This window comes from Hippoglossus hippoglossus, chromosome 5 (genome assembly GCF_009819705.1).
Source record: "Hippoglossus hippoglossus isolate fHipHip1 chromosome 5, fHipHip1.pri, whole genome shotgun sequence".
NCBI classification, from domain to species: Eukaryota; Metazoa; Chordata; class Actinopteri; order Pleuronectiformes; family Pleuronectidae; genus Hippoglossus; species Hippoglossus hippoglossus.
In genome coordinates this window covers 6,148,050-6,436,407 of record NC_047155.1, presented here as the reverse complement: position 1 = coordinate 6,436,407, position 288,358 = coordinate 6,148,050, and the positions used below count along the sequence as shown (strand labels likewise).

Below are 288,358 nucleotides of genomic sequence, written 5' to 3'. Positions count from 1 at the left end.
AGTAGTTATTTAGAGTGTAGCTGAACCTGTGATCCCCTTCATTAAATGTAGCATCTTATTTGCTGCTTTGCCTCCTTCTCTCTGCATTTTTTAGTTTTATAAACCTTTTCCCCTGATGATCCTGTGACTAGATCATTTGTGAAATAGCTATTATGATGAAAAAAAACAACATTATTTCATTCCACATTGTTTCCAGTGTTACATATGAGCCTCTCACAGTAGAACAAGCTACTTCAGGAGAACAAGAAATAAATGATGTGTCTTCATTGTTCTGTGAGGTGATAAGAATTAAAATATGAAACACCCCAAAACAGAATATAAGCAGACATTTGGGTTTTCAAATGGTTTTCTCTCCTTTTTGATGAAAAACTCCTCCAGAAGTGAGGCTTGAGTCAGGTGAACGAGTTTTGGGAATGAACCTGTATTCCAGCAAATTATCATTGACACATTTGACAAACTGACTTGACTGTTGAATAATTTCCTTCAGTGAACGTTTGCTCTGCCGAGGAAGAGCTCCTGTGTACAGGCAGTCATGACTCACTCCAACAGTGTTTTTTTCATGTCCTTCCTCCTCAGTTTTGTGCCAGTTTGCTCTGACCTCCGCTGTGAGGAAGTCAAGTTTCTTTGAATCTTGGGCCAAGGAGCAGTGGGAGCTGAGAGTCTAGCTAACCCTAACCCCATGACATGACAGATGGCCTGTCAAACAGGGTGTTGTGTACGTTCTGAGCTGCACTTCTCATTGCACAGTCAGTACTTTTCATGTCCTCTGGAATCAGTAACAACAGGCAACACACAACTAAATGGTTTAAAATAGAATGTGTTTGTGAAAGGCAGCTACAAAGGGAAAACAAGACCTCACCGGGCAAAGAGATATTCAACAAACAGACAATACATGGGCCTAATGTAAGAATATATAAGGAAATATGCACAGCAGAGTCCTCGTTTCATGAATATTAATGACCAGGACAACAGCAGGTGCATTTCTTTATCACTACTAATATGCTAATGTGGTGGAATATTGTGAGAATTAACATAGAAACCAAACTCGCAGAAACAAGAAAACCCAACAGTGCAAACACAAGAGCACGCAGTTCACTCCCATGCACAACACAGCCCGAGTGACAGATAAGATGCTGAGCCATGACGAGGTCTCACTGCCTGTGAGGACAGTAAAAACTTTGTGGACGTTTTGACGGCACACCAACATTGGGGGTGCTCCCGATAGAGGGGGGAGGGACAAGACAATACTGCTTATAAAATAGCAAATTCGGCAAGTAGAAGTAAAATCTACTGTAAAGGAATAAAAGCATTGTCAAGTTATCTACTAATGTGCTGGAATCATTTGTTTGTGTGTGACCTGCTGGATACATTTCCTCCGTACGCTCGGGGAAGAAGTCCTTATTTGTCCCATCTAGAAAACAGGGCTCTCTGTACGATAACTCATGTGGTTGTTTACTTGACGTGTCTGACGCGAGTGGAGAAATAGCTGCATAATGACCTGGCTGTTAGAAATTAGCAGCGGTTGATTCACTCAAGGTGAACTGCCCCGTGCTTGACTCTTATCTTATCTTTACTATTGATTTTATCTCCGTGATCACACAGACATCTTAATCACTCAAAAGGACCTTTTTTTTTTTGTCCACATCTACACTGCACAGCACCTACTCCCTCTAAATTAAACATGAGCAATAGTCTCTATGATCAGTTAATACGTCGGCCGTTAAATAATAACATTGTCTGATCTATAATAAAAAATGTTCAAACACTAAGATCAGGTGTTATTTTTTATGTAAAAAGCCAATTACAAAACATCTCTGGGAATATGTTGTAATTTGGAAATTCTTTATTCAGCCGTAAGATTTCTTATTCGAACCACAATGTCTCCATTGTGCCCATGACAATAAAACCCCACATCTCCCAGACAGTGTTAATGAAGCCTTGTGGTGGCGAAACAGGATCCCTGATAATTTAACAGCGTTTCCGACAGCCCACAGGGGCCCCGTCATGACTCTGAGCCCAACTCATTTCAGGTTCAGATATGCATACGCTCCGGATTCTCAGAGGAATTCCCGCCTGCCGGAAAAAAAACTGATCCGCTCATTTCTCGTGTTGCGGATCGACATCTTTGAGCGGCGTCCTGATCGGCAGGTTGCTGAACCTTGCATCATCAAGAGAGAAAGAAATGTACGGAGTTATTCAGAGGAAGGTAATAACAGAAATCCTTCAGCTGAGGAAGGTGGCCTTGAAGGAAGTCCTTCCAGTGGTTGTAGGAGGATGTTTCCCTCCCACTGAGGTGTCCCAGCAACAAGACTCTGGATGTATTTTAATTAGTCACCTACAGGCTCCTCTTGATCAGCAAATGAGTCGCCTACGGGCTCTTCTGAAGATCCCTGCTGACGTGTAGCATCGTTCTGTACTTTCAACAAGTGGCTAATTACACTGCTCAGGCTCTGGTCTAAATGGAGAGTTGATTTGATATCGAGACGGCCTCGATGATTCTCAGAGCAGTTAACGAGGAACACGAATGGCTCTGTAACCCCCTCACTCCACCAGATAATCTGAAATCCGATATTTGTTACCGTCCAAGGTTCCAGACCAGATTCTCGACCCAATTCGGCCCCAAATCCTGTTGTCTGAGCTCCGCTTAAGTCAGCCTCACGGATTCAATGTAATGCGAGGAGATTCCCAAATAATCACAATGTATTCTGGGTAAGATGTGTGTCTGCAAATCCTTGACCTGCTCGCGCTCAGTCCTCTATCTCGGAGTGTTTACTCAAGTTGATTGAGAAACGTATTAGAATCTCAATAACAGAGCGTGGACCCACTGCAGGGTCAGTGCCAAGGTGAATTTGATGAGTACAGTTAAAACATGGAATGATACAAGGTTTCTGAACGGGAGATGGGAGGGCAAGAAGAAATGATAGTGACGGAAGTCATTAGTCATAGTTATTTTGTGTAAAGTCTCAATTTATCTTACAAAAAGAAAACATTAACAGAAATAGATGATGATATTGAATTTAAAAGCGAAAGAACACATGTTTACCCAACATTATTGTGGCTGTAAATACAGATCAAGGTTGTAAATCATACAATTCAATCGTAAGAGAAGGAGAAACAGTGTTGAAGTTTACTTGAGTTTATGAGACACGTATTTAAGCACATTGAATTGTTGGGGGGGCATAAAATAATCGTTCATTAATCGATTAAAAAGTTTTAAATAATCGTGATATTGATTTGAAGTCATATCAACTTTCACAGTTTCATGCTTGGGACACGCATCATCGACAGCTTTCATACTAACATTTCATCACTATTAATGCACTGCCAAAGAGAAGTATACGGGAAGTACAAGAAATATAATCCTGGACTTCCTGTGGGAGTGTGGAAAGGGAGAAGTCATTTTTTATGTAAGGCTCAGGTGTCCCTATAGACCGGGCCTAACAGGAACCACAATGCAGTTCGCCAAAGCATGACGTCACCCCATTCAAAGTGAATGAGACTCATTTCTGTTGAAACCTCCAAAGCATTCTAATGGAGCCCAGTATCCAATAAAAAAAGAGCTGTGCTGTAGGAGAGAACTTTGGAGAACCACACACTTCTAGAACCTGGCAGTCAGAGACCAAGTTGTAACGGAGTGTGTCCTGCCATAAAATCCAGCAGCCCGTGCATATTGCTGCTCTGAGGGTCATAACACACCTCTGCAGACCTCGGCAGCGTTTTCGTTTCCTGCTCCAACATTTATCTAGTTGCGGGGATGCATTTCAGGCTCATGGAATTACCCAAATTTGCATGAAGCTCCCTTTTGTTCGAAAGGGCGATTCGCTGCTTCTCTGTCTGTTGTCCTAGTCCCCAAGGATGCATTGAATTTAAATTCAATTTAATCCTGCGTTTTTTCCTCCCTCTGCCTTTGATGTGACCTTGCATCGCCCGTCATCCATCATCCCAAAACACAGACATCCTGGATAGGCTTCGGTTCCGGTCTGAAAGGTGGAACCGAGGTGGTTTTTCATCCCTCAGTCGAATACTATTTAAAGGAAATGAAAAATGACCCAGGCCTCCGACACTCCTCTTCATCACTCCCTCAGCATTGCCACCAGCAGAGCAGCAGAGTTTGAATGGAGGCACTGAACAGAAATTGATAAGGTGTTGTTGGGGGTGTTGTTAGGGGCTGAAAACTGTGCAGTGTGTGTTGCTTTATCATACATGGTCCACATCTGTGAGTTGTTTATAACAGCTGGCACCACGATGGCTATTCTTGCATATGTGTGAGCTCTGATTCCTCGTGTGTGTGTGTAGAAATTTGATAAGGGTATTTTTATGCTGTGGCCAGAGGCACTATGTATTTAAGTTGACCGCCGTCCAGCCCGCTCTCGTAACCGAGATATTTCAGTGATGCCTGGAGGAAATTTCTTCAAATGTGGTTCAAGCATTCATGTAGACTCGAGGAAGAATTTATTCGATTTTGTTGGTGGAAGTCAAGGTCACTGTGACCTCCTGTCGGTGTGAACATGATGTATCAGGAATGCCAGGAGAGAATTTCATTACATCTGACACAAACGCTCACGTGGACTCGAGGATGACGTGATTAGATTTTGTTCATCACAGGTCAAAGGTCATGGTCACTGTGAACACACACTTAATGCTTTAAATAAAAAATGTGTGTCCGGACCAAACGACTGGATAAAAAGATGGACTACATGAAGGATGGCTTCATTTCTATATACAGTCTATGGTTCATATACCAAAATGCTGTTTCTAGTTTTCCCTCACTCACTATGCATTTATAATTTAATCAATAATCAGACGTCTTGTGGAAACACATTTCAGAAGAGTCCTGAGGCACTGGTTTGACTTACGAGCCTTCGGTTGATAACCGTTGTCATGGGGAGTCTGAGGCGTCTCCTCATCGGAACCACTTCAGTGATTCTCAGCTGGTGTCTGTTGGGGTGCGGCCCAAAGGGTCAGGGCCACAGCAGGAGCTGGACGGTGCCAGCACCATCAGATTTGGTAAAATGCCACAGTGGCAACAAAGGCAAATGAAAGAGCTGTTTTGCCCTTTGATGCCCGAGCTGAAGTCGAGGGCGACCGCCAGGAGGCAAAGAGGAGGATGAACACGGAGATCAGGCTGCACGCTGACACTCACAGGCAGCAGCTGCTCCGGCACATCTCCTGCTGGTAATGTGTGGAAAAACGCTCGCACACATCATTATCTCTTCCTGCAGAGTACGTCTGTGTACGAGTTATATTTTCATAGTGGTGAACATTTGCATAAAGATTATTTGCTGAGAAAAAATATTTAATTGGATTTAGGTATGTTACATTCCAAGTTTCTGTAATTACATCCGTTCCCTGGTTTTATTGCCGGTTTAACATGAATGCATGAGAAGAATGAGTTGCTATTGACTGCAGGAGGCTTCAGTTCAACCACTCAAGTCTAGTTGATGTTAATTAAATGAGCTGATATAGTTTCCTTCTTCTTCTTCTTTCTGAAGTGACATCATTTCTAAAACAGAATTTTCTTTTCTTGGGTTGCAGTTTTCACAAAATTCCAACTGAAATTACTATTCAAGCTCGAACAATGTATCGGTTGGCTGCTAAAAACAGGTCGACACTTTCACAGATGTATTCGCATTATTGTTTGCTGATATGCATCAAGTAAAACATTCATTTTACATGATAAATTCCTATTTTCTTAACTTAATTTCTTTATATTTGGTTGTATTTGTGTTTTTCTTTCATTCCTTATAATAATGCTCATGGTTTTACTGTACAATTCAAGCCTCAAATAAGAACAGTTTTGTTACAAGGGTTTGATAAAGAAACATTAGGAATCATTGACACTTTATTAATATACATATTAGCTGATATACTGGTATTTGAATTTTTTTACTCCTTATTGTAGGTTTCACCCCCAAAAAAATCTAATTGTGGCTTCAACATTACATCAAATATGCAATAACTTAGATGTTAAAGTTTACTTCATTATGGCTCAAACTGTATGATGTCTTTAGCAGCCTTGTTTTTAAATAACACTGAGTAGGTTTGAACAATGATTCTCTAAACCAGGGGTCTTCAACGTTTTTCAGGCCAAAGACCCCCAAACTGATGGAGAGATGGAGCAGGGACCCCCTACTATATATATTGTATAAAATTGTGTTTTATATTAAACTGGGCCTAGTGCCATGTATAAACATAGCTACCCTCTTATTGTGCATTCAATACTAAGCTATTCAAATAATACACAGGTTCATATATTCATGTTTTTATTTTAAACATGTGCAAGGTACAGGGTGGCCGTGCTACTGCCATTTATACACATACATCTTGCATACAACACAGAGCTATTAAAATAATTCACAGATTCATGTTTTTATTATAAACATACATGTAGAAGGGACAGTGAATCCTCAAGCCATCTGTGGAGGGCACACATACTCCCACATTAGTGAGATGTCTGACCCTGATGAGCAGCACGCAACTTATCTAACCTTGGACGGATGGAGGTTGTCAGGCAGAGGGTCATATCAGCCTCAGGCTGCAGTCTTGACCATGTTAATGTGTATTTAAAGACATTTAAATTTGTGAAAAAAATATTGGTTAGAAAAAAAGATTACTAATTAAAGAAATATAAAAAAATTGTCTAATCAACCAAAAATTTCGCGACCCCCTTGCAGTACCGCCGCGGACCCCCTAGGGGTCGCGGACCCCCTGTTGAAGACCTCTACTCTATACGATGTGATTTGGTGATAGATATGGATATTACCAATATAGGTACACTAGTCAATACTGTGTATACAATATGCAATGCACTGCATTTCAACGTGAGGAGTGAATATTGTACTGAAATACCCCTTCAAAATGCACCCTGTCATTTAATCCTTTATGACTTCATAAACAGTGTATAATATAATATTTATACTCTGACTCTTCTACAAAGGAAAAAATAACTTTTATTTCACAGAGATAACAATATTTTCAATTTCCTCTGACAGTCTGTGTTATTCCCCTCGATACGTTAAAGTTATTATGATGAAACATGACAGGTCATTTTGCAGAGCAGCCTCCGATTAAGCGTTACAGCTGCCACGAGTAGAGGAAACAAACAAACCCATTTATCTGATCGCTTTAACAACCTCCTCTTCATATCCACATACTGTTGAACTGTGAGCGTCTGCTCCTGCAGATGTCTGATCGGGTATTTGAAGGGTAAGAACTTCAAAATCCGACAGGGAAGGAGGTGAAGCTGCAGAACAGCCATCGCAGGTCGTGATGAGGTTGTCGTATAGGTGGACGGGCCCTGCAGGTCTGAATTTGATGATTACTCTGATGAGGAGGCACGATTACGAAGTCTCTGCCTGTCCAACCCTCTCAAAGTGTATAAATCATAGTCGGCCCCCGAACTGAGTCTCTTCTGCTGCACTGTCTGCAAAGTCATTAATCCAAGGATGTGGCCCGCGGGGGTTATTCTCCTCCTGCTTGACTCAATAGTTGGTTTCCCTCTCCCCTGCCTCGGCTCCACTCTGCACATCTCTCTTTTATTTGTTCTAATGGGCGTCTGATCCTAGTTTTCACCCCCGAGAGGAAGAGTTACGTGTCCTGCTGGGGGTTTTCAGTAGCAGTGTGTGTGGGTGTGTGTTGCAGCTATATGAATTGCTGTGTCCTCACTCTGTATTGCCCTCAGGGCACATTGACAGACTCTCCCACTCCATTGGTGTGATTTGTGACCTCGTATTTCTTCCTTGTCTCCGCTCCGACACGCTACTCATGACTGTAAATGGGGCGTATGAAGATAAAGTAGGAGTGAGGGCAACCGGGTCTCGTCGTGGCTAATCATGCTTTATATATCCCTCGTTCTTCTATCTCCCTAAATGTGGTTTTCCCCTGACACCCCTCCCTCCCTCCCTCCCTCCCTCCCTCCCCCCTCTTCTCCTCCTCCTCTGTTATCATGGCCCGGAGAGGAGCTGTGAAATTCATGACATCCAGATCTGGAAAGGGGCCGGGTGATGTAGGACGAGAATAGTCTCCCGTGCTCCTGCAGAATCTGTCTTTGATGAGCGAGTTATAACATTTCAGCATCCCCCCCCCCCCCCCCCCCCCCCCGATAAGCTCGCTCTTGCAGTGTGTGGCGGAGAGAGAGAGAGAGAGAGAATCTCATTTGTTGCATTTGGCTATGGAACAGTGGCTTCCTCTGCACTTCCTGTTTCTGCTCCACAACTGTTTTACTACACTTTGCCTTCCACAGATGAAGGAGACTGTCCGGTGAGACGCGTCAACAACAACAACAACACACATCTCCAGAGCGTTCAGGCAGGGGGGGGGGGGGCCGGCGCAACATTAAAGTCAGAATGTAGCCTCATGTATAAATCTTGTTGTGGAGATCACAGGTTTTTGTTTACAGCTCATCTGCCCTTATCAATAAAAGCTCTCATATCTTGTTGACTTTCCAAGTTGTGTATGACGCCTCTTTTCATCCTGAGATATTTGCATCCTTTTTTTTTCTCTCTCTTTCAGTTTGTATCTGTTGTGTGTTAGAAACTTCATCAATACACTGACCTGCTCGTGGTGAATCCTCCAGATTATATCCTGCTGTGCTCTCAGGACTTATTCAGGCATTTTCTGCAGTTTTTATTTGGAGGTTGGCAGGAAAATTCCAGAGAATATTTATATTTATATTCCCAAATACAACTTGGGAGATTATCCGTAATTCAGTGTGTGTCTAAGAGCAGCTGAAGTTTTGACCAAACTTTTGAAGAACTTTTCAGCTTTGGGCATTTTGTCGTCATGTCGCTTCAAGATTTCGGTAGCGTTTAGCTAACGTTACGTGCTGCTAGAGCCACGTAGAGTATATTGCGACCAGAGTTAGAGGTAATGTTAAATAGGCACGTACAGTGTTGGGCAGCTATGTCAGTACAGAGCTCAGGCACCGAAATCTGCGTTGTTATTCTGTATCGTTCGTGTCGGTACTTGTATCTGATTTCAAAACCCAACCCTGCTGCCCAGCAACGTGTGCCCAACCTGAGATGGAATAAGGGGACTGTCTTGAAGATAAACTGATAAAAAACTAAACTCTATACTGTATTCGCAGGTGTTAGCGCTCTCTCTCTCTTTTTATTTCTCTCTCTGCTGTGAATCTCATCACAGGCAGGACACACTGTTGCTTGAAGCGCGGTGGACTTAAAATTCAAAGTTGTACGTGTCACACGTAGCTCTCAGACGGCCCCCTGAGACACCGGCAGCTGGAGAGGGTGAAAAGTAGTTTCTCGGGCGAGGTGGTGTTGCTCCAGGACAACTCAATGAGTCTTTAGCCTTCCTCTGCACTTACCTTCCTCTTTTCTGTTTTTTCCCATTCTTGCATGAAACCCTGACTACGGAAAGTCGGACAAAAAGCAAATAGAGACATGGTCGTGGGCACTTCGGGCCACTGAGTCGGAGCCTGTTGTCCTTGCGATCTTGTCACGGGTGTAGTTGTGCGCACAGCTGGTAAATATTTAATGCGTCTGTGTCCCGCTTTGCTGTTCCCACAGGGGGTGGAGGTAGACTCTAACTATGCAATAGCGTCTCAGCCCTTAAGACGCACATATGAAGAGCTGTTGCTGCTCTTGAGGGTTTATCACCTGGAGGGAGTCTGGATGTTTGGACAGCTTCTCTGTAGAATAATCTGTTTGTGCTGAACCTAATCACCTTCCTGTAAATTCAGTGGCAGCAAATGGTTGTGTCACCTGCAATTTGATCCACATCAACACTAACCCTGTAGCTGCTATAGGGATTACACCAGCAGTCTGTCAATCAGTCTGTGGGTCAGTCCATCACTTTAGTCGCTATTAAAAATATCTAGAGCCCTTCCCATATCTATTTAGGGGAGTAAAATGTTTCTGATACATATATATAAGCCTGTATACAAAATTGGCACATGCACATCTTTTCTGCATTGTTTATTCAAAGTTTTATTATCAGCAAACATGAACACATGCTGATGTGTCTGTGTATTTGTCGATCCGATAAATCTGTGGCTCTATAAATATAAAGGTTCTATAAATATCCCAACAACAATTGGCTGGATCTCTAGAAAACTCTGTGCACACATTCATTATCCCCCTTGGATGACCCCTGCTGGCTTTGTTGATTTCCTGTCTTCTTGGGTCAGCGGTCTCACAGACTCCACTCTGGTGTTGTGGAGTTCAGTGTCTTGAAGTCTTGTTTGCATATCAGCTCTTGATATATGTCAGGTATTGAATCTCATCTTTTACTGCAGTGATATCAGCTGTAGCATGAAACACAAGGTTATTATGAGCCTGTGCGTCATTATCAAATTGTGGACAAGGAAATCAGTTTGTTTCTGTTACTAATCATCACGTTTCTCTATGATAACTCTCACTGCAGGAATTATAATGTATTTATTATTATATGCATGGTGTAGTGTTTCGGTGGCAAGTTTCCTTCTTCGGTTATTTTCACCACCTGAGAAGAAAATGCTCCGGTTTATTTTCCCTGCGACAGCACGCAGTGTTTGGGGATGTGGACAGGACACCATCTCACAAGAGGGCAGCCTCTTATTACTGCCCCCCCCCCCTCCCGTTGCCAGTCAAGTCTTCAAACTCAAGGCTGACCTGCTTTAGAGGAACTCTCCCGTCAGCCTGCGACGCCTTGGGAGTGAAACCCGCAGACAAAGACTAATTACACCGAGCTGCCCCGTCCCTTTCACCTGCCTCACACAGATTACTCTCGGTACAGAACGAGCTTTTTTCTCTCCCGCTTCCCACATCCTCGCGAAGGACATCTTTTGAAAGACACGAGGGAAAAGGCAACAGTGAAAAGAGCTCTTGAAACTATATTACTGTAGTGACAATAACAAGTTTGTCAGCAGAAGTCTGGCTCTGGAGAATTATTGTGTTGGAGAAATGACACGTCATTATCAGGACAGACCGACTGGAACACAGGAGCATCCACTTTGCTTTAAATATCAAAAGGATCTTACAGGGGGAGGACTGTCATGAGAAGGTACATTTAAATATCTTTTCAGTTCAATATAACAGCATGAAAAGCTGTCGGATAAAAAGGCTTACAAAGAGGAATATAACGACAAAATCATACTTTTATACATAATACTCTAAGCAAGTATAGGAACCTCTTGCTTATGGGTCCGTATATGGCCTATTTTAAATACAAGTATTTGGAGAAAACACATGTCATTGCTGACAAGCATCACAGTGACGTATGACTGTCCTTGCGGGGACACACTCACAGAGTTGGAAGAGGCTGATCTGGAGCCTCATTACAGCTGGAAACATGCAGATAAAGAGGATGAGTTGCAAGGACAAAGTTTTGGATGACGTCAGCGCTCTTTGGTGAAGTTTGGAGCCCGACAAGCAGCTTTTTAACAAGACCACGTTCTGACAGATGTTTTGCATTGAGCAGGATCATGACTGAGAAACTGAAATTCTCATTCACAAGGAAAATCGGATTCGAGAAGGAGCCTCGTTGCCTCTCTGGAGCTTCTCAAACTGGCCAAGTATCAGTTTGTCTTGAAGAGCCATCAGATTATTGATTATTGGAAAAACATCATTATTTCTCCAGTAAGATAGGTTTCAATTAGTTATTCAATGCTATATAAACGGCCTGAAACTTCATGATTGACAGCTGAGACTGACTCGTGATTGGTTGAGTGTGTGTTGACCTTGATACCACAGCTCCCTGCTCCAATAGGCACTTTTCACAATCTGGCTCCAAATGTGCAAGATGGTTGCGTTTGTATCTGTGATATTTTGTCTTCATTTCAGTGGGAGAAAGTGGACATGCGTCGTCCATCTTTTTATACAAATATCACCCAACGAGCCATTTTAGTTCCTGGGATTACTGCCGAGTTTGATACGAGGGAGGAGTTATTGATTAATAATTATTCTTTAGCAAGTTGTGCTGGTGAAAAAAGTCAGTTGCGAAATAGCATCATCATCACAACCATCTGACATCAGAAGAAATCGATATGGCCCCTGACAGGAAACGGGTTCACAGCCACTGTTATGTATTCTAAGTTGCTCTTTTTGTGCAACGCTTATGAAACAATTCTTTTGCCCTTAACCATCTATTCAATCCCATGTTGACAATATGATGGATTGTTTTTAAGAGTCAGATTTCAGAGGACAAACCGTATCCCTATCGGTCAATAAAGCAGCTGAAGGACCTTGATGAGGACACTGTGGATATGTATGACCCATTCTGACGTCCTCTCCTCTAAGCTTCTGATTTGATTTATAGCTCATGTCTGGCCACTGTCCAGTCAGACCTAATAGAATCACAAAAAGGTCGACTGGGGGTCATCGGGCAACCCCGGCATTAAAACTGATGTGTAAAGGGGGGACAGAAGGACAGTGGCTGCACTCGAACCACGACAGGACAAGGAAGGATATACAGTCCCATTGTAACAGAAACGTAATGATTCACTCAGATTTACAGTATGGGCAGCAGAGGCAGCAGCCAGAGGCACAGAGAGGACATGGAGGGAGAGAGGGAGAAAGAGGAGGGGGGGGGGGGGGTGAAATGGAGAGGAAATAAAATGAGAAGAGACAATATCAGAAGGAGGTGAAATCATCCACTTTTGTTTAACTCTGAACAGACGTGCTCTGCCAACAGATCGACGAAGATATCACTTTCCACACGCTCCTGATGAAGGTGTCATTTTGACACGTCTCTGTTTGATTTATTCCTGAAGTTGAAGAGAAATTAGGTCGATTTCGGTGATGAAATATTTCTCCATCTGTTCCAGGTTTAAAAAAGGTGCAGTAACATGACAGTCACGTCCATCGGGGGATACTTTGCTTCTTCTTCTCAGATCGAGATGTCATCTAAGATTTGAACCTGGCAATTTGACGGTAAACTAAAAGATATAGTTGGAGAAAATTACATAAGACAGTAATTAAATGGAAACCACAAACTGTCCACAAACTGTCACTCTGACCAGTCTGTCAGTTTCCAACGATGTTCCAAACCAGAGAAATACCCAATTTTATTCAAGGTACAACATACAAGTTGTAAATTAAATGTTTACTGCTCAAAATAAACAATCTATAAACTCATTGCCGGATTATTTAAAAGTCTAATTACAGTAATTGTTAGTTGGTCCTAACCAGAAAAGAAGTGTAGCCACGTGTTGTCTCCTTTACCTCTTTTCCACGAGAATCATAAAAATAATAATCAGGGCTGAACACAAAGAGAAGATTTGAGTCCTTTGTGTCCTTTTCCTGCTGGAAATGAGAACGACTGAGTCAGAGTGAGAGAAATCCTCCTGTTTGTTTCCAGGGTGAGAGGACGACAGGACAACTGGACACACCTTTCTTTTAATCTGGCAGAGATGGGAGCTACTTAGTCAGAGAGCACAGAGGAGACACAGGGGAGGGAGGGTGTGTGTGTATGCACACACACACACACACACACACACACACACACACACACACACTCAATGAGGGCTGAGGAGAGGAGGGAGGAGAGAGGAGTTGGAGGTATATAGAAACAGAGGAGAGGTGCACAGTAAAGGAAACAGAAGGTAAAGGGATGACTGTTATTCTGTAGTGTTGTAACCTGCACTGGTGGGACGTCTCCACAGCTGATCAGCAGGATGCCTCAGAGGAAAAGGAGTTACACATTCGGAGCTTACGGAGGGTAAGATAATAGAGAAATATTAACTCTCCCCGGCTGTGTCTCCTGTGATAAATCTCCAGGACAGTGTTTGTGTGCCTGTTACCAGCCCGTCTGTCACAGAGGTGCAGGGAGAAGAAAGTGTGAGACGGCTCAGGGAGCTGTGGTGCACCTGCTCAGCTACGACCCTCAGCACCGTAAACTCCCTACTTACAGCTTTATCTTTTAATGCTGAATCACTGAGCTGTTCAAGTGAAAGAAATGGTTTGTGTGTGCCATTGATTAATTGACTGTCTCGAGTTTCTTTCTTCCCACAAGTTGCCGTCCTAACTTCTCCACAGAATATCCTAAATGCTTCTCAGAGAAAGAAGGTAGTTTGAGCACATGCGTCAGTTCTTTTGATGATAAATAAATAAATCCGCAAATGTCACGAGGGATTATATGTTGTTGCTGTTTTCTTTCTTTTGGTAAAACAAGCAGATTAAGAAATGCCGTTGCGTTCCCAGAAAAACAATTAAATGCTGGGAATATTGAGTTAGTGTGGGATCAGGGATCCAATTAAAGGCTTATTTACGGGGTGTATATTTATCGCTCTCGGGAAAACAAAGGGCAGCAGCATCTTTGCTTCAGTCGTGAACAACACACTTAAATGTGTCAATTGCATTATTGATAGAGGGTTGAGGCACGTGGGCGGCTGCGGCCGAGCAGGTGGAGCGGGTCGTCCACTCATCTGAAGGTCACCGGTTCAATCCCAGAGGCCTCTAGTTCACATTTTGGATTGTACATGCTGAATATGTGTGTGAATGTGACTCGTAGCTTAAAACAGTCTGAGTGGACGTTAAGAAGCTCTTTATATATTCAGTCCATCCACAAAGAGAATCTCTCCGATCTGAAACTACTTTGGCTTATGAGCGATGAGCCGCTCGGCTCCACAATGCATCAGAATTCATGAGCCGATGGAATTACTTCTACTATTGTATTTTAATGCTCGTGGGCTCTGCCAAGTCGGCATCGAAAACACTTACAAGGCTCCATTTGGCATTTAGAGTCAGATTGAAAGGAAGCGTGTGTTCACAGGAAGACGCAGCCAACAAGTTGTGCACGGAAAAAACCACAACAACCACTTTATACTAAGATGTGCAATGGGATTTTGGGAGTTGTTGCACAAAATAAACATGTAGTTATATTTTGGAGGATAAAAAAGGAGAAAGCATAAAAATATCAACCCTTTTTCTATAAACCTGTGAACAAAGTTGTATTTTTTTTAACCTTTCTGAGGTTTGGTAACTGGATATTTGTTGTAACATCACAACCTGTTCTTGCACATTAGTAAGTATTCTATGTGAGAGCATCTGAGCCTGATGTTCAACAGGGGCCACTGAGGCTCATTTTTACTGCAATAGTTTTTTAAAGACTCCCTTCAGAGTCGTTAAGTGCAGGGAAACAATCTCAAAACAACAAAAGTATCTGGTTGTTATTTTCTAATTTGATCAGTTTACTTCTTAACTGAAAAACATTTTTTGTGATATATGCAGATGTATTATGGCTTTTTCCTATATTATGGATGAAGGTGTGTTTGGGCAATGATTTATTTTCATTCTGGCATCTTTAGAATAAATATGTGTACTATTCCTCTTAAAGCTGCATTGATCAGTATTAGGGTTGCAAAATTCCGGGAATATTCAAAGTTGGAAACTTTCCATGGGAATATACGGGAATTAACGGGAATTAACGGGAATAAACTGGAAATTTTGTGGGTAATTTATACTAACTGTATTTACCTTGTCATATACAGACATAAATATAAACATTTTGTTTTGTCATAAGCTGATTTGAGCCCTGAGGAAACTTTGGGCACTTGACTATATGCTTCTGCATCTTTGTGGCATTCTTAACATAGGTCTTTGCACAGTATTTGCAAATGTCCACAGCCTTTCCTTCTACATTGGCTGGGGTGAAATGTCTCCACACATGAGATAGTGCACGTGGCATTGTTCTGTAGAATAAGATGAGAAAAAAACTTGTAAAAAACACTAATGCAATGCCAGGGATATAAATAGTTAGCTAAACAATTGGAATCGTCTTTAAAAATATTTTACAATTGATGGATAAATGAATAGAAATAGGCTAGATGAACAATCCTCAATCAGCATGCTAATATATTTTCCCCAGTAATATCATCAAAACTTCCCTGACTAGTCCTTGGGCTAATGCAGTAGTGTGGCCTCAATAGCCCTGCTGTAGTGTGCAGGATGCTGGGAATTATCTGTGCATGTGATGGAGAAATGCACAGTGCAGGGTTGAAATTCAACGTGCAGCGTGTGCTGCATTCCATACATCTTTAAAATAGAGTTTTGAATGACGTTTTTATTGCTCAGCGTTTAATTTGCGGTAATTTTTTTTTTTCAAAATTCCCAAAATTCCCGAGCTTAACTTCCCATGGAAAGTTTCCGGAAATTTACCGGAAATTTTCCGCCCCTTTGCAACCCTAATCAGTATTGTATATTGACAACAGATCAACATGTATCACCAGACTCGGCTCTTCACCTGCAGTCGAACAGGATGTTTCAGCAGAGTTCAACTCTTTGTTTTTTGTTTCTACCCCTCATTGTTTCTACTGTTGTGGTTCCCTCTTACTCCTCTCAACCCATGTCCAGGTGCAGCGGTGAGTTATGTACATAAACTTGAACTCTAGTAGCACACGACCGAGGTCACATATCAGTGAGGGTAGCTGCTGGACAGAGAGAGAATTGATCAGCCAAAGAGTCTCAGGAGATATGAAAGCTCAAGTTTTTAAGACGAACGATTATTGGACTTGAACTTGTCAGGTCGCCAGAAACGCTTCAGATAAATAGCGATGTTTGGTCCTTAGTGTGTTTATATGAACTTTGCCAAATTTGTGTTTCCAGCTTGTTTCACTCTTGGCAATTGGACACAAAAGTCACTTACTGTAGGTTTTAAGTGACGACCATAGACTGTTTATGAAGATGGACAAAGTGTCTCCAGAACATAAGCAACCAGGAGATACACACACTTAAACCAATCAGAAGTCAGGCTTAGCTGTCAATCATGACATTTCACCTCATTTTATTGGATCAAATAACTCAAACCAATCTTACTTAATAATAACACACTTGAACATACATCAGTGTGATAAGAGCAAACTAAAATAGGTTTGAAGTGTACTTTCGGTCCATGTCCTATCTACTAACATGGAGGAGGCAGGATTTATGATATATGGTCACATGTGGAAGCCACTTGTGATTTCCATTGTGTTTTAATTTTCATTTTTCTTGCTCCATTTTCTCCATCCATCCATGATCCACTCTGATAACTGTCGTCTCCAGCTTGTTCCTCTAACCTGTCATTGCCTCAGGATTCTTAGAAAACACGAGATGAATGAACACGTGTATTTCCACAGAAGAAATTAGGTTTACATTTTCCACTTTAATCTGTCGAAACATATTTCTCTTATTTGCGCTTGTCAACAAAATCTGTCTCTGTTGTTAAAAGCGTTGTTGTTGACGAAGAATCACTCCGGGGGAAATTAATGCTTAATGCATAACGGGGAGAAAAATGATTTTCAAAGAGAAATGGATGGGACTTGGACCAACAAATTACCGCTTCTGCATTTGTTTCAGGATTTCTCCTTGAAGATGTGATTTTGTTGCAGTCATTTCCGCACACAGTTTCATAGAAATTGCTGTTATCACATAATTATGTGGCTGTTTCGGCAAAATACTTGTAAACAACTGCAAACGAAAAAAAGGATGAGCTAAAAAAGCAGCTGGAAATTGTGCCCAATTTGAGCCTCAATCTCCTGCATGATTGATTCGTTTTATGCTTTGCAAATTCAGAGCGGGGCGATTATGCGAAGTTGGTAAAAACAATTAAAAAAAACAAGAGTTGGTTGAGGACCGTGTGGGTGAACAGCTATTTTGGACTCTGTGGATATTCAGTAAACTTTCTCTCTTTCTTTGAACCTCCCACTCGTATTTAAACCTCTGGAACAAGCAGGTGAAGTCAACACCCCCTCATGAGCTGAGAGGCTTTGCTTCAGCTGAGTGACCTATTTCGTACCTATTTTCAGATTTGAGTTTGTGGAGCTGAAGATTTAGAGAAAGTTAGTCGGAGGCGCTGGTATTTTCGTGAGCTGTAAATTGCAGCTGGTTGTTTTGCTGCTGTTGAGTGAAGTTGAGTGAAGTCGATTTCAAGCCTGGAGACAAGTGGCAAGATCAGAGGATTGTGTGTGTGTGTGCACCTTCACTTCCAGGCTGCTCGTCAGATCCATATATACATATGCTATATTTATTTTATTTATTTTTTGCATGATGACACAGATGCATTTTTGTTGAGAGATTTAGCAGTTTTTTCTTGAAGCAGCCCAAGTCATTACAGGTGTATGTCAGATTAAAGTTAGATGTAATGACGTTGCATCAAGTCACTAATTGACAGTCACAGTATCTATCTACTAATTATAACAACGAACAAACAGCTTGATATTTTCCATGAGGAGGTGGTGGAGACCAAAACCAGAGCTAAAGGAGAGAGCAGATCAAGTTCACACATACAACATGAACACTTTACGTTGGCCCTGCTCGTCTGTGGTTCCTCCTCCGCTGCTGCTAACGCGTTAGCCTGTTGTTTTGTTACAAGGCACAACGTCCATAAATAGTCTCACCTTTGTCCGACATAGAACCCAAAACATGCACACGCCTCTTCTCAGATGATTTGGTGTCGTCACAGCTTTGCTTGCCAGCGTTCTCTCCATGTTCGTAGCAAAACAGTGTTGCATTACTGGCTTACTTTACTGATGGGTGAAGAGCACAGGGAATAGTTGAAGCTACTGGATCACGAGGAAAACTACTTCAGATGGCCTGATGCTCTTATCGACTGTTTATTTTGAATATTAACTGGTCAATACAGTTGGATTATGAACTTTTCCTCCCACATCGAATGAACTTTTGAAATATAAAAATGACAATTGGGGAAATAATGGACGTAAAATAACATAATGCCAGAAATGTGGCTCCAAGTTAATAACAATGTTCAGACTGATAATACTCTCTAACTGCTGAACCAATTTACAAGTTGATGATGTGTCAATTTCTTCACAGCTTGATTTCTCTGCCAAAAAGTCTTATATTGCAGATTTTCAAGTTCATGGCTTTAAAGTATTTCTCTAAAACATTAAATATTCATGACTTGAGACTTGTGTAGGTGGATTTGATCCGAATTTATTGACTATAATAAATGATCAGATTCTGATTTAAATGTTGTTAAATCCTGACTTCATGACATCAGCTTTAAAACAATGAGGAAAAATACAAATACAGAATTGTTTTATGTGAAATATCATCGTAAGAAGCAAATTGAGACAAATGTAGTTTAATTTGATGTCTCTTATTTACCTCCACACTAATTCTGTTGTACAAATATCATATTAATGATCTTATTCTGGTGACTTCTTAGTGATTCACATCATTTGGAGAAGATTAAAATGTTTGTTTGCATCATCAGGACGCTGCCAAACCGGCATCTTTACCCAGCGAGCAGCCAAAAGCTGCCGTTTCCCCCTTCAGGGCTTTTCTTGTCACTTCTACTAAAGCTGGATTCAATTCAGTCCAATTATTCCAAAAGTTCGACTGCACCCCTGAAAATTAGATTAGCCTGTAAAGTTCTGGTTCACTGCCGTCGCTGTAGATAAAGCAGCTGGTGCGAGAGTCTGGGAAAGAAAGTGTCGTTCCCACCTTTCCTCTACTGTACATGTTGAAACAAAGACTGAGATAAACAGTTCACACCAGCCTGAGCAGATCAATAGCCGAGGAGAAAGTGGCGACGTGGGATAATTAGCAGACAATCTTGTTCTGAGTGGTTTACGTTTCCTCGTCATTACACCCAAAGAAAGACTGATGAATGCACGGAGCCGCATCTCATATTGATCTCTCACACTTAACACAATTCATAGAGATTTCTTTCTGAATGGATGAACCCACTTTCATCTCTTTTCCTGCCAGAGAGAAAATAGTTTATTAGAGTAAAATGTGATATCCATCCTAATGAGAATATTTCAGATCATATAAAATCGAATTATTTATTAGATTTATTAGACCTGCTGGGAATTATTCAGCTCACAGACATTTGACACCTTTAAAATATGGTTATGTTTTCATGAGACATGAATTTGAAAGCTTTGAAAATATGCTTAAACGTTTCTGTAAATTTTCCAGTTTGTCAATGGTGAGAAGTTACTGCTTGTCATTGTTTTATATAAAACTGAATATGACCTTGGGTTCTACCATCAGTTTTTGTTTTTTTTACTATTTTCTGACATCTTATAGACTAAATAATCTAAAGAAATTAAAATAGAGTTGGGCCATAAATCAATATCAACTAGAATGTTGTCTGCTCATGAAGAAGAGTTTAAAGCCACAAACTTCACTCAAGAGCAAAAATCAACCTTTACACTCAAAATGTGTGTTTAATGGGACATTTATCACAATAATCATTGTTATTGACTGATCTATTTTTGGCCACAGCCCTAAATTAAATCTTAAGCAATCATTTAAAAACCTTGACCTGCACCTTATGAATTACAGCCATAATAACTCGGCCTGTTTTCCGTCGCCCTGTGTCCTCGTGTCCTTGTGTCAGTGAGTGACATGTGCCTCCACCGTGGATGGAGGCGTTGCTGTTTATGTGATGGTCTGTTTCTCACTCGCGTTCTGTTAACACCAAAACAGTGTGTTGCCTGTATCAGCAGGGGGGGGGGGGGGTAATCACCAACTGTGTCGCTGACTGGCAAACAAATATTTCCATTCTCAACACACGGGGCAACAAACACGGCTAAAGAGCAGCGCCCTCAGCAGCGACTCGCAGAATGTCAGTGTTTCCATTTCAAATACAAAAGGTGAGTTGTGTGTGATGACAGAGCCGCTGCGCTGCGAGTGGGCATCACAAGAGTTTGGTGAAAACAACGCGTTTGATGTGAGACACACTAAAGCAGTGATACTGTTTCAATTCCTTACATCACCCCCATCCGCTCTTGTACAACTTTATTTGATATTGTGACAACACGCTGAAACACTGGAGAGAGACATGAGAGAGAACAGAGGGGGGGGGGGGGACGACGACACAGAGCCAGAGCCACGGATGGAGATGGTATCGGGCTGAGCTGCAAAGTGGGAGACAGTGAAGACAGAGACAGATCAGAGGTCACACCAGGTCAAACCAACCCAGGCTCTATCCTGCCACCCGGTGGTGTGGGCATGCTACTGGCGATTGATCCTTTGCCCTTTTAAGAGACGTGTAAAACTAAATTAAACCTTAATTAGAGGTTGTGTGGAAGATGGAAACTTACAAATCAAACTGTTGAGCTCATCCAGGACATTTATGTGTTCATTGGTTTTTCATTCTCCAACTTTCTGCAATTGTTCTTTGAATTATATCTAGCTTTCTATTCATCCATCCATCTAATTATCAATTGACCGACCTACACATCCATCCATCCATCCAATTATCAATCCATCCATCTATCATAATATAACAGTATATCAATCACAGGGGCAGTTTCTGGATATTTTAAATACATTTCAACTTTTTAACTTTTTCAGTGCAGGACCTTTACTTCATAATCAGCATTTCTACTTTTACTGCAGTGTCTGCCGCAGGAACGTGTGTCTGTATTTCATTAAATTTGTATAATATGTGTAGAGACGATATTTAATCTAAAAGCAGGTTTTAAGCTGCTCCTTAAGAAGAAGAAAAACACAGATGGTGTCAGACTGTGCACTCTGCTCTTATACATCCCGAGCCCTCTTTGGCATAAATCAATTATGGTAAAACTGAATAAGACGTCGTTCTATGAATATTTTATGGAGGTGGGGGGAAATCAAGTGCAGCCTTTGAATGCATCCCTACTCTCCGTGGGTAAATCTTACAGTAAGTAGGTTTTTCTTTTTTTTTTTTTGTGACAGAATCTCATTCATCATTTTGAAATGTTTTTCATGAGACCTTGTGAGGAAAATGAATAATCGATAAGCTGTGGACAAATGACAGGTAAGTATATTGTTTTTGAGGCCATTAACTTGCTTCATGGACAAGTCTCATTGGAAATTAAAATTTTAATTCTTGAAAAATCTTGGTGTAGGGATGAGGGATGGTCCAAATTGAGTCTCTGACACTTTGCACGTCGTAGTTGAAACAAACTTCAGTTGCCTTTTCTCTCTTTATCCACTAACAGGAGAAGAATGGCTTTAATTATCTCTGTTATTTTCATTTTGTTCTTTTACTGAGGCTTGTGTGTTTGTGTCATCAAATGCTAGCAGTTTTCATTTGATTGGCTTAGCCCGGAGGTAAAAGGGATGAGCCCTGATTATCAGTAGATTGATTGTCCCCAACCAGCGTCCACTCAAGCAGAGGCTGCTGGAAAGATTGATCCAGGTGGGAGAATTATCTGTTTCCTGTATCATTTGTATGCAGAGCAAATGGAAAGTGAGCGCCGCACAACTCCTACCACTCTGTAAATGTGATGCACAGACTGAGAAAAACAGACGCACCCTTTGTTTCCCCTCAGGCAGTTCATTCTACCGATAACACTCGCAGCTTATCAACATTTTTCCACTTAACAACAACAACAAATCATAATTCCTACACCCTGCACGCTGCCGTGTCAGTTTTATATACTCGCTTCCCATTTTTATTACTAGTTTTATTACTGGTGCAGTGGCCGCTGCTGCACAAAGATCTGTTCACCTGTTTTTTTTTTCATAGTTCGGTGAAGCACGACTCAGTACGCAGACCCATCGACTGCAGAATCTGTCGTGATCACACCCGTTGTTGTGGATGCGATGTTGTTGTGATCGACGTTGATGAGTTCCCCGCCGCCGCTGCTACAGAGCGCTGGTCGCCTGTTTATTCAAAGTTAATTGGTAATTGTTACCGTCATTAGCTCGTGTGAGGAAGGGGAACATTTCACAAAGTGTAATTGGTTAATATAAGTTATTTATTGCACAAATGTTTGGAGATAGATTACAAAATAAGAGTGAGGCAGACTTTTATGTTCTCATACATATATGAAGTCATCTGGCTTCATGGAGGCACACTGTGGTGTTTATTGATAAAAACATAACCTGCACTAACCAAAGTATCTGTTTAAGCAGTTAATTAAATCATCACATGAATTATCACTTGAAAGAGGGAAGTTGTGACAAACCCAAAATAATTATTACCCGTCTCTGCCTTTCCACTCAACTCTATGGAGGTTCACAGCAGCTTTCATGGTAACTTCAGTATTTTCATTGGGTCTCTGCACTTTTCTCTTCAAGCCAGAGCAGGCGACAAGATAACAAAACTCACTGTACGATTCCTGCTCGGCACCAAACTGTGGACACACCGAGTGGATGGTGAACATACTGAAGTGTAGCACTTAACATCTGAAGAGACAGATATTTTCATCTGTAGTTGGTGGATGGAGACTAAAGAAGAACTAACAGGAGAGTAAATGAAATCCTACATTCATCAGGTGAACAGAAACAGACAGAACCTCCCTTAAGATGAATGCTGATGTTGTTCTGTGTCTGATTGAAGTGTAAGTTCCCCATTTGATTTTAACAAGGTTAAAATATGTTGACGTTTGATATATATATATCTTGTGAACACGATATCTCAAGAATTCCTTGAGGGAAATTCTTCAAATTTGGGACAAATGTTGAGTTGTAAGCACAGATGAACTGATCAGATTTTGAGAGTCAAAGGTTAAAGGTCACAGTGAGCTTATGATGTTTCGAACGGAGTCTATCAGGAACACCCATCTGGCAAACTGCTTGGACTCAAGGATGAACCAAATGGGTTTTGGTGGTCAATGGTCAAGAAAACTGTGACCTCACCAAACCCTTGCTTGCCTTGTGATATCTTAAGAACGCCCAAAGAGAATCCTTGCAAATGTTGTAGATATTTTCATTTAGACTCACAGATTAAATCATTTGAATTTGGGTGTCAAACGTCTCACAAAACATGTTTTTGGCGAACGTGATATCTCAAGTCTGTTTTAAGGTACTTCTTCAAATCTTTGCATTTGTCACTTGGACTCAATGATTTATGGATTAAATGACGCTAATTATCATCTTTCAGTAACACACCAGATGAGAATCATTATTAATCTGCTGTTATTTGTTTCTCTGCAGGGTCGACAAGAACTTCTCCAGGACCAGAACCTTATGGTGAGTCCTGCTCTGATTGAAATACAACATTATGCATCACCGAGATTTGTTTTAATGCTTGACTTCATTCACTTGAACACGACTTGTGTTTCCACCTATTGAAGCCCTTGAGATCCGTGCAACAAAGCTGCTGAAGCAGTTTACACTTTATTATACATCCAACTTTAATCATCTGAAGACAGAATGAAACATGACCAGACCATCACGGACTATCTCTACTCAGTTAGTTAGTATTCATATGATCCCTCTGTTCCAACCAGATTCGTGCTCAGCATTCAGGTCCTAACTCGGTGTTGTGACCTGAATATAGACACAGTTATGAAGGCTGATAAGACCTGTAATTTTACAACAGTGAAAACTATAAGCAGACTTTCCCTCCTCCTTATCTCAACTCTGACTTATTCCCGGCGCCTAACAAGAATTTAAATTGTGCAGGAAATAATGTTGTCACTCAGAAAAGCCTGTCTGTTCTTATGGTGTTGTACATCTGCAGTCGAAAGGACAGAGATCGGGGAAGTGAACCGAATGTGTGGTCGTAAATTATAGACTGTATATAAAGATTGACGACATGACGGCTTCCAAAAAGTGAAGCAGATTGATCCTGACTGCCCCCCCGGGGAGCTGGCTGCAGTACAGGTCATAAATCCTGCCTCCTCTGTGCTGGTCAATGGAACAAGGGCCAAACTGAAAAGCCAAAAGTCCAAGTTCACTTTGGTTTCTGTCATTTAGGTTTAATCACACTGATGCTTGTCCAAGCGTTTACCTTTCCAGTGAGATTGGTTGAGGCATATACATGTGATTGACAAGTGAGATTGACTTGCGATTGGTCGAGCCCATGTATCGGCAGGACCTTGATACCGTGGCTCCACTCGGTGATAACTATCTCCCAGACTATGGCTCCAAATGACGTCAGAAGTGCAAGATGGCGGCACCCGTATCTGTTATTTTGGCTTCATTTTTGTAGGGAGGAAGTGGAAAAACACGTTGTCCATCTTTATTTACAATTTATGCTTTGAATACTTAGTCGAGAGACAGAGAGCACAAGTGTGTACTGTATGTAATACTGCTTTGAGACACAAATATTAATATTACAACTTGCGCATACATAGATATTTACAATAGTTCATTTGTAATCCAGTTCTGTAATGAATCCACAAGTCTTTGTTTGTGGTGCTGTGAGTTGTGACCTTTTATATTTAAGTTCATGTTTGTGTTGTATGGAGTCGAGGCAGTTGGAAAAGGAGACTAAGCACCCATCTAAAAAAGATTTTAGGTTGCCATCTTAAATGCCCACAATCCATGTTAATCAACACATTTGATGTATATCATAATAAATATATATAAGTAAAATAACCTAGGATACGTGTTTACAAAGTGATAAAGAAAACACATTATATATAAATCATGTCACACTAATGGTTGGTATTCCATAAAAAGGCTCAGAATGAAAAGCCGTCAGTAACACTAACTACAGGAGGATTCAAGACAGCAGATGTCTTTATGAACACTGGTTATCTAATCTAATTATCAGAGGTGATTGTCAGAGTTTGTCTGTTTTGCAGGGGGCTGAGGTTTGGGTTTCGTCTTTCACTGGGTTGAATGAGACGAACGAATGAAAAGCGAACGGAGAAGTGAAGACTAATTACATATAAGATTATAGATTTTTTTGTCTTTTTGTTTGCACGGTTCTCTGCCAGAATTCCAGCGACTGAAAAAAAAGTAGCAGTTGCCTCATCATTCTGCATCAAATGGGCCACAGACACGTAAAAAACGTGAGTCATAATGAGTCTGGAAAGGACAATGAGAGGGTTCAGCGGATAGAGGAAATTGGAGGTGCAAGGGTACTCAGGCTGCACAGAGGAGAATACACTGCTCACACACCCACTGAATTTCATTATTAGGGTTTGGTTTCTGTTGCAAACGGGCCTGTGTTGCATGTTAATGGTGCCTCTAGGTTGGTTTGAGCAGTCGATAGTTATCCACAGTACAGCTCCCTGATAATAATCACTGAGTCATTAGACCGATTGTGTATTCAATCAGTCTCAGGCTGCACTGACGTTAAACAGCTTAGCTACCCACAGCATACCTACTGTTTAATAATTCATTTGCTTTGGGCCCCAGGAGGGAATTCTTGAGGAGGTAATTTTTTCTCTGAATCAAGTAGGTTTTGTTCCATATAAAGTTGGATCATATATTATTGGATCATGCTCCAAGAAGGTTTATAAGCTAATGTCTAATTTTTGTCCATAGGAAAGTTAGGAATAACACCGTGCTCGCTATACCGCACTCGCTTTGACTCAATTCACGCATTCCTCCTAAGTGTGATTGTGATAATACCTATTTACTGTTTACAGGCAACAACCAGCACGTAACGTAGGCCTGCTGTGAGCTAGTAGCTATACGTCCAACTCGACAAAATAATGCCAAACGTTAAACGGTCGAAATGTGGCTATAATTCCTGCGAAAGGATTCCGACATTGGGTAGTGCAGGAAATGTTTGAAAATAATTCAGCGTAAAGGGAGGTTTATACAGAATTCGTATTGCTGTTAAAGGCCGAATGCTAAGAATGGGACAAAGTGGTTAACCAAATACAAGATTCTGCTTAAACCAGACCATTTGATTTTGGCACAGCTTTTGCAGACACCTCGGTCGACGGAGATCACGACGCCTTTGTGTCCTCGAAAGGATGCAGACCTTCAGTGTCCTTTTGTGACCTTCACAATACTGTGTGTGGTGTGTGTGGTGTGTGTGTGTGTGTGAACACAAAGCACTCACACTTTTCTCTCATTGGTAGTGAGTCTCCTCCATCTCACCCTGGCACACAGGAGCTTTCTCTTTGTGTTGTTGTACCTTAAATAACCCTGAATCACTAGGGTAAGACAGTGCTCCTTAGGCAAAGTGAGAACATACTTAGGTTTCTGTGCTGAATCGTTCCCAGCGACGTGTTCCCAATTAAACACTCATTAACTTGATTGCTCTCGATAATGGTGGTGCTTATCTCCTCAGTCTAAAGCTCCTGCCGTGCTGCGGTAAGGAGGCCAGAATAAATGTCGTGGCATTTCTGCAGGAACTGTTATTCCGGATGTGGACATTTTTTTTTCCCTTCACAACTTAATTCTGCTCTAATGGGGAAAATCATTCAAATGGCATTTTGCATTACTGTATGTCCAGTGATGCAGCAAGTCGGCAATCTATGAATTATTTATAAAAATTAGTTTTAATGAACGTGTTTGGTTAGGGACACTCCTTCCGAGCCCTTGTTTGAGGTTTGATATATTATGTAAAGTATATGCACACATCTGTCGCCTTGCAGCCACTTACTCGACGACCCTCGGACTGACACGAGGAGCTGGGTGGTAATGAAGTGCTCCTCAGTGCTGGACGATGAGAAGGAGCGAGCAAAAGAGGCTTTAATTGTGGACATGTGCCACTTCGGATCGCTGTTAACGGCCATTTTTCCTCCCAGTACGGCGTCGGTGTCGTGAGGAGGAAGAGAAAATAACCAACTGTAGAAGAATGAAAAAAAAAAAAAAAAGCTCGCCCACTGAGTCAGGGTACGGCTTCGCTGTCGTGGGGACAAATAAACCATTTGAACATTTGCTGTATTGGACATTCTGAACAAGACATGAGTTCTGTCTTTCTAATGTTGTGTTGCACGCCCCCCTCATTGCTTCCTGATGTCCTCACATTTCACAGATGTTCAATTGAACTGAGAGTGTGATTGCCAGGAAAGAGTTAATGTATCGTGATGTGCATCGAACCATTCCTGGACAGTCTCGGCGTGACAGCACACCCCTGATGCCAGAATCATCAATTTTTGTAAAGAGACGCACCCACACCAACTGAGCACTACCACCACGCTACGGTATTGGCATATGGCGTGGTGGGTGGAAAGTATAGTTTTTATTATGGATTCCTCGCATAACGGGAAATAATTCTTCAAACGTGACAATGTGTCCAGAGTTCCTCATTGTAATTTGGCACCATCCCTTAATGAAGCTGCGTAAATCTTTGAGCCCATCGTCTGCCGCTCACCATTATACTGGGGTGTAACCATTTTGTGTTTCTGAGCACCTCGATTAGACTGTTTATGTCTTGACTGGTTCATCTGTTGCTCTGCACAGATCATTTCAGCCTCCCCCTGGCTTCATCCTTTCTTCAATACACACTATTAAGAACCATGGCGCCTGCAGGACTAGATTTCATTCAGGCAGCTTCCACAACCTACTTCCCCCTCTGTCCCCCACTGCTTGATAAGCCACGTTCTTTGTACTCGTATCACAAAGTATTAGTCCAATACTTTCACATCAGTACATCACAGTTCACTCTAGGAGTAAGTGATCACATTTTTCAACTCGGCTCCCAAGTCTCATCATAATGAAATTTAAAAATATTCAGTGCTCTATTATTTTATACGTATTTTTAATATCTTGACCGTCAGTTGTGATTTATTTTAGAGGATGTAAATACGTGGACATGTTTGAACAAGTCCTATGAAACTTATAACTCACATTACACAAAGGCAAAACTAAAGAATGTGTCAGCAGATTTGCACAGTTTAATGTACAGTAATTTATAGAACACAGTAGATCATATATATAAAAGCCTGTTTTTTCTTGCCACCTTTATTGGACCTCGGCACACTCACAAGTCCCAGCTGAGCGGTGCTGTTTTTGATTTATCCCCTGAGGGCGAAAGAGGTGCCTCTGTTCCACTGGCTGTTGTTCATACCGAGGTAGTTTGGAGCAACTGGAGAGGTTCTTCAAAAGGTCACCGACTGGGGACTAGGTTCTCCCCCTGGGAAACTCCACTGCTCATGTGGGCAGTGAACAAGAAACCAGAAGCAGATAATTGGTGGAAATGACCTGCCTGATCTGAACCAGGTCTTTATTATTACACTCATGGATTGGCCACAACAAACAACATTTTTTGTGCATAGGGTGGTTAATAAGTTATCAGATACCGGAACACCCAAGGCTTTAAATAGGGTTAGGGCACCAACTGATCACCAACAGCTGGACAGACCTGTCAAACCCAGATGTGTAGTGAGGGTGACCTGAAGGAGTTAAAGTATCTCACTCACATAATGGAGTGTGAGATCAACAGGCCGATTAGTGCAGCGTTAGCAATCCTTGCACTGGACCGTTGTGGTGAGGAGGGACCTGGAAGGCAAAGATATCGATTTAACGATCGATTGTAGTCGTGAGCTTTGGGTAAAGAATCAGATTGTGAACACGAGGAGTAAATATGAGTTTTCTCTGTGGGGTGGCTGAGCTTATCAGTTAGCGGGTACAGCATTCTGACATCTAAAGGGAGCTTGGAGTAGAGATAGTGCTCCGTCACGTTCAAAGGAGCCATGGGATTCTCCAGGAAGAGCTGGTGAAAGGCAGGAGTAGACTACGTTTCTTAAGCTGCTCCCACCTCAACCCATTCTCTCTTCTTGTGCTTATACATATTGATATGTATTTAACTGATTAGAGACTTACATTGAAAACAGAACACAATCTGTTCCAAACTCCTTTTTGCTTAAACCAGCTGAGTTTCATCTTGGATATAAAAGCAAAAGCGGCTCCGGCTGTTTTCTATGTTGACGCACTGACTGTTTGCTATTGCTGCCGCATCATTACCAGGCAGAGAAGAGACCCCTGCTGTGACCCAAACTGGTGTATCTGCTAACCCTAACCCTCAGTGGGTTCACCGGGGCACAACATTGTGACCCCCGGTGCAGCCGCAACGTGGTCTGCCTGCAAAGGGTTGTGCAGAGGACACAGTGTGAGAGCCGCACGGTGATGATGGAGGTTATTTCAGCAGATGGGGTTCGCCTGTTAGTCAACGCACCTGTTCAGTCAGATACATGCTCGAGTGCAGCTGCCGCGGTGGATGAGAAAAGAGGAACGCAGGCTAGAATCTTTCTGAAGTAGTGTCCGCCCTCTTGTCATACTTTTTTATCAAAGGCTATAATGCTCAGCTTTCAGACACTGTGACATCGATGTGCTACTGCGTTCGAATGAAGTTAGTTTTTTTTGTCCAATCTCCATTTCCCTACAGATGATTTAAAACAGCAATTACAACATTCCTCCCCTGTTGTGCTTCATTGGCCTCCTCAGCTAGTTTAGACGTATTCCGCTAATTAATTGCAAAGCTCAGACGTATTGAGGGAGTAATGTTGCCTGCTAATGGAGCCATTTGACATTATCAGGAGGTCGAATCCATGTAATCAAGCCCTATTATATCTCAGTTCAGGAGACACTTCATTTACGCACTGTACATATACCTCACTGAGTGGGAATAGAGAAAGCAGGAGAGCTTGAACGGGGGTGGGGGGGAAATGATGCGTCAGTGTTTCAGCTGCTTCACTCAGGCATTGTGTTCCATTGTTCATGATTCATACCAATAGTTGTTTGATGACAGAAATGCAGCCAGTGTCGTCAGAAACCTATTTCTAAATATATCCGACTGCAGTTGACGTTCTTTTGTCTGGACAATGACGAAGACGATGTTATTTTTCATGCTGCGATTCCTAATAGAAAATTCCAGCATGACTCATAAACACTCGGTGTGTAGTCGGTAGCGGCAAATGGTTTGAGTTCTTCTCGATTTCCCACAGAACCATAAACGCACTCTACAGTTTTCGAGACCGTAAATGACAGTCAAATCAATTTTGAAGCATGTACGCCGGTTTTATGGTCCAACATTCCCGCGTCATATACCAGAGTTTCATATCCAGCTGCTGTGTCACGGCTCCAGTCACGACTTGTTGTTTTATTTTTTGGTTTCCCTGCGTTTCCTCTCGTCTGTCTGTGTGTAAGGAGCGGAACGGTGGCGCAGTGGTTAGCACCGTCGCCTCACGGGGTTCACTCAGTTCAGCCAGGGCCTCTCTGTGTGGAGTTAACATCTTCTTCCACTGTCTACATGGGCTGTCTCCTTCCTGCCACAGTCCAAAGACGTGCAGGTGGAACAGTTTGGCATTTCCGCCCGGGCCATCTTGCTTTTTTGAAACCAGAAGCAGCCACATGTGGAGGAGTACATCAATCAATGCCCAAATGCAAAGAGATATGTCTGTTGCAAACCATGAAACCATCACTGCCCACATTCATTTAACGGAATACATCCAATATAGGGGACATCGCAGAGTCGAGAATTTCTAAAAAACTACAAAAATGGCGACAGTAGAGGAGACTGTGATAATGTCTCTTAACAAAGGGGCAGAGCAGCTGTTTGTCCCTGTTCCCATGTAAAGTAACATCATATATATATCCCTGTAGTAACTTAGCAACTCACAAAGTCTCTCCTCAAGGAGTTCGGCCATTGTTGAAACTTCACTTCATAGACGTCCATAGAAGTTGACTACTTTATGCAACTAGTGGTGTCGCCCTCTGCTGGTCATTCAACAGAATACAGGTTTCTGGCACAAAACAACCATTTTTGTGGTAACGTCTATGGCGTTTATGTGTTTCTGTGTCGTGGGTGTGGCTTACCTGGCTCCACTCCACACCTCATCAATCTCAGCTCAAACACCCCGGCTGTCTGTCCACCCCCGACACCAGACTCGTAAGCCTGCTCAGTGGTATCTACTTCCTCAGCTGCTCAGCGCTTTCTTAATGTGAAGTTCATTCTTCGTGTTCCTCCTCTCACTGACCTGTAATCTCCTGTGCACCAAGACGCCAGCGCCTGTCCGGCCAAGCCATTCATTACACAATGCCACAAACCCCACTCACCACGCCAAACCATTCAGCCACCTGCCAAACTGCACCATTCCAATCCCCAACTCAGCCTGCCAGCCCGAACCCTCACTTATCCGTCCTTAGCTATTCTTTTCATGAACTCCTTTTTTAATTCAGCTTCACTGGCTGTGTCCATGTCAGCTTTTGGGTCCAAAAAAAACTAAGCCCTTATGGGTTATTCTTCATTTGTATATCGGCATTTTCACTTTCTCAGCCTCATTCTCTGCCTGAGGTTAGTTGGGTTGTTTACTGCGTTTTCTCTTTTTCAGTGTGTTTGTGTCTGTGTGTGTGTCTGTGTGTTCCTCACTGCCGCAGCAGCTGACAGCCCCGCATGTCCACATAATGACTCTAATCACTGAGAGACACTGCAGCTCACTGCACTTATATCCAGTCGATCCAGGACATATCGTCAGGAGTTTAATTTTGAGCCATCTATTTTTGGGAAAGTGTATCTTGCTTTACCTAATTGGAAAGATACAGGGTTCTCTAAGACTAGTACACATACAGAAATAATATAACATTGGATTGAATCCTGCCTATGCTACCTTATATGTGCAGCACAGCCAGCAGACATCATTAAACTGTAAAATTATGATAATTTTAGTGCAGTTAACTGTGGTTCGGGAAGTATTTTCTACAAAAACATGCACGATCAGGCAATTTGGACACTTTTTCCCATAGGTTTGAATGCGATTGTGTTTGTCAATACAAGCCTGTGTAACCTGTGTGTAGTCTTCTCAATATAGTTACACAACTGTTCCTGGTCTCTGTCGTCTCTCTCCCTCTCTGATACCCCAATTATCTCCTGTCAACCTAACCGGTGAACTGCAGCTCACCCTCAGTCCAGTCCGGTTCCATCCCCTTGTACTTGCTAATTGTGAGAACTGCTGGGTCTCTCTCTGTAACACTGTAAGGTCTCAACCTTACTCTGTAAAGTGCCTTCAGATAACAGTCTTTGTAATTTGGCACTATATGAAATGGAAGTGAATTGCATGCTGGGATACATTCCAAGTCTGCTTCTTCTGATGCTCAAAATGCACCATACAGAGAATCAATGGGTGGATATGAGAAGGTCCATTTATGCAGCTATCTGCAGCCTCCATGTCGGGAACAGCCAGTAGCCGGAGGCATCATGTTTTCAGATTGTTTGTTCGTCCATCTGTTTATATTCTTGTGAACACGATATCTCAAGAACACCAGAATTTATTCATATTTGGTACAAACACTCAGTTTGACTCAAGTATGTAGTGATTAGAATTTAGTGCTCACAGGCAAAGGATTCTGTGACCTCACAAACACATTTGTTGCCTTGTGGACATGATATCTCAGGAAGACCTGCAGGGAATTCTTCCAAATTTAGCACAGATGTTCACTTTGATTGTCTGATTAGGTTTGGGTGGTCAAAGGTCGAAGTGGCACACAAAGGATGATATGTAGACTGGAACTAGTTTTAATCAGTGTTGTCTATTACATGGAAATTGAGATGTAGTGGCTCAACATGTATCAAATGAAACGGCTCAGGACGACACTTGATAGTCTGACAAGAAATCAGGGCACTGTGTTTCCGAACCTTGGCCAAGCCACAGCGTGTCTTCCATATGCTACCTGCTCCACTGGCTGTCCTGTGGTTTCACATCCAGTTAGGGTCCAGCTTTATCACTGCCAAAATCAATAGAGGGCCACCGGAAAGCAAGGTAATTATGGGAGCCAGCGGGGTTCTGGGAGTGCTGACAGCACTGTGGCTGTGGTGAAGAACTTCCTCTCCCACCTTTCAAGCCGTGAGGGGGAAGAGGTCCTGCATCCACATGGAAATTACATTTTTAGTAGAAACTCATCTTATGCCGCTTTTCCTGCTTTATGGTACCCTCAGGATTTTTTTATCAAGTAAAAGTTATATTTATATTAAGTGTTTCTCACTGAAATTAATGATGTGTATCCTCGAGGGCCGACAAATGTTTTGAGAACATCCTCATAAAAGATTTGCAAAGCCATTTACAAACAAAGTGCATCCTGTATTGTTTACATTAGTATTTGCAGGCATGCTGTCTTCTTTTCCGTCGCCATTGTCGGTACATTGCCTCATTTATTTAAATATTAATGCAACCAGCTCTCCATCATTAGAGTAGTGGAAAAGCAATGGCAGAATGTAAACTATTTTTTTAAATTTTGTATTCAGTTTCTGTTTCCATGACACAAATGCACACAGTTACAGAAACCGTGTTATTCATGGAGATAATGAAGTTGTATAATATTTCTGCTTTTTTGGCACTGACCAATGACTTAGCAAATTAGCAGGTATGCAGGTTTAAGACATGCTGCTATAAACCCACTTAAAAGAAGTCATTGATTTCTTTCCCATTGCCAGTAGAGGAGTTTTGCCTTTTCACCGTCTTGCCCGTTTTGCATTTTGCACAATAAAATTTGCTCTTGCGTGTTGTTCCAAAAATGTAAAAACAAGTGCTAATGGCTATTTACGCACCAACGCCCACAAGTTCAATGCACATCATAATGTCGGCACAAAATGAAGAAGGAGAAATTAGCGCGTTCACCTGGGTGTTATATTTCCATCACTGCCGATTAAAGCCTTCATCTACTGCAGAGTTATTTGACCCATGAGTGAGCGCCGATTGTGGCCATTCCCAGATGTGAGTGGGTTTTTTCACCAGTGGAAATTGGGTTTGAGAGGAGGGGGACTTCAGCACGTGCGGTGTGAGTGTTCACGAGCACAGAACTCCTGTAAACGAAAGTGTTACTAGTGCTGTTTTCAAGGGGTATTCTCTGCAGTTTAGTGGTGTGTACATAAATTTAGCTGCCTCAGGAGAAGACTGTGGATAGAGTGGGAGGCGGACAGTCACAGTGAGAGACGGAGAGGGGGGATGGAACTAATGAAATGAGAAATGGAAATGGAAGAAACCGAGTCAGAGGAGACTCAGCATGACCCACATACATTTGCTCTTAGAAGTGCACACCACCTAATTATCTTGACAATCCTGAATTCCCGTGGACTCACTTGAAAAAAAGAAAAAGAACTTGTTTAGTCGACCTCCCCCTGACTTGGCTCGACTCTGCCATTTGTTCTGCTGTGTGTGTGTGTGTGTGAGAAAAGATCCTGTTTCATCTTCACCTCCGGCCCACTGGCGACTCAGAGGCATGTCACAGGCAGAGGGTGTTGATCGTATTTAACCTGCACTCTTCATGCTCCTTCTCGGCCCTGTCGTAGAGCTCAGATTTTTCTCCTGGTGATTCCTGTCCTCCCCCGGGTGAGTGAGGAGCAGCTTACCTGAGACCTCTGCTGGGAAACCACAAACACAGGTTATCCAGTGTCACCCAACCTCCTGAGTGGTTAAACGTAAAGAAAACAGGCTTTGTGTGCTCCTTTCATTGTTGTACACTTGCCTGTGTGTGTGTGTGTGTGTGTGTGTGTGTGTGTGTGTGTGTGTGTGTGTGTGTGTGTGTGTGTGTGTGTGTGTGTGTGTGTGTGTGTGTGTGTGTGTGTGTGTGTGTGTGTGTGTGTGTGTGTGTGTGTGTGTGTGTGTGTGTGTGTGTGTGTGTGTGTGTGTGTGTGTGTGTGTGTGTCTGCCCAACCCAGCTCTGGGCTACCTGTAACATTACACCCACAGGAGGGTGTGGACTGGGCAACAGGCCGCCAAAAGGCTCGCCTCACATCCCCTTATGGGTTTGTCTCAGGGCCGGCAGCTTGGTTTATCGATTGGCACTACCACCATTAGGATTTCTGCAGCTCGGGACTCCTGGTGGATCTCCAACCGTAACCTTAGCAAGCAGCTAAATCTGTCATCAGAGGAAATGCTTCAGAGGAAAGGAGGAGGAGGAGGAAGGGTTGGCATAAGATTTTGGAAAGCGAGCTTCTCTGACACTCTTTTTCAAAAGATGGATCATTATTGGTAAGATGATGTGTGATTTATTACGTATAGATCTTTTTTATCTTTGGTTTTATCTTGTAGGACTATACGTGTTGAATAGCCTTGTGTAAAAGAGATATACGATTTATGCGACACAGTTTTAATCATCAATTAAGGTTGTGTTTTCATCTGTCTGTTGGTGGAAGGATGCAGTTTGGGTCAGGGAAGAACCCATTCAAATTTAATTTGGATCCAGATCATGGGGCAGATACAGTATTAATTTTTTTTTACTCAATTTAACGTTACATTTTTCAACATTTTCTTTGATTTCTCAGAGAATAATTCATAGATATTGATGAAAAAAGTTAAACATTTGTGAGAATTGGTGGAAATGTGGTCTCTTTCTGGGAGGTGTGTGCTCACTGAGTGGGGATATAAGACTTTTCTCAACTGTTAACTACTATAATTTACATAAAAATTCAACTGGAGTGATTTAGCATTTATAAATCTTTGTATGTTTCCTGCAGGACATGAACTGGCAGCATGTATTGAAGTCCATTTACTGGCTACTGTGCAGATCTCTTGTTGTCTCTATCCTCGTAATGTTTAGTGATATCTTCTGCTGTTTTATGCATGAGGATTTAGCCTCCCACCAAAAAACAACAAAAGAAAATAGAGAAAATGGGATTACTGAGCAAAACATTGGACAACACGGACCTGTGCTTATTCCTCTTTGGGCTGAGCATGTGTTCTCGTCCCCATTATGTGTGAGCCTGCTGCAAAATGTGCAGCATTTGAGAGCTTTTCAGCTGACTGCCGGCCACTAATGTGTCAAATGGACAAAGGGATAGTTGGGCTATTTTATGCAGGAGGTGTTTTACGATGTGGGAACAAGCTGTCAGAAACGAGACAGATAATAGGACGGGGAGATCTGATGTCACCTCCCAAATGAGACTCTCGAAAAATTGCTTTCAAGCCTCCATCCGCCTGCAGAATTTTGCCCCATTGAATGTGCGGAGTCTGTTATTAACGAGCCGACTCACTGAGGCAAATGGAAACGCAGAGCAACACCCACAGCTTGAATGGATAACACTCTGTCATACGCACATCAAGAGGGAAAAACTAATTGGGGGAGGTGGAGATGAAAAGCAAACAAAGGGGAGTCATCGGGAGGGACAGAAGGAGTCGGGGAGAGAGAGAGGATTGCATTTGTGCTCGACTCGGAGTAAGAGCAGCCAGGAGAATGCACGCATGTGTGTGAGGAGAGAGAGAGAGAGAGAGAGGGAAGAGAGAGAGAGGGAGGGAGGGAAGAGAGAGAGAGAGAGGGAGGGTGGAACGGAGAGGGAGGATGGAGGGAGGGCTGCTCTCAGCATCATGTGAAAGGAGGAGAGGCTGATCTCCGACAGCAGGTGCTGGAGGACGGAGAGTCGGACGCACGGAGCGAGCGGTTGCGTGTTTGAACACCAAACCTTGTTCAGGAGAAGAGGCTGAGCCGCGAGTGAGGCAGGTAAGATGATGGAGAGCGCCTGTGAGCTGCTGAAAGATAAATTGAGAAAGACGGCGCTGAAGTCGATACCAAACAGAGTGAAAAGACAAATGGAAGCAGCTAAAGAAGAGTGTGATATAGATCTCTGCCCGGCGCTGGCTGATCTGTCCTGATCTCTTCATCCTCAAACTTTCTCTCAACGTCTCTCTCTCCCCCTCCTCTTCCTCCTCTCCCTCTCTCCCTCGTCCACCCAGGAAGTGGCCGACTGGCATCTCAGAGTAAATGACTCTGCTTTCATTGTGCATTAGCTGCTGTAGTTGATTGGATTAGTTGCTCTCTTCTAAGTGGACCTGCGAAGCTTATGGGGTTTATGTGTACTTGTACTGTCTCGGACTCTCCGTGTGTGTGTGTGTGTGTGTGTGTGTGTGTGTGTGTGTGTGTGTGTGTGTGTGTGTGTGTGTGTGTGTGTGTGTGTGTGTGTGTGTGTGTGTGTGTGTGTGTGTGTGTGTGTGTGTGTGTGTGTGTGGAGCTCTTGGTGGAGGAAAAGAGCAAGCGTTTACTCTTAAAGCAAAAAAAAAATCTGATCTAAATATTCTTTTTGTTCAGTATTTATGAATCTTTGGAGCTGGAGCCCTCAGCGAGGGTTTAATCTGTAATGGCACTGAAAGAACCTTGGAGCTGCTCCAGTGAAGATAAATTGGCAAATTCAGATTCAGCTCTGAGTTCAGGTTCAGGTGAGCTTCATTTGACTTTTTTTTGTCAAAAATGAACGAGGAGAAAAAAAAGGTGCCAGAATGTCTCCAAGGTTTTTGCTTTTCATTTCAGTCTTATTGGAGCAACTTTGGGTCGTTATGGTGACGACGCTGTGTTTTATTAGCAAAACCCAATTACAGCTTTTCTCCTAGTACAATGGGTGCAAGCAAAGCAAGAAATACGAAGTGTTTTTCATCATTTCTCATTTTCAGCTCAGTGTTCGCAGCAGCAGTGAAAGCTCATTGGCTGGACTCACGCTGAGACAGATTGAGACAGATCTCGCCAAAGTCTTCAGATTAACCTTGAACATAGAAGTATTGACTGGTGGCTTACAGGGTGATGTGCATGTCGCTGAAGACCTGCTGGTCCCTTCATTCTGTTGTTTTTACACAAGGGTTCACCCTGGAGGTTTCTTCGGGATATAAAGCCCCGTTTCATTGAGAGAACCACTGTATTGTCAGATCTATAATCACAAATCCACTGTCAAACCTGTCTGTCAGGAAATGGGCTTACCAGAATGTGTCAGATCAATATGCATCTCTGTTTCCCATTAGTCTGCAGTCTGCTTGATGCTCGCAGAAACCATTGCTCGTTTGGGCCTTAGCTACAAAGTAAGTGACGGCACTTCAGATCTCTTTATTAATGTAAGAAGCCCGGAGGTCCTTCACAGGGAGCCTGGTGAGCCTGAAGCCCACTTGCAAAGGTTTAGTGGAGAAGTTACTTTGCCATTAATAGAGAAAGGATCTGATAAAACCCGACTCTCCCTGCAGCACCTGTGGCTGTCGGGTGTTTGCTGAAGAAACCACTGCATCTGTTGAGCTGGTGCACGTGCAGCTGTCATGTTAAATCCATGTTTAGCCCGGGGCCAAGAGAATTCACCAGAAGAGGCTTTGTAGGTTTCTGATAAATGTTATACTCACACATGCCTTTGGCGTAAAGGCTGCACCACGACCGATAAACTGATGAGAAATCAACTCTACCACTGCTTATTGACTTTTTGTGGTGCAAAATCAATGTAATTATTGCCATACAATTAAGTTACGTATACATTATAATCATTTTATCTTTAAAGATCAAATAACCATCAGAACATTATTTCTGAAAAGCAAAAAGCAGAGCTGGACTGAGACAGATTCTTTGGGGCTGATGCCACTACAGATATAATATAATATATATATATATATATATTATTACATGATATATGTAAGTGAGGCTTATTATTTCACATTTGGTTTAACTATAGATAAAAACACAAATAAAGCCAAATGTATAAAACTTGAATTAAGAAAGTGAACATATTTTTTATGTAGAAAATAAATGCACATATTTTCTGCATTGTTTATTCGTTCAAATCCGATTTTACTGGATAATCCTTGTATTGGTCGAGCTCAACTGAAAACACAGTGTGCACCTACTTCTTAAAATGTTACTGCACTTTCTCCATGGCCAGTATCATCATTCCAAGGATGACTAAGCATGACTCACCACAATATACAGCGGATCATACTGTTTTTGTTTTTTCAAGCCAGTGAACCAAACCCTGGAACTTCTTACATCTTTATGTAGGACATATCTTATTGGACAGTGGATCGTGAGGTTGATAAACCGACATTAAACATTTAGAATAAAGCTTCAGCTGTTTTCCTGCCCGACCTTGACCCTCTTCCCTCTGACTGCTGCAGCTCTCTCCAGGCCCCATCCCACTCAGATTGACTGGTTTCAAATTAAGATTGCGGGGAAGTCGGTGTTTCCCAGCTGATTTGTGTTTGCAGGTGCCGGACAGGGCTGAGCTGCGATCGGACTACAGATGGTGGATTCTTATCGGAGCTTATGACCCAGCAGGCTGTGGAGGCAGCTGTGGGCAGCACACAGGATTAACCGGTGGATTTGGTTTCAGGATTCTTTGTGTCCATTTGGAAGCTTCCCGCTGCCAGAAAATCAAGATGAGAACATATGTTCAACATCGTATTCCATCAAGTTAAGAGCGTGATGGAGGAGATTGGTTATTTTTGGACTTTGGATCACTGGCCCTGTAGATCGTTTGCTCTGGTGCTCCATTCAAGCTGAGCAGAAGAAAACGAGAACTCCTAAATGAATCATCTGGCAATTTTGCTTAAAAACAATATTTTTAACGTCTATGTTTACATATAGTTAAAGGCAAACATTGACTAAATTGGAGATTAGTATTTAGATTATATCTTTTTTAATCAGTCTCTTTACCTGTTATAGTTTCCTAAGTGTAATTATAGAGGAAAATATGTAATATTCATCAAATGAAGCAACGTTCTTCTTGGAGTACAGGAGCTCCTTATCTATAAACTACACAACTCGTGAGTTTGGCGATCGTAATAATACTTCTAACTTTCATACAGTTTTTATATTTATCTTTTTAAATGGAGCATCTTACAGTGATACTGGGAATAGGTAATGTTGCTAGGTGACACATACACTTACACAACTGCAGCTGCAACCAGAACTCTGCCTCCGTAGGAACAGAGAGAGAAGAAGCGCTGTCTACACCAGTGTTTGTTTGTTTGTTCCACGGAGCAGGAGGTGCTTTTAAAGTAAGAAAAATACAACCACATGCTCGGCCCCTAAAAGTAAAATAATATCAGCTTCTTTATTGGCTCTGTGCGGCCATGAGGTTACAGACAATGGATCAGATGTGACCCCAGAATGAACCTTTCACCCGGAGTGATGTGTGGGCTACTTGGCAATGGACAGCTTAACTGTCATTATTTTTAACCGGTGAGATAAGTGTTGCTGTGGATGGCTGCCAGTCACCTGTCCACAGTGGCACAGCGACCTGCCACCTGGCTGCTGCTGTGCACAGGCTTCACCTGCCGTGTGTCGCCTGGTGCACAGTTCCACTCTGGAGCATTCAGTTCAGCTGTTGGTTGTTATTGTAACTCATCACACGTAGGAAAATGTGTGTAACATTATTATATCGGTAGCATTTCGTACTAAAACACCTTTTGTTTGTTTGAAATGGGCAGCGATGAAGTAAAAGAGTTTCAAATATAAATACAACCAGGTACAAGTGACACGTAAAATAAGAAACTTTACTAAAAAACAGCAAACTGGTGAAAAACAAAGAAAATACACAGAATCATGTAACAATCAGTGACTAAACTGAACTAGAGAAAATTAAAGCCACGTGTTGAGAACAATAAGGTTGTGATTTCAAAAGACTTTTAAAAATGACCTTCTATGATAGTAAACTTAATATCTTTGGTTTTTGGACTGTAGGTCAGTGGGAACTTGATTTTCTTTTCAAATGATCAATGATCATTGACAAAATAACTCGCCCAATTAATTAGTAAATGACAAGAAAGCTAATTAGTTGCAGTTTATACGACAATATGAGTAATAATAAAGATTACAGTCTTTTGTCACTGCAGACATTTGGTTCCGTCTAACTCATTAATGTGAGTGATGCCCACCGGCTGCAGAACAATGGGAACTGGTCGACCTGGAGTTTTGTTGGTTTTTTCCCAGCAGAGTAAATGATGAAATGAATAATGGCTGAATTCCATGTAGCTGCTGCAGCTTGTGGGTCCTGGCGACGTCCACGCTGTCCCACGGTCATGTTGAACTAAACAGAGCCATTGTTAACAACACCTGTGCTTTTACTGACTGAAAGGATCTATTGTGGCTTTTATTCTGAAACACAGGGAGAAGATGTTGTATATTTAATCACTGTTGGAGTACATATATATATTAAATAATACAATAGTTGTACTAAGATTCATATAAGTACGATAACCTTGACAACATTATAGAAATATAACCGAACGACAGGATCGCACCGAGTGAGATGCAGCTGCCTAGGCGACTGTATTCTTTATAACCTTGATTAAAACGGTTTTCATCACACTCTTCGCATGCGAACAACATCCACCACAGCTTCTCTGCAGCAGACGATGAACTGTCGCACGTCCCTCTTTGATTTGCGACTTCACAAATCGTACAGTGTCACCCTGGCATGTGTCAGGATGATGACATTCTGATAACGTGCGCTCGCTGTGATTTGAAATCTTTCCCTGAGTCAAACTTAGCATTTACCCCCATTCACTGGATGCATTTCTGTTATCTGCCTTGCAAATCAATGCAATGAGGGCGTAAACTCTCTCTCTCTCTCTCTCTCTCTCTCTCTCTCTCTCTCTCTCTCTCTCTCTCTCTCTCTCTCTCTCTCTCTCACTTCTGTTTCATTTTGCCCGTTGGGTAAATACATTGACATATCATGTATTCCCTTCCCTTAGTTCTGCTAAGTGAAAAAGCCAAAGGAGCTCGTGAAGCTCCTGAAAAGCCTCGTCAGAAGTCCAGCCCGTACTTCGAGTACTTTGAGTGTTTCAGACAGAGGCTGAAAAGAGGAGCAGCAGCGATGGACAGGATGAGGAAAGACATTTGTTTTTTTTAACATAAAACCTTTTCAAGTAATGACCCAAATTAAAATGATCAACAAGAATATGTTTTACCTTGTACCTGATTTTAAATTGAACCTTAAAACCCAATATTTAAACCTCAAACTGGACCACTCACCCTGTAGTCACTTTCTCTCTGAAGAACACACACACACACACACACACACACACACACACACACACACACACACACACACACACAATAACAACAACAACCACACAAATGTATTCATCTTCTGTGATGAGAGCCACCGAGCACATCAGCAGTGGAATTGGCAGGCAGACAGGCAGCCTTCATCTTTCTGTCTATTGACTCTTCCTAAATAAAGATTGATTTGCACGTTGGCCCTTCATTATGGATGTGGGCAGTGTGGGTTCGCTGTGCGCATGCTGAAGCAGCTGGTGACTCGCACCTACTGTGCAAACGGTAACATGTAAATCAAGAAAAATAAATTGAGCTGTTGATATTTTTGCGAACATAAAAAACCAAAAGCACAATTTTACAGCTTCAGAATTGGTTTGATTCCCGCTCCTCACCCTGAACGTCTGTTCCTGCTCGATGGAACTTGAGACTTTAAACCAGCGTTTATCTCCAACAATCGCAGAGGAATCTTTTAAAGTATCAAGAAATCCAAATAGAGTTTGGTGGATTTGTTACAGCAGCAGCACTGTTGGTTCAGGAAGCCGGGGATCATGGGTAATATCTACTGTTCAGTTGTGTCAGTTCAGTGGGATTATGCAATCGACTCCACTTTATCGCGTGGATACCGACAGAATTAATAACCATGTGTGGCTATAGTGGCATGTGTGGCGCTGTTGATCAGTAAAAGTTACATAGTGTTGATTTATTACAATAGTTATTGTGCTTTTCAGATATTTTTTAATTCTTCCTATAGGACAGTTACACCAGGTGTCACCAAAACCTGCAGGTAGAACAAGCTCAGTGAGCCATTTCTTTGTCGGCAGATTTTAATGAATAAATTCTGGGCTTGAAGCAGCATTTGACATCATATTTTCTTTGTGTCCCGGCTGCATTATATGAAAAGACGTAACAAAGCCGAGGATGATGTGGAAAAAAAAAACCTGACAGCCTCATTCAGTCAAATTTCCCGGATTCAGCAGAGATCAGACGAACAGGTTTCCTCGCCTCATCCCGGTCATCAGCCTGTTTCATAGAGGTGCTGCTCTGTTTGCTCAGACTCACAGATTCTCCCCAGCTAATTGGCAATGTGTTGTGAGATAAAAGCGGCCATATAAAATAATGGACTGTGCTGTGAAAGAAAGACCCACACTGTAAATGATCCTATTTCAACTGCTCCACCTCTAAAACACCATGTGCTGGGCTGGAGGAAATATGTGACTGCGTGAGAGAGAACAAATCTTCACTTTGTTATCAGCAAATGAACCAGATTGTGCTGTTGGTTTGTGTTTCTTTCTGCCGCTGAGCAGTGTTTGGAAATGCCCTCTGCTGCAGGTTTGCAGAACAGGATGCATGCACAGACGGGCTGCCAGTTCTAGCAAGTGACTGTTGCGTGAGACAAAGTGTGAAGTAATATGCTGTGACCAGAATCGTGGCCGGACTGGTAATTCACTGGAATCGCACACAGAAGAGAAGAGGCTGAGGGGAGCGGAGGAAGAGCGTCGAGGGGCAGCGGGTGAAGAGATGAAAGCAGAGGGTCCTTTCTTCTTCTGCTTTGTATCAGTTTTCCCTTTGTTCTTCCTCGTTTCTACATTTTCCACTTTTCTCCCCCGTGCACTTCTCAAGATCTACAGTTTCACACTCTCGCCTCTGATCAGAACTCGACACGTAGCCTCTGACGTGAGGGTGAGAAAGTGCAGGCAAAGCTGTGACGTAAAGAGCAGGACCTTGTTTATTTTTATTTTAGGATCCAAATGCGAATGCAGACAGTCAGGTAAAAGAAGAGAAGATGTTTCTGAGGGAACAGAACCGACTGACTGAAGAATGAGAGGAAAATTATGCCACATCCATACTACTACATATTGTTTGAAAACACATAAACTCTGTTACAGATGCGCCTGCCACCCACACTACTGCGTAGATTTAGAGCCACTAAAAGAAGTTTGGAATCTGTGTTTTAGTCTGGCCAGAGAGAAACGTTTGGAGACGTTAACGTAGACATTCGCAACCGCTTGGGTCTTTACGCCATTTTCAAAACGTATAGCAGTATGGATGTAGCCTTAAGAACACGCAAGAGGAGATGGGAAAAAGACACAGTTCCAAACATAGTGTTTATTAAAATAGACGTAGGCCTTATAGGTCTGGAGAGAGAAGCCAGTGTGGACTAGAGCGTAGCTACCCGACCTGATCCTGATGGATTAGGACAGAAAAACAAAATACCTGTCATACTCGGCCACTACTCACTTGTGTAGGGTTGGACAGAAGTTGAACAATTACTCAACAACAATTACAGCAACAATTTAACTTTGAAGTAGTAGTTCTATGGACTCGATTACTTTACATGGTGCTTCAACCTCTTCTGCAGTGAATTTCAAGTTGACGGCACCACATTGTGATGTTTGGGTTCAAACTTTGCCTGTATTAAAACAATCTACTCCAAACAATGTCTTTTTAAAGGTAATTTACAAGCTGTAACCATGGTAACAATGATTTCATGATAGTCAGGAGTTGGGGAAAAACCCTGCGTTCGGACTGAAAAACCAAAATGCCTGTCGGTCACGTTCGGGTCGAAAACGCCTGTTTGGCTGAGGTGGGTCACTACTTGGTCCGATGTGGTCAATGTGGACTTGCCTGAAGCCTGTATTCTCTCAAATGACCAGCAGAGGGTGACTCCACTGGTTGCAACAAGATGCTTCTATAGAAGTCTACAAGTAAATGACTCTAATTCTCACTTGACGTCAGTAAACAAAGGAGTTCATGGTCTCAGTCGCTAAACTTTCAAGTGTTCTTCAATACAGTATGATGTCAATTTTGTAAATTACGGCTCCATAGAAAGTACTCAAATAAAGCAAAGTATGCATTGGGGGATTGACTGTGATTGACAGGTGGTACCGTCCAATGGTTGCAAGTCTCAGGTGTGGGTGGGTGTGCAGCGTCCTCAAGCTCAAGATGCAAGATGCAAAACAGCAGATCAGGAACCAATGGGTGACATCACGGTGGGTCGCCACTTGGTTCCAACACATTATCGGGCGGAGCAGATAATCACAGCAGGAAGTAAGACAACTACAGAAACCTTAGGGAAGCTATTACAAAATAAAAGAGGAAATAAAAGTGTAGAGTGTACAAAGTCACACAGAGGGGCGCTTCCTGAGAGTTGAATTCCCGACTGAAGAAACACTCTTAGGACAGTGGTGAAATAATAACATCCTCCTCTTTGTAGTTAGAGTTGAATGAACCTCCTCAATGGGATGAGTCAATGGTGTCTTATTGCGTAAATGAGAAACTCAGCTTGAAGCCAGTCCCTAACCTCTCTCCCTCTCTCCACCCTTCCGTCCTCTCTGACTCACAGGAAACAAGATGGCAGGATTCCTCGTATCTCGGATGAAGTAGAGCCCTCAGCAGCACACTCCCACCCTCCATTTCCTCTTCCCTCACTTTCAAAGGTAATGCAATACTTTGACCGGCTGCTGTTCTCCCCTCTCATCATGCTCTCTGTGCTGGAAACTCGAGGCAGCGCCAAGAGCCTGATGTGATAAATCTGAAAGTGAGACGTACCTGGAATCAATTCTTCATACAATGGAGCTTCTTCTTCTTCTTCTTTACAAAAGACATTTACCGATAGAAATGATTTCAACAAGAAGAAGCTGTTCTGATATTCATATAGGCGCCTGACTATTGGAAAACTGTGAATCCACTATTCCTTTTTGATTAAAAAAAGTAATGGCTGCATTCATATTCCTGGACCCTGGGACTGTATAGTGTTCGTCACCAGCACGGTTCACTGGTGCATTTGACCAGAATGGTGAATGGTAAATGGTCTGCATTTATATTGCAATTTTCTCGTCTTCCACTCAAAGTGCAAGTCCAGCACAGATTTGACGTTCATCCATTCACATTTATACACAATGAATCTACGTGCAGCACTTTCTCCATCGCACAATGTCAGCAGAGCCATCACAGGCACTTTGGGTTTTGCCCAAGGACACTTTGGCATGTGGAATGGAGGAGCCGGGCATCGAACCACCAGAATAATGTAGCTCCACCTCCTGAGCCACATCAGCCGTCCTACTCTAATAGAATAGAGCCATCATCAAAGACTAATGTTATGAGTTCCTGTTGGAGGACAAATAAAGGATTTCAGTTGTTTGTTTAAATGATGAGTCGGGTGATATTCAGTAATTTTCTTGTCAGTAAAAGTTAACTCAAGATTCAAGAATCAACACATTATTGCCGTTGATTTGAAATTGTCTCGGCGAGATCACCCAACATAGACGGGAACAAAATTGAGAATGAGACACACATATAATCTGAGCCCCAAGAAAGAATAGAATAATAAGACCTAAAACTAATAGATAAAACAAATATTAAATCAGTGACCGACTAAAGGTGGAATTCAATATTTAATCCTATTTCAGTCATGTTTTCTGAAAGTGTGGAGCTAGAAAATTACATAATAGAAGAGAGAGAGAGAAAGTATTTATTTTTAGCTTATTCAATAATTGATATCCTCAGTAGGGAACAAGTGGCCCAGACTGGGGCACCTGTAGGGAATTTGGAAACGGATCAAGACATGGTCTCTGGTATATTCTAACTCTTTAAGGCTAAACGACAGGGGAGTATTTGACTTTGGTGACTGCATGATGGATTGACTGAAATGCCGCCTCCAGTCCGTCCCTATATCCTCATCTGTGCATTTGAATCCCTCGTTGGCTCCCGCTCGTCAAATCTTTTCCCTGCTGCACCCAGGTGAGCGCTGCCCCTGATGCCTGTGCCTCCTGCTGACACAGTTGGCAGGCTGTTGTGCTGCCTGACGGAGCCGGAGCCTGTGCCCTCTGTCTCAGGCGTCTGTGACAAATATAGATCTGCAGCAGTTGTTCCTCTCTGACACATACATGCCGGTACCAGAAGGCACACTGCTGTTATTTATGTCCAACATGCACCAGTGATACTATTTGCCTGAGGATTAATAATATACGGCTTTATATGGAGCTGCTGGGAATAGACTTGTAGGGTTGAGTCATGTGCTTCCCATTTCTATATTTAAATATTATACGTCAAACTGTCGACTTAATGATTTTTTTATTTTATTTTGAACGATAAAAGTGAAATGAAGCTCCAAGTTGCAATTACCACCATATTGTCGGGTCGGGTGTGTTCCCGCCGGTGGTTGTAATTTTTTACAGCGCAGCAGGTTGCACGCAGCAGAGTTGTAAAAAGACACTTTATAGTTTTATTGCCATGTAGAAATTTTCCAGTGGCTGAAGTTTAAAACTCCTTTTAAGAGTTTGTGAAAAGAACCGGGCTGAAGCAAAGACGGGAAAACAAGTCGACAAACAGTGGAGTGATGATCATAGAGAAGCTCAGGGGGCTTGAGATGAAGCGCATTTCATAAATATGACGTATTGAAATCCTCTTTTCACGACGACGCTTGCTAACACGCTCATATTGGCCTGTGAGTTTCAGTGCGTCCTGTGCACGTAGCTGCAGAAATGCTATCTGTGTCTCAAATCTTCTCACTGTGGAAGTTTTAATGCAAGTCATGCACGTTGTGTTATAAAGATATGATAAGAGCTGATAGTCAAATGTTTGACAGCAATACAGGAGTCAAATACGTGCTTCATAGTTTGTTCACAGGTTTTGGAAAGCAGTAGTGCAGATTTCTGGAAAACACCTAGTTTAGACTCCAGAGGAAGAATTTGCCTCAGCATCATTTAAGTTTGAAAACTACACATTAGAAAAGGAAATGAATCTGAGGCTGCAGAGTTCGAGGAGCGTCTACATCAGCCACCAGCAGCATAATGTGAGTGAGCGGTCGGTGGTCAAGTTGCATGGTGGGTAATGGCTACTCAAAATGCAACCCCAGGTTTTGACTAGAAAGAAAACTGAAAGAGAAAAAGGAGAACTCGCGTTCCAATTCTTCTGGAACCACAAACCACAGTCTTTCTGTGAAACCCCCTTGAATAGAACGCAGATGTAACCAATGACCTGTGGACCACCGCCAAACATTTCATTATCTATAAGACTTAAAGTGTAACTTGACAAGATTCTCCACGTTCCTCATTCTAAAGCAGACATCAGCTCATCATCTGATATCCCCCCCCCCCCCTTTAATGTGACACTATGATTATGACTCAATTCTCATGATAACAGGCTGCGACTATATTCTTGTAAAATACAATTTTATTTAATATCACTTGATTCTTCTTGTTACTATATATTTTTTCCATTTAAGTGGCTCTAACACTCTGTGGTGATAAGATGAGATCTTTCCTTTATTAGTCTCACAGGCTATTTGCTGTGGAGGCACATGAATAGGGAGGGAGCTGCTATTCACTGTCAGTTCAAGGTTTTGCTCTCCGAAGTCCTTGATACGACTTTTTGTGATGATACTGCGTCACACATACAAACGCCCGGCAGACGTTAATCAAAGATCAGGAGGTTTTCTGTGTCATGGGGGGGGGGGGGGGTGGAGCAGCAGTCCGTCTTTTTCTACATCTCTGCTCTTTGTTGGTGTAACGACAGTAAAGAGTAAATACATGTGTCTCCACACACACACAGAGAAACCCTGCAGTCATTCTGTGGACCTTCACCTCTGTGGCAATCACCCAGCTCTTCTGGCACATTGATAGAATGGTGGGGGCCCTCATCTGTGCGAGCTCCAGTTGTGTCTCCCAGGCACCAGTGGCCACAGCAAGGTCAGGGTAGAGTCTCTGCAGCCAGACCTGATGAATGGCCCCTGATGGATTCTCTCTGGCTGAATACGATGGGCCTCTGTGACCGGTGATTGGCTGTCTTTGAAGATTAGTTTTCCATTTTACTGCATCGCCTCTAAAGATGTGGGCGAGGCCCGTGATGCAAAGACCCAAACGTCAGGATGGGGAGTGAGTAGGCGAGGAAATGTTGCCTTGGATGCAAATCATTGGCGATTTGTCTGTGGAAAATTTTTAAATGGGGCTCTGTGTGTGTGAGAGGAGTAAATGAAGCGCTGGAGTCAGAGCTTTTATTCTTCCCTTCCCAGACTGAGCAGAGATGTCAGAGCTGCATGGTTCATGGATATTAATGCTGCTCATACCCAGTAAAAAAATGTAAGACAAAAATAAGGTAGAAAATCTTGCAGCAAAAAGATGCCAAACACTTATTACAGTAAATTACAGTAATAAAAAAAGAGAGATATTAAAAGTTACAGATACATTCAGCAATATGATGTGTATTTTTATGTAAAATGTTATATAACTAATCTTTCCACTAACTAAATATCTATTCATTCTGCTGCGGAGATCACATGTTTTTTGTTTACGGCACATCGACCACACTGTTGGTCCTCATCACCAAAACTTCTCTTGACATCTTTGTCATTGTTTACATCTGCCGCATGTTAGAAATGTCAGAAACTATCCTCCAGAGAATCTGGGCACAATCGGACATTGTCTAAAGTTCTTAATAGGAGGCTGTCAGAAGAAACTCAGGAGAAAGTCCAGAGCCTCTCATTCGAACATTTGTGTTCACAAACATGTTCCGGGAAATGTCAGGATATTATCCAGAGTTCAGCGCATGTCTGAAAGCAGCTTTAAATTCTGTGAGTATAAGTTTTTTTTTGTATTTACTCAAATACTGTGTTTTGTGTCAGTCAATTAATCAGTTAATTGGTCAATCACTCACTCTCGGCTCATGCACTTCCACTCTGTCGCTTTCAGAGGCACAAACACACACACACACACACACACACACACACACACACACACACACACACACACACACACACACACACACACACACACACACACACTGCAATTGGTGGTAATCAAGTCTGAGTAGTGTAGCTCTCAGCCCCTCAGACATTCAAACTGTGACGGTGCTTCACTGCGGCGGCTCCACTTTGTCTCCGAGGGCAGGAGACGAAACGTGAGCAGCTTAAAAGTCTCGTTTCACGTGACGTCTGAAAAGTCCAGCACAAACACTTCAGAATCAAACTTGTGAGTCTTGGCACTTTTGTGTGGCCCTTGGGCTTCTGCAGTACATATTGTCCCATTCGATGACAGCACGTACTGGAGTCTAGCAGGATTGTAAAACAGCGGGTCGACTTTCCCAACAGAGTGAGATCAGAACTTAGCAGTCAGTGTGGTATACAGCTGAAAACGACGGATCTGAACAGTTCATTAATATCTCACTCACATTTTGACATCATGTGACATTTGTACATGATTATCTGGAGCATTAGTATTCGCCTGTCTTCTTGAGTCCCAGTCTGGCATTCAGCTAAAGCCAGTCCGGGGCAAAGTCAACAGGAAGACAGGCCGTAATAAAATGGAACCTGGGTATGAGACAGCGTTTTTAAACGGCAGTCCCGTTCTGGTGCAGTAACGTCTCCCCTGTCCACACAAAATCCATATTTTGTGCACGTTGCATACAAACCATGTAACCTCTCCTCCCCGTGTGTTCTTCCCATTGATTTTTCCCCAAAGGAAATCAATGGAGGGGGTTAGCTTGCCATGCTTATCTGAAATGAAAAAACGTTTAACGTACACGGGTGGAATCGGTCCCGTTGAACGCTTTCAGCAGTGTTTCTTTTTTTTTCTTAAGAAGTAGGTCAATGTTTGTTGATATCTGATGCTGGAAGTGCGCCTGATGGAAAAAGACTTTCACAGAACGACAGCTCCCCTTTCATCCTGCGGTTCTTTCCCTCATCTTTTTTTTTTTTTTGTATCCATCCCTTTTTTCCTCCTCTTCCTCTCCCACTGTCCCTCGTGCTCTCTTGTCATATCCGTGCTTAACTATGCACAGATTATTTTCCGAGGTGCCGAGGTTGGCGGAGTCGTCCATTAGGCTGTGGCGTCTGCACAGGCAGGGAGCCGGGCAGCTGGCTCGTCTCGCGTATCTCCCCCTCAGTGGATGAGATAACACATGGAGCTCTCACGTTGTTGTGTTCTGACCAAGGACACGATGAAAAGAGCCTGATGCATTTCCGTGCAGAGCCTCCACTCGTTTACTTCACTTCATGTTATCTGGCAGAACGGTGACCACCCAGAAGTAAATTTCCAATTAATTTTCCCTATTGATGTTTCCGAAAATCAAGTTTTTAAGCCTAGAACCAGGCCGACCAGCTACAGCAATTAAAAAACGGGTATTCGACTGCACATAATAAATACAAAAATATAATGTTAAGCAATGGCGAATGATCTCTTTCCAAAGACTTCCAGCAAGTTTCTTCTTGAATTTAACCTTGTTGTTAACATAGTGTTGCAATACATTGTAATTTGTATCTTGTATGTGTATAAAGCTAAAGTTTCATAACCTAGTACAGTAACGCTGAGCAATACAATCATAGCTGATCGTAGCCAACGTGATTTTCGCAGTTGTAGAAAATATTACCTTGGTAACTCCAAAAATCGGAGACGTCGCTATTGCACCTGAAGACTGTGGGTCGTGTAGTACTTCTTGTCGTGTGTAGCTTGTGCTCAGTCTACTTTGGATGATTAGAATATTATGGCTGACAATCAAAATCTCTATTTAGCATTTTTCGAGCTCCATTAAGCTCTGGTTGTAAAAACAGCAGGGATTAAAATTAGTCAGATTTTCTTGTACAGAAAAAAGAAACACATGTCAAACATGTCTTAATCAGCCCTTACAATAAGTATAAGAGCTCTGCAGGTGTAATTAACCTACTTCTCAACACGGGGAAACATAGACTGTAAACGTTATGGAAATGTCTTTGGTTGTGATTTATCACCGGAGACGAAGACATGTCAACACTGACCGTGTGTGTGTGTGTGTGTGTGTGTGTGTGTGTGTGTGTGTGTGTGTGTGTGTGTGTGTGTGTGTGTGTGTGTGTGTGTGTGTGTGTGTGTGTGTGTGTGTGTGTGTGTGTGTGTGTGTGTGGAGACTTGAGAAACAGATCATGAAAGAGGAAGAGAAAAGTCTCATATTGTGATATAACGAAAGAGAACTTTGTGTGTGTGTCCGTCCACGTGACAGTGTGTGGGTTTGCATTAAAAAGAGAAGATAGCTATGCAGGGAGGGGAGAAACATTGTTCCTCCCTTTCTCCTACTTCCTACAGAACAGCTGTGTGTGTGTGTGTGTATGACAGGGTGGAGTGTGTGAAAAGAGGAAGGAGGAGAAATGATATTCTCGCATTTCAGCACATGCATCTAATTACATGTGTATGGATTCTGATGGACGGCTGTCAAGTCTCCTCCCCTGGTTTTAATTGCCTGAGCGACAGTCCGTCGGTGTGAAGTATCACTGTCACTCTCACCTTCCTCCTTGTGGCCGACGCGTCTGCACTTGTGGAACGATGAGTGATCTCAGGGCAGCTAAGGATGTTTTGCTGGAGGCGCTGCTCAGCCGCCCCCCCAGTAAGCCCTTATTCAACAGACGGTGCCACAGTGATGTGAGTATTTTTTTTAACTTTTCATGAAGTGAAGTGATTATTTTTCGCTCCAGTTATTGTTGTGTGTTTAAATCTTCAGGAAGCTCAGGGACAGAGATGTTTACTTTGTGTCGGCTATAGAATCTGATGAAAGCAAATAATGGACTGATGCTATTTTTATGAGAACATACTGGATGACACGGCTCATGTTCTGCAGCGCCTCCACTATCCAGTACATAGTCCTCGGCTCCGTGTCTTCCCCAGGAGAGGGTTCTGTGATGTTACTGTGGAGTCTTCATGGTTCACTGATAATCTGGTTCGCGCAGGACAGTGTTTGTGGATGTTTGCTTTGCAGTCAGAAGCGCAATATGTCCCCGAATATCATATGGCACTGTTTGCTTTCACATGCAACAATGGACCCAGGCTGCACCTTCGGCTTTACGAGGTCAGGTGTGTTTATGCTTGTGTGGGTGGTGATATGTGTAGGTTTACAACTAGGTTTTAGTGCATGCATGGAAATGTATGTGTATGCTTTCCTGTGTGTGTGTGTGTGTGTGTGTGTGTGTGTGTGTGCATGGGAGTGTGTGTTTAGTGAGCCCCGCAGTGCCCCTCGGTAAATTCAAGCTGTCATGTGGAAACATCAGCCTGGCACTTCAGTCCACTTCTGTTACATGGTGAACAGAGGGCTCGCCCCACAACAAGCAGCGCCTGCAGGGCTGCTGCCATCCTCTCCCCCTTCATCCCAGGTTGGAGCTGCTAAGAATCCCAATCCTGGCCTGTGCAGATAACAAACAGGGTGTTTTAATGCCTCCACGCAGGCGACAGCCGTGGCTGGAGGCATTGTGTTTTCAGGTTCGTCCGTAATATCTCAGGAATGCATTGAGGGAATTTCCGTCAAATATTCTAAACACATCGTTGGTCATAACTAAAGAGGGAATGTGCTAATCGTGACACATTTCCAGGCAAATCTGTAATTGGATAATAATGATGAAGTGATAAACGCATATATCCACATATTCAAAACTGCATAATTTAAGATTAAATTAGTAAAATACTTTGTTTAATAACATTACTCAGGAACAAGGGGGAGACTGGGGCCATATTTCCTGCTGCTCATCAAATACCTCATTAAAACAAAATTAATTAACACTTACACAAACATAGGTGTGATCCCTAAAATGGCAGGAACCAATATATTTATTGAATGTGTCCTTTGAGTTTTTAGTTTGGTCCATATTCCATTCTCTAACTAGGCAGTGTTTCTTATGCCACAGGCGACAGCTGTGGCCGGAGGCATTAAGTTGGGCACAAGCCTCCATCCCAACATCTCAGGAACGCCTTGAGGGAATTTCTAGTAATATTTTTACCCAAAAATGCCACTTTGACTCAAAGATGAACGGATTAGAATCTGGTGGTCAAATGTCGAGGGTCACTGCGCTGTCAGAAAACACGATTTTTGGCCTTAACTCAAGAATGAATGCGCAAATTATGCCACATTTCCAGGCAAATATCCAATTTAACCAAAAAGATGAAGCGATAACGTTTTATATCCAAAAGTCACTTCACTGTGACATTGCAATGTTCTGCTAAAACACTTTTCTGGCCATTGCTTAACACCATTACTCGAACAGAAGGAGGCCCATGTTCCCCGCAGCTACACCAGTGAGCAGAGGCAGACAATTGCAAGCCAGTAATTCTGTTTTTTATACTTTAACCTGCGCTAGTCCCTTTTACTGATAAGATAACTTTATTTTCACTGAACCGGTACAATGATATTCTGTTGGAAGCCATTCTGAAGATGTATATGTTCTGTAGTCGTACATGGTTCAGGTGTGTTTATGAATCAAGGAGCTGGATTAATCCCTTTTAGTCTAATGAGCAGCACTGACATCACAAAACCCCCTGAGGCAGATTATACCACAACAGGAAATACTTCTCAGACCATTAATGTGAGTTTATGTTTACATGCGGTATTTCCTTTATAGGTTAAATATATCTCATTCACACACTAACATGACTGTGTGTGTGTGTGTGTCTGTCGGAAGCTACAACCACAGTGATTTCCAGTCAGATGAGCTGTCGCCTGCAGCAACAGACAAAAAGCACCATGGAGCTCCGAGGCTTGTTTTTTTCCCAGAAGAGTTGCTTATGTGCAGCGTGTTTGTCCTTAAGTGTGGAGGAACGATTCTCCTGGCGTTGAATGGAGCCTCAGTGAGAGTGATGTCAAGTGGGGGGGGGCTGTCATAGTGAGAAATGGAATTGGGACGTCTGAGATTCCAACACGAGGTTTTTGGCACCGCCAGCTTTCTTAGTGAGCGGGGATGGAGGATGAGTGAAGGGAAAGCACATCAACACTTTGTCTCCACAAACCATCAAACCCATGTCCCTGTGTGGATCTGTGTCAACTCTCTCCACCAGGACTCGGACCTGTTTGCCATGATCGAGAGGATGCAGGTACAGTGATCGGCCTCCTGGATCTGCCTTTTTCTACCCACTGCCTGAACTCGCTTTAATCAAAACGCCGTCCTCCTACATAAAACTTTCCATTTACTTCTGTTTCGAGACTCGCGTGTCTCTGCTTTTCCTCCTATTTTCAGATCGCAACTCTGTCACTCTACTTATACGTGTGTGTGTCCATGTGTCTTTACAGCAGTGACGCCCTCAGGCTGCCTTTACGAACCGTATGCCTCTGAATGTGCTGAACAGAGCCTTTGTGTTGTGTCTCCTCAACCCGCTCGTTTTTTCTTCTGCGTCACCAGATGTGTGAAATGTTGTGTTTTAGGTAAATTTTTTTCCATATGTTTAGGTGGATTTGTAAGTATGTGCTTTCGTTTTGGTAACTTGACGCGAGAAGAGTGACAATTTTGTAAGTGATACAATGGAGAGATCCACATCATCATGAAAGAATATAAAGACAAACAATCACTTCATTTAGTCCAAATCAAGTGATTGGCTGTTGTCTGTCAGGTACCAATCTAGCAGTTTGTGCTGAGGGGGAACTAGGGGGAATCTGATTCATGTAGTGTAGCCTGCTCTTAAAAGCTTTTCCAATTTTCCGTACATTTTATAAGGGGGCTGGCAGGATAAGTTCCAGAAAATGTCCACATTCGCGTTCTCACTTGCAGGCCCCTCTGTAAACTTTCAGGAAAAGGTCCAGAGTTCAGTGCATGCCTGAAAGCAGCTTTTGGTGGAAGCGTTGATATATTGTTGAAAGAGCCATGAATATATTATCTAGCAGTTGGAAAAAAACTTTAGAGGTTCAAACGTCATCTTTCTGAAGTTGTGGAGCGATCGAGCATGTGAAAGGCTTAGAGCCAGAGAAGTTTAGACCAGAAGACGCGGTACCTACTGCTAATGCACTCATTTCAATCATCATGAGCTTCTCAAGAATCTCTGTGATATTTTAGTAGCTTTAAACCATATTTGTTTTGTTTACTCTTGGTTGTTTAACAACACGGGAGCAAAATGTCTGAGCTGCAGCGTACAGTATTTCATTTATGATTAGTGATGCATGTTCTCAAGAGAACGGAAAAAAACTGCAATGAGGAAGAGAAAGAGAAACAGAAGCAGAGCGGAGCTGTCTTCAAATAATGAACTTGATGAAAGCATTTCCAATTTTCCTCATCATCTCCCTTAGACCTTTAAAAAAAAAAAAAAAAATAGAAAAAATGCATCAAATCGGATACGTTTCACATTCTTGCTGCGGGGTATTCCACGCATATGGCGACTGATCAGGAATCCTTTATTAACCATCTCTCTGTGTGCGCTTTTTTTGAACTGTCAGTCCTAACGAGTCAGCAGAGTTAGAACAGATATAGAACAGATGGAAAGTTCGGGAGCCCGAGGTGGAATCGTGGTTGAGCTGTAGTGTGGTTCGTGGGAAACGACTCCTGTGTTCTCATAGACTTCTCTTTATCTTTATCACTGCACTCTCGTCTCTCACTCCTCTTTACTTCCTCTCTCTGCGGCCCGTCTGGTGATTGAGCTTGTGTGATGAAAACATGAATTACTATCACCAGGAACTATCTTGCACTCTCGCACTGCGCAAGAAATATCTCGGAACTTGACAATGAAAAAATAAGTATTTGTGTATCTCCTCACACACGAGGCGGTGTTTGGTCGATATTTCACCTTATTCCATCAGTGTGATATTGTTTTTTTCTCTCCACAGGGTTTCAGAATGGATGAGCAGAGATGCACCCTGCCCCCGCCCCTCAAAGTGAGTCTCAAATCGTCAGATCTCCTCACGAAGCGCAGTCTGGTAAAGCATCTATAATGGGAAAGTCCTAAACCTTTTCCTTATCAGCCGTCAGACAGGCTCTAGTGTGCTCACCAGCTGGGTTAGGAACTCGAAGGGGGACTAGGACTGAAAAACGCTGTCCGTTACTTAGACTGAATAACGCAGTGGGGAAAAGTAGGGGATCCTCTCGGCAGAGGGTTTGAGATGAAGTCAGAAAGACCCCCCAGTAGATTGTGATCATCAGAAAGGAAAATATGGAACTGTTGGGGTTTGGCTAACCCTACAGGTTGTGTGTATAATTAGGTTTTAGAGTTTGAGGTAAAGACTCATATATAAAGGCTGTTTGACAACGTGGTGTACGGAAGGTTCTGCACTTCAGTTGTCATGAATGATTAAAAGTTACACTCAGCATATTAGCTTTTAATTTAGGACCAAAAGACTTCACATAAACATAGATGATGCGTCTCCTGTCGCACAAAAATGAAGCCAAAATATCCAGAGTACGGGCTTTGATAAGAACTTCCATTTAAAAAACAGGAAACATCTTTGAGAAAAGATTATTTGACGTGTATTTGAACTTTTTTGTAGCATCCACTAACATGGAGGAGATGGGATTACGACCTATACTGCACCCAGCCCATCTTGAATAGTCTTTTATGTGGAACCATGACAGTTTACATCTCACACTATATCTAAAATATTGTTTGGCAGTTAAGTTACATACGTATGTAAATGGAAACAAACTTATTTTCCTGTAAATAACTGCACACATGTTGACAACATAATCCAGCGACAGTGGCGAGTGGGTTTTTTAAATGAACCATGTGCCAAATGCCAGTTTTTAGTCATGCTAGCATCTCCGGGTCTGAAATATCTCAATAAATATTGGGCACAATATTGACTTTGTTGATCATTGACAACAAATTCTCCACAAGGTCGAAATGAAATGTCTTGACAACTGTTGGACTGATTGTCAGGAAATTAGTTCCAGACATCCATGAAGCCCAGAGTCCTCGTCACGCTCACATTTAATGCCTCCTCCATGGCAGCTATATGCCTGTAGTGCAGTATCATATAGTACTAAAAGAACTGTGACTAAACTTAGTTGAATATAAAAACGAAGCTTTCTCTCTTGCTCTCTGCGATGCAACAGGTCCAGTTCTGCTCTGCTGGGGACGTTTAAATGCAATCTGGGGGGTAATGGAGAGAATCGCCTATCTGAAATTGAGGGAAAAAGTGGGTTCGCCAAAAAAAACTGAATTGGAGGCAGATATCAGAAAATGGTTTCTGGAGTGCAGCGAGCATCACAGATTAATTCCACTGCAACTAAATACAATTATCAGAGAGTTAAATGAGAAATATTTGTCATTGTGTGATGACCACTGATGTGTTATAAAAAAGTCTTGGCTTCTCTCACACCAACACATTCAAATCCAGCAGAAAGCAAGTTGCTTTATTCATGTTTTAATAACATACCAGGAGGTTTTAGGACCAAATCTCTGGTAGTTATATGTAAAGTATAGGAATATAGTGGGAAATGGAGGAACATCAGACATTTCTAATGTGGCCTCTGTCATGTTTGCATGTTTACTACTCTATAAAAGGGGATCTATCAGCAGAAAGTCAATTATATTCACAATAATGTTTTTATTAGTGTATAAACACCTGTAACTAAGAATCCATGTATTGTGATTTACCTTAGCATGACATTCGACATGTACATCGCCAGCAGGTCCTCTTCCATGGAATCCGCCATTTTGCAGATACCATGTTTCTAGAATAGACTGTTAATAAAGATGGATTCACTTCCCCCCACTATCCAGAAATGAAACCAAAATCTCTCTGACATGAATGACACCATCTTACCAGAAGAGCCACAGTCGTGGTCGGGGAGTGGAGCCACAGTAGTGAGGTCACGCTTGACCAATGAAACTTTATTTAACTTTTAGACCTAGTAGACCAGGATGCACAAACCAAACACGATATGTGACATGTACACATTCTGCAACTTCACCACTAGGCACCGCTAAATCAACTAAAACTGAAAATGTTCGCCAGCTTGACTCATATTTGTTTCCCTTCCTGCAGACAGAAGAGGACTACATCCCTTATCCCAGCGTCCATGAGGTACATGCTTTATAGATGTCAAGAATTGGTTTGAATGGGTGTTCTGCAATGCAGTGCTGACTATTAGTTTTCTTTCTCAATGTTCTTATTGTCCCTCACGGTCAGGTTCTGGGTCGCTGCAGCCCTTTCCCGCTCATCCTGCTGCCACAGTTCGGAGGCTACTGGATCGAGGGAACCAATCATGAGCCTAAAGACGCACCGGAGGCCGATCAACCTCCCTGTCCCTCCTCCCACATCAAACTGGAGACGAACAGCACCGCCAAGATCTACAGGAAACATTTCATGGGCAAGGTGAGGATGGGAAACCTGTTTGTCTGCTGGTTCATTTGTTTGTGTGTTACCTACCATTACCCGTACATCCACCAGAACAACTCCCAGGCACGTGTTCACCTAAAACAACTCTTCCTGGACGGCATGGTGGTGCAGAGGTTAGCACTGTTGCCTCACCAGTAGAAGGTTCGGGGTTTGAACCCTTCTGTGTAGGTTCTGCACGTTCTCCCAGGCTTACACGGCTTTTGTCCAGCTTCCCCTCACAGTCCAAAGACAAGCCGGTTAATTGGAGACTCTAAATTGCCCATAGGTGTGTGGATTTAAACATTAATGATTGTTGGCTGTATGTTGGCTCTGTGATGGACTGGCGACCCGTCCACAAGCCCACTGTCAACTGGGATTGGCTCCAATCTGTAAATCTCCTGCATCCATTATATATACATTATAACCATTGGACCTTGTTTCACAGCCTTACTTCGAGAGCAGTTCAGCCACATTCCTGTTACTCCCTTCAGCCGCTCCACCTTATTATAGCATTGTATTTTTAATTATCGTGTCAGTATTTGTTTGTGCATGAAAGTTTCTTCTGCTTCTCTGCCCCCAGGAACACTTTAATTATTACACCATGGACGCTGCCCTGGGCCACTTGGTCTTTTCCATGAAGTACGATGTCATCGGGGATCAAGAGCATCTGCGCTTGATGCTTCGGTACAGTTTCCCATTTTCTTTATCTCTGACCTGTTCTCTCTCCCATTTGCATTTATTCTTTATTCCTTTTCACAGTCTTCTCCTTTTCAATTATTCCTCTGTTCTATATTTGACTGAATCCTGGCTTCTGATATCTGTGTAATGTAGTCATTCATTATTTTTTCTATGAATCACTCCATATATATCGTATTTGCACACATGACCGCTTTCTTTATCTCCAGCGCTAAGGATTGCATTAGGTTGAGAAAAAAATGACACAGAGGAAGCTTCTCAATTCTCAATGTTGCTTCAGTGATGAATTCGAAATGGTATGAATAGGCGGCTCAGTGGAAAGGCCTCCTGCCGCTGTCAGAGGTTACACAATAATTCCACATCAAATTCATCTTCAATTAAACATGACATCAAACGTCAGCTGCCTATTTGACACAGTCGCGATTGTAGAAGCTTTTGTGAAAGTTCTTACATCTTTTCTGCAAAATGATTTGGTTCAGTCACAGTATTTTGTGTCTGATGTGTGTTTTATAAGACCTGACCTGGTCGGGTCTGCTCCAGTGGGCGAGATATCCACTCCAGTAACGAGCTGGTACATCAGAATGGATGAATACGTTCTCTGTGGCTTAGCCACTTGTGCCAAGAAGTATTAGCTTTCGATAGCCACAAGCTAGGCACGTCATTACGTAGGGAACACGCTGATAGTTTCAGGGGCACAGGTGTCTTAATGGGGTCCAGATTTGAACTGGAGATAATTGTGGGTCCAGCTCGGTTCGATGCTTTCTCATGCAGGACTCTGCTGCAGACTCTAAAACTGACTTCCATGTGCATCACATCCTGTACTTCACTGCCCACATTCAACAAGCGCTGCTACGTATCTCCCCTCTGCAGGCGCTTATCATTCACGTGTATGTGCGTGTCCGTGCCCTGAGCTCTCTGTATAGATGTTGACTTTTAGAAACTGTGCCACAAATTATTCAACCATCAGCCCACCGCTCCTCTATGTTGTACAAGCCACGTCTGTTTTGGCCAACCACCACCCACCACCCAAACTCGCTCGCTGCAATCCTCCACGCCTTCACATTCTGCTAAAGACAGACGAGGGAGGGGGGGGGGGGGGGGGGGAGGCGGAACACAACGTACTACACAAAACCTGTGAATTAATTTTAGCACCTGAGAGACTCCACTCCAGATTTTAATAGCTGCAGTCCCTGCTTGTTAATGGAGCTGCAGAGTGGATGAGTGTAGCAAGGTAGCAGGCGCTCTGCCCTCCACTTTTATTTTTTCACACAGTGATGTTTTCCGCTGCGTGGGCGCCACCCACGGTCACTCCGTCATCCAGGTCAAACGCCGTCACCTCAGCTGGTGTAGTCACCGGCGCTGACTCTCAGTTCATATTTAAATAGACCTTCGTCCAGTCAACCATCCATTATCTGCACCGCTAATCATTTCAGGGTCACAGAGAAAGACCTGAATGATAAATCATAAAGTCTTTGTGCCACCTCTTATATTCTTTGGTATAGAATCACAGGCTGTAAATTGACTGTTTGACAAGTCTCAGTCTCCTTAGTCACTGTTGCTGCACCTGCTTTCTGCTCATACATACACACACACACACACACACACACACACACACACACACACACACACACACACACACACATGCTGTGTCAATTCAGGGGCTGCATCCTTTGGAGGCTGCATGTGAAGACCGTTCACAGCGGTGCGACTGGACTGATCCATTTCGAAGGCCTCTCCAAATGTGGCCGACAAATGCGTTCTTCCATCTCTGAGAAACAAAGGCTCCAAAGGGTGGATCCTTTACGCTTTGGTGCCAAACCGTAATAATGATGCTTAAGTATCAGGCTTCAACTCAACATGTTTACAAACCAAGGGCCACTAGTCAAGGTGCTCTCGCCGATCACAGAAATCCTCAGACTGCCTCACTTTAGTTCAGGGTGTTAGCTTCACTGAGGGAACTGTTGGACGTCTCCATATAATATTGAAAGGTCTCGACCTCACTCTGTAAAGAGGCTTGAGATAATGTGATTTGTCGCTTTACAAATAAAATTGAATATGAATATTTTTCCCAGATGTTGAACTATTACACTGTGAATGTGAGCCGCCATAAGTAGCACAGATTTTCTGAAGACTCCGCCGCACACAGTTCTCTTGGTGCTGTTTATCTTAACCCCTCCGATAGAGCAGTGGCCTCTTCTAGAAAAGAAATTACGGAGCCGTTCAGCCTTCTCCCTGGCAATCTTGTCTCGGACACATCAAGTGTCAAGACCATTATGCACACCCAGCTCCGTGTAGCGGAAAGCTCTCCTTTGAATGTGCGATTCACTTGCATGAATGCCGAGCAACAAAGAGGAGAAGCATTTAAGCCCAAGGATCCTTTCGCGTTAGAAATAGAACTTTGACTTTTCAAAATTTTGCCTTTCAGCACAAAGCTAAAAACCTACCACGATGTAATTCCCATTTCCTGCCTTACCGAGTTCCCCAATGTGGTTCAGATGGCCAAGGTAGGCAGTTGTTATCAGCTGTAACTTATTATCTGCTGTGTGTATTTGTTAAAGACACTATTTCACTATCTCAGCATATATTTAACAAATCTAATGATGCTCGTATATCTTTTTCACTTGTAGCTTGTTTGTGAAGAAGTTAACGTGGACAGGTTTTACCCCGTCCTCTACCCAAAGGTAGGCACTGGTCCTCATTGTGACTTGTACCTGAAATTTCACTTGCACCAACTCTACAGCTCCATGAATCTGACCTAAAACCTCCCGTCTTCTCGTCCTCAGGCGTCGAGGCTCATCGTCAGCTTTGATGAGCACGTGATCAGCAACAACTTCAAGTTTGGAGTTATTTATCAGAAGTTCGGCCAGGTGGGTGCGCCTCAAAGAGAGAACGGTGCTAATCTTTTCTTTTTAGTCGTATGTCACGCCTCATGGAAATGCACTTTCCCTGGTCCTTGCAGGTATCGGAGGAGGAGCTGTTTGGGAACATGGATGAAAGTCCGGCCTTTGTCGAGTTCTTGGAGTTCCTGGGCCACAAGATTGAGCTTCACGACTTCAAAGGGTTTGGACACTTTACATTTTCGATTTCCTCCAGCAGAACCTTTCAGCACTTTAGGGTTAGTTCTCATTATAGCACTCAACGTAATGTCTGCCAGAAGAAGGCAGCTAGTCTCTTTGCTATTGATCCGAGTTAGGTTTTGAATGAATCTGTGAAAAAGGCGTTTTAGAGGCCCTCGATATTTGTAGTGGTTCCAACTTTGTGACTGAGTTGGCAGAAGAAGTGCCCAGTGGCGTTTTCTCAATGATGGACGAGCGTGGATGGACCGGGCCTCTCCTCTCCTCGCCTTTTCTTCACTTACTTCGCTTGCTTCTACCCTTAACTCTCCTCCTCCCTTTCCTCCCCAGGTTCCGAGGGGGGCTGGATGTCGCTCACGGGCAGACGGGCACAGAATCCATCTACACAAGTTTCCATAATAAGGAGATTATGTTCCACGTGTCCACCAAGCTGCCTTACACAGAGGGAGACTCGCAGCAGGTACAGATCCATCATCAGAGAAACTCATTTGACTTTCCAGAGCAGTTCTCAATATCCTCGACTAATTGATTTGTGAAGGCCTCTCCTCGTGACACCATCATGTGCTTGATTGCAGCAGCAGCTCGTGGGTCAGAGGCTGTGACATCCTCATTTTAATTCTTTTAAAGTTGAGGAAGCAAGATGAATTGTATTAATCTGTAATTAGCCTCATTCTGGGGGCACGGAAAACAAAAGCGATAAAGTCTTAAAGTAGTTGAAGCAACAGTTTGATGTTTTTTTGGAAATACACTTGATAACTTTCCTGCAGAATTAAGAGATAAACCCACTCTCGTGTCTGAACAATACATATGTAGCGCCAGCCAGCGGGTGATAAGCTCAGACTCCAACAAGAAGCCTGGAAAAAGGAAGAAAACTGTCTCTGGCTCTGTAGCAAACAAAATCTGCCCCAGAAGCTAAATAAATCTCCCTAATTACCATCTCATTTGTTTATTCCATACAAAAATTGATTTCCAGTCTTTTCTGCCAAACTAAGCTAACGTGCTGTGGGCTGTACTTTCATGTTAATGTGGTAGAGACATAAAATTGGAATTGATCCTCATCTATATCTTAGCCAAGAATCTATCATCTATTTCTCCCTGTAAAGTATTTTGAGGTTTCACGTACAATAATAATAATCTAGTTTATTTATATAGCACCTTTTACAGCCAGGACAGGTCTGAAAGCAGCTTGTGTCCAACTATTCTTTCAGCCATTTTGGGTTTTACCGGTGCAGTACACACTTGCTAAGCATTTATTTAGGTTTGGCAGGTTCTCTGTCCTCACTGCTGTCGTAGAGAAACAAATCAATCCGTGACATTTACGAATTCCTCTGGCGCCACGATGTTCTCTAGTGACTTTTGAGTTTCTCCTCTGTTTGTTTGCCTTGAAACTTCCATCTCTTTGATGCCTTGTCGGATTGAGCGACATTAGTCCTTAGCTGCTCTTCACTGTCTCTAAGAATGTGTGCAACATTGTTACCACAGTAACGCTGCACAGATGGTCCATGTGCATGAAGAGAAAACCGGGGATCCTAACCCGCAGCGACATGACATGATCGATGAGGCATAGCTCATGCAGCAGGATTTCAGAAAAAAAGAAGGTGCAGCATTAATGTCGTCAGATCTGATTTCAGGATGTAGCCTATACGTCATTGCCAGATGTCAAGCGTCTGAATGAATGCTATTCAGCTGTCTGGCGTCTGACGGCCTCTGTGTAAGTAAATACTGAAGCTGGCACCTACTGAGCTTGAGTGATGCAGGCCTCGTCTCCAAGAGTGTGCGTGTTAATTGAACGGATATCTTCCCCTCCACTTTTGAGAAAATCTCTGTCCACTTGTCCTACGTTTTTACAGAGTGTCTCACAAAACACAAAAAATGACAACAGACGCTCAAACAAGCACGTCGGGCCAGTAGGTGGCGATACATGAACGATCCATCAAATACCAGCGAAGAACAATGTGGTCCAAGTTTTACGTCAGGTGAGACAGTGATGCTACATTTAGCTGCAGCTTTATAATTAGGCCGAGTCGTGCTAACCGAACTCAGAGAAAACGGTATATAGCTTCCGTTGTTGTTGTTTCTAGCTCGTGCTCATAACACAAAGCAACAGTGGCCGTGTGTGAAGTAAGCGGTGACATCATCCTTTACCAAACTCTCCGTGTGACGTGTATACTTGGATTCACAGAAACGGGAGTTTTTGAAAATCTGCATTTTGGAAGACGTTTGAGTGAAAAACACCTTTTGCACGTAGGCAAGAACGCAGAGGAAAAAGTTAGTTTTGCTAAATGTTTGCATAAATGGATCAGAGTTGTTCAAAATATCGCCTGGTTTGGACAAAGGACTGAATTTGCTTTTTCATTTATGTCAGTTTGATCTTGATATTCGCCAAAAAGAATAATTTTGCATCAAGACTATGTGTTTATAAGTGCTCCAATCAGAAATACAAGGCTTTTTAAAAACGTTTTCTGAGTCAGGGTTAAATTCTGAGACATTTGCAGATATTTGAAAAATAAAAGGATGCGTCAGACTCTTTCCCTTTTGAGCAATGTAAAACATTTTATTTTTTATGTCTGGCTGATACGACTTCAGCAAATAAAATAAAACAATAAAAACTCGCCAGAGCCTGAAACAGATGGTTGATTGTTCTCATGTAAACAGACGGACTGCTTTCAACAGGCGGAGAGAGGCTGTAATGTAATTTCTTCCTGCAAAAGAATCATCTATAAATCCCAGAATAAATGTTTGCACACAATTGTTATTCTCTTGAGACATTTTATAGCAGCAGCAGCTCAACAGGTGTGAAGTGGCTTTGCTAAAAGGCTGCACTTTAGTGTGTTAAACATCCTGGTGGCTGACGCAGGGTAATCAACACATGCTGCTGCAGAGACACAATTGTTAAATGGGATCAGGCCTCTTTACTGAGTCTGTTGGAAAATACTGTCACCGTCTGCACTGAAAATATTTATCAGGGATTTCTGTTTACCACCAAACTGTATCTGCAGAATCTGATGGATCTCCTGTGACTTGCATGCTGTGAAGTGATTTAGGTCACAGCGTCCTCGTGATAAGAATCATTTTGGAGGGATGAACAGGGCATTGTGATATCCACTGGTATTTTACCATTTCATTTCTCAAGGGAAAGCATTTATGGCACATTGTCTCAAATATGAAATCCACCCTGACTACTGCAAATCTCTACTTACAGATATTTACTTCTGACTTCTGTTTTTAGCCCTGTCCGTTTGTTTGTTTGTTGGTTGGTTGGTTTGTGACCAAGGTTACACAAAAACTATTTGACAAATTGTGACTAAACTTGGTGGAAGGGTCAGGAATGGGTCAGGGAAGAACCCATTAAATTTGTGTGCAGATCCAGATCAGCGGGCGGATTGAGGAATTGTTTTCATCACTTTCTTTAACACGTCGAGCTTGTCGAAATTAGCATTTATTTACATTTTCACTGATTTCCCGGGGAATAATTCATGGATCTTGATGAAATAAATCAGTCACATTGAGGGGACTGATATCTATAAGTGTGTGCAATTTGGTGCAGCTTGATTTAATTTAAGGGAACTGTTGGGGTCTGGGTGCGGGTTTGCGCTCTACTAACTGTCATTCCAGTTATTGTTAGTGTGATGGTTTTTCAGTCATATCTTCCCTGATGTTCACGGGAGAGTCCCTTGCTAAAAGAAGCGGTGACAACATAGATTCATAATTGAATTTAAAAAGAAGAAGGTGCCCCTAATGCTTGGCAATACTGGGCGATTTAAAAGATATGGCTTGGATGAAAACTCGATGCTTGGGCACAGTCACTCTGTCCTTCAAGTAAGTGTCCTTTCGCCAACTTTACGCTTCTTGGCAATGAGGAAAAAGCAGCCGCTCTGCAGCAATGAACTGATATTTAGATTTCTTACTTTCCACACCACCAACACATCTGAAACCCTTAATTATTCTAGCTTGTTCATACCTAAATTGAAGTTACAGATTAAGGGTCGTTACACAGTTATTATAACATAGATATGAGTATTATATCCCATTTTTGCAAAGAGATCCTTAGAAATCCTACACACTGCTCCTTTAAGGTAGATTTGTGGCCTATGTGTCTGTATATACCTTCATAAATATCATCCATACCCATGATATATTTAGACTTAATTTACTTTTTATAGAAATGATTGAGAAACTTTTCAGTGTGTTGAATCAATAGCAGAAGCCATCAGGAAGAGCTTGATTTCCATTTCCTGGCTGATATATATAAACTGGGTTGTCAAGCATTTCAGAAAAGAGGTTGTACTCTTGGATCAAACTCAACGTCCACTCTCTGCTGGGACTATATTTACTCCCAGTCGATCTTCTCTGTGCGAGTCCAGGACGTGACAGCTCTGTGTTTGTGACTCTAACTGGTTATTTGATGTGTTTCCGCTGTTGTTAGTTTCTGTTTATCTCTGCCCCTCCAGCTGCAGAGGAAGAGGCACATAGGCAACGACATCGTAGCCATCATGTTCCAGGAGGAGAACACGCCCTTTGTCCCAGACATGATCCAGTCCAACTTCCTGCACGCCTACGTGGTGGTGCAGGTGGAGAGCGCGTGCACGGACAATGTCACCTACAAGGTTAGTTTTCAGGACAGCGGATATTTTATCAAGGCACGGCGGCGACTTGTCTGTGTGGCTTTAAAAAAGCAGGAACATGTATCACAGTTAATCCTTCGGAGAGGTTTCACAGGCTTAGCTCTCCTTCCCTGTCTTCCAGGTGTCTGTGACAGCGAGGGATGATGTACCTTTCTTCGGGCCGGCTCTGCCTGACCCTGCCATCTTCAAAAAGGTCTGCAATCAAACAAAGGCATTAACTCAGTTCCCCCGTGAGAAGCTACTCACACGTCATAAGCCTTCATCACCCTGCTGTCCCCTCTCTGCACGTACTCATGTGCTGCTGTGGCTTAAAATCTGTATTTACACGAGATGCCATTCGGGTTGATGCTTATTTACAATGATATTGAGTTAAATAGAAAGAGGAGGAAACCCTTTTTACCGAAATAAGAGCCAATAAAAACAATTAGAGGAATAAAGATTATGAAAAAGCAAATTAAAAACATTGCTACATTAATTAACATGACTTTAAAAGCCAAATAAAACACAGTTATGTGCGACATTACAGAATTTTGCTAAATTTAAAGATGTGCTGTATTTTGATCCATGATTTTCCGAGTTCAGAGCGAACTTGCGGGACATGAAGTGGAAGCGAGTTGTTTAAGCGGGTGTGATAAAGTCTTGCTGTTGAAGTGTAATGCTGATAGATAGTCTGGTATTTTTCCAGTCAGAGCTGTATAAGTAAGTAAAGGCAAATACAATACATTAAGATAAACCGGGTCATCCCCAGTCTGTATTCTGAATTCGGATTTTACAGATTTGAAATAAATAGAAATCACAATGTGGTGGTCAGATATAAATAAATAAAAGTATTGGTACTGTGAGGTGTGAAAATACTTTGATTCATTGTGAAGCTAGAAGGTCAGAGGACATCGGCTGAGTAGGCAATTCTTCATATGTGGCCCAGGATGCATTTGTGCTCACACAGCGTAAAAGAATGAGGCCACATGCGTCACAGACCTCCTCATAATCAAGTGATCGCATCTCAAGACGCATTCGGGTGCATTCACTATGTACTTAGCTCCGACCAGGTCTGAGCGGGGGTCGGCGAATCCTAAATCGCGCCCTCTGTCGCTGTATGACTGTTTAGAATATAGGTGAATGTGACTGGTAGAGTAAAGTGTTATATGAATATAAATTCAGTTCATTTGACTTTCCCATTTGCTCGTGTCTGTCAGGGCCCAGAGCTCCGTGAGTTCCTCTTCACCAAGCTCATCAACGCAGAGTATGCCTGCTACAAGGCTGAGAAGTTTGCCAAGCTGGAGGTAAGAGTGTGTGTGTCTGTGTGTGTGTGTTCTCGGTGGGGAGTGATTTCAGGTGACAACACAGATTAACTCTAATCTCCAGTGCTTCTCAAACTGCCACAATGCAAATGAGCTCCACTCCTAATATTTGCTGTCAGCCGACTGGAATTTGAGATTGCAGAGTCGGCTCCTCCGCAGACTGACGGCGTTCTTGTTGTTGTCAGGAGCGCACACGCACTGCCCTGCTGGAGACGCTCTACGAGGAGCTGCACATCAACAGCCAGTCGATGATGGGTCTCGGTGGGGATGAAGATAAGCTGGAGAACGGGGGCGGCGGAGGAGGAGGAGGCTTCTTTGAGTCCTTTAAGGTACGGCCTCATCCCTCATTTGATGCGACGCGCCGTTAATCTGCAGCGCCACATGCATTAGAGGGAACGGTGACGAGCGGAGAGAAACTTTCAGGATGCTTTTTTTTTTTTTCACCCCCCTCCCCCCTGTCTCTTGGCCGGGATTCTGGGTATTCACACATGAGAAAACAAAGCAGAGAAAATTTGTAGTATCTCAAAGGACCAGTCCTGTGGCATTTGATTTCCTCACTTGGCTGTGACTGCTGAACTCAGTGTGTTTTCACATGATGGTGTGGGGAGTTTTTTTTCTTTCTTTTCTTGAAGCTGTTGTGTGTGAAAGGCACTTTGCTCTGACTGAGAGTGCTCCATCAATGACCATTAAGGTTGTGGAGCTCCGCCGCTGAGGCATGGCAGTCGAAGCTGTGATTGTGTGTGCCTGATGAACGATTTAATGACCCCTCATTAGGGAGTTGATGATGCAGATTGCATGTCTCCCCATGGGCAGCGTTCCCTGCGCTGTTTTTCTTCTTCTGCTCTCTCTCTGTGTCGCCGACTTGCTCTCTGTTATTTTTCTTTGCAACTTCAGAGAAATATACCAACAGTTCCCACAGTGTCTGTTTTCTCTTTAGATCCATCTCTCTCCTCCATTCCTCCATGCACTACATCTATAAATGTGTCTGCAAGTCCTGCCTCTCTTTTTCTTTCAACCTGTCGAGAGCCATCTTTCAGCCTCTCTCTTTCACACCTCCACAATTTTAACCGAGCAAACATTTCCCACTCTCCCTTTCTCGCTACATCCAAACGACTTTGTTTTTGTTTGAAAATGTCGAAACTAAAACGATCTCTGTCCAAACAAGCTTTTTCTTTTTGTATAAGTCTTAATCCCCAACACACCTAAGAGCACATATCAACATGGGAATTGTCGCAGATTGCTTGAATAACAACTCATCTCCTTGTAAAATGCAGAATTTAATGGCACAACAGCTGTTAGCAAAGACATCAGGGTCAGCAATGCTGATTATCCATGTTGCGTTCTACCCTGGTAGCCAGTTGTTTCATCCGGTCATGTGATAGGAGCCTGACGAACCCGCGAAGGCTACGTCGTGACCAAAAAGATCCAATCAGCAAACGGTTGTGAGTGTCTAAGTGATCGTTTGCGATATCTCTGTTTCTACCTGTCTAGACTAGAACGCAGCCCCAGAGTTTTCAAACAAAAAAGGGGCCGGCTGTGTTTCCAAACTTCTCCGTTTTAGCAGCTCTAAAACTCTGGAGAAGTGTGGACACTAAGCGTAGCCGTAGTTGATGCAGGTTTTTTACACTAAAACGTAGCAGTATGGAGGAAGCCTCTATCTGCTCGGCTTATATGTGCTATTATATGTTAGTTTATGGCCACTGACACAATATCTACACTGACCACCAGATAATGACTTACACTTTTCTTAAACTGGTCAATCGTTCTTCAAAGTTGCGCGCATTTATTCATTCAGCCCCTCCTGACTCCGCTAGCTATCTTTCCCTTTATTATTCATATTGTCATCTGACACATCTGAAATGCACACTGGTTAAAACAACAATTTCCTCCCACGTGGTCGTAGGAGACACATTCAGGACGCATTTCAACACCAGGTGTGAACAGATGAACTTTACACTGTCCACTTGTGATCAGATCTCTCAGGACAGGTGTTCGTACCTGGGCCTCTTTCTCTCTTTCACACCTCCACAAATTCAACCCAGCAAAGATCTCCCACTCTCACTTTCTCCATCTGCTGTTTTCTCACTGTGTAGATTTCACTGCTGCTGTCTCTCCCACTTCCTCTCACTGTTGCTCCTCCTTACTCCTCCTTGCTCCATACTCCCCCCTTCCATGACAAAAACAAAACCCAACTCCAGATTCCACCCGTAGACGTCATCTTCCTCCGCTGCACACCTACACACTCTCCTCGACCTTTTATGGACCCTCAGTTCTGTCACCCAGCCTCTCCCTGCTGCCTGTTGACCTGCACTGCCCCTGAGTGTTCAAAACATAGTCCTGCATAAAGAAATATGCACAAATACTCACACAATCATGTATAAGCTCACATTTGATCCACTTCAAATTAATATTATTATTCAAATTTGCCCAGTTGTTGACAACCTGAAGTATATCAGGATATGTAATATAGTAAAGATATATTTTAGTACGCAGAAGCATAGCTGTTACATCCTTACTGGGACTTAGCTAAATGTATTTTGGACAAAGAACATCTATTTTAAAGATATTATAGATAAGACATCCACTGCAGTACCAATAATCTTTATTAATTTCTACGTGCTGGTCAAGGTAAACATATCCCTCAGTGTGTCGCGTTTCCACACAACGCCGGTGGATCCACTGACAACATATCTCCTCGTTTCTCTCTGTAGCGGGTCATCCGCAGCAGAAGCCAGTCTATGGACGCCATGGGCCTCAGTAACAAGAAGTCACACACAGTCTCCACTAGTCACAGTGGCAGCTTTACCCACAATCCCGCAGAGAGCCCCAAAACCCCAGGGATTGTAAGTAAGCCATTTTGGTTCACATGATGCCCACCTAACACACAACGTACACTCAGGACGATGGTGTATATATATTTATGTCTGTTCACAGACTCCTCAGCCCCTGTTCTTTCATATGAGCGTTACTCCTTTTGCATATTAAGGCACCTGACTTACATCATTATGTTCATTAAGTCCTCACATTTTAATTTCACTCTTGCTTTGTTTTAAAGTGGCTTTCACTGATTGTCTTTTTTTCTATTTATGACTCATGTTGCTCCTTTTAATTGCTTGTTTTTCTTGTTTCTTTGTGTTGAAAATTAACGTCGCAATTCATCCTCAGCATTTCATTCATTCATGTGCTGAGAGAGTCTTAGTCACCTCAGTGCAAAAGTTAGATACGAGTGTTTGTGAGTCTGTAGCGTCTCAGACCTGAGACCTGAAGTGAGCTCAGTGTAGCAGCTGTTTGATTACCCAGACTCCCTCCCTTCCCCAATGTGCTTCAGTCATGTTTCCTCCCGTAAATGTTATAACTTTTCTCTGCAGCCTTGTGCATGTGCGGCTGGAAAACATGCATGGCCAGCGCCACAACTGTCAGGAGCCCACCGTCCTGTTTGTATCTCTTTCAAAAACGGGGTTCGATGCGTTTTACTTTGCAAATAATTCGGTTACTGACTGTATTTTTGAATCGAAACTAGATTCACCCCGTTTCGGAAAGTTTTTCCAAACATTTTCTAGAAGCTACGCCCTTTTTTGGATTGCGCCAGTTCTCTTTGCCCCTTTTCCCAAGGGGGACGAGATGACTCACAGAAGAGCATTAACGGAAAAGCCACAACACGACTACTGAAGCTACACTACTGCAGAAGCCACCACACAACCACAACGCAACTGCAAAAGATAGCGATAGAGCCTTTGCCGTATTTGTCGTATGATGTCTGACTTTTATTATTTGTGTCTGTATTATTATTATTTCTTGACTCTGATTGTTTGTGAATTTTATATTGTTTGTTGTAAAGCACTTTACTTGTATTGAAAAGTGCAATACAAATAAAGTTATAATTATTAAAAGCCACAACTAACCCTAACCCAACTGCAGAAGTCCAAACACAACTTCTAAAGCCAAAACACAACCGGGAAAAAAACGTGACCGCAACTGCATTCATGTTTTCCGTTGATGTGCTTGTGTGAGATGTTTCTGCCGCCGCTCTTCTCTCCCTCTGAATTTCATCACGACACAGACCTGTTGCCCTCAGAGCAGAAGCTGTCCATCCTCCTGTGTTGGACCCCCGGCCGGCATTTGCTCTGAAAAGCCTCTCACTGTTTCCTCAATGTCATGTCGTCTCTGTATTATCTCACGCTGTGAGCTGCTGTTTCAGGCTCCTTTTGCACCTTGTTGTTTAAATTCGTTGTGCCGTGCGCATGAGATTCTTATGATGTGTTCTTTTCTGTTTTTCCTTCCCCCCCTCTTGCTTTTTTCAATCTATCATCTCCTGTCTCTCTCTGCTTCCCCCCTCGCCCTGTCTCGTGTGGCTCAGTCATTGCTTGTCCCAGGGAAAAGTCCCAGTAAATATGGACGTCGAGGCAGTGCCATAGGGATAGGAACAATAGAAGAGGTTCATGTATAACTCTCTCTTCTTGTTTGATATGTTTGTCTTTTTAAAATGTGAGTGTTTCTGTTCTTAGTGTTATGCCTGTAAGGGTTTTTTGTATATATATATATATTATAATGACATTTGTTTGAGTATGGTTGTGAATGCATCATTCATTTCACTAATTCACATAGTAACCAAACCCTGTTTTATTTACATATTTCATATTGGGGCAGATTTTCCACATTTTGCATTCCATAACACCAAATCTTATATGAATTCCTTCATTCTTTTACTTTGAAATGTTGCTCCTAAACACCATAAGAGAAATTAGAGATTAGAGATCCAGGGTTTCTGCAGGCTCTTAAAGTCAATAATCTGAATTTAAGGCCTTAATACGTCAAAATACTGGTACTAGGTTATAAATACATTTAGGTCTTAATTATGTTAACATCCATTTAACACTGCTTTACTTTGGCGGTATGCATCATATGTAGTGTCTACGTGTGTTGTAGTTTGTCCTCAATGATAAGATATTAGCACGCTTTAATAAAACTACAAAAAAGACCAATATGGAACTGATAACTGATCGTCTACAAACACCTTGGTCAGAATTGATCTCAGTACATTCACCTTGGCTGTGGGGACTATGGATACCCTCCGTCTCTGATTTAAAACCAATTTTAAGGGGTAATCCTCTAACCAGAAGGTCGGTGGTTCAATCCCAGTCTTCCACATGCCAAAGTGTCCATGGGCAAGATACTGAACCCCAAATTGCCCCTGTCGGCTGTGCGTGAATAGCAGAAGATAGTGTACTGTAAAGCGCTGTGAGTGTTCATCAAAACTAGAACATTGCAATGTAAATACAGATCATTTTACCATTTACCATGAATTATGGTCTTAAAAAGAGTTTCATTTTACCTGGTTGAAACCTGCAGAAACCCTGGTAAATAAACTTCATTGCTGAATCATACAGCATCGTAAATTGGCAGTGTGACATTTGAAGGTTAAACTACAGAGTCCGACGTCTCTACATGAAATAAAAAAACAAACAGAACACCTAAGGAGACGCCTCTAAGAGAGAAATACAGAAAATATAGAATATAAAATCAGTTCCTGCATGAAGGGGGTGGATCGTGGTTTTGTAAAACATGTTGCAGGATGTGTCCTCACATTATCTCAGGATATATCAAGCCATCAGTTCGTAATTCCTTTGCAGCTCATGTTACATGTACTGTTCACTACTGTATCATGCATACCATTCATACTGTGGCTGTGAGAAGCTCGTACTGTACCTGCAGTGTGTCTGACTCTCCTCTCCCACTGTCAGTCATTGATAATTCCTGGGAAAAGCCCAACCAGGAAAAAGTCTGGGCCCTTCAGCTCCCGGCGCAGCAGCGCCATTGGCATCGAGAACATCCAGGAGGTCCAAGAGAGGAGGTGAGAGGACGGAGCACAGCTGATCAGCAGCGAGTGGGTGGTGACGAGCAAATAGTGTTCGCAACAGATGGAGGCAGGGACATTAAAAAGAAGAAATAAGATATTAGAGGTGTAAAGTACAAGCTCCTGTTGGAGGGCAGTTTGGATTCAGAGGATTTGTTGTGCTTCTGTTTTCATTTCTACATTTTAACCACATGACTGCAGCTTTATAACACTATGAAATATAGAATATGATCTGTGTGTCTTTATTGAGGAAAGAATAGTACGTCAGAGTTTTTTACTTCACATCCGACAGCTCGTGTTCACATCGTGTGAATCTGCACTCACAGATTTCAGTATGTTACAGTATGGGATAAGTAAAAATACATTTATTTCCATGTCTCCGTCCCTGTCCTGAAGCCGGGAGGTGTCGCCCAGCCCCCAGAGGTCGTCCGACTGCAGCCACATGTGGCAGGAAAATAGATCAGACAACTCGTCCAATCACAGCTCTCCAGAGTTTCCTGCCCCCAGGAACAGGTGACTATCTTTTGAATTACACTCATGAATTATCGGTGGTGTCCGACGCCTTTAGAGGTTTGGTATAGGGAAAGCATTTATACAGTTTGGAGCAGCGACTCTGTCACATGATTCACGGCCCTGGTTGTCATTTTTTATAAAACAAACCACCAAAGTCACGTTATTTTTTTTTTTTGACTGTGATCCAGATTCTCCAGATTTTGTTCTAATAAAGTGACGCAGAGAAAAGTTAGAGAGGTTTGAGCAGTTGTGTTCAGGCGTCATCTTCACATGTGCCATATTTTTGCCATTTGAGATTACTTAAGATAAAACTCATTTATTCTCACTAAGAAACTGCCATGAAAGCTCTCTGCATAGCACTTTTTACATACAGCAAATCACCGTCTTAAAGGGGACATAGCATGCCCATTTTACCACAAGTTGATATGGTTCCTTGGGGTCTTAATGAAATGTCTGTAACATACTTTGGTCAAAATACCACAAGGATCATTTCAAACAGCACCCTTTTTACTCTGTATAAAACAGCCCTCCACAGAGTGACCTGTTTTGAGTGCCTGTTCCTTTAAATGCTAATGAGCCAGCTCCCCCCTCCCCTCTCTCCCCCCATGATTTTAAACGATATAAATTACATATTTTATATGATATAAATTATCAAATATGCATCCCATACTTTGTATTCCCCTTCTGTTGTCCTGGAGTTTTAATTTTCCCAATCACATAATTAAATGTCCCCCTCTGCCCATCCACTACAAGCACACAAGCAGACAGACAGAGAGAGAAAGAGAGGGGTGGGGGGGGGCTATGAAGACCATCATTTACCCCCGAACCCCGACATTCAACGGGTACAACAACAAGCGGAGAAAGCAGAATCGCGGGCTGACCTTATATATACAGTCTATGGGGCTGACCAGCGGAGAAATGCTCGTCCCGTGTGAACAGCCAGGCGGCTGCGCGCTTGAGAACGGCGCTGCGCTGCCTCGCAGCCTCGCAGCGGCGCTTCCGCGTCCGGTGTACCCCGGCGTAACGAGTGGGGGGGCTCGGTGTGTTTGGCCGGTGTTACAGTAGTGCTGAACACTGCGGAAGTCTTCCACACTGCTGGCTGTGTGGCGCTGACACAAATTCCAGCTCACGCATGGGAGAGCGAGCGGTCGCTCCCGAGCAGCTGCTGCAGCCTCCCAGTCCCAACGATCCAGACAAATGCCACATGTGAGTGAATCGCGGGCTGACCAGCGGAGAAATGCTCGTCCCGTGTGAACGAGAGCTGCGCGCTTGGGAACGGCGCTGCGCTGCCTCGCAGCCTCGCTGCGTCCGGTGTAAACCCGGCGTGACGGGGGGGGGGGGGGGGGGGGGGGGCGACGGGGGGATGAGGTGGGGGGTGGGCCAAGACCATGTAGGGAGACTTCCAGTGCCTTGTTACGACACAAAACCCAGGAAGCTCAATCGAGTCGCTCAAGCATGACGTTTCTGACTTAGAGGAACCATAACAAAACGCGCGAGTGTTTTTTTCCCAGAGTTTTTGGGTTGGTAGACATGCCAGATACCCACATTAACCTGTAGAAGCACTAACAAAGTGGAATTTGCATGCTATGTCCCCTTTAAAGGCTGCATCTGAGGTTGTCTGTCTGTTATTGCAAAATAAGTTTTTTTTTAAATTCTATTACGTGTATATTCTGTTTATCCCAGTCTCACTCAGCACTAGCGATGGCTTATTCAGAGAGCTGCTTTATTCAAACGCCTTTAAAATATTACGTGGCACAAAGTAGCAAAGGCACAGCTGTCGCTTCCCCTGAAAATGTCACCGGAGGGAAAGACGGGCTGTGAAATGTAGATGACAATTTATTCGTTCTTTGGAAGGACAAGAGATATTTTGACTGCTGCTGCACAAATGAGTGGATTGGTGTTCTGTGCATGCATGTTACACGGGTGTTTGTGCGCTCAGAGTGACCCAGGTGTGCAGTTTGGCGATGTGTTACAGGGCGCCATCCATCCCCGAGGCGCAGGACCTTTCCCGCTCTTCCTCCAACGCCAGCAGCTTCGCCAGTGTCGTGGAGGAGCACGAGGAGGAGGCCGAGGAGGAGTACGACACCGGACTGGTGGGTGGAGGCAGACAGACAGGGTGACGACACATAATGGAAGTGCAGACATGCGGGCGTGTGTCACTTCTCTAAACCAAAAGCAGCCGACAGCTTCTGTTTACAGCCTGCGACATATTTGTGGTTCCACTCGACACTTTTACTGTGAGGAAGAAAAATCATCTATTTGTGAGAGCGTTTGATGGATGTCACTATATCTCAGAAATGACAGGTCCCAAAATGTATTGCAGAGTAAAAAAAAAAAGATAAAAATGCAAATACAGTCAGAGAGTAGAGCTGCGGTAGCTATTTGTGGTACGAAGACTAAAGTGAAAGACAAGTTCTGGCATAAGAGAGAGAGCTGCGGCTATGAGGTCTGACTGTCTGCGTGTACGGTAACAACTTTATGAAAGATAACACAAGTGCACAATATAAGATAATCCTTTATACGATGTTAAAGCTGCAAGAGGCCAGTTAAGATACATCAGTAAGTAATAATAAATAAGGATGCAATAAAAATATATAGATATAAATGGAATAAAGACTAAAACATACACTGAAAAACAATATATACAATGCGAGAATATATACAGTGGAATGGGTTGGACGTAAGCCTTTGTATTGCACAGACACAATGAATATTGCACAGTTAAGAGAGTTAAACCAGTGTTGGTCCATAATTGGTGAATGTAGTTCTACTGGGAGCAGAGCTGGTTGTACAGTCTTTGTCAATCCGTAGTTTTATGGAAAAGCTAATTCTCTCCATGGTTTGAACTTCAGTACCGATCCTGTCAGTCTTCGTTGGAGACTCGGACTGGAACCATTAACGTGTTACAACTTTCTTCCTGGCTGCTGATAGTATCTGCAATAAATATTTGTCTTGTGCCAAATAAATGAGCTGTAACATTGCCCAAGTAAATTGGAGTGTCTCTACCCTTCTTACAGGAGAGCGTGTCCTGTGGTACACCGCTCAAGCAAGACTCGTTTGTGTTCAGCTCTGGTGCGGAGGACAGTGTGAGCAGCCCCAGCCAGGGAGGTTTTCCAGGTGAGTTCAGGAGAGAATGACTCCCGTTACTGGGCCAGTAACAGCCTGCAGGTGTGAGAAGCAGGCGTGTTATCAAAAGGTGGTCGGTGTCACATACTCAGGGTATCTAGGGGGGGGGGGGAACTAGATGGGGCAGATGTAAGAATAACCCTCTCAGCTGCCTGAGCAATTAATATCGAAGCAGCCTTAAGTGACAAACCAGCTGCACCAGTGGAGCCGCCAACAACTGAAGGCCCGTTGTGTGTAACTGCACGAAAACAAAGGATGGCAACGTCTCTTAAATGAATGAATGTGCCTCCAGCTTGATAAACTTTCCTGCACAACTTATTTGACTCTGCACATTTTTTCTCCCACTAATGATTCACTCTGGAACATTAATCTTTGGCATGTTGGAATATTTTCTTTTTTGTTCCGCTGGAACAGCTGGCAGCATTTTGTGCCTGAGTTTATTAACTGTGACAGCCACACATCTGTCGCCTTCCTCCAGCCTCTCGTCTTGAGCAGCAAGCGGATGGAGCGAAGACGTCGGAGCCAAAAGGGACAGACGGCAGGCCCAAGATGGAGCGCCCCCCGCAGGAGCAGAAGTCCTCGTCGGTGAGACAAAGGGCTTGGCATCGGACGTTAAATGACATTAGATGACACTATATAGTTTCACAGAGTCACAGAAATGAGTGTGTAAGATTTAGGTGAAAGGGATCTATTGGCAGAAATTGAATATAAAATAATCGTAGTAATGTTTTTACCAGTGTGTTTCATCTAAATTGTACGAATTGTTGTTTATTTATATATTTATATCGGGAGCTGGTCCAGAGGCAGCCATGTTTTTTCCGGTAGCCCAAACTGGACAAACTTAACACCTTTTGAGTTTGTATGACAACTGAAGGTTTCCACAGGTTCTCTTTCATGTTTGGAAGGGGAGGGTGATGTGAGGGGCATTCAGCTGCAACATGCAATTTCACCACTAGATGTCACTAAATCCTACACACTGAACCTTTAAGTCATTTATTGAGTAGAAGCACCAAACACTCACTTGTTCCTATAACTTCCACAAACAGACCGTGTATCTTTAAAATGTGACCTGTTGAGGTTGTTTCAGTTCATCCTGAGGGGAAGCAAATCTGCAGCGTGGCTTCGGGTGAAGTTTAACTTTGGTGACTTCAGCTTCATTTGTTGATATTAACAGTTTCTCTCTTCCTGCCTGTTTGCAGAACTGTTAGCCTCAACCCAAATGAAACAACATCGACGTCCATTTTCAGGTTAGTCTTATTCTCAGCTCATTAACAGCATTGTCCTAAGCTTTAGTTGACCTGAACTTCTGCTTAACACTCATCTACGAAATCTCATCTTCTCTCCTTCGTCTCAGCATTACCATTAGAGGCGTTTGCCAAAAATGAGCAGAGGGCAGTGGTGATTTCCACCACTGATGCAGAAGGGGAGCAGATAGAAGCCCGAACAGGAGACCGAGGGATCTGCCACCTGTCACGACGAGACATCCAGCTTCACGGACGTGTTCCTACCTGTCGCCCTCATTCCAGCTCCACGTGGAATCCCTCTTAAACGCTTGAGGCGAACACAAAGAGACCTCCACCACCACCTCTGGCTGACGGACTGTCACGTGTCAGCTGGCTTAGCAGAGTATGTCTGCCTGCTCGCTCTCCAGGCCAGTATTAGCTCTGAGCTCTGAGACCTGATTCTTTCTGTAAACTGCCCCTCTCCAATGTCGTGTCTGCTTTTCAGAAATTGATGAACAGGGGGTTTACTCTTGAGAGGAGAAGCCGAGGGTCTGTAGAGAGAAGCGTTGCACTAGAGAGGAAATGTGTTTTAATGTCAGCCTTGCATCCCACTGTGATATTGTACCGGGTGTGTGTGTGTGTGTGTGTGTGTGTGTGTGTGTGTGTGTGTGTGTGTGTGTGTGTGTGTGTGTGTGTGTGTGTGTGTGTGTGTGTGTGTGTGTGTGTGTGTGTGTGTGTGTGTGTGAGAGAGAGTCAGGCCATGTTTTAGTTTTATTATCTATTCCTCTTCTTCTGAGTATCCTGCGGTGAATATTGGTTGTTAATTCCTCATGTTTTCGATGGAGGGTACATGACCATGCTGCTGTTGGTGGCTGCATAAGCATCATTTACTTGGAATACGCCACAGAAAATGTGTCTGTAGTTTTTACCATTCGAAATTTCTTTGTTCAAGAAAAACAGACTGTGATGATGCTATATAAATATGAACAGAATTACTGTGGAGCCCCAACCAGCAACATGCATCCTCCCGTCCTACTTCAAGCTGTTTAGAACTCTGCTCCCAATGCTCTCTGTCACACACCCCACTTGTTGATTTGATGTCTGTGTACGGGTGTTTTATTGGTACTGTGCATGGTGTAAATCCGCTTGCCAAAAAAAAAAAAAAGACAACCTCTCCTCCTGTACACTGGTGCCATCCCCCTGTGATTTGTGTTTTTATTAAGGGAAGAAACCAGCCACATCTCCACATTGCTGATGGAGCCAAACGCCACAGTTTCCCTACTTTATTTGTAAAGTTTGATGTGTATGTACATGACCGAAGCACTACGGTTTTTTTCCCCCCGGATGCTGACCTGCTGAGAAACATGACTTGTCATGAATTACACTGTGACTGGTCTTGACGTTGCCTTTATGATTGTCGCGCGAGCTGCTCTGAGGTAAAGGTCATATTTAAAAAGGCACTGCGTTGCCGGCTGGGCTTGAATGTAAAACTATAGGCGGACATGCAGTCGTACGTACACGTCTGCTCTCACCAACAGTGATGCTGCGCGTGAAGTGTGAAGCAGCTCACGTTTCCTTCGAGTGGACGAGCTTCCCCCTGTTTTTCGTTTGTTGTGAAGGAAAGAACTGATTCGTTCACTTGTTTTATTTCAGTTGTGTAACTGAAGCGGACATGAGATTTATTGTCTTTAGTTAATCAGCAAAAGCATTTACATTTTGCACATGAAAGTACGAAATGTTTGAAGACACTGGACCAAAATCTGTTAAAAGCCACAAATCACAAGAAACAAAAACATTTCGCATTTGACTCCACAGAAAAAAAAGGCATATTTTGGTAATAATTACACGTGTGTGTGTATTACAGCCTATAGCATTGATTTTAAATATAAGTATGTTGGATCAAATGATTTTTCGTCTGGACTTCAGGAATGCTTGAGTAGATGAAGTATGCCCTCTTGTGGCTGTGTAATATTATAGCACACTATGTGGTCCATTCATCTAACTGCTTAACACTGTCCTAAGCCAACGTCGATCCAAACCACAAAAACATTGGAAGTGAATCTTCTATGTGCTTGATTTAAATGATTGTAATTCTGTTCTTGTCAACAGTCTGCTTAAGCCCGTGTTCAAAAGATTTGTAAATATTGCTGTACATCCTTTTTTTGTAAATGAAGCAAATGAAAAGGTTTAATAAATATGAAGATGCACAACATCAAACCTCTCTGGGATTTTTTTCTGCAAACGAAATGTTGATGAAAGTGGCACTTGCATGATTTTAAGACACAGAGGTAAGAAAGGCGCTTACAAAAAAAAACTATTCCCGTCCAACGTTAAGTAAACTCAATATACTATTGTTCTCTAAACTATATTTGAAAAAGCAAACCCTCGCTATTCCCCCCGTCACAACTTTCCTCCGTCTATATCTACTGCTCAGTTCCTGTTCACATCTCCAGGTTCCACCACTTGAAGTCGAACGCCTCCCGGCGGACGTTGGAGCCGCAGTGCACCTCCCCCAGCAGCTTGTGGTAGGAGGCGAAGTCGTCGATGAAGGTGCAGGTGAGGCCCAGCCCCCCCATCAGCGAGCACATCTCCGCCTCCAGGACGCAGCGACCGTTCACCTTGGGGCCAAAGGGCTTCGGGATGCCCAGGTTTTTCCCCAGAACGATCATGTTCACCTGGAAAGAGATGAACACGATGATATGACTCCTCAGTAGTGCTTATCTCTAACTAATGAGTGCTTTCATTCCTCCTACATCGGAAACAACCATTAGGAAACGGTAAATTCATTATCTATGCCACTTATCCTTTAAGGGTCATGAGGGGGCTGGAGCCAATCCCAGCTGACATTGAGCGAGAGGAGGGGTTCACCCTGGTCAGGTCACCAGCGTATCGCGTATCACTCACACACTTATGCCTACAGTCTCAAATTAACCTAACCCCAGTCTGCATGTCTCTGGACTGTAAGAGGAGGTACTGTAAGAGAAACCCCACGCAGACACTAGGAAAACATGCAAACTCCACAAAGAAAGACTCTGGCCGATGTGGGATTCGAACCATTTGTAAGGGATCACAGCTAGATATTAAGTCTGAACCCACCATGTCAGGGTAGTACGCCACTGCTCTGTGGGTCTGCCCCTCAGTCAGCTTGAATAGGATCGGCAGGTCAATGATGTCCTCGTCCTCCAGGCCCAGCTCTCTCTTCAGGACGTCTCTGTTCCAGTCGATGCAGCTCTGGGAGAAGGAAGGAAAACAAATATGCAGTCAACGTATTGTACAACACACTATAACTATCTTCAACAGTCTGAAAACAAATAATTGCTCAGAAAAAATGTTGCCCAAGCTGCAGAGCTCCGTGACTCATCTCTCCAACATCTCTGTTTGTCAAATGTCTGCATTGCTAAATTCACCCTGGTCCACTTCAAGTGCAAACATCTCTGAGCTAAAACAACTTGCTCCGGAGCAGTAGGCGACGCAAGGGGATAAAGTTTCAGAAATCAGTTTGTCTTTCACATATGCAGAACGCAGCAGGAGGTTGTCCAGGTCAGACGAGTTCACAACAACAGGGAAACGCCCAGAACACTCGAGTGAGGAGCGGTGCCTGGGTAGAAGATGCAGGAGTCGGGACCTGACGTAGAACTTCTGCTGCTCAGTGTTTTTGTTTACAGCCACATTCAAACTGGCACCGGCTCACGAAAAAGCTTTTTTCTCTTTTCAAGCTTTTTGTCGCCGTCTTCCACGAGCATGGCTCCTCTCATTCATCCTGAGATATTTGTATTCTCCCTCTCAGTCGCTGCGAGTCCTCCAAAAATGCTCCTGCTGTATTGTCGCATTTGGGCTCACGGGAACATTTTACTAAAGAGCTGGATGTTTGTGTTCTCACATACAGGAGCTGGTGTGTAAAAAGAGTTTGTAACTTGGGAAATGGAGATGACAAACTGCCTCTGGAAACAACGTCAGCTCACAAGAGCATGAGATCTGTCAGCTGGTGAGGTATCAGTGATGGGTCCCTTTTCTCTCCCTGGTTTTCAGATGGCAACTCAGTTTGGTAGCAGCTTTGAAGATTGGTGGAGGAGGAGGAGGAATAAAAGGTCTGGGGCTGTTTTACATGATTCAGATTTAGCCGCTTAGTTCCGGTAAAAAAGGGGAAATCCTCATGTCGCACCAGCGTAACTTTACACACATCCAACCCCTGTGGGATGAAGTGAAACGCTGACACTGTGCCAGGCCTTATCGCCCAACATCTGTGACAGGCTCCTCTGGCTGAATGGGAACAAATCCCTGCAGCCAGGTTCTGAAATCCTGTGGAAAGCCCCGCTATGGAGAGGAGGCTGTCACAGCAGCATGTCACTGCCTGTGGTTTCAGAATGAAATATTCAACATTCTCAGACTCTGGATGATTTTCACTGTCTTTCATCATCCCCACTCACCTGCACGTAGTTGTTTTCAGCTTGGAAACTCAGGTCACTGAGTATATCGTCCACTGTTCTTGTTTCTTCCTCTTTCAGACCTGTTTGTGAATAAAATGCAGAGCGAGAGTTGAAGAATTACTTGATGATGTTCATGAATGAGACGTTCTCCACTAACACACACACACACACACACACAGGCCTATACCGTCGAACAGCTTGGCTTGTCCGTGGCCATCGCTCTGTAAGCCTCTGAATAGCTTGTAGCCGGCGTCGGGGCTGGCCAGCAGCAGCCGGAAATGCTGTGAACAGAAACACAAGAGACAAACATAACAATGGCTGAATCGTATCCTGAGAGCTTTAACTATGCCACCGCATCTGAAACAGCATGTCGCTATCGAGCAGTAACAGCAAAGGGCAACGTGAGATTCTGTTTTATGTCTCTTCTTACGACCCAAAAAGTTTTTATCCTATGGATCCTGGACTTTTTTACCCCACTTTCTTAAACATTGCAAGATGGCGTTTATCAGCATTTTTGTTTAATAAATCGTGGATCAGGCAGATTCAGGGGAGTGATATGTGAAATTGTAGTTTATTACCTCCACCAAGTAATAAACTGGCCTTGGGGGAGGTGCAGTCTGAGCTCTACTGAGTGCCATTCTATATTGTTTCAGTTTTACAGTTTAAAACTGTGGTAACTTTACCTTTCTGTCAGGTGCAGGAACAAACGTCATGAATTCGTCGACGTGGCCGACAGTGAGCCAATCAGAAAACAAGGCGATTGGCTCCTGAACCATCTGAGCCCACAGGAAGTCCTGAACCACTTTGGTCATGTTGCGTCCTTTAGTTGCCCTGAAGGAAATTAAGAGATGCACGTGTTCATAAATCTTCTGTTCAATATGCTGAACTGAACTAAAGCCGTCCGTACATTCTTCGTAAGTCAGGGGAACTTGAGGACTCACGTAGGGAAAGCCACTCCGATGATGATTCGGCCCAGGGGGTAGTTTCTCCCATTCACAGTAACAGGAGGACTAACCTCCAGATTCCCGAACGAGTCCAGACTGCTCACATCCTTTCTCTTGGCCATCCTCGTCACGTAGCCAAAGTCAGGGCCCTGAGGATATGAAATTATATCAGATAAGACACAAAATCATGTTTCTACGGGAACATTTCATATTCTGGAAGCTTTTTAAGATTACCAGTAGCTCGTTGTATGGAAAGTCCAGGAGGTCTCCATCTCGAGGGGAATCCAGAACAACAGGAAACCGGTGATGAGGTGAATCGATGTAACCGAACTCCAGCTCATCCTGAAACATCATATACGTTATATTTTCTGCTCTGTTTGAGTTCTTATCAGAGATTTAACATAACAACATTATGCTTTCTGCATGAATGCTTTGTACAAGTTTTGTGTTTCATATAAATTTTCCTCTTTTTTTTTTATGATTTCATTGTTTCCAGATAAACTCCTTTTTAGTTGTGCTGTAATGCAACTTCTCCTCAAATCCTGTAACACTGTTTCGAGGAGAATTATGAAACCTATGACACAGTGAATGTACTCCCTGTTTCAAACCACATGTTATGACTTGCCTTGTTCTCATGAAGATTTACCGACTTGCTCGTCACAGCCCAGACGCTTTCTGAAGTTTCTCGTATTCTCGCACGATGACTAATGTCAATTACACAATCATAGTATTTATAGATGGAATTTTCAACTCATTCAATTTGGATTTAGTTCTGAAGCCTTTAGCCAAACGAAGAAAACTCAATGGAATAAAGTGGAAGAAGTCTCACAAACGTTAAAGATGTGAATAAGAAGCAAACATCAACTTATTGCAAATGACAGTTGAAGTTGAAATCTACATTGCAGCGAATGTATTTTCTGACCTGCATCCACCGATCTCCTCTGTTCATATATTCGTGGCAAATCTTCAGCTTGTACCCGCTCTTCTTCACAAGTTTCATCATCCCTTTCAGGAACTGATAGTTATCAGATGTGCTGGGAAAGTAAACCACAGGCAGACGTGCAGATTTCATCAGGAGATATGTTGCAATTTTTCATGTCATTTCATTAAACAAAACATTGTTGGGGATTTGGTATCAATGTATATTTATTATGAAAGGGGGGTATTGTAATGATTTCCTGTTTTTCAGAACCGGCAATCCTCCCACGAGGGTTCAGTTGTGCCAAGTTAAGAATTACTGCCCAAAAGAATGACTGATACCTGACAGCAGATTTAGGATATATGGTTTCAGCCTCTTGTAAGGTAGTGCATAATTACTTTTGATAGTAAATGTTAGCAATGCACATTGCATTGCTGCTTCAGTTTTGTACTGTGCAGTTAGCACTACCTCAAGCGAAAGCTAGAAACCACGACCACAGAGATACAGGTATGCAGAAGCATGAGCAGGTCTTGTGAGTTGGTGGGCAAAATCGTACTTCAGCTGTCCAATACAAAAAGACTATCTCCATTGTATACTATGTTACATTCTATAGTAATACAAAAACAATTGACGTTAGTAATATAATTGTATTTTTCGCAAAATGGTTTTCCGCATGAACGACTCCAACACTGTCCACATTCTTTTGGGTAAACCAAACAAACCAAATCTTTAAGACCAATCAAAAGTACAAAATATTTAAAAGTACAACCCAAAAGCTTCTAGTAGGCGAGTGACTGTTCAAAAATAGTTGTAGCATTTCCTCAGTTGTATGAGTTCAAATTGAAGTGAGTGTGCAAGACTATGCTGTTGCAACAACTAACTTCATCTTTATTATTCATCAGTCTTCTCTTACCTGCACACAAACACCTCTACGGGCTGCAGGGTGTTGGGTGTCATGATCCAGGGCGCCACTCTGAACACAACTGTGTCTGTGAAAATGGGCGTCTCCGGGAGACCCTGTGGAAACAAGAGAAGCTGCTGAGTAACGACGGTTAAAGAAACTCAAGTCTTATCATTGTTTTGAGGTAAACAGTTTCATGGAAAAAAATTGGACCAAGTTTATTTATGTTGCTGAGACTGAAAGGTTATTCTCGTAAACATTTATTATTAGCAAAGAACATCACCAAATTCAAAAGGTAAATTTAATAGATATTTGGGAGCAATAAACCAGATCATTTGAATAGATCATTAAAAGTAAAACTATGGACCTTGACTTCAGATTGTTTGGCAAAGTACATTTTTCTTCATAAAATGTCCTAAGATACAAGTCACTTAAAATACAGACGAGCAGAAAAGGGAGTTGGAGATGAGAGAAAGGTGTGGGTGCCGTGCTGCAGGTCTTAACTGTACTAATGGGCTCTAACAGACTGAGGTTGATTCTGATGAGGCCATCGAAGTCTTTGTCGGGAAACCTGATGCCCTCCACGTAAAACTTCATCTCTGCTTTGTCGCCAAGGTACGGCACTTCCTGTGACAGGATGTCACTGTTCAGCACCAGTGGATAGTCCCTCAACGGGGAGCTATAGATGAAGTTCGCTGGTGAAATGAGAAACAACATTCAAAAACTGAGGCACCGAATTTGGGAAGAGGAAAGAAATAACAGTTAAGAAGGGGATAAACATAAAAGATGAAAACAGTGCGAAGCTTTAAATCAACAGGCTGCATTACATGCATGTTGCATCATCTGTTTCGGGGCTTTCGTCTTTACTCACTTATGGCGTTGGACGTGTTGAGGGATCTGGGCCTGAACACTCTCATGCTCTCTGCGTCGCCCTGCGAGATGTGCATGGTGAGCTTGTAGCCCTCTGGGAGCTTTGCAGGGCCTCTGGTCCGCAGCACCATGTGTGACATGTCCTTCAGATCTGCACAAACCCAAACAAAGACTCATGAGAGCCCTAATACCACAGACTTTACACTGAGGTATTAAATGTGATTTTTTTTTTCACATTCATCTCTAGTGATGAAGCTAAACACCGACAGCATGTGGTCAAATATACAAACACAGGTACACACATGAAAGTCGAGCTGCAGCATAAATGAACACCTGTTTATAATATCAAATTTCAGCTCTACTGGTTTGTTCACTTCAAAGTCATTTGATAGCTTGGTTTTATCAACCCAGCCTCTCCATGTTTGTCTGTAACTTTCCATATCACCTATTTATTCAGCTGACTTTGCCAAAGCAAATACGCCTGGCTTTTTGTAATTAAGCTCACGGTACATACAGAAGAACATAGTCACTGTTAAACTCTCTCACCTGACAGTTTGTTGATGCGGCCCTGATCGGAGTCCTGTTCCTTAAAATAGGTCCGCTCTGAGTCACAGTTGACCAATAGGATGGCTCCGTGTCCTTTAGGACCCCACATCCAGGAGCCCTAACAGGGTTTCAACAAACCAGACACGGGAATTGATTTAATTCACAGTTTTGCTGCTCTGCGTTTCACAGCATGAACAGAGCATGAACTCCAGGGCTTTAACGTGTGCATATTAAACTGTCAAACAAGGAAACATTCAGGAAGTTGACAAAGCAAAACTTTAAACCATCTCTGACATAAGCCCCTTCAGGCTTGTATAGAGAACTTATCTCATGCAGAGTTGGCAGCACGACAGGTTTAAAGACTTAAATAGGACGCAGGAGCTCTATAAATAAATGAGGAAATCTACAGCGCTGAGTGAATTCAATAAATAGAATCCTATTCATTAAAATTGTTATGTTATTGTTTATCAGAAAGTGACAAAAACAGAAAATCCCTCCATCATTGGTGTCAAACTTTGCGCTGTCATCTTGAACTGTCACAAAGAGATCACCTTATTAGGGTTGTTTTTCTCCACCACACCGTCTCTGTCCGCATCCACATCCAGAGAGATCTCTGAGGGACAGACACAGACACATTCAAGATAGTGGCTCCTATCATAATACAACTATTGTTTTCAAAAGGCTATTAATATACAGTATATTTCCATATCACAGTTGAGCACGTTGCTCTGTGCCTGAATATATGCAATATAAAGATGGTTCTGGTTAAAAAACACGAGTTCTGACTGAAATCTGATGTGATTTAAACACACAACTAATGTTCCGCTGACAAATTATTAACATAATTAGTTGTTACATGGTTTATATACATTTTAATAGAATGAATGTGTGTTGCATTTTAATGTTTTAACTTACCAACGGCTGTCAGGTGCAGGATCGCTCTCCCCAACACCTCTGTCCTCTCCCCATAGTACTGGACAGACAGCTAATAGAATAAAAGCACAAATTATTTAGATTCCCAAAATGAGAATGTTTGAAACCACAAATTTTAAGATAATGATTTGCATATTGCAACTGAGCTCTTTTTAATGTGGACTTTCCCTCTGGTTCTGTAAAAAAAAATCAGTTAAAAAAATCAAAAAAAGCAAAAGGTACAAATGCCTTCAGGAGGGCGACACTGAGTTTGATATATTTCCAGTAGAGTAGAAGTCTTCTCTTGAAATGTAGAATTTTTTTTTATCATGCAGTGTTTTTGCTTTGGGCTCCATGACAGACTCATATTCATCATTTGAATTTGCTTTTGTCAGCTCGTCTCCTGGAGCCGTTCACGTCCCACTTCTCGCACATATTGAAATATGATATATATAACGGTGTCGTGCCGCTTTACCTTGCTATCATTTTCATGCTCGCTGGCGCGGCTCATGCTGATGAGCAGCACTGAGTTTCCATTGAGAGGGATGGGGGAGAGGTGTGAGGTCTCCTGGGGCGGGGGGCTGATGCTGCACTGAACGCTGGGGGTGCACTTCACAGAGAAGAACTTGGAGCTGGGAGGGGCACTCCTGAGAACAAGAGAAAGAGCAGGTTATTAGGGCTGCGTCTATACACCACACAGAAACGTTACCTCCACAGAGGAGGTTATGTTTTCACCCCCTGTCCGTTTGTTTGTTTGCAAGCAAGTTAACACAAAACAACCAAACTCATTCAATTTTGGTGCGGATCCAGGATTATTCCCAGGAATTGTTCATGGATCTCGATTGGGGAAAAAAACGGATATCTATGAGTGTGTGAAATTTGGTGCAGCTTGATTGACTTTAAAGGGACTGATGAGGTGTCACTCAGGTTAAACATGTTTCATGTGTATAAGAGCAGATGTGTATTTTTATACACTTGAGAAAGAGCATTAACGTGTGAAGCCACAAGCTTGTATGTCATCACAGGTGGAAAGACAAAGCTGTGGCTGGAGTCATGAGAGTGAGTCAGTGTGTTTTCATATTTCAATGGAAGGGAGGAGAGAGAGACAGCTGACGTCTAAAAAAGTGACCAAATGAAGAACTGGAATCGTCAGACTGAGACGCTCTCTATCTATTCATTCAATATGTGTAATTTCAGTCAGTAGCGTTCAGTATCCCAATGTCTGTTTGTACAATATTCATCTATTATTCTTTTATTGACTTGTTTATTTTTACTTTAGATAGGTTTTAAAACCTACTTAAGAAACTTTACCATTCTAAAATATATTTGTGAGTTGGGTGCAAAACTGATATTGTACTGTGCCCTTGTCTTGTGTTTGGTCTGAATGACCATAAAGTGAATTTTTAATCTTTATTTGTCGAACTGCTGAAGCTTCCTCGTGGCTCCTGCTCCACTGTGGACTTTGTCCCCAATATCTCACATCAGGAAGGATCTCTTCACTGCTATCGACAGGATGAAGGATACAGAAGCACATCTTTCAGATACTAAAACCACTCCCTTGAATATGCAGCTTTTATTGTTGCAGATTCCAAAGCACCGCGGGAGGCTGTGCCGTGTGACACTCTCCCACATTAATCCGGCCCTGCTTTGTTGTGTCGGCTGGCATTTGGCAGAGCCGTATAGCCCACATTTCTTTGGTACAACAAAGTCTCTCCTGTTGGCAGCACAGTGTACAGTTGATAGCAACAACAGAAGACTGTTGATTCTCTCCACAGTGCAAACAAAAGACGACCTACACCACCAGGAACTGAACAAATGATCCTTTCCTCATTCTTGTTGACATAGGTTAGCTAGAATTTAGATTCAGTTAATGATGTTTCCAGTTGATAGAGGTTAAACCAAAACACAGGTTGTTGATATAGCTAAATTAACTTGCTCTTCTCCACAGCCTTGTTGATATAGGTTAGGCATATCATTATGTTCTTCGTCCAACCTGTACATATAAACAATTACGGGTAGTCTAGATATTAGGAACACCACTCAGTGTAATGCAGTACAATATTTAAAAAAAAACACAAACTACAATAACCGTTCTTTGAATGTACTGCAGGATTGTTGCATTACACTTTGTAGCAGTCGTATTTAATACATTTGCGATTAAGAAATCTATACCTAATCTATAATCAATGAAAGATTTTTCAAAAAGCCTACGACTGTTACAAATTGTAATGCATCAACTCTGCAGTAAATTCAACCTTCATTGTGGTTTTAACCCTCATTTTTGTTGATGTAAATGTGGTTTGTGTTGCTTTGTAATTGTAGACGCACATTATACTGAGTAATACTTCTAAAATAGCCCCTGCTGCAGTCTACCCTTGTATGTATGAATGGGGTGGACATAATATTAGAGACGCTTTCATTCAACACAAATGATTACTGATAGCTGATTGGACAAGAGTCTCACCTGTTCAGGTTCACGTTGAGTTCCGAGCCAACCACGCATAGAATTCTTGTAGTTTTGCCATAATCTACTCTGAGCGTCCTGGGGTGGATCATGGCTGCAGTCGTCCCCCACAGTCAGCCTGCTACTGACAGATAAATGTCCTGGTACTGTTGAGATGCTGCCTGGTCTTTACTGACTGCCCTGTTATTAGATGCTGCCTGGTCTTTACTGACTCTCCTGTTATTAGATGCTGCCTGGTCTTTACTGACTCTCCTGTTATTAGATGCAGCCTGGTCTTTACTGACTCTCCTGACTCAGTGCAGAAGCTCAACAAGTGATTATGAGGCCTCAGCTCCTGAAGGCTCGGCCTCTGATTGGTCAGTCTGTGGCTGTGGCCCATCCCACCACGGTCCACCCCCAGTCAGCTCTCCCTCTCTCTTCTCTTCTGTCGCTCTCTCTGTCTCTCTCTCTTTCTCTTTCATCTTACCCCTGTGTATTGTTTGGTCAGTTCTTTTGCATTTCTTTATTTAGAGAACAGGTTTGTCTTTAGGGTGGGGAAAAATTGTCACGATGTGGGGGGCAGTTGGACCCAGACGCAGAGTTTAAACTTAAAAAGGTATAATTTTAATCAAAACGAATCTTTAACAAACCAAACTGGGAGCACAAAGGGAGAAAATACAGGAAGCTTACACGGAACTGGGAGCAAAAAGGAAGAAAATACAGGAAGCTTACACGGGGGGGTGCAGAGGTGCAGAGGCTCAGGAGACACGGGATACAGAAGTACAGGGATAGCAGGGCAGGAGATCCGGACAGGAGGACAGGACAGGTATACACGAGAACACATACGACCAGAGACATACGACGACGATCCGACCAGGACAAAGGGAAGAACCGAGGCTTAAATACAGACACACAGGAAAGGCAGGGGCAATTTGACACAGGTGTAACACATGAGGACTGGTGCAGACAATCACAGACAGGAAGTGAAGAAAGAACACACAAGCAACAGAGACTACAAAATAAAACACGAAACAGAACACGGAGTGTGAAAACATGAAACAGGAGGAGATACAAAATAACTGAAAACACCTTGGAAATGGTGGAAACTACGCACTGGAAAATATTAAACCCTGACAAAAATGCTGTTGTAGTTTTTGTCTTTCACATTTATCTCAGAGAACATAACACTTGACTTGACACTTCTAAATTTAGTGTAAATGCTACAAATAAATACAAAATAGAGCAAATTCATTTTATTAAAAATATTAACCATAAAGTAAAAGTTCATATTGATTTTTTACAGGATTATTCCATTGCTTTATGCTCTTGACTGTTAAATTGTATTAAACTCTATTTAAAAAAAATACAATACAAATCATTTGGTGAATATATGTATTTGTATCTGTATTTTAAAAAACCTATTGTAAAAAGGTAAAAGTAAAAAATACTTTAATCTGACAATAAGTGTTTGGTCACTTTTGCTGTGCACGACATTTTATGTTTTTTTACAGTGTATTTTTTTCCGACCTCAAACATAAGTTCGATCTGACGCTGATAATATTTTTGCCTTATTATCACCACAACCATCATTACTCACAACATGTAGGCAGTGTGTGTGTGTGTGTGTGTGTGTGTGTGTGTGTGTGTGTGTGTGTGTGTGTGTGTGTGTGTGTGTGTGTGTGTGTGTGTGCTTGTCTTGCTATAGTTATGAGGACCAGTTGTGGTTCAAAACCGTCATTGTGAGGACATACTGGCTTGTCCTCACAAATTCAAAGGGTTGTTTGAGGGTTTAAGGTTAAGCATTTAGTTGTGATGGTTAAGGTCCGGGTAAGGGGCTAGGGAATGCATTATGCCAATGAGTGTCCTCACAACTATAGAAATGTGTGTGTGTGCGTGTGTGTGTGTGTGTTCCTGTACTTGTGAGGACAATTGTAGGCATAGACCCTACAGAGTGAGAACAGTTTTGGAAAGTGAGGACATTTTGACCGGTCCTCACTTCTTCAATGGGCTGTTTGAGGGACTTGGTTCAAGGGTTAGGGTTAGAATTAGGTGTAGGTTAGGGTTAGGGTAATTTAGTTTGGATGGTTAGGGTTAGGGGCTAGGGACTGCATCATGCCAAAGAGTGTCCTCACTAAGACAGTAGTACAAACGTGTGTGTGTGTGTTTGTGTGTGCGTGTGTGTGTGCACGCGTGTGTGCGTGCGTGCGTGTGTTGCAGGATGATCTGATTTCAGTTTACCTGCTCAGGTTTGTCTTCAGAGTGGTCCCAACAACGTGGAGGACAGCCTGAGGACCCGCTGTGTCCAGGCGACATGTTCGGTGGTGTCCTGCGGTTCCTGTGCTTCCTATTCTCCTCCTCTGAAATAACTCAGGTACTCTGGTCTGTGGCACCTCTTGAGACATTGTCGGTCGTTTCTCTGCCGCAGATTGTTGAAGGATTTCTGGAGCTGTTGTCCTGGCGCTGCAAAATCTGGAAAGGAGGTCAGGACGAGGCAGCCTCTCCGTTTGTTTGTCAGGGAAAAGGAGAGAACAGCCCAGGGGATAATTACACAGGTATGACTGTTTGGGCTCGACGAGTGGGTGAGGCTCCTTCTGCAGGGCGCCCCAGCTCTGAGGGTGTGGCAAACCTGCAGGGGCTGACACCGAGAGTTTGCACCAAGACAGTAATCTCATAAAGGTTTTACCCTGAGGAATAAAAGTCAGAATAATAATACACAAGTCTTTTGCAAATATACATTTATTTTGCTTGTGCATCAGGTTCATCATCCAACTGTTACCTATATCTGTCTGTCTGTCTGTCTGTCTGTCTGTCTATCTATCTATCTATCTATCTATCAATCAGTCTATCTATCTATCTATCTATTATATTAATACCATATTAATTCTGTTACATTGTACGTACTTTATTTTGCTAGTTTTATTCAACTGTTGTAAAAAAATAAAGTTTACTGATACTACTTCTTACAATAATGTTAAACTCCTTAAGGCACATATTGCATAACTTGCATAACAAGGTGAACTGTCAAAACCATGAGCCGTATAATTTCTGTCAACACCAAAAACTTCTACAAACCTGATGTCCATATTTATTTACTTGAGTCATGTTCCTACCTTTACCTTTGCAAACAACTGCTGCAATTGTGCACACTTCTCTCTTGTTTTGTCATCTCTTGTATTTAGTCTCTTGTTCTTCACTCTGACATGCTGCTGTAACACAATCATTTCCCACTTTGGGATCAATAAAGAACATCTATCTATCTGTCTGTCTGTCTGTCTGTCTGTCTATCTGTCTGTCTGTCTATCTATTTATTTATTGTTTTGGTTCTTTAACAGGTGGATGCTGGTGTTTGAAAAGTGTAAAAAGAGAGGAAATGACCAACAATAACCACGAGGATGTGAAAAACATTTTCAAACTGCAGCTGCTCGGGAAAAACTTTCTGCTGTGGAAAGTGGCCACCACATAAAAACACACTGGGGCGAGATCCAATCAAATCCCTGCAAACGTTTGACAGACTCGACCACTGGCCAATGGGATAAGTGTAAACATGCTAGTGGGGGCGGGACTTAAGGTATCCCAGTATCCTCCACTCCAGGCGCTTTGTTGTTCTTACGGGACAGAAAGACGCAGAAAATACTCGTGAATTAGCCCTGATCGGCCCGGGCTGAGTGAGGATAACGTTTCCCCGGGTTTATTCAGTCTGAACCGGGTCAAAGCGCAGGGTTAAACCGATGCCATGCGGGGGAAACACGCGCATTTGTGGGACTGAGGCAGCTGAGCAGTGAGCTAGCATTAGCATTAGCTTCCTCCCCCCAGGAGAGAGAGGGTGTCCGGACTGGAGCGGAAGAGGAGAAACCCACCGGGATGCCTCACGCAAGTTGGGGGAAACTGTATGTTACCGTCCCGCCCGGACTCCCTGGGCTTTAAACACGAAGGATGTGCCGGCGCCGCTGATACAGAAACTACCAGAAGCGTTCGGCGGCGGTCCCGTGGCCGTAAAACGTGCCACTTTAGCGAGTTAGCCACGTAGCCTCCCGCAGGAAGACGTTTAAAATGGCGGAGGGCTGGCCCGTTGCTTCGGCCCTGGTCTTCGTGCTGCTCGGCCTGGCTGCCGGGGCCCTCGAGGCTTGTCCGGCTCCGTGCTCGTGTTCCACAGGGCCCGACGGGTCCCGGGTCCTGGACTGCAACAGGAAGAGGCTGTCGGCGGCTCCCCTGGACCCAGACGAGGGGATAACACAAGTGTGAGTGAGCCAGCACTGATTCCAACTGCACTGATTCCAACTGCACTGATTTGTTGCTGCTCCACGGCTGCAGCGTTACACACCAACAAACACCGTTTACATCTTAATATTCCCCATTTGACCTTCACTCTATTAGATGCTATTTATTAAGTTTGCTCTTTGGGACATCTGCTAATTGTAGAGTGTTTTATTATGATTTAAAAATAATGATAATCAAATTCTAACTCACTTAACCAGTCACAGTGAAACAAGCTAAATTGTAACTGGGATATTAACCTAATAGTCTTTACACTCAGTTTATTAAGTACACATAGGTCATCTAAATCAGCCATTAACAGGTTTTATTACACACATGTTGAGTCCTGGTTTGTGCTGCTGTTATTTTTATTACCTTTAATTACAATATTTAATCAGCATGTAAATATTGGCCCATTGACCGGCACCCTGTAAGATGTTATCATGTGTAAATTATCTCTCTTTAGTTTGCTCTTTGGGACATAGGGTAATTGTATAGTGTTTTTCTTATAATTAATTAAAAAGAATGATAATCAAATTCAAACTCACTTAACCAGTCACAGTGAAACAAGCTAAATTATAACTGGGATATTAACCTAATAGTCTTTACACTCAGTTGTCAGTTTATTAAGTACACCTAGTTCAACTAAATCAGTCAGTACAATTGCGACAATTCTCATAATCTTAAGCATATGTGGTTTGTGTTGCTGTAATTTCTATTACTTTCATTCCAATATTTAGTCTACATTTATCATCAATAATACATATTTGGTAGAAACACTTCAGACTCCTAAATACCATGAAGTCACTTCTCTTCAACAAAAAATGAGCATCAGGGTTGTGGTTTCAAGCTCTTTATGAGCAGAGACAGACTAACATTTGATAAATGGTGAAATATTTTATAAACCCGACTATGTGTCTTACCTGTTCACTGTACTCGCACAATGCAGAGGCTATATATCAATATATATTGGGCTTTTGTTACATTGCTATTGATAAAAATGATATCACAATAATTGCTGATATTGTTTTATTGTCCAGCCCCAGTATAAAGTATCAATTTGTTGTTTGTTGCTGCGGCGATGTATATAAACATTCATCACCTAATGTCCCTTTTCTGTTGATTGTCATTTCAGCACCATGAATCACAACGAGCTGACTGCTCTTCCGTTTCTTGGAGATGTTTCCTCAAACATCACCTCGCTGTCATTGTAAGTAAACACTCCCCTTCTGGGTTTCCTGTTACATAAAAGATTCCCCCATTTATGTCAAAGACACACACTCTTGATGACTTTAACTTCTGTGTGACGTTTACTTACATGAATCAGCATGTTTCATTTGGTACAAATATGGCATTAAACACGAACTCTGAGGCTTTAGATGTATTTTTATGTGTCGTAGACAAATGTACTAATGCAAAACACTTGTTTTTTGTTTGTTGGTAGAGTGCACAACAATAGATACTTGTTTTCATCCCCTTGCTTTGAGTAAACCGTCAACATAGCGTGCCATAGTAATCAGTAGCATTCTGATTTGGAGGACTAATACGTTCTTTTTACGATTCAGAGTCCACAATCGGATCTCAGAACTGTCGATGCACCAGCTGCAGCCCTACATTTCCCTGGAGACGCTGGACCTTACATCTAACTCGATCTCTGAGCTCAAAGTTGGATCCTTCCCCTTCATGCAGCTGAAATATCTGTAAGTCTTGATGTTCATCTCAGTCATACTACAATTCTTTCATGATCAACAAAGTTAAAGTCAATTTATCCATAAAATCAGCTGGACAATACAATAAAACTAGTGAGTATTAAAAGTGTGTATACATCTCCGAAGGCTTCACATAGTTTTTTGTGTTACTTGCTAGTAACTAAAGGTGTAAGAAGGAGGAATGGGCAGAGGAGTCTGTATAATACAACAGTATGATGATGTAGCATTTATGGCTGTTCTAGGTATTAAAGAGCCCATATTAAAGCAGAGCAGTACTGCACTGACCATTCAATTCTAAATAGGTCACAACACCAAAGACACCTCGTATTGGTCAGTTTGCTGTTGATAATGAAGCATCTTATTGTAGACAAACAGACTTTGTTGGCCTTCTCTTGTGGATATTCACACGTACAGTTGGCGTAAACAGAGCAAACTTTATGTTCCTGACCAATTTTCGATCTAACGTTCCTGCTCTTTTAGGAATTTGAGTAATAACAAGATCAGCGTCCTCGAGCCCGGTTGCTTTGAAAACATCTCCAGCTCCCTGCTGGTGCTGAAGCTGAACAGGAACAGATTAGCTCTGCTGCCATCCAAAGTCTTCAGACTTCCTCAACTTCAGTTCCTGTAAGTATTGTACGATTTTGTTCATGATGCCAAACTAAAATCAGTGTGGAAAAGCCAAGAATTAAGCTGCTGATAGTTGGCAGACACATCTGTTGGTTTTAATTCCGTTTTAACAATTCCTTCTTGGCAGAATTTACTATGAATGTTGCATTCACCCTCTTATGTTTTTCATAGTGAAATGAAGCGTAACAAGATCAAGATAGTGGACAGCCTCACATTCAAAGGGATGGACTCACTGAAGTCACTGAAGATGCAGAGGAATGGCATCACTAAGCTCATGGATGGAGCCTTTTTTGGACTTAACAACATTGAAGAACTGTAAGTACAGTGCTATAGACTCTCCTTTAAAATGACTTTCAACATTGTGTTCATCAGTGATAAAGACTTAAAAAATCTGGATTTGTCCTTGAAAAAAATAAAACAATATATGTCATAACAATTATTCTGTTAATGTCATTATGTTTTTTCCCATTTGTGTCTCAGAGAACTGGAGCACAACAACCTAACCGAGGTCAACAAAGGTTGGCTGTATGGCCTGCGCATGCTGCGTATCCTGCGGGTCAGCCAAAATGCAGTCAGCATCATCCGACCAGATGCCTGGGAATTCTGCCAAAAGCTCGAGGAACTGTAAGTGTGTTTGCTTCACAGCTAAAATCCTCATACAGCTAAGAGTCTCCACTTTCTTTCATTAGCCCAGAGCTCTGAGATTCATTCTGTATGCTCAGAGGACTTACTCTTATTCCCCTGCAGTTTTGAGACGTATCTGGAGCTGATTTCATTGTGCAGAATGGTTTTTGAATGCTGACTCACATTTACATGTAAGACTGGTGTCGACTGAGGGGAAGGCTTGAACTAATCCTTATCATATTTGTCGTTGTTTTCTGCAGAGACTTGTCCTTTAATCATTTGACTCGACTGGAGGAGACGGCTTTCGTCGGATTAAGTTTCTTGGAGAGCCTGAACCTGGGAGAGAACTCCATCAGCCATTTGGGAGAGGGAGTGTTCAGTGGTCTGTCAAGTCTGCGTACCCTGTGAGTTATCTGCCTGTTTAAAATATCTCCTCTTTGATCTTAGAAGTGTAATGAAGTTTACTTTTCAAAATATAACCAAGTCCTGACATGTTCTTGGCTCTGTGCATTCTCGTGAAGGCTGCTGACAAAAGTAGGTCTGCTTGATTCACCCTTCATGTCTAGGTCTAGTCCTGTCTTGAATATGTTTCCTAAGTACTCCTAAGTAGTTTAGAGAAATAACATTAGAAATCGTGTGTGAAATTTGAAGTCTTTATCCTCAGATATAGTCTTTGTTGAGTTCTAATTCTGTCTGTTTGTTTTCCTGTTTAGACTTAGATCAAACCACCCAATGTGTAACTTCATAGTATCCTGTTCTCTTGGTTAGCCTTACCCTCTGTCCTGCCATCCACTGCGGGTATCATGCAAATTTCACATGAGTTTCAATGTGAAATCTCTACAAGACAGCTCAGTTTTACATTAATGAGAACTTTACCATGCACATACAGCGGGGAGACTTTCGTGGATAGGAAAGTGGTCTCAGACATTTGAACCCCACTGTATAAAATATCTGAGATGCAGTGAGTCTGTTTCATCCGTGTAAAACCTGTGTAGAGGGTTGCTGTGGGGCTTTCTCAGGCTTGAGAAAGAAGACATGTCTCTACAATGTAGCTGAGGCAAGAGGCCAAGAGATGAAGGTTTGTTAATACTTGTGCAGCGTGGGAAGAGCAAGACCTTTTTTCATATTTCACCAAGCAGCAATAAATTATGTCCACGGGGCCTTTCTTTAAATTGCACAGCAGCTCTGGCTTTGTCGGGGGGAGAGATGGTGATTTTTTTTTTTCTTTAGGGTGTGAAAATAATTAAATATTATGCAGTCTTCTGTTTATTAAGTTAATGGGAGTTAAGCGTAACAATGTTTTCCTTCTGTATTTATGAACCCCCATAACAGTGCAGAAAAAAATAAAAGACATGGTCCAAATGTGGTGAAAGTCAGCAGCTTTTACATATTTCGACTCGTAAAAATGAATGTGCCTGTCCAAAATACTGCACAATCATTTAAATGTCATATTTAAATTCATACTTAGGTCCTCACCCCCTGTCTGACCGCATTTAGTACATTTTTATCCGTGTATTTATCAAAATATATTTTTCACCCATTACCCAACTTTTTTGTGGATTCCCCCGACCTGATGCCAGACTCTGCATTCGTTTATAATCCCCAACAGAATTTTCACAATTCTGTGTTGCAACCTTGTATTCTTCATCAGTCATACATGTGCCAGCTGCAAGTTGAGAACTGTTGAGCTAAAACCAGAAAGGAGTCATATTTGGGAGGTTGCCCGTCCTCGGAGCTTTCATGGGAGAGTTCCGAGGTTCTCTCAGAGGTGGCTGGGCATGAGGAAAGAGAAACAAAAGAGCCCGTGACCCGTCCTGTAAACACAAGGTTTCCAGTAGACCCGTGAACTGTAGCAGTGCTAAACAAAGCCAATTAATTCCTCCTCATCTGAGCAGCAGGGGCAGCCAACTGTGACACTCTGTGGACGCAAGGGTGTCTCAAATAGTTAGTCTCCCGTCTGAGAATCACCGCCACTGACAATCACAGCGGAGGATGGAGGGTCTCTGTGGTGTTTGCAGGGAAAAAGCTTAAGATGTTCAGTCCGTGTAGAGTGTTTAATATCCAATGTCTCTTTGTTTTCCAGAGATATCCGCAATAATGAAATCTCGTGGGCCATCGAAGACTCCATTGGCGTATTTAATGGAATGAAGAAGCTGAACACACTGTGAGGAAAAAACTGATTGTGCAGATAAATATATAGATATGAATGAATAGATTTAATTTCATACATCAATGCATGGTTGTGGAATATAATTCATTTATAGAGATAAAACATGTGCATCTTAAATTATACATCATTGTTCTGGTGTTGATTGTTAATTGATAAGATTAAGCTTTATTCTCATAGATGTGCTTGACTTGGAATTTTAAGTTTTATTTTACTGTTAAGTTGTTCAAGTTTATTCTGACTTTTTATTTATTCTGTCACATGTCCAAATTTAGCTGTAGCAATAGCTGCTGACACTCTGGTTCCACTGTGCAATAAAATATTACCCAGGAGCATAAAATGAAATATTTTCCTCTTCCAGAATCCTACAGCGGAACAAAATCAAATCAATCACGAGGAAAGCGTTTGAGGGCCTGGAGGAGCTGGAGCACCTGTGAGTTAAACCACTGCAGCATCCTTTTTCTCCACACGGCCACACGTCCGTCTCAGGAGGATCTGTTGTTGTTGTTGTTGTTGTTGTTGAATGATTAAATATAGAAGAGAGCTTTTATTACCACGGTGCTGTTGTTGCCTTATGCTTGTGAAATGGGACGCCAGTCTGATCAAATCACATTGTAGGTGAGTCTAATCCATATTTCTGTCCCCCTCTGCAGGGACCTGAGCAAGAATGGCATCATGTCGATACACCCGGAGGCGTTGTCCCACATGAAGCTCAAAGTGTTGTGAGTAGATGCTAAACTAAGCACATTTGAAAGTCAATCAACTCATTCATCATTGTTGGCCACAACTAAAAGTAATTATAACGATGAATTAATGGTTAACTGTCATGATTAGCATTTAAATTGTCATATTGTTATAGGAGGAAAATCTCAACCACTGAAATGTGAGGAGTCTTTGATCTACTGTAGCTTTACCGATGAATTAGTAAAAAGGGGAGAATAACTTTACTTCATTAGCTGTTAAGACATTTGTTGTCTTACCAAAATCCACACATTTATTGGCTGTGATATTTCTGATGCAGCCTTCGAGTTGTAGCATCTTTTTAGTTGGGACAGATGTCTCTCCTGCCCGTGTGAAAAGATGTTGGAAATGTCAAGTCTCTTGACTTTTAAAGTTTTTAATCAGCCCGTCTTAGGAGTGTCTCTCAAGCAGCGGTTAACGAAATGCACCAGCAGCTGTCAAACCCGGAATACGTGTCATGACAGCAGTCATATCCTCATGTGATTAATTAGTCTGCAGCTTTAATAGACTATGGCACCATTTGCCTGGCAAGTGGATAAATTTGCTTTGACAGAGAACTAAGCCAGAGGAGCATGATGGCAACACCCATGTAATTGAAGTGTATTTTAGGACAAAGTGTGGTAACACAGCCTCCTACAGGCTTTTGTGGCTATTAATTTAGATTTTGATCATGGAAACTTAAAAAAAAAAAAATCAAGTTAGTACGAATATTACATGTCTCTGAATAATTCAGAAAGTGTTTGAATGCCCCCAAACACTTTCCTAAGTATTATAAGCTGTATAAGAAAACACAGCTTGATCTTAATATAGAGTAGGGAACAGTTCTTTCTAATCGAGGTCAATTAAATCTTAATTTCAAGGATGTAAATGCAAATTTGCTTTTAGAGATTAAACCATAAATCCCTTTATGGAAACTTCTCAAAGAAATCCCAGAAACCTCACAATGTGTTTAATTTTTGCTCTACTTTGATAATCCAAACTAATCTTACTCTCACTCATCTCGTGTTTCCTCAGTGTCCTGAACACAAGCAGCTTGCTGTGTGACTGCCACATGCAGTGGTTGGGGCCCTGGCTCACAGACAGTCTGTTCCAGCAGTCTGTCTCTGCTGTCTGTGCTCATCCGGCCAGTCTACTTGGTCGCAGCGTCCTGACCATCAGCCCGGAAGAGTTTGTTTGTGGTCAGTCCCGGTCTGATATTTTTTATTTGCTCTCAGTCTGATCCAGTTTCAAAGGTTTCATAAACTTCAACTTCATAAAAAGTCCAGATAGATTCTGTCTGACTGCAATGTTGTCATTCTTGTATTTGTGTAATTTAAGAGGTCTGCTCTAAAAAATATAGATTTTCTGACGTTAAGAAAAAAGCTGACGGAGTCTAACACTCTCTTTTATGTCCCTGCCCCTCCACAGATGATTTCCCCAAACCTCACATAACAACTCACCCAGAGACGTCGGTGGCGCTGCGGGGGAACAATGTGACTTTGAGCTGCGTTGCCACCAGCAGCAGTGATTTACCGATGACCACAGCTTGGAGGAAGGATGGGGAGGTGCTGTATGATGCAGAAGTGCAAAACTACGCCCGGTTTCAGGAGGGAGAGCTCATCTACACCACGATGCTCCACCTCCTTAATGTCAACTTTACTGATGAGGGGCGCTACCAGTGTGTGGTCTCCAATCACTTTGGCTCCAACTACTCCAACAGGGCCAAGCTTACTGTCAATGGTGAGTCTCTTTTCAGAAGAAAGGGATTGATGACTGTCACTGCCAGTGATTAGTGTTTCTCTTGTTCTTCACCCAAGCTTTAAGGCGATGTTGTTGCCAGCATAGTATAAATCCTCCATCTGTGCTTAGAGGACAATGCTGTGACTGTCAGAGAATTTTGAAGGTAGCAGATCCACAAGATTATTGCAGCCATTGTTTGATCTGACATCGATATATCTCTGCTTCTCTGTCCCCCTCTCTCAGAGCTACCATCTTTTCTTAAGACTCCCATGGACCTGACAATCAGGACTGGGACAATGGCCAGGCTGGAGTGCGCGGCCGAAGGTCATCCATCACCCCAGATTGCTTGGCAGAAGGACGGAGGCACAGACTTTCCTGCCGCTCGAGAGCGAAGGATGCACGTGATGCCAGATGATGACATCTTCTTCATTGCTAACGTGAAGACAGAAGACATGGGAGTTTACAGCTGCACGGCTCAGAATGCAGCTGGTAGTCTGTCGGCAAACGCCACTCTCACCGTCTTGGGTGAGTCACCTAACTCAGAAGCAGAGCCTGTTACAGATGTTTTACCACTGGGTCATTTCAGCTGAGTCACTCTGCTCAAACTGGCTCCTTGTTTATGTCTGTCATCATTACATTCTCTTATTTATATTTACACCACAACAGTTTCAACTAGTGACAACATAAATACAAACGTTGTTATGCCTTGACCATGGAAAATATTTAAATATGGAAAGGAGTGACACAACAAAAACAATTTATATGATCACATTCCTTAATGAATGGGCTTCTGAAGTTTGAATTCAGCTACAAACTGGTGAATAAACATGTTTGTTATTTTAAAATCTATTCTAAAAATAACGAATCTGACCTCACACGCATCTGTCCAGACAGTGTGACACAAATGCCGCTGGAAAAATCATTTAAAAAAAAAAAATCAATAAACCTGTTCTCCTCCAGAAACGCCATCCTTCATGCGGCCGCTGGAAGACAGGACCGTGGCTCGTGGTGAAACTGCCGTGCTTCAGTGTATAGCTGGAGGCAGCCCTGCCCCTCGTCTCAACTGGACCAAAGATGACGGACCCCTGGTACTGACAGAACGCCATTTCTTTGCCGCCGCCAACCAGCTACTCATTATTGTAGACGCCGGTCCTGCTGATGCAGGGAAATACACCTGCATCATGTCGAATACTCTGGGAACGGAGCGCGGCCACATCTACCTCAGTGTCTCGCCGTCGCCGAACTGCGATACGGGTGCAGGGTACGACCAGGACGGCTGGACCACAGTGGGCATTGTGGTGATCGTGGTGGTGTGCTGTGTGGTCGGAACCTCGCTGGTCTGGGTCATTGTGATCTATCACATGCGCAGAAAGAGCGAGGACTACAGTATCACAAATACAGGTCAGCAATTTAGACATATAAACATTATGATATAAAATAAATGCGTTTTATCTAAAGAGCGCTGCTTGGAAAACATGAATTATGTGTGTGGGGGAAATCACTTTGATGTGAGACGACAGCTCTCCTCAGCTCTCGATGCCTTGAAACAAAATGTGCCTCTGTCTGTTCCAGATGAAATGAATTTACCGGCAGACATCCCCAGCTACCTGTCCTCTCAGGGAACTCTGTCAGAGCCGCAGGAAGGATACAGTAACTCTGAAGCTGGCAGCCACCAGCAACTCATGCCTCCTCTCTCTAATGGATACGTCCATAAAGGGACAGATGGTGAGTTATATTTGACATGTTTGGTTTATCATCTGGATATATATCAATGCATGTTGGAAAAACATGTTCTAAGCATACAATACAGCAATTGGTGCTTTAAAACTTGCTACTATAATGGCAGATTTGTCATTTAGTAAGAGAGAACACTTCTCTTCAGAGGTAGTGGATATGTTCATACTGAACAAAAAGTAAAGTAAAGGTCTCTTTTATCATCCCTTTAATATTTATATGAAGATTTTTCCCGTTGGGTTATGTCAACATTTTGATCACAAAAAGGTAAAACCCTTTGATATTACAAAGATTACACAATTATTGCGTGGTTACAAGAAATGAAATGCACAGTGATACACCGCCTCGTCGCCTGCCTCTCATGCGAATCCATTCTGAAGAATACATTTCAAACGTCTTTTAATTATGTACAGTTTTTCTGATTCAGAGATTTCAGATGCCTCCTCGCTCATTAGGTCCTTGTGTCTGTTTTTGTGTTCGGGATCAAATCCCTGCTGAAACGAGACCCTGACTAATTATCACCAATGTCTCAGGTGTGTGTTATGGAGACACGAGCAGTGAGGTGGAAGCGGAGGGGAATGGCGTGCTGCACTGCAGGGTCGGCTCTCTGTTCACTGGCCGCAGCAGTTTCCACCCTGGGGATCCCCGTGAGGGACTAGCTGGAGTCCCCACAGGTTAGTGTCAACCACACACAAGTGATGATGTGGTTTTTATTCCTCGGCGTTGGTAGCAGCCACGAGCAGAAGCATTATGTGCTGGGTTTTCTGTTTGTCCATTGACATGAACACAATAGTAAATGACTGCTTTGAGAGATTTGCCACAGATGTTACATATTACACATTAGAACTTGAGATATAAATACATCTTTATTTATATACACGAATAGTAGCCCAATGTACAAATATTAAAGATTGTCTTAAAGGCTTTAGAAAGATAATCCTGCTGGATGTTTTTTCACCAGGTCCCAGTGTAACAATCTTTATTATTATTTCATGGGTATAGTTTGCATGTCCAATATATGCGAGTGTGTAAAGGCCATAAAACAATGATTAAATGACTTTTAATGAAATTCCAAACAATTCTTTTGAAAACTGAAATTGTTTTCAGTCCTGAAGCAAATGAATACTGTCAGTTGTTGTTAGAAAAATGATTAGTAATGAGTTAATTAATCTGAGTGGACTTGAGAGGCCATTTCACAGCCACTATCAATCAAACTGATTAAATATTCTAATGGTGCTGCAGTTTTGAAAACAAACAACTCACTGTTTGTTGCCACGTTCTTCGACAGGTGGTGCTGGTCAGCTGGTCATCTGCTCCGACTGCTACGACAACGCCAACATCTATTCCCGCACACGGGAGTACTGCCCGTACGCCTACCTGGGAGAGGACGACCCGCTGGACAAAGCTCTACCAGGCCTGAAGGAGAACTTCATTGAGCACGGCCAGCATGTGGACACGGCTCTGGAGAACCTCATTAGCAACCAGGACACGTCCCTCTTCCTCACCTCACATGACAAAAGGTTGAGCAGCCACACCCCCCCGGAGCACTACGCTAATGGTGAGACCTGGAAACAGAAATTCCCATTTTACATTTCTAGAGCAAGATGGTGAATGTTTAGGGTGAAATATTGAATTCATACCATCATGCAAAATATTAGGAAAAGAAAAGCAGTAAGTGTAAAAAACAGTACCCCTCAAAAGCAGAAGGAGACGTATTGAAATTGCTGCTTCAATCCAACCAACACTTCAAAATCTAAAGGCATCAAGTTACAATGACTTAAAGCTGTGAAAATCCTTCAGAAACTTCAGTTTTGCTTCATAAATTACCTTAACAATAAATCTGTGATTAAAATTGGTGTCCATGCAAATTTTCAGCTGATCAATTAATTAAATCAATTTATCCTGTCTGCTTTTACAAAGAGTATGTGGTGGAGAATCAGTCAGTGCCTGTAACGTGTCGCCCTCTAACATTTGTGTCTTATCTTTGCAGATTCCCTCAGCAGGTCATTCTGGGGAGACGGGGAAGATCTGTCCTCCAAACCTCGTCCCGGAGCGTCCCAGCACCCAGTGACTGTTCACAGGACGCCTCCCCTGGTGTCCACTGCAGAAGGGGCAGAGGAGCACAGTGAGGCAGAGGCGGACTACTTCCCCAGCCAATGCACACAGGACCACAGAAGTGCCTCTAATAGGACTAACCCTCAGGAGCACCCTGCTCCCACATAGGTCCTCACAGTCCATGTTCTGCCTCTGACTCCTTGTCGCTGCCCCCCTCCCCCTCCTTTTCACCCACTACCTCCAAAGAGACTCCTCACATTCTGCCAAAGATGCTCTCTTGTATGTTTACATTCCCCTTTCACTCAAGAGGACACGCTAACGTTCTCCGCTGTGGAATGACTGCTGTGTCAGGCTGGAGAAATGGACCGGTGATTAAAGTGACCTCCTCCTCGACACCTCCACCTCTGCAGGGCTCTTATTTCCCCACGTCCTCCGCCACTCCTCTTTTTTCTCTTCAGAGAGAAAGCTATGAATGTATGCTTTAAAGAGCCATGTTGGATGGGATTGTCCCTGCTGCTGCTGCTGAGGGGCTGAAATGGTTTGTTTCATCATTCCTGGTACTGACACCACATGACTGAAATAGACATTACAAACCATCTCTTCCCAACTCGGGGGGAGGGGGTTTAAATGGGGGACAACTGTAGCTCCCTCACCAGCAGATTGTGGTGGTTAATATAGGGAAGAACCTCAAAAGCATATGTACCACATTCCCACAGCTTTTCTGACTGTAAACTATGCTATCTAGTATCCTGTTATGCAAATTCCAGAGACAGTTGAACACCAAAACGTGGTGTATATTATGAATATATATGAATATATCCTATATCATCTTTATCTGATCTTGTTTTCGTCCTGTGTCAAACACAATCGCTGTTCACTTCACTTCATATCTTCATCATGACGAGCAGTTTGGGGAGAAATCTTCTTTTGCACATGTGACAATCAGTTTGCTGGCTATTTTTTTCTCCTGGTTGTCTTCTCGATGGCCTTATTTTTAACAAGGATTCTCAGTAACCTCATCAGGTGACATTATGGTTTGTATACTGGATGCACTGAATTGTTTTTCCCTTCTTTGTCATGTCTTACAGGCACTTAATGTAATGGAGGTAAACTTTTACACGGAATACATGCAGTTAGCCTGGAAACTAGACCAATCAGCGAGCTTCTGTTTGTTTGCTCTTGCAAATGGGTCCGCCCCCAACCGCCTGTCTGCGCAGACAGAATTCCTCCGACCTGCTGCTGATGTGGAGAGGTCGTTTAAATCCATGATCACGACTGTATCAAACAGAACTGGACATTTTCTCTAAAAGAAAAACAAAAGAAAACCTGCACTTAGGCTACATCCATACGTGATCCGCTGCCGTCCACACTCCAGAGGCCTTTGTGAATATAAACATACAACTAAATGTATTTAGAGGTTCCAGACCCATTTGTAAATGCAAATCGGTGAGATAGTGTCAGGTTAGCACGCCATGTTATTCTGTGAGGATTCATCACCGCCATCTTTTCCACAAAGTTCATGATCCTTACGCAGAAATTGATTAAGCCTTAAGTTTTCACTTGGGACTGTGAAATATGAGAATGTATTGTATGATTTTATACATGTATGTATGTATGTAAGTATGTGTACATAAGGTTATCGTCCATGGCCTATTAGTCCATTTGCAGAGAGGTTTGAGACGTAAGCTGCAGTAACTCTATTAACACTAAGCCTTTATTGTCCCTCCCGGCGCTGTCCAAATGTTTTTAAATGTTACAACACATTTCCTTCAGAAGTTGTTTTTTATTTCCTCAACTGAGACTCTTTCAGTTAAAATATCAAACAGCCTTCAAACTCAGCAATACCTTTTTCCAAATGTCAGCCTTCGCTTTGAGGATGTGAAAATGAAAATGCCTTTGCTGTAAAAGAATGTGGACGTGTTTCAACAGGTTTTTATCTCTGGTTCTCCTTAAAAAACCTCTGTACTATCGCAGCTCGGTGAAGCTCCGATCTGATTGGCTTTGTTTGTGACTGGCCTTGAAAACTTAACTATGTGCTCTAGATATCTAGTTTAGAGTTTGCAGTTTATTAGGTACATGTAGAAGTACATGATTCATTTTAATCCCAACATTCCTGCAGTAAATGGATGTTATGTCTGACAACCTGTATTTTCTAGTTTTTTTTAAATTATCATTTCCATTTGTTGATGATCATGACTGCTACATTCTGCTCTTCTATTTGTGACCAAGGAGAGATTCTCATCTTCTGCCTCTATTATCAGTGGTACGCTGACGGCTCTATCTACCCGACACAGGGCGCCACCAAGCGCCACACACGTGTCTTAGTTTCAGACCAACACGTTTGTTGTTTTTCTCGTCCAACAGCCAGATTGTTTTCATGGCAAGTGCACTTGCGTGTAGATCTTCCGCCAGGAGCACACCTTGCTTTCAAAGGGAATGGGACATGGTACTCTGGTTGGTTTATTGCATGTTACACCTAAAGAGACTAAGCCTAACCCTTTTTAAACCATGCAACTGCAGAAACCTTTTTTTAACTATTAAACTTGCAAAAGAGGATTTGGATCTGCCCTGAATGCACTAGCTTCCTGTTCTCAATCAATAGCTACTCGAAATTGACATGTATTTGTTAAGCAGCAAAAAGTTTCATCACACTTTCTGCTTCTCTCTGGTTTGTGCAGACGCTAGTTTCATTCTTGCAAACCTGTTTTCATATTTTTGTCACTTTGCTGGAATCAGAACATCCCATGCCTGTTTCTTCAAACGGCAGAAAACTAATTATCTCTCCTGACTTTCCTGAGTTCCTTTTGTACTCGACACACTCTCTGTTTCTGTGGAAGCAGATATCTGATGTTTCTTTATGTTCTCTGGCTTATACCTCTGATCATTTTCATGCCCCTTGAAAAAGTAAAAAGGAAACTTACATGTGACAACATGAAACTTACAGGAAACTTACATGTCCCGGGGGGGGTAATACATCGATTCAGTATTTATTATTTTCTGCCGACCCAGCCTAACACAATGTGCATTTATAATGTTCTACTCTCTGAAACGTCCTTTATGACTTTATACCAAAGTTTAGCAGTAACTGCTCTGGCAATATCCAATGCTGCTTTTTTGTATTGTTGAAGTTTTTCATTTTGTTTAGTATTTTTGGACCTTATTTACCTGTACATTCTGTAAAGCATGTCTAAAGAGACTTTTTGTTACATAGCCATTACTCCAACATTAAACATGAATTCTGATAATTTGGTTTGGATCTTGATTGTCTGTCCCAACACGTGTTGAAATAGGATTATTTTCAATATAGACTGAGCTGTTTGTTTAGTCGCCCTGTCAGTAAAACTTCAGACCAGAGTTGTTCTGTTTTTCAGAAGCCAAGGTGACATTCTCGAATAGTTTCTGAAGCTGGAACAGACAAAAGTTTGACATTTCTTGGTTGAAAAATGTTTGCTTATAAAATAGTCTGACTTTACAGATCGTTAGAAGGCAGAAAGAAGAATGAGAGAAAATGTTCTTGCAGGATTTGATTTTAGTTGCATGTAATTCCAGAGACGAGGCTCTAAACCACAATATGATTTCTCTGCACTGCGTGGAACGATTTAAAAGGCCAAGTCACCTGTAATCTGGATTTATTCATGTGAAGCCAACTCAAAGCCGGCTAATATCAGCCTTAAAAAACTGTGGATCCATCATCACTCTTGACGTGAGGAAATGGAACAAATTTTTCCTGCCTGTGTTGCGGCGGCAGGTCCAGAGGCGTCGTGTTTACAGGTTGTCAGAATGTGTGTACGTCCATGTGGTCGTCCATTGGAACATAATCCCTCAGGAACAACTCAAGTAAATTTCTTTAAATTTGACACAAACGTCCAATAAGAGGAATTAAGTGGTCAAAGGTAAAAGTCACTGTGACCTCACAAACCTTCCTGGAAATTAGTCAAGAATTCATTCGCCAATAAGAAGATTTTACAAAAATATCTGATGAGATAAAATGATGAATTGATGATATTTTATATCCAAAAGGTGAAATAACTATTCAACCCAATGGTGAAGCTTCAAAAACAAAGAAAACTTGAAAAATTAAGCTGAGAAAAAGAAGATTGTTCACCAGCTTGAAAATAAAAAAGTCCCATTTGTAACACACACAGGAATTAAGTTTGTTTAAATCAAAGTTAACAAGTTATGTTTGCAAAATTGATAACTTAATTTGTATGTGTGACCAATTAAAGTCATTCTTTAAATTGGTAAATTACTCAAAGGGCCAAACTTACAAAGTTTTTAACTAAATTAAGTATTTGTCTTAAAGTATTACAATTGTTTTAAGAAAACCCATGACACTGCTTAATCTTGTTTTTATGACCCAAAACCTAAATTTGAATATGAATATTAATAGAAGTTTTTGAGTTTTTGAATCGAATTGTGCACTTTTTTGTGCCTTTTCTCCAAATCCAACCCTCCACTTCCTGCCTCAAACTCAAGTGCACCCCCCGACTCGTCCTAAACACACTCCAGTGGACAACAAGTGGCCCTTAAGTTGTGTGAGCCGCTCTGGAGTAAAACGCCATCAGAGATTGCATGGGAGCTTCAACACAAAGAGCAGCCAACAGGATGTGAACTGATTCTCTCGGTAGAGGGGCAGATCCCATCCGCCCTGCACCAGGGAGAAAACATCTGAGGGAAATTGTCAGGAAGATCGTTTCCATTTATCCTTTGTCATTTAGAGGAGCCATTGAAGATCAAGTAGTGGGTAGTGGATACCGAGCAGGTGCAGAGCGGAGCTGACAACCAGACGAGGGGGAACATCTCCATTTACCTACAGCACTTCTTCTCTCAGACGTCATTCACACACTGGGGCAAATTGGGGGTTCAGTATCCGGCCAATGGACACTTCAACGTGTGGATTGGAGGATCAAACCGCTGACCTTCTGGTTAGTGGACAGCTCGCTCCACCTCCTGAGCCACAGCCGACCCCAGGATTAATGTATTTCACCCTGACCTAGAACGGCACAGACCTCCACCTCGCGTAAGGCCCAGCGTCACTTTAAATTCAATCAAGCTGCTCCACCGACAATCCCCTGAATATATAGTCCCCTAAATGTGCCTGGGGTTTTTTTCATCAAAAGGTCCATGAATTATTCTCTGAGAAATCAGTGAAAATGTCAAAACACGCTCTGTCTCACTATGTCAAAGTAAGTGGTGGAAAATTCCCGGATTCGCCCCCTGATCCGAATCTGCACTAAAATTTAATGGATTCTTTCTAAACCACATCCGTCCACCAAGTTGTGTGGTGATCTGTCCAGTATTCTTTGTGTAATGTTGCTGACAAACAAACCAACAAACGGACAGGGGGGGAAACAATCATATTCTCGAAGCATGAAAAACAGAAGCAGCACAAATAAAAGAGTCAATATTTCACTTTGACTTTAAGCTTCATTTCAGGTGTAAGTCAATCAGTGGCCCGGGTCATCCACAGAATAAGTCATTATTAAAAATGAATGTGGCACTAAAGTTTTAACTTAAGTGTCTCTTCAAGATAAATCAAGAAAAATCCAGAAAAGGGAACAAAAAACTGTTCTTTGATTTATCATAAATGTTACTTATTACTTACTTATTATTGTGACTTTAAATATGGAGAGTGTGCATTCCACTTTTAGAACTAAGAGCACAGGCTGAAGACCTGCATTATAGTTTAAAAAAAAGTAAAGTATTGGTCTTCAGTGGTTTATTTAAAAGAAACTCATTCAACACTCCAGAGATGCTGCCCTGATGTCTGAGCTGATGTTTCCTCTCGTGGTTCTCGTTGCATCAGTTGATTTTGTTACTCAGACAACACATCTTAAAAATCGACGTGGCAACTTGGACAGTACAGTTTGTTTTTATTGGCTCTCTTGTAAGACGTGTGCTTTAGTGATGATCTTCAGGTGCCTAAAACATGTTGGGCTGCATTAAACAGATTCATGTGAATATTCTATTTCCTCTCGTGTAGAAATAAAGACCAGACACGTGACAACATTAGTCAACGTGGCCCAAATGATCCAAATCCACCAAACTGAACCGGGGAGGCTTTGTTTGGCTAAATGGAGCTGTGTGTCATTAATAACACACTGTGACACAGGATGAGTTATCCCTGGAGATACAGTGACATTTACAAAATGAAATTATCTTTCACTTCAGGTTTTCATCATCATCATTTCTGTTAAGTTTTAGTAACGTGAAACGGATATAAAAAACAAAAACAAAGGATCTGTTACATGTAATGCAGTTTGACACCTGTGCACATTATGTATGAGCTCTCAGGAGTGTCGAGGTGTGAGCGCAGGTTCCCCTCGAGGGAAAAGGTCAGATTTACAGCTGCAGACCCACTTGTGCATGGTCACTGCCCTCGTGCACAGGAATAAAGGAAACGGCATGAAACTGGAAAACAAAGCTGTTTTATATAGAGTGATAAGTAACGATTAAATCAATTAAACCCGTGTTTAATCATGCATGGATTGATGCAGTGGAGCATAATGAAGGTAAAAGACCTGAGGGAGGGTTGAATGGTGTGGAGTGCTCTGCTATCTTCAGTAGGTGGCGCTGTGGAGACATCACCTGGCACCCCCCCCCCCCCCCCCCCCCCAAGATTAATACTGACACCACTTTACAAATTAAGAGTCTTAATTAGGTGTAATTTGTTTTGCACGCTTAATATCAGGATTACGTGCTCCGTGTGGTTTTAGTTGGACTCACATGTTGCTCTGGTTCCGTCTCACGTGCAGGAGTAGATCTGTAAAAAGCAGGTCAACATTTGGTTTTGTTTTTCACGCAGGAGCTGAGATGAGAATATGTCACAGTGAACATCAGGTATATGATTCGGTATGGTTGTGTTTTATTTCATATTAAGTACCACAGTGCACCGGAGGATGGCGCTCGCAGGAGGCGGCTGGAGGACGCTGCTGCGCCGCCGCTGTCGCTGTGCGTAAAGGGGGCGTTCCGGAGCCAGGGCACGTCTCAGTTGGCGGTACCAGGTGTGTTCAAACCTGTGGCAGCCGGACGGTCGTTCCCTCGGCTCAGTCATCACCACATCACTGGCTGGAGCTCAGCTGCACGAGCCGCCTCCCGGTGAACGCTCGCCGCCTCCTCCTCCGCAGCCGCCCACAGGTATGAGGGGATTTCTCGTTGACGCACCACGTTTCAGCGACGGACAGCTCTCAGTCTAACGCGCACTCTTGTTTACATCCCGGGTTTTGGCTACGCACGGATATGGTTCCAGCGCACGGAGCCTGTGATTGCTGGTCCATTTTCTAAACCCACCGCGGTGTTGTTTTACGCACGGGGAGCGCGTGGATATTACTGCAGCCAGCCGCGGCAACCGTGCGCGCACCGGAGCACAAGCCCGTGGGATGACAGACCTCGGCGGCGTGGCTGACGAGTGAGAAGCAGCCTCATTAACGCCAGGAAGATGAAATCCCCGGCAGGTCGGGAGGGAAACACAGGAGGGTTTATTAGGCCGCGTCACCCCGCGCTCGTTTAACCACAGCACACGGAGGCGACTGTTCCCACTGAGCTCGTTCGTTGTTGAGCAACCAAAAGGGAGGAACCATGTCCAGGACACTGAAGAAGAAGAAACACTGGTCCGGGAAAGTGGTGGAGTGCGCGGTGTCATGGGGGAACCTCGGAGACTTCGGCTCCGTGGTGGAGGTTCTCGGGGGCGCGGAGATGGGACAGTTCCCGCACCTGGGCCAGATGAAGCTGGACGTGCTGGTGTGCCACGTCGGGAAGCTGCCGTACTACGGGGACGTGTTGCTGGAGGTGAACGGGACGCCCGTCAGTGGACTTACAAACCGCGACACCCTGGCTGTCATCCGCCACTTTCGGGAGCCGATTCGCCTGAAGACCGTCAAACCAGGTGCGTCCTCCCCCCCCCCCCCCCCCCTGCTCTGCGTCTCTGTTCCCAACGCTGCCGTTACTACTGTTACTGATGTTTCTGTGACACCCGAGTTGTGTTTGTCAGATGAGGGTTTTGATATGTGGCATCCTGGCAACACAGAAACCCTCAGGATTGTACACACGCACCCATTAGTGCAGGGAACAGTTCCCATCTCTGACTCCAAGTCTCTGATCACAAGACAAATTAAGTTAAATGTGCAGAAAATAATGATAAATTGCAGTAAACATAGATTTTTCATTTAATTTTATAACTTGCATTAGTTTTATGTTTTCCCGTGAGGTGCGTGTTGATTAAATCATTACAAAATAGAACAAAAAAAGTGAGTTTAGGTGTCCTGGCACTGTGTCCTCCTCCTAAAGGACGCCCAAGACTTCCGCAGCCACGCTCCAACTGTCCCATAACAACTAATTGCCCACCCACTTTTTTTATACAGGGGGATCAAATAGTGATAATGGTAATAATGGCATGTAGCCCAGTAGGAGCCTTCTAGGCTAAGTGCACTTACATGCATAGAAATAAGGCCTAATTACATCCTCCATTATTCAGGCTACTCTTGCTGCCCATTGGCCACAGCCTGCGAGAGTGGTTTCGCTGTGTTGCCTCCTGTTGTCCCATCATTCCGCATCCAGCTCTCAAGAGGATGCTGGCTGCAACTTCCAGACGCTGATAATGAGGTCTAATAGCTGTAATGGCTCGGCGATGCTGCTGCCTGTGCTGCACCGAGGGCTTTAGTGGCACTGGAGTGAAAGTTGTGTGTGTGTGTTTATGAGCTTTGGAGATGATTATAGTTTCTTGCCTTTTGTATGCTGGAGCTGGAATCTCTGAACAACAACTGAGACTGTTCAAAAGGTTACATCAGCAGCAGCAGCAGCAGCAGCTGAGTCCTATAGGACCGCAGGCCAGGATCCCTGAAGATCAGCTGTGTTTGTGCACATGCTTACTTACTGTGTGTGTGTGTGTGTGTGTGTGTGTGTGTGTGTGTGTGTGTGTGTGTGTGTGTGTGTGTGTGTGTGTGTGTGTGTGTGTGTGTGTGTGGTCATCCCTACTAGTTTACCTCCATTTCTAATCAATATTTTATTGATTTCTTTTTCTTTCTTTTATCAACAAACGAAAAAAGATTGGCCTCCTGAGTCCAGTGCCGATCAGGGTCCAAACACGTGAAGGTGTGTGTGTGTTTCATGCCTCTACACTCCCCCGGAGCTCCTAACACCACGCTCTCTGCCCCACTAACCAAGGATGATTAATAAAGGGCAGGGGGAGTGAGTGAGGGAGGGAGGGAGGGAAACAGAGGGAGAGAGAGAGAGAGAGAGAGAGAGAGATGCATGGGGAGAAAAAAAACATCAGCCCTGACTTTGGCTCCAGGCTCGACTCCCACGCGATGCTGTTGTGTTTTTGCTCTTTAAAGCTCACAGGGAGATAATAGGTGGCAAAGATGGCAAAAAATTCCTCAGCACCCTTTTTTCTCTGCTGTCACTCTCAGCAGTCTGGCTCCGATGTCCATGTGCTGCTTCATCAGTCGGATGAAAGGTTGCACCAGCATGGATCAGCTCTTTAATGTAGTGTGTGTGTGCAGGGAGGCCTTACAAAGCCGCCCTCCCTCTGGCATCAGCATACAGATGGGGTTGTTATATTGTATGATTACGTATCCTGCTTGGGTGCACATCTGCGACGTGTGTATACATTCCTGTGTGGTTGCCTCATGTTTAATTCACACCTCTTGCATAATTGAGTTAGTGAGTGGATTTTCGCAGTGGGCCAAGGGGATCAGCTGTTACCAGGAAGCCCGTGATGACGTGACGGCGAGCGTTAGAGGACGTGTCTCTCTCTCAGTCTTCCAGATGTTTCCTCCCCTGTTCCCCCTCCCAAGATCCTCTCGTGTCCGGCCTGTCTTGCCCTCCGGAGCTGGTGCCACGCTGCTGCTGACGGTTGGGGGTGGAGCTTTGGGGGGGAAAAGAGATGCAGAGCGTGCACGGATGCAAAATGCAGAGATGGGGATTCGAGGGGAGGATGGAGATGGAGACAGGATGCAAGATGCAAGTCTCTATGGAGACTATTATCTATCTCAGTCATTGATCGAGAAATGGAATGTGAGCTGAAAGAGTTGCACACAGAGCTACACTCACTTTTCCATAGTTTCATCATATGTTGTCAAGGGGTTGCCAAGACGCCGCTCTCACATGCATGCATACATGCGCGCTCACATCCATACGCTCTCTCTCTGCTTTGAAATGAAGTTCACATTAAGCTCACACCAACACTCAACATTGTACGGTTGAGGTGGATGTGCCCACGGTATCTTTGATTAAGCCTGGAGAAGCCTCTATTTACAGCTCAGTGCTCGGCGCAGGAGTCTATTTTTTGCTGGTATCCCCGGCTAAGGATCAGAAAAGACGTGTGTTGAGAAGCCGGATGAATGGCATTGCAGAATTCCTTCTCCTGCACAGCTACTTTCTACTGTGCCTCCATTATACAGCACAATATTAAAGCCTGCAATCAAAACACACATACAACCTGTAGCCTTTTATTTGCAGCTGAATGGATGATGACTCTGACATCGAATGAATAATTTCACACTGGACGCTGTGTTGTGTGTTTTTACTTGACTGATATTAGGTTCAGTAAATGTGCTGCAAAACAGACGCACACAGCTTCTACATTTGTGTCTTCTGCTAGTAATCCCAGATCTCTGTATCTCGAGAACCTCTCATCTCATCAGCTTCTCACTTTGCATGTGTATCGTTAAGGGCCTAAAGAAGTGCAGGATCCATTCTAGGTGGTGGCGATGTAATATGTACTATTTAAATAACATTTGAAGAAACGGGCGACCAGAGTCGAGCGTCGGTGAAATTTTAATTAACAGGTGAACAGCTCTTTGTGCAGGAGCGGGGGTGCAGCGTCAGGGTTCTTGACTGCAGGTCACTTTTACATTTCAGAAAGAAAAGCTGCAACCAGCATCACCACAGGTCAAACTAACAGCTCATTCCAAACAAGCAGGTTTAAACAACCTCGACACTAGTAGTTTGAATTGTGGTATAATCACAAACCTGATAATTAAAGTCATGAAGTCAAACAGTTGTCAGCAGATCGTAGGTGTGTTTAAATAAAAATTATATTTAACTTTAACACCGAGAATCCTTTGGGAAACAATTTTTTTTCTATTTAATCTTTATTGATCTTAATGGTTGTTAATTGTTGGTGTTAAAACACATTATCTGCAGATCGTTTCTTTAGGCTAATGAGTTTTAGAGTTTAATTTAGTTCATATTTACCTTTTGAATTTAGAGGGTAAATAACTGAGTTTGAGCAGCACTGAATTCCGCCGTCGATAGCGACTCGTTGCCTCCTCACTTTCAGAGTCACATTCGGATTTACCTGCTTCCGCTCACACACCCGCACATTTCCATTACCTGCTGATCAGGCCAATAGAGAAGAATACATAGTGACATGAGCCCCTAAGCCCCCGTATCAAACGGCAATAGCGAGTGTGGGTTAATCACATTAATGCACCTCTCATATCAGGAAGTGCCTCTCAATGGAATCATCCACTCGACAGGCGATGCTTTGTCACTGCAGTGATTTGCAGTCGGCTGCAAAAAAAATAAAAAACGGGGGATTGAGAGTGAGAATCCAGCAGCCCCGAGAGGCCGGTCAAATAACCAGAGACATCTGTTCTTCTCGCCTCGGAGAAGTTTCTGACAATCTGCTGAGTGAAGGAGGAGAGTCGGAAAATCACAACACAGCAAACTGAAGCTGAACGAGCTCAGTCTTATATCTCCTTTTAAAATAAGCAGGTGCACAGAGTTTATAAATAGAGGTGATTGAGTCCGTTCCCATTGCCTGTAAAGGAGCTGGCCTTTCTGCTTTTTGTTTCCCGCCATGTTTGACGTCCCGAACGCGCGGGAAACTCTCACGCCTCGCCGTCTTGCAAAAAACATTAAGTACGCAAATGTTCATAGTCATTTACGTGCCAACGCCCGAAAGTCTGACTCGTGCCAAAACGTTGCACGGAAAAGGTGCAGCGTCAGGGTTTAGGCTGCCAAAATAAAGAAGAAGAAATTAGCGTGTTCACCCAGGTGTCATGTTTCCATCACTGCCGATTAAAAACAGGCGTCTTCTGCAGAGTCACTTCAAATGAATGGAGATTGTGTCAATTATCATTTCAGACAAAAGCCGGATATAAGTGAGCATTAGTGGGTTTCAAGTGATTTTAAGTGTTTTCTTAAATTCAGATTGGTTATGTTTTTGTGCTGCGGCTTCATCACTGACCCTAATGATCTGCTATCGGATTATTGACAGTTCGGTGCTTATGTGGCTTCTTTTGCTCGTCTTTGAGATTCTAACTGCACTGTTGCTTAGTATGCGTGTTCCTGTTTGTTGCCTACAGCTGTTCTGATGCTGCTTTCTAGGCCGGTCGTCTCTCGGAAGAAGAAAAAGATTCTTTCTGTCACCGGTGTCAACTGGCGCAGATTAAAACGGGCACTTTAAAGAAAATCAACTCTAGGTGAACTCTCGTTGGACTCATTAAAATGCAGGTATCGCAGAATGTAAAGCAGAATCTTGCTGAACCTCTGTTGGACACTTGTAGGAATTATAAGACTGATATTGCATCCGCTGCTCTTCTGCTGCTGTATTTATTGAAACTCCCCAGCTCCTATGGAAGAGCTTATAGTTTTATGCACGTCTCAGCCCATTACTTGCAAATATGTACTGTCTATATGACTGCTGACCATTTTCTAAAGCACGCTGCAGTGTTTGAGCCAAATATGTGTTTTTTCCTCTCTCCTACCTTCCAGGGATCCACTGTTCTCAGTTCATTTCACTACAAAATTAAAACCACTCAGCAGAAACTGTCATTTAGGTGATTCATCAGAGGGGACACCATTTCTGCTTTTCTTATTGAGGAAGTTATCATTGTGTGGTCCTGCTATTTCCCAACAGCTGCACCTCCACACAATGACAATACAACTTTAACAACGACGAGAGCAGACACGATCTCCGCAGGCTGATTTTCATTCTGCTGTTCTGGAATGGCCGTCGACCTGGAAAACACAAATTCAAAAAGTCTGAGAAAATACTGAAGTTTATTATTTGCAGATATGTGCTAAAAAGCTGGAATGGCTGGACAAAACAACTCACTTGGGTCATATTGACCATGCACTCTTCGTTAGTAGATGAGTTTGTGGAGTTGCCATGGAGACGGAGAGGAAAAGATTAACAAAGTTATCTCTCTGCATCCTTTGGGAGACACGATTGTCTGCAACAAAAGTTCATGTTAATCCATCCGATAAACGTTGAGACGTTTCAAAAGGACAAATGTGATCCTCATTGTTTCACTAGAATCAGTGGATCACCAGTGTTTACATGATTCACCCTGATGAAGGGACCATGGATGTCTGTACGGACGTTTTGTCCATCACACACATCAGTTGACATATTTCAGCATGAACCAACGCTGGTGACTGACAGTTATTTCCACCCAGAGAGCCATGCACTAAAATATTGTAAGTGCTTTATCCATTTTTATATCTAATAGCTTTAGATAACATCCATCCATCCCTCTGAGGGTCACCGGTGGCCTTGAGCGGCTCCATGCTGACACTGAGCGAGAGGCTGGAGAGGTCGTTGGCGTATCACAGGGCCGACATACAAAGATCCGTTAAATAACATCCAGAAGAGGCTCTTGAACTTATCTAAGAGTGACTCGTTTTTTTTATATATATATATATATTAAAAAGACAACAGAGCAATTAAAAAGCCATCAGCAGCCTGACTCAGTTAAAGACCGTTCTACAGCTGGTTTCCTGGTTTCCTGTCGTCCCCCAGTGACGACGAGAGCGATTAAAACCAAGTAACGGTTTCGTTTCAGTTCCTGCAGCACATGCAAACTAAATCACAGCAGAGAGTAAAAATAGAAACAAAAACAACCAAACAAACTGGAAGAAATGCAAGTGCGGTTGACCTAGTTCATGAGATGTGGCTGTGGAGAGTTTTCCAAAACACAACTCGATTAGCAAACGTGAAGGACAGGTCAACATGGCAGGGCCCGTATTCAAAGACGTGTTCATTAATATCCAGGTGAAAATCCATTGAAAGGAACTTGACAGGTCTTGATGAAGAAGCACTCGAGCTCATCTAATAGTTCTTCGAGGTATATGGGACACACAAGGTGGGAACAGCTGCTTTAAAGTGTAATTCCAGCAGCCGATGATTTGAGTCATGACTCTTAACCCTCACCGGTGTTTAAGACGCGTTGGTGCGTCACCACGTCGGGTTTGTTCACGCTTCACGCAGGAAGTCTGTCAAACTCGAAATGCACGACAGCGCTGGAGTATGACAATTAGCAGGAGTGTTGTTCCATCAGTGAATATTCTCAACCTTCTAACCTCACCTCATTAACGTCTTACATCGCTGTCTCCTTCCTCCCCCCCGCTCTCTTCGGGGACGACAGATCCACTCCTCTGCCAATAATGTTTATTAGAGCGAGTTTGATCTTCTATTAAAAATGCAATCTTTATAATGGCTGTTGTGATTTAAAAAGGATTCATTGTACAGCCTTATGTCCCTTGAAGATGAAATTTTAATGTGCCATGAGAAATGTGTGGAGCGTTGGGTTTGATTCTTTACATTTTAAAGGGCTTTGTCACATCGAAAAGTCTGAACCAAGCGGATGTGGGTAGTTTTGGTTTCACATTGTAATTAATTGAATACCTATGTGGACTGCGTGTACTAGACAGTGCGTCTGATGTCGGCGTGTTGTCAATTCGACTGTAACCGCTCTTCAGTACAGTAAAATGAAAGAACCAGTTCACTTCATTAACTTAATTGCCGCTGTAATATTCTCATCATATTACTCCCAGTTAAATGAACATCCTGGTTGTTCAAACATCATGTTGCCGGAGGTGAAGACTCCAAACATCCGATGAGTCGCTTCTTTATCTTCTCTCGTTTAATGATGTCACAACTTCCTGCAGTTGGTGCCAAAGTCCCAACTTCCCCCAAACAGATGTTTTCACAATGAAAACAAACTAAAATGTTTGATTTGTTTGTTCCGGACAGAGACCACCTCTTTCACACCTGGTGTTCTGGTTTGGACTAAACTGAAAAATCTGAAAGTCCAGACCAAACAATTTAGCTGTAAAAGGAAATATTAAAAGAAACAGAATATCATCAGCAACATCAAGTCATTTCAAATTTCTCATTATTGGCCTTGAGATGCCCTCAAACCTGCAGCTGCAGTCTGTGCATCTGAAGTCTGTTTTCTCTTCATTTTTTATTTTGGTCTTTTACATCCACTCAACACTTTCTGTATGCGTTTGGCCTTTCTGCTATATCACTCCACAAAGCGTTTTGCTGATGTACAGCTTGTTTGTCCTCTGTGACTCTCATCAAGCATCACCCATATGTGCCGGAGGCAGCTGTCAGGCTCCCAGGGAAGAGCTGCTGTCTTACCTAACACACACACACACACACACACACACACACACACACACACACACACACACTATAACTTAATTTGAAATCCTGACCTAGAATAATATTTTTTTTTTTCTAAAGACCTGCCTGACGGCTGAATATCTAAAAATAAAAATTACATAAACTCCCAGGAAATTTGGGGTTCAGATAAAGGGAGGACATTGATTAATTTCTGGTGGCTCAGGGATTTCCATCATAACACAATTAATGAATGTGGATGAATCAATTTAAATTGAAGTGAATTGTACATTGATGTTGGACGTTTCGCGAACTAGACTTTAATTTGCCATACAGGTTGAGTTGGCTTGAAATTTACGGTAAGGTTAAACAAATAAATGAAGTAAATTGATGCTTGAGATAATTGTTTTCCTTTATAAGAGAAACTATAGAAAATACATATGTTAACTGCAACTAAGAGGCTGCACCAATTTAGATGAAAGGTTAACGACAAGAAAAAAGAAAATAAGACGTGCAACGAGAAAAACAAAAAGGTGGTCGGAGGCCAAAAACAAACAGAAAAACCGTTAACTGTTTCGGACACGTTTCAATCACAATACAGACCCATCATCAGTGTGTTAGTGAGGGTGGAGGAAGAAGAAGAAGAGGAGGAGGAGGAGGAGGAGGAGGCGATGGGTCGGGAAGATGGGCGGAGGTGTAATGCGACTACAAAAAAAAAAATTGCGTAAAGTTCCTCCCAACCCAAGTCCTCAATAATTCATGTGTAGGAGAGGCGAATACTCTGCATTGTGTGTGTGTGTGTGTGTGTGTGTGTGTGTGTGTGTGTGTGTGTGTGTGTGTGTGTGTGTGTGTGTGTGTGTGTGTGTGTGTGTGTGTGTGTGTGTGTGTGTGTGTGTGTGTGTGTGTGTGTGTGAGAATGCTGCCGTTTGAGTGAAGCGTTGGGCAATCATAAAAAAAAAAAAAAACACAACTCCCAGTCATTATTCCCACTTAAATCAAATTGGTGCAGCTCTTGTCGCGCACTCCAGCAGCACCTGCTCTGATCACAATGTAAACAGCAGCGCTTGACAAGACGCTTTAGAGTTGGAGCCGAACATTTCACCACTGATGACGAGAGTGTTTGATAATAGCCCGTGTGTTGGATGTGAAATGTATGGAAGGATTTCATGTTCAGAGGTGCGAAGAACATCTGGCAGAATTTCTTGCTCCTCTCAGCATTTTCACAAACAACCACTGGAAGAAATTATATATCGATTTATTTATTTTTTTAGATGAGGATTTTAGATTTAATGATACTCAATATTAATGTCATTTTGAAAACCATGAGAAAAGGGGTGATAAAACTTGAGTTGTATCCACATCCTCATCTGAAGGAAATCCTTCATGTCATTTGTTTTATGTGAATACAAAAGAAAAAGAGACATTTTACAGCTTCTGTCACAGAGCGAGGGAAAAGTGGAAGTAGAATTGTAAACCTTTTGGGCTCGGCAACAAAACACATTTTTTCTTTTTGTCACTGTGAGGTGTTCTGTCACGACTCTGGGAATGTTACGCTGATCAAGTCTGACAGTGGTGGTCACAGGTCACTGTGTGCGTGCGTGCGTGCGTGCGTTCACACCAGTACAAGTAAACAATATCATCTACCCCCCATGAAAGCCCATAATGGGAAGCTGCATCTTCTACATGATATAAATACCTCTCTAATTGTATTTTGTATAGTAATATAGTCATGAAGCTGTAAAGCAAACGACAGCATGTGGGTGTTTACAGCAAGTGCAATTTCCCCTGTGGTTTATACATTTTAATTCAGTTTTCATGAGGAAGATGTGGGATTTGTGACGTGACCTTATCGTTGGACGGGTCTGACTGATGGATTTCATCTCCTGCTGCAGTTAAAGATCCTGTTGTCTTAAATGCCCGTTAGCGCTCATGCTGCGACGTAACGACTAATTATAATCCCGACCCTCTAAATATGTATTTATTATTCATTATTATTTTCATTTATTCTCGTACACTACAACAATGGAGGCTAATTTGAAATAGGTGGTGGGTTTTGCCTCCGACTGAACAGATGAGGAGTATAATGGATATGGAAGGGGGTTATTTCTGCTGTGACCTGCATCCTATTTGCCCTCATTACCCAGTGTTCCTTGTGCCTGCTGTGTGGAGAATTCAGATTTTCTCTGCTCCTACCTGCTCATCACCATATCTAGATATGCTCCGGTAGGATTTTTCCCTTCTTGATACCGATTACGACACCTGGACTCTGCGTATTGGCTGATTCGGAGTTCAGATCTGAGTCCAGCGCATTTATAAAAATAAACTCGTATAACATATTTAACAGCTGTATGCGACTAACCCTGTGTGGTGATGTTTGCTATCGTTGTTGTATGGTGGGGCCGAGAATTAATGCAATAGAACGTCTTTTATCATCTAGTTTGTCATAAATGAAAAAAGAAATGGGATAAATAACTACTTCCTGTAAATATCTGTTTAAGTGTAGCCACAGTTTATTAGAAGCAAAGATCTTCTAGGTTGTGCCACGCGTAGAAACTGAAGTCTTGCATATGGAGCAGGTTGCTGTTTTACTTGACTTTCCAGCCTGAGTATTACCAAAGTGCTGCCTTTTTAAAGCAGCTCTGGCTAACGCTAGTATCTTGCTGTTAACCTTTTAAAGACGTGGTATCTATAGGCTTCATAGATTTGTGTACTCGCCAATGCCCAACCCGGTATCTTTTCCAGATATTTGCCTTATTCGAATCCATTATTCATCACTCTATAGTAAATGTACTTGTCGTGCAGCCCCTGTACCTGGTAGCATCATGAAAACAGAGTTAGTCGAATCATTTTTTATCCTGTGGAACGCACACAAACTCCGAATAACTTCAGAACAGAACAGGAGCTCAGAAATCCTCAAAAGCTGATGGTATAGTATAATCTAAAAATACAGTTATTTATCCCTGTAGAGTGATTTTCTTTTCTTTGTTCCTCCTGCCTTGCTCCTCAGGGCATCAGTTACATCCTGTACATGTAACACTGGACTTGGGGGAAAAAGCCATGACGGCGTGGGCCCTCTTTTGGTTGAGCTACTTCAGTGTCTGCGAGCAGATTGGAGGGGACGGCTGGTGAGGAGCTGCCGCTGCCATGTTTATTTTACCAGAGGCACAGCGGCCATACGGTGGCTGCCTGACCTGGCGCTGTCATGAAGGACGTTATCTTTATGCAACAGTGATTGTAACACGCCACCGTCCCTCTGCCGCCCCCCCCCCAGCTGTGCCGATTGCACATTTGGCGAGCGTGTCACTCGCCGCTTTCCGATTATCCAGATGTGCATTATCCTCCAACTGGTGTTTATCACTGCAAGATAGGGGCTCAGGTCACCTCTGCACAGCTCACAGGTAATGGGCCTTGACATCTGAATTAGTCCGCTCTTTCAAAGGGTGATTAGCAAAGCAGCTTAGGATTCTGGAGGGATGTTGATAGGCAGACATAAACGGGGCAGGGGGCGTCGGGCCGGTGGGACTCTCTCTCTCTCTCTCTGTGGTTCACGATGGGAGGCTCGCCAGTAACACGGCTCATCATGTGGCGGACACGCTGTGGTTTTTTGCAGACGATGGGATGGGATGGAGCGGGTGACGAGGGCCGGAGCGATTATGTGTGTGCACAAGTGATTTAGCCACTTGGAGTACATCATTTTCATTAGCTGGTGCTGTAGCGTGAACGGCTAACCAAGCTGCTGCCCCCATAAACTTTACGAGGAGCAGAGGTTTTCAAATTTTACACCGAATTTCTTCTTCTCTCCGTGTCCCAGCGTCTTGGCCGTGTGACCGGCCGGCCCCGCTGTCATACGCTCGTCCCCTCCACAGCTCTTTTATTATTCCTGGGCTGTGTGATTCGCTGTGTGCTTGTGGCGGCAGGGGAACGGCCGGCTTTGTAGAATGTTAATAGTGGTGAGCCGCTGCCAAGCTCTCCACTCGCCGCCTGCTGCAGGCGTGTGACTGAATGCCAATGAGACATTAGGGCTGAGGTAGGATGGATCAGGCCGTGCAGGCCAGCGAGGATCTGAGAGGCTGTCGAGCCCTCTACCAGGTGAGCAGCCCACGTCTGCTCCTCGAGAAGCTGCACAGCGAGAGGTGCTCGGTGTCTCAGGGTTATCTCCACATGTCCTCTGCTGTGCTGCTCCGTCTGGGAGATAATCTCAGTGCTTTTGGTTTGACTTTGTGCCACTTCCGTCTTATATTACGTAATTTGCACTCTCCTCTTTGGGTCAGGTTAGATGATGTCATGCATGAATATTTTTTTATTTTCCAGTGTCCTGCCAGTATCCTAATAGTCGTTAGTCTTTTCTGTTGAAAATGCATAAATCTGATGACTTCCTTTAAAGAACTCTGTTTATACTGCAGCTTTTATTCATGTAGCCTATAAATTCTTGCAGCACATCACACACAGTGTACAACTGTAAAGGCAAAGGATGACAGGGCTGTGTGTGTGTGTGTGTGTGTGTGTGTGTGTGTGTGTGTGTTTTTTCAGTCCTAATTCTGCAGGTCATAGACAACATGGACAGTTAACAACAACACAGGACCTGTTAATAGAAAGCTGAAACATTTTCACCCTTATGTACACACACACACACACACACACACACATTAATCCGTCTCTCTCGCAGCGTGCACATGGTTCTCCACATGACGCAGATGCTGCTAACAGTGCGATGGAGTGATGGGTGGATGCAGAAGCCCCAGTCACCCAGTCACTGCCTAATCTGATTACACACGGCTTCACACAGTCGTCCCGCCTGACGAAGGGAGGGCATCGGGGGGGAAGGGACAGATGGAAGAGCCGTGGTTGCTAACAGCTGTGGTTAACGCTGTTGTGTAATATACAGTTGTGGCGCTCGGAGGAGGAGAGCATGTGAGAGCATTCCACTGCATTATATCGTAATGGTTATATAATCGCCGGCACTCTATAGTTTCACAGTTCTGAGGAATTTGTGACATAGAATTCATTCAAATATAGCTCGTGCATCTTGTTGTCCTGCAGCTCACAGAGGTCGTTGTGTGTCGTCACTTTTCTCTTAATACCTCAACATTGGCGTTACGGAGCCACGGATTCGCTCATGCAGGAGAGCAAATGGCAATAGCTGCTGTGATTCATAATCCTGACTTCCCTCACAGAGTGCCGATTGAAGTAGGAAGCACGAGACGTGTTTACATCAGTACCCTGCACAGCACACGTTTCACCACTGATTCATTAAATCAGGAAGCCGAGTGGCTCACGCTCGTGCTCCTCGCTCGCTGTTCATTAGGGTTTTCAGCCTCTCCAGCCACCGCCGCCCAAACTGTGACTTCACAGCAGCAACCGGAGCTGAGTGGTGGCAGCTGCTGCTGAAGGAGCGCTCGGATCAGCAGGGTTCCAACCATATACAGGCCATGGTTCCAGCACTCGGAAAACACTGCATTTCCTGTCTCGTATTAGTTATTAATGTAAAGCATGGTGAGGAAACAACCATCTCACATTATAACAGTTCATATGTACCATAGGCCGCATGTAAAAATGGCCGACATGACTGCTCCCCAAAATTGAATCCAAAGTGTCTTGACTGCCTCCTGCTGGCTGGCTGCAGTAAACTCATGAACCCTGCCTGCTCCTTGTTAGTGGATGGGACACAGCACAAAAAGTCAAAATACACATAAAATGCATTTTTCTCAAAGTTGGTATTTTATTAGTTCTCATCACACTGGTGTATATATGTGCAGGTGCTATTTTCTATTAGGTTTGGTTTTAATTTGTTAATTGATGGCTGAAACAACACGATTGACAGCTGAGACTCGTGATTGGTCGAGCATGTGTATCAGCTGGACCTTGACTCTGCAGCTTCACACCTCGATCACTACTGCAGTGACTCGGGCTCCAGATGACGTCACTATGGCGGCACCTATATTCTGGATCTTTTAGCTTAGTGGAGACATGTCATCCATCTTTATTTACAGTCCGTTGTGTATACACTTAGGTTGGTAATTACTGTAACTCACCTGACACCTGACATACTGCTCCAGTATCTGCAACACACGTCCAACGTGCCTCTAACCAGAAGGTCGGTGGTTCCATCCCAGTCTTCTCTCATAGAGAAAGTGCTGCACATAGATGCACTGTATGAATGTGTAAATGGCAAAAACAACTGTACTGTAAAGTGCTTTGATTGGCCATCAAGACTATCACCTCCTCTCTTTTGCACCGTCCACTTCCACCTGCTGCTACTGCGACCGCTGCTCATGTTTTACACCTTCACACCAGAGGCCTGATTCTCCCGTCCTGCTGTCGGCAGCTCGGAGCCGCAGCGTCTCTCCACAAAAGGGCTTCTTGAGATCGGAGATGCAGGGAAATTACTGCTACATTTCACCAAAGTAAAAAATCTCAGCCTTTCTAATAATGCATAAAGTGAGTGGATGTCTGGGCTTTGTTCAGTCACTGTTTTTGTGCTCGGCAGTGTCAGTACATTATTGTTTCGTGGCTGTTTTATTGCTCCCTCGCAGATCTTGTGGGCGATGTCATTGCTGTCTTCTAATTTCTGGTGTTTTGCTGATGTGCAATTAATTTGCATTGATAGTAATAGTGGATTTATTTCTTTTGGTGTCTTATCTTACTTTTCTTTTGTTACTTGCCTTGAATTGTGTTACTTTCATGTTGCTAATTATTACGTAGTAATGAGATGGTAATTTTCTTCTGTACATGCTTATTAGTGTGAGTGATTTGTTTTAAGGTGCACGTTATGTCTTCCCAGGTTGTTGTTGTGTTTTTTTTCTTGTTCAACCTCTTCAGCACCAGAACTAAAAGTTTGTACAACAGTAGTTTAATAAAACTGATTTATTATCTCCTCAATTTTCCTTTTTGGGGTTGAGGTTGTTTCCCTACAGTCTAGTTAACATGAAATGTAGAACTGATTAATGTTTCATGTATAAAGCATTCAATCGTTTTTAGTCCTTATTTCCATAACAACATGTTGGCTGTGAGGAAAAGTGCATCAAATATAGGACAAACAAATATAACGAGTATAATAAGAGCTGATGATGGAGAGTTAGAGACGAGCTACAGCTGCATCTAAAGCACAACATCCTCTGATCCTTATCATGAGATGTGATAGTTTCGAACATTTCTGTCTTTGAGGATGATGAAAACTTCCCGGGTTGTAACATACCAGCTCAACTGGGAGCTCCCAGTTCACCTAAACATTTTTTTTGTCAAACTAAATTCACAGGATTTTGCAAAACTCTAGTTCTATTCCAAATACTTGTTTATTTATGAAAATATCTTTTTAAAATAAAGTTTTGGCCCTCAGAGCTAAATTTCATCATTTTTGCGATTGATTGCATGAGCTTCCGAACTGCTTATTTTTCAATGGGCCGAGTTGATGTTTGTAGTGAAGAAGCCCTCAGGATAATTTGTAGCATCTCTTCATCAAAAAGTTATCGCTGAATGTTTTACAGTGATCAAATTGATCATTTTCATCCAAATGAAGAATATTTGATTGAAGAAAACCTCATTTATGTCTAATTCCATCACATCCAACAGTTTGATCCGATTGAATATAACTTTGGAGATAATGCTGTGACCTTACGGAACACATCTTTGACCTTGTGAATGCAACATCTGACTCACACCTTGAGAGAATTTCTTCAAATTAGTACCAACGTTCAATTTGGACTCAAAGATGAACTGATTAGAATATGGCGTTTGAAAGTCAAAGGTCAAGGTCACGAAGGGCATATGTTCTTGTGAATATAATGTACCAGGATCCCCCATCTGGTACAAACATTAACTGGGACTCAAGGATGACCTAATTTGATTTCAGTTGTCAAAGGTCTTGGTGATGGGTCTGCAACGAAATGTTTTTAGATTGAAACTTCACTGGTCGACGGAGGCAAACAACCACAGGGCATTAATTCTAGTTTCAAGTAAATCCGTGACATGAACGTGGGAGGTCCTCGGTGACTTGGAAGTGACCTTTTCTTACTGCGTTTAAAAAAACATCAGCAACCATGAATCCAGGGACTCAGATCCTGAGCTGCACATTTCTGACTGATTCAGACTCTTATTACGACGGAAGCTTTCCCATAGTGGTGTTTATAGATAATGATGCAAATGGCAATGACTCAGCTTTTTTATGTCCAGGGAGGATGACCGGCCTCAGCGTGCTCGGAACAATGATGAGTCAGGTATATTACAATTTTTGGAAACTTTAAACAACGGCTGACATCCAGAGGACTTGAGGTGATGTAAACAAATTGCGATAATTAAGCAAAACCGGGTTAACAAACCTACACAGTTTATTTGTGCCTCATAAAAACAGGGAACATAAAAGCAGGAGGCATAAAAGTTTGTTTCCGAGGGAAAAAACTCCTCCATGAGTCTTTTGAAAAAGTTTTTCACGTGGGCGCATTAGAAGAGAGACAGTCATCAATTAAAATCCAGTTTGACACCAGTCTGCCGCTGCCGCTTCCCTTTAGCGAGCTTACACTATGTGGAGGCTTTGAAAATCTGCCGGAATACAAATTCTGTGTTTCATGTGAATTTTCAAACAAAGATCGAGATCATAAAGATGCAGTTGCACTAAATATAAAAACGTCGGCTGCGCATTTGCATCGAGTGACGGCAGACGTGGAGCCGTAGCTCTAAATTAGAACATGTCCGTGTGCTGATAAATGCAGGTGCTGCTGACAGGCTTTTATCCTGCGCCTGAGCTGCAGAGTGGTCAATAGGATTTAACAATAAGATAAAAAACCACTCTCCTCTCTGCAAACTTTTCTTCCATTGTTCAAGGACCTGCTATTTTATGCACTTTGGTCCGTATCTGGGATTTCACGCGCGGTGCCTGTGATGTGTTCACAAATTGTGGTTTCATCTCGGAAATTTAGATGCTCATCCGGTCTCTCGCTGTCTCTTTTCTATTCTCTCAGTAATTCTCTGACGTAACGTTGTCTCCTGAAGTCGAGGCCTGTTGTAAGTGTTGCAGACGGAGAGGAGTTCATCTGTCTCACATAACCACTGTGTTTGTTTCAGATCTGAACTTAAGTTTAAAGTCTTCTTGAAACAGCAGCTGCCTGAATGTTGGTTACGTGGCTGAAATGAACAATTATTTTCCCGATCAGTTCGCCTGCCTATTATGTTCTGGATCATTTTCTCTATAAACTGATTAACTGGAGTGATTCTCAGTAGTTAATCTCTTTAAATGCAGTCAAGCTGAACCATATTAAACCCACTCATACATAATCGGTCCCTTTTAAATATGACTTTTTTTTCATTAAGATCCTTGAATTATTACCTGCAAATCTGTGAAAATGTCAAATCTCACAATGTTAAAGAAAGTGATAAAAAGAAATTCCGGATCTGAACCAAAGTTTTAATGGATTCTCTCATGGATAATTCCCTAGCTCTTTAAAAAAGAAAAAATGTCATTAAAATCTGGTGGTAATTCAGTTTTTATGTTTTCATAAAATATATATTTTTTAAAAGTACCTGCTGATTTCCAAACATCTAAACCCATCTTCATTTTATTGCTCTATGCAAGACAAGAAAAGTAGAACATTTCACAAAAGCTGGAGTTTGTTCATTTCAGATCAACAAAATTGCTGCTGATTGTGTTTCTGTCCATCAAGCCGAGCACTGTGAGACGGTCATGTGTAACATCTACCATCACCACAGCTTCGTACTGGGGGTTGGGGCTGTGGTTTCGACGCCTCAGGCCGGATGACACGGCGCAGCATCATGATCTCTCCTCTGATTCATTACAGACTGCAGCCGGTTTGTGTTGTGACATGGCCGCTCCTGACCCCCCCCCCCCCCCCCCCCCCCCCGAGCCCCTGCCTGTCTGCATGGCTGCTTTTATATATCTGCCCGAGCAGCCCTGCCACTGGCGTTCACCCACACATGAACGTACCTGCAAACAAATCCAAAAGGACACGTTCACACACACACATCACACGCACAAAGCTGTTAGGTTAAAGAAGGTGAAGGCAGAGGAGGAGGAGGGGGGGGGGGGGGCTGTCCATCACTTGGTTTATTTCCCAGGTAATTTGTGTAGGAGGATAGTTTTTACTTTGAAATCAGCATCAAAGTCTGACATTAGACGAATAGCTTTTACCGCGGTGTGTGATTGATGCTCTCTGCAGGTTGACATTTGAACAGTTAATCAAACAGAAAAAAGGATTTCTGTGAGTACACTAATGCAGGGACCAGCGGAGGCGGCGCTCCTGAAAGTTTAATTAAAGATATGGTTGATGAAAATTACATTTTTAGTATTCCTCTGATATTGTCGCACTCATCCTTTCCTGGTTTGGTGCCGTCCTTTTCAATAATGCATAGAGTAACTTGTGAGGATGCCGTATTTTGCACATTATTAAATTAAAGGGGAATAGAATCTGTCATCGCTCGTGAATCATGAATTATGGACTCTCCTCTCTATTATATTTTTTACACTTCATATAATATCCAATTAAAGAACGAATCAAAACGCTTATATTGTTTCCCCACTGCCGCAGCCTTGCTTGAGGAATCCTGCCATCTGTTGTCTCACAGTATTGTTCTCGTAAATGTTCTTAAAATTACAGCAGTGTTGCCTGCGTCTCCGCTGAGACAATTAATTATACAAACCTTCAAGTGGCTTTAAATACGCAAGTTGTGTTGATGTGTCTGGGGCTGCAAATGTGCACATATGGTATGTGATAATAATAATGATAACAAAGAAACTTTATTTCTACAAAATACATGGGAATACAAAAAAAATGAATAAAACAAGACAAAAACAAATAACATCCATCGAAACCAGTTGAAAATCCGACTTAAGCTGCTCAGACACTTCAGACACGCACTGAACTCCTGATAATCTCCAGACATTCTCCGGATTGGTTGTATGTGGGAACGCAAATGAAGGGAAGGCATGAAACGTGGGCACGTCCTTCGGTGTTAAAATGCAAAGTACATTCACCACATTAAATTTGTTTTGCTTCTGGACAGATTCGTGAGAAGACATTTTTTGAAAAATCCAACTTTTCTGTAGATAGAAAATCCCATTTTTTTGGTGCAGCACTGCAGCTATATTTCTGTGTGAGTCAGACGGCCTGGAGAGACCTCTGGCGTTTGAATTTTTAGATTGTATTAACAGTTAAAAAAGGATGCAGGCTTGAAAGAAACAACGCAGCCAAGGAAAATAGTCTGTTTGGCGAGCTCTCTCTCGCACAATGTCCACGGCTCACAGACGCGAACCAAACCAATTTTGTGGCTCTGGCACATAGAGGCAAAAATTGATCTGTGTAAATAGACTGTATTACTGTTGCACTACAGGGGGATGGTGGAGGGAACACAGAGGAATCTATCCATCTGTCAGTCCAAGTGTCCTTTCAGCCGTCCAGCCACACACTGGTTTCCCTGACAGGGATCTCGCTCACCATGACAGACTTATTGCCGGACTGGAGGACGACAGCGACTCAGCCTGGTAAAGCTGGTAAAGCTTGCGTTCTGTCAACAGGGTGAACTCACCTTGGAATCCGTGGAATCCAAGCGGCTGAAAACGAGTTGAACCAGTAGCACCTTTGCGGACACGCACGTTGCTGTCGGACCGCCTCGCTCAGGAGAAGATGAGAGATGTGGATTTAATTGCTTTGCTGACCTTTTCAAAAGGGAGGGAGAAAAAAGCTATTAATTAATTCCACAGTTGAGCTGGTGCAAGTCACAGAAACTGTTGTGTACATGAAGCATCTGTTGTGTTTTCATCTACAAAGCTTTGTTATTATTCTCTACTTTAAACAGAGTTGGTGGATATAAAGACAGTGCTCTTTTAATTCATGTAATAAGTCTACATTTAAATATTTTGTTATGTAAATTGATGCACATTTTGTACGATTATACAGAATATGTGAAGTTAAATATGCAATATGTCTGACACGGAATCATACAATTTGTTATTATGCTTCACATTTGTTATAGGAGGTTGTGTTTGTTTGTTTGTTTGTAAGAAGAATTACACAAAAACAACTTAACGGTTTTCCAGGAACCTTGGTGAAGGGATGTGGTTTGTGTCAGGGAAGAAAACATTACATTCTGGTGCAGTTCTGGATCAATTTGGTTTAGCTTGATTGAATTTAAGGGGACTGTTGGTCCTTGGTGGAGGTGTGCACTCGTTTTCATTGCCGTTTGTCTGTTTCTACTCTAAAACTTCAGAAATATCCTGGGGAGGATCCAGGGATTCTGTTTTTTACTTTCTTTTATTACAAGATGAGGGCGTTTTCAAGATTTTCACCATTTTCCCAGGCAACAATTCAGGCGTATTTCAAGGACAGATATCTATGAGTGTGAGTAATTTGGTGCAGCTTGATTTAAGGGGTCTGTTGGGCCTTGGTGGAGTCTTCTGACACTCTTCTGAAAGTATATGTATCTCTCAAAGGCTTTGAGACACACTTTAAACATGTTGTTGACCAGAACACGGATGAATGACCACATTACTCTTTCATCTCCCCTCCAGGACGTGAACTCCAACCTGACACTCTATGTAACTTACATCATGGAGGACGGTTCGTTCGTTAGCCTTGGGTTATTTGTCAATTCTAATGTCTGAGTAAACGCGTGTTGTAATGTAGCAACGACTGAGAGCATAATAGTCTTAACTTAACATAATGTCTTGGTGTAATTCCTGAGGAAACGCCTTTTTTTTAAATGGGCGAGACAAACAAGAGGAACGGGATTTGTGGATTTTCCTGGTGGTTGAATTCCAAGAAGTGTGTGGACACCAGGTGTGGAGAGGAACAGACTGTCACTGAAAAGCCCCGTCTGCATGTGTGCACAGAATTTGTTGAATCATCCTGTTTTTATAAAACCAGTGATTCAGGCGTTGGGTATTCAGATCCACCCATCAGCCACACCACTGATGCTCCCAGCTTCATGTTTGAACTGCACCCTCCTACAACACGTTGAAATCCTTTCCTGTAAAACATGTCCCTCCTCAAACATGTTAAAAGCCTCTGAACAACACCGAGCCCAAAACAACTTCATCTTGACATATTTGGAGGACTGTTCAGTGGGAGGTGAATTTGTAAAGCAAAATTTCACATTCATATTTTGGTAATGGATTACATGTACTCAGCAGTTGGAGCTGCGATATAGCTGGATTTCATTTTTCCAGCGGCAGCCGATGTCCTCTTATCGCTCCTCTTACTGTGACGCCTGTTATAATAGCTTGACACAGACATGTGAAGAATCCTGCAGCCTATTACTCCAACCTGCATCCAATTTACATCGGCCCTGCCTGCAACGCCAGCCCCACCCTGCCCCACAACACAACCCAGGACGTCAGAAAACCGGTTTTATCAGGGATTAAAGGGGAAATAGAACAAAAAGAGTCTGATAATCAGGGAAGGGCGTTTGATAGCTCAGACCAAACTGTCTAATATGTCCAAAAATAAAGTCAAGTGTGCTCCTGCTCGGCTGGAAACAAAACTTAAATAAATGTAGTCAATTTTCACCCTCATTGATGCCTAGTTAAAAAAAAAATTCACAGGTTCTGCCATTGGTGTTTCTTTGTGACCTGAATGTTTGAACCTGAATGTGGATCTAAATATGTCACTATCAACAAGTGTATGGGCCCCAGGACCTGTCCAGGGTGGACCCCGTCTCTCGCTTAATGTCAGCTGGGATTAGCTCCAGCTCCTCCCATGACCCTCAAAGGATAAGTGGTGGGTAAGTGGATGGATGTTACTGGTTCAACACTACATCTCAACCTCTTCATGCTGGACACAATCTATGGATAGAAGCTCCATTTACAGAATAATGCTAGAAACTGGGTTTGCAAATATTTGGGCTGATGAGGATGGAATGTGTTTTTTCGACCTGTAGAACAGGATGTGTTTGGTGAATGTAAACAGAACTTAGTCCACAGGGCACCACTGTGCAGCTGTGTCATGTAGGACCACACTTTTTGGTCAAATGTGTTGTTTTGCTTTTCCTTATCTTGGTAGTTGCCTTCAGCTCTGTATTTATAAAGCAGGAGCCCAGTCAGAGAACAGGGTAAATGGGTAAAATTAGCCACCTTAGATAATAAGTCCATGCAGGCTCAAGGTAGAGGTTTCCATGGTAACAGGACTGAAGTGTTCTCTGTGAAACCAAAAAGTCTCGCTGAGATAAATCGGACTTCCTGCAGGTTTTTTACTTGGCACTCTGTGCACCAGCCCCTGAGATGGGTCGGCTGTCGTCGAGACGACTGACCCCATGGCCACCCCGTGTCGTTCCTACACATCATCCTGCATGCGGGAGCTCCTCCCCTTCATTCTGGTGATCATTCTCAAGCATTTCTCTTACTGTGCCCTCCTGCATTCGTCTGTCAGCGGATGCTCCTTGATACGAGGAGGCAGGCCGCAGAGGCATTGAAGCATTTCTGCTCCAAGTGTCCTCACTCCCCATCTCCCCCTCTTCTTTCTCTCTTTTCTCTGTTATCATCCCTTTTTTTATCTGGCTCTGTTCTTCTCTGCTGCCCATCTGGCCCCTCCACAGACAAGTGCATGCAGACACACATGCTGCACACGTGTGGATTGTGCTCTCACTCAAGCACGCACACGCTTGCATTGCCATAGGGAACTGTGTGAAGGTAGATGTGTCTGTGTCCAAGCACTTGCCCTGGAGAAGGTCATTCAAGCATCGCCTGTGAAGAGGAAAACTGTTTTTCTTTTCAATCACTCGTGGCTCTTAATGCATGTTTACATTGTGCTTACATGGATTGAATCAAGAGCTGGGTGTGTGTGTGTGCGTGTTTGCACATGTGTTTGTCTGTGTGTGTATGTGGGTGGATGAACATGCCCGCATGTGTCCTGCTGGGAGCTGACAAAAAAATGGAGGGTTGAGATAAATAGTCCACTGTCGGGCTGCAGAGCGGGACGGGAGTGCACGGCTCTTATTGAAGTAGAAAGCCGAGGTGGATAACAGGATGTGTCTGCCCGGCTGTTGATTTACAGCTAAGTTGAGATCCACCTCTGGCGAGTTTCTGCTCCGCTCAGAGCCTGTATTTCCAGATCCCAGGAGTGTCATTAGCAGAGCACGTGAGCTCCCGTGTGTGTCTTGTGTTTGTGTACTTGTAGAAGCACGAGTGAAAGAAGCACGAGAAGCTGATATTTAAAGAGCTCTTCCAATGAGAATCAAGTTCTTAACCTTGTTAAATTGTCCTTAAGGTGTTTTTTTTCATATACGATAGAAGATATATCATGGCTGAGTGTTTTCACCTTGAAACAGCAGTGAACCAGTTACTGTCTCAGAAAATAGATTCAGACAGCCACAGTATCGTGTAGTAGTATTATTATTAATACTGTTACCTCTGGTGGAAAGATCCATGGGCCAGGGAGGAACCCATTCATTTGTTTGTGCGGATCCAGGAATTGTTCCACTTTCTTTAACATTAATAATTCATGGATCTTGATTAAAAACAATCAGACATGTTTATGGAGCTGATATTTATGAGTGTGTGAAATTTAGTGCAGATCAAAAATTCATTCCATTATTATTATTATTAGAAGTAGTAGTAGTAGTAGTAGTAGTAGTAGTAGTAATAGTAGTATCTCATTTGTCAGAATTAGTGTCAGAATTAGAATCAGGTTATTTTCTGGGTTGTGTAGTGAACATGAGTTATTTAAGGCTGCGTGCTCATTGTCTTTGTGTGTGTGTGTGTGTGTGTGTGTGTGTGTGTGTGTGTGTGTGTGTGTGTGTGTGTGTGTGTGTGTGTGTGTGTGTGTGTGTGTGTGTGTGTGTGTGTGTGTGTGTGTGTGTGTGTGTGTGTGTGTGTGTGTGTGTGTTGCTGGCAGAGAGAGAGAGAGAGAGAGAGAGAGAGAGAGAGAGAGAGAGAGAGAGAGAGAGAGAGAGAGAGAGAGAGAGAGAGAGAGAGAGAGAGAGAGAGAGAGAGAGAGAGAGAGAGAGAGAGAGAGAGAGAGAGAGAGAGAGAGAGAGAGAGAGAGAGAGAGAGATCTCTAAAAGCTCTCTAATGTGCCCCTGATGGATGACAGAGATGGAGACGACTACAGGTCAATAGTCAGGAGTAGAACTGCGCCGCTCTCTGAGCTTATACATTAAATAATCAAGCGCAGCTCGGTTGCTCGGGACCGGTGTGAAATCGTATTTGAAAATATACGTAGTGTTTTATTTTCATCCGTCTTTGCTGCTGCATTGAAGGTTTCACATCATCAGGGAGAATAACATACTCCAGGAAATCACAGGAGGTCTGAGCTGATTATAATAAGAGCATTTTCAGTGTAGCACATAATACACAGTTAAGATAGATGTGATGTGATGGGTTGATAACATGAATTGATAGAATTAGATAAATCTCTCATCAAATCTATTCACATTAAGCTGTTTACACAAACAAGGTCATAAACAATTTGAATTTTGATTCAAAGAACTAAAAAATTACAGGGAGGATATTTGATAACACACATAGTTGAACAGATCCAGGTTTGTTGATACTGTTGAAATGATTTTCCAGTTACAGATTTAATTAATTAATTATATTTATATGTATGTATATGTTCAGATTTCAGCTGGGGTCAGTGCCCTCCTGGCCCCTCCCCAGGATCTGCCCCTGATATTGGTATCAGCATTGGGCCCCGAACAATCGATATCAGTCGGGCTGTAATTCTTACAGATTTGTTGTGAACTGAGTTTGCTTCATCTTCTGATTAAATCAGCTCAGACTCATTTTTAAACATCCGACATTTCTGGTGCATCTCAAATGGCTGCCTTCCGCATCAGAAGTTTTTTCACAGTGAATTTATTTCTCTTAAAGTTCGATAGTCATCAAATAAATCCTCCACTGATGAAAATCTCATCTCCATCTGCTCCGTCAGGCTGCAGAGATCCTGCTGCAGATTTCACGTCACGTACGATCAGCGTGCTTTGAGCCACTGGCTCACATCCAGTCTTTGAAGTCGTTTGCTTTCCCCCTTTTTTCCCGGGTCCCTTCTCCCTTGCCAATACTTTACCTCCCTCAAGACTGCTCCCATCAGGCCCCGCTCATAACTGGGGCACGCCGGCAATTGTTGTGCAGCTCTTTATTCTGAATAGTGCTGAGTTTTGTGATAAACGCAGGATTTTTCTCTTTATGTATGCAGTTCTTTTTTTTTTTTAGATCTCGCCATGATGTCTGTGTGTGCACGCAAGGCAAAACAAAAGAGAGAATGGTACAAACACACATTCTCTGCTCTTACTGCACAGACAGATCTGACATGTTGATAAGAATAGCAGCTGCAAACGCTCTCTGTGTCGGTACTTCACATGCACAGGCGAGCGGTTTTGTGATTTGTCTCTGGCGTCTCCTGTGAAGTTCTAAAGCGCAGAATCGATCCCGTTCTCTTCGCCCGCAAACACACAACTGGTTCAATCGGAGCTGATGGGAGATCTCGTAGTCGATTGGACTAAACTGAAAATCACTAACCAGTTAGGTATGTCGCTCGCTCTCGCTGGATGATTGGATGACTCCAGCCGACTTTCTTATAAAACCATTTCACCTGCATTTCATTCAGAGTGATATCGTTTCTGAATTTGTTGTTGTCGTAAAAGCATGATTTCTTCATTGTCGTTCTGTGAAACGTGCAAATATGCTGCCTTCACCTGTTCTCATTGTAATCTAAGTCATATTTGCTTTAAACTGTCACTGCTGCAAAAACAAAGCTATTTCGAGACATTACATTTCTTTAGCAGTTTCAAAATATATATATATGTAATAGTTTTCCAGCCAAATAACTATTGAATACATCAAAAGATAAGAGAAAGATTAAAGAAGGTAATTAATCATCTTTAGTTGCAGCTCTAAAGAATATTTTATGTGAGGATAAATTAAATCAGCATTTGCTCACTTCTAAAGCTCGGACTTAGGCCACAAGAGAAATGTTGACCCCATGTGACCCGGCTCGCAGCCTCAGATCCTCAGGTGGGACCCTTCTGGTCGAGGCCGCAGTCTAAAGGTGGCCGTGCTTTTGCCGTCAGGACCCCTCGACCTGCCCGAGGAGATTAGACTTGCAGATTCAGTGACTTCTTTTAAATCACTTCTTCCTAAATCACATTTTTACTGACATGTGATGTCGTCTTTTTTATCTTTTTATGTTCAATTGCCTTTACATTGTAATTTGTATTTATTTGCTTGTATGCAGTAGTGTCTTCCTTTTATTGTTCCTATAATCTTTATTTGTACTAACTGCTTTTATCAGATGCTGTCTTCTTATTGCTTTCATTGATTAATTGTTTTTATTCAGTGTGAGTGCATTTTTTGCGATCGCCCCAGAATATCTTGTGTCTGTTTAGTGCTATATAAATAAAAATATTATTATTCTATCTTGCACAGCACCCCCACCCTGATCCAACTTCACTGGCTTCCAGTCAAGTCCTGCATCCTTTATAGAATCCTTCTTCTCACCTCTACAACCCTCCAGTATCTGTCTGACCTCCTCCACCCTTATACCTCAGCCCTGAACCTATGGTCCTCGGACACAGGTCTGTTCTCCTTCCCCTGCAACAGACTCCTTGAAACCCACTTTTTCACAAAGACCCCTGACATCTAGATATTATTATCTCCTGCAACCTTTGCCGTTATTACCTCTGCCAAGGAGGCTGTGGTCCCCCCCCCGTCCATTGGTTTATTTGTCAGCAAAAAGTGCATAGAACTGGAGTTGACTGTTGGGCCCTGGCATTTGAGTTATTTTCGATTCTGAGTTTGTCTTATTACCTTCTTTGCTTTCCTTACACCCTTGGGCACCTTGAAAGGATCTAAGTTATGATTATGAATATTATACCTTCAGTCTACTGATTGGGGAGCAGAAAGTGTAGCTCATTCTTAAATAGGGGAGATTGCACAAAGAGTCAGTTCAATAACACACAGTTCAGCCTTAATTGGAGCAGATATAAAGTTTTATTGTAATCTGGACGTCTGAATCCCACCCGGCCTGCCAGCGCCGCTCGTTCGTCCTCGTGGACGCTGCTTATTGACTTGTGAGGCTCAGTACATGACTCGCATAGTAGACGTGTCTAATAGATTTGCAAGGAATCATTTCCAGCTCCGGCTGAAATAATTAAGTTGACATTCTCTCCCCGATGCAATTAACAATGAGCACCGTTCAATCTGTGACCCGCTAGATGTTTGATTTCATGGACTGCGTCTTACATTACAAGCCGGAGACGCTTTCCAACAAGAGGCAGCATGAGAAAGTCACCAGGGATCTGTGGTGTTGGGAGGACGCTGCCTCTGAGGCACATCTGGTTCACTCTGCTCATTTTCTTGAGGTGTTGTGTGCTCTGCTTGCTTGTGTACAAATTACTGTCATATTGCTGTGCTGCTGGCGTAAATTAGCAGACTTGCGCCACAGATTGTGCCTTGAATGTGAACTGACTTTGAATATAAGTGAATGATTTTTATTCAAGCCTGCGATTTATTGTAAAAGAGTCGAGTGCTTCTTCTCCGTGATTAAATGTATCGGTGTCTCTCTCTGTGCATCGGTGACATTTCATGTGTGTGTGTGTGTGTGTGTGTGTGTGTGTGTGTGTGTGTGTGTGTGTGTGTGTGTGTGTGTGTGTGTGTGTGTGTGTGTGTGTGTGTGTGTGTGTGTGTGTGTGTGTGTGTGTGTGTGTGTGTGTGTTACCTTGATGTACAGTAGATCAAGCAGCTCCTCAGATCAGACTGAACGGCTGAGAGAGCAGGATGCTGTGAAATTCAGATGCACCATGTGCTGGAAGGGAAGCAGCCTCTGATGTATTTTTAGACGGGCTAAATAATGAATGCCTGAAAAGACAGCTAGGACCCCAGCTGCCAAACCTTCCCCGCTCCTCCGCGCTCACCTGTTCTTCTCGTGCGCGCCTTGAGAAGCGGGGTAAGGAGGAGAGCGTCTTCACCGAAGCAACCTGCTGCCTCTGTCAGCGGCTGTCACCGGGAATGGCAAAAGATCACTGAGATGTCTCATCTGGATTCAGCCTGAGATTACGGCTCCTAAAGCCCAGAGAAACTACGTGAGAAATGGGTTAGATTACGATATGTCGCCTGTTTCCAGAAGCTCCAGCTCTTTTTGTTTTAAAGTCCTCCGGCTTTTGTCTTTTAGGTTTTTGACCATCTGGTTAAACTCACCTCATTCCTTAAAATTTAAGTTCAGGGTATTGGGAATAAGTGCAGTTTTATCTTCAAACACAAAATAAAACAACTGTGCTGTTCTTCCTCTATCGTCATCACTCACACAATTAGGGGTTCAGTGTCTTGCCCAAGGACACTTTGGCATGCAGAACAAATGAGCCAGGAATTGAACCACCAACCTTTAAGTTAGTGGACTCATTTTAATAAATACAATAAGGAACCTTATCTTATTCTTAAATGTGAAAGCTTCTTCACACTATCCTGTTATTTACTGAGCAATGATGAGATGTGTTCCCCGACCACCTCCACACAAAGACACCACCAGTTTGCCTGCATCAGCGTCACTATTTTTAAATATAAAATTATCAAGTGATTCCAACCAATGCACCGCCCCCTCACACACAGACCAGCCACAGAGTGATGGGGGCCTCCGGGTATCGTGAGGGAAGATCCATGATAGAGATGCTTAAGGAAGAATGGGAGATACAGAGGGTGTGTGTGTGTGTGTGTGTGTGTGTGTGTGTGTGTGTGTGTGTGTGTGTGTGTGTGTGTGTGTGTGTGTGTGTGTGTGTGTGTGTGTGTGTGTGTGTGTGTGTGTGTGTGTGTGTGTGTGTGTGTGTGTGTGTGGACTGTGTGTGTGTGCTCTTTAGATGGTAAATGGCAAAAGAGGAACCCGGCTAAGCTTCTTTTTACAAATGTCTTAAATTCCACTCCATAAATACAGTGGAGCAGATTAAAGAGGTGATTACACAAGCAGCGGGGCTCTCATTAAAATATACCATGGATAACAATGGCAGAGTCACCACCATCTACATTCCCACTGCGATATCAACACTGTGTGTGTGTGTGTGTGTGTGTGTCCTTGTATCTTTGTACAACCTCCTTCTTATATCTTCATGAGGACACTTATTGGTATAATACATTCCCTATAACCCTTTACCCCAAAGATATTCATCACAACTAAATGTCCTAACCCTATTCCTTACCCTAACACAAACCTAAACCTATTTATAAACCTAGAACCAACTCTTAACCCCTAAAACAGCCAGGTGGGTCACAAAGTGAGGACCAGACAAAATATCCTCACTTTTAAAAAAATGTCTTCACTCTCCCAAAATGTCCTCATGTTCCCAAAATGTGCTCAGTTTCCCAAACTAAGCGTCTCAGATTGAAAGATTTCAGATGTTGCTCATGTTGGTCAGACGACCCTCAGGGACCGTGGTCATCATCCGGTTTTCTCTCCCAATAACAAACAGAATCATCAGCTGCTGTTTCCTCGTTTGGCTTTTATCAATACGAGTCTTTTGATCTTTGATTTTTCCTTTTTCTCGAGCCATATCTCCGAGGGTCAGCCTTTCTCCCCGTTATCTCCGTGTCAGCAGTTCTCTTGATGTAGTCGAGGAGGCCTGTGCGAGTCCCCGGGGCTCTGTCCAACTTTTGAGCCTCACTAGTCAAAGCTAAACACCTGTCACTTCCACACTCGACTTCCGTCCCCCTGTCAGCGGCAGCACGGTGCGACTTGATGAGCCTTGTCCCGCCTGCTTAGCATCAAAGTATATGAAACGTGAAAGACCTTCCCCTTCGGTGCGAGAGCCCACGAAGCAGGAGGCTATTTGAGACGGTATTTCCTGTGTCGCGCCGCATCAAGATCACTTCAGGACCTGTTCTCTTTACTCATGAATACATCAACTTTAAGTGAGCAGAAACTAATGCTCATCAGAGAGTTGGAAGTCGTGCTGCGGCGATTGGTCCGATGACAGTTTCAGCGGGTAGGAAATTGCATCATGAAAATAATAATATTACGGCGCCTGCTTTAATGCACATGAGGATATTTAGGGCTGTAATCTGCTTATCCTGCGATAACATCCCAGAGTAGCTGGCTACAAAGTTAACGTCTTAATACCATAAGAGGAGATTTGCTCGGCTTGGTTACAGTGACCAGCTTTCAGCCCGAAAAACCTCTCTACACGGACTACAGCATCTTAAGAGTGAGCAGGGAAAACACTTTTTTGTTTGCGCTAAATATTACCGCAGTGTTTGACTTAGTGCAGCAGAAAACCCAGAGCTGGAAGCCAAAATACTGCACTGTGGGTAAATTCCAAAGGACAGAAGCAGGGAATGTAAAATCAAGCGAGACCAAATTATTAATATCCTAGAACAAGCTCTTGTTTATATTCAACAAAAAAGAACAGAAACAAACATCGTGATATACTCGGGGATGGAAAACGTCCCGTAATCTCCCCGTAATACCACAACACATGTCGACACACGGAGCAAGTCGAGCTCCGAGAAGTGTAATCGTCTCTGTGTTTTCAGGGGCTGCATCTCCTTTAATAATGTCCTTTTTAACTCGCCGTGCTCATGTCCCCGGTGCAGTTGCCATAGATACCGAACCTACAGGACGGAGACGACGCTCACAGAAATGTGAAGACGCCAGGCTGGTTCCACAAGAGCAGGAAACGGCTCCATCAAACAAACCAAAGTAACAGTGGAGGAGAAATAAACCGAGGGGCTCTCCAACATTTATTAAATCATATCCAGAGCAGCAAAGACTGAGGACGTCTCCTGAACAAGCCTCAAACATAGATGTTATGTACAGCTTATATATATATATATATATATATATATATATATCCATGAGTAGAACTTCATTAGATGCTACTAGTGAAGTAAATCTCTGCCTCCTCCTTCACCATGACAAAATTGCTAAACCTAAACCTTTAATTGCCTCTTACAGTCATTATTATATCAGAAGTTATGAAACCCTTCGGAGAAACATAAATAAAGCATCATCTTCTGCCTCTGAGCTCCTTGGGGGGCAGGTTGGAGTTTGTGTTTGATTGACAGCTGAGCTTGAGCTGTCTCCAATATATCATGTTCATATATCTATTTTTGAATGAAGTGCTATAGTTATTATCTGCCTTGGATAAAACCGGACTCCTGTCTGGTTAAGTTTAGGCAATAACAACACCTTGGTAAAGATTAAGGAGAGATTGTGATTCTGGGTTAGTGTAAATCAACATGTTGTGTTTGTGAGGAACTTAGCAGAACAGTAACTAAGTGTAATAAGGTTTTATAGTCACTATGTGTGGAAACTTCAAGGTTGGATATTTCGGCTATTTTGTTAGTCAGTGAGTTTCCAATCACAGTCTTTTATTCACATATCAACTTGCACAGTTCTGCAGTGGTTTTTAATGTCACCCAACTGGAAAATTAGCACCAGCAGCTGCTCACCATAACGGACTAAACTCTATATTTGTATGATAGTAGAGGATAAGAGAAACATGCTTTCATTTGCATTTTGCAAATAGGTAGTGCGTTGGCTGCTTTGGGTGAATGAACACACACTGCTCAGTCCAGCTATCAGGAAAATTCCTTTAGTGTGTTGACCATTGCTTCTGTTTTCACCTCATTATCTCGAGTTGGTTCTTTTTGTGGTGTTTACAGTGTTTTGTGTTGAAAATAGAAAAGCACACAACACAACCTCCAAACAAACCTATCTTTTGTCTGAATCTGTCTAAAGTGCTATATACCTGACAAGCTGTATGTTTTCTCTCCTGCCAGTATGAGCACTTTCCCCTGGTGGACGTTCGTATGGCAGCACATTCACTGAGCCAAAGTGCACGATGAGACATGTGTCCGTGTTTGTAGATAAGAGGCCGACGTTAGCTGGATGGCTCGAAGTGTGCTCCGTGGCCGGCTGCTGTCTGGATGTTTGCCTGTGTCGCTGGCAGCTTTTAGCAGAGTGCTGACGTTACTGCTTGATGAAAAACAAAACACAGTTTGAAGATAAATGATTTGAGAAGCTGTCAAGAAGAAAGAAACAACGGCTCATTCAAAACACAGATATGACAAAATGTGTAAAATATAAATCCCCCTTCATCTTTGTTTTTTTTTCTTAATTCATGCAACTACGCAATTTAATTTTTGTTAGTTTTAAAAACAAACTGATAAACTATTTCCTCTGCAAACTATTTCAATTCTAACAAGATGTCTGAATAGTATAAACCGAATGTTCATGTTTGATGATTCGTTTCAGTCTCGTTTTCTGACAGAATCTTGTCTGGATGAGGTCAACTCTCATAATTCCAGCAGCTCCGTCTCTCGTGTATCACAGAGGCAGCAGCAGCAGCAGCAGCAGCAGCAGCAGTAGTGGCGGCAGTGTTGTGTCAGGCTATCTGTCTCCTCCAGACAGACTAGTCATGCATGCGGCTCAGAATAGAGGAGCTGGCCTGGCTCTCAGACCGGTGAGCGCTGCAGTCTGTGGTCAAAGAAGAGCAGGCGGAGATATGTCCTGTTTATAAGCTGAAGCCAGACACAACCCTGCGGAGAGCCTGTATCAGCCACTCAGCAAAACCCCGGGCTGCGAGCGGTGGAGAGACACTGGAGTAGTGTGTGTGTGTGTGTGTGTGTGTGTGTGTGTGTGTGTGTGTGTGTGTGTGTGTGTGTGTGTGTGTGTGTGTGTGTGTGTGTGTGTGTGTGTGTGTGTGTGTGTGTGTGTGTGTGTGTGTGTGTGTGTGTGTGTGTGAGACCAGAAATACAAACAGAATGGAAAATACAAGTGATGTCTCTCTGGATACATCCTAGTTTGGATTTTCTCAATCTGTGTTATCGCATAAACAAGATAGAACTGGAGGCCGACCGATATATATAGGCTGTGTAATAAAAGAAAAAGTTTATTATTCCTAAGATGACGATATCAAACCCTTCTAACAAAGAAATGTAATTGAGGTTTGATATTTTTCAGTTTAACCATAAACTTTACAATAAATAACTTTAAATATAAAAAAAAAAAACACAAATTAAACCAAATACACAGAACTTGAATTAAGAAACATAACACGTAAATATATAAATGCACACCCTGTCTGCATTATTTGTTCTGTAAAATAAAAGCATGCGTTACAGTGAAAGTTGTAACCACAAACCTATGTGAGTGAGAGTGTACAGGCAAACATTAATCACACAAATTAGAAATGATTACAATTTGAAAAACTTAAATATAATTCGATAAAAGACCGATGAAATAATAAGATTCATCAAACCAATAAAAGGAATAACAGTAAAGATTGAATTAAATGTCAAAATAAAACCAGCTAACCAGCAAAAAATAGATGTTTCCAGTTTAGTTTTGAAATATTATAGCGTTGGAGCACCTCTAATGTGATATGTTGGCATATTTACACTGATATTGTTACATCTGGAAGCCTCATAACAGATATATCATAACAGACTCTAGATATATCATAACAGACTCTAGAAAGAAAATACATAATAATCCTGTGTATCTTTGCATCCACGCAGAGTCGATCTTTCCTTTGGCAAATGTCTGCGTCTCTGCTGGAGTCTGGACGTCTTCCCCCCCCGCCCCGCCCGCTCCAGAGCGCCGGGCCACAGGTGTCCTGACAACCGCACAGGCCGATCGATCTATTAGGAGAATAAATAATCCTCCGCAAACTCTGGTCCCGGCTTGTTCGCTCTGTGATTGATTCCCCACATGCTACCAATACTTAGAGAGGATTATTGGCTGGTTATTTGTAGAGCCACAACCTTCTGTTGCACAAATCTTCTAAAAGCCAGCGCTTTATCCAAAGTAACATGTATAAGAACCGGGGGGATATTGATCACCGGGCTGTAATTCAGTGTGACAGAGTTATTAACGTGGAGGTGAGTTATGATGGAGCTGCCGGTAAATGGAGGAGTCGGCCACGCGTATTCTTTCTCCCTCTCGGATCTCAGGGCTCTTTGTTTTCCTCCCGTCTGCTCCAGACGTCCTCATGATTCCTGCTCTCATGCTCATTTTCTTCCTTATCCAACCACATCTTTTTCGAGTGATCGCCTGTTTGAATTTTGCTAACTCGGCGTACGGCGGCTTGCTCTGAGAAGCCTTGAAAATTCTGTGTTTCAGCTGGAATATTTAAATATTTTTAATTGCATTTTATCTCTAAAGAGCCAAATCTGTGTTTTTCATAGAATCAAAAGTGTTGGGAGGTTTAAGAGAAGACATTTTCTGTTACGTAATTGATTGCAACATGTACTTGAATCAAAAATGCTCAATGACTCTCTCATTGCCTCAAAAGCAATGTGCCTTTGTTTGTCCGATCTTTATGTATGAGGCTCCGTCCTGGACAAAAGTCAAATCATGCAGGGCAGAGATGTGAGGAGGCTCTATTTGTGGGCGGCTGCAGTGTGTATTGGAAGAGCTACTGCAAACAAATGAAAGCATCTGTTCGTACAGCGTTTGTTCAATGGTCATGCACGAGTGATTGAGTTCCTGTGCACACATAAAAACATGAAACCTCAGGAGGGGAGAGGCAAAGTGCTCACAAAGAGCCGGGCGAAGATATTGATGCACCTCTTGTGCCTTTTCTCCTCCAGTACTGATTTCAGAAATTCCACTCAGTGTTTTATAAGCTGATCTGATGCCAGTCGTGTTTTCATTTTTCCAATTTGAAATTTCTGAGTGGTTCTGGTTGTGTTTGACCATGAACTTCATCTTAAATAACTATAAATAAAAAGAAAACACAGTATGTACAATACAACAAAACACATAGATCTTGATTAAGTGAATAATCCTTTATGAAAAACCTAACGATATGTTGGTTGGGCTCTACTTTAAATAGAAGTTTCCATTGTATATATACAGTAGAGTCTCATAAGATTTTCACCATGACACATACTTACATTTTAAATCTGTCCGAGTGGATCTTGGCTTACTTTTCTCCATAGTCACACCTGGAACTTCCTGCCTGAAGGAAGCCGAGCAGTGGACAGATACAGCTGCAGGTCGAACTGTGGCACCACACGTTTCACTCAGCATTAGCTCGCTCACACTCTGTCATCAGCCTCACGGAGGTTTCTGGCATAGCCCCGAGAACACTGACTCACACGTTTCAGAAAAATTTACCTTAAATCCAACACCGGCGTTGAAATAAAATCCCCTTTTTACCGGTTTGTCGAGACCTAATTGGTAAAGCAGGGCCCTTGTGTCAGACAGTAGCTGTACGACTTTCTCCTTTAAATGTAAATGCTCCACAGGACGGAGCATGGAGCTGTTTTTTCCTTTATTTGGCTCATTTGTCGGGTCATGTTGCCTCGGGTGCCCAAATGGGCTCTGCCACTGTTTGTTCCTCTTGACTCTAATCAAGAGCAGAGTCGATACAACCCCTTCATTGCATCAGCCGCACCAAGGGCTGAGCTCACTCTCTCTGTTAACCTTGACCACGCCGACCAATCACAGCGTAAACAAGCTCCCCTCCTTTTCTTAGGCGTGTTGGTTATTGCTTCGGAGGCTGACACTTTGGAGGTAATAACATCAGGGCTATGGCGATCGCCTCTCTTTGGGGCAGACGGCGGACTAATTGGTCCCATCTCCTCTTGAGTAGATGTTCCAGCAGCATGGGCATAATCTCATTACGCAGAGGAGAGCAGCAGCCGCCGCCGCCGGGCTGTGCAGGGAGAAAAAAAGGAAGTCCCCATGTCCGTGTTGAGGTGGCCAGAGGCAAAGAAATCCTCCTATGGAGACCGTGGGGCATATGGAGACTGTCTGTGAGGAATTGTCAGGCTGGCAGTTCGGTGTGTGTGTGTGTGTGTGTGTGTGTGTGTGTGTGTGTGTGTGTGTGTGTGTGTGTGTGTGTGTGTGTGTGTGTGTGTGTGTGTGTGTGTGTGTGTGTGTGTGTGTGTGTGTGTGTGTGTGTGTGTGATTCTGCACTGATGTAACAGTAAAGACCTGAAATGGATCCTGTTTTACTTTCTGGGTAAAAATCGTCTCCTTGCACAAATGCAACTGAGGCCTGCCGTTGCCACAGTGACTGTCTCTGCTATCAACAATATGTGTTTCCCTCTGCGGTGAAGCCTCCAGGTGCCAGGAGGCTGAGTAATGCACAACGTGTCTGGGAAAGGGATTTGAAGAGGCCATCCAAAGGTTAGCCTCGTAGCTTCGCCAAATTTCTCCTCACCATAATTGTGCTTGAAAAACAAACCCAACAGGCCCATTAACTTGGCAGAATCTTAGCTGGAACACTTCGTTTAGAGTTTTAGATGTGACAGCCTAGTTTGGTCAGTTTTAGTTTAACTGAGGAAAATAGTTTTTTTTTAGGGATGATACTAAAGTGTAATTCAGCCCTGAAGTTTTGGCTGAGGAGCCTCTTGGCGGCTGAGTCACGCCTCCCTATTCCCCGCTCACACACACATATTCTACATACTTTGATAATGCTAATGGTATCTAGGTTGTCCAGGTAAAAGCAATGACTCGACGAGCAACACACACTTTTACGACAGAAATGTTGCGTGAAGTAGAGTTGTCTCCCCTCTGGAGTTTCCTGACGGTCGAGATCACGGTCATCCCGAGACGTTTGAACTTCCTGCACAGACGACCGGTGGCCACACATCCGGGGCTACACCGTGTTTGAGGAGCACAGTTGTCTTGAGCAGTTTGATTGGCTGTCTCCACCCGAGTGGTCACTGGTGGAGTTAGAGTTTGATTGGAGGGTGTTATCCTTTTCAAATATATATAAATGTCATGAAGTAGAGACATCCCAAATGGTTGACACTGCGTTAGCATTGGCCCTGCAAGGTCCAAGACAGTTTGAAACACTAGGTGGCGTTATGAGCCATGTTCAACCCATAAATGTATTTTAAAAAACATGTTTAAGTGTTTAGTACCACTTTAAAAGTTGAACTTTTGGTAAAAGAAAACAAATTGAATTTTTGGGACTTCAGGTATAACGTATATTCTTGTGGGGGCGGGAAGAAAATCCGCAATATGAATAGCGACGGATCACTGCTGACACTAGCATCACACAGAATGACAACTAACGTCGACAACACTCATTTCTCAGGCGTGTTACACCCATTCCGGACATGAATTATGTCGATACAAATTATAGTGGGACGCCTCTGCTGTCATGTACTTTGCCTTTTTCTTCTCCGACATGAGTGCAGGAGATAAAGCAGAAATAGACTTGAGTGGCAAATACCTTCAGCGTCGAGACGTCGCTGAGAAAAGACCACTCAACGTGACGCAACCGAATTCAGACAGTTCCTCGCTGTTCCTCGGGAATCAAGAGTCATTCATGCTTTTATTAGCCCAGAGTTAGACGGCTGTAATTCTGTCTAAGTGGGTGTAGAACAGTCGTCTCTTCATCGTCTGCAGTTAGTGCAAAAATGTAGACGCTTGTCTTTGTAAGTGGAAAATTATCACATAACTGCAGGATTGGTCTCCCTCCACTGAGTCTCGCACATTACTGGGTTGGTTTTAAGATTGCATTGCTTAATTATTCTTAAGGTTTTAAATTAGTTGCTGTCACCTTTTTCTGTCAAAACTCCCATGTCCCAGTTAGAGCACTGAACTGGTTTAACCCGCCGTTGAAAACCTCTTCTCCCAAAAGTTCGAGTCAAGCTTTATTCCCAGTTGTTGTTTACGTCTAAATTAGTTTATTCTGGTATTTTTTTGCCTCTTCAGCAGTTTTGTCACTGTGGTTAGATAGATACATTCTGACTTTACTTGACTTGACTGTACAATATAAAAATTAGAGATCGACTGATTTATTAGTTGGCAGATAACAATCGGTGGATATGAGCCTTTCATAGACATCAGTGTTTATGATCGCAGATATGTGCAGATATTATTATATTATTTTAAACTTATTTGATAGAATAAACGATGCAGAAAATATATATATATATATATATATTTTGTCAGTCAGGCCCAAATACAAATACTGTGAAGCTGTTTCACTGAGCGCAGAAGCTGCTCTGCACCTATCACTTTCCCAAGTACTTTATTTATTCTAAAAGGTAAGACATATAATCATTGTTCCACCTTGATAAACACGCTCTTGGTTCTTCCATCAGTTATTAATAAATGTGTTTTTACAAAGAGCAAACTCTTCAATTTTCAGTCCTGGTGCCACCAATCACTTAGAGAGATGTAGTGGAATCTCCCACTCACATTTCTAATAAAGCCCCTACCCTGAACCCTGGTTGTCTGAAGTTATTGCGATGTCAAGGAAACAAAACATCATCATCACTAATCATTCTCTCAGCCAGCAGCTCTGACTAAGTACTCAGGTGAAGCCATTAAGTTACTTGTCAACAGCCTTTGCAGAGTCGGCTTCCTTTTGGCACTCGATCTAATCAACCTTGATAGGAAGCTGCCGACACCAGGCGAGATATCTCCCCTCCAGCTCGTCATACCAGGGCATCGAATGTCTGTTTATCGTCACCTACCTGCGTGATTAGGCAGGAATCCCGTTCTCTCTTTCATCTCGTTTTTTTTTAATTGATTGGACTCTTATAGTAGGATGAGGTGTTAATAACCTGCTGCCTGTGTTGCTCGGGAGCGGAATCCAGATCTTCGGCTTCATTACAGCAAGCAAAGGACTCTGTCAGTGAGTTATCTACCTCATTAGACTTCTATCCATCTGACAATGAGGATGGACAGTCAGGTGGCTCGGCTCCGTCTCGCAGAGGGAAACCAGCGTCGGGCAATACGCAGGATCTTCTGCAGTCTTTCTTCTCTCTGCTTCCCTCGGAGCTCCTGCCAAAGTGCCTTCGTGTATCTTATCAACCTCACAGCGACCGACAGTTGGGGTTCACGGGTTCATCTGCTCTGCTCTTACCTCTCTAACTCCCTGGGTCTGTCTCCCTGGTTACCTCTTAATCCCCCCCCCCCCCCCCCCCCCCCCCCAAAAAAAGAAATCATGGCATTATAATATATTAAAGCAACAGTTCTGACTCCGGTAAATAATACATGTGCCTGTGGAATTCCACTCAAACTCCTGTCATTAACTTTTTCCCTGCAGTGCAGTGGGGCAAGTGAGAGAGACAGTTATTTGAGTTTTTTATGTTTCACATTATGTTATTTTTTTCTACCTAAACGCTAATTAAGATGCAGTAGCCAGGTTGTGAAATATAATTATTTATTGACTAAATGTGGCAACAGAAGTGGGAGTTGTGATGAGAGAAAAGAAGCTATTAGAGAGGGTACAATACAATGTACAATTACTAAATCCAGTTTTTAATTATAATACAAAATAATACACGTTTTTATTGCCTTGTGTTATTTGTTCAGGAGACTATTTAAAATAAGAGAAAGGTTGTAAATCTTTGAGAAATGCGATCACACAGTGCATTACATTTAATAATGTCCCTGTTTCCAACTGAGGTAACAACACAGAACATTTGCACTGAAGATTTCCCGTGGCTTAAATACACGAGATCCAACAAAGCCGATTCTCTAAAAATCATCATTTAAATGGATATTTCCGTCTCGTGTTACACATTGTTAAACCTCCGTGTTCTGTTTTTACCATTAGAGGTTACTATCACACACAGGAGTGAGCCTCTTCCTTCCGCTCCACATCTGAAGGAGTGTGTTGTTGCCATGGTAACCGCAGCCTTCTCACACACGGGCATACGTTGAGGCTGCCAACGTTTATTAGAAAAATGGCGAGTTTAAAAGTGCAAGTGTAAGTCAGAGGGAACTTGTTGAGGCATTTTTCTTTTTTACACTTCTGGATAATTATGTCCGTTAGCTACCATGTTCTAATTATAAGACGACCGATGAAACGGTTTTAAAGGAGTAAGGATGAATTGAATTAGATGTGGAATTGTGCAGTTTCAACATTTGTGTAAGTAGTTATGTATGAATTATGAAATGATTTTGATATTTCAAATATCAATCTATAATACAAGTAAAGAATAAGACATCTGATCTGAAAAGAATGAGGCTTGTATGTAGAGCTTCGGCCAAATGAGGTAAAATAACAGTGACAGTGAACATTTAAAAAATATTTATGACACTCGGCAGAACACGCACCTCCGCCAAGGGTTCTTAATCCTACACGTCTGTCTCGCTCTAACGATAGAAAAATAAGATGAAAAAGGAAGTAATCTGATAATCTGCCCCAAATTGTGCAAACCCATCAATCTTAACACCGTGAATATGTTTGTACTTCAAGATCCAAACACTATTTACTGAGGGTCACTGATGAAAATGTTGGAAAACGTCTGCAGTGTTAAGGGAAGTGACAAAATCCAGAATCTGCCCATTTTAATGGGTGAAAACAACCTCGTTCGCATTAATGACTTTTATCTGCTTTTCTGTTTTTAAACTATGTTCATTTTGTTAGTGGTAAAAGTACCATGTAAATCAAATGTACTGTTATTATCATTAGAAATAGTTGTAGTGGTATTAGTATTAAATTGTGGATAATGATACCGATCTAACAGAGTAATGTTTGCTGAGTGTTTTCATAAGAAAATAACATACAACCAGAAATCCTGTGTGTTGGACCTTGGAGGACTGAGGCCGATCGAGCTGCTTCAGCAAACTGCTGATCTGCAGGATTGTGTTTAGAAGAAGTTCGGTTCTCACCATCTTCTCTGTTACTGCACCCGAGGGTCCAGGCTGAGCCCTATGATGCACTGCACTCATACTCACTGCTGCAGCTCGGCCTTGGCGCTTCTCCTCTAGTTCTGCACGACAACGCAGCAAATTTATGGCGCGCGCACACACACACACACACACACACACACACACACACACACACAGCTGCAGATGGTACAAGACCTATGACACTTTGAGAAGAATATTTGAGTGCTTCCATGTTATGATCTCAAGTGCAGGTCAGTGATGTGAGTGGTTTTCTAACGTACTGAGGTCTTTCCCCAGACGCCTCCACTGCATCTTCGTCCTGTTTCCGTTTTGTGACTGCGTAATACACCGACTCAGCGAGTGTCCTTACGCACACAAACAGTTACTGATTAAAAATCATGACCTAACGGCGAGATTCTCCTCGAGCGGAGATTTCTAGATTTGCACCAAAAATAATTAAATAAATCTTTTAAAATCAACTTTTGCAGTGATGATGGTGTCTGTGGAATTTACTGTAATTCAAATGGTAATATAATTGGATGGGTAATTACAAATAATTATAATGTATAACTCTTATATGAAATGATTCATCCGGCGAGGTAATTCCTCTGAGAGCTCGTATAATAATGAAAAAGATGGGTCCCTTTTTTTCGGAGGAGACGAGAGAGGCTGATGGTTATTATTTCCTCCCTTTGTTGGAGTAGTAATCTTAATTATCACGAGCAAGAGCCGGTCTTTTTTATTTTATTTCCGAGCACAAGAAAATGGTTCAGTTTCCCTGCATGCACATTTACTTTTAAGCCCTATGAGACAAATTGTGATTTGTGAATATGGGCTTTACAAATAAAATTTGATTAATTTATGAACTTTTTCACTGCGGCAAGAGGCGCACGATGGGAACAGGAAAGCTTGGCTACATCCGGAGAATCAATGATGTTATGGATTTGCATTTAAAATGAACAGTTGACAGATGGAATGAACTTTATCTGAGCAGCAGAGATAAAAATCAACAGCACAAGACGGGTTCATAGCTAATTTAGGTTGTAACAGGGCGAAAGATATGATTTCAGAAAGTTATTGAAAGGTCTGTGTGGAGGTTTTCCTGCACCGTGCAGAGTCGTCTTCCTCATGAGGTTCTGCTTTGGTTGGTTCCTTGGTTTGTCAGCAGGATCAACCAAAAACAACAAAACGGATTTCTTCCAAACTAAGTGGAAGGATGGGACTTGGCCCAAGAAAGAACTTTGAAAGTTTTGGTGTGGATCCGTATATAGAAGTGGATTTTTCAGAGAATATTTCGTGTGACTCTGCAGGAGCCTTGTTTATCTTTCCTCCAGGTTTGGATAGATGCATGAATAGATAGATAGATGCGTGTGTACTTTATTAATCCCTCGTTCCTATTTAAATCAGAAAGATTTTGACGAGATCAAGTAGGACTGATGGAAGTGAGGTCCACTGGGGGGATTTTAAAATGATTGGATCCGAGCGTGGATCGTAATGTTCTCTATGCTGATTAACTGCCTGGATATTTTGAGTCTCAGATTTGACCTTAAAAGATAAAAGCAATAAAATCAACATTTGACTTAATAATGATAAAAATATCAAATCAGTCTGCTCAGTTTTCGTGTGCTTGTGCATCCACAAAGTTGTCTCTGTGTATTTACTGAAAGTTGTTGCTGTTGTGTGCTTCTTGTGTGTGTCACTGGAGCATAGACTTGTTGTACAGTTTTCCTTTCCCTAACTTTTACAATACAGATTTCTTGCCCTGACATTGACTTGTTTATACCTTTTTATTGTTTATGCTTGTCTATGCTTTCGCTCTCGTAACATAAGGTATAATTCTACCGATGTTTGAACATCGACACCAGCTGACCTCTGCTACTTGTTCTCACGTGGAGGTAAAAGCAAAGGATGAGTGTGATGTGTGTCAATATAATGATCCGCTGTTAATGTGAAGTCGATGGAATAGTTCACGTTACCTGACTGATCGCTGGGGGAGCTCGTCTCCTCGGCTCCCAGGAGACGAGATGAGTCTATTTATCTTGACGACGGGTTTTTTCCTGGACAACCAGACCCTCTTACTGGTTGTCATGACTCCTGTTGGCCGGCATCATGTGACGCAGACTGAAAAACGTTCAACTGGATCCATCTTTTTTCGTAGTGATGATCTCTTTCTGCAATTAGCTGTTATCCAATTTAATGTTTTTACTCAGTAAGACAGTGTAAAGCAATGTCACTGGTTCTGGAGAACAAATTAATCTGCTTAATGACGAATATTAAATTTGGTTCTTTTAGAGAAAATTAATAAAATTGAATGGCTTCTATAAAGTGATTGTTTCAGATTATGGGTCTTGGTTTGGAGATTAGTGATATTACAGATATTTTCGGGGCTGGAGGACAAACCAGAATTATCTTATGTCAATTTCAATTGTATGATGATAACATGAGCTGCTGTTGGAACAGTTTGTTCTACTGCTACATAAATAGAAAATAAAATAAGTATCTGCAGGTTTTAAGTAACAGATCGGTCGATGGTTAAAATATGAACTATTAGCTTGATGATATCATGTTTTCTTTGTCTGTTAGTTTTACTTTGTTTTCACAGTATTACGTTGTCTAAATTTATAACATAACCAGGAAAACATATTTGATTTAGAAATGTTGAAGTTTTGATTGATGTTAACGGTGCAATACAGTTTATTACACCGATTATCACTGTCGTCATAAAACTCGTCATCATCCACCACCGCGGCCGGGGACGCCATCACTTCCGGCAAACGAATCCCTTCATTGCCAGGAGCTTCATTAAGTTTGTCGTGTTCCTCCCTTTTCACAGAATTGTTTTACAGAAAAGTAAACGTCTGGGTGTCAGAATCCTCTCATGTGAAATACAGCCACACTTTCCACCGCTTGTGCTGCCAGAGCCACGGAGAGGGTTTGTTTGCCACTAGAGTTAAATGTCATGGTAACCTGGTCATGTTAATGTTGCCTGTGAGGAGGGAAACTATTTCAGTCCATAGCTCCAGCACCATAACGAGGAACCGAAATCTGCGTTGTGATTCGGTTCAGTCCTCTGACACCTTGGCGATACGGTTATTGCCTTTGATGAATCCTCTATAAGCTCTATCGACAGCAGCAGTGTTTGTTGTGGCTTCACACGTAGCTCGGTATCGGGTTTGAGAAGACGTGTTGGAGACGTGTTGTTCTCTCTCTTTGAACAGCATCAGCCTGGAGATCCTGCCGCCCCCCCCCCCCCCCCTCCGGGCCGGCACGAGCGCCGTGTCAGGCATCTGTTGTAGCTGCTTGTTGGACCAATTTGTGGCCGGCATTAGGCTTTCATTACAGGCCTCCAAGTGCATGCACACCTTGTAAGATGGGACTTAATTAAGTTTATGCTTTCTCTGGCAGACCCGGGGGCTTGGCTGCCTGCTCCCGCTGCCGATTGTTGATTTACGTCGGGTCCTCAAGGACGATCTCCTTCGTCTGCCGCGGAGCAGAGCCGAGAACAAACGGTGGTTCAGTGCCAGCTGTTTAGGGATCATATCTCCCAAATACTGTCTCAATATTCCATTTTCGTGCCTTTGTGCCAGCAGCAGCAGCAGCAGCAGCCGTGCTCGCAGGCCTTGTGTTTGTCCTCGCAGCTGTCAGTCTGTCCCTTTCTCAGAGACATGATATCTTAGTAACATCTGGACGCAAATTCCTACAAAACTGGCACAAATATTCACTTGTACTTCACAACACATGTTGTTATGTAAATGTCTAATCGGGTAAATTTCACGACGAGGAACAGGACATTTTACATCCCAAAATTAAGGTTCGTAAAGTTCTGCTCGGTTCCTGGACATCACTCAACATGATGAATCCGGAACAGAAGGAGAGTTTGTGGCCGTATTTCACATTTGGTCAGATACTTAACTGGTGACGCTAATCTGCTTTACGATGGAGAACTTCTGTGCTGACAGGTCTTCACCAGCAAATGAGTCGTGACGTGATTGTAAACTGCGACTTGACTTGTTTCCAGGGTCACACAACCTGGGAGCAGTGATTTAAGAAGTATTCCATTTTTTTTTTAAAGATCCTGTTTTCCTATTTGGTGGAGCAGTTAACAAATCATAAATATTTGAAGTTTGCCCCGAAACTACTGGGTTCGGGCGATACAGCCAAAAGTTTTCATATCAGTGGAAATCTATACCTATCACGTAAATGTCACATTATGATTTATTTTCAGTTTGACTCTTCTTTATGAGCAGAGAATAACAAAACACTCGATGCAGCTAAACTCCAGCAAAACATTTTACACATCTGAGGCAGATCTTAGGTAAAGAATAGATATATGTTGTTAAATCGCTCTTATGATATTGTCCAACCGGCTACACACTGTGTTTTATAAGACGCCAGAAATGAAATCAGTGGGAAACCACTGGTTTAATCTTTAACATTATTTTATATTGTAAAGGCTGTTTATACTGTCAATTGTATATCTTCTACTTGAGAGTAAATAGTAACAAAAACTGTGAAATAAGAGTAGAAAGTACAATATTTCCCTCTGAAATGTACTCAATTAAAGTAAAATAGAGTATAATTGAAAATACTCAAATACCTCAACATTTTATTTGAGTCCATAAACCCAGTGACTTTCCACCTCTGACCATTTGATGGTAACTTCAGACGACACTGTTCTTCCATCAGAAACTTCCTTGAGGTATTTGTGTTTCCTTCTCACGTGTCTGTGTTGAGTTGGTAGAATGCAAACACAGATCACGAGCCGTGTCTCGGTTTCAGTGTTTGCGTTTCATGTCTAGATGAACAAACCGTGCGAAACAATGTTTGCAGCTCTTCTCACGAACTCGGAAGCCATGAACTTCCAACAGAGGAAACTCAACCTGATCTTTAGCAAAGCTCATCTTTCACATGTTACAATCTGTAGTGTCAACATCTGGGAAATATGACTGTCATGTAGCGACAAGATGTGCTGTCTTTTTGATTGACAGACAGTCTCTCAGACCTCGACGTCCACAGCCGAGGTGTGTCACGGGTTCAATTCCCATGCGACGGTTCGTCGTGTTTCTTTCTCCAGCTTTTGTAAAAATAGGATATTAATCAGTGAAATGTCTCTTCATTTTTTTGTGTTTTTTCCTGAATGCACCGTCTGCCCAGTATCTGTTTGGCTTAAGGATTTCCACAAGAGGACCTGCTTCTCGTTCATTATGAGGAAAAAAGACATTTGTCAGTGCTGGCCTTCCCTTTGATGTGCACTTCCCTCGCTGTCAGGCACAATAAATGAGATTCATCTGAGAAGCCGAGCAAGACAAATAAATCCAATAAGGTTTTGTCACTCACCCGGTGTCCTTCGGTGACATCGTCTCCTGCTCTCCTCCTGGGTTCTCTCCCTCAATCCCTCTTTTCCTTCATATCTGCTTCTTTTCATACACCCTCTGCCACTCCCCGGTGAAGCACAGCTATTGTTTACCTTTTCAGACGGGAAAAAATGGTGCTCGGTTTAATAAACAAACGCACCCCTCCGCCACCCCGCCACCTCAGGGAGTCTCTTAAAAAAGGGAACCTGACTGCAAAAGCATTTATTTGTTTCTGTTTTGGAATGTGCTCTTGTTTGTGTGAAGCGCAAAGCCCCCCCTCCCCCCCAAAAAAAGAAAGAGTGACGGAGTAGCAGGGCAACATCTGCCAGACGACACATGCCTGAAACAACAGCACATCCATCAGGTTCCTTTCCAGACACGTCTGCCATACCCAGGTTCCTGCTCCCGAAGCCTGGCAGGCAGCGACTTCCCAGCAGGTTGATGTCGTGCCACATGACGCCGGGCACGGGCACAAAAAGGCAGCTGCTGGCTTTAAATGCGTAGCCGCATCCGATTCAAACTGCGACATGCTCGTGCTGCGCGTTCAAGCACAGACTTGGCACCGCTTCACGGAGCAGGAATAAACCTGTAGATGCAACAGAGAAAGGAGAGTGTTGGTTCGGCGCCCAGAAGACGCTTTGTTTGTGTCACAGGGTCACTTGCGCAACACGTTCCTGCAGCAACAGAAAAAAGGGGAACTCGGAGGGGGAGGAACGAGAGTGACAGGTGACAAGTAGTGATGTGCAAAACGCTGAGCCCATCTGTGATTAAACAACTTTTTGACACTAATTAGATGAACTGACGATAACACAGCTGGGGCAGGACTTAAAGGAGCCGGGCGTCGTGCAGCTGCTTTGTGTTTCGCCGCTGCTGGTGCAGCTGAGAGGGGAAAAGGAGAAGAATTTTAAATTTCCTCACCAACGTTCCCTGAACACATCTGCAGGAGCGGATCTGGCCTCTGTCGCCCCCCCCAGCAGAGGATTTTCATCTTACTAATTGGTCAAAGTTTGGACAAAGTGCACAAGCTGTGTTTCAGATCTTATTAAAGTGCTGTTGTTTTTTGAAACTTGGTGCTTGGCGTCACCGAGGCTGTTATTGGGCCCAGAATAGAAAGACATTGCAGACATTTTTGATTTGAGAATGGTTTTATTATTCCGGCTCACTCATCTGCGTCTAACTGTTCTCATTTTCATTATCGAGGCAGTGCAAGTTGTAGCAACTCAGAGATGAACTAGCAGCCGCCTCAGTATGATGCCGCTTAAAATATTCAACACGACACATTTACATGTTGTAGACTAATGAAAAAGTAAATGAAGACGGTTTTCATCATGTTCGGAAGGATATCAATCTTCAGAGTCTGAAAAATAATTTTCAAAACATTTTCCAAAACCACATTTCTGTTAAAAAGTCAACGAACTTTTCACCCAAAACTAATTTTACCCCTGAAGTATTTTACACACACACACACACACACACACACACACACACACACACACACACACACACACACACACATATATGACATACCAATTAGCGTGTTAAAGCTAAGTTATCTATATTGGCTATATGAGTAATGACTCCAGTCAGACCAGTAGACCGGTGTTGAGGCAGCTGGGGCCAAACCGTGTCTGAGGAGTGTGTTGGTCCTGAGCCGTTCAGTATGTGTGAGACAGTCGGGGCTGAAGCAGCCATGTCTGAGGACATGCAGGGACAGGAGAGGACGAGGAGATGTCGCTGAGTGGGAGACCATGTGCTGGTTTGGGGGTTTGCTCTCAGCATAGATTAGAAAATGAGCACAGGTTTCAAGATTCCCCGTTAATGAGCGGTCGCTGGTGGCGAGGAGACTGCAAGGTCCAAGACACGTTGAAACACCAGGTGGCGTTATTAGCCATGCTCAGCCCCTAAATGTCCTTTTAAATGTGTAATAATTGTGCATTAATGTGTTTCATGTCAGTTATATAATACAAAAAAACACATTTAAGTGCTGCACCTCTTTGGAAAGAAACATTTTGTGCGAGGCATTAGAATTAAGCAAAGCCTCTGATGCTGTGTGATCGCTGCGAGCTTTGTGAAACTTAGTTTAATCAGCCTAAGAAGTTTCTCTTTCTTTGAGGTGTAAAACACTGGAGGCTGTGATGACATTAGAATAATAAAAATAATCTGAATTGGAATTGCAGAAAGCTTTACAAGCACAGGAAACACACATTGATTTCACGAGTACGTTGAGAGTGTAAAAATGTGGATTTAGCGTCGCCGAATGAGCCAGATGTGAAAACCTCGCTTTATCGGCGGAGCGCCGAGAAAGTCTCCAGACATGTCAACAGTCACGACAGCCGCAGCATTAGGATCCATTAATCAGCCTGAGTAAATATGCAGCGGGGACTGCTGAGACGCAGCCGGCTGCCTGTCTGGTTAACAAGGCTGCGCGGCCTCCTGCAGCTTCCCCGTGAAAGAAAGACGTGTCTTTTATCTTATACACCAATATGGTTTTCAGCGGACAAAGCTGTGAGCAGCAGGCGTTCGTGCTGTCGCTGCCCGTTAGCTGTCTCCCGCCCGTCTGACTCCCTGCTCCTGTCATTCCTCTTCTTTATCTGCCGCTGGAGCTTACACTCGCTCGGCCATTCACCGGCTCCCGCTGTCACTCACTCACCCACATTATCAGTGACTATCTCTTTTCTTTGCTACTTACAAGGATTATGTTGGACTGTGCAGAAGAACTGTTGCGTGAATGGAAAACCCTGGTTCTTGAATTAAAAGCATTGGTGAATGGTCTGTATTTATAAAGCACTTCACTGTACAGTTTTACTATCCCCCCCTTCACATGCACCTTCCTACAGTTCATGTATGTGCAGCAGTTTCTCTATCTTGGATTAATTAGACACTGCCAGCTCAGCAGTCAGGGCCAATTCAGGGTTCAGTGTCTTGCTCAAGGACACTTCGATCAAATCTCCGATCAGATCGAAACCGCTGACCTTCTGGTTGGTGGATGACCGAGCTGTGATATTTACATTTTAAAAAGATATTGCTTCCATTTCACTGAGATAAAAAAACAAATCACTGTTGCTTACTGTTGAAACTTGCTCAAGTTGCATCATGACAGTGAGTCTATTATTTCTCTCAAAGTTATTATAGTTGTACGTGAATCAGTCTAAGAGCGGGTTGCTTTGAAATATATCTTTAGTGCTGCGATTACATCATTGTGATGTATCACATGGCTCATTGATCTTCATTCTGAATGGAAACAAAGGAAATAAATCCAAACATCAAACTGAGCATTTCATCCTTTAATCACTTATTTCAGAGAGTTGATTTTGTGAAAGAAACAAAAAAGCTTAATGATGATTAAAAAAAACTTTAAAGGCACTTTGAGGTTATTTAAATTTGTTGTTGTTCTTGTTCATGAGCTAAATAACAGGATGGACATTTTTAACACCTTTTTAAGATGCAAAGAAATTTGGAAACGTTGAATTAGTTCATTTTCCTGCTCCATCTTTACCAGTATGCTACCCTCACTATATATCAAAATAACAGCATCATGTTGTATCAGTTAAAGTTGAATTGCAAATAGACTGGGAATTTTACAATGTCATCAACACCTTCAGAGGGTTGTGGTCTTTGGTTTTTTGAGCCGTTGCTAATTATCATTAACTATCTGCAGTGGCACCACATCACTGCTCCCAGGCCACCTCATTAGCTCTATAGGTTTTTCATATGACCAACTCCCCAGGCCACATTTGATTAAGATCTACGATGGTGGAGCCCAACAGTGCGAGAATTTGCCTCAGAATAACCCATAAACTCCCTCTCTGTGGGTTTAATCACAGTAAATTACATATCCTCGGGTTTGACTGCTGGTCTCCTTTGGCGTGCTCCAAGTATTTTGGATATTTTTTTTTTGGAATGAAAATGTTTTTAATGTAAATCCTTCTTTTTTGCAGCCTCTTAAGAGCTACAGTAAAACATATTGGTAACCAACTCATATTTCCTTCCTTCAACCCGTTTGTAAAACTTGTAGCCTACTACGATTTTAAAAAACGTCCCTTTTTTCAGATCAAATGAATTGAAACGAGCCTCGGTACAATAAGATGAGGCTCACATACAGCACCAGGCTCCGTTGCAGCCCTTCCCTCAGGCCACTGTGTGCACATGATGCTTCTGTAGATGCCTCTGACCTTTCCTGGCCTTAATGTGCTAGTTATCCAGACAGATAACAGTCATTCTGCAAGCGGCCGCGTCTGCCTCAGCATCACTGAATCACAGCTGCTGCACAGGGGAGGTCCGCGGAGAGGTGACCACTGTGCAGTAATAAATGTTGGATATGGCTTTAATTGCCGGCATCACTCAAGGCAGCATTAACCTGGTTAGAGGGAAGAGTCGTAAAAAGCCGATTCTGGGCTTCTCCCAGACACCAGACAATAAGGATGTGGTCCCCCGGGAGCTCGGAGGAATGCTCCCTGTCAGCCGCGGGGCTTTTCTGCGTTGACGACTCCAGAACCTGTGTTATTGAAAACGCCGCCGCCCTGCCTCTGCCTCTGGAGGAGTCTGAGTCACATGAAAAACGCATAAGCCTGATAACTGAGGATTGCATTCAAAGTAAGACGAGAGGGGGTGATCAATAATGCCTGTGCTGTCCTCCTATCTACTTCCTCCCAACATGGCTCTTGTAAGTTCATCACTTCATATTCTCCAGAAAAGAAAACTGACCTACTTAAAGTTGACGCTGCATCTCTTTTCTGTGTGGGAGAAGGGGAATCCGGGGGTGGGCAACTGCGGAGCTAATCTCCCGTGCATTTGTGTTTTTATATGCAGGCTCAAACTTGTAGCTGACACCATTTTTTTAATGTGTGATATTTGCACATTCTTCCAGATGATATGAATTGTGGTTAAACGGCTGCACCTGCTTCTGTTCTTGTTTTGACCATAGTCGATTCTCTCTGTAGTTAACTGGAGTCGACCGGTTTTGATGTGTGCCATCATATTTTCATCACATTGGCAGAGTCTGAGCAGCAGCAGGCAGGTGACAGGAGCAGCCATTAGGCTCCAGTCCTCGTCGACTGCAGAGACACGTGTGAGGGACAGCACCTGTCAACATCGTGTCATAACAAAGGAGCTTTTCTCCAGGGAGAACCCCCCCCCCCCCACAAACTATCATATCCTGACAGGCAGCTTCTAGATGCACGCTTCCATTATGATGCTGACAAATGTCTAACTTGCATAGAGACAAATTGAGATGTAAGGTTTCAGGAAAGCTCCTGCAGATGATTTCATATTTAATCCATCAGTCGAATTAAAAGCTTTTCATATTAGGGTTTGGTATCGTTCACAATTGAGTCGAGTCGTTACCAGTTCCGGTTCCTGGAATTCGGTATCGGTACCCAGCGGTACCCATCTCCCGGAGTAAAAAGCAAGTTAAAAAATAGGTAATAGCCAACCAACACTGGACAAGAGTTTAACTTAACCAACTGGTGAATGAATTACCTTAAGTGGTCGTCGGTGAAGCTGTCGATGTGTTACGTAAAGTTTTCACCGTCCACGGAGGGTTCAGCTGCAGCTAACGTTAGCTGCAGCTGCCGGTCAGGTCTTAGATATATTCAGGGCTTGACCTTGTGTCTCATCAGGTTAGATGTGTTGTCGCAGCCAATTGCATTAAAAACACTGCAAACAGCCTCGTCCACCTCGTGGAACCACACTTGAGACTGAGTGTTGGCTCACCACAGCCTCCAATTACCCACGTTGTTGGTGTTACAGACCTAATTCAGTCAATTCCCTTAAAACTACATGGTTTAGTAGCCCTGGTTCATATAGACATCCCTGTGTATACATACTACAGTAGTGTAGTCACCACTACTGTAGATATCAGCCACAGGGAGCGGCTGTGTGTACGGTGTCAAATCCGGTGCATCCTCTGGCTGTGATGAATCAGACGATGAAGAATGTGTTGGTCAACTTGGAGACAACAGGTTTTAACCCTGCCCTGCTGCACAGCCACCACGGGGACAGTGAGCCATCCGTCTGTATCACGTTACAACCACAGTGACTGAAGCCGGTTCACGAGTGCCTGAAGCTCATGGTCGTCTAATGACCGGCTCCCAGATACGTGACTGTTCTTAGAGTATCTGAAACTCTAATTCAGTAAGAGTTGACAGCAGGAACCATTGTATGGCCATTCAATTTCCCTCTTCAAGCATTAAAACAACACACTTTTTCTTATCTTAACACCTCCCTGCCAAATATCAGACAACGGATAACTGCAGTAAAAAGTACTATTGACAAGTTCAAGCCACAACGCTGCAGCTGCAGAATCAAAGAGCTCTGGTTTAATGACTTAATTACAAGGACCAGCTCAAGCACTAGAACTATAAATGTGCAAAATGGTCAGGTAATTTGGGGAAAAAGCATTGAGCGTGTGATTAATGATAATCACTTCCTCTCCTCTCGTACTTTTCAAACAAGCACACATGAACTAAATGGTCCAGACCGGCTTCTCCTGATAGAAACATATTCATGAGTGAAAAAATATGACTATACAGACGACATTAGTTGAACAACACCTGCTCACAAGATGCTCTCTCTTTGGCTTAAACTGCAGTGATGTAGTGCAAGTATCAGTTAATGATACTAATGTATTATCATTTTACAAAAGTATTTTTCCACATTATTGTGTCAAAATAGAGGCAGTGGCTTTGAATCAGTGAAAGGAGACACTTTTAATTCATTGTAAATTATATATATTTTGGCTTTTTACATGTTACAGTGTCTCCATCAAAAGATTTTAAACAAGAAGTTACATAATCCGTAGATTGTTATTGTGAATTTAACATTTGCAGTTATCAGCTCATCTTTGAGTCTTACAAAGATGGAGAAAAGTAGATTTTGATGCATTTGTATTTATTTGCTAAGTTTCTCAGCCCATCGCAGTGAGCTGGTGATTTATATTTTCCTGGATCTACGGAACACAGCACTGATGCCAAATCCAGGGTTCTGAATATTCCTTCCTTGGCAGTCGGGTCCATTATTTTCCCACAGAGCTCCGTACCAACCCGATCCGACACCCATGATTAAACACTCTTGCTACACTCACTTCAAATGGGCTATAGCCTTCGTGTCCTCCTCTTTTGTTGGTTGAGTATGTGATCTTGTAATAGTACAGATATAAATACCCTTTTTACCAGTTACACAACTTTTGTGCTGGTTACCTGTGGGGGAACCCGCGGGGGTGCCGGACCCGGTGCAGGACTCTGCTCCACCCAGGCGGCTGCTGCTCCTCACACTTCACATCACAGCTACGAGACATTATCCCACTGATGTGAAGGTTTTGCGTTTGGAGGTGATTCTGGTCGTTATAGTGAGCAGCAACTGACCTCAGGCCGGATGTCAGTTGACCTCAACCTCTTTATGCAGACGTTGTCATTCCCCCTGGTGATGCTGCCAAAACAAATAAAACCGCAGCCAAACCTCTTGTAAATGTTTTGAATTTGCAGGATTCACTTCTTGTTAGTGACGAGGTGAGTGTGTGCGGTGCTGTTTCACTTTCGTCAGCCTCCTCAGCACCACTCTCCCCCTTTTTCCTCATCTTCTTCGTCTCCTTCTTCCTCTTCTTCTTCTTCGCTGAGGACAAATAGACACCACACATTTTGTTCTTGTCATTTCTCCATTTGTTGGAGACATTCAGCGGAAAAGTAATGGAGTCCCTGTGGAGCCGGGCGGCCGATATGGCTCTCCTGTGGGGGGGAGTTGCACTGGATGGATAATGTCACGGACCACTGCTTGGAGTGAGAGAGGGAGGAGGAGGAGGAGGAGGAGGAGGGGGGGGCTGTTTGGAGGGAGGATGGTTGGAAAAGGAGATAGAGATGTGGAGGAAATGAGAGTGTGCAGGTAGCGATCACAAAAAACGAGTGTGTTGCATCACTGTACATCCACACCAGCACTTCGCTCTCTTTTACTCGTCAGTGCTCGGGTGGCGAGTATTAAATTAAGCAGAACTGCCGGTGTCACATGCCGCCACATGCACAGAACGTGCTTATTAACATTATTGTGCCTTAATTGCCCTCTTTAAATTATTCCCTGTCAGATCAGCCAAGACGGGATGTTGCCTGTGGTTTGAATCATTTTCTGCACCCTGAAAATTAAAGAGCCCTCCTCCGGTTTCATGTTCCTTTATATTAAACACCACATATACAGACGTTGTGCATTAGAGATGTGTTCACTTTGAATTTCTCTCCTTCTTTTCCTTTCATGAGGAAAAACCTGAATTCATCCTAACGATTGTTAGCGAGTGAGGAAAAATGTGGGTGACAGGCAAGCAGGAACCCTTTGATGGCAACATCCGGCGCTCCGTGTGCACCCTCATGTGTGCGTGCGTTGCGGGGGTGTATGGATATACTGTATGTGTGCATGCGCATTAGTCCCAGGAGAAGTCTTTCAGCAGCTCCACGCCTCCCGAGGAGCACAGAGAAATGTGGAAACATGGGCAGCATGCATGTACTTGTTCTCTCCTTTCACAGATGGGAAAACATCACTCCACAGGTGATGCACACACAGACAGACAGTTACGCCACGCCTCACTGTAGTGGCAGTTTAAAGTGGAGGGGTGTGTTTGTTTGTGTGTGCGTGCGTGCGTGCGTGCGTGCGTGTGCGCGGGAAAGAGAGAATGTAAGTAGGTCATGCATCCAAAGTGAGAAAATAATAGATTCACATTCAACTTAAGTCACAGAAAATGAGTTGGGACTCTATCCTCACTGCGAGAAATGTTTTTCAATTACCACAAAGAGCGAGCTGCACGGCTCCCTCGACGGGATAGCGTTGAGTTCTTGCTTTTTGTTTGTGTGTGCAAGCAGATGCATGCAGCTTTCTCCGCGCACGCGCACACGTGCATGTGGCGACGCCTCTGTTGTCGTGCACATTTGGTAAATGCAGTCGTGGCCGATGGTCGTAGCTTGTTGTTGATTTCCAGGCGCAGTGTGGGGTCCATGGAAGGTGGAGGGAGGAGAGGGAGGAGAGGGTGTGAGGCTCTGATGTGACAGGCTCAATTCTCACATAAAACGAGTTGCTGTAAATCAGAGCTATACACGAGGCAGAGGCCGGTATCACCTTTTGAGGCACCGTGGCGATAATAAGGACCAAAGCATATTGCAGCATCAATGTGTGTGTGAAAGGAAGTCAGACGTGGGCCACTACCACATGTGCACCATACTACGACACGGTCTTTTCTGCAGCGTGTTATCATCACATGGAGTCGAACGCTGTCGTGTGTCCTCTTGTGATATCGTGGCAGAAAACACTCTCATTTAAACTCCTAACTCTTCTGCCGGCCGGCACTTCAGCTTATTGGCCTTTTATTGCCCTTGTGACATTTGAGTAATGACCCACACATTAAGGTTGCTGAGTGTGTAAGAAGTCTGGGACACAGTTGGTTTCATCTCAGTTGTCGGTCACATAAAGCTGCAACGTTCTCTTGACATTTGTATTTCCCTACTTAGATGTGTTATAGTCATAGCCGGGATAAAATGTTGGGCAATGCATTTGACCATTCATATTCCCCTTGATTTAATCCTCTGTTTAAAAGACCTGCACAATGAGGTCTTATGAAAACAATGACAATAAACTCAGGCTTAGAAAACTATGCAAACTTGATGATTTAATTTCCATCGATCATCCAAATAAATTGACTAAACCCTTTTGAAGTTGGTTACAATTTATCACGAGAAATAACAGTTGTGTTTTTTTCACAACTTGAATGTGTGTGTCTGTTATTTTTTTAGGTTGTTTGTCAATTGACTCTGTTGCAGAACCCCCCCCCCCCCCCCCCCCCCCCCCCCCCCTTCTACATACACTTCTACATCACTGCTGGAATGGAGCAGTCCTTGCGAAATCAGGATTTCCAGTGGTCGGAGGCATTAGGTTTCTGGATTGTCCGAGAGTTTGTATATAAGCAAATGTAGGTACAAACACTCAGTTGTACTCATACCCTTTTTTTTGCTTTCAAATTTCAGACACTTGCAACTCAAAGATTAACTGATTTAGATTTACGTGTTGAAATGTCACGATGACCTGAAATGAGTCTGGAAAAACAACTATGCAGACCGAAACTGTGCTGCTGTTGAGCTGCTCCTTAAACAGCTATTTGTTTAAACTTGCAAAATCAACATTATAGTTGTTTGTTTTTTTTACCCTTTGAGGGACTTGCCTATATAAATCAACATGTGAGTTCACCTGCAGACAAACATTAGTCATTATCATTCCTGAGGTGCAGTGGTGAACAGTTTAACGACAGCCAGTGATGAATATCTTTAAAAGCAACTGTGCATAAGCTGGAGCTTGTGTGGTCATGTAGGGTCAACCCTTAATATACCGCAACGCCACATTACAGCTGGGCCGAGTCACTATTGGGCGTGGTCGCTGACTCTTTTGCTTTTGCAACCACAGCGCCTTTCCATCTCACCTGCTGTCACCAGGTTGCTCTTTGAGGAGTTGTGTGTTTGCCGTCCCCCGACACTGATCCTCACCTGCACAGTTCAGCTGCTCAGGTGAAGACTCACCGAGAGAGTTTGAAGCTGCAGAGGATCCTGACGGGTCTGATACGCTGTAAACGGCAGGTCGAGCTGCATATAAAGCCTGGAATGTTTCGAGTGACTGAGAAACTGGTGTGAAAGAGGAGAACCACACAGATTAGTGTCTTGGCCATGAGATTTTCATCTTCTCAGATGCTGACCTGCTCCACAGAGGAAGACATTCTTAGATGAAGAAGAATCTCTCATTGTGGGAAGTGGTGAAGAGATAAAAGCCTTGATTGTCACGTCTCACCCTGTCAAAGCAGTTTTCTCTGTCAAAGCAGTTATTAAAACCTCTTTTTAGAAAATGCTGAATATACTCTCTGTGGTTTTGTTCTGTTTTTGTGTCAAAACGTAACAGTGCGTTAACAGCGATTCGCTTCTATCAAGACATCCTCACCTTTTATTAAAATACAGAATTTTGACAAATAACGATTGATGTTTTTGTGACACAGTGTGGGCGAAGGTTTCAATTATAATACACATAATAATAGCCTGAATAACAGTAGAGGAAAATCAAATGACTGAAAAGAGAACATGGGTGGGAGAATGTTTGAGTTAAGAAATTAGGATAAAATACAACAGGAGAGAAAAGTTGCTGCAACCGGTTTCGTGATATTTATAGTTTTATAAACTCTTATGCGCTTGTTTAACGTTTAAGCTGCAATTGTGTCTTGAACCGTTCCACATGCAAGAAAATAATCTTTATGTTTTTAAAAATGCTGCTATCTCCAATAAAATAATAGTACCACATAGGGCTCGATATATAAACAAGGGTGTTTAAGCTACAATGGTTTTGCAGAATGAATTATTGTTGCTCTGCTTCCCGAAAGAGAGAATCCAGTACGTGCAGCTCTCCATGTCTCCCAGAGTCCATTTAATTAGGGAGAAAATCACACAGTGTTATTGCTTCCCCTTTTGTCCAAGTTTGATTCTCCCCCGAGTTCTGATGAATGTTGTTTTGAGTGAGTCAATACCTCTGTGTTCCAGCGGAGATGTTTTTTTGGGGGGGAAGAGAAAGATTTTCTTCCTCAGATTTGTATCTCTATTGTCTTCTCTGTTCTGTGGACGACAGGTGTAAGTGACTGAGAGCTGCGTGTGCGAGACAGAAACCACGTATGCAGCACTCTCAGACTTTTAGTCACTTCACAATGAAACGGACAAATGTAGCCTCTTTCAGTTTCATTTTGAGCGTCCTGAAACCTCAAATAAACACATGTTATTTTCGAAAACTTTCCACAAGTTACAAGGAAACTCTTTTAGTTTTCTGTCAAATATCTTGTTGTTTTGTCCACTGGCAAAGGAAATGTCATGTGGAAGGTGCAGGCACGGGGCTAAGGTTAACACCGTACTCTGACTTAAAGGTCACCTCCCTTTGCAAATCTCCTCATACATATTCATCCCCGCTCCTCTTCAAGACTTTTCTGAGCGAGAGCTTAAGCGTTTCTTTTATCCGCTCTTTCCTGCCCCTTAAAGGAACCAGCTTCTTCACTCTACTTCACATTCTCCTGCTCCGAGGCCCCTCCCGCTCTCGTCTCAGCCCCACATGAGTTCGCTCCCTTGGATGACAAGAAAGGCTGTTTGGCCCTCAGGAAGAATGGAGTGAGGAGGGCCGGTGCTGAAAGTGGGCTGCTGAGCTGAGCTGGCAAAGCGCTGCCCTTACTTTAGCACCAGCGAACTACCCCCCTAATTAGTAACTAATCTATAATAGATGAACCTCTAATGGATCTGGAGAAATAACTACATGGCCGTCCCGGTGTGGGTGTTGGTGGGTTTGTGCGCAGCTTACTCGTTTATGCAGCATCAACCATGCATGCACTGGTGGTTACGCAGCTACATGTGCAACGCCTGCATCTAATGCACGTGTGCGTTATCATGCCTGCACGCATGTGGTTACAAGCTCTCGGGTGTTGCCATCAGCGTTAGCATCTTCTAGTGCTGCCCAGCTCATTAAAAGCACCCTGCACTCAAACCACGGGCGAGAACAGAACAGTAGTGGATAATCTCATGAAAAATGTAGGGGAGCAGCAGCCTTATCTCCCGGGCCCTGTGCTGGGGTGGTTTGTGTGCTGCTCCAGCCCTTTGATGTACTCCATTGATCTCCCCTTGCTGACATGTTCTCCCGGGCCCATGGCTGCACCAGCCGGAGGGGTGATTAGCCTTATTAGTGTAATGGAGGGGAGTACAGGGCTTTTTAGAGGTGGAAAGGATGTAGGAGAGAGTGAAGGAGGAGGAGAAAAAGGAGAAGGAGGGATGTTTGGCCAATTGCAGAAAGATGATGATCAAGGGGTTGCCCTTGAGTCCCTCTGCGTGTAATCAACGCAAGCGAGCGAGAGAGAGGGGAAGGGAGGAGGTCAGCTCCAGCGACGCAAGCCTCTTTGCGACGGCTGAAAGTGCAGCACTGCAGCCCTTTCGCCGCACTGCATGCTCCGCTGCCGTGATTTATCGTCTGTCTCGGAGGATGAGTGCCACTCTGGAATGCAGAATTGGTTTTGACTTTCATGGAGGGGTCGAGGGGATTTGGCCACATTGATGCTGAAAACGATGATAAACACTGGGGCACTGTGGGCACGAGGCTTAGCTGCCAGCTGGTGGTTCTCAGAGCAGCATGCTGCGGCAGACGTCACTTAATGTGAGGGGATGGGTCGGCAGCAGGAAACCTAACGAGTGACAGTAGAGCTGCATTGGGGTTTGCGAGGGTTAGGAAGACGTCAGGCTGGTGCAGTGGTTTGCAATGGCTCGCCCTCACAGCTAGAGGGTTCCTGGTTCGAATCCTGGTTCGTACGGGGTCTTCCTGTGTGGAGTTTGCATGTTCTCTCCATGTCTGGCTGTGTTTTCTCCGGGTTTGGTGAAAATGTCCAAAATGTAATGGATTCTTTCTTGGCCTATGCCCTTAATCTTTCACGAGTTTTGAGAAAATCTGTTAAGTAGATTTTGCTTAATCCTGTTGACCAAAACCCAAACAAACAAATAGACTGGGGGGGAAACATAACCTCCTTTGTGGAGGTAATGACTGTGATTTACTGTCATGCATTACACTGGTAATCCAGCCATTGTTGCTGGTCCTTGTCAATTCAATCGAAGTGCATTGGTTACAGTAAGGACACTAAGGGCTTAAGCATGCTTTGTGCGTTCTGTGTCTGTTGAGAGTTGCGTACTCACAAGTACATGCCAACATGCCAAGTCATTCCAGTAGATGGATATATTGTGGAGCGTGTGCAGCACATGGACGTCTACATAGAAATACACACATATCCTGGAGGAGATAGAGGGATGAAGGGGATGACGCACCACAGCCGACCCCAGCGTCCTGACGGAAACTTTGAGTTTGCCTTAAACGGGTTCGATATCCCTGCCTGACGCTGCACTGTCACACTGCCTCACTGTGGAGGGGGTGGGCACAGAGAGGGAGTCACGTTGGAGAGGAGGAGCGGAGACGAGATGAGAGAGAGGGAGGCTGGGTAAACATTTTTAATCGGGGGGGGGAGAACGCTGACGCTTGACAGGACAACTGATGAGGAACAGAGTCGTCATTTTACGCATTTCCTCTGCTGTCGTCTTCTGTTTCTTCTGCGCTGCCATCATTTTTTGGCAGCTCTGCTTGTGGCCTTTATGTTGTGAGTGTGTCCTGAGAACAGACATGGCCACAGTGCCAAGGGGAAGTGACGTGGGGGGGGTTTGCACACTGGGCAGCAGAGGGACAGAGCTCATGTCAATAAGAGTTAAAGTCGTCTTCAGCTTCCTCACCAAAGTCGACCTGCGGCTGCATCAATCTCGCGCTCTGGCTCGGCACGAATCCGACACCTCTGCCCAAACATTTGAATCATGCACAAGTGTGAAAAAGCCTTCAATACTCATAACATCACCACCTGGAGTTTTATTATCGTGTCTCGCAGGACGATTGTGTGATGAAAACAATATCCTCATGCTAATAAGAATATTTTACAGATATCTGTGAATATCAGTGAAGCAAACTGAGCATTTCTTGTCTCATCGCTGCCTCCGGGACATCACTGTGCTCTAACTGCCTTTAAAACTAATCATTACTGCAAGTCCTTTATCCCCTTTGCTGCCTCCTCGGCTCCTCTTAGTTCTCTTTAATGCCTCCATTCACAGCCTCATTACCCTCCATATTCTTTTATCTTCACATATTTATTAATGTACTTATTGTCGATTCCACATGTGGTTCAAGCTTTTTTTGAAGGTTTTTAGCTGCAAATCTTTATTTATTTCCCCGGCAGGGATAAAGAAAAAAAAAAACTATATATCTAATTATTACCTAACCTGGAGTGCAGGGTATAGAGGCCGAATTTTCATAATTCATCACAAGAAGATTCTCCGAACTTCTGCACAGGTATTGAAGGAGAGGAATTCTTCCTCTTATCACTCCTGACCTCCACTTCAAAAAATATCAAAACCAAAGAAGGAGACAAAACCCTTCTCTTGCAAAACCTGGACTTTTTCAAGATGAAAAGAAAACTTTGATAAAAAGAGGAAAGACATATTTATCTGCATCGTATTGTGCAGAGTTTCTCTCCAGTGGTGCGGAGAAGCAATGTATTCAAGAGCAGGGACCCATTTTGTTTGTATCTATACTGTACCACTCGTAGACTGTATATAAAGATGGTCTACATGACAAAAGTGAAACTACACATGTAGCTTCGGCATCTAAATGTTTTATCACAATTAAAGTTAATATATATATAGATAGTATATCAAACCTATTCATCAACGACATCTGCTGTGATCATGTTCAGCGCTTCTGGCCTCGACTACACATTCACAGATGAAGACAAAGTGTGAGAGTAAACAAGTCGTCTTCTCTGACTTTTTTACACTTTTCTTTGACACACACACACACACACACACACACACACACACACTGTTGTCGCTCATGTTGCTTTATCACCAACAGACCATGAAGAAAGACCTTTTTCTTTAATGAACACAGTAAACACTAACAGGACGACAGTTTGTCTCAGCCGGGGACCTCTCCTTTCTCCCGGCTGTCTGTTAGACTCTCGCTGTATCGCACCTCAATAATCTCGGGTCAATTGCTTTGACCACAGCACCTGCTGGTTGCAGGATTGCACGCTATCATTTTAATGGATCGCCGCTCTGGATACACTTTAATTACGCCTCAGTCCTGACACACACTGCTCGCGAACGTCCTCCATTAAATGGTTAAAGCGCGAGATAAGCTGGGAGATGGACAGAAACACCCATAAATCTACATCTGACCGATATCGCAGGGAGTAAATATTTGCTTAAACCGTGACATCTTGTTTCGTCTCTCGCAGCTATTTTCTCAGAGCGGCCTGGCTCTCGCTGCGACAAGATGACAGGCTGTGTCACGGCCCTGTAGCAGGCCATGGTTTACACACACACACACACACACACACACGAGGACATGCAAAGGGCACATGTTGTGCACACACACAATTCGTGCACAGAAGAAGAAAGAGCAGCATTGGGGATACGGGTAAATGCACAGGTCGATCGCCAAATTGCGTGTGTTTGTGTGACTTTTCTGCTCCCGAGCTGCAGCGCCACATACCAGCTTCCAATAACACACACCCGCAAGTGTCAGTGACACACATCGGGCCCGCGGCCGCCCTCTCTGTCTGCCAGCATCAGCACCACAGTGGACGTAAGACGGGTGATCTTTGCTCTGAACCCGGCCGGTCTGCTCCTCCGCCTACTCCCCTCTTGTCCCTGCCGCTGAGAGACGCTTCAGTCCAACCCTGTCTCCTCTCAGGAAGACTGACTCATTCGTAGGCTGCAGTCTGAACCGCAGCCCGGGTAACGCAACTGCAAGTGCCAATGATCTGTTTTATTTATAAGCCCGGCAAACGCACGGGGAGGAAGGTCTGGATATTTGATTTTAAGAGCGGTGACATTGTGTTCAATAACTGCTTCCACTTTCCTCCTTTGCTTTATATTTATAAGGCGGTTTACTGGATGTTTTTAATGTGGCACCGTCGATGCTAAGTCAGCTGTAAAAAGACAGAGGTCTTTTTTACGAGATGCGATGTCTAATGAATCCTGAAGCCATTTACATGCTGCCGGGTGGTGAACGGAGCGGGCAGAGTCAAAGAGCTCCGAGGTGTCTCCGAGGGAATTTACTGTTATAGGATCGAAGACAAATACCGGTGGGGCTGGATGTCTTGATAACAGCGGATCATCACTCCCCCCCCCCCTGAACAATGCTTGGAAATCACTCAGCCGGGAACCTCAGCATCCGCCCTCGCTCCATGTCAGAGTCGGTGGAATAATGAGTGGATAATGCCAAAGTTGGGGTTTTGTGCGGCGGGTAAGAGTTGACATAAGGGAACAGTTTGTGTTGTGGTGATATGCTCTCATATCGCGTTCTGCCTGCGCAAACAGCTGTCATCCAAGGCAGATCAGGAAGACTAATTCAAAGGGCTTATGCATGCTTAACAGCACGCTGCTTGGTTTTAGCAGTTTATTTACACTCTGTGTCTCTGTGCATGAAACTCTTTCTCTCGACGACCTTCCGACTGGAAGTGGAGACTTTTTCAGTCACGCAAAATTGCTTTCTTTGTCAAACCTGTTTTTCTTATCGGAAACAGGTTTTACATTTAAAATTCACACATTTGGAGTATTGATCTTGAGCAGGGGTTAAAAATCCAGATCGCAAACATTTCCTCAAGCGAAAGTTCGAATCATCATAATGTGGAAGTAGCGTTATGATTCAGTTTATATTGAAATGTTAGATGTATCAGCGTCTGTCATCAACGATCAAATAAAGGAAAGTCGATTTTTATTATCATTTTTCACATTGAACTGGAATGATAATAAATAAGTACTCTAATGAAAATAAATGATATTCTTGTATCAAATAAAAAGAATACATAATAAATAAAATACGTCTTAAAATAAAGTGCGTAAAAAATAAAATAAAAAGCGTAAATGAAGTTTCTCCTTTTCTACTTTTCTTCATTTTCTGAGAAAAGTCTAAGACAGTTTTCTAACAATTTCAACACATCTTCAACACCTGCTTTTCTTCATCTCTTATATTCCATCACCCGATTTTCATGTTCAGTGAGAGAGGTGAGCTCTGGCTTGGCCTGCCAGCATTTTAAATCCGGGCTGGAATGAGTTATTCACGTTTCTGCTTTGAACAATCATCACAGTCCCCCGGAACATCTGAGATATTCTGTTTTTGAATCGCCCATCAAAGGAGTGAACATGCGCGAGTCTGCCACATCACGTGAGATGATTTACAATGCTTACAATTGGTCTGTGAGTTTTCTGGGCTGCTGAACTAAAGTCGTAAAGGCTAAAAAAGGTACGTCGGTGAAAATAGAAGCGCCCTCTCAAATTTTGACAATTGTCATACCGACTTATTCGCCTTATTCGTGACAAAATCATTATCTATGGTGGAAATCCATCTTGTTTCTCTTCTTGTGAGCTGGTCCCTGCAGAATACTGTCGAGCAGCAGCGACAACTGAAGCAGTGTCAAGCATTTATTAGCGAAGTAAAGTATGAGAAGAGCAAAGTGAGGAGCGCCACCGTTTTCTGGCTTATTAACACAACATGGTGTCTCCTCACCGGCTCTACGAGATGAAAATCTCCCACTCGTCAGGACTCGCAGGGCAAAGCTTGGTGAGCTCAAAGGAACCGAAGGAAAACAAGCAAACCCTGCAGTTCTCCTTCCGTAGTTCACCAGTGTGACTTTGGTTTGGGAACGAGCCCTTGTGTGCTTAGCGTGTTCCCCGGCTGCGCTTGAGATTTTCAGTCTTGTCTCTGCCTGTCATCATTCCGTCCTCTTGTCCCGCACGCCGGACTTTGCTACAAGAGGAAATGAAACGCTCCAGTAAACAGGTGGGATTTAACGTTAAGCACAATTAGTCATATCAGGGTTGAAAGTGTTGCGTACTTGAATCCCACTCGTTGAAAATACCAAATATGGAGGCTGAATTGGAGGCACGCATCAGATCCTCCTCTTCATGACTGTGTAACCTTGAATATTTTATGCTGGTGAAACCTTCACAGTGAGTATGATAGATCCTGAAGGTGTGAATTGGACTTTTAAAGCGATGCTGCATGAGGAAGTGATAAATGAGCCCGGATGACATGCAACACTCCGGGGGACGATCAACCCCTTAATTGTGCAGAGCGGTGCTGACATGCTAAAGCCAGAGTGGTGTTGATTACACAATACACATGCAATCATGTGACACAGAGATCATTATCTTAGTGTATTACAATTAATTGCACCCAACAAAATTCATTAGGAACCTGCTTGAAGTGGCTAAATCAAATCAAAAACCTGAGGGCGACCCCTTCTTCCACTGCGACTCTCGCTGACTTTTCTAATTCTTCATGTCGTGATGTCCTCCACTTGTCATTTCCCTTAAAACTGAGAGGAGCTGTGGTGGAGCTCTGCTGGATGGACAGGGAGAGAGAGAGAGAGAGCGGCGGATAGAGGAGGAGGAGGGGGCTGTGGCCGGAGAGTGGCCCGGCATGGGAGGACGGTGGTTTGGCAGCGTCGTTGTTGAGCCGCCGTCCTCTGATCCCCTCTCTCTAATTCTGTCTTCCCACGACAAAGAGAACCCAGCCCCGGTCTCCCATCCATTATGCATGGATGAGCTTTATTGCATTATGTTTTTTTAGGCTAACACACTTAGCAAGCTTGTAGCATGCACAACCCTTCCCCACCAGCTCGGTGAATAATTCAAGGCCAGGGCATTAGGCTTGGAATAGAGGAGCTTAATCAAAGGCTACAGCTTTCAGTGCGGCTCAGCGCCGCCCCGCTGGCCGCCGCAACCCTTGAGTTTGGCACCACATAGATTTTAAATAGGAAGTTGAATTATCTGGCCAGAGGCGGACTTTGGAGAGGCGGACTCTGGGGAGCCGTGTGAGCAGCTGAGACAGTCTTGAGCTTGTGGTGCTTCCATTCAGCAAACCTCCTTGGTTTGTATTGTTGGTCGTCAGGACACCTTGTACTGTACTTGCTGATTCTCTCTATTTCAACTTGAATCCATTATTTTTTTATCTATTAGGCATTTTAATTTTGCCTATCAGCACTCTTTGGGAACATTTGCCTACTATTGTGGATTTTGGAACATTATTAAATACCGTGGCTTCATTTCACCTCCTTTCATCCAGGTTCTGTTGCTAGGAAATTATTTTTTTGAAAATGTCAGCTTTTCAGGAATTGGAAGAGCTGCTTCTTAGACTGTAAAGCATGTTCCCCTTTTAACTCAACAGGGGTTCGTACAAATGCTTTTACGGGCTCTCGGGACATTTCCTACCGAGATGGAAAACTTTCACGTCAAGTCAAATACACCAAAAACACAAATACTGCATTTGAGACACACACGTTTTTTCAAAGCAGCAAACGTTTTCCTGTCCCTTGTGTCACATGTCTGATCCAATCACTCTCCTGCCACACGGTGAAACAGCTGCTCACAGCCGACCACTGTCTTGTGTAGGTGAGCAGCTCTACTGGACCACAGGATTACTGAAGGTGAAGAGTAACTCATGTCACGTCTTCAATAACATAAAAAACATTTGCATTATTATTATTTTATTGTTGTTGTTGTTATTATTATTATATGACCTTGTTCCTTCGTCCCGCACCGTTAAATTTAATTCACGTACGAGTCTCCTTTTACCTTTTCATCTCGTTATTCCATCTCTGATCTGGTCCTTTTATAAACCTCTCTATTTATATATCTCAATATCCTGTTTTGTATATACCCCCCACCCCCTTCAGTGTTGTTATCCAATTGTTATTCACTCTATTCTCCTCCCTCCATCCCTCCATCCCTCCATCCCTCCCTCCCATCTATCCATCTTTCCAACTTTCTCTATTTCCTCCACTCTCTCTATGTTCCTCTTTCAATAAATATCCTTTCTCGCTCTCTCTCTCTGTCTCTCTCTCTCTCTCTCTCGCTCTCTCTCTCTCTCTCCCCCGTGAACGCATCCAGGCGTCCCTCGGGGGCTAATCCTGTTGGAAACGTTTCAGGGAAAGCGGATTATCTGTCGGAGCAACATGATTTTTGGAGAAAGTTCACTCACACTTGATTAAATTAATCATTGTCCTCCAAAACCCCTTATGGTCTTCCCTCGTGGATATTGGTTTGAGATAAATAACCGTCCTCAAACGGCATAATTCAGCCGTAATTGATTTTGCGGCGTTGTGCTCATTCTTTAGGTGGAGACGTGGTCTGTGTGGTGCTGGTGATCCACAGAGAACAGGAGCAGAAGAGACATCTAGAGGCGATCGGCGAAGCTTCTGTAGGCGCAGCGACTATTTTAATCAGGCAGTTTGCCGGTCGATTAAAAATCTCTGGCCGCTTGATTTATCCTGGTTTTTTAATTCATCACTGGGTTACTTGAAGGTGGCCCCAGTGTGCTTTTGTTCGAGTTAGACAGAGACTAATGTCTGATTTGCTCCATGCTTTCATAATTTATATGGAGGTGTCAGAATGCGTCATGCCTCCACTGTGGTGATTTGCTGTGAAACACATTAGAGGGAGGAATTACTGTGTGAATACAGGTGTGTGTGTGTGTGTGTGTGTGTGTGTGTGTGTGTGTGTGTGTGTGTGTGTGTGTGTGTGTGTGTGTGTGTGTGTGTGTGTGTGTGTGTGTGTGTGTGTGTGTGTGTGTGTGTGTGTGTGTGTGTGTGTGTGTGGCCAGGAGGTAATTGTTAGTCTGTTGTTTATGGCCCATGAAGAGCAGTGTGGTCAATGAAGCTTCTCAGGTGGATAGGATACAACATAACCTTGAGATGACAGTAAACTTTCCGCTTCCTTGCCGACAGCCATCCCTCCCTCGCATCCTCTCTTCCTCCTCTCTCTCTCTCTCTCTCTCTCTCTCTCTCTCTCTCTCTCTCTCTCTCATCCCCTTCATAGGAAATCCTGCCGAGGCTCCGTTTAACAAGAGCATCGCCCTCATTACACAACCGCAAAAACCTTAAAAGTTACCATCCTCTAAGTGGTTTCATTGAGGGCGATGAAAAATTTCCCTTTCAAAGGAAATAATTACAGCTTCTTTTGCACGGGGGCACATAGCAGCTCGTGTTTATGGAGGGTAATTACTATGCGGAGCAATTACTCGACAGAAACAATGGTAGCTTTACCCCACATGAGTGTTGGGATTAGAGCTGTGATCATCCTGGGTGTCAAACACTTGTCTGGGCGTGATTATTGGAAAGGTCCCAGGTTGTGAATGAGGAGCGAGGATTTCCTGTCTGCCCTCTCGTGCACCATAGCTCTACTGTGAGAAAGGGGCGTGTGCATGCGTGTGTGTGTTTGCACTGTAGCTGTAAATTGACAATATCTGTAAATTATCAATTTTAATTTTGCATTTCAGTATTGATTTCATGACCAATATTTGTCCAATTACAGATGCAAAGACTAATGTTTACCTCCGTCGAGGAGGTTGTGTTTGTTTGTTTGTTTGGAGGCAAGATTACACAAAAACAGTGGATTACCATGGAACTTGGTGGAAGGAGGTGGTGCAGATCCCGGATTGTTTTCACTTTAATTTGATGGGTACTGTTGGTGGAGGTATGAGCTGTACTGAGTTCCATTCTAGTTAAATTATGAAATTGCCAAGAAATCCTATTATTATTATTATCATTTTGTAATGTTACTGTATTTAAAGTTATAGTGTAAAGCAGGTAATGGTAAAGATGCAGTAACTGGTTTAATATGGACCTGATGAGGTAACTAATTAGGATCCAAATAAACAATAAACAGTCAATAGAGGAGATGCCTTTGAATCAGATTTGAACCTGCGCACATGCACATGCACATGTGCTGAGACACAGGTCGCTGTCTGAGAAAGGGCAGCCCCTAACACCCCCCCCCCCCTGCGTCTCAGGAGATTCATCACGTTACATCATGATCCACTTGCTCAGCGTGCATCCTGCTTGAAATGCCTTTCATGTTTGACTCCTCTGGTCTGGATCGTCTGCCTGTTACATAATTTGTCTGCAGAAAAGACGAGACTCCTTTTCTTATTTCTTTCTTTTTTCCCGCCGCCCTCAACCCCTCATACATACCTGAGGTCGTCTGTCCTCCTGAATCAATGCATGTGTTGCAGATTTCACTCGACTGCGGAGGAAGGATTGAGACTGTGTGGATTTTGCTTTCGGAACTGGGCCATGTGCAAACGGGGGAGAGATAAATGGATCCCGATGTCGTGTGCACAGCCACTGGTTTAGAGAGGTTATGAAAACACATTGTTTCTACTTCACGGACGGCTGCTGATGCTGCTGCAAGCTGCCTCCTCTGTGGTTCGTGGAGGCATTTTGTGTGCATGTTTGTACTTGAATACATGTACATGCACCCCCAATGGAGCCAAATCCATGTATTTGCAAGGATGCATCCATGCAAGGGTCACGGTGGGATGAAGCGAAGCTGACGTTGGGGCGAGAGGCGGAGTTCAACCTTTTATTTGTTAAGCAAAAACCAAACATTTACCACATCTCAGCTCCTTTGTCTTTGCATTAAATGTTTTAAATTTGATATTTGTGTCAATCATTTAGAAAAACATCATTTTAAAAAATATGTTTTGGACATTTTGTGTAATTATTAACTGGAAACACAAGGAGAGAGAGGGAAGGGGGGCGATGCTTTACTGCATTGTGAGACGGGGCGTTATTTAAAAAATGTGTTGATTTCTAAAAGAATATTTCATGGATGTTGATGAAATAAAATCAGGCATGTTTATGGAGATGATACCAGATCTAGTGAATTTAAATATGAATTCATAAAGAGAGCTTTTTCCTTGGTGCCATTCTAGTTAATTGATTAATTTGAAAACTAATCAACACATAACATGCTTATAGAAATAATCATTAGTTACCGCTTACAACTCTATCGAGCAAATTTTGAGCTCATCAACATCAGCTGCAGACATGCCAAGATTTTAATTTATTTAATTGAATTGCATACTTGCCTTTTCAGTTGTTTGTTTCATTTAAAATTTGTTGCTGTTTGAAATTACTATACTCTTCTAGTAATTATTGTAAATATCCTCTCACAGTCATCGTTCTCACATTTCTGTCATAAATTACATTTTAAGGACACTCGCCATAAATGTTCATTATATATATTTTTTTTAATTCCGAGCTTGTAAACTTGATTCCATGGGAGTTTGCACGTGAGCTGCTCGTGTCTCTGAGTCTTTGTTGTGAACAACCTGTGTGGAATTATGAAAACAGGTCGCAGCTCACACCTGAGCCAGGTTTCAATGGGGTCATCGTGGGGACTTTCAACGTCCTCCTGCCACCACCAACATCCTCTCCTCACGTGTTACCACCACTCAACTCCAGGCTCCTGTCTGTCCTGTGTGTGTGTGTGTGTGTGTGTGTGTGTGTGTGTGTGTGTGTGTGTGTGTGTCTGTGTCTGTGTCTACAGTCTGAGAGCTAACTTTCCCCTCGGCCACAGACGTGTCAAACCTTACCCTCCGTGCTTGTCTCCATTGACCTCTCGCCCAGGAAGTGTCGACACAGAATCCGTCGGCCTCTGCAGCGAATTCACTCCTTGTCTCGCCATTCCTGCTCCTCTGTCCTCCTCCTCCTCCTCCTCCGCCGCCGCTGCCCACCACCTCCTCTGTCCTTCTCCTCCTCCTCCTCCGCCGCCGCCCACCACCTCCTCAGAGCTACACTACTGATTTCCCATGAAGTCTATGACCTGCAACCTACTGTAAAGTGAAGGGATGAGAGCAGCTCTCTGTTGGTACACTGCAGGTTAAATGGGTGTCTGAGATCTCCTCTTCCTCTTCCTCTCCTCTTCGTCTCCTCTCTTCTTCCTCTTCCTCTTCCTCTCCTCTCTTCTTCATCTCCTCTTCTTCTCCTGTTCATCTCCTCTTCGTCTCCTCTCCTCACCTCTTCATCTCCTCTTCGTCTCCTCTTCCTCTCCCTCTCCTCTCCTTTGAATTTGCTCACTTACCTCTGGTTGATTTTTTTCATTTGTTTTAGCATAGATTAGTAATTTGAGTCATTTTTAAAGCAATGAATTATACATTTTCAGGTTCCGGCCTCTCAGATGTGATTATCTGCTGCTTTTCTTTGTCTTACATAAGAGTAAAGTGATGATTGGGGTTTGAGACTGTTGCTCAGACAAAACCAGGGATTTAAAAACTTCCCTTTTGTCTCTGTTGTACTTGGCAGATTCATCCCTTCGAGTGGAATTTCACGGACCAAAGTCTTTTTAAAAAACACTTTCTCTTTTACTGCAGATATTACTCTACAAAGATCACATTATTTTTTTCTCCACTGATGCGGAGGCAGAAATCCTCAGATATTAAAACCAAGGCGGATAAAACAAAAACTCCACACATGGCTGAACACCGGTGGTTTTTATAGAGTGAATCCGTCGGTATAGGATCCTACACATTGTCTCTGTCCAGTGAAAAAACACGTAAAGCGAAAATTCAGTGATAAACACTTCTTTTATGTCTTAATCTGCAAGAACATCTGAAAAGTAAATTCACAAAGCTTTAGAGCAAAGTTTCAATGCACAATGCTACAGACACTGGCCCACTACGTGCACTTCCCTGACCACAGTCACTATGGAATATGAATTAAGATGCATCCCTGGCTGGGAGCCACCAACAGAGCCCCTGTCCCTCGCCACCCAAATCCTGCCCATCCCTCAAAACTCCCTCAGCCATTTGCCAATTAGGAGCGCAGCACATTCTGTCTCCAACTGTTTCCCTGCAGACTCCACGGCTGTAAACGCTAGTTACAGCCAATGTGGCCTCATGATGGGGGTGAGCAGTTAATCCCCGGCTGCAGATACACAAACACACCTCCACAGTCCAATCAACACGGGCGTTTTTGGTTTTTTTCTTGTCACTTCTCCACTCAGTATACATCTTGGTATGATGCAGACACATTATTCATCCATTCACTGTGCAGAGGCCGGGGGTCGTTGGATTGTGTGTGGGACACTGAAGATGGAATCAGACAGAAAAATATGACTTTTTACATACAACATATATGTTTCAAAAATGCATGAAGCAAACATGGATGCAGAGATGTGACCTGAGGATACCAGGTAGCTGTGTTCCCCTCGCGTTGCTCTTCCTGTGTCAGAGCCGATGTGATCTGTGCGTCCGGTCACAGACGCCACAGGGATGTAATTTTGTGCCGTCTACTTTATTACGGGCATTGTTATAAATGCCTCTCTGGGTCCTCTCTCCGTCAACAGGATTAGAGCCCAGGATTAAGATGCAGCCCAGGGAGCGAGTGGGTGTGCAGTGAGCGACGCGAGTTATTGGAATTGCCATCATTATCCTCTGGATATCTCATCATGAACTTCTCACCTCAGTGCTCCTCACTGTACGCGGCGCTCGGACTGAACCCACACAGCTGCGGAGCGTCAAATGTACAGATGTTCGAGAAGTTCCACTTTTTAGTTTTTGTTAGCTACTGCAGCTACTGAAGCCTTTGTGTTTTTTTGCTTCTGAGTCCCTCGTCCACATGCAAACACAGTTTTGATTCACTAAAAATGAGATTGTCTGTGTATCCATGTAAAACCAGGCATCACAGATAACTTTGCATATGCCCACTGTTGCTTTGTGTAATGAGCATGCACCAGAAACGGCAACAATGTCAGCTATGTACCAGTTCCTCTACGTTTTGTTAGAACTGTAGGTCTTATTACACATTTTTTCGTTAAGTTTAGCGTAAGTACACCACATTCACAGGCCTAATATTACTTAAGGATCTTTTATGTAGACTTTATCGCCACCTACTGGCCTGGCACGCTTGTGTGAGCGTTTGAAGTGGTTCTTGTGAGATATTCTGTAAAACGAAGGGGAGAATATCTGCAGTAGTGGAGACGAGGCCCTTAGGGATTGAGAGATTAATGGGCTGTGATACAAGAAAAATACAATTCTTTGTTTTTCTGTAGTCTAAATGTACAATGGTGTGTATTTTTACCTCTTGAGGTGTCGCAAACAGTGGAATGACACAGTTTCCCAAACGGATACTGATACGAATACGGCTCATGAAAGTGCGTGATACAGTATTTTACATTATTTTGCATCAAAATAATCCAAACATCACTTCAATATAGGTCATGGGCCTGAGCCAGGGAGAGGTAACACAAATAAAAGTGAAAGATGAAACAAAGAGAGGAATAAATAAAACAGAAACAGAATTAAATCAGTGAATTCCCTCGTATATGTGTAGGTAGGATTTCTTTACACTGTCAACACGCATTCATCCTGACCATCGCTGCTCCTGCAGTGTACAAGCACATCAACCTGGGGCCTTGTAATCCAATGTGCTCTTTTCCTTTTGGATGACATCACTTATATCTCTGGGCAAAGGGTCCATCAGAAGCTGCCATGAATACATAAAGCTGTTGTCATGTGTGAACACGAGCATGAATGGTTGTTTGTCTCTATATACATCAGCCCTGTGACAGGCTGGCGACTTAACCCACCTCTTGCCAACTTGAACTGGTTCCAGCCCCCCCCCTGTAAACCTTGGATGGATAAATGTTGGCATTTCACTGTAACTTGGCACCGAGCGTCTGTGTTGGAAAACCTCTAAGAATTTTCTTTCTAACGCAGAATAAAAGGAACTGGGTCTCAATCCAGGGGCCGCAGCCGTCGGAGGCTGCGTTCGATTGTGTCACAATGGCGCGACTAGACTTTCCCGTTTCAAAGAGTCCGACAAATGCATCAGACAAATGTGTCCCTCCATCCCCAAGAAACAAACGCTCCAATGGGTGGATCCTTCTCGGGCCAAGGATTTATTGTGCTTAAGCGAGGAACCATTTTTTCAAAGACGTAATAGCGCTCAATGCTTTAGGCTTCATCACAACCGAACATCTACGGATTGGTTAAAAAAACCAAGGGGTGTTAAAACTTTCTCCTCGTGACAGAGGATCCTACAGAAATCCTCTGTGGACCCGACGGTTTGGCCTTCACAGTCTACGCAGCCCACACAGACTGTCTGACCCTGAAGTGAGACACAGACACTTTCACGAGTCTAATTTTAAATTATTATCATTTTTTCTCAAACTTCTTACATCCATGATTCTGTTTTGATGTGGAAACTGCCCTTGATCATCTTCACATCGTGTGTTCTAATATTGTACGAATCTCTTAACTATGCATGACCAGAGCTGAGATATTCTTGGACAACTCCAAAAGCAATGTATATATACTCCATGCTCCAGCTGTCACTTCACATTTAAAACACAATGTCGATCTACCAGGACCCATTTCTCCTTATAGCTTGAGTTGTCCTGAGTTGCCTGTGAAATACTGGATTTCTTTGAATGCGTGTGTGAGTCTGTAAAGGAGGAAACATGTTTGTGTGTTTGTCTGAGCACAATGCGCTTTCATAAGATGACCCGTTGCCCCCAGGACGCTCTTTGCTCACTCGACAATAAAGTGCATGGTATTGGAGGCGATGGCCTGGCACTTCAGGCCGCTCGGGAATGACGACCCTCACTTTTCCACGAGAAACAGCGACGATAAAAGAGAAAGTGCAAGCGGAGTCTTCGCCTGGAGAAGAGAATTAGGCGGTGAGCTGCACCTTTTGTTCACCGACGACTCTTTTTTTGATGACCAACAAATCCGCAATGACTTGTCCTTCAGTCCAGACCTTGGGAAGTTACTTTTAATGATGCACTGTAATGATGCATAGAAAAGAGAGAGAGAGTTGCGGAGTGACACATGAATCCTCGCTCTCACACACAAACACACCGTTCTCCCCCTTTTCGCTTTCTTCCCCTGCAAAGTGTGACGACGAGGCCGCCGCCGTCTGAGAGCGGCGCTCGCACGTCTCATCACCGCAGGAACAATCACGGTTCTATTTCAAGCTTTATCTTCGCCCGGGTGTGCGTGTGGTTGAATTAATAATATGATCCTCCTCCGACAATCAGTCAGTCACTTAAACGCCTCACGGAGAGCGAGACAGAAACGGTGAGCCAGAGATTTTCCCGATTCCCTTCCTGAGCTGCTCCGCCATGGCCCGCATTAACGAGCACTTTGTAGTTTGACTCTTATCTGCCGCCGTTGAGGAAGATGACGGCGATAGCCCACATTGCTCTCATCATTCCCTGATGGCTCGCAGGATTAACGGTGAAACCGCAGACTACGGCACTCGACAGCCATCTTGGGTTAAGGATGACTCAGCCCTTTTTCATTCTCGTTGTAGACTCATTAAACATCATAGGGACGTCTGATGAGCTCAGCAGTCGCGATGATGCACAGACATTTGTTATGCAGGGTTGAGTAAACACTATTTAAGGCGGCCTTTACCTGAGCCTGGTTCACATCAACCTGCTGCAGCACTGAGGGAGCCGGCTGCCATGTTCACCAGGGAGGTAGCTGTGTTCATGGTGCCTGGGTGTGACATGTTAAAGAGAAAAACAAAGTTCCACTAGGTTAGAGGGAGATGTAAGTGCTGGAGATAAGGATTTTATTCCTGTGTTCCTGCAGCGCCCCATCATGTTGCTTCCACCTCATTTCAGTGGCTAATATGTTGCTTCTCCTACTGTTTTCCCTCCGCTCTCAATAATTGAACACGTCTGGCAGAGTTCTCGCTCCGCAAAAAAAAAAAACACGACTTCACTTTTATGGAGACATGATTTGACAACAAGTTTGGGATTAGACGGCCACTCCCACAAGCGGAGAACAACAGGGTCACACTTGTGCTTTTAGATTCAACTTGAAAACTCATTTCTCTGCAGCAGGAACAGTGTTTGCATGCATTTGTGCCCGATGTAGTTTTTGCATGTGAAACAGGTGAAAGTGGAAAGAGAGAGAGAGAGCAACAACAGGGGTTTCCAAACGGAGAGGCACAGAGGATGCACATGACCAAAGGGAAACGACTAAAAGCCCTCTCATGCGAGCAGGGGTGTCTAGATTCAGTGTAGCACGATTTTATTCTGAAAGGAAAGCATCCTATAAAGTACAAGATGGATGTATTTTTGAAAGGGGGAATAAAAAACAGGTGATGTTTGTCGAACAAACACATCAGTCAAATTTAAAATATGAAAAAGGTTTTCTTCCTTTCGAAGAAAAGGCTGCCTTCGTGTTTTCTTCCTAGCGACTGGAATATCTCAACAACTATTGGATGGATTTCCACGATATTTGTGTATTAGCATGCTAATATGCTAAAATAAGACGTATAGTAAACACCATGCAAACTTGCGTACGTTTTTTATTAGCTTCAGGTAAAGCTGTGCCCTGTAGACTGTATATAAAGATGGATGAAATGACGGTTCCCCAAAAGTGAATCCAAACAATCTGGATCGCCCCCTGGTGGCTGGCCACAGTACAGAGCATAAACCGCAAGCAATATTACGCAAAAACTACTGGGAGCAGATTACCATGAATATTGATTGAAGGATATATGGTTTGAGTCAGGGAAGATTGCATTAAATTATCATTTCTTTCGATTGACAGCCAAGACTGACTCATGATTAGTCAAGCGCATGTATTGAAGGGACCTCGACACTGCAGCTCCATCCCCAAATCGCTACTGCACGGACTCTGGTTCCAAATGTCGTCAAAAGATGGCAGCACTTGTATCTGGGATATTTTTATCTTAATTTTTGTTGAGCAGGAGAAGGCGGAGACGTGCGACTCCGTATAATGTTATTTGGCTCTTCACAGTATGATAAAGTTTGTTTAACATGCCAGCGAGTGCAGTAAGGTGTGTTACTGCTACATCCACATACACTATAAGAAAGAGCCGAGTTTTTCTGTCCACGTGATTTACAAACTTCGGTTGGACGGACAAATGCTGTCTTATTATGAGGGTTTTTTGCGCACATGTTGTCTGAGCCAGATGCTAAGTGAGGACGCACATGGGTTTCAGAGTGTGTATGTTTGTGTGTCCGTGTCTGTGTGAGTTCGTTCTCCAGCTGCCTCGTTCTGCACAGACCACATTAATGATGGAACAGAGGCCTGGGCCAAAGACTGCTCATTAAAGACAGAGTAGAGGAAGAAATGTGTACTGGAGACGAGCCAGACTGTGAGGCAGCGAAAAAAAGATCTGGAGCGAAAGATTTGAGAAACAAAAAAACAAAGGTATGCAGAGGCAGCGCAAAACAGAGCAACGACATGACTCAGCACCTGCAGGGCATCACTCCTTCCTCTCACCACCTCTTTGTACCGCTTTCCTTTCGGTTTCCTCCCCCCCCCCCCTCCGTCTCTGTCTTCTCTCTGAGACCAGGACCTTCTCCCTCCTCGCGTCACATCGCAGCAGCTCTGGCAACCTGCTGTTGATGCTGCTGTTCTTTCGTATGCCCCCGCTCACCCTGCCCACCCTTCCAGTTCTGCTGAGTTGGGCCGATCTCGCCTTTACCTTCCTGGAGGAAAGTCATCCCTCCTTCTCCTTCGTGGTGACGGGCGGAAGCGAGAGAGCGAAGGGCAGAGGAGAGGAGGGACTGGTTGAGTTAGATACAGAGGCAGATGTGTGTGTGATATCACTGATTTTACGAGGGGATATTTGCGTCTTTTATTGTCGAGCTGCTGACCTGTGCACATGTAGCTCGTTGTGTTGGCAGGAAGGATGTAAGCTTTTCCGCTTTATTGTGATAAAGGATAATAAACCCTCATTTCCGTTTTTATAATATTTGAATTTATTAAAACTATAGTGGTGGGCCAGTTCTAAACCTGCCTATTTGGAATGAGTAGTTTTCTTGTCCTGTCTCGATGCTCCGGAGGTTCTTCATAATCATTCCTTGTCCTTAAACACACCTACAATATACTGTCACTTTTTTATTGCTAGCGTGCAGGACAAAACTTTTTATTTACATTCTATGGGGCAGAGTGAAGTTAGAAAACTTTGTGTTCATCCTACCCGGTTTATCTGCAATGACGATTTGATAGTCAAAGTTTTTCATGAAATTAATCTTTAGAATTCACATGTGTGGTTTCAGTTTACGTTTGAACGATTCACTGAACTGCTGTTGCATGTCGACTATTTCAAAGGTCTGTTGACACAGTCTTCAGAACCAAGTTCACATTTTGTCAAAACAAAAGCTCTGTAATATATATCGATATAAAGCAATGCTGCAGCCAAACGAACATTGCGCTTTTACTTTGAAGACAATTTACAAAGTGAACTTTCTGTTCGATGTGGTGAAATAACAATTATCCAGCGGGACAGATCTTACTGAGCCTCCAGTTGCCGATCGTTCACCTAGGTCATCTGAGGACCTAGAAGAAGACATAACGCCGTCTGCCCCCACTGACTGCAAGGCGCTCTCCGCCTGTTTATTCATATTTTATTTATACTGAACGTATCGTTGTGGCAGATAAGATGAACAGTTCTCGAGATAAGTGAGCCACATACAGACAGGCTCACACACTCAACTAAACATTGCCCTGGAACACTTTAATTTGTTGAAGTCGTGCCAACATCAAAAACACAAATCTAATCACACGCCGGATTTTTTTTATATATTTTTATTTCTCCTTGTTGTTTCTTTTTTCTCCTCTTCCTCATTTACTCCATCCTTTTAATCCTCTTATGCCAGACCTCTGTCCCTGTGCGGGCGCGCTGCTAAAATGAGGTGAAATGAAGTGTGCAGAGAGCGGTTTGGGCGTGTGAGGCCACTGCCTGTTTAACTTTGCATATCTCTGCAGCCAGCCAGCCAAGCAGACAGACTGGAAACACGGCTTCACAGTGGCCATCAGGCACGCCGCTCCACTCCTCTGATGCAGAATCCTCCAGCCGTAGTAACACTCCACATGCCAGTTATATAAAGTGAAGAGAATTCATCTGACACTACTGGATGAGGTGTGAGATTATAAACCGGGCTTATGGCGCACCGCTCACATTTTCTGCTTCCTTCAGCGGAGTCACCGAGATGCCCCCTGATCTCGGTCTCACCTACAGCTGTCGGAAAAAATGGAGCACAGCCTCGGCTATAAACTCGCCACTCAAAGGTGCCCCGCGGCAGTTTTGTCCCCTAAAATGGCCACAGTAAGCTGCAGGGTTAGAACAGGATGAAGGACATTTCTGGGAAGGGGGAGGTGGTGGTGGTGGAAGAGGAGGAGGAGGAGGAGGAGGAGGAGCTGGTGGTGGGTGACAGGAGAGTGATGAGAGGAGCCAAACCACAAGTCTTGCAGGTATTTGGTGCCCCGTGCTTGACTGAGTGCCACAGGGGACGAAGAGAGCCTGATGAAGAGGATGTTGTTGACCTGTCAAACAGAAGGTGATGGATGGAGAGAGGGGAGGCCAGGATTATGGAGGGAGAGGGGGGGGGTACAGTAGAATCTGTCGAGAGAGGGGCTTAAAAGCACAGAGTGTAAGAAGCACCTGCAGGTAAAGTCTCAGGAAACCAGAAACCTTTATAACAAATGACCAGAACAAACCTGTAAGTGTAGCTGTTGTTTTCAGTGGTGATTTTTTAGTTCTCAGTTTTTTGTAACTGCGTCGGTTTTCAGTCCGAATCTTACATTCCTGAATCAGCACATTTGCATATATACAAAAACATATTTAAAGTAATAATCAACACACACATATCATAGTCTGTGGGCTACGCTGCTACACATTTTTGTCGAGGATATTGACAAACTGTTGATGCATGAAACAAGCAGACAGGAATGTCTGTTCATTTATTCCAGCAAATTAAATACCTGACAAGTACTTTGTCACATTCATGCAAAAAAATGAATTAGCCAGGCCCATTGATTTGCAATTTTGCTCATAATGGTGTAATTTACTGAGAAGTATTCGACTGAAGGCCACTACACAGCATCGAAATACATGTCTCTGATGAGGGTTTTGTAGATAATAAAGACCTATTATCCACATTGAGAGTAAAATATTCAAACCCAAGAATTATTTTTTTTAGTTACACTATTTTATCAAGTGGAAATATGCAATATGCATCTGTTTTTATACACATGTAGAATATGAACTTATAGTTTATATAGTTAAAGATATTTAATTGAAAACGTAGGGATATACACTTGATTTTTAAATTAAATTCTTTGGGTTTTGAACAATTTTCAAAGACCTTCACATGGCATGTTGCATTTAAATGACAAAGCCCCCTAGTGGCCATAAGAATAATGACTCTTGCCTGTCAGAAGCAAAGAGAAGGAAATAGTGTGACATTGATCTGGAGCCAGAGAATCTGCAGGAGGTTTGGAAGCTTGGATCGAAAACAAAACACTGCTGCTCTGATTTCTTGTTCTCAGTCAACATGAATGATTCTGGTTATGTAACCGACTTCCCCCGACACTGACCAAGCTGTTTTTGGGACGATTTCATCAGTGTCGTGACATATTATGTTGTTTCTGGTGAGAGAAGCAGCCGATTAGATTTCTTATATAAAGCATGTTTCTGCAGTAAAGATCTTTGAATGTATGTTACGTTAGCAAGTCTGTGGAAGTCCCATGTGTATATATTAGAGAGAAAATCATACGAGAGACTGTCGGACGTGAGAAACAGACAGACTTTTACACGCTCCTGTCATACATGTGTCGCCTGTGTCCCGGAGCTAAATGTGCAGACTTTGTGTCGGTGGTTGACCCGGTGCACTGAGAGAAGACTCCACACCTGGTGACATATTGGTTGTTCAGAGGACTGGTAATTACTGTAAGTGACAGTCAGACAACAGAGATAATGACCTCCCTGTGGACGTCCCACTTCCCCCCCGATGTCGCAGACAGAAACCAGGCGTTTGCTCACATTTCACTGTTTGTTGAAAAAAAGACCCATAAAGAAGATGCAGATAAATGTTTTATAAACAGACATTTGACATCTTAGGAAAAACATTTTCTTATCTGGAGTTTCGATGACAAGATTGATCCTGTTCTGTGTGACACTGGCATTCAGTGAATATGAAGGCAGCAGCCGTGATGCTTAACTTAGCATCTCCTGGTTCTATTCAGTCTTGTCCATAGACTGTAGATAAAGATGGATGACGTGTCTTCACTTCCTCCCACTGTAGCAAAATGAAACCAAAATATGGCGGCACCATCCCCCCCCAAAAATGTATGAAATAACTAAAGTTACTGATGTTTATTTTCCTTCCTTTCTTGCTGACAGTGATGTCAGATCTTAGAAGTGTTGATCTAATTAAAAGGTGAGAAGTGACGTGATGTGTCTCAGCCTTACATAATCATTCTCCCTGTGAGTCTGCATTTACTGACAATAACACGCTGGCTTTTGAGATTCACAGCACAAATCTTCAAATAGATGCACGACGTGTGAGTGTGTGTGTGTGTGTGTGTGTGTGTGTGTGTGTGTGTGTGTGTGTGTGTGTGTTTGTGTGTGTGTGTGCGCTGCAGAACGTCTTGAGCCTGGAGTGTTAATCTGTTTCTGTGGCTTCTGAGCGAGGTGTTGCTCTAAGTGAGGATGCTAACAGTCTGCCGCTCCACCGGGGGTGCCAGCCACTGCTTCTTTCACTGCGGATATGAGCCTCTGGTGGTGTAGAGGGGGAAGTTTACTGCTGATGCCAGGTGAAATGGCATCACGCTGCTGAAGGAATCCCATGGGTGGCTCTGCTCTTTTCTGACACATCTCCCTGCCGTCGCCTCAATGGTAAAAATGACAAGGGAGCGGAGGAGAGCGGAGACGCTTCAGATCAGATTAGTGCAAAGCGTCGGCTTAAATTAAAGGGATCCACGGGAAATAAATGAACAATAAATTGACTGCAAACGACTGTTCAATAATTCTAGAAATCTGTCTGTCTTTATGTCTGACTCTTTCTCGCCCTACATCTTTTTCGGGCTTCACACTCGCATGTGTCTTGTTAAGGGCCCAAGGACTCACAATGTATCGTATTTTTTCGATGATTTCGCCCTCTGTGCGATGTATGATCAAATATGCCAAAATTCCCATAACGTACGATAATTTCATCCTCTAGTGACAGTATCCGGAATCGTAATTATCATTATGGTAAAATATGGATCTACGTCTGTGTATGCACACGCCTGTTGTGATGTTGTAGATGCGTTAGTGTTCCTTTACACATTTCCTCTTTCCAGCCGATCATAATTATCGCACTAGCAGAGGATGTAGGAGACTGAGGTGGAGCTTGAACCATGTTTTGATCCATGCAGCACCATTCGTAGGTGGTTTCAAATACTTGTTAGTTTATTCACAAACACTTTATTCATCGTTTATATTTGGTTATTCTTTTCTTCTTGACACCTCCCATCTGGCAACACTGCTCCGTGTGCTCTCTGCAAACAAACCAAACTGCCAATGTGAAGAATTGTAAAGGAATGAGAGGTGATAGATGAGACCGAACTCTGCCTTCTATGAATTCCTATTGTCAGAGGACAGTTTCTGCACGGTATGTGCATCCCTCTGGCTGTGCTGTGGAGAAATATCCTACAAGTGAGTGGATGGCTGATGAGGCACAATGGAGCCCATTGAGCCCCCGTCGCAGAAAAAATGAGGCCTGCTACAATAGCAGTGTTATCTGCGGGGAGGAGGAATGAGAGACTTCTGTGATGCGACAGCCTCACTAACAGTCTCTGACAGGACCCAGGACGCCACAAAGAGCGCACTGTGGCACTGTACTCGTGATGAACAGATCAGAGAGAGAGTGTGTGTGTGTGTGTGTGCTTGTTTTTCTCTTTTATTTATCCAGTGAAGTGTGACTGAGCATCCTCTCTCTGCTGTCTTATAGAGTCGGACACATTCACACCTGGTGGCTCCACTGTACAGCCGCACATCTCTGCCGTGTGTGTGTGTGTGTCTGTGTGTGTGTGTGTGCGTGTGCGTGTGCGCGCACATGTTACAAAGCGCTCTGAACCACAGTAAGAGGATGTTAGCAGGCTTTCATCATCAAACAGAGAGTTTCATCATCTGGAATGCAAAGTTTTACGGCCCGCCATTATGGGTTCAACGTGCACAGTAATATTTGATGCGATTGGCTCATACTCGGGGAGATTCTGAGCAGAGGAAAAGATCAAAAAGGAGTCATGTCAACTTTATTTGTAGTGCCCTGGTATCACGTGCACGGCCTCAGTGAGCTCGGCAGACCCACAACATCAATGATTCGTGACCCAGCTCCAGTCAAAGGAAAAACAGCTGAAAAGAAAGTCCCAGCCCGTGTGGAGGAAAAACAAAAGGGAAGAAATCTCGTACTGAAGAGGAGGAGATTGAAAGAGGGAAAGCAAAACGATTTAGTTTGTTAATCTGTTTATTTATTTGATAGGGGACAAAGCTCATTAATCAACAGACTAAATACTGTAAATGAGCCAGAATCCGCTGCGTTAGCTAATATCCATCTGTTGTCCCTGTCCCTATGACCTGTCTTATGTAATTACTGATAACTATGGATAATTCATGTGCATTATGTATTTACCAAACTACCTGTACAACAAACACATGATTATACACTACGGGCGATAAAAACACGCAAATAACCCATGATTGTTGCTGTATTGACAGCAAGATACATATCGTAATCATCATGTCTTTTTTCTTAATTCAAGTTCTATATATTTGGTTGTATTTTTGATTTCTTTTTTAGTTATTCATACTTAAGTTCATGGTTAAATATCAAGGCTTGATATGGACATCTTAAATCCTTATTTTAGTCTATAGTCAATATTTTAGTATCCGAAATGTTTCACTCCCTGATATTAGAATCCACATTGCTCCACTAAATGGGTCTGTATGGGTCAGGGTCTCCTACAGGACAGTCTGGGTATTTAAGTCTAGTCCCTGGAAAACTGAGGAACTGACGAAGTTACTCGTTTCAAATTTACTGTGGATGTTATTGCCTTAAAGTTGTCAACAAAACTGTTAAACTGTTTAGAAGCTAACTTTGTGGAATCCTCGGTTGGATGCCACGGAATGTCCCTATCCCTCACAAACATATGGAGCTTTGTTGTACTTTGTTGAAACTTGCCTTATGCCCCTGAAAAATCCCCCCGTGTGTGTGAGCTGAATTCCGAAACTAAAACGATAGATGAAACTGCCAGATTGGGCCTCGGTTCCCCGAAGTCTCACTCTGCTCGCCTGCCACACCAGCTGCAGCACAACCCTTTCTGGAGAGACAGACGGAGAGCACGCAACCTTTATTCTGAAAAGCCAGGCCCGCTGGGATGGCGGCTCCTAAAACACCGTCAGATGGCAGCGGGGCCTGCGGACACGAGGGGCATTTTGATGTGAGCCGAGCGAGCGGCGGCCTCTGAAACTTGGAGAGAGAGAGAGTTTAGAACACAAAATACTAGGAAGGCTGCACTGTCACTGTTTCGGTTTCTGTAGCGAGGTGAGGAGGAAAAGAGGATTTGACGGGCTGCTGAAATGTTCCCAGAGTTTATCATTATTCTATCTCCCCCTGGATAACACATCTCCCCTGTCTATTAGCACGAACAGTACGTCCGCACTGGCAGGATGTGGTGTTTAGTCCTGCTGTTTGGTATGCAGAGCAATGCAGAGCGGCGTCCCGCTGAGCAGAGTTCGGTGTGTGCGTGCGGCACAGAGACGATAGGGAGAGAAATGGAGAAGAAGTGATTATGTGTCTGTAGTCGAGCTGTTTCAAAGCCGACTGTGAAGAGACGAAGCCGAGACGCTGAAGCCGAGACGCTGAAGATCTCGTCGTGTTTTCCAAACTTCCTCATCATGTTCGTTCAGAAGAAAGAAAAAAAAAATGTTCCTCCTCTGCTTGTGTGTGACGACTCTGAAGTCGTCCTCCTCTGCCTCAAACTTTGTATGAACTTCCTTTGCTTTTACAAAGGCTTCTGGGAGGCGAGAGCAAAGGCGAAATCTCTGCAGATTTTCTTATGGGAATGGCTGCCGCCTGAGTTTTGAGGTTGGGGCATTGCACAACCATCTTTGACGGAAAGTTTCGGAGGCTTGTGTGGTTTGTGGGTGAAGCTGTTAAGACAGTCGTCAGCTTGGCTGTTTGGATTTCAGACCGGTTTGTTTCAGACGAACGGAGGCAGTGATTTAAGATCGGTTCAGTCCAGTTTGTTTTCAATAAGTGTGAGGAAAAACCTCTAGCACGTTGCTGTGAGTGCTTCCTCGGTCCAATGTCCCCGTGTAACCTCTCTTATAGCCTAAATCTCCATTTACCCTTAATGATTGAAGTGGATTTCACAGGAAAGATCCGAATTTCAAAATCTGTTAAACCTTCATCCTCCTCCCCCTCAATCCCCTCAGTGATCAAACTGGAATCAACAAGGGTTTAATCTGTCAGTGGGAACAAACAGGTGTTCACACATACTGTACATACAGGCTTATATGATGCTTGTAATACTGCAGCTTCCATTGGAAACCTTTTTACCCAAACAACGATACAGTGCATTTATATTTTTTTGTTTATTATATCAACCACCTTGAGTTTATCCGACTTGTTTGGAAAGAGTTTCACTTATTGTTTTTTTCTACAATCTGAAATTTGATTACGAGAAACTACACGATCCAACTAGAGTAGAAAAAACCTCGGCCAAGGCTCAACACTCCCAAAGAGGCACCATATTTCACACTCTCATAGATATCAGATCCCCTGAATATGTGGGACTTTTTTTTTTTATCAATTTCCATGAATTATTCCCCAGAAAATTTGAATAAATGCAAAAACAAAATGTAGAGTTTGATACAGATCAGTGTATATGCACTGATAACATTTATTTTACAGAATAAAAAAAACCCCAGCAGAAACGATGTGCGTTTCTAAAAAATCGATCTTTAATCTCCCAAGTTGTTTCTTCTTCAATTTGGTTGTGTTCTGTGAAAAATAACGGTTAAACTGTCAAACGTCAAGCTCAAGGACATTTATTGGTCCTGAGGGTTTGACAACGACATTTTAGGAATCATTGCCATTTTAAATATATGTTTTTATTCATCTGTATCTTTAAAAATTTCCCCAAAATCCATTGTGGATATAGGCTTTGATAAAATTGTCTTAAACTGAACATATTTATGATCAAAATCCTTGAGCTAAACCGTCACTTTATGATGTTAACCTCTCGATATCGGTGAAAATGCCCAAAACATGTCCCATCCCTGCCGCAGTGGGGTAACTGTTTGGTGAAGTAGAAGAACAGTCTGATTCAGTCGGGGGAAGTTATCGATCACTTGTGTGAGGCTACATGTCACTTGGATGGATTTCCTTTTAGACACAGACACTTCAGCGAGAGCGCCGGCATGTTTTTATTGACCCTCTGCCTGTGTCTCTGCAGGTAAAGTGCTGAACTCGGACCTGCGCCACTACCTCAGCCTGCAGTTTCAGAAGGGCTCGCTGGACCACAAGCTGCAACAGATCATCCGGGACAACCTCTACCTACGCACCATCCCCTGTAAGTACATCGTGGAGGACTGCATCAGCAACTCCTTAATTCACTGCACTCAAAAAAAGCCCCTGAAAGCACCGAGCATGCCAGGAATGTACAATACAACCTGCTTTCAGTGCATATATGTTTTTATTTGTACACATGGGAAGAATGAGGATGTTGTGTGTGCAAAGCGCAGCAGGAAAATCCATCCCACTGGAAGCAGCATTAATCTGTTCCCTTTGTGAGCTATGTAGGTCTTTACACACACACACCACACACACACACACATTCCCATCCTCTCACAACTGTCTGTCACACACTCCTCAAAACGCACACAAACACACACACACACACACACCAATCCAACCAAGGACATCTCCCTAACCCCTGTGTGACTCATTTACTCCCGTGCCGTATCAGCACCGTGATCAAAGTCATATTCTCTCCTTAAACAACCCGGTGTTTCCTCTCCACCGCTCCGCTCCCCCCCCCCTCGCCGACACGCCGCACAGCGGGCACGTCGCAAACTGTTGTTCTCTGCCGAGACCAGTAATGAAGCGGTAAATAAAAAAAGGTCGGAGCCGCGCGCGCCGCCTGGAATCACTGACGAGGAGCTGGGCAGGTTCATCGATTTGCTTCGTACTTCTCTTTAAATCAAGAGTCAACTCTACAAAGCAGCTGCTGATAGTCTGTGAGGTTGCTGCATAACCGAGTGGATGATGTTCATGATGTCACCGGTGTTTGGGGAGCATCAGTAGGCTACAGTTTGCTGTTACCATGCAAACTGTAAGATGTCACCTCCCTGCAGCTGAGAGCCTGACGCTCCTCCTTATTTGAGCTTATTTATGAGCTTAAATGTGGTAATTTTTGAGAAATGAAAGCATGAACATTACCAAAATTAGAGGATCAAGGCTTTTAGGGCAGTTAAGGTGCAGATCAACATGCTGGTTAAGGATTGTGTGGGTTTGCAGGAATGCAGATTATTTGCTGCAGTGGTTAAAATGTCTCTGAATTTAGAAGTGCATATTCTTTGTGAGACTTTTTCAAGTGGACTGCATGTGTCTGCTTCCACTGACATTTCTAGATTTCTACTTTTACACAAAGATGATTATTGATTTAAAAAAGGCGGAGTTTCGTATAAGGGGCTGAATCTAAGTTATTTTCAAAACGCTATGTGACTTGGGTCAAGATGAAATCACCTCAACACAAGACGTGACTCTGACGCAGCGTCTGTCAGCGGCTCTGAAACTGCGATGATGGATACGTTGGCCTAAATAGTTCCCACGTCCTGCTGCAGACGGACTCCGCTCAGAGGAGCGCCGTAATTGAGTGTAGTCAAGGTTTTAGTCATATGTAGAGCGACTGCTCCTGGGGCGATGACAGACTCTTAGGCACAGCACTGTCACAAACAAGCAGCGTCTCTGCTCCCCCCCCCACCCCCGGGGGCTGGGAGTCGCTCTGTCGTGTTCAGAGGGAACTCGCATGCACAAGTGTGAAATTCTTCAGGAAATAAGCTGCTTACCTTTCATGTATATTTAATTTCTTTACTTTTTTTTTTTTCTTCCTTCCACAGGGGAGGGAATATTCTTATTTGCCTTTCTCTTCTCGCTCTCTCCCTCTTTCTTTCATCATGTGTGTCACATTGTGAGTTTTGCTGTTTCATGGACAGTTTAGTTCAACTCGAAGCTCAGGAGCACTTTAACTATCTCGTGTCAGTGGATGATGATAACACCTCCCATGCTCTCACACACACACACATTGTACACAAACCTCCATATTAGCTACCGCTGCGAACGTGGCTTTCCATATTTCTCCGTGTAGAAAAAGTCTTGGAGGTTTTTACGGCCTCCAGCCACCATCCATCATCAGCAGCTAGTGGGCTCGCTGCAGGACTCTGGCTCTCTAATCCCCTGCTTGAATTACTGTCTTAATGAGCAGGAGACCGGGACTCGCACGGTGACGGCACCTCCATCATTCACTCGCTCGCTGTCACTCTCCCATCCTTCACCCTCTCTGTTTCACTCTCACTCTTCCTCTGTTTCAATTACCTTTCCCTGCCCTTTTTTTTTCCAGCTTGGTTTACTCTGCTTTTCTTTGTGAATGCAGCTTTCTCTGTTGTGTACATCGTCAAATCAATAACTAATGTGACCTTTGCAATCTGCTGACTATGGCACTTTTTTCCTATATTACGTTGTATTAACTGTATGATATAGTGCTATGTGTTCCCTTTTACTTTTATTTAACAATTATGCAGCACAATGCAATCACGATAAAGGTTTCTTTTCTAAAAGATAAAATAAATCAAGGGTTAAACCTGGAGTTTTTGTGTTTAAAATACTAAAATATTCTAAATGATGTGTTTCAGCTACATCTATTTATTATTTATATATTCACCTGACCCCATATTGAGCCCTGGCATCAACCAAATTAGTATAAACTGCACATACGTGTCCTTCAAAGTATTAACTATCCTTCTATTAATCCATTAATCCATTATCTATACATCCTCTGAGGGCTGCAGGGGGGAGCTGCACATAATCCCACTGGCATTGTGTGAGAGGCGGGTTACTGGACAGGTCACCAGTGTATCTCAGGGCCAACATACAAACAGCCATTCACACTCTCATTGACACCTACGGTTAATTTAGTGTCTCTGCATGTCCTTGGACCCAGAGAAAATCTACACCAACACGTGCAGGACATGCAGAAAGAGCCCGGATTCGAACCGGGAACCTTTTCACAGTGCTAACCTCAATTCAAACATCTTTATTTGGGAGTATCAACTCAGTGTGAGCAAAGATACAAATACAAACATCTTCTCTACATGCAGGACACGAGGCAGAAAACAGGCCAAACTGACATTTACCACAGTGCAGAGCAGCAACAAGACAGGCTGCTCTTTGAGTAATGGGGCTTTTCTTTTCTTTTTCACAACTCCCGAAATCCACTCTACCTCCTCTAACCATTTATTTTTGCTCGATGGCAGCTCCAACCCTCCAAACACGTAGCTCAGGCTCGACTCCTCATCTTTTAGGAGCTGTGCACCAAATAATGGACATTTTCTCAGGGTAGGAAATCAATACTCGGGTAGAAGTAGACAAGGCAGGAGGAGGGAGCAGCCACAAGATACAAATAAAAAATACGTTGATTTGTGTTAAATAAGCATATTTGAGGGGGAATTTATTCCCAAAATGTGTTTGACAGTCACACAAACAGCGAGAGGATTAGCAGAGATGGTTTGTGTCACTGTGCCAGTCGTCCACTTTAGTTAACTACCAGCCAACACTGCTGCTGCTGATCTGTGTCCCAGCAACACCTCAGGGTCAATTCTGCTGAACCGGCCAAAATGAAAAGTATTAGTTTCTACTTTTAGGTCAGTCCTGAGTAGTGCGTGTTAAAAGATGAAGGACAGAGCCGAGACAGAGGGGAGCAACGTCTTCATGGTCAGTGGGCGGTGGTAAATCCTTGAGTCTCCTTCTGTGGGTTTCTGGGGGATTGGCTCCATCTCATCTGGATTTCTTATGAAAACACTGTGGCGGCTCCCGAGAGCCCTGGAGAGGACGAGGAGGAGGATTTCTCTGAGATGGCGGAGAGCCCAGGGTCACATGCGGTCCCTGGACTCCCCGCCGAGATCAGAGATGGGCAGAAGGAGTTTGATCTCACACAGACGCTCTATCTCTCCGCTACACACACTCTGTTGGCACAGGTACACATGCACAGTAATGCAGGGACGAAATCTGTGACCTTTCTACTCCGAGAGATGCCGTTGTCATTTCAGCAGCCTCCTCCTCCTCCTCCTCCTCCTCCTCCTCCCTCTCCTCCACAGTTTATCGCTCCTGTATTTTAGGATAAAAGAGTAGAAGGTTGTGATTAAGTTGTGTAGTATTTCTTGTTAAATGTTAATAGGTACAGAACGCTGCACATAACAGCGGCACAGTCACTCAGGTGGCAGAGCTCGCCTTTGTCATTTGTTAAAAACGTTCCCCTCTTTTCTTTCTCTCCATTTCGACAGCAAAGCCCTGAGCCATCTTTTTTCATATTTTTCTTTAACCAACATAAAAACTTTGCACAAAATCAACCATGTTAAATTCATGGCCTGCCATTTCTGGGTAGCTCTGATGTGTTTCCGTCGTGACATCCTCTCAGTCCAGGGGGTTCGAGAAAGTAGGTCTCAGCAGAGCACAGGGCCTCAGACCTCACAACGCTGGAGTCCACATTAGTTTCAGCCCAGAGAACGTGGACGCACGTGGATTCAGCCTCAGTACACAGTCTTTTTAAATTTCAACGAATAGCTTCACATATACTAAGAGACAATACTGTCAATACTGTCTTCTATAGAAACTATTGGGTTTTGAGTTTTTAGTGTTTTAAAGGTGGAAAGTTCAGTGCAGTTTCTGATTTAAAGGAAAAGACTCTGTCGCCCCAGGTCTGGAAAACCAAAGAATACTCTGTCCTGTCATTTTGCTGTTCTGGCAGGTTCATTAGTGGGTATTGGGGCTTCTTGGCAGATTTCAGGTCTGTATAGGACAACAAGCTGTTCCACTCTGTACGCTAAGCCAAGCTAACTGGCTGCTGGCTGAAGCTTCATATTTACTGCTCAGCTATAAGACTGGTATTGATCCTCTAATCTAATCTGACTCCGGGCGAGAGAGCAAGTGTTTCCTAAAAATGTCGAACTGTTTTTCCTATAATACCGTAGCTGCACCAAATACTGTGCACCGCCGCCTCTCGTGCAGTATTAACCAACACTGCGTGTGTATAACTTCGTACGCTGACAGAAAATCGTTGGTTTCTTTGATAAAGCGTCTCCATATACAAACTCCTCTCTTGTCTGGTTTAATTAACTGCAGTGGATCGACTGCACTCTCTCAATAAACATGTTTTGTGTAAACGAGCGGGCCTCTGACAGTTCATTTGAAGGCATATCCAAAGTGTCATTGTCTGCACTGCAAAGGAAATTACAAGACGAGACGTTACAAAGTTCTGCTTTAAAGGATTTGCTGCTTTCACTCAGCTGTACCCTCAAAGCTCAGCGAGCCCTCATTATATTGTGTGCGACTGATCCACAATCGGAGGCTTATGGTATATATATCGGTGTGACACCCAGGATGATGGCTCAGGGAGATACTTGGCAGGTACATAACTGTGGCTCAAGTAATTGGGCTACAGGGGACATTTTTTTATGGACCAGAGCCAACGCCGGCAGGCAGACAAGTTGGTAATGAGAAGCAGCAGCGGCTGGCGTCCTCACACACGATGCAGTGTGAACTGCTTTTGGTAACACAAACTGTGGTATCAAGGCGTTCTGTGGAAGGGAGCCTCTCTGATGGTTTTTTTAGTTTTGTTTTAAACCGATTTTTCCTCCTCTGCTCGAGTGCAGGGAAACTGTCACAGGCCAATTAGGGAGAAAATATAACGTCGGAATAACAAAAGGGAATGGCAACATAAAGTTACTTAATAGGCCATTGGGCTATCACAGTCTGTAGGTTTCCCTGCTAATTGGCGCCGACTCTACAAGTGTCAGGGAATCCGATGAGGAGATGCATTAACGAATTTCCGGAGATTCCGTCATAGTTGTACCAGAATTTACCATTTAAGGTTGTCTGATGATCTCTGTAATGGTTTTGTAGAAGACGACATACTTCTGCCAAGGAGGTGGAATCCACACACTAAACACTGTGTGTGTGTGTGTGTGTGTGTGTGTGTGTGTGTGTGTGTGTGTGTGTGTGTGTGTGTGTGTGTGTGTGTGTGTGTGTGTGTGTGTGTGTGTGTGTGTGTGTGTGTGTGTGTGTGTGTGGACAGTTTCTAAAGATTTTATTAATGAACAAGAATGGCACGCAGTAGAGTGCATACCTCAACAGCCCAATAGTCCCCTTAGATTCAATCAAGCTGCACTACATCGCACACTTTCATAGACATTTAAGTTAGATATTTATTCATCAAGATACGTGAATTATTTGCTGGGAAAACTGTGGAAATTGAACTGAAATTTTTTTATGTTATGGGTTCTTCTGCATCCTCCCAATAAGTTAGATTTGTTTTTGTGTATTCTTGCTCACAAAAAAGTACAAATAAACATAAAACAAATGGACGGGGGTGAAAACATAACCTCCTCTGTGAAATAAATTGTAAGAATAAAACTGATTCGGATCCGCATCAAAATATAACAGGTTCTACTCTGAGCATTACCACATCCTTCCACCAAGTTGCGTGGTAATCCGTCCAGACGTTTCTTCATAATCATGCAAGAAAACAAATCTCGATGAAACCACAACCTGCTGCTCCCCTGTGACGGACTGATGATCTGTTCCCCACCTCTCGCCCAATATCAGTCGGGTTCGGCTCCAGGATTCACAAAATAGCAAATGGACGTATGGATGAATGATGCTGCTGCTGTTCAGGCACATTGAGGATCTCATCGCCTGCGCGTGTGATTGAATATTTAATCATTAAAGTCTGATCCTGATACACCATTTGCTTCTGACTCCCTCAGTTGTTAGTGTGGGGTTTGTTCTGTATGTGTCTGCAGCCTCCGGTGCTGCTGCTGCTGCCGCTGCCGAGCTCCTGCTCTGATTTCCTCTGACATTGAAATAGGGTTGATCTGAGATTTTAAATTGCCTGTTTTTCTGAATATAAATAACTATTTACGTTAGACTGCTGCAATCGACTGATGGTCTGCCCGTGTTGTTTCAAAGACTTCTTCATACGCTCACGCCCCCTCTGTCCTCCCCATGACCCTGAAAAAGAGTCACCAGGCCGAGTGAATGGATGTATTTGCTCCATAACCATGGGTGACAGTAAATTTAGGTGACAGAGATTGCTGTGGAATGTGGCTCAGATGATTGGTTCATGCTGTGGACTTTGTTCAGCCTCCCGTGCAATAAATAACCACTGTCGTCCCTCCTGTCCGGCTGCGGTTATTTCCAGGGAGTTTACAAGTTTGGTGGCGCAACACCTAATTAGCCTTGAGTGCAATCGTGGCACGGCCCTACTTACTTATTCATGGAATACGGTTTACATAATCCTCATGCTAATGTAATCATTTGGTGTCCATTTGTGCCTGGTGGATATTCATCCTGGGAGGAAGAGAACTCCCATCAGTGTTGAAATAGACTGTGGCTTCACCACAGGAGCAGAATCTGCACTCAGAATGGCCTTGTGTCATTTGCATTGACTCTCCGCTCCATGGGACTGAGTGAAACTCATCCGCACCAGGAGGCTGCACAACACGTTGCTTTCATCGCGTTTCATAACCCTGATTTACCTCAACTGTTTTCTTCATTTGCCATCTAGAACTTTGCAATTATAACTTTTTAATGCAGTTACTCGTATGGATTAAATTAATTACCCCCCTCCGCAAGCCGATGTCAATTATTCATGATTCACAGGATGGCACCAAGTTCTTTTTTGGGGTTTTTGTCCCAAAAATTTAACATCCACCAAGTCTGTCTTGCACAGAGAGAGATTTTAAAGACGTTGTTATAAAGTGAATCCTCTGCATCAAACTTTATTTGTATAGCACCTGTCGTACAGGTTAGTGGAGTTCAAAGTGCTTCACAATTGACTGATGAGTCAAGAAAAGAACGGGATGTTTCATTTTGGTCGCCTTTTAATTTCATATCCACTTTAGCTGTAGCTTTGTCCGTCTCCGCATTTGGGACAAATGATGTTGGATGAAAGAAAAACACTCTGCTAGCCTGTTTCTTGCTTAACTGTTGGTATTGGTCAGTCGAATGGTCACGTTTATGCCTTGTCGTTTGATGCGTAACATGAATCAAACCTTTATATGTTACCTCATTCATATATATGGACATCGGCAGTGTTCCCACGATCCTTCGCTGCTTCACGACACCATCAAACTAGTTCTTTTGTCATTGTTCGGATTGAGAGACCCCTAGTGGCCAAAGTTACATATTGTACGTTTAAAGACTTGCCTCAAACTAGTGAAGTCAAACTTTCTATTTACAAGTTCAGCAGTCAAACTCGTTATGTCTCACATCTCATTGCGAAATTGAAACACAGGCAGAATACTGAACTGGAGCTTAATGGTTGTATTTTTGTTTTTTGTTCCAAGATTAAGATTAAGATTAACTTTATTGTCCCACAGTGGGAAATTTGTCTTGTAATCTTCACCCATGCTGCAGCCATAAATAATACAAATGGGCCCACACACCTGCATCATAAAAGATAAATAAATGAGATCCAATTAAAAAAAGTAATAAAATAAATAAAGCACTGAAGCAGCAGCACGAGGCAGCCGGGGTCGCGGCAGAGCGCTGCCACCTGATGTGTGAAAAATGTGAAAAACCTTGAACCTGTTTGTATCTCACTTGATGAATTGAGTTCAGAACGAGAGAAAAATCCTAAAAGCACTGCACAATGTAACGTCCTTAGTCTGTTACCTTACATAGAATCTACAAAGTCTGCTCTCCTGTTCCATCTTTTTGCACTCAGGTTGCTTAATGGAACACGGGTGTTGATTCAGTTCTCTTTTCTTTTATTATTTTGCCCAGGCACCACACGGCTTCCTCGAGACGGGGAGGTGCCCGGCGTCGACTACAACTTCATCAGCGTGGGAGACTTCAGGATCCTGGAGGAGAGTGGACTTCTCCTGGAGAGTGGCACCTATGATGGTACCTATCACCTCAGCGTTAATGATATTAGAAAGCCGTGCTTGGGGCTTCACTCTTTTAACCACATGATTCACCCTGACAGCTCTGTGTAATGGAGTGAAAGCTCGATATTCACAGTCCTCATGACGCAGCCTCCCTTTATGAAATGTGACAAGGGGGGACAAAATGTATTGATCAGTGAAACCTGATTACAGACTTGTTGGACGTCACAGTCAGATTAGCAGCAGTGTTGGAGATAAACTCCACTGTTCAGATTCTCCTCTCTGTGCGTAGAATGGGCGGCTGGGAGATTTACATTTCATTTTGTGAAGGGGTGTGGGCATGACTATTGGAAGAACCCATTTTGGAATGATCCGGATAAACGGGTGGAACCAGGACTTTATTTAACATTGCAAAATATAGTTTCAGCCTTATTAGTGATATGCACTCTCCGACCATCCTTCTAGTTGTTTTGGGGGATTGTGGAGTTTAAATGACGAGGTGGCTACAATTTTTAAATACACATATTCCACATTACTTTTTGTACTGAATATCTTAGAATATGACTTGTGCCGTTGCCCTTTGGGTTTTATATCTCATGAAGCCTTCATTTTCTAACTCGATTAAAAATTTGGGTTTTTCAGGTAATCACTTTGGTGGGACTTTAAAACATCTACTATGAATTATACATTATAACTAACCTTAATCTCGGTGTGTACTTTAAAAATACTACATGTTTTATAAATGCTTTAATGATCCCCGGGAGGGAATTGGGTTTTGTTACAATGGCTCCAGCCACGAGTAAAAAATATATATAGAGACCAAGACAATAACAATAAATAGAAATGCTAAATATTGGTAACACTGATAGTAATACGTTGCAATTCAACACACAAATGGAGGTTGTACTCATCACTTAAGGAAAAGCTATTGTAAATAATGTATGTGTGAATTCAACACACATGAACACATGTAAAGTGTGTGTTTGCATCTACTTACACACTCATACTTGTTTTCTTGAGTCTGTGTCAGCACCTCTTGGTCCGTTCTTGAACACAGCCCATAGTAAGTATTCACACCGTACTGGGTGAGCATGCAAGCAGCTGTAGCACCTGATGGTGACCTTATGTAAACCAGTCAACCTGCTGATCCCGCCGGCTGGCTGCACAGTCACACATCAGGAGGTCCCACTTGTGTTCTTACTCTCAAGTCATGCTTTATTCATGGTATAAACCAGCCTCCTCCTTTTCCTCTCCCTCTCTCCGCTCACAGACACAACAACCGCTAAGAATCGGCTCGAAATAAGAATCCAGACTTGAACTTTTAGAGCAGTTTAAAGTACAACCAACCCCTTCCCTCAGCAGTACCCCACTTACGTATCTCGCGTTAAAATGAGACGATGCAAGATTTGCTCTCAGCTGTGCTCGGGCTCCCGTTACAGGTGGGATGCGTAATTCACTGTTGTAAATACGAGCTGTACACACGGGCATTTGTGGACAAGTCGATGGAGAAGAAACGAGCAACCGGCAACTTCAGAAGCTAAAGAACCACGTTGTCTGACAAGGGTTTTGGGGTCTGGCAGTAAACGTTTAAATAGAGCACAAATCACTTGCTACGCATCTATTGAAACGGACTTACCTGACTTCTAATGATAAAGAGTCAACAACTTCACTCACACAACCCAACGTCAAGCGAGCAGAACAGCACAAGACAAAGGAAACAAGCTAAAACTATTACTTACTTGTTCATTAACAACAATGTCCTGGATCCTTTGGCCTCTTTTCGCTCTCTCCTACGATTGAAATACTACAAAATTCACTCTTGTTTAGTTTCTTACTCTTTTCTTCCTCTTCGGTCACTTAGGTGTCTCTGCCAGGACGTCCATGCTGGGAATGGCAGGCTAGCTGTCTCTGATAGCTGTTAGCTCTGGTTGTTGGTGTTCGACGAATGTCGTAACGCAGGTCGTAATGTTCCAGCGCGGTACACAAGAGTTACATAGTGCTGTTTCCGGCATCCAGGGGGCGCTGTGGAAAAGACAGACACGCTTTTCTCCCTATTGTAAGTTTGTGTACCATCAAAAAAAGATTTTGAAGCTCTAATTCCAAGGTATAAAAACCCTAGTGTTGCTTTGAAAACAGTTTTTTTTGTATGTTTGTCAGCAAGTAGCTGCAGTAAATATCTCTCCTGTAAGAAGTTTACATAATGAGGGATGTTCCAGCTTGGTAAGCAACGGAGCGGCCACATGTTTACAATTTCTTACACCTTGTGCCACAGGGAAACATAAGCCCTTTGCCCTGCGTTCTGAGGTCCCTGAAACTCAGACAGCCGCAGTGTATTTGTGTCACGAGAGGATTGGACGGAGGATTTCTCTCACTTTGCTCGATGATTATGGCAATAATATGATAAACTTACTGCTCTCTTTAAGCTCATTCTTTCTCGCAGCAAATCCGAGCCACTGTGAAATGGAAGAGGATTTCTCTAAATGTTCGAGGGGCAAGCTCTGGTCGTGTGAATGGACCTTCTCTGCGCCGTTCTCCCTGCTCCCATTCAGCTGCATCTCGCGCTTCCTGTATGATGGAGAATTAAAAGATAAAGTCAAATCCTCATTCAGAGAGAAAGCGCCTTAAGGCTGAGAGCAGCTCTGGGTGTGCACAAGTGTGTTGCTGCCTCTGTGTATCTGTGGAAGTTTTGTGTGTGTGGGTGTGGGTGTGTGTGTGTGTGTGTGTTCATGGGTGGTGAAGTGCATATTTTGAGTGTGATGGGCCTGTTGAGGCAGGTTCTCCCAACAGTCACTGATCCCTGCGATAAGGTGCCAGTCCTCTTGCCCTCTTCTTTGTTGCACAGTGCCGATGACATTGGATGCAACACGGGCACAGGAACACACATGTATGGACACACAATCGTACATCCGCACACACACAAAATAAATCCTGCCCTTCCTTGTGTCCTTCGGTGCTCATCTAAGAACGAGAAGATCAAGTTTCAAGAGCTGCCAAGTCGCCCACAAGCTCCTCTGAGCTGAAGCCAGGCAGGATTTACACCTTTATAGAGAGGTTGACTTTGGGCAGAGAGGAAGAAATGGAGAGAAAACTGAGGAAGAGCATAGAACAGAGAGAGAGTGTTGATATAGATGCTTGCTGAGCTCCTCGGTTCCCAATGGAAACCTCCTTTCCAGTGGAGGCAGGGCTGCCTTGGCTGCACGCAGCTGTGTGGATTAGCTTCTCAAAAGTTGGAAGTTTTTCAGTCTACCGTCCCTGTGAGAGAGCTGAGCACTCTGATAGAGCTCCCCTCCTCGCCACTTCTTCAGAAACCCAGTCAGCGCTCCACGGCTGTACTGTGGCAGCGGGTTGATCTCTCAGCAATACACTGAACTCAAAGAGGAGCTGGAAGTAATCGGATGGAGGAATGGGATTAACTCCATTTACTTGTGCTTCAAACGCAGCCTTTTATTTTGTCTTTGAAAACAGGAAAATAAACAAGGGCAGGCATCCTCCCGTCCTGGTCACATGACCCGTGTTCCATCTGTGTGGAGCTCATGAATTACCCTCAGTTTATAAGTGCACAGTAAGTGAGCTGTACTCAAGGTAGCAAGCTAATGGAATTCTTAGCTAATCATAATGGTCTCTCTAATAGTCCCGAATGACTTGCCTGAATGCTCATTATGTTCATGCTTCATGAACAGTTTTTCTCTCCTTAAAAAATATTTTATGGCCGTCATTTGATGCATTGTACACAGTTTCAACTTAAACACTCTCTGTACGACTCTTTACTAAATGATCCTGTCAGTCATGACCCTGTTAGTCTCTCACCTTCACCCAAACACATGCAAACCCAGCCAGGCAGGACTGTGTGTGTGGCTCCAGGCTGCTCCATGATTGGTTGGGTACATCCTGGCTGCTCCACGGTGGTCCGGAGGGTCCGAGGTTGCCGGCCAAGCAGACATCAGCCATCTGCGCCTGGCACTCAGAGCGAGTCTCTCTGGACTTTAGGTCCCTTCTCAGTCTCAGTGCCTCCCAGGTTCAGGTTGGGTCACTCTTTCAGAGCCGCACGGATCAACCGGACAAGAACTGAAGAGTCCAGGGCAGTGAAGTGCGAGGCTGGAGGGACAGCTGCCAGGAAAAGGAAACTGCAGGGGGACACAAAATTCTGCCAAATCGAAGTCTACTTCAAAGCTGGTGTTTTTGGGCCTGGAGATAATATTGGGTGTGACTGGGAGCGTATAGGATTCACAGAGTAGTTGTGATGTGTTGATACTGGGCGGATGCTTTGTGTGGCTGTGTTACTCTCTGCTCACGATCTTGGCGGGATGAAAGAGAGCACATGACCTTGAGCAGCGTATGCATAGTGTCCTTGACAGCAGGAGTCCTTTCGTTACCACTCGCTGATTTCACCACCATGAAATTGCTCGCGCGCACTTTGAACGAGGGAGGCTCACTCTTCCTGGCTCATCAACCCCGTGACACAAGAATCACAAGTAATGTCTGAAAAGCTCCTTCGCTCATCAGCTTATGAGGCTTCCCTCCATTTGTAACGGCAAATAGTGCCACACATCTCTGCTGACGCGCTGCCTCCACACACACACACACCTCTACATTGGCATCACACATTTATCAGGGGCCAGGAGACGTGTTTGTAAGTAATTAATCACAGAGGTATAGCGTCTGGCTGATGAATGTCAACGTGCAGCAGCAGACGGGCATAGATTAGCCAGCAGACCCAATCTCTCCCTGCTATCGGCGTGCCGCCCCATGTTAATGAAGACGTCTCTGACAAATGCGGATGAGTGTCGCTTCGTAAACCGTCAAGTCAAGTGACAAGGGGGGAGGGGCAGGCTTTCATCCGGGCCTCCTCCTCCTCAACCTTTCCGCCGCTTTGAGGAAGATGAGCGTCGCTGCATTAACCCAGTTAGCTGTGCATTGTGTCGTCGTCACGCCCGAGGAGATGAGGCTAGGCATCGAGATGGGCTCACATACCCCCCCACCCCCCCCCACCCCCCCAAAAAAAACTGCTGTGGTGTTACTGTATCGTGCCGTAAAGCTGCCGGAATGACTCTGATGTTTCCTTGGAGCCCTCTGTTCTTCCTGGCATGCGTGCTGTTGTCAGCTTTCCCTCTTTGTGCCGAGCTATAAAAAGATCTGTGCCGATAAATGTTGCTCTTATACAGTCGGAAGCATTTGTGATGTCTGCATGTTCACGCTTAAGCACATCAAAGGTTTCGTAATACCACGGTCCCACAGACAGCTGGGTCCAAAATGAAAATAAGATCAAGTTTACGGAGGCTAATTAATTTGCTGAAAAATCCCCATTTCCCAGTGGCACCTCTCCCTATTCTTTAATTAATCTAATTATAAAATCGTGATTTAGCCGAGCACGCTCCATCTGTTGAGCGCACATTCTAGGAGCCTCGTAAATATTTGACCTTACAAATTAATTGCGAAAACATTCATTTGATATTATTGCATGAGCACGTCTGACAGAGAAGCATTTAGCAAACAAACAATGGTAACCCACGGTAGAGATATAAATTAGCATGCATATTATATATAATCCTAATAGGGGTTTTATTCTGTGACTAAATTGAGTTTCACATACTGCTCACCAGCCATATATGAATCACTCCATGAGCTAAATGAGCAAATCATTTAACAGACTCTTATACCCACACCCCTCCTCCTCCTCCTCTCGCCCTCCTCTTCCTCCCCTCCCCTCGTCTCTCTCTCTCTCTCTTTACTGTTATCTAACAGAATAATTATTATCTATCACACAAGGTTTTTTCGTCTTTAGGAGAAAAAGAAAGCAAGCAGAGCGATAGATAATTGCTGTATTCAATGATCAGTGTAATTAGTTGCCGGCTAATTCCAAGAGAAGGGATTTTAATGTTACATGAGCCATGACAGGCCTGTGGTGCGGTTATCAATAGAAAACAAAGCAGGGGGTTAAGAGACATGGAAATCATGCGGAGGAAGCAGACCGTTGAGACATGTAAATAGTCAACCATGAGTGGCAGTGTGTCATTTAGACAATTGAAGGAATTTCTTCAAATTTGGTTCAAACCTTCAGTGGAACTCAAGGTGGTCAACTTTCAAAAGTCAAGGTCGCTGTGACCTCACAGACCACATGTTTTGCCTCGTGAACGTGATGTCTCGATGTGTCACGGTCACATTGGCCTTACAAACCCTTTTAGCCTCATGAACGCATTATCTTAAGAATGCCTCAAGAGAATTCTTTCAAATGTGGTAAAAACTAAAATCAGTTTAACTCACAAAGTAATTGAATAGATTTGAGTGGTCAACGGTCAAAGTCATCGTAACCTCACAAAACATGTTTTCTGCCTCTTGATGACGAATCTCAAATCTGCCTTTAGGGAATTTCTTCAAATTTTGACCAGTTGTCACTTGGACTCGAAGATGAACTGATTAGAATTCAGTGGTCAAAGGTCAAAGGTTACAGTGACCTCATATGTGTCTGGAATGTATGTGGACTGAAATTGCACTGTTCGGCGGAGGCATACAACCGCAGGACGGTAATTCTAGCTCTTTCATGTTCTGCGATGTAGATTTCTCTCCCGTGCCTCCTAATCCATTAGTGTTTACATTACTTTACGAGTTAGTCTCTCATCCTTTCTACTTCTCTTCCTCTCTCCATCTTTTGCCCTCCAAGGTAACTACTACGGGACCCCCAAACCTCCGGCCGAGCCCAACCTGGTGCAGCCGGACCTGGTGGATCAGGTGCTGTTTGATGAAGACTACGTCGGTGACGGTCCCAGAAAACGCACCACCTCGGTTAGCAAGATGGACAGGAAGGACAGCGCAGTCCCTGAGGAAGAAGACGATGACGACAGGCCACCGCTAGTCAATGGATTGCCCGGTCAGTAAACGGCAAAATGTTAAATAACAGGATTTCTTCCTTGCTCTCTTTGTCCTTTGGTTGTGACATTAGGCATTACGTTAGGTCACTGTCTGTTTCCCTTGTGAGACATAAAGACTGTCCACAGTTTGATGTGTTTGAGGACACCTTTAGAACTCTGTAAATCTCAACACGTAACATAAAAGAGCACTAAAAGATTGTTCCACCTCGACCTTCTGAGCAGATTGATGATCTCTCTTAAACACTTGTCCCTTCCACTTATCATTTATGTGTCGGTCAAGGTTGTGCTGTTTTGTAGACCCAGATCAAATGTTTTTTTTTACACTATTATTCTTTATAATGTGCCAGAAGAGGGCGATTTGTTTCATATGAACATTTATCTTTCAGTGAAAGCTTTTTATAAGTCAGATGAAATTAATTCGCTTTTTGTGCTTAAGATTTAACATGAGACTGAAGTGGTTTGACGTGCAATGCTATTTAAAGGACCAGTTCAATCAAAATGTCAAAAATAAACCTTTACTAACAAACTATGATAATAATTTGTAGATTTTTACATAATATTTTTGAAATGTACCTGAGGAAAAAAACCAGTCCAAGGAGATTGGACCAGGACCTGGACTAACAAGAGAACAACAAATCTGACTCGTTTCTCATTGTTCCCAGTTCACCATAGAAATCACTCACAGGTTGTAGACATGTTGACACATAGACCTGATGCAATATATCAGAACTCTCTCTGACCCAAGCAAATTGAATATAATTTGGGTCCCAGGGTCTTGTTTATTCATTTGTCAAGTAAAAATGTCATTTAACATTTGCTGTGAGTCTGACAAAATATTTGGAATGGCACCACAACTATCTTTTATGGTTGGTCAAGAGAATAAGCAGCAGATTTGGCAATAACGAAATAATAATATAAAAAGGAAATTCTTGCTGTCTTTACATCTGGCATCCACATACTCTGGAGTTTTCTATCACCTAAAACAGAGACTTTTAGAAACGCTGCTGACCCTGTTTTAGTTTGGACGGGCAGACATTACACACTGATGACATGTTCACCTCCTGATTGGTTCTTTTCAGTCTTAACTGGACTACATGGGGTGAATGTTCGGTGTGAACAGTTGCACTTCATCATTGGTCCAAGAAAACAACTTCCCGGTCTTGCTTTTCACCATTGCTGATCCTCATTTGTAGTATTTTCTGCAACTCAGACAATCTGCTTCCTGTTTACAGCTGCATGCCCAGTGGTCATTTGATATGCATATTCAGTCGTGTTAGTACGGACGGAGAAAACCTCTGATCTCATCTGGACCCGAGATTCTTTTCATCCTGAAACTAGAATACATTAGTGTCAGTGCAGCGCTTGTTATCTCCTAGGAGACCGTTTTAACTCACATTTTTCCAACGTGATATTTACACTGTTAAGAGACGTTCCACTTGGAATGCTGTTACTGTTACCAGCCAACATACAGTGGCACAGATCACCTTGAGAAAGTCTGATCCAGGAAGCAGGACACAGTGATCAATCAGAACAACTCCCCGACTCTCTGAGGAGCAAATCTGTCTTTAATGCTCACAGAGAGAACGACTGTGCAACAGAAATAGGCTGCACACTGTGCACCATATCTGGGTTTCTTTACAAAGAGAGCGGGGGTTGAATTTTAGGCGACTCAAGGCTGATTCTTTTCCTCCTCCTTTTTTTTTTTAACATAATGAAACAGTGTTTTGACAGTAACGGCTCAGACACTGCTTGCTCAGCTGCACAAAGGATTCGCAGAAATCCAAAGTCTGTTTACCCAACTGCTCTGTCATATTGAAATCAAACAAAACAGTGATGCCCAGACATCCAGGAGTTCTTTTTATGGAAGGAAGCCGGTCACAAATGACTACTCGGCTACAGCCCACAGCTGTGGCAGGGAAGTCTCAGACCGGCCATAGATGGACAGAGTTTACGGTTGAATGAAAAAAGAGGTTAATGGAAAATGTGAGCTGTAAGTCTCTAGACTGCAGCGTTCCTCATCTTTCGCTCAGTGTCCTTATCACCCCCCCGCACCAACCCACCACCACCAGCCTCCGACCCTCCACCCGCAGTCGCTCTGTAACCCACGTGTGTCTAACGTGGAGTGGGCCCTCACCCCGCCGTGAACTTTACCGAAGACCTCAGATCTCCTTAAGGCAATGCCCCCGGGCGGCTGCTCCTAGTGTTTACACGGCTGCCGCACGGTGTCTTCAAACACACTGTGTGCATTTCCTCTGTGTGCTTGTGTCTTCAAATATGGAGAGCGCTGTTTTTGATCCGAAAAGCAAAGTTAAGGGAAAAAAAGAAAGTGTTTTAAAGACAAATAACCAACTAGTTGATGCTGCCGTGGGGCTGCGTGCTTTCATTTTGAGCAATTTCATACACAATGTAAAAATTCAGGTGGAATGATGTTTAGGAAACACATCCCCCAGAAATGCTTCTTTTTTTTTCGCGGCGTGCATGACATCTTTTGGCTTCGTCCTCTGTTGTGAGGAGGTTAGCTTCACATAAAGAGAAAAGGATGAAAAGCCCTCGTGTTTCATCCCTTTATAACCATCTTCTGAGGGAAGGCATGAAGTGCTAAGTGAATTAGAGGCCTTTGTTGTGCGCTTCATGTTCGTCGTAGCTCAGTTCCTCATTAAAGGGGAGTGACTACAGACGCAGCGGAATATATTGTATGTGAAAAGCAGCAGCATAATATTATCATAAAGAAACCGCCCCAGGGGTTCAAATGGCCCTTTCTAATATGAATCCCCGCCTTTATCATCGTAGCCTGCAGGGAATGCTCACACATACACGTAGGCCAAAGCATTAACACAGTGTGCACATGCAAATGCAAAACATCCCTCTTGGCGATGACACACGCACCATCACACACATGTAAATGCTGTGAGTGACATCAGCCCTCGCTCGCCTGCCTGCAGCGTAGCAGGGAAACCGAGGGGCAGAGGTGTGCACACATGCCCGACCTTCCGCCCCGTTCCACCTCTAATCTGTTCTTCCTCTCTCTCCTCCTATCGCAGAGCTCAAAGAGAGGGCGGACTGGAGGAAAGCGGTGCCCAGCTATACCCAGTCCAGCAGCTCCATGGACTTCCGCACATGGAGCTCGCTTCCCCGCGATGACAGCCTGGAGCCGCTGCCCCTTAACTGGGAGATGGCTTACACCGAGACCGGCATGGTCTACTTCATAGAGTAAGTGCAACCCGTGGGTCATGTGCTGAAACAAGCATTTTAAAAAATCAGTTGCTTTATTTAATCAACTAAAAATGTCACATTTGTACAAATATGAGCCATTTAAATAGTAAAATGTGTTTGTTACTGTTAGAAAAACAGAATTGTCTGCGTAGCCAAACACTATTAAAAATCAGTGAGGTGCAACGTTGCACTGGTTGAAAAGTTCCTTCATTACCATGAACATAAACCATGAAGCGTAACCTGGTCTGCTGCCATAAATCACTGCAATGTATGAATATTTATCCGCAGCCGAAATGCAAATGACTCCATGTTGGAGTAAAGCTGTTTTAGAAAATTACTTGTATATGTGATTCCTGTATAAATGCGAATGTGAGCTGTGGCTGCCAGCGTGAACCGCTGGGCCCGGAGTCACAGCTCAACTCTACTGTAACGGAAACTGTGATTGAGAGGAAGCTGCAGACGTTAGCGTTGACTTCATCTTGATTAGGGTGCAGCAGGTGTAGCACAGTCTATGCTCTGGATGATAAGTGTGGAAAATTGGGCCGACTGACGACTTGAGAGTTGCTTATGTTAAGTGTGTCATCTTCCAGCTGCAGTGGGGGTGCGCAGCACGGTGTGATATTAAAATTGAAAGTGATATTTGTATGTCTAGTGTCATACAGCATTGTGTTTACTGTGTTTATCTTCTTTGTGCATAATGAAACGCATTTAAATGTTTCTGTCAGCATCCAATCAGCCCAAACAGTCGGGTTAGGTTTGATCCTGTGTGTTTAATGAAGGGTTTGTGATTTACAAGTACCATCATTTCTCAGGAGGGATTTTTGTTCATATATAGCAGTTCGATTATGTATTTCTGCCGATGTTTATTCAAGAGGGTTGTCTTTCAGTTTGAGAGCAGGACTTATTGATTTATTAATAGGCCCCTGCTTGTGCTCAGATTTGCTCCGTTTGTGCTTGAATTGCACGCTTGCACTCAGATATTTTGCCGCTTGGACGGATTTCCTGTGCTACAGCTTTGTTAGCTTTACTTCTTTGAGAGTCCCATAAGGCGGTTACTTTCATTCATCATCACGACCCTGGTATTTTTATGTTTCACATAAAAAAAGTAAAAAGCATGAGGAGGAGAGCTGAAGCTGGAGCGATGGAAATTCGTCCAAGAAGCAAAATATCCGGGTGCAAGTGCACAGTTTGAGCACAAGCAGAGCAAATCTAAGCACAAGCAGGGGCTATTTGAGTGTGAGTGCAGGGTTTTTTTGAGTGTAAGCTTAACAAAATCTGACGGTGAAATCAACAAGTCCTGCTCTCAAACTGAAAGACCGAACTCCTGAATAAAGATAGGGTAAAGAAAACATACTCGACAGCAACACATTCACATAAAATGGAAGGAAAGAGTGAACTGGGTACAGTAAACACACTCATGCGCTGCTAAAATACTTCTAAGACCCACTTTGAGTGTAAAAACAAAGCTCAGAGAATCAGGAAAGTATAAATTATTCCCATTGACGGCCACAGTGGATTTTATTTCCAGACAACACAGCTTTAAATTCTCAGGTTTTTCATAAGAACACGTTGAGCTCTTGCTCTCAACCAATCAATACTCAGCTTTCAGAGCAAAGTAAACAAAGCTCTCCAAGGCCTAGTGGGGTCCAAAAGTCTGAGACCACTTTTCCCTTAATGCGACCCCGGTGTATGTGCGCGGGTGAACGTGCGTGCGTGTGCAAGATTGTGTGTTTTACTCATATGCGACTCAAAGACACTTGTCTCTGAAGATAGTAGGAGACCATTGTGGTTTTCCTGCTGATTACACACCCCAGTTGGTAAACACATTTGAGAATAAAGCTGTTTGTCGCGTTTCACATTCAGATGATTTTTTTTCAGGCCACCTAACCATGAACACGATAATGTGACAGCTGAACATCAACCGATGGATCAGATGTTTGTTAATGAAGCCAGTTTCCCTCGTGCATGAGATACGGTTGCTGTTTTGTTGTTTTTCTGCTCTGGCGCATTCTTTGGTTTCAAGCAGCACTTTCCCGGCTGGCACGGGTCTCCATTGTTGACGTCTCCTTGACGCTCTTTATGCTCCACAGTCACAACACCAAGACGACCACGTGGTTGGACCCCCGCTTGGCAAAGAAGGCGAAGCCCCCTGAGAAGTGTGAGGATGGAGGTATGTAGACTGCAGCACTCAGCTCGTCTACTCGAGCGTGCAGTCATTCCATTAACTGCTGCACATGTATTTGCACAGGGGCATACCTCTCCTGTGTATTTGCCGTGCATTACATGATCCATCACTCCGCGCATTTTCACCCAGTTAATCAAATAAGCATTCAGGATAAAGTTTGACAGCGTAACTGCTCTTCGATGACACGTCACCCAAGAGTGACCCTAAACGCCGCAGTCGAGTCAAGCAGCTTTTCCTGAAATCTAGTGCGAGGGGTCGACTTTAAGGGATTCCAGACCTGCCTTTGTATCCCCAGGATGCTAATGTGGGCTTAAGTGCAGGCAGAGACAGTGAGTGGCCGCGGCTCAAAGAGTGGGACCCTTCCAGCCTGGTTTTAATGGATTTTTTTACAGGCGGACAGAAACCCAGTTGGTTTGTTGCCTCTGAAAAGCAACTCCAAAGCTCTCTCTTGCATAAGGAGCTCTTTTCTCTCACTCTCCCCCCCCCCCCCCCCCCCCCCCCCCCCGCATGATATGTTCATCAGGGCATGACGTGCATCGGCCTGCTTGTTGAAATGTTCACTAAATTACTGCAGCCTGTTTTCATGGCTTCTTATACTAGTACCTCTTTTACAACAAAAATTATCGAGTATGCGCATTTTTTTTTAATACAAAGGGGATTTAGGGGAAGGGGAAGAAACCGAGCAGCTCTCTCACCTCGCTGTCTTCCCGGTGTCGCGTTTTACAGTTTCACGACTATTCCAAGAAGTAAAAAAACAATAAGTACCCCAACATTCACGGCTATTGACTTGCTAACATTGGGCAGAAAAAGTGCAGCGTCCACATCCAGAGTGCCAAAATAAAGACGACGACATGTCATGCAGATCGTATCCATTCCCGTGGCAGACAGAGCCAAGATGTCAGCAGGTGTTAGTGTTTTTTTTGACCAGAGGAAAAGCAGTTTAATTATCTTAGTCAGAGGGAAGAATGCACTGGTAACTACAGTTCTATTGGTTCCAACTCCCAGATCAACCACTGTGCTCTCTCTTCCTCTTCTTTCTTCCCCCCTGTTATCTTAATGTGCGTGCTCCCCATTTGCATCCTTCCACAACACTGTGTAACACCATTTTCTTTTGCAGAGTTGCCTTACGGCTGGGAGGAAATTGATGATCCACAGTACGGCACATACTACGTGGAGTAAGTTTTATTGATTTATGGCTGCATGTTATTTCCCAGCACTCCGCTTGCCTTCATCGCAAGCGGTGTAAATTGTTATATCACACTTGTTCCCCACCGATGCACGCAAGCACATTTCACCATGGGGACGGCGGCACAAGTGCATATTACACTGCTTAGTGTACATTAGCAGTGCACTGGTATAAATCAATAGTCTAAAAATAAACAAATGGATCTGGCACAGGGCTCGTTTTGTTCATCCGACGTGAGGATGCTCCGAGTTATGTAACGAGCCGAGAGGAAGCATTTACCTGGAAAACAGTCGAAGACTCTGATCAGGATTTTCGTTTTGTTTACCAGTGGGTGGTAAAATGAGACTCGGCGGGTAACACTGCGGTGACCTGTGTGTGAGCACTAGGCTGATTGGGCTCTCGCTGTGTGTTGCCGGCGTTTGTGTAACTAAGCGAGTTTGTGTGTACAATATGAGTGTGTATACACCTTTGCATACGGTATTTGTCGGCATGCTAAAAAGTGTTTTTGTTTTTAGTGCTGGCCACAGCAGTGTAGAGAGAAGTGGAGAGATTTTCAACTGGCACGCATGGAGGGAATAAAGTGGGAGTGGGGGGGGGCTCCGAGGAGAGGTGGCAATCTGTTGTGATGAAAAGAAAATGGGGACGCTCACATTGTTTTAGTGCTCAGGCTGCAGACAGACCCCTCCTAGGCGGATGGGACATGAGAGAGAAACTTGCACTGTATAGAAAAGCAGCAGCTCGCAGATCGACCGCGGAGCTGCCAGGGTTTGAGCCTGGAAGGAGCTCACTGTGGAATAAAGGCTGTGGTTTGTATGCCAGAGGAACAATTGGCTGTTTACCTTATATTGTAGAGGCAGGTGGATTTCCTACAATATTCAATGGCTCAAAGTCATTGTAGATAACATAAAGAGGAGGCCAGCCAGCCTTGACTGTATGAATGCGGTATGTATTTATAATGAAGCCACTAATAGAAAAACATGTTGCTTCATAGGGAAGGTCCATACATAATTAATTGCATAAATAATGGTGGAGTCGGCTCAATAAGTCAGAGGTGTGTGTGTGTGTGTGTGTGTGTGTGTGTGTGTGTGTGTGTGTGTGTGTGTGTGTGTGTGTGTGTGTGTGTGTGTGTGTGTGTGTGTGTGTGTGTGTGTGTACGTGTGTGTGTGTACGTGTGTGTACAGTGGCCTCAGGAATTATTCAGACCCCTTCCTTCTCTGCACATGTTATTGTGTTGTACGCTTAAATACCAGGTGGTTATGTTTTCACCTCCTGTCCGTTTGCTTGTTGGTTTGTTTGTGCGGAAGATTGCACAAAAACTTGTCAACTGATCCTTGTGACATTTCGTTTAGGGGCGGGTCAATACCCGAGGAATAAGCCATTACATTTTGGTCTGGATCCAGGAATATTCTTTTACTTTCTTAAAAAATTGTGAGATAGAGCCTCTTTTTTTTGACATTTTAATCAATTTCCCAGAGAACAATTTCTGGATCTTGAGTTTGTGCAACTTGAAGCATTATAGATTAAATTGAGGACTGTTGGACCTTGGCGGAGGTATGTGCTCTACTGAGTGCCAGTCTAGTTTTACACCACTCAATAATCCACGATGACGAAGTGAAAACGTGATTTATTTTTCAAATTGTATTGTGAGGTCTTCTTCTCTTAAAAACCTGAGTGTGTTTTTCTTTGCAGCCACATCAACCAGAAAACCCAGTTTGAGAACCCGGTCCTGGAGGCAAAGAAGAAGCTGAGCCAGGAGACGGCTGCGATCCAACAAGCCGCAGCGGCACCTTCCCAAGGTGAGAACAGCACTTTACAGAACCTGTCCCCCTCTTCAACTTCCTCTTCATTCGGCTTGTTAGGGTTTGAAAAAAACATCCACTGCAGAGGAGCTAAAGGGGAGTTCTGGTGTCTTTAAACCTGGGCATCGTGTTGTGCTGACAGAAACTTTCTGAGTCGGTCCAATAGATCGTCTCCGGCGGCACCCCCCACACGGAGGCTGCGGCTACAATGTAATCTTATGGGGCAACAGCGACAGTCCATGAAATGTCAACAATAAAAGGCTTAAAATGTTGTTCTGGGTTTTTGATAAGAGTCTCGTAACGTTACGAGATGTCTCACTCTCACCATGCAGCAGCTAATTGTCCCTCCTTTGCTTGTTATCTCTCTCTCTCTCTCTCTCTCTCTCTCTCTCTCTCTCTCTCTCTCTCCTTCTCTCTCTCCCTCTCCCTCTCTCCTTCTCTCCCTCTCCTTCTCTCTCTCGTGGTTCACTCTTCGTCTGTACACTCCAGTACACAAACAAGTAGGGAAGGCCATCGAAGTCAAACGCTTCATCGACTTTGTCCGCATCAGAAAAAAGATTCAGTTTATAACAGTTTCTCTCACAGTAAAATTCCAAACTCATCTCTCCAACTCTCGCTCTCACGTTTCCTCCTCCGTCTTCCTACAACTTCTCGTGGATTGAGATATGTGTGATGTTGCCAGACTCTTAGCAAAGACCCAGAATTAACTTTTAGTGGACATTTAGCGGAACTGTCGCAGTTGCCCCATATTATAACATGGTAGCCATTTATGTTGCCGTCACAGCTGCAGGTGGAGACGATCTACGTGACCGATTCCTGAAGTGTTTGTGTCATTCATGTACACACCTACATTTAAATACCCTTTAAATGAAGGACATAGAATTAGATTTTGTCCACAAGGAAACCTGCAACCACCAGACTGTAACACGTGACCTTTAAAAACAACCTGTTTAGCAGGTTTTGAAGTCTCCCTCAGGTTTTTAGGACATGTAGCTACATGTATAACAATAATAACCTCCAACAGCTTTCCTGTTTTGGAGGGAGGGGGGAACTTTGATTGTATAAAGGAGAGACAGACAGGAAATAAAGAGATGAAGAGCAACGGGATTGGTATTCAGCAAACGGTCCAGTCAGCCGTTGAACCGGAGCCTTGTTTTCTAACCAATCAGCTCTCAGGTCATCACCGCACACCAGCTCCCTGACTCACTCTGCCGTTGTCGGCCTCGTTAAAAACAAGAAACTCCAGTAGGAGTGAAATCATCTGATATAATGACGCCCTTTGTTTCTGATTTAACTCTATTTCTACTACTCGCTCTACGTTAATTCCTCCTTTATTGTGCTTTTATTAATTGACCCAGTGCTTCTGTTACTTCACTATGACCCAGAACAATAGGAGCAGTTTTGTCTTCATTGGACTCGTACAACTTATTCACTGAGCTTATTCTATTTCTGTTCTCGTTGTAAATCACTCCGGACGTGAACATCAGCTAACTGTCTGAAACTTAATTGTAGTTTAATTACTTTGGCTTCTGCTCCGAGTAGAGGCCGACCCTTTCACCTCAGCTGGTGTGTTGTGATAAATAAGTTTTCTGGGAAGAGAAAAGCAGAAGGAGCGTCATCGTTTCCGTGCAAGGTCAGCTGAACATGTCAGACCTCGCCTCGAACTGTAATACATTGTCAAAATGAGTCTTTTCCTCCCCGGTCTGCTTGGGTAGCGCAGGTTCTTTTATCAGCGCTCCTGTAATGGTCTGTTCTTTACGTTGACAAGCCATTTTTCTCCTGAAATAAACATTATGAATTAAGTATGTTTTCATTAAAAGGGATGTATAATAGATTACAGCGGCCGCGGCAGTGGAGACAGACAGGCTCGCGCCGGCAGGGAGGGCGGGGGGTTTCAGGGAGTGAGAGAGAGAGAGAGAGAGAGAGAGAGAGAGAGAGAGAGAGGGAGTGCAGGGGAGGAGGGCGGCTTTTAGAGGCGCTTGTGGCAACAGCTGCTGGAACAGCATGTCAGAGGGGCCACGCATAATCAGACATCGCTCTGCTCAGGTGTGCGGGGACCGAGGAAACCACCACATCGGCCCCGATTACCGATTACACAACCTAGTGAGCTGTCAGACGCTCGGTGATGAAGCCAAAGCATCATCAGGCGGCCGTTACACCTCAGGCAACACCTCAGACTTTTACACTTTTCCAAGATATCAGATGGAAATTTGGCACAAACACACACTTACACTCAAAGATGAACCAGTTAGATTGTTGTTGTCAAAGGTCACAGGGACCTTACAAAACCCTTTTTTTGCTCGTGAACTCGTCTCTAAAACGCCTCAAGAGGATCCTTTCAAATTGGGTGTGTGTTCACTTAGACACGTTTTTGATTTCAGTGGTCAAACCTCATAAGGGTCTGGGAAAAATAATGTAGACTGAAACTGCAGTGGTTGGCTGTGGCATACGAGCACAGTGCTGTGATTAGTTATTTTATGAGGTGTTCTATATCACTTCAGCACCATTGAAGTTGAGGTGTTGCTGCAGTTGAACCTGCAGAGGAGACTAAACTGTGGTGTTTGTCATCCAGTTAACCCCCCAGGCTTTGTGTTCAATGCCTGCTTTGTTCTAATTTGTCCTGTCTTCCTTGCACACTTGGTACTTTCCCCTGCGAGTCGACTCTTGGCCTTACATCGCCAGCCGATTCTAATTTCTGCTGTTCAAGGTGGATTCTTGGAAGCAGGAGCTTGCTGCAGCTCTGCTGAAGATGTCTTTCCAATTATGCTGAATAATGTCACTGGAGATTTACAACACAACTGAGTAACACATGAGGAAATCAAAAAGCCGTGGCTGTTTCTTTTTTTTGTTGAATGCGGTGGATCTTTCTTCTGCCTCGGGGTCTGTCTGCCCACAGACGTTGGCACAGAGGCCTCCCTTGGACTCTCCCACACAAGTGCAGGCTCACACACGTTCACTTCCTCCCTCCCTCGCTTTCTTTATCCTGCTACCTTCATTACTTCTGGTTTCTTCACACACACACACACAAAAACGTGCTTACTCCAACTCTCTCTGGGGGGAAAGCGAATGAAAAAAGCATTCATGTTGACTTTATCAAGCAATTTGGATGTGATTATGTAAATGAGCTTTGCTTGATCCATGCAACAGTGTGGACATCATGAGTCCGTGCTGCCTGCGATAAGTTACACTCACTCACTCACGGCCGTTTATGTCTGAACTGGATGTTTATGTCCGTTGAACCGTTTGATAGTACGACTGAATTTAAATCCCTCGTGCACGCCTACAAAAGTTCCAGCGTTTAGAAAACTGAGGGGAAATGAGAGGGAAAATGTGCTTGCTGTTGTGATCTTAAAACCCAGATACAGAAAAATTGGCGATTTGAAGTCGCTGTTCGGTCACCAGAGAGATAAAGAGGGAAAAAGTGGGAAAAGATATGCAGGTTTAGTTTTGAATATGCACACCAGTCGTTTTTGCAGGTGAGGCATCATTTGGTGCAGCACAATTTTCAGTGGCACATTTCAATAGTCACATCAAAGTTGTGAATTTTGCAGAGAGGGACTTTGGATTCCGTTGTTCCATCTTTACCAGGTACCAGAGCGATGCGGCTTCAGTGAGAAGCTCAGTACAATGTGTTCCATCAATATAATTATCCTTCACAGCAGGAATAAGAATGAATGGGAACCTAATTCGACCTGTAGAGTTAGAGAGAGGGTGTCGCCAATTACCTGTGGCCCCTTTTCTCATTTCAGATTAAAAAAAACTCTAGCTGAGGGAATATAGGAGGATTTTACTCAGGCATATCGAATCAAAGAAAAGTTTTATTTATTAATTTATGCTGCATCCACGTTGCTATGTTTTATTTATTTTAGTTTTGGAGTTTGGAAACACTGCTGGTCCTGTGGTCCCTGTAGTTTGGGAACTCTCAGCCCACGTTGTAGTCTAGACGTTTGGAAACGCACAGACTGGAAGTGAAGGGAAGGCAAAGGTTCGTCACTGCTACATTAGTGTATGTGTGGCCGTGCCATTAGTGAGGATGGGGAGCTAAAATGTTTATATGGACGGACATCATTTTAGTTTTAAAACACCATTTTTAAACAAATATGTAGATGGATATAACCTTAAATTACTCAGAGAGAAGTGAACCCAAATAGACGCCTCTTCTGTTACATGGCTCAAACTCTGGTTCCCAAATACTTTCTCATAACTCTGCACCGAATACTGATTTAGGAAGCAGGATTTACTTCAACTGGGACTCTTCTGCTGTAAAAGGTTTTTTTTTTTCGATCCCCAAAAAACATCCCATTAGAATAACACTATCTTCCTGTTTCTGGGATAATTTAAGCAGACAGTTGAACCGTGTTGCCACTGGACTTGTCAAACCCAATTCAAACAAGGAGAATGAATGTACTTCCCCAGTTTCCACTTACTCCAGTCGCTGCCTGCTGCAGTTCCCCCTAAAGATTTCCCTGAATTTAATAGAGTGAGCTGAAGATTTGTGTGGAAGAGCCACAGGCCCCAGGTTAAATATTGGGCCTCACATTTATCTCAAGATGAGGAACTGGACACTCTCTTCCGAGCATGGAGGACGATTTCACTGCCGCCCAGTCAGTGTGCTGGTGAAATCCAAACCATTCAGCCAAACGGAAAGATTCTGGATTAATGCATTTCAATTTGCCGGTACAGTCTCTATCAGGTAATTACCAAGACCAGGATTTTTATCTGGAGTGCACACTGGATGGTTTGAGGTAAGTCAGAGCCAGGCTCTTTCGAAGAAGGAAAGTCATAAGCCTCTTCTTCATCATGGAGATGGTGTCTGGTTCTCAGACTCAATACAGAAGCTCTACCTCCCATTACAGATCCCATTCAGAGACTCTAGGAACCACAAGCAAGCCTGTTTTCTTGGTAACGCATTGTTCTTGTGGCGTGTTCCATCTCCAGTGCTTTATATGTGGGGAGGAGGATTTTAAAATTCTCCTCAGGTTTTTACAGGAATTCACTTAAGCTTTTCAAATGAGTATTATCTCTTGTTCCAGTTCTTGTCACTGCACTTTTTATTTTACTCTTAATGATGAATAATAGGCTGCTCGGGTAATAGAGAGAGTCTCCCTGAATGGTCCAGGACCCTTTTGCCAGACTAAGCAGCAGGATTCTTCCAGTTTAACTTCACATCCTGTCAAGATTTCGTGACGCTTGGTTTATAAGCCACCTACGTTCCCTCCCCAGACAGCACTCATCCACACCCCAGTGACTCATGCAACAGCAGGGTGGGTCTCCGGCCCACAGGTAACAACAGCAGGACAGAATCTGCACACGTGTGATAGTTAGTTTGATTTGCAGGTTTGGGATAAACCAAGGCGCTGATCTTTTTTGTAAAGGAATAATAGTTTTGGCAATGTCATTGTCAATGGCACCGAATTATATGCAGATGGAATAATTTCCTTCAAATTGGCAACAGCAGTATCGGATAAACAAAGACGTGTCACATAATGGCGTGTAATCCAGTCCCAGAAATTAAAAAAACAATCAAAAAGTCTTATAAAAGGATTCTGTGGAACGACTATTAAATCTCCAATAGGTCAAAACAATGTCAGTGATGATTATTCTAATACTGAGATGTTTGCAGGGCTGAGGCTGCATTGTCCTTGTTTTTGAGTTTTCCAGGTTGTGTGTTTTAAGACTAAGCACAATTATTTTTTGAATGAGTTATAATTGAGTTTAAGGTTAATTAACAGGCTGCAACTTCACTTTCTCAGCTGGAGCCTCAAGGGATGTGAGTATTAATATTTGGGGAGAGCAAATTGATTTAGGATATTAATATATTAATCATGACATTATCCGGTTTCTATAAAACAGAATATGTCAATATGATAATCTGGTATTTAAGTGTATAAGGTCAAAGTGGTTAAGTTAAGTAAAAAAAAGAAGAAGATAGACCACTTTTAAACGCTTAATGATATTTCTCTCATCCCAGAAACCAAGAGCCACATCATATTTTCTCAATATGTTGCAGAGCTGCAGCAAAGTGCCCCATTTGTCACTGTCTGGCTTCGGTTTTACTGTTTTTTGATCCAAAGGTAAAAGGCAGCTCAGGCCAGGAACCATCAGGCAGCGAGGGGAGAGAAAACGGTTTGTCCGTGATCTAAGTGCTGATACCACAGTAACGCCAGATAGGGAATCTGCTCAGTTTAATGCAGCGCGACCTCGACTGTTGGTTATCTGCTGGACCGCATAGATCACGGCCAGGCCACTGGTCCATATTGATGTTGCCATTGACCTTAAATTGTTCCTTACTCAAGTTGTAAAAAGTCAACTCTGTCCAGCACTTTTTTTCTGCATCAGCGACTGCAGGCGGGGGGGAAGAAGAGAGGACGTCTCACTAAGTTGGACTCTCACTCTTCTGCTCTATAGTTATGTTTTGTATGCGTTTGTATTTCATTTCATTATATTAATATTTGAGATGGGAAAGGCATGTTTATTTGATATTTATGAGCAATTTGGTACAGATCCAAATAAAAGATCTGAACCCAGTGAATTTAAATGTGGTGTCATTAGGACACCGTTAGTCCTTGGCGGAGGTTATGAGAGTTTTGTTTTCGGAAGAAGTAAGAAAATTAGCATGTGAAGCTAATGTTTCGTATCATTTTATCTTTGTGTTTGTGCTCCTCTCTCGGTACAAAAAGATTTCTGTTGATGGGGTTTATCTAGTTTAGGTATGTGCAGCATGCCTGTTAATTAGAAATGACTAATTACTGTGTTGATCCTCAGCACATAATGCGTATAATTGACTTTAAATGCAGACATGGTTGGATTTTGCCGCCTTTCAAGGAGGATATGAATTCATTAATCAGTGTTGCGGCGTTTGATGCCGAGCACCGTTTGAGTTGTCATTTACTCAGGATTTCTCTCATCAATAGACAAGACACTGTACACACACGCATACACACTCACATACAGTATACACTCTGTGCACAGGGAAGGGAGGCGCGTCCGGCTTCACCCCAGACCCCAACCAGCTGAAGGGGGAGATGTACCACACGGCGCTGAAGAAGAGCTCCCAGGGGTTCGGATTCACCATCATCGGAGGTGACCGCACGGACGAATTCCTGCAGGTGAAGAATGTGCTCGGCGACGGCCCCGCTGCCCACGACAACAAGATGTCTTCTGGTGAGCAGCAATTCCGCGGATGCACTCTCACAATTTCAAAAAGGGACGAGACAGAAAGTCTGTTCCTGCTCAAATAAACATTAGTATCTTGTTGAGCTGTCAGGAAGATCTATGAGTTTGTCCCTGCTAATTTCTGCGATATTACAGAAAACTCTTTCGCAGCCACAACTAAGTTGCACCTGAGGGTGTTAATGTTACCTCGGTGGTGTTCACTCAACCCGACACTATCCCTGGAGTTCGACAAGGCAATAACAACAACAACTCTGTCAAGGGCATCGTTTTACAGCAGACAGTTTAGTTTCTGATCTTTCCATTGCCTCGCGGCTGTCTACATAAACCAACAGCTGTGAGCTCTGTGTGTGTGTGTGTGTGTGTTAGTGTGTGTCTGTGTGTGTGTGTCTGTGTGTCTGTGATGGCTACAATGGCACAATGTGACAGAAATCTACACCCATCATTGTAGTTGTGGCAGAAAGTGCTGTTCAGGTCTGTTCAACAATGGAGCGAGTGAAGGAAGGACGGGAATGAATTAGAAATGAATGGTAGACTGTGGAGAATGAGAGAAGCTGCCAGAATTAAGATATGAGAGAGCAGTGAAGAGGAAAGGGAAACTTAAGAGGCAAGATTCATCTGACAAAGAGGAGTAAGAGCTCTCAGAAGAGAGGTGATGTCTCCATTAAATACCAGAGGAGAAATTCACTGACTTTGGTTTTTCTCTCCTCTGTCTTAGGTGACGTGATTGTTGAGATCAACGGGCTCTGCGTGCTGGGCAAGACTCACCCAGATGTGGTGCAGATGTTCCAGTCCATTCCCATCAACCAGTACGTGGACATGGTTCTGTGCCGTGGATACCCGCTCCCCCCAGATGTGGATCTGAGCAGCGACGACCCTCTGCCACCTCCTCCTCCTCCGTCGGCCAGCCAGCCCCAGCAGGCCCTGCACGGTGGGGAGGTGGTGACGGCCGTGCCCCTCATCAACGGGCAGCCGCTGCTCGTGAAAGGCGACGTCCTGCACGGCTCCTCTCAGGAGCTCCACTACGTCACCACGGACGCCAGCGGGCGGCCCGTCGTGGCCGCCATGCCCAACGGCAGGCAGGGGGAGGTGGCAGGAATGCTGCAGCCTGAGCTGGTGAGCGTGCCGCTGGTGAAGGGGCCGGGGGGGTTCGGGTTCGCCATCGCCGACTGCCCGCTGGGCCAGAAGGTGAAGATGATCCTGGATGCTCAGTGGTGCCGTGGCCTGCAGAAAGGAGATGTCATCAAGGAGATCAACAGGCAAAATGTGCAAACTCTGAGTCATGCTCAAGTGGTGGACATTCTGAAAGACTTGCCGGTGGGCAGTGAGGTCGATGTGCTCGTGCTGCGAGGAGGTGAGACACTGAAACAGCAGTACATCATCCATCTGTCTGTCTGTCTTTGTACCTGTATCTTTGTATCTGTCAGCCTGGACAGCTTTATATCCATGTTGTTGTTTCTCTCCTAATGTCTCTGACCCCGTTTAGACCTGGTATAAACATCCTGAGTGGTCACCACTGAGTTCAGGTCTGTAACCCAAACAGTCAAACCCAAACGTATTTATTTGAGTATAGAGAGGAGAAGTGAAATCTGATCACAACTGAGCCCCGACTCTGGGGGTCGGCCGCTCCGATCATCTGATCAAGGCCTTTTATCTGTTCCCCTTACTTATTTTAAATCCAGAGGCGTTTGCAGTTGTAGCTCCCAAACTTTGAAAGTGCTTTGCCCGATCCAATCAGCTGGATCTGCGTTTAGCTCTAGGCAGCTGCTGAAATCCCATTTCTATAGGTTATTTTTATTTTAATACCAGATGTACGTCGAGCTGACCACTTGTGATTGGATCCCTCAGGACAGATGTTAACACCAGGTCTGAACATCACCTCTGTCTCCTCCTCCCATCATGTGTTTCCTTTCCTTTATTCTCATGCATTGATGCCGTGTTTGCGTGTGTGACATAATATGCTGTGAATACAACTTCAACAGTGACCATGGGAGGTGAGGTCAGAGTGCTGATACTGACAGGAGGTGAGGGGGTGTTGCGGCTGGTTGGGGGGTAATGACTGACCACACACTGTAGCTCTGTAGAAGCCTGGGTGATGCCACTGTGTCTGCGGTCTGTGTCAGGCCACCACATTAGAGACTGCTGCCTTTTTCTTTTAGCTGAGCAGCTAAACCACCTGCACACGCTTAGCTGCTGCTTTAAATGACGGCCGGACTCGATCTCCCAGAGTCTTTGCATATCCAAACGGCACATCTGGAGCGCTCTCCTCTCGTGTGCCTCCACCCAACCTGCCTCTGTTCATGATGACTCCCACTGAGGCGTAATGCAGTCTGTTACAAGTCTGTGAGCGGGAATTACATAAGCGTGGGGATGTGCTGGATTCTGTGGGAGGAGGGTGGGCACCCTTCAAATGTCTCCTACATCCATCTCCAGCCGCCCCGGGGGAATTCAGTGAGCAAGTCGATGAGCTCCGGATTGGCTTTGATCATCAGCAGAGCGCAGGGGGATTTCTGCATGCCTCTATATCCATGGCCCCTTAAAGATCCATGGCTAAATGGCTATAGAGGGAAGGTCCCCAGGGGCCTCCTCCCCATAGCCACGCCTCAGCTCTCCTCTCTCTCTTCTCCACTCACTGCTGACCCTCACTTGCTGTGCCAGCACCGCAACTTCGTCCTGCTCCACTGACGCACTGCATGACCTCACAGTCAGAACAAAGTTGTGCTTTACCAAATGAGACGATGGTCTTTGACTTTGAAAGTGAGTTGGGAGTGGTGGGCATCACTGAAAGAAGAAGAGCAGATTCTGAAGCCCCTTTTCACAGGTCAAACAATCCACTGGCCCCCATCTGGCTTTGACTGCAATGGGAATGGATACAATGGGCATTCACTCCAGTTTAAATGACTCTGCAGCAGAGACAGGTTTTTAACAACCCTGAACGGCAGTGATGAAAAAATGACACCCGGGTGAATGTGTTAATATCTTCTTCTTTATTTTGGCAGCCTGGGCGCTGATGCTGCACTTTTTCAGTGACGTTGTTATGATGAACATCGCACATAAATAGCCTTGAACCTTTTTTTACATCTTTGGAACAACGTGCAACAGCTTTTTTTTTTTCTTCTTCCTATTGTCAAAGCAACACTGGCAAGACAGCAGCTGTGTCTCAATTCAGAGGCTGCTTCCTTCAAAGGCTGCATTCAGAGACCAATTGCATCACAGCGGCGCGACTAGGCTAGCCAAGGTTCTTCAAATGCAACCAACAAATTCATCCTCCATCTCGAGGAAAACAAAATATCCAATGGGTGGATTCATTGCGCTTCAGTGACGAAGAGTTAATGGCGCCAGCAAGCAACGAGACGTCCAGTGCTTGCGTATCATGCTTCAACTCAGCCAAACAGCTAATGGTACAGAAAAAAAACAAAGGACACTAAAACTTTCTCATCGTGTCCAACTTCATCTCTGTTGCTAGGCAACAGCAATAAGGGTGAGACGAGCTGGTGATGCCGATCATGGAATGCTGCTGTCGACCAGACCGTCTCAGTCTGGTTTGTCCTCAGGCCGCGGTCTACACGGCCCACGAAGGAGGCAGTCTTCATGGGCTGGGTAGATCGCATCCTCTGCCCCTGAATTGAGACACTGAGTGAGGTGAGAGAGCTTCTCGCTCTCCGGCGTGTTTCAGACGTCGAACATGACTCACCGAGAGAAAACAACAGGGAAACTCCTACTGGCAAAAAGTGTCAATCGCCTTTTTTTTAGCCGGTTTAACCGTGTTTTTTAAAAAAAACTTGCTACCTGCTAATTTTGGTGTAAATGTGGCACTAGAGAAAGGATGGAATGAGTGTGGTGGGTGTTTGTGTTTCAGGTGTGTTCACTGGCTCTGATTTGATAATGCTATTAATGCTGCATCGGGAATTTCACAGTGAAGCGGGAAAATGCTGCTGCATCCTCCCCCCCCCCCCCCCCACACACACACACACACACACACACACACACACACACACACACACTTTTACATCAGGCTCCATTAACCCCTCGTCAGACCGAGTGTGGGTCCGGCCCCACAGGGCTGTGGGCTCCAGAGGAGTGTTTGTTAATCCAGTTAATGCAGGGAGCTGACGGAGGGGAGGTCGAGGGAAGGAGGGCACCGTAAGAAATGATCTGTAGGGAACAATCTGAGCGCTTGAGATGGAACGTGTGGGTGTACTGTACGGAGAGAGAGAGAGAGGGAATCGGTCATTGAACTATGTGCACGCATCTCTCAATGCTCTCACCCTGCTTTTCGTAGCCCTGCACGGGCATGAACGATGCAGCCAGCACTCCAGCACATGTACTACCGTTATATTCTCTATGTATCTTTAATCGCATATGCTTGTATATTCCCTAATGGAGCATTCTTTAGTGAGAACAGCTCCTGAGTTTAGAGCAGCTCACTGGTTTTATTTTGAATGCTCTGCTCGCCCTCAGTCAGAGAGACAGTGCCATCTGGTGGCCTGTGGTGTCAGTGATGGCGTTTGTTTGGAATCATATCTGCATTCTCACCACTCTCCTCTTGTCTCTCTGTGTCTCTCCATAGGTCAAACATCCCCTGTGAAGAGTCTAAAGCCTGTGAGTAAAAAATAAATAACAATCTTCTCCCATTTCCTCGCTATTGTTTCCCCTGTGGGACTCATCCTTCAAGTTAATTTCAAAGCTTTTTGTCCTTCAGCTTAACCACTAAGCCTCTGTTGCATCGAATTAAATGATAGCAATAAATTTGAATATTGATTATGTTTCTGGGCGCCTCCTTTTGTTTGCTCTGAAAAACGGTCTTAATTACTTCCTTTCACTATTTGTATTCTTAGGGCTTTTGTCAGGGGATTGCAGTGGTAATGAAGCATGGATGAGCCTCTTTAGATATGGTCGGTTTTATTAATACAACAGTTTTAGATAAAGAACTTGCCCTTTATGCCTGAATGGACCCGTCACAGCCAAGGGGAAATCTTCAGTTATTCCTGTAGATTGTATATTACATTAAAATCCCCATTTCTTAACAACGTCCAAACAACAAGAGGGATGTAAAGTGAGAACAGTGAATGTAAAAAAAAAAAAATAGACCTTTATTGCTTTTTGGTAATCTCGACCATTAGCTGCCATTTATCTGGGATAAAGAGCTGCAGAGACGATCAACACACATGTGACGCTAATAGGTGAATGTGTGTTTCTTTTCCAGAGACAGGAAATGACGGCCAGCACAGAGACCTTGGACGATATCGGCGACTCGGCTCCCCAGGCCTTGCCTTACCACTCCAACACGAGCACCCTGCGCTCCATCGACTCCCCAAAACGAGACGCCACAGAGATGTACCTGAAGTCCAAAGCCCTGCTGGACAGCAGACGTAAGTACAGGCAGATGCTTTCTCTAAGATATTTTTTAACCCTCACGTCCTGTTCAACCTGAAACTTTGATCTCTTTACACAACAGTGATTGAGTCTTACTCCTCCACAGAGCCTCACACCAAAGACATAGATGTTTTTCTAAAGAGAGACATTGAAACAGGCTTTGGCTTCCGTGTTCTGGGAGGAGAAGGTCCACAACAACCAGTAAGTTTGAAGTAACAATTTGGGTCCTAGCACAGAACCTTGTGGCACCCCACAAGTGATCTTTAACAATTCTTTGTAAGGAGAAAAGTATACTTCAGCCTTGATACTTAAAATAAAGCTATGGACGTGGAATGCTAAATTAATTTGATAGCTCCTTGCTCAAAAAGATTTTGTTTGCCTTAATAATTAATATGATTTCTATTTTCTCCAGAATGTGTTTCCCCAGGTGTACATCGGGGCCATTGTGCCCAACGGAGCTGCAGAGAAAGACGGTCGTCTGAGAGCAGGGGACGAGCTCATTGGCATCGACGGTGTGATGGTGAAAGGTCGTTCTCACAAGCAGGTGTTGGATCTGATGACCAACGCCGCCCGAAACGGTCAAGTGATGCTGACTGTACGAAGAAAGGTCATCTACAGAGGTGAGGAACAACAAACACAGCCTAGTGTGTCCAGATCAACTGTGTTGCGCCGAGCGGCCAGACTCTTGCAAGGGTTTGCTGAGAAAAATCCTCAGACACCGAGGGAGTGATGCATTTTATATTTGACAGGAGCAACAGCAGTTTGTTAAAAATAGATGTGTGTGGTAAAAATAGAGGAACTCAGTAGTTAGATTGAGCACAAATCCAGGAGACGAGTCAAAAGTAAAAAGAAAGTGTTTGTGAGTACAAGTGAAATCTTGAAATGAGCTGCAGATATGGATTTGATGATTTGTGGCCCTCAAATATATCAACATCTGTGTTATCTTCACATCAGATGCCACAGATGAGGAGGCCCTGGAAATGGCTCCGGTGCTGGTGAACGGTTCCCCCAAGCTACCTCGTCTGCCGATGCCCAGCGCTCTGGACCACGAGTCTTTTGACATCACGCTCCACCGCAAAGATATCGAGGGATTTGGCTTCGTCATCCTCACGTCCAAGAGCAAACCGCCGCTCGGAGGTGAAAGCCAAGTCTCCGCGTTTCTTTTCTTACGCAGTATATTTCTGAAATTAGATTTTTAAACAAATGTTCTTTGATTTTGTTCGTTCTGATATTATACAAGTATGACATTTAACTATTAAGATCTTAATCCACATCCAAACTCACTTTCTAAAGTTGCAAAATATATTAAAATCTCCATATCTCCAAATTAAAGACAACGGGAGGACGACTTATTGGGCACAGAAGTGCAGATGTTATGAAACAATTCAATACATTATAATATGAAGCAGTATTGTTTAATCTAGGTAGTCATATGAAATATTTGAACAAAGTACTGCTGTTTATTTAAGGGTACAACCCTGTTCATGGAGGTACAGATGAAATAGTTATATGCAAGTGGTTTAGTTAAACCAGAACAAAGCAGTTCTCTGGTCTATTGTGTCGGGCTTATGAATACATTTCAAATACATCTCTCTTTTCTCCTGATATCTGCCTTTTCAGTTATCCCGCACAAAATTGGCCGAATCATCGAAGGCAGTCCCACCGACCGCTGCGGCCTGCTGCACGTCGGAGATCGTATCTCGGCGGTCAACGGGCGCTCCATCATTGAGCTCTCTCACAATGACATTGTGCAGCTTATCAAGGAGGCCGGCAACGTCGTCACTCTCACTGTAGTTCCGGAGGATGGTGAGTTTAGCTCCTTGCTTCGCCATATCTGCATTTACCACAATACTGAGGGGGTCTGAGATCTGAGTCTTAAACCCTATTGTCTGCAAGAGGGAAACGAGGAGTCAGGGGATCAATGCAATTAATCCTGGTGATGATAAGAAGGTTTGAATATTTTAGTATCAGTATGATTCTAAATTGAGGTATTGAGTGAATTAAGATAAATGAAAATAAAATGTATCCATCATGACTTCAAGTGTAATAATAATACTTGTACTAAGTTGGTATAAAATATGATTTAGATTGACTCCATCTGAACACTTTAAACTGATTTGCTGAAATATGATCATGTGTTCCAGAATACAAGGGCCCTCCATCTGGAGCGAGTTCAGCAAAACAGAGTCCGGCTCTGCAGCACAGGGCCATGGGTTCAAGGTCAGCACTTCAGGATGAGCGGTAAGGATCCAAAATGAAAGCCAAAAAATAAAGCTGTCACTTACAAGAGTCTGTGAAACTGTCCGGTAGATTTTAACTCCAGCTCTCACCGGCCCTTAGGACCAGAGCCTGACTGATTTATCGTTCAGCTGATAATATTGGCCAATATGATATAATTTAATGGGTCGGTGTATAAATAGGTTTAAGTTTAGTCTTGTCGAACTTCGATCCAACCTTCACTTATGGTCACGAACTCTGGGTAGTGACTGAAAGAAGGAGATTGTGAATACAAGTGGACAAATGAGTTTTCTCCATCGGGTGTCTGGGCTCCGCCTGAGAGATATCGGGTGAGGAGTTCAGACATCCTCGCCCTCCTTTAAGTCAAAAGAGGATATTTGAGGTGGTCCGGGCATCTAGTCATGGACGCCTCCAGAGGGACTCCCATTAGAAGACTGCAGGGTCGACCCAGAACTCGCTGGAGGGATTAAATATCCTCATCTGGCCTGGGAACGCCTCAGGATCCCCCAGGAGGAGCCGGAAACTGCGGCTCGTGGGAAGGACGTCTGGAGTGTCCTACTTGGCCGGCTGCCCCTGTGACCCGAGCCAGAGAGCAGAAGACAATGGATGGATGGGTTTTAGGAATCATTGCCAATTTATACATATATCGATCCATCCAGATCAGAAGTTTTACAAACGCTGCCTCCGTAAAATCCATGTGGGTCAGGCTCTGTACACCATAGAGGTTCATTAATGTTCTGTTTGCAGTTTGTGGACTCCCACTATGTGTTTATCAAAAGTGTAAAATTTACCCCAAGGGATCAACATGTACTTTTACAAAACACTCTCTCTCCCATTTGTGATGTGAGGAGGTTCACACGCAAGCCGACAGAACACGCAACACGAACTTCATCTAAAACTGAAACGCTGTGTCGTGTTTACGATGATATTAACACGGCGATGCTGCTGCCTCCTCGGTCAGAGTCGAGCGAAACATCCTCTGTAATTGCACTCAGCACGACAAAGAGTGAAAGCGGGAGCGTTACCCTCCGAGCAAACAAGAGAAAATTGCTTTCAACAAACACACCAGTGTAATAAACATAAAAAAACCCAATAATGTGTACAGTATACAACATATGCAGCACAAAATTAAATATCCATATATTATTAAAAAAAAAGCAGCTGCCTTCCATTTAACATCCAGCATTGAATTAGATGTGATGTTTTGCATAATGGCTTTTTCATTTCGTGGCCTGCAGCGTGGGTGTTACTGAAGAAATACACGTGTCTGTTTGTTTGCTTCAGTTATAACCTCGACCTGGAGGAGAAGAGGGACGGGGTCAACTGGTCCGACCACAAAACGCTTCCTCTCAGCGAGCAGGGGACTCTGTGTGTGACGGGACCCAACCAGGTAACAGTAATCCTCTTATTCCCTCCGCGATACGTCGTCGCGGCGATTTATCTGAAGGTTAAAGCCGCTGCAGGCAAAAGTTTGTGTGTGTAACAGGGACACAAGCTGCGATCTTCTGTATGAAATTCTATAACACAGTGTCGTCTCTGTTCTCGAGCTCTTAGCTTTTACTGCACAGGTACATCGGATACATACAGTACACACTGTGTTTACTATGAGGTTCAAATAATGCAACTTGAGGATCAATACAGATAAAGAATGAAACTATTCTGAGAAGAGCAAGAATCCTTCAGGGCATTTTTTTAATCAATAGAAAACTCTCAAGAATCTGATGAGACATCAACTGAACTCTGGGAAATTCTCTGTTAAACGCACACAAGCAGTTTTTACACAGGAAGGTGTCTCGTTAATATCTTGAATATGAAAAAAAAGAAACCTGCATCTTAAACAAACAATGTTTTATCACATTAATATTTACTAAACCCTTCTTACTGAACATATACGATTTACAATATACTGTATGTGAGTCTGAGTGTTTTTCTTGCTGCCTGCTCAGGGTTGTCTGACGGTGGAGCTGGAGCGGGGACCTCGGGGCTTCGGCTTCAGCCTTCGAGGGGGAACAGAGTACAACATGGGCCTGTACATCCTGAGACTCGCAGAGGACGGAGCCGCTCAGATCGACGGAAGAATCCATGTGAGTGCTCCTGTAAATACAATACTTATAACTATAACGATACTGTAATGATGTTTATAACTGTAATCTGTTTTCAACTCAACTCTGAACAGGGGAAGACTGTTTTTGCTGGATTTCAAAAAAATGTGAGACAATCTGAGAGACTTGAATGTAAAAACCCGCTGATTTTTTAGAGCTAATATTCTTCATTTATTATTTATTTACTTCATTTATTTAATCTCTCATATATTCTTGTACTTTTCTTTATGAATATTTGTTACTTTCATATTCAGTTTTTAACCGATTCTGATTTCAGTTCATGCACCGCCCGGATTGCAAGTTAATTTCGTTGAACGCTGCTTGCACATTAACAATTATTTCAATTTTTTTTTAATTCTGAAGTTAAGTCAAACACCCATATAAGTTTTTCTTTGCTCAGTTGTTGAGTGTCTATGGGATCATAGACCACGCATGTAAATTGAGATGCATTGAGGAGGCCCCCCATTTCCAAACTTTATCTGAGTGGTGTTTCCACAATCGAGAGTTTAAAGCAACATACGAGGCTGCAGTGTTAAATACATGCCACAGTAACCAGTGTTGGATGGAGAGCTGAAAATGCAGTTTGAGCAGAAACATTGATTATTATAACGATGTGGCTCCAACAATATGAAACCGCATTTATATAAACTGGCCTTAGACTCATCTAGTGCATAGAAGTGTTTGACGCCATCCCCGTTTATTGTCCTTCTGTTCTTTCATCAGTGTCTTTTTGTTGCATATAGTTATTGTTTATTAGTACTTTTGTTATTTTATACACGTGAAGCACTTTTGTGTGAATTTTGAGCTGATGGTGAGTCGACAGGAGAGTTCAGGGGGGACGTCAAATTAGTGGAGAGTTAGCCAGTAATTGTTGGCATCTCTCAGTCATGACCAGAAACTTGAGGCAGATGGATCAGGCGTCACCGGAGCCAACAAGAAAAACATCTAGAAAACAACTCCATACTTGATGTTACTGGCTCAGATAACAGTCAGTTCATTCCTGGTCTCATCTCGTGGTTTCACGCAAACATCGTTAGACACAGTGCGATGTGCTGTAATGCAAAGACATCCCACTGCTGAGATCTAATTCTGCACTGTTTAGTAGTTTAATGGCGGAGAGAGGTAAATCAGAGAAAATGTGATTTCTGTTGGCTGAATGCACCAGAGATTAAACTAATTAATTGTGTTTCAGTAACTGCCAGTTACAGTGTGGAGGGTGCGATGCCGCGGAGGCCTCCAGCTATGATGTGTCGGCAGTTTTTGAATTAGCAAAGTGATTTGAGGTTTATTACATTTTTTATTTTTGGGGGGATATTCTCCTCTTGTTTATGTAGAAGAGAGGATTTCTATTGTGTTTTCTTTGACGAGTGTTACTTACCTTCGTCTCTTTACCTCCGCCAAGATGGTTATGTTTTCATTCGCGTTTGCTTGTCTGCTGGTTAGTGGGATTACACAAAAGCTACAGGATGGATAACCATGGTGAAAGGATGTGGTGTTGATCAGGGAAGATCCATCAAATTTTGGTGCAGATCCAGAAATAGTTTTTTCCTGCTCCTTAATATAGCAATTAGGGCCTTTTTTTAACATTTTTACAAATTTTAATGTATCTAGATGAAGAAGTTCAGGCATATTTAGGGACTAATATCTGTGAGTGTACAATATGGTGCAGTGTGATTAAATTGAAAGGAAACTGTTCGGCCTTGGGCGTCATATTTTTGTTGTTGTTGTCTGTTAGATAGTAAGATTAAGCAAAAGCTACAGGATATATTTCCATAAAACTTGGTGGAAGGATGTGGTTTTGGTGCAGATCTGGATCAGGGTTTTCACTTTGTCTTGAACATTTTAGTTGATTTCTCTGAGAATAATTTATTAATGCATCCTGATGAAAGTAGTTTCCAGTACCTTGTGTAGGGGACTGATATTTTTGAGTGTGTGCACTTCGAATAAAAATCTGGATCTAATGAATGTGGTTTTATAAGGAGGCCGTGGCTGAGTGCCCTTCTACTTAGTTTTGTTTCTATATATCCATCCGTCCAGGTTCAAGCCTCCATGTTCTCAAACCTCCCTCTTTCAGTCAAGTGTCCTTGAGTCCGACCGTGACCGTGCTCTGTCTCTCTGCGGAGGAGGTTCTGCAGAATCATAATTTCCACACGGAGGTGAAATGGTCACACTGTTGTTATTGGGATGAGACGGTGCAGTGCAGGGACAGAATAGAGGCTCCAAGCTGGAATCAATCTAAGCTTCTCCAGACTATGATCTCTGGGCATGACTTTGCCTATCCAAGGGTGGTGAGAGACGTCAACACTGATTAGAGTCTAACAGACTGACATGTTTACACGCTTTATCCTGAGTTATTCTGTCATCTCCAATAATAGAGGCTACCTCCAGGGTATTACAAGGCTGCGTGTGTGTGTGTGTGTGTGTGTGTGTGTGTGTGTGTGTGTGTGTGTGTGTGTGTGTGTCTCATTTAGATTCTTTGATTATGTATGCTTGTTTGTCCGCACACGGCTTCTGCATGTGTGAGTTTGTGTGCTCAGCAAAGTGGAGCTGAGCCTGGAAAGGTGTGTCTCTGTGTAATAACTGCGTTTCCTGCATCACCGACAGGTTGGAGATGAGATAGTGGAGATTAATGGGGAGCCGGCTCGTGGCATCTCTCATACACGGGCTATTGAGCTGATCCAGGCCGGAGGAAACAAAGTGGCGCTGCTGCTGCGACCCGGAGCCGGCCTGGCTCAAGATGGAAGTAAGTGCTGGATTCAACCCGGTTATTCAAGGAGAGATTTACTGTGCAATAAGGAGAACGGCAAGAATTTAGCTCACTTTTTTATATTTAATGTGGTTTGGACTTCATTTGTCCCACACACAATTCCCATTAAATCCCCAACGTGTCATTTGTATGCCTCTGCGCCACTGCCGTTCCTTTTCAGCTGTTGGGAACATGTTATTTTGAGATCGCCGAGAGGGAATATCCTCAAATTTGGTACAAATGTTCACTTGGACTCAAACATGAACTGATTAGATTTGGGGGGGGGGTCAAAGGTCACAGTGACCTCATATGAGTCTGACACTGACAGACTGACACTGCACTGGTTTATTACACAAACCAGATACATAATATTCCTGAGCTTTCTATGTGCTTGTAGGTTGATTGTTTACTTATTTCGAAAAAAGCCCAATAATTTTTTTCCCTTAATACTTTCCTATCTTAAAGCTAAGCTAAGCTAAGGCCAGATGTTCATATTCACAGATGATGCTGACCGGAGTTAAATAAATGCTGAATCCTTAAATCCGCCTAATGTTTAGCTAATGGTAAAGACTTCATCGGTTTGTTAATTGACAGAGACAGTGTCGTAGCACCCCCCCTCATTGATTTCATTGTGCTTTCTTTGCTGAGTAATTTAAAAAAAAAAATGTGTTCATTAAGCCTCTAACCATCTGCTTCCTTTTGGCTCTTCTTCTCTTGCCCCTGATGCAGGTAGTACAGCTTCCTCCACTGTGTGCTACTACACTGAGCACCAACACTAACATCTTCACTGCTTTTACTGGCCTCTTCTCTTTTACCTTGGTAATTTGTTTCACACTTTTTTTCACCTCTTTTAACCTCTAAATTATGAAGTTTTCAATCTTCTCTCAGTCTTCTGTGTGGTGCGTCTGATTTGTCTGCACGAGGAGTCTACATGTTAAAAACTTGTACTTTTCTTGCAGGTCAACGCGATCAAAAATTCATTTCACCCACAAGCTACTCCAGCGAGGTGTTTTTCTCTGACACATCACCCCTGACCTCTCCATACTCCGCCGGGGCTTCCATCTTCGTGTCCCCACCCTCCTCCAGCAAACTGAAACATTCCTCCAGCTGGAGCAGCCTGTCCCCACAGGGCCTCAAGCCCCGCAGCAGCAGTGGCAGCGGCAGCCGGGGTTTAAGCTCCGTGGAGGAGAGTGATGAGGGGGCCGACAGGGAGGTCAGAAGGCTTTCTCCCTCCTCCCCCGAGCATGTGAAGTTCTACAAGAGGACCAGGCCCACAAAGGACTACAGAGAGCTAAGCAGCCCAAAGAAAACAGGGGAGACATTTCCTAAAGCCAAAGAGCAACTCCACAGTCCCACGAAGATGGAGAGTCGGGCACGGGAAGAAGTGCTGAGCAGGAACAGGACGTCTCACACACAAACAAAAGCAGAATCCACGATCGTGAGGAAGCCTTCTCAGGCGGGACAGCCTTCTCAGGCGGGACAGCATTCTCAGGCGGGACAGCATTCTCAGGCGGGACAGCCGCCGGCTTCGACTCTGCAGCAGCGAGGCCCTCAGCTGAGATTCAAAGACTCCTCCAGCAGAGAGAGCTTAAATCACGAGAAGAAAAACGGCAATGGGGGGGGTCTTGAGACGAGGCGATACTCACAAGGAAAAGAGATGGAAGTGAGAGCGGAGAAGATGAGGCATGAGCAAGTCAGTTTTAAAAGGAGAGTGGCGGGAGAAACTCTCCGCCTCAGATCATCGCCTCATGCAGCCAGAGACAACGAGAAAGGAACAGGGAAAGACTCAGGGCGGCCAGATGCTAACGACAAGAGCAAACCTCCGGGAGAAACGAGCAGATGTAGAGAGACGACAAACGGCAAAAGAGAAACCCTGTTGTCTTTTAAAGATGCGCAGGGTAGAAAGGTTTCCGTGGTTTCGCCCAGAGAGGCCAAAGGACGACAAGATGCGTTTTCTCGCTGCAGAGACGACGGTAGTAAGGACAACTTTGTGGTCTCTGTAAACAGTGTCCCAGGGACCCCGCAGAGCCCAGAGGGACCTATTAGCCCCGGCCCCTGGAAAGTGCCCAGCTCAGCTAGAATCCTCTCCAAGGCCGAGGTTCTCCGTGAGCCTTTGTGATGGGAAACATATATACAGTCACCCAGAATATGAAACAGTGGATTGTTTTTTCTGAGTTCTTCCATAAAATACAGAAAACTATTACTACGACCAGTTTCTTCTTTCCTTTCCTTTTGGGGAGTCCTGTGACATCACATGTAGCAGCTCGCCCCTGCCTCGTCCGCTGCTTCAGCATCTTTGACGTGGGACTGCGGCATGTGCAGCGTGCTCGGGGGCGTTTTGTCAGACAGGACACTTTGAAATGTGAAATACAGATATGTGCCAATCCTGGGAGTCTCCTGTGGAACTACCAACAGCGCTTTTCCTCCATTACAATGCAACGACCCATATGCAAAGAAAGGGAGAACGGCCCCCTCGCCTCTCGCCTGTAGTAAACACCAACTGTGACTGTCATCCAGGATTTCATTTTGCTCTCTCTCGGCCTCATTGTGGGAAATTTTTGACTCTGTCTTCTTTTTCTTAAAAGTTTTTTTTTTTTTTTTTTTTTTTAATCTCAGCTGCATGCAGTCGGTCCTTCTGTTTGTTTTACTGCATGTGTTCTGCACATCACTGACGATGATCCTTTTCCTTGTTTATAACTCCCACTCTCAGATTTCAAATGCAACCCAGCAAGCGTTCACTTTACCGGGGGACTCTAGACTGTTCTATGGTTGTAGACGCGACTCTCCTCCATTAAAACAACAACAACAAAAAAAACTGTATCGTTAAAAAGACCAGAAACTTGTGGTTTGAGATCTTGTTTACCATGTGTACGATAACCAACCAGTGTGTAATTTATTGAGATAATAGATGAATATATGTATATGTAGCCGTACCAAGCCATTCCACATTTTGATATAGACTTCAAATATTTGTCCCATGTTGTTTGAGCTCTCACCCTATTTCCAATGTACTTCAGTGGTAGGGATTACCATGAGTCTTTGTAGTTCATCAACTGTATAGTTAACATGCAAACCACCGTACCAAATGTTTGCAGTCGCTCAAATCGTGTCTCATTGTGAAATATTATATATAAATATATATATATTTGAATGTGTCATATTTGCAGATTCTAACTTTAAAGATATCTATTGAATTTCATTGCACTGCATCTGCCCTTGTAGCATAACAGTAAGAGAATGACCATGAGTTGTATTTTAATTCGTGATGTTGACTTGCTACCAATGCATTGCCATTTTTTATTATTATTATTGTTATTACTTTATAAAGATGTTTCTTTTTTTGTAAAATGTTCACTGTTAAAGGCCAAATTTTCAATTTATATAATTCTGTGCAAGTTTTCAGTCATGCCCCCCCGGTCGTTTTACTTTATCCTATCAAGAAAAGACAAATTAAGATATATATATGTATGTGTTTGTCAGTCCTGCAGTGTGATTATGTGCCAGGGTAGCTTGAAGGACAACAGAGTTTAGAGCGATGTGCTGGTTTACTGAGATTTTAAGTATGTTGCTGATTCACAGCAGGTATACAGAGATTCTTAAATTCTGTATTTAAAGATAAACAATTGGTTCTAGACACAGAACTTCACATAAAGATGGACGACACGACTGCTCCTCATAAGTGAAGCCAAAGCGTCTCTAAATTAAAAAGACGATAGCCGATGCATTTCAGTCCGTGTGCTCTGACCTTCGGGAAACCAACTCGAACGTGATTGGTCAAAGAGACACAGGAACCAGAAGCTTCCGACCCCTCAGGTCTTTTCCCTCGTTCCCACATTCTGCACATTCACATGCAGAATGTGTTTAAAGAGGAAAACAGATGGGACGACGACCAAACCAAAAAGTCAAAGTATTTGGTAAATACATTTTTCTCTGTAGTTCTTATGACACTGATGTTTGTTCAAGTGCAAAGAGTTTGTTTTTTATCAGTTGTTTGATGCTTTAAAGACGAACCTTTCTCCTGCGATCGCTATTGCGCCGACTCCAAATGCCCAAATGTATCCGGAATATCTTAGCTTCACTTTTGGATCATGGGAGGAAATGAAACCTTGTCGTCCCTCTTTATTTACAGCCTGTGGTTCTAAAAGTGGGATCTTTATCGAGCATCTGCTGTAAAAAATGAAATACACTGGCATATTTATGAGATTAAGACGTATTCAGATGAGCTCAGGGAACTAAGTGTCACGCACATGTGTGATAAAGTCAATATCAGTGGCAGTCAAACGGTGGATAATGGTCTGTGATGAAAGTCTGTGATTGTACGAGGGAGTTTTCAGGTTAAGAATCACACGACGATGCGCTGTGAGCCAATCCGTGGCAGGTTTTCTGTGCAATAGTTCGGTTGCAGGCAGTTCACTCTGGTCCAGAATCAGACGACGTCCTCCTCCTCCTCCTCTCCACGTTTACTTTCAATCGTTTTGTATCTCATCTCTGTATCATACTGTGGCCTTGCATCGCCTCATTAGAAAAACAATCCTTGTGGTCTCTTCTACATTCTGTAGGTAGACGGTAGATGTAAATGTTTGTACATTGTACAGCACCTTTATAAATACTCGCTGAGTGCTCTTTCGGGGAGAGAAAAAAAAAAATAGAGGTATATTATATCGCTCCATTATTTTTTTATGTAAAAAAACCTGAGAAAATATTTAAAAATGGATTGAAAAGGACAGGCTACGAGCTTGACATGGTGTTTCGTTCATGCACTGAAAAATAAAGTTTTGCTGAAAACACACTCTGGATTTCTTGTGTCGAAGATTGAAAACCAAGCCGCTGGTCTCTTTCTGAACTGTGCCGCTGCACTCCTCATATTGTTGACAGAATAATCATTTAGGTGTCATGTAGATTAATTTGTTGCACGCTACTGTCCAACACCCGCTGTTACTATGGCAGATTTCCAGTTGTCATGGCAGCCGACTGCTTTTTTCTCTGCAGCACAAAGCGACGGCCTTTTCAATTACGAGAGCTCAGAGGCATCTGATGCTACACGTGCGTCATGTCCATTAAATATCCATATTTCAGAAGCAGACGTGAATCGTGTGTTTGGAACGAGGAAGGAAGCTTAAAAAACGCTCGGAGCCTCAGTGATCTATCTCCGGTTTTAAATCTTCAATGCAACTCCAGACACGAGTTGTATAAAATATGATGGTTACATAAGCTGTGTACTTTTTACTGTAGGTTTTACAGTGAGACACACTAGTGAAAACATCACTAGGATTATTTTATATTCAATTTCTGCCCATAGATCCCTTTCACCTAAATCTTACACACTGGACCTTTTAAAGGTTTTTCACATTGAGACATCCGTCTGCAGTGTTTTCCATCAAAGTCGTGCGGTTCACACCTGAGACGTCGCGGCTGACGTCTCCATTGGATCACTGAGCAGCTGCAGCCGCCCAGTTAAGGACATCTTAATGGTTGTTCTGGACACTTCATTGAAAGAGAGGTACAATTTAAGTGTGACTGACGGCAGGAGCCTCCATCCCGTTGGTGACTGACCCTGAGATGAAGTGAGACACGCTCAGTCATCCAGAGCTCGATCGGGCGCTCGCACACAGAGCCGCTGGTAATTGCTAGTGGTGTGATAACTGACTTAACTGCTTTAAAATGGCTGTAATGTTTCAGTATGATGTGTTGTATGTTCTATTTCAGGTGCGAGTGTTAAATGACGTGTGGAACCGTTTGTAGGTTCACTGTCACAGAGTGGAGGTAAGAGATATTTAACTTTGACCTTCTCCCTCACACCCACACCTCCCACTACCAGGGACACCTTTGGATTTCAAGTTCCACATCAGTTCCAGTTGTTCTCTCACCTTCTAGATGTTCTTGTGCTGCCTCTTCCTGATGATACTGTCGGCTAATGTTACATATCGTCAGCTAGATGGTGCTGTGGTCGCTGCCTTTGGAACAGCAGGTCAGGTTTTGATGCCAGTCAGGGAAATCCTATGAGCATATTAATATAAATATTTTTTTAGTTTAATCTCAGTGCTTTGTAAACATGTTTGACAAAACAGAATAAAACAAATTACAAAACTTATTCCAGTTTGAAATGTTAATGTTATGAAAAGAAAAAAGACATAAGAAAAGTAAAAAAGAAAGAAAGGGGGGGGGCGTGTGAGTGTGTAGTGACATTTAAATAGAATATATTAATATAAAAAATAAATATAAACTGTTTGTATCATTCAGGATGTGGTAGCATTAATATTATTTTCATAATCATACATATTACTACCCTCATCAGTCATTTTGCATATGGATGCACTTCATGTTTTCCACCACAAGATGTCACTGACCTACAATGAAGTGTTTTGAAGGAGGGGTGGGGGGGGCGGATCCATCAATTCATGAGACTTGGATAAATTATAATTATCATCCAGTCAAATAAATGACTTTGGTCGTGTTGAGTATAGTTTCCTGTTTGAGGGGTAGTGTCAGTACAAAGTCAACAGAGGACGCACGGCTGATTCTTGTGAAAACTAGAGATTGTGACAACAGGAAGTAAGAACTCATGAGTCATATCAAGACTTTTGACCTTTTCAACTTTTAGAAATGTGAGGGAGTAATACCTTCTCCTCATCTCATGGACATATTCCATCGGGTTAGATTCAAAGACATGACTCTCGTGTTAAAACATCCTCGGTATGCGTGACCCCAAAGAAAAGGCATGTGAACAAAGCAGAAACGGACACGTACTGATATTTAGGGTGGAACCTCATTCCCCTCATTATCAGACATGAAGAGAAGCAGATGCATTCTTCCTCAGCCTGCTGAGGAGGGAGTTGTTTCCACAGTTCTCTTGGACAAGGTGCTGGAGAGATAAGATGCACAGGCCTTAAGCCACGACTCTCGGACTGTGATGAATAGTTTGGGCAAAATAGCATTAGTTACCTACTACTTTTTTAAAAGCCTTAAAAGGACACGAGGTGCACCACAATGTTTTTACAGGCCTCACTTTATTGGCTTTACCTCAGTTTTACCTCAGACTTACGTCACTAAATTCTTTAGTGACGTAAGTATTTCGTCACTGCTGGGGTTTCTCTGGAGACTCTGGGTGGAGGACGCAGACGTCTGCTGTAATGAAATAGGGCGGTGGGGCAAACTCCTTGGAATGTTCTGTGTGAGTTGGGTAATGAGGCTCAGCCCCTTTTTGAGAGGGGAAACAAACCATGTATCCATGACAATAACCCAAACCACAGAATGTCAAGTGCGGTGGAACAGAGGAGAACACTCACTATCACTCACATGGTTCTTGTTGTTTTGTGTGATTGTTTTTCCTTTTTTTTGTTCTTCGTATTCTTATTATTATTTTTTTGTTCTTCACTGTCATCGTAGTTGTCTTCTTCTTCTTTTACCTCTGTTTTTTCTTCTTCTTCTTTTTTTTTTACTTTTTGCAATTCTTGTCATTCTTCTTATTCCTATTCTCGTTCTTCTTCTTCACTGTCACCGTAGTCATCTTCACCTTCTTTTAATTATTATAATTTTTTCTTTGTATTATTATTCTTCATTTTCTTATTCTTCTTATTCCTATTCTTCTTCTTCTTCATCACCACCATAATCATCTTCTTTGTGTTTTATTTTTTCTTCTTCCTGTTCTTCTTCTTCTTCATATAATTATATTGATAAGAAGTATTCTTATTTTCTTCTTCTTCTTCTTCTTCTTCTTCTTCTTATTATTATTATTATTATTGTTGTTGTTGTTAACCAGAGACACATGATGTATTTATTCTGTGAGTTACTATCTTCTGGTGTATAAAAGTGTCTTTATAAGTAGAGAAGAGAAGATAATAGAAAGCAATGTTATAATGAGGGATTCCCCTTTAGAGGACTCACAGAGCTTAAACCCCTTTTTTCCAGGACACACCCATCACAGTTTTCCACTTTACTGTAGTGAAAATATCTCCTGTTGCAGGAGGTGAAATCTACTGAGCTGCAGAAACCGGTGAACTAACTGACACTGTGTCTGTTAAATACAAGTTTAAACAACACTGACATGTTTTATCTTTATCTTTTACTCTTGATGTCGATGTGTAAAGACAAAAACTGTGAGTTTTATTCACTGTAAAGTTTGGTTCTGTTCTCTAACACTGTGGTGTCAAGGTGGCTGATGTTTAAAAAGAGAACATCCTCTGTAGCCTTTTCAAAATAAAACTTGATTATGATGGATGGATGGATGGATATTTATGTATAGCATCTGTGGCAGCCAATTATAAAATATGCTTATTGTTTTTAAGGGTTGCTGGGGGGGTCGCCTGTGTATTGCAGGGCCCCTGTATAAAGCGAAAGTAAAAATAAATAAATATATAATAAAAAATTTAGGCCTGATAATCCAACTCACAGATAAGTTGATGTGTTACTACCCGACCAATTACTTGTATAATATATGTTTTATATAGAGAAATGTGAAATAGTGGAAAAAATATGCTGCCTGTAAAGTATTAGTCCACCTGTCTTAAAGGGATAGTTCACCCAAAACTGAAAATTCACTCATTATCTCCTCACCACTATGCTGATGCAGGTGGGGGGGGGGTAAACAGCGTTAGATAAATAGATAGATATCCTATACAGCAGTAACTAGGAGGAAGATCACAGTGGACCATCACTTTAAGGGTGTGGCGTGTGTGTGTGTGTGTGTGTGTGTGTGTGTGTGTGTGTGTGTGTGTGTGTGTGTGTGTGTGTGTGTGTGTGTGTGTGTGTGTGTGTGTGTGTGTGTGTGTGTGTGTGTGTGTGTGTGCTGTTATTGTGAAGAGACTTTCTGACTTCCTGTCTCTCTGACTATTAAAGTGAACCTGACCCGCTGCTTGCCCATTAGAGAAAGTCACTGTCGAGCTGCGGAGCGACTCGCGTCTCTCACACCTCCGATTAAGAAGAACTAGAGCCGAAGGGACTTGAATCACTGTTTTATTTTCTGTCTCCCTCCGCAGCCGCACATGGACTTCTTGCTGGACACCTGCGGACGGCGGAGGTGTCTGCTGGTGATGCAGCTGTTTGTGTTGAAGGCAGCAGGTCAGTGAAACATCTGGAGCAGTGAGATAATCTTTATCAAGCAACCAGGTCACATGTTTAAAACTCATCCTGCTGCTTGTGTCGACTATACGCAGAGAATACAAACTTGTACTTCAATTAATAGTAACTTCACTTCAAAATGTACACATGTGTAGTATTTTAATGATCTGCAAATATTTCACTACTTCATGGGTACCCCATCTTTGTAATAGCACAGACAGGTTGCAGTAGATATTATCGGCTACTGTAAGTCATAATTACTCTATGAGTCAGGGCCATTATTCTTAAATTTGATAATGAATTATTTTACATTTAAATTGATTTAAGTAGCTTTTTGGGGGGAATATTTTTCTGACGTGAGCTGAAAGATAGTGAGATGAGATAATATTTAAGCCACAAAATACAGTTCTCCTTATATTTTTAGGAATGTGTCTTTAAAATGATCTAATGTTTAAAAAAGAAGGATGTTGCAGCTTACATTTCTAAGTAATTATAGTAATGTGTATTAAATGTATTAAATGTAATATTTTAGATTTCACATAAGGGAAGCTCTGTAATCTTTCCTTACTGTTTTCCACGCCAGCCTTCAAAAAGGTTTATAAATTGTAATGTCTTCATGATCAGTCACTTCAATAATTCGACAATTAGGGAGCCATGTTTGAAACCTCCTAGCAATCAAACTGCATTAGAACACAATTTAAAACATTTATGAAATGACTCTAACATTTATAACTCCAGACATAACGTCCTCGTTTGAAAGATTCACACATTTATAACTGGAAATCAAAGGGTTATTCTTACGAGCTTATAACCATAACAATGATTTATCATAACTACACTATTAATTGAAAGCTGAGGAACAGTTTATAAAGGGGGGATTATTATAAATGTTCATTCTGCTAAAGACAGGGTTTGGTTTTAAATTACATTTTTTATTATGCATATGGTTTTGTTTGTATTATTTTAAATCATTTTAACTCAGGCACCTAGGTGTGCTTTATAATTATGGCCCTTGTCTTTAAAACAGCTGCTTTTAAATGTTTGCATGTGCACACAGGGCCCTGAGAAACACAAGTTTGTTCCACTTTGTGTTTTACAGATGCGGCTGAAATGACCTAATTAAACTTGAAACTTGAAAACTAGAAACTTCTTTTCATTTTCAAAGTAGTTATTCACAAAATCAAACACAGGGAAATCAGATTTTCAGGTCATTGTTCTCACATGGATTGTGCATCACCTCAAAAGGATCATTTATTTATGAACTTATTTCATGATCATCATGTTTTCTGTTTGATTAACCGAAGGTGGATCGTCATGCCTGATTTTTAAATATTGTCAATCTCTCTTTTCTCGAATTTCCCTCCAGCCCTCTGTCCCAAACCTCAGCTAGGTTCACATATAGTTTTGACAAATGAGGCACTTCTCATGAATGAGTTCCCAGAAGGCTCGAATGCCACTGTGGAGTGTGCTCACGGATACGTTAATGAAAGTGGCTCCGGGGTCATGAGCTGCACTGGTGGGAAATGGACTGAACCAGATCTCGGGTGTAAAAGTGAGTCCCGTCTTTAACCTTATTTATAACTTCATTTACAAACAAAGCAGCTCTGTTCTGTTGTCGTGTGGCTAATGACATTAGTAATATTTGTGTTATTATCTTACAGAGAAGGACTGCGGTCCCCCCATACCTCAGCCTCACATGACTTTCAACCTCAGTGATGGAACTCTGTTTGGAGCAAAAATAGTAGTCACTTGTGATAAAGGGTGAGTAGAACTGTGAGAGGTATTTAGTGTCTTGCTTGCATGTGATATTAAATCATCATATATTAAATGTAAAGGTGTCAAACAGACAGCTTCTCCAGTGACAACACAGAGGAGTCAGCTGTTTTAAGACATGAACTTTTTCATATATGAAGGACACAGCAGGAGATTATCTGGGTCAGACAAGATAAATCCAGACTTGGCGTGAGTGTAAAAAAACAACACTGTTAGTGGTCCAAAGAAACCAGAACCATCACCAGCTCCTCTTTTTCACCCAGTTCCTTGTCCGTCATCAACACGCCTCAACTTCACGCTCTCTGTGACTTTTCCTGCTGTATTCTCACACGTATACGTGTTGCGGACATTTCACGAGGGTGTTGGCAGAAAAGCGTCTGGAAAAACTGACTCCCGACGTTTGCGCTCTCACATACTACCCCTCCGGAAAATGTCCGGAGTTCAGAGCGTGCCTGAAAGCAGCGTCAGTAGATTGTCATGTTCCAGGAGTTGTCTATCTCCTACCGCTGCTGGCAAACAGACACATGAAGTCGAGCTGGATTCTCTAAAGAAATGAAAAAAAGCCCTGAAAGACAAATAGAGTCTTTGCCAGAAAGTCTTACTTCATAGTTTCTCTGATTAGAAACTTGGCTCTCAGAGGGTTGTTGATATATACGGTACTTGACTGAACACTGAAGGAATTTAGTGTCAGACTTGGAATTACCTTTCAGTTGTATAAGAAAATCATGGCTCTACAGTATCAACTCCTCATCAAATAAACAGGTCCGCTTCTTTTTCCTTGGTCTGTCCTCAGATTCCAGATCAGTGGATCGAGCTACAAAACGTGCTACGCTGGAGGCTGGACGGGAAGGGCCAAGTGTGAAAGTAAGTGTCTTGTTTTTTAAACAATAAATAAGACATGCGATATTTGGACAAGCTGGAAATTCTTGAAAAGTATTCAGTACAAATATTGAATATTTATAAAAATCCGTATTGGAGCCAAATGGTAAACAGTTAGCTACGGATCTGGGCCAGACAGAAGTGGCCCTGGTGTAGGATCTTTTAAACGGGCTTGGGCCGGTGTCCTTTGGCACAACGGGCCAATACTGGTGCAGATCCGATTCCTTTTATCTGGCCCAGTTCCAGACTGGTTAAATTGTCACCCAGTCAGGAGCTGGTCCAGACCTGGGCCAGGACACCTGCCCAAGCCCTGGGCAAGAACTCCCTGGTAGAACACTTTGTGCTTTTGAGCACAGTTTATATGACAACCCATGTTAATTATAAGTTTCTTTCTCTATTGTGATATGAATGTGTTTATTTCTCAGTGGTAATGTGTGAGCAACCTGCTGAAGTGGCCAATGGCAGAAGCCTGTGGGATTCTCAAGACGAACCCAAATATGGAGAAATCATAGAGTTTGCCTGTAATGAAGGATTCACCCTCGTTGGTAGCAAGAGCATCATGTGCAGTGATTATGGTGAATACCATCCTGGGCCTCCTGAATGCAAAGGTAAGTCTTAACTGCTTTCATGTGTTTATTAATCCAAAGATTACAGTTTGTCCTGTGTACTGTAGAGTGAAGGCCTTTAATGATGTGGTTTTGCATGTTTTAACACTTAACTAATAAACACTGCCGACCATTTTCACATGACTGATTTCTATTAATTTCACTGCATGACAATCACTTGACATGAGACAGGAACTAGCTCATTGAACAGGTGTCACCATCATTTTTTATCACCATGAGGGAATTTGTGTCTATTATAACACGATACCTAACACGCAACCGGCACCAAACTGGAAGATTACAGATATCTCAGGTTGAACGAGAGGAGCCATGCATGTAGTGGTGTTCATGTTGAGACAAAACAAAGATGGGTCGTCCCCCTCACTGAACTGAAACACAACCGAACGGTGGATATTACCCATGATTCCTGGCTTCCTGAACCAGAAAAGCTGCGTCAATAACAAATCCAACAAACTTTGTTTAGAATTGGCTGAATATTGGAGATTTACTCTGGTTTTAAGAACTTCTAAGTCTTATTGAATGATCTACAGTTCGGCTTTACTCTTGAACTTGCTCAACCATGATTCTGACAATTGAAGCTGCGACTTCCAGTCAGTTATTTACTTCTCACAGGAGATCGTACCCACTCACCAAAGTTGCACAGAGTAGGACCGGACGTTTAGGGTGAGGAGTGGGAATGAAAGAGGAAAGATTATCTCTATTCCAAGTCAGTGAGCCATCAAACTCCTTTAGAAGCTGCTATTTTAAATGTGCATAGCGTTGATTCAGTGTTGACACATGGTGGAGAGGCCTTGGAGAATAGTTTTAGATAAAGATGCTTTATGTTTAGGGTTAGGAGTTGACATCCTGTCTCTGCTTGGAGATAAGACGAGCTCTCACCAAGATAATGACGACCATAACATGACTTACTGCATATAGACTTCTCGTCTGTTTCCTCCCTTATGGTATAATACTGAGATATTTTTACTGTACATCAATCTTTTTGGTGCAGCTGAACAAGGACGACTTTGTACTACCTAACATGGGTATCAGGAGAAAGTATGTGTGAAAGAAACAAGTTACATGTCAATCAACTCTTGTAAATGCCCCAATATACCACACAATGATAGTGTATGTTAATTTACACACAGAAAAAACCCCCACAAGATATAAAGACTGTGAAATGTTCACTGATGAATAATATGATAATAATTCCAAGGATGTTTCAGGGATCTGCAGGTTTCGTGCTGCAGAGAAACTTTCATGTACTTACTGCTTGATTTGCACTAAATAGGCTGAAACATGTCAAACCACAGATATGGTCTTTTTAACAACTTTCCAATCTCTATAGAAGCGAACTAAGACTTGCAACATCAGCCTTATCTACCAACTTTACAGTGCAGCTTTGGAGTGTCTAAAAGTTTCAAGCAGCTTGTTTTTATCTGTAATATATTGCTTGTAATTAAAAGTGCACACTCGTCTTTGAACACCACCACTTATCCCCTCTGTGAACTCTTCTATGAAGCAATACCACATATTTACACAAGCTATCTTTTCACCTGTCATGCATCTGCTCTCCCCAAAGGCTTGGGCTGTTTATAAAGATGGACGACGTGACAGTTCCCCAAAAGTGAAGCCAAAGCTTTGGTTGGCTGGAGTGTAGTTCATGAACCCTGCCTCCTCCATGTTAGCGGATAGGACATGGACCGAAACTAAATGGTCAAAGTACATGTGAAAAATATTTTAGGTGGTTCTTATCACATGGATGTATCTTCAATTGCAAATTTTCCGGTGCGTTTGGTTTTAATTCGTAATTTGACATTGGAAACTGACTCATGATTGGTCGAGCGTGTGTATCCCCCCCCCCCCCCCGATCACTACTGATCAGACTCTGATTCCAATGTGCAATTGCCAGCGTTAGTATCAGGGATATTTTGGCTTCATTTCTGGATAGTGGGAGGAAGTGGAGACATGTCGTCCTTCTTTATTTACAGTCTATATTAGACAAGAGTTGGTCATTAGTCAAAACTGTCCTTCACCTAACACTGCAGTACACACCGGTAACATGAAGTACAGTGTGTAGCCACGGCCCATTCTGCATGTAAAATGAAATGCGTTGCCCATGCATGCTCCACCAGCAGCTTCATAAATGATGATATATGACACTTATTGTAAACTCTGATAAATTCAGCAGACTTCTCGTTCACAGGTGCGACAACAGAAGATAGAAGACTGCTGATAGGTTCAGCAAACTTCTCGTTCATAGGTGCGACAACAGAAGATAGAATAGCACCAAGACCTGCGCCTACAGCACAAGGTAGAGAAATGTTTTACTAACTGAGGATCATTCAAACTGATAATCATTTCTATGTTAAACACTCTAAACGCTCACTTTAATCCCCCTTTACTATGACAAATAAAGTTCACTAAGCAGACTTTTCTCCATCTCACGTCAGGGTTCACTTCTACAGATTCATCGACAATATCCACAGCTCACAGAGATAAAACTATAACAACCAGTGCAACAGCAACAGTCTCACCTGCAGGACAAGGTACAGGAACATATCTCCAAACAAGCCACACTGTGACAGAGGAGGAGGAAGCTTCTACAACCAGAGTTTCATCAACAATGTCGTCATTTAGAGGTAGAGACAGAGTTTGAATCTACTTTTTTAGGTCAATTTGTTATTTCTCTTGCATTACAACCTGGCTGGAATGCAAGATATTATATTATATTATATTATATTATATTATATTAAACAGTATGATATGTTTAATGTAACATACAAACTTAGTGAGTCACATTTACGAGCAGACTGAAAATTAATATCAGTGAAAACTGCTGACTCAACATCAGACAGACACTTATTCACTCCACCTTTTAAGACATGTCCATAATTAATTGAACTAATTAATGTCATGACTCTAAAAATAATGATTTGCTAATTCGGGAATTGTGCCTATTTGTGTTCTGACAGAAGTGTAATAGTAAAAGTAGCTGCAGTGGAACAGCAGGTTAAATGTCAGACTATTTCCTGCCCCCTCGCAGTTGCCAGATGACCAGCGGAGACATGAAATGGCTCAATGTGTTTTTATACTTGGATTTTTGCTAAATTTAGAGATGAGACATACGGAAATTGGTGAGTTCCTGGCAGAGACCTTTTTGTCAGGCTAGCTGTTTCCCTCTGTTTCCAGTCTTTATGCTAAGCTAAGCTACCTGTCTGCTGGCCGTAGCTTTGCGTCATTTATCTTCCACCAGGAAGCGAACAAGCGTAATTCCCAAACATGTCAAACTATTCCCATAACACTCTAATTTATGTCTTGTGATTTTTATTGATATTTGATTTATCTGAGATTATAAGACCTTCCTCAGTCCTTCACCCATTTAATATTTTTATATATTTTTCCTCATTGATCCAACACAGACAAACTGAGATAAATGGGTTGCAACACAGATTATAAATACAAAAATAATTCAAATATGTTGTATATTACTTATAAATTTAGTCCTTCTTGTGTGTTATTGATGTGTTTGATGTAACTTGAAACTGTTGTTTATGGCACTTTAAATATTGTTCATAGTAATAATATGATTTTATATTTGCAGACAAAGACGACGGGGGTGTGAATACTATCATTGGGGTGATAACCTGCGTCTCTTTCCTATGCTTTTTACTAGGTAATGTATTATTTTTATTGTTGGAATTCAAATTTTAACTAAATATTGCACTTGAAATACAATATACATTGAATATTTTCTTTGCAGCTATACTGTTATATGTATACAAGTGTCGTCAGAGCAGAAAAGGGTGAGATTTAATCATTTATTCTTACCTCCTTCATGCATGGGTCACACTATTTTCTATTTATCCTTCTGTTTGTTTTTTTCTGCTCCTTTCGTCTTTTGATATTTTGCATACAGTTCAATATGAGCACGTATTTCTCTGAGCAAACTTGCAGTGAATTAACACAAGGTAACTCTGCAGCAGGTTCAGCTGTTTCCAGTTTCCCACAGCTTTTTAGCTTTTGACCCCTGAAAGGAAATCTAGATGTCTGTGTTTCCGGACTTGTTCTGAGGGAACGAGGGAAGTCAACAGGAAATCCTTTAATACATAATAACCAGCTGTGATGTAGAAACTCGTGTCAGCACAGTTATTTCCTCCAGGTTGGAATCATTGGGAAGGAATGTCTTTGATAATCAAGTTAAAGAAATATAGATTAAAGTATTTATAGTCAATATTAATAGTCAGAACCAGTGGTGGAGGAGGTACTCAAACAAATGCATAAACTAAAATATATAACATATGTTGTGGAGTAAAAGTGAGACATACGAGAAAATGAAACTGCGTGACTACAGATACATGAAAAATGTACCTAAGCACAGTAATGACATACATGTACATTGTTACATTCCAACACTCGTCATATTGACAATGTAGAAATTGGCATTTATGTGAAAACCTTTTGTTTGACTTCCATGTGACCTGCTTTTGACAGAAACTGTGCAGAGACCAACAGACTTTTAACAGTAAAATAACAGCTCGATATTCCATATTTCTAAACCAGATCAACTTTCCCTTAAACATTAATCGTGTCTTTCTTTACTTATACACTCATATGCAAGCTTCTCACCTTATTAAACCAAGGTTAAACTAAATTTGAAGAATAAGTATGCTCTCGAAGTTGCAGTGACTAACACTAACACAGTGGGACACTAATCAAGAATGCAATTAAAAATAAAATACATTTTAACTATTGACATTTTAAGATAAAAATTATTTCAATCAACAATTCTGACTCAAATTCCTTATTTGGTGACACCATAGCTCATATGACACCAGAGAAGACCTGAAGCCGGAGTTATTACAGTTCCAAAATCTTTAGATTGCCCTTCTCACTCAGGTACCTGTCAAAAATACCTTTTAAACATTGTTTACGTGTTGATTTTCTGTTTTAAAAGTGTTAAAATGGGAATGTTAATAATTATAATTAAAAGTGAAGCGATAAAAAGCATGAATTATGATCCATTTTCCTTTATTTTTTTCTGCTCCACTATGTGAATGAAGCTCAAACCACAAATGTTTTCTCTTCATGTCTTGTCAACACCAGCTCCTTCAATGGAACCGTTCCTATCTGTTAAAGAACATCTGTGACCTGGGGGACGGACGTGCCAGCGGACTGCGCCTCTCTCTGAGTCGAAGGGAAAAACTGTTCATAGTATTGCACTTCAGAGGACAGAAGATCAGCTCTGCCCTCTGCTTTTTTAAATGATGTATATTTTCTATTTCCACATTAATTTAACAAAAAAATTTTAAATATTTTTGCCACTACTATTTTGTACCTTATTTTTGTAAAAAAAAACTGGAGTAAACTTTTCCTTTGTATTTAAAAATATATATTTTGGTTTGGACTTTTTTGTGGACGTTTGAGTCCGTGGGTTTCTCTTATTAATGTGCTGCTTTGTCAGAGCAGAGCCTTGAAAAAGGTGATTCAAGAGGTGCACAATGTGGTTTATTCAATTTGTCGACCGCAGGGGCGACCAATAAAGATACAATCTGCGGCATTCTTCGCCTCCTGACTTTCTTTCCATCATTGTCCATTGTTCTGTGGTTCTTTTACCGAGCCGTGCTAAAATAATGGGAAACCTTGTTTCATGAGAAAGTGAAACAGATACCACTGAGCCGTGGAGCTACACTGACCTCAGTACAATATTAACTGAGGAGGAGAGTGATCCCAACGTTTCTGACCGTGAATGTGGAATTAAACTAATCGAGCCGGTGAAGTAGAATCAAGTAAAAGTTCGTAAAACCATTCATCTGATATTTGAAGGCTGTTTCTTTTCATGCAAACGTTGAGCAGATCAGAAATATTTTACAAAACTGTTCTGCAACGTATTATACGAAGTGGGTGAGAGACTCTATTGGGGAAAAAAAGAAGCTTTGAAGCATCGGCAGCCATGGCAGCAGTGAGGGAGCAAGTCTTTGTCCTTGCAGGGGAGAGCAGTGTACAGAGGAAAGCTGTAATAAATCGTGCTTACACTGTTTCTTTGTGCCCGAGCCGCTGCTGAGCCAGACGCTCCCACTGTGGCCTTGTAACATCAAAAGGAGAAGCTTTCTGCAGTCGCCCTCAGCTTTCATTAAAAACACCGTGGGCAGATTTTACAGCTTCCGTCAACAGCTATGAAATAACTTTATCTGGACGGAAATTTGTAAAACTTGAAGAATAAGACATGTTCACAAACAGGATATTCATTCATAACTCCAGTCATTCATCATGGTTATGTGGACAGACAGTTTATTACCAGAGGGCAGAGCTCTGTCTATTTCACAGGGACAACCCCCCCACAGTGGTGGTATCGACAGGAAGTACTCGCCCATTAATTCATCCTCCAGCTCCCACAGAAAAAAAAAGTTTTATAGTGTTATTTTGATGAGATCAGCGACGGCTCTGTTGTACTTGTGGTGCTTTGAGCTAAGTGCCAACTCCTCTTAGTGCAGCATTTTACCTCCAGAACATTTGTTAACCGGCCCAAAATAAGAACAGCTGGATTATTATGTCTCTCACAAATGTTATAGAAATCCATCCAGAGGTCGTTGAGGTATTTCATTCAAAACACAATAAAGAGGCACAATGGAGCACAAACCTCGGCTATTTTAATCTCCTATGTGTCAATTTTGATTGTAGATATCAGTCTCCTGAATGTGCCTGTTTTTTTTTCCCATCAAGGTCCACAAATTATTCCCTGGGAAATCAGTGAAGATGTAAAAACATTCCTGGGTCCGCCCCTTTGTCCGGATCCTCTGCAAATTGTAATGAGTTCTTAATCGGCCCATGTCCGATCCTTTCCCCAGGTTTGAAGCAGAGATAACAACATAGCTAAACTTCATGGTGGCTTTAGAGAAAAGGTCAAATCAGCAGGACTCATCTGGACTCATCCCCTTGGAGGGAGTGTTCCTGTTTCCACACCAGTAGAACCACACCAGTCCTGACTCACTGGATCATCACTGCCACTGGACCTTGAAACACTTCATCTTCTAAATATCAGATTTTCAAACACTCACTAAATACAGTAAAGATTTTTAAGTTTCAAATCGTCTCACAAGTTTCTCATGTCTATTCTCTTTGGGGTTGACTTTGTGTTGATTCATTTTATATTTCCACAACATCATTTTTCATTAATGTTGAACTCTTGAGAGTCTTATCTAACACGTAAGGCTTTTTGAAACATTACTCCCAGTGACGTGAAATATAAATAAAAACTCTATGTTATTGTAATAGCAATTCAGGGTAGAAGCAAATTCCACACCTACTTTTAAAAACAGCTGCAGCTATTTACATAAAACATTTATATGTGATGTATTAGTATAACACAGCGTCTTCTAGGTTATTCATACAAACCTCCGCCCAACAGCCCCCATCAATTCAATCAAGCTGCACCAAATTACACATAAACATACATCAGTCCTCTGAAAATGAATCATTAAAAAATTTCCTGAGAAAAAAAACACCCTATCTCACTTTATTATCTATATTTAGAAAGTATAAAATATAAATTTCATGGTAGACTCTCCGCTATAGTTTATTTTTAATCCTGCAAGCTAACGAACTGACACACAAACAGACAGTCAGTGAAAACACAACCTACCCGAAGATCACACAGCATTCGACAACATTAGAGCACAAACACAAGAATAAAATAATGTTACAGATGAGAGAAGAGAGAAAACACAATAAAGTAAAACATTTTTAAAAAATGGATTAAAGCAGATTAAACAGCTTGATTAAAAAGTAAATAAATAGATGAAATAGAAAGTTGAGGGTGAATTCAGATCCCCAAAAACGTATTGTGTCTTTAAGAGAGTTTTAAAAGCATAATACAGTTTAGAGATCAACTTGTATAGAAATGTATTAATAAGCTATAAAGTGTGTTTTAAAACATAAACTGATAATAAATACACATTTATAGATACTGTAGAGTCCAGTTCAAGAGCTATTGAGTTGGCTACTTAAAGTTAACTGATAAAAAATCCATCAATCTCTTTCAGGAAGTTTTAAAGGGAACAAAATGCTTCCCAGCTGGACTGAGAGTCGGCTCCCATCACATCAACTGGTCTGGATCATGATCCTGTGTTTGCTCTTTGAAACGTGCCAGCACACAGACAGGAAGAGGTCAGATCATCAGGCCTACGTGAGGCCGTCAGTGTTTCCCTGCTGCTGTCACAATATGGAGCATGACTACAGGAGTTGGGGAAGTGATGTAGTTTTACACAAGAGTTAAACACAGAGTTACACCACACACAAACACCACACGTCATGTTTCTGTGGAATAAACATGCCCGAGTGGAGCAACGGGCGTGACTCATGGTCTCAACCACCTACATACTGCGGTTCCTGTGGTTCCGGTGGTTATGGCACAACAGACTTTGTTGAAGAGGAAAAAGAATAAGGAGAAAAGTCCTTGGTCTTGAATTTCCTCTTTAAAGTTGTTCTCATGAGGAGGGCGGGTGAAGATCTTTAGAGCCGAAGACAAACAAGACTTAAATGGTTCCCACTGTGGCCTCAGCGTTGGACCAGAAACAGATGTTTAACGTGAATAACCCACCTAACACTTCGTGAGAGGCATCTCGGTGTTTACATCATTGTTTTTAATGGAGCTGCTCTTTGTGTAAGCACCTTCAGCATTATGGATAAGATTCACAGAGAGGTCCAGTGTGAAGGATTTAGGGGATTTGTTGACAGTAATGGAAAATAATAGTCATAATTACAAGGAGAGTATAATTTAATCTGCCAATTTCCATAACATTTCGTTCCGAGGAAACCCCTCATTACATTTTGGTGTGGATCCGGACCAGAGGGTGGTTCACCATCAGTTTGTTTTCCAACGTTTTCCTTTTTTTCTCAGAGAATTATTAATGGATCTTGATGTATTTTGATCAAACATAAAATCAGTATCTGGTGAATTTGAATGTGGTTTTATATGAGAAGAAGAAGAAGAAGAAGAAGAAGAAGAAGAAGAAGAAGAAGAAGAAATAATGATTTGATGAACTTTATTTGCATAGCACCTTTCAAGTGCTTTACATGCAATATTGAAAAGAAAGAAAATGAAATAAAAGTAAAAGATATAATAGTGTAGAATCCCCTGGAACTAAGGATCATTGTGTTTTCTTTACCTTAGAATGAGAGCGTTCACCCTGTTGTACCATCATGTTTCTTCAGTAGCTTTAGGATTAACCCTGTGTCAACCAAACCATGCAGTCATTGGTGGAGAGAATCATCCCGATAACTTAATACTCCCTAACCCCCGAACCTAACTCTGAACCAAACCAACACTGGCTCTTTGGCTTCTCTCCTGCACATATTACATGTGGTTGTACATGCTTCAGTGTACTCTCTCTATTCAGTTGGCAGATGCCCTAAAGTCTTACACACTCCACCCTGAAGCAGCCATCTGTACATTAGGGCCCTTTAAGTCACACAACTTGGCACTCAGATTTTCCCTTTGCAGCTGGTTGTGATTTTCAAGGACTCTACCACAAGTGTAATTTAAAAGCTAGCCGATGCCGATGTTGTGCTAAGCAGTGGCTGCTTTGGCCATGAGTCGTGATCCCAGAACAACGAAGAAAGATGTACTTGAGCAGAAGAGCTTTTATAGATTGTTGAACAGCGTCTAAAACTTCCCCTGACTCAGAATTGTAACCCAGTGTGAGGAGGGTGAGAAAGTAAAGAAGGACCATGAACTGTATCTCTCTCTATCTACAGGCTGGTGATTAAGTGAGAGTAAAAACCAACATGGTGTCTTCCTCCGGCGTTGGACCTTCTCGTGCTGCCAGAACAGCTTCAATGCACCTTGGCAGTGATTCTACACCAGTCTTGAAAAAGATAATATCCCATTTGGACGTCTGTCCAAAATCTCTTGTCCTGTGTCAGCTGGGTTGAGATCTATTTGATGCGAAGGCCGTAGCATGTGACTGATGTTGTTTCCATGATCGTTGAATCATTCGGTGACTCCTCCCGCCCTGTAGATGAGGCATCGTCATCCTGTCTCTTCACCGACTTCTCAGGTTTTCCCATTTATTAACATAATACTATTTATGCACCATTGTGGTCATATTTACACAGTGAACCGGTCTTGCCCGTCTTTTCACCTGCCTGTTTGCAGGTGTGGCTGTTCAGAACAAATATAAACACTTTTTAATGCCAATGTGGTTGGACCACATGCCACAGAAATGAGAGGTTTACCCCAACCTTGATCGTTTCTATGTCGTGTCCTGCTTCCTGCCTGCTCAACCAGGTGACACCCCTCACCTGAACATTACGGACATTTTCCAGTTGTCGTGAACGTGACGGACCCGGACAATCTCCTGCTGCGTTCATCATGTGTGAAAAGCAAAGTCCGGATCATGTCTGGACCCAATTGTCCAGACAGTTTCCAGAGTTCATGTAGTAGAAATGTATAGATCCTATGTTTTCTGCTGAATTACTGATCAAACCTATATCCCACACTTCTTAGGGTGAGACGTAAGAACGCAAACATTTCCCAGCGCTTCCAAGGACAGACAACAAGAGACATCTCAAGGTGAAGACAGCTCGTAACTCTGTGAGTGTTTAGGATCAGTGTGATAATGTGACCTCACCAGAAGATATAAAACAACTATATTCACCTTCCCTTGTGCTCGTCCTCACATCTCATGTATTTGAATGTGTTGTGAGTCCATCTGCAGATGAAGGCCAGCGTTGACTTTGCTCCTTATTCATCTGAAACTGCCATCGTACCCACAAAAGTCGATCTTAAGTTTGTTAACTTTAGCCGATATAAACTTCTTGTCATACCAGACCGAGTCAGCCTGTACTTTTTATTTTCAAGAAGCTGAAAACACTATTTCTCAGATACAGAAGTCTGTCTTTAAAGAGCAACACTATTATCTCCTCCTTACTGTATTTCTATCTTTATTTCTGATGTAACCAATCTGTAATGGAAATCGTCCGTCGGCCTCCGTCATCTGCTGAGGGCGGTGGAAAACAGACTGTGCAACCAAACACACCAGTCACTCTCACCACATCCCAGTGAGACAGGCACAGCAAGTCGGAACATGGCTTTGCGGAATCAAAAATTGATGATGCTCATGATGATTTCATCAGTTTTTCACCGAGACACTCCCTATGATTCATATTCACTCCGAAGTGAAAGGACATTGAATGAACCTGTCCTTGTTTTGCTGTTGATATAGCAACACGCTCTGTGCTATGAATATATCTCCTCGACCAATCGCCAGGGCCGGCGTCTTCTCTCTTCTGCCAGAGATAAAAATAAGGTCATGCTGGAGGTAGGGTGTCCATTCAGGATCTGAAGCTTTTATTTTGACGGAGCTCAACAACACTTATCAGGCCGTGTGAGGATGTCAGCAGGGGAGTCGTTGGAAAGTGGCCCATGGCTCTGCCCAGCAGTTCACCCTGTTCGGACACTGTTCCTCACTTGTAAGAGAAAATGTCAAAGGAGGATTTGAAAAGCTTCAAGGAGACGTTTCTGTTTCTGGAGGTTCAACAGTGTTAATGATGCTAAAAGTGATGGTATCTCTGTAGTTCACAGCTCAAACAGCAGAGGCACTGTTTGCTAACTCACTGCTGGAAAATGTGCAGTAACTTTTACAAACATATTTTTATACAATTTACAGGTGTCACCTTTCACACTTGCATCCTCTGATCTGCATATTATAGTATTGCATTTAAAAAAAAATTTATATTGAGCTCTTTACTTATTTGAATTTTCCCACTTTATATTCTCTCTGACATCGCTCTTGTTGTATTGCTTTTCCTTACGTCTTTCCTCAAAGTCATACATGAGGTCACTGTGACCTTTGACTGGATGAGAATTGGTCAGAGTTGAAATATCACGTTCATGCGGTAAAAAATATGACTTGTGAGGCCATATGACCTTGACCACCAAAATCTAATCAGTTCTTCTTTGACTCCAAGTGAACATTTGCACCAAATCTAAAGAAGTAACCCTCACTGTTCCTCTTTGAGTCGAACTGAAATTTGAAGAAATTCCTGGCGGATTCACCTGCGATATTTAAGATCAGGATGGACCAAATGAAAACAAAATACCACCGGGCACTGTTGCCACTTTTCGAGACATAAAGACTAAAAATCTAAAATTCATCATTAACTAATTTTGCCTTATTTTACGGTCACATAATGCTTTTTATACTAATAGATGCTAAAATTAATCTTTTTGTATTAGAACTATATTTATTTCCCTGTTAACCATGACAATGTGAGTTCATGATCTTTTATACATTTTAGCTTAATTTTGTAGTGAAAAAGATCGCTGTATTAATGTGTATGCCAACCTATGTGTAGGGTAACCGGTGAACAGTTGCCGGCTTAATGTTTAATATTGGCCCTTATTTGCTATCAGAAGAATCACCTCCACTCTGCGTCTAACAAGTGACGGGTTGAAATTAGTGTTTGTTCACACAACCTACCTTCTCTTGTCTTTATAAACTGAATTGAGGACATGATGGTAACGATCTAAGAATGAAAAAACTGAACTTTCATTTAATTGTCAATTCTATAAAAAAGAAATCAAATAACAAGAGTCAAACCGAAACCAGTGTACAAGTGGACAACTTGTCAACTTTATTGAAGATACAGTATGAAAACTTGTTGATTTTACATAAATTTCACTTCCCCCCCCCCCCAACATTTTTCACTTACATGTAACCAGGGTCATCATTCCTGGCCTCAAGGTTTCCAACTCGACTCAGTAGCCTTGGACGATAGCGAGTGCGGCAGCTCAATGCCGCCATCTTCTGGTACTTAAAGGACCTCCATTGTGCAGCTGCTGAGGTAAAGGTCTGTGTTGATATTCCCTACGCATTGTAACCGATTTCTAATGGTGCTAGACATGATGGAAACTCTAAACACCAGGAGAAAACGGTCAGCCTTGGTGAGAGGGGGGAGTCTGGTGGTCAGAGGACTGAACTCTGACACTGTTCTCTGGGGATCAGTGGAAAAGTGTGGAGCCGCACGGAGAACCGGCCGAGAACACCTGCTCAACTGACTGAATGTATCATAAACCTGGAAGAGTTTATACAGATATCGGTGCAAACTGTAATCCACACTGTCGGAGATCCTGAAGTCTGTTCCCGCTCAAGAACACCGATTTCAAATGGTGCTAGATGGAATTTAATTCTCTAAAACACCATCTGAAACCAGTTCCCTGGGGAGGATGCCTTTTGAGAATGAATATCTGGAGGCTACTTCCCCACCTGAAATGAGAGGAAAAACAAAACATTAGTATAATCACTTGAACATATTTCTGATTGATTTGATTCTGCCAATATCAGATTAGCCAATGAGATGAATCATCGTTTTGAATGCATTTTACTGAGTAAGTCATTGTAACACAATCAACAAAAGTGGCTCATTCTATCAGTGGGTGCGTTTGATTTGTGTAAAGAAATCTAATTGAATTGATACCACTTTATTTTTCCTGCTGAGAAAATGCTCTTTTCCAAACTCAAACTGCCGAGCTGCTTATTGACGCCGTCCCCACAGATCTGTCTTCTGGCCAAAATACGTTTCAATGAAGATTGGAAAGAGGCAGTAATGGCTCCCACCAAAACAAAATACTGCTACGCAAGCAGTTTGCTTTTTGTTCTGACAAAGGAAAACAAGTTCCAACACTTTAGGGCACGCATCTGTTCCTTTCATGGTAATTTGACAAAAACAACGAGGATTTCTTCGTCACACGATATGAAAAGCTCCTTGGCCTGTGTAAACTAAAGGTTTAAACCAAAGGCCTCTTTAATTTGAAGTGTCGTGCTTGAAATATAATGATAACCATCATCTCAACTTTTGGTTATTTAAAATGAAAATGAAAACCCCATTGTTTTATCACATGCACTGTGAAATCACTGGATGGCTGGAAACATGGGATATCTTGGTTTATCTTAACAATGCTAAGTTTCAGATATTCCCCCGAAAACAGTTGATGCTGCTGCCGCATAATAACAAGGAGTTCAAGCTTAGCGGTGGATCTAGGATTTTTCACAGAGGGGCCAATTACATGTCCAACATCTGTCCACAATTCCTGATTCACTAAAGTGCACATTATGTCATTTGTTGTTTGCTGTTAGCTGAGCTTTGAGCAAAGCCCCACATCAGGTCCTTGTTCGAGTACAAATTTGAAAAGTAGAAATTCTTAACAAAGCGTCATACGTGTTGTTAATATGTGACTCTTTTTAAAGACTGCCGACAGGATGGGGCACTTCAGGGGCAAATCAGATTTCAGCTGGGTCCACCCATGTTCAAGCTATTTCCAAACAGAGAGACACAAAAACAACCCAAAACTCAAAGAAAATGCTAAAAGAGGAAAGAAAAAGTTGTCTGCCGGCGCCGAGACCAATGAGAAGCACCACTGAGTCATGGCAAGCACGTCAGAGAATGACACAGCAGCATCAGGTGCATCAGATAACCAGGATCTCAGCGTAAGAAAGGGCACAGCGGCAGACTGGCACCAGTGATGAACCCCAACAAAAACCAGGAGTCTATGAATCATGCTGTGGAAAAATAAATATCCGCAGCTCCCCGTAGATTTCTTTGTAAAGCACAATAGGATCCTGTGTCCCACCCCTGCGTCAGCCTCCGGCATCCAGACCCGCTGATCCTGAACTAGGTAAGGATTCATTAGAGTGAACCCCTGTAGGCCCTGAGCATGCACTGCATCATGGGAGCACGTTTCGAGACTGTCTCTGTCACCGTCTCTTTCGGAATGACAACACAATACCGAGATAATTCATGTGGAAAACTCACTGGCTTCTATTTGTAGGACTGGCACTGGGAGGCTGGCATTATCCTGTCTTGTCAGTGTCTCAGATGATGTTGTCCCGTCGGTGGGAAAAGGTGACGTGTAGCAACTAATCCAAAACCCTCATGTGTCTTTCTGGGACAATTTCCCTGTCTGTCACTCCCTAATCCTCTTCACTGGCAGTTTAGTGCCTTGGCTTAAAAAACACAAGCCCTTGCTGTATTATTAAATATACCATTATCACCGCTGATAATAAAATACGGACATATAAGATGGCTGTTATTGTTTTGTGGAGTTGGACTTTGACCTAAACCAATGCTCAAAATATCCCGGAATTGGACGAGCACTCCCAGTGTTTACACAAATACAGAGTCACAGGGAAGTCTGAGGGCCGCTGCACTGTTCTCATCTGTCTTCTCCTTGTTCCTGCTCTTCTGACTCCTCCCATGCAACAGTGCTATTTGTGAACTCTCTGTCTACCTCTCCCTGGCTCTGTTTTTTGCTTTTTTTTTACTACAAGCTCTGTTCGATGTCTATTGTGTGTTGCAGCGACTGCTTTCTGCACCAGAGCCAGTTTTATTTTCCAGCCAAGTCAGCTGACCATCTACTGCTTGTTAAAGGCGCATCGGCCCCTTTTTGAAAACAAGAGCGAATTGCGAAACGATCGTTTCAATTTGCAGCTAGAATATCAAACTATGTGCTGTCCAGCTCGAGTAGCAGATTGCAGGAACAAATTGGCACAAAGGCTGTTAGATAAAAATCAACGATAGGAATACCGTAATTCTTCAATCAGAAACAAATACAGAAAATGGCAACATGATATATCTCCACTATAGTAATAAATCCCCCAGGACAAACTGTGGGTCATAGGGAGAGAGTCATAGTGGGTTGGGTCACAACATCAGAGCGGGGTGACGTAAACACTGAATTCCTGTATGTTTGTGACATTGTGCGAGCGTAACAGTAGGGGGTGGGGTTGTGTGCATGTGTGCACGTGTAAACAGTGTAGGTGGTTAATCCTCTTACAGATTAGAGGTCCTAATTTATCAGGAGGGAGAGGGGCAAACTTGTTGAGGTACTGTGTTTTTAAACCTCCTCTCTACATTTGACCAATAAAGGAAAACTACTACAGGTTATACAAACTCACAGTTCTCTATTGTATACACGTCTGAAGCTGTGTGAAATGTTTAATTAGCCTTTATTTATAAGGTTTTGTAATGTTTGATTTGTTTTTATTTGTTTTGTTGTTGTTTTTGTAATGTTTGATTAGCTTTTGTTTGTTTTATTTTGTATTGTTTACTTAGCTTGTATTTAATCAGTTTTTTATTTATTTTATTGTTTTTGTAATGTTTGATTTTATCTTATTTATATAGTTTGTATTTGTTTTATTGTTGTTTTTGTAATGTTTGATAAGTTTGTATTTGTATTGTTGTTTTTGGAATGTTTGATAAGATTGTATTTAATCAGTTTTATTTGTTTTGATTTAGTTTTTTCAATATTTGATTTACTTTAATTGATACTTTTAAAATTTCTTTTATTGTTGTTTTTGGAATGTTTGATTTGTTTTATTATTTATATAGTTTTTATTTGTTTTATTTAGATTTTGGATTGTTTGATTAGTTTGTATTTAATAAGTTTTCTTGTTGTTGTTGAGCACTTTGTAACATTGTTAAAAAGAGTGCTATATAAATACAAGTTTATTATCATTATCATATTAATACATCTAAAGAACAAGCTCAGATATGTTTATAAATGTGGCTTTGTGACTACAAAACCACAGTTAAACTTGGATTTTTCACAGTTGCTATTAATGTGTCACTATGCCATGTTCACAGGAATCACATGATACTTTTCAGAACGAATCAAAGCCAAAGGTGGCATACGCCTAATTTCCTGCTCAATTTGCTCACACACACACAAACTCTGTGGATCATTTATTAGCTTAGATAACTCCTTCCATGCTGCATCATTTTCTCTTCCGTGCAGCAAACTGGTAAATAATCGGATCCTTAACACTTTCAGATGAGCCTGACACTTTGTTTGTTCTATCTGCTGCACGGTGGATGAAAATAGAAGAGGCGAATTACACTTTGTCACTCTGTTCTGGCTCCGACTCGTGCTGTTGGGAAATATCAGAGGAGCTGCTGATAACAGGAGCGACTTTATGAGCTGAATAGCCACAGATAAAAGTACAGATACACGTTTGAAATAGCTACGAGGCTACTGGGTGTCTTTGTGAAAACAAATCAGGTCTTCAGGAAGAGAGGGAGGAAATCTGGCCGGCATCCCCGAATGATTATCAGCAAATGTTGGACAGAAACACAAGCTGCGTCACTATTTCATCCTCCTCCTTAGGATTGTCCCTGTTACAGAAATCTTTACAGAAGTTAAATTGAGGTGATTAATAATGGCAGTAAGAAGTGTTTCAGCATAGCAGCTTACAGTACCCCCTCCCCTTATTTTGCAGCCCATTAGGTGTCTGGTTGCTAATGATACCTGCGAATGAGTGCTGCCTCACACTTGTCTAATAATACATCATCATCTAGTGAGGCCAGCAGTGCTCCGAGTTTAATTTTAGCACTGTCATCTCTCAGCTCGGGGCCACCTCCTTTCCTATAATCTGTGCGTAGGAGGGATCTGTTTTAAAAGGCAGTGGGTCGTTCAAACATTTTCCCTCAGACGGTTCAAGAGGTCTACAGGTGATGCCCCCAAACATCCACATCGCCTCTCCACTGTCTTTTAAAAGTGATCTCCGGCTGCATCTGGCTTTTGGCCTAACATCCTCGGCTGAATTGCATTTGGCTGCCTCATTATTGAGACATTCCTCCGAGAACTCTGAATGAAAGTAAGTTGAAAGCAGCTCATTTGGGGCCTCTTGTGCTGCTGTGCTCTGCTGTTTGTTTGACTCGAGAGGCAGCGCCCCTCCCCGCAAAAGAATAGCAAAATAACTATTGAGGTCACGTTTCCTTGTCGGTGAAAGTGGGTCACTTGTTCTAATGGTCAGCCTCGGGAAGACAGGGTAAACATTACGACTGCGGAGGACATGATAATCTCAGTCTGCGAAAAAAGAAAAAAAAAAAATTAGATTATCTGACTCGTGTTTTCAGAATAACGTAAGTAAGAACAGGGGGATTTCTGCTGTAAGGCCATCCCTGATACTCTTTCAGTGATCGGACTCTCCTTCCTCCCATGACCTTTACCTGTTTGTTTCAAAACTACTAATGACATTCCCTTGGGAGTCAAGTTTCTATTCAGTACACATAATTAAAGTTCTAAAGCTCTCCTTCCTTCCCCTCCCCTTCTCTCCCTCTCTCGCTTACTATTTCCTTGCCAGCAGTTTAGCAGCTCATGAGGTCGACTGCTGATTCACCCATTGAACGAACAAATCCACTTGTCATGAAGGGAGTTTTCTCCCTGTGTGTGTGTGTGTGTGTCTAATTTTCACCTCAGACGCTCTCCGAGGGCGAGTAAAGCGCTTCATCTCCTGTCCCTCTGGCAGGTAAGCGGAGGTAGGAAGGCACCACGCCCTTTTTTCTCTCTTCACAGGGGTCATTAGGAAGGTGCAAGAGGCCCGCGGCCTCTGAGTCAACAGCAACTTGTGTCATCACATCAGGCGTGTCCGTGTCCTGCTGCGCTCTGGCTGGCGTCCATTGCGAGCTCCGACGCAGGTGGAGGCAAATCTGCTAAACTTCAAAAACACAACTCTGAGGAACAAACAAATACGGCGAAGTTATGGAAATTCTACAATTTTCCATTTACTTTGGAGTTATATAATCACAATTTGTGCCAATGTTATGAATACAAAACAGGCCCCAGGAGATAAAAATTTTTTTTAAAAAAGTGACCGAAGCTGTTTTCAGGTAGAGATGAGAAATACCTGTATGTCAACGTCCCGCAGCAGATAGGTGATGCCAAAGGGATTTGTGTTGCTCAGCAGCGCCCCCTACTGTCCGGGGCAGCACAGCTTGTTTTCATCGTCTCAAGTGCGCACTAAGAGGAGCCAGATTACTATGAATGATCCTCCCGGGTTCTCTGTGACGCAGCAAATGTTGTTGGGCACATGGAGCAACCAAACAAGCTGCGTCACCGTTGTGCAGCTCTCTTGTGACGCGTCAAGTTTCCTGCTGGAATTACGCAAACGACACAGCAGCCCGCCCGTGCCTGCGCGTCAGTGCGCGTTGAGGGGGAAAAAAAGTGCTCCGGTGTTATTGTGTTTGTAGAAAAATAAATAAATCAGGCGGTGACATTCGATAACGCCAGAAAAATCAAAAAGAGACCACGAGGCCATGAGGTGTTAAACGGCCGTGCCAATTCCAACTGCGTAACACCGCGTCCTCTCCCACAACAAGGATTACGCACTACCCATCTCTTGCGCAGCATCCTATTCCGAGCTCCTTCCTCCTTCCTCCTTCACACGCCAGCCCGCCCCCCCCCCACCCCCACCCCCACCGCTGGCCGATTCCACGCTTTGTTTACCATCCTCGTTTCTTCCTAAAACGTTGGATTCGGACGCAGCACAAGTTTTTCCCCACCGCTCCCACCAAAACCATCGCAAGCAGCAGGAAATTCCCTCTCGGAGTGCGTGTGGTTTTTCTCGGCTCCCTCTCGCTGACGCAGTTTCATTTACCTGTTGTCATGTCGATGATGAAACACTCTTGATGAGCAAAGGAGGAGGACGGGGGGGGGAGAATAAAAGTGCATACGACGTTTTTCCCCGTCGTCAATTCCCCCCTCGCGCACGTCGGGACAGCGACCACGATCACTTTGTATTCCCTTTGATGTTCTTTACACTTGCGCTTGTGGTGTTTTCCCTTCATTCCCACCCAGCTCTCGCCTGGTTATGAATCGCATAGTGGTATTCACTACGCCACATACGCAGCATTCGACTCGCGCTCGCTCCATGTTGAATGCAGATAACTTACGTGGTTTTCCTCGGAGCCTGCTTCTCTCCCCCCGCAGCCAGGCGGAAGGAGGCTCGTCCTGGTCCCGCGGCCGGTGCCTGTCAGCCTCCCCCGGTCCCCGCTGCGTGTCCGGTCCACCGGGGCTCCGGTTTCGGCCTCGCCGCAGCTGTAGGTGCGTAACGTTGGACACAGTTTGTCCCACTAACGATTTTCCATAGCGCAACACGGACACCCCGCCCACTGACACTCCCCCGCCCGCTGATTGGTCGCGCGGCTGGAGAGTCTTTCCTCATCGCCAGAATCACATGTGGCTGACGCATGTTTACAAACATCGACGAAATCACATGGTAATAGGGCATTTTTACCGTAAAGTACCTCCCCTTGACGTAACGAGCAGATGTCGTGTCGAGAGGCTATTGCTCTGTTTTTATCCTCATTACGAAAGTATGACATAAACGTTTCTATTTATTGCGACGTATATCAACTACATCAGAGTAGTGATCACACCAGGGCGGTTAAACGTCATTTATAATGGTATAGAGAGAAGAAACTGCTGTGTCACTTTATTGTTCCATCAGGCCACAAGGATTAAAAAGAATATCTGATAAAGATAATGTATATTTGTCATTGTTCTTATTCTTAATATACTTCCACATAGGCATACCTTCATAAATACTACAAATGTGTAAATTTCCAGTAGTAAACATCACATTTAGTTGCTCACAAACCAATAATATAATTACAATATCATTTTCACTGTAAACTACCTCCCCTTGACGTAACAACCAGCGAATGTTTTTTCCAGCATTATGAAAAATATGAGAACATTTCTATACGACAGATATCACCTACATCAGAGCAATGATCACATGAGGGCTGGTTAGACAGAAGGAACTGCTGTGTCACTTTATTGTTCCATCAGGCCACACACAAGGATTAAAAGGAATAAATAAGAATATCTGATAAAGAACATGTATATTTAAAAAAAAAATCTTATTCTTGATATACTTTCACATATGGATTTCTTCATAAATATTACGAATGTGTCCATTTCCAGAAGTAAAAATCACAGTTAGTTGCTCACAACCCATAAGTGGTTGCAAATAATCAATGCATAATTTTATGTTTTTTTAAAACTGACTGAAAATCCTAAAGTCCTTTACTGGGACAACACTCATCTTGTTTTTGGAAACACTGTAACAAATGTCTTAATGTGTTTTTAATCCCTGTGGACTTTTAAAGTGTGGTGGTTTTATTTTTATATTTTTGTGATGACTATGTCACTTGTTTTTTTTATTTATTTATTTTTTGCACTGATATGGGTCTGAGAGTCTGACGTAGCTTAACTAATAACTTAATTTTAAGTAGGTCAAGAGCCAAAAAGGTCGAGAACCACTTTCCTTTCGAGTAGCTGTTGAGTTTTAATCAGGTCACAAATATCACCAACAGGCCATCGGGCTTCTGAACTCGTAATTCAATCCATGTCCAAACATCCCTTTGCACATCTGCTATCTGCCTGTTTGCATATTGCATTGTTGTTTACTTTACCTGTAAAAAAGTGTTCACTTGTCACTTTGATCTATACTTGTATCCACACACTCTTAGCTGCATATAGAGTTGAGTTGGATTTTTGATTTGATTTATATTGAGCTCTATTTTATTTAGTTTAATTATTTTCTTTGAATTTTACCAACACTTTTCATTGTAATGATGACCCTGTGTTAACATATGTTAAATATGACAAATAAAACTAACAAAATATTCCTAATTGCTACATATACAAGTCTTCTGATTTTTACACTGTGATAACTTTATACTGCCTGTGATAAGTTAAGATGAGTCGTAGTAGTACATATATGAAATGAATAAACATTTTGGATCATTTCAAATAAATATTAGGTAACTTTATACTAAAACAGGTGGCAGTGTAAAATGATTTGAGTAGATTGAATTTGAATATGCTTTGATCTAAGCCTATTGACATATTCTTATGGGTAAATAGTAATGTGTCTGAAGTGATATATATTATATACCTGGATTTTGTATAGGTTAGAACAGGCTGTTTCTCTGACTGTGATGAACAGAAAATCGCGACCACCTCTGAGGGGGCAGGAGATGTGATGTGTTGCTGACTCATCTTCTGACTCAACATCTGACAAACTAAAAAAGAAAAGAAAAGAACAAAGACAGAACCTGAACCACGTGATGCTGTTTTATTTTTTTACTGACGTCAGCTGTAATTCTGGAACATTTAAAGCCATAAATCGCATCATTGATCCACTTTACCGTCTGCAAGTCACTCGTTAACTGTTGTTTACGGTAAGTGACGTGACTCACTGCTCCGCTTCACGGTCCCTTACGGTAAACGGCTCGCTACGTCGCGTCATCGCGTTTTGGCGGGAATTCGCCCGACCGATGAGATCACTGTTAAGATCATATAAGATAACTGTTTTTTATTTTTAGTCCATTTGGAGACAAAGACTTTCAAGTGAGTAGACGCGTGTTTCTTACTGCTGCTTCGACAAACTCTGAGTTTTTATGACAACTGAATTCTACCAGGTTGTCTTACATGTTTGGAAGGGGAAGGGGGGGTGCAGGTATTCAGATGTCACTAGGTTCAACACACAGAACCTTTAAATGTCAAGATATCTACTGTCCACGTGCAAAATAACATCACAGGAACACGTTGTTCTCTGTGTACAACCCTAACAGCTGAAATGTTGAGTGACCACCACTAGGTGGAGACACGGTGTTAACAATTGTGTTTTGCGGTTTACAATTTGCACATGGGTCACGTGGCTCTAACTACTCCAACTAAATCTGATTCACCGCAGATTGTTTTCTGCATTTATATATATTTTTATATATATATGCTACTTTGTACTAATTATATTATATCTACCCCACTCATGTTTAAATACATTTCATTTCAACTAAGCAATACACTCTTTCTAAGTGTAATCCTAGCTACACTTTACATTGTATATATTCTGTTTGTATTGCATTTTTACTTGTTTATTACTTATTTTACTTTCCATTTGCTGCGATCACACGCCCACTTTACCTGTAAAAGGACTAATTCATGATTATCTTATCTTACCTTTTCGTTCAATTCAGTTTAATTTGCATTGCACCAAATCACAACATATATTATCTCAAGGCACTTTACATAGGAAGGTTGTAATTACAATATTATCGAGAAACCCAACAGTTCCCTCAACGAGCAGCACTTATCTTATCTTAGTACTTATCAAGTACTTTGTAGTAATGAGCTTTTGTACTTTTACCCTACTACTACTACTACAACATGCATACATCTATTTGAAAGCAATAGGCATGGGATTTACTGGGAGATGCACGGGATCATTCCCATCTAATAGAGATGTTTTGTTTGGTGGCTGTTGCTCTGATGGTGGATCAGTGGTGGTAGAAATGCTGCCTCCTCCTGACCACACGTTGAAATATCCTCAAGCAAGGCACTGAACTGAAAATTGCTCCTAAATTTGTGTATGAGTAGTACATGTACGTCGATGTAGAATCACTGAGACACGTGGAGTATAAACTGTAGCCCTGACGTTTTTTCCCTACAAATGAGAGATGCAACATGGATGTACAGTAAAAGCACCGACATTTCATATACTTTTTGTTGCAGGAATTATGGTCTCGATCGGTGTCATTGCCGAGCTGCTATCAGCAAACGCCATGCTGACCTTTGCTCCCGCTCGGCTTTCAGGCAGCTGCACAGACAGTGGCAGCCTCTATTCCACTGGGCTTGGTGAGTGAACCGTTACACCAGGCATGTATGGGCTGTCAGAGTCTTAACAACAAGGGTGAAAAAGGTCACACGAGCACACACACATACTCACAGTGTCATGCTTTTCACACGCATACCCCCTCTCCAGATTATCCACACGCAGGATGACAGGTGACCTTCTGACCGTGCGCTGTGTGACTGATTCTTCACGGCCATCAGGAGCCCCTAGGTCATTGCCTCTTTGACAATGTGGACCATTACTGTCAGCAACAGTTTCAACAACTGCTCTTTGTGGTGCCACTTTGTTGTTAAGACATAGTTTTTGCACCAACACATTTCTGTTTTGACACAATAAGGAGTTCATATATCTCCATCAAGCCTGATTGGCTGCTTAATCATCATATTGCATATTCATGTATTGAGATAAGATACATATAACATGTAGACATACATTTGGAGTATTCAATACCATAAAGTAACTGAATAAAGATCACCCTCCTAAAAATACATTGATTTGACTGACAAAATGGATATCAATATGCAGATCTGCACCAAATCCCACCTGTTCATAGATATTATATTTTTTTCATAAAGATCTCTGCATAATTTTTTTGAATAATCCTGCTCACAGACAGACAAACCGCAGTGAAAACACAACTTCCTTGGCAGAGATAATACCTTGAAATGCTGAATTTGCTTTCAAATACATGTATATATGCTTTCAGCTGGGACACTGTCCTGAACTAACTAGTATGAGGCGTGATATCAATCAGTGAGATCACTGATCAGTCATTCAACCTGTGATTTGAGTTTTTATATTCCCCATTACTCACTGTATCTTAATACAAACACACAAGTTGGCTTTGATGAATATTTAAGATTTATTTGCACTAATGATTAGTAAATTCATACAATGAAATGACTTTGGATAGAAATGCACATCACATGAGTGAGAATAAAACTGTTTAATTAAAGAATTTTTATCAAATAATTCACCTACAACATGCATACTATTCAATTGCAGTTGAATCAAAACCACATCACAATATTATCAGTTCGTAATGTATTTGTAAAGACATTGACTAGTATTAGTATTATTGAGTACTATTACTAAACTAAGTGTTTTATTAATATCCTATATTTTTCTTACATTTACCTCATACTGCATTGATTACTTTCTATATCAAGTGGCAAATACAAGCATGAAGTTATTGTACAAAAACATGATCTATAATCTTAGAAAGAAAAAGTACATACAACAACTCACATATACCTTGATAACATATATATAGTATGGTCTGTAGTACATATGTGTACCTAAGTTATGAGTATTTTAATAGCAGACAAAGTTGATCTTTTCCTCACAGTCCCGACCGACCCAGCGCTGTTTCTCCAGTGAGAGTGCCCCACAGTGGTGACTCCTTTTGGGGCACTGCGGCATCTCCCCTTGGCTCCAGGCCTGGTACTCTATGCCACTCCCGTTCACCCACAGCCAGCTGCCAGCCAGATAGCGCAGGCCGGTCCACACGTAGTCTGTGTGAGCCTCTCTGCTGGTCTGCAGGGTTTTAATCAGCGCAGTGGAAGTGGTCAGGCTGACCAGGTCCCTGTTCTGTTGGCGACAGTGCTCCATCGCCTCCTCCCATGTTTTCTTCTCCTCCACCAAAACCAGGCTGCTCCGAAAACAGTAGAACCGCAATTGGTTCTTCTCACAGTCTTTTCTGTCCCAGCCTTTCGTACTGTGTACAACACAACTGCCATCTTCTTCCACTGGGTTTGTTAACCAGTTGAAGTATGATGCAGTTCCCCCTCCAGACCACTTCCAAGTACCACTGGCATCTTTGTAGAGACCTATCCAGACATAAGGAGGCCCGGGTTCATGTTCGATTGTGTAGAGTTCCTCATCTTCCTCTGGGCTGTTGACTGAAGACAGATCGGTGTGAAGCTCTCTGCAATAGTTTCTGGCTTCTGACCAAGACATTTTTATGGAGACAGCAATATTTGTCCCAAAGACGGCACAGACGACCCCGTTGATGAGACCTGTGAGAATCAGAAACTTGAAAGCCCTCTTCGTCATGTTAGCGTGACGCTGTGGTTCCCTTCTTTGAAATGATGTCCTCCTGTCCAGGGTCTTTAGGACCTTTTTTAAAGGAGCAGCAAGCACCCAATCGCAGGGCCTCCTAGACTGTTAGGAAAATACACAGGCCGGCACACAGGCGTAATGATGAGGGCATTCAAATGTTTGCAAATCAGGCTGAATACGAAGGATTTGTTTAACTTGTTTCCATTAGGACAATTTCCAAACATCTCCCCCACTCAAGAGACACTTTATGATGGGAACTCATTTCCCCGGCTGTATGTGCAAATGAACATCTTGACCATTTGCAGAGACCAAAGGATGTTTTCAGCCGGTCCGACTCTACATATGGGTCCAATGTCAATCTGTGTATGTTCGTATGTAGCAGGACCAGGTTAGAAAGTTGTCTCCTCCCTTTACTGTAGATACAACCCAGGAATCATTACTGCACTGACCTCACTGAAGCACATCACTAATGGTATGTTTTGAATAGAACATTTTCTTTTTTCCCTATGAACATTCAAACTACAGCCCTTTGCTGTGTTGGCTGTGGCCCGTCCCAGCCTTAGTCAAAATAACTATTTGCATTTCAATAGAAACCATGACGGAAAACATAGAATTTTCTTATTTCAGTATTAAACGGCTGCTTCATATGTTTATATAGAATTTTGAGAATAATTATCAAGTTCAAATGTCTGTTTTGAAGACGGGAGTGTTGTAATTGGTGATACTTGCCTGTTTGTCATCTGTCTATCAAATTGATAACCATAATTTAATTAGGGAGATAAGTAGGGTCAGGGCCTGCAGTGGTGATTGTCTTTCAAATCCATCAAAGATCAAGGTGTGCAGCCTTGAGGGACTGAGATACATATTTCTATTAGAAATGAGTAAAAAACAATTTGTGCAATCATCATAAATCTTGGCAGATGTCCTCAGGCCTTTGTTGAGAATAGTGCTACCAGAGTAATTTCCGTCCAGATCCATAGAAGGTGCCAGAAATAGGAAAAATGTGTTCCTCAAAATGCTGTGGTCAGAATTCTACAATTATAGGCAGGCAATGACTAACCAAAATCTAAAGTGCCATTGTGTTTGGAGCAAGTGGGTGATGACGCGATCACATCACTTAAGAGCAGGGATTTTGCTCACTGGCGACATCTTGTGCCATCTCCTGAACACACACATACACACATACACAGTTTCTTTCACATCTGTTTGTTATTTCCTCTGTTCCTTGTTTTGAGTTGTATGTGTAAGCTACTGATTGCTTCCCTGATCACAGCGATGCGTTTTATAACATTTTATAAAAAATCTGATTTAGAGAATTCTGTGTATTTCAAATGTTTAAAATGTGTCAGTTCTTGAACCACATGAGCTAAAACAGACGTAGACTGCAGACAGGCCACAAAATATTTTGTCAACAATCACAGTTTATGAATCAGGCGGAGTTACAGGCTACAAAACAGGCTTATTTACACATGCAGTACATTATGAAAGCAACCAGTTGTTCTAAAGAGAAGCTAAAAAAAAAGGTGTAAAAATGTGTACCACTGATGTATTTTCATTTTATATCAACAAGGAGATAAGAGACAGTCTTTGGAATGATGAACCTGCTGCATGTTGTGTAGGAATTTCATGGTAGTGATTTTGTTTACCAGTCTAGCACCTTGAAAAAAACATCTTGAAAAGACCTTTTCTCAGAAAAAGAAAAAAAAATGCTGGCAGGGTTTCACCATTCACAAAGGCAGTGGTACAAGAAGGAAGAATTTAACATTGTTTAAAAAACAAAAACTGTACACTAATGGCATCGTGAAAAAGCACTATGCAACCACACAAAAATAGAAATGTACTTTGCAACCTATCCCAATTAAACTTTGAAGTATTAATATCAAGGTTTAGTTTTTTATTATTTAGTCAGTGAAGGACTGGCGCATTTCCACATCACGAGAAGCTTTAGTCGCATTATTGAATTCCCCTGTAAAACCAAAGATGATGCTTTCTGCTTGCTATCTCAACTACTTCCTACTTTGCTAATACTGTGTCAGCTGGTCTTTGGTTTCCATGAAGAATCTTAATAATGGTACATGTTGCTTCAAGTTTCACTATCTGTGAGAAAAAATCGACAACTTTCAATCAATTCAAACTCTGCGGCCTCTTATTGGTTTGACATTTTCTCGGCCCAGCAAAGTTAAGGCAAAAAGTGAGACTACAAAAACAGACATTTCCTGAATTACACAGACAGAGAAAAAAACAATCAAGCAGTGAGCGTCAGTCCTTTTTTTTACAACAGTACAGAAACTGGTCTTCTGTCCTATGCCTGGCCTTCATTGGTTTCATTGCCACACAGTTGTGGATTGAAATAGTTGAGCGTGTTCTGCTTCTTCATCAGGGTTCAGCATCATGTATTTGACATGACTTGACTGATTCTACAATGTTTACTTCCAGACTGACGTCAGGGCAGCCGACAGGTTCCAGTCAGCACCCTGTGGATCAGTCCCAGCATCTGTCTGTTCCTCTTGACACCAGCAGGGGCCAGTGATTTTCACATTACAGGCATTGTCATTTATCATCATTGTTTTCAGCGTCGTCTGGGAGGTACAGGTTGAGGGCGGGTGGGGTGGGGGGGGTGTTGGATCTAGTGAGGTGGGTTCATGTTGGATTTGTCTCAGTGTGTGGACAGTCTCTGAGGCAGCACAGGGGCTTGTGGATGGTGTGTCCCAGTGTGTGACTGGTAGGACAGGAAGATGAGGAAGGGCTTGCGGGTGTCGTGATTCACATCTCAGTGTCGGCCACCGGGGTCTGGGAGTGTCCGTTAGTGGTGGGGGTCGGATTGATCCCGTTTTCAGGTGGAGACTCTCCATTGGGTGTGGGCTTGTCGAAGGGCTCCTGGGGCAGCGGGGCCACGGACACCAGGGTGTTGGCTTGGTTCTCCTCATCCACCTGGAAAGACTCGGCCTAAGGAGAGAACAGAGCCCTCACGTGAGATCAGAGTCTACGTTGCATTAGGAGAAGTTTAACGAGTTTACATTTACTGTTTGAATATGATGTGCAAACAAGCAAGAAACTGTGCGTGACTATGGATTTGTTTTTGGTAGTTTCTAAAAGTAAATTATTGCATTTTTCATCTGTGAGGTTTTTGGGTGTCAGCTGTGTGCACATTCAGATGAGTGTTGGTAATTATTCAACTGTTGAGAGGTCAACAACATGTGAGCGAGCTGTTAACTATTTAGAAGTGGCTTGGTAAATGTTTGGTGAGGTGCTCTGTCATTCCAGGCCTTTGTGGATCATATTTAATGCTTGTGAGAAAACCTTATCGGCTGCTTCATTAAAATGGGTATGCCCCCATATGTAAACACTTTAACTGACGGCATAAGCTTTGCAGCAAAAACCAAAACCATCTGTAGATCCCTGGCAAAGGGTCGGAGTGTAAACAGCTTCAAGGAATTAATGTTGCTTTGAATTGGGAGTCAAACACGTCCTCCCCTAAGTCAGGAATTAATTTAGGATTGACCGAGGATAACAAAACATTTAGCTTCAATCCATACGTGTTTTTCTTCTTCAGTGAACCATCATCTTAGGCTACATCCCTACTTACGTTTTTCTTTTAGTGTTTTATATCTGAACAAGTGTTCACGCACTCAGAGCTGTCCACTTGTGATCGCACCTTAATCACCATTAATGCTTTACTTTACTCACAGAGTTGCACTAAAGGGGGAAATACTGGAGGAAAAGAAAATGTTGGCCGATAGGGCAAATAAGATAAATAGCTTGAATTTATATTGCACTTTTCTAGTCTTCACGACCGCTCAGTGTGCTTTACATAACTTTTATTCATACAGTGCTGTCTGTCACTCACACATCCCATTCACATACTGCTGGCACAACTTGGGGTTTAGTGTCTTGCCCGAGGACACTTTGACATTGAGACTTGAGGAGCCGTGAATCAAACTACTGTCCCTCTGATTAGAGGATGACCCGCTTTACCTCCATCGCCTCGGCTGCCATACAACGGTGAAGGTAGCCAGGCCTTTCTCTGATAGCTGACCTCATGAGTATGTTTAAAATTTGGCTTTAGCAGGCTGATAAAAATGGCGTCAATGGTGTTGAATGGTACCCCAGATTTTTTGAAGTGTGGCATTAACAGCGTCGCACACCTCCTCTAACCTACTCACCAGTCGGACTCCTTTGGAGTTCTTGCGGTGGGTCTTGAAGTAATAACCGGCCATCAGCACAGCAGCGAGCAACAGGCCAGTCAGCAGCAAGGAAACCAGGACCAACTTAGAGTTCTTCCCCCAGCGAGGAAGAGCTTCCTCCACGTCAACCTGAAACCAGAACAATGACAACAAGAGAACAGGATCACTTGACTGATCGCATTTTTGTTTGTCTCAACCAAGTGAAGACACTAGTGCTTCACACTGTACAACGTGATTGTGACACATATGAAGACGTGACATTCAATGCAGCTGTGCTGAGACACAGTCATTATGTGGTCACTGTTGTCTTATCTATCAGAACTGTGAGAATAAAAACAACCCCCCCACCCCCCACCCACATCCTATGTTGGTGGAGATTTACCCAGAGAATTGAAGGTCTTTTCTTTTGCTTTAAAGCAGTATTAAAACAAAAAAAAGATGCCAGTGAGCAGAGTGTGTAATAAAGAAGGACTCTGCATGAAACACCGTTAACTTTCTAATAAGGTCATTCAGTGCTGAGGTAAGGAGAGAGATGCAACTCAAAAGAAGAAAGGCGGGTGTGACCGGCACACCCATAACCCCAGATTATTCCCTGGGTACTGCAGAAATGTTTTGCAGCTGACAGATGGATTGTTTGTGGGCTTTTTGTTTGTCACACTAAACTGTGCCTGGCAGCTGGAAGCCTTTGGAGTGTTTTTCTTCTGCCTGGTGCATTTTCTCCTCCACTTCGGTTGAGAGTCGGTTTTATAGTGAATATTATTTGCTGCTGTAATCTTCCGTTTTTATTGGAGCCCTCATTATGCTTAGTGGTTTAAAGGTTTAACATTTTGTCTGTTTGTGTGAGTGAGTCGTACCCACTTGGTCCATGTTTTAATTGTAACCATAGAAAAGATGCAAAGCACAATGCATTTGGAGGACAATCACAAACATGTATGTAAACATGACTTCACAGTTCCCAACCGAACTGAGTATTTTTTAAGGTACAAATCCTACAAAAAACTACTGATTAATAATATTATCTATGATGAATATATACATGTAGAGCATTTCTACATTAAGATATGTGTGACACTTTACCTTGTCTTTGATGTTGTCATTGTTGAACTTGTTGGCCATGCCTGCGAGGTCGTCTGCAAATAAAAAACATTATTCAGAGGAGTGCAGATGTACATGCTACTTATCTCATGCCACTTAACTGAGGCTACATCTATTTAAAATGGTGTTTTAAGTGTTTAAGCACCATATCAGTATTAATCCTCGTCCATAATGAACCTGAAAATGAATATTACGTGACCGTTCACATGCACCAGGCAATTGCGTGTAACTGGGAAGCAGATTTTCTACTGTGCAGTTGGTTGCTTAGTTACGTAAGATACTTTGGACAGGGAACATAAATGGTGAAAAGAAAGACAATGGATTTCTTTTCTTGGCCCGACGACGTGTTCGAACTGTTAGTTCTGTACCTGTAGTTCCACCATAACTCCCAGCAAAGTGAATTGGAGAGTTTAAAGTTTGTAGTTAATTTGAAGGTTTCGTAGCATCTAAAGTTGTGATTTAGAAAAGCTTACAGTAGAATTCATAAAGGCTGCTCATCAGAAGCTAAACACAAAATATCATCTGGAGGCTCAGGATGCGTAGCAGTATGTTTTGTCAGCAGTGTTTTTGAAATTACTTAAATTAACGAAAGCGTGTTACTGACCTTCCACATATTTTCCAGACACAAGGATTTCATCGGTGTTGTCCTCCTGGTAGAGCTCCAGTTTACAGTCCTCACCACACAGCTCCTGCACAACACTTTCAATCTTCTGTTTGGTGTCTTTCTGCAAGGGGAACAAAAGTTGAGATAATTAGTATTGAAGCAATATTTTTACAAAATATGAATGGTTTCATTTTTCATATTTTGTATTGCACAAGGTTATTTTCATTGATAACAGCCCCCTACAAAAATACTTAAACGAAGGATTAGACATATTAATTCAATACAGTTTTCTACTCCTCTCTATCTCCTCATGGCTTCACTAGCTCTATGTTCTGTGTGCGCTGAAAACAAATCTGGTGTTAATACACAGCGCTGGTTCTGTATTTGGGAAACAAGTAAAGCTGAACAACCTGAACAGCACAACACTGATCCAGCAGTAACAACCATAGTGGGAGCGAGGCGGTTATTAGCAGTATATGCTAACGGTACGCTAATCCTCTTTGTTGGAGCGAATTTTAATATTAACACCACATGTTACGTCTCAAACGAGATAATGATACCATTCCTCTGCCCTCTACTTTCAAGGGATGTTAGGACCAGACTAACACCACTGACTACAGGGGGTGAGGGGTAACTAACCCAAAGAAGATGACGAAATAAGACCAGTCTGAACATTGAAGAGCCGTTCAAAGGTGAGTTGGGACAGCGCTGTGGGCAGCAGTGACTACATAACGTTCCCGAGTGGGCAGCAGCCAGTCGGTAACACCAGTGGTACAGAGCAAACGGTACATTAGTGTCTTCTTCAAGGGCAGACACACACTTACTGTCGCAGCTTATTCTGGTCGTTAAACA

General features: G+C 43.0%; 7 protein-coding genes and 1 long non-coding RNA gene across 26 annotated transcripts in view; 5 read left to right on the top strand and 3 right to left on the bottom strand.

The window, feature by feature from the left end:
- Nucleotides 1-13,478: 13,478 nt before the first annotated feature.
- si:dkey-166d12.2 (rap1 GTPase-activating protein 1) lies at nucleotides 13,479-81,160 on the top strand. 15 transcript variants are annotated; one of them, XM_034584388.1, is made up of 27 exons: nucleotides 13,479-13,653; nucleotides 23,814-23,849; nucleotides 45,586-45,679; nucleotides 55,022-55,057; nucleotides 56,775-56,822; nucleotides 58,932-58,970; nucleotides 59,076-59,261; nucleotides 59,845-59,948; nucleotides 62,386-62,464; nucleotides 62,588-62,641; nucleotides 62,744-62,827; nucleotides 62,920-63,020; nucleotides 63,365-63,494; nucleotides 67,486-67,641; nucleotides 67,781-67,852; nucleotides 68,856-68,942; nucleotides 69,146-69,289; nucleotides 71,672-71,803; nucleotides 73,318-73,395; nucleotides 74,702-74,811; nucleotides 75,211-75,327; nucleotides 77,267-77,420; nucleotides 78,345-78,444; nucleotides 78,932-79,038; nucleotides 79,653-79,700; nucleotides 79,808-80,324; nucleotides 80,428-81,160. In XM_034584388.1, the coding sequence occupies exons 1-25, from the start codon at nucleotides 13,610-13,612 to the stop codon at nucleotides 79,659-79,661; spliced, it is 2,301 nt and encodes a 766-aa protein (XP_034440279.1). In that variant the 5' UTR covers nucleotides 13,479-13,609; the 3' UTR covers nucleotides 79,662-79,700; nucleotides 79,808-80,324; nucleotides 80,428-81,160. The 15 variants fall into 15 exon arrangements, with proteins under 15 accessions (XP_034440279.1, XP_034440278.1, XP_034440277.1 ...); XM_034584387.1 differs by having other exon boundaries at nucleotides 79,808-80,328; XM_034584386.1 differs by having other exon boundaries at nucleotides 79,808-80,332.
- A 149-nt stretch (nucleotides 81,161-81,309) lies between these two features.
- Nucleotides 81,310-94,218, bottom strand: padi2 (peptidyl arginine deiminase, type II). 2 transcript variants are annotated; one of them, XM_034584402.1, is made up of 17 exons: nucleotides 91,918-91,941; nucleotides 91,660-91,811; nucleotides 89,671-89,842; nucleotides 89,199-89,268; nucleotides 88,835-88,896; nucleotides 88,284-88,401; nucleotides 87,739-87,888; nucleotides 87,372-87,562; nucleotides 86,880-86,983; nucleotides 85,970-86,081; nucleotides 85,282-85,389; nucleotides 85,045-85,196; nucleotides 84,787-84,934; nucleotides 84,291-84,384; nucleotides 84,104-84,183; nucleotides 82,773-82,907; nucleotides 81,310-82,351 (listed from the first exon to the last, which is right to left on the bottom strand). In XM_034584402.1, exons 2-17 carry the CDS (start codon nucleotides 91,749-91,751, stop codon nucleotides 82,118-82,120), a joined length of 2,022 nt encoding a protein of 673 aa, XP_034440293.1. In that variant the 5' UTR covers nucleotides 91,752-91,811; nucleotides 91,918-91,941; the 3' UTR covers nucleotides 81,310-82,117. The 2 variants fall into 2 exon arrangements, with proteins under 2 accessions (XP_034440293.1, XP_034440292.1); XM_034584401.1 differs by lacking the exons at nucleotides 91,660-91,811; nucleotides 91,918-91,941 and adding an exon at nucleotides 93,877-94,218.
- Nucleotides 94,219-95,209: 991 nt separating this feature from the next.
- Nucleotides 95,210-109,410, top strand: lrig2 (leucine-rich repeats and immunoglobulin-like domains 2). The gene is made up of 18 exons (XM_034584383.1): nucleotides 95,210-95,876; nucleotides 97,028-97,102; nucleotides 97,458-97,592; nucleotides 98,082-98,225; nucleotides 98,400-98,543; nucleotides 98,709-98,852; nucleotides 99,113-99,256; nucleotides 100,936-101,016; nucleotides 101,381-101,452; nucleotides 101,673-101,741; nucleotides 102,775-102,938; nucleotides 103,168-103,479; nucleotides 103,723-104,004; nucleotides 104,440-104,880; nucleotides 105,052-105,204; nucleotides 105,747-105,887; nucleotides 106,502-106,771; nucleotides 107,204-109,410. Exons 1-18 carry the CDS (start codon nucleotides 95,689-95,691, stop codon nucleotides 107,434-107,436), a joined length of 3,192 nt encoding a protein of 1,063 aa, XP_034440274.1. The 5' UTR covers nucleotides 95,210-95,688; the 3' UTR covers nucleotides 107,437-109,410.
- A 5,093-nt stretch (nucleotides 109,411-114,503) lies between these two features.
- LOC117761478 (membrane-associated guanylate kinase, WW and PDZ domain-containing protein 3-like) lies at nucleotides 114,504-245,884 on the top strand. Of its 3 annotated transcripts, none has more exons than XM_034585404.1 (22): nucleotides 114,504-115,153; nucleotides 200,172-200,288; nucleotides 208,778-208,897; nucleotides 215,537-215,743; nucleotides 218,786-218,954; nucleotides 221,048-221,127; nucleotides 222,260-222,317; nucleotides 224,018-224,124; nucleotides 231,100-231,291; nucleotides 232,019-232,654; nucleotides 235,871-235,902; nucleotides 236,507-236,672; nucleotides 236,783-236,877; nucleotides 237,089-237,296; nucleotides 237,631-237,813; nucleotides 238,297-238,482; nucleotides 238,821-238,917; nucleotides 240,199-240,304; nucleotides 240,861-240,998; nucleotides 243,621-243,759; nucleotides 244,722-245,218; nucleotides 245,273-245,884. In XM_034585404.1, exons 1-22 carry the CDS (start codon nucleotides 114,847-114,849, stop codon nucleotides 245,879-245,881), a joined length of 4,449 nt encoding a protein of 1,482 aa, XP_034441295.1. In that variant the 5' UTR covers nucleotides 114,504-114,846; the 3' UTR covers nucleotides 245,882-245,884. The 3 variants fall into 3 exon arrangements, with proteins under 3 accessions (XP_034441295.1, XP_034441294.1, XP_034441296.1); XM_034585403.1 differs by having other exon boundaries at nucleotides 244,722-245,223; nucleotides 245,275-245,884; XM_034585405.1 differs by lacking the exon at nucleotides 245,273-245,884 and adding an exon at nucleotides 244,492-244,581 and having other exon boundaries at nucleotides 244,722-244,859.
- Nucleotides 245,885-252,623: 6,739 nt separating this feature from the next.
- im:7151449 (complement factor H) lies at nucleotides 252,624-272,885 on the top strand. Its single transcript, XM_034584917.1, has 10 exons — nucleotides 252,624-252,819; nucleotides 254,186-254,371; nucleotides 254,481-254,580; nucleotides 255,386-255,456; nucleotides 255,897-256,079; nucleotides 258,268-258,285; nucleotides 258,343-258,393; nucleotides 258,548-258,628; nucleotides 272,763-272,771; nucleotides 272,875-272,885. Exons 1-10 carry the CDS (start codon nucleotides 252,744-252,746, stop codon nucleotides 272,883-272,885), a joined length of 786 nt encoding a protein of 261 aa, XP_034440808.1. The 5' UTR covers nucleotides 252,624-252,743.
- On the top strand, nucleotides 260,850-261,639 carry LOC117761417. Its single transcript, XR_004613829.1, has 2 exons — nucleotides 260,850-260,978; nucleotides 261,186-261,639. It is a non-coding gene; the product is annotated as an uncharacterized LOC117761417 (long non-coding RNA).
- Nucleotides 272,886-280,824: 7,939 nt separating the features above from the next.
- LOC117761416 (macrophage mannose receptor 1-like) lies at nucleotides 280,825-282,369 on the bottom strand. Its single transcript, XM_034585279.1, has one exon. It carries the CDS (start codon nucleotides 281,615-281,617, stop codon nucleotides 280,877-280,879), a length of 741 nt encoding a protein of 246 aa, XP_034441170.1. The 5' UTR covers nucleotides 281,618-282,369; the 3' UTR covers nucleotides 280,825-280,876.
- A 657-nt stretch (nucleotides 282,370-283,026) lies between these two features.
- si:ch211-286o17.1 (hematopoietic progenitor cell antigen CD34) overlaps nucleotides 283,027-288,358 on the bottom strand; it is a 19,181-nt gene continuing 13,849 nt past the window's right edge. For both annotated transcript variants that reach the window (XM_034585277.1, XM_034585278.1), the window contains exons 5-8: nucleotides 287,507-287,627; nucleotides 286,885-286,937; nucleotides 285,787-285,936; nucleotides 283,027-284,569 (exon numbers count right to left, since the gene is read on the bottom strand). In XM_034585277.1, the coding sequence (XP_034441168.1) occupies nucleotides 284,387-284,569; nucleotides 285,787-285,936; nucleotides 286,885-286,937; nucleotides 287,507-287,627 (507 nt within the window). In that variant the 3' untranslated portion in view covers nucleotides 283,027-284,386. The remainder of the gene's footprint in view (nucleotides 284,570-285,786; nucleotides 285,937-286,884; nucleotides 286,938-287,506; nucleotides 287,628-288,358) is intronic.

What these genes read in the sequence shown, in the direction of transcription:
- im:7151449 (XM_034584917.1), top strand. Translation starts at nt 252,744, where the DNA reads ATGGACTTCTTGCTGGACACCTGCGGACGGCGGAGGTGTCTGCTGGTG. An exon ending in ACCAGATCTCGGGTGTAAAA is followed by an intron (nt 254,372 to 254,480) that starts GTGAGTCCCGTC and finishes ATTATCTTACAG; the next exon opens with AGAAGGACTGCGGTCCCCCC. An exon ending in GTAGTCACTTGTGATAAAGG is followed by an intron (nt 254,581 to 255,385) that starts GTGAGTAGAACT and finishes GTCTGTCCTCAG; the next exon opens with ATTCCAGATCAGTGGATCGA.
- LOC117761416 (XM_034585279.1), bottom strand. Translation starts at nt 281,617, where the DNA reads ATGACGAAGAGGGCTTTCAAGTTTCTGATTCTCACAGGTCTCATCAAC.
- lrig2 (XM_034584383.1), top strand. Translation starts at nt 95,689, where the DNA reads ATGGCGGAGGGCTGGCCCGTTGCTTCGGCCCTGGTCTTCGTGCTGCTC. An exon ending in AACATCACCTCGCTGTCATT is followed by an intron (nt 97,103 to 97,457) that starts GTAAGTAAACAC and finishes TTTACGATTCAG; the next exon opens with AGTCCACAATCGGATCTCAG. An exon ending in TTCATGCAGCTGAAATATCT is followed by an intron (nt 97,593 to 98,081) that starts GTAAGTCTTGAT and finishes CTGCTCTTTTAG; the next exon opens with GAATTTGAGTAATAACAAGA.
- LOC117761478 (XM_034585403.1), top strand. Translation starts at nt 114,847, where the DNA reads ATGTCCAGGACACTGAAGAAGAAGAAACACTGGTCCGGGAAAGTGGTG. An exon ending in CTACCTACGCACCATCCCCT is followed by an intron (nt 200,289 to 208,777) that starts GTAAGTACATCG and finishes TATTTTGCCCAG; the next exon opens with GCACCACACGGCTTCCTCGA. An exon ending in TGAGAAGTGTGAGGATGGAG is followed by an intron (nt 221,128 to 222,259) that starts GTATGTAGACTG and finishes TTTCTTTTGCAG; the next exon opens with AGTTGCCTTACGGCTGGGAG.
- padi2 (XM_034584401.1), bottom strand. Translation starts at nt 94,040, where the DNA reads ATGTCTCAAGAGGTGCCACAGACCAGAGTACCTGAGTTATTTCAGAGG. An exon ending in CTGAAGACAAACCTGAGCAG is followed by an intron (nt 89,843 to 93,876) that starts GTAAACTGAAAT and finishes TCTTGTTCTCAG; the next exon opens with GAGTGCCCCTCCCAGCTCCA. An exon ending in CTGAAAACAACTACGTGCAG is followed by an intron (nt 82,908 to 84,103) that starts GTGAGTGGGGAT and finishes TCCTTCTCCCAG; the next exon opens with AGCTGCATCGACTGGAACAG.
- si:dkey-166d12.2 (XM_034584388.1), top strand. Translation starts at nt 13,610, where the DNA reads ATGCCTCAGAGGAAAAGGAGTTACACATTCGGAGCTTACGGAGG. An exon ending in GAGCTTCACGACTTCAAAGG is followed by an intron (nt 63,021 to 63,364) that starts GTTTGGACACTT and finishes TTTCCTCCCCAG; the next exon opens with GTTCCGAGGGGGGCTGGATG. An exon ending in CAGGAGGTCCAAGAGAGGAG is followed by an intron (nt 74,812 to 75,210) that starts GTGAGAGGACGG and finishes CCTGTCCTGAAG; the next exon opens with CCGGGAGGTGTCGCCCAGCC.